General features: G+C 42.3%; 1 protein-coding gene across 5 annotated transcripts; it reads right to left on the bottom strand.

Moving 5' to 3' along the window:
• Window positions 1-24,373: 24,373 nt before the first annotated feature.
• Window positions 24,374-178,078, bottom strand: GALNT13 (polypeptide N-acetylgalactosaminyltransferase 13). 5 transcript variants are annotated; one of them, XR_007507113.1, is made up of 16 exons: window positions 178,004-178,078; window positions 164,115-164,210; window positions 163,221-163,469; window positions 113,232-113,400; window positions 93,271-93,437; window positions 91,745-91,952; window positions 90,407-90,577; window positions 82,187-82,304; window positions 72,484-72,664; window positions 55,025-55,164; window positions 51,031-51,129; window positions 38,468-38,602; window positions 32,522-32,551; window positions 30,243-30,441; window positions 27,558-27,600; window positions 27,249-27,362 (listed from the first exon to the last, which is right to left on the bottom strand). XR_007507113.1 is itself a non-coding variant. In XM_049809347.1 (15 exons), the coding sequence occupies exons 3-14, from the start codon at window positions 163,360-163,362 to the stop codon at window positions 30,256-30,258; spliced, it is 1,746 nt and encodes a 581-aa protein (XP_049665304.1). In that variant the 5' UTR covers window positions 163,363-163,469; window positions 164,115-164,210; window positions 176,969-177,495; the 3' UTR covers window positions 27,318-27,362; window positions 30,243-30,255. The 5 variants fall into 5 exon arrangements, 2 of the variants coding, with proteins under 2 accessions (XP_049665312.1, XP_049665304.1); XR_007507111.1 differs by lacking the exon at window positions 178,004-178,078 and adding an exon at window positions 176,969-177,494; XR_007507112.1 differs by lacking the exon at window positions 178,004-178,078 and adding an exon at window positions 176,969-177,494 and having other exon boundaries at window positions 27,558-27,597.
• Window positions 178,079-220,482: the final 42,404 nt, after the last annotated feature.

Below are 220,482 nucleotides of genomic sequence, written 5' to 3'. Positions count from 1 at the left end.
GTAAGTTTACAGTAAAACAGACACAAGTGGAAGCAGTAATGGCAGTGCAGCCGCAGCAAGTCCCTGCCGCCTCCGAGCGCTGGGAGAGCTGCAGCACTGCGCGGCGGCACCCCGGCTGTCATTAAAAGTGTCACTGTCAGAAAACCACAAGTAACTACAAGTGTCCTTGCAATTGCCTCCTGATTTAAGAAAAAACACCCCAGAAAACAGGTCCTGCTCCACCTTCAAGAAAAGACTGCATCCCAGTTCTACCAAACCGCTTGCCTGGTGGGCTGCCAGGGCAGGGGGTGCATCCCACAGGTTATCCGGGGACTTGAGCTCCCGGCTTCCAGCTGCCCAGCACGGCTCGGTGCCGATCACTGCATTTACCGTCTCTGTGTTCAGTCCAGAGCTCTGTTATTTAACCTGCCAGCACGTCCTGTCAACAGTTTTCAGTCACTTCGTCACAGACAATTTTAACCGATACAATTAAAGATTGGTGATGCTAAGTGTCCACTGGAGGTAATCCATTTAGAAAGAAAAAAAAAAAAAAGCCTAAGTGGAACATTTTCTGAAAAAAATAATTAGGAAAATATACAGTTTTGTATAATACATTCCTGGGAAGCTTATTTATTTATTTACCTGCTTAAATCCATCATGCTGCTTACCTGCAAGGTTTGGCACAGGAACATGAGGACCGTGACTGTTTCCGCTGTGACAGTGCATTCAAACTGTGTCAAGCATGGGAAAAGAAAAAAAAAAACACCACAGTGAGCAATTTGTGTCTGTTCTTGAGATATTTACCGAGGGTTAAGCCGGGAGAGTTTGCAGGTGCGTGTGTATTACAGCTTAGTGCCCTGCAGCTGCCGGTGCCGAGCAGCCCCCGCAGCATCCCCTCCGCCAAGGACACCGGCTGCCGAGTATGTCCTGGAAAACTCCTTCCAGCTCCTTGTCCCTGATGGGACAGGGGCTATGCCAATTAAAGCCAGTAAAACACGTGGGAAGTCGCTTGTCCAGAGTCCCGGCGGGATATGAGGGGTGCTGAGTGTCCCCATGCCAGCCCTCGCGGGGGTCAGTGGGAACCGCGTCCCCAGGGAGATGGGATCTGGCGCATATCCCTAACGCCGTCACAAAATTAAGCCCTTCGTTCGAAAATGCCAGAACTGAAATTGCTTATGCAGCATGAGTTTGCTCTCCCTCCTCTACCTGCAGGAGTACGGTGCCGGTTTTAATTGTAAGACCCCATGACATTTTTTTCCCCACTCCTGGCTTTCTGTGCAGCTTTTTGTGCAGCATTTTCTCCAGTGCTTTTGTCCCTTCTTGTTCAATGTCTTGCCCCAGGCTTTATTTGTTGCACATAACTCAAACTTTATTCCAGACAGAAAACTATAAATTTCCCCCCATGTTCCTCTGTCACGCCTGTCACTATGTTATCGGAGTACTTCATAAAAGCTAATTGGCTTTTACCAAATCCCTGGGAGGCAAACAGATTTTATCTTGCCCTAACTTTACAGGCTGGAGCTTAAGACAGAGGAATTGAGGTCAAAAGTATTTTGAGAGCCCTATTTAAAATATCTGGCGATGTGATCTTTTGTAGTTCTTTGCACTGTATTGCATTTGATGTGTTCAAACAAGGGCTTTATTGACCCTAGTCGCAGCACTTCACCAAATGACGCTGTAATGCATCAACCCGAGCCAACAGAAACGAGCAGAAAAAAAGTCAGTTTGACTAGAATATTAAAAAGCCTGCAAGAAAGAAATCAGACCTCTAAAGCATCGAAGTGGCGATACTTCTGAAAAACCCCAGGGTATCCAAAAAGCCACCCGAGGCAGCGGGGCAGAGCATGGGCACCCGCGGCCCCAACACCTCCCTTGGGACACCCGAAAGGCACAGCAGCACCTAACTGGGCTTGCCATTCAGAAATTCCGGTAATACTTCTATAAAGAAGGGAAAACAAAATGAATGGGTTTGTTTCTGGCATCAAAGAAAAGACCCAGTCTGCCAGGAGCTGTCATATTTCATCACATCAAATTCATCGCACGTACAAAGTGGAAAGGCCTTTCTAACGTTAAAACAATTAACAGTCTGTTGGAAGCCCTTATCACAGATTTGAAATCAAAATGATATTTCAATCCCATTGCCATTTGTCTCAGTGGAGATCTGCAATCACAATGCTGTTTCCCCCTCAGAAACCCGTCACCGAGCGCTTTGCCGGTGTCACCCTACCTGACAGGCTGCCTGGCGCAGCTCCGTTTTGCTCGGGGGGAAAAAAAGGTGAGATCTGGGCAATGCCTTTTTGTGGGTTCAGCAGGATCCGCTCCCCCGAGGCTGCACCCCGAGTCCCTCCGCCGCTGGAGCGGAGCGGCTGGAGTCCCGCGGATCAGCAGGGCTCCGAAGCGACTTGGCCGGTTGCGGGTGCCGGCAGCCCGGGGGATGCCCGGCTCTCCGGGATGCCATGGAGTGCTCCCGGGGGTGCAGGAGGAACCACTGGAGGGGAATACAGCCGGGCAAGGGGAAACGCTTGTGGAACCCAAGCACTGCCATGGAAAAACATACAGGGACCTGCAGCCCTCCTTGAAGAGAGCAGTTGGTGCCCACTCAGGACGGTGTGACTAATTACTGTTGCTGCTGTCTCTGGCAGAAGGAAGAGGCTCGGCATTTTCACTTGCTTGAACTTTTTTTTTAGAAGAAACCTGCCTTACCCTGGCAAGGAAGGGCTGGGCAAGCCACTCGGGACGGTGCAGGGGAACGCCGTGTACCGCAGGGCTGCTCCTCCCCGTTCCCGTTTTAGCACCGGGCGCCGTGAATCCTGCTGCGGCGTGCCCATTTTATGACCACCGCCACCAATAATGCAAAAAGCACAGCCCCAAAAGTAAAGCCGAGTGGGACTTGCAGAGCATCCCCACCTCCTCCACGGGTGGGCTGAGGACAGCTGGGCTCAACGGGGAGATAACCCAGGCTGCTGAGCTACCTCCGCTTCACCCGGGGGCCTGACCCTGCCTAGGCTGACTTTAAATCCATGTAATTGAGTCGCAACGTTTCTTTGAGGAAAGGAGGAACTTTTACCTAGCTTGTTGTAATGGCATAACCACGTGAAGAATTGTAAGCTCTCAGAAGCAGCTAAACCGAGCAGGACACGGGGACTCGGGAGTTAGAGATGTTTGGACTGTCTCAAAATCACTTGCAAACACAATGTGAGGGGGCAAAAAGGCTCACTGCACAGCCTCCACAGAAACGAGGGGAATGTAATTTAAAATGTACTGATCTGTTGCAAGAATAGTTTGGGAGTATTATACGCTGAGAGCGCCACTTTTCCTAAGAAGCGTTCAGAAGAACACTACTGCAGTGAATAAGCTCCCCCGTGGGACTGAGGGCGATTTCTTACTGCAACAGTCTTCCGACTGAAGCGCCAGACTTCTCCGAATCACGAGCTGATTCCTTTTTAAAATGGATTTTACTCAAACACAGGAAAAATGGGCTGATGCCCTCCGGCATACACTATATTAGCTTAGCCTGACCTTTACTATAATGATCCCTTCTTGCCTAAAAATCTGCCAGATTCTATGGGAAGGCAGCACTACCGTTTGCTTTTAGCAGCTGGGTAAATGGCCAGAGACACCCAGGGTGCTGCTCAGACTCAACCCAGCAGACCCCGCGCCGGAGGATTTGCGCCCGAAGCCTGGCTTCCACCCAGCACCCGCAGCACTAATGCGAATCGCTCAAACGCCAAGAGCAAGATTTAATGGGAATTTGAGAGCTTGGTGCCAGACCAAATACGCAATTTACTTCTCTTCATTAATACTGCACTACAGGCTGAAACGGCTCGAAGTCGAGCCCTGACAAATGAGCGCGTACGATCAGCACCGCTGCTGGGCTCGGTGCTGCTGGTCTTCACAGCCTGACTACGCCAACTTAGTATGAATCTTCCCATACTAATAGCTCTTCCCGTGGAAGGGAAAGCCCTGCTAGAGCATTAAATCTTTGTCTACTGGATCTGGGTAGCAAAGCCGCGGGGGTGAGCGGCTCGTCCCGCGGAGGGGGGGATGCTCTGCTGGACCCCCTGCCTCTGGGGGCTGCGGCTGCAGGAGCACCAGGACCGAGGGTCCTGCGCTGCCGAGCTGGCTTCCTATGTAGGCAACGCTGTTCTTCTGCTAAACTCTGCTGTTTTTCAAAATTAAATCATTTAAAAGCCATTACTAGAGGTGTTTTCATGCAGTATTCATAAGACCGCTTATCTCTGAATTCGCTGAAAGCAAAGCACGTCACCTGCAACAGTCACATTAGCAGATTCCCTCAGCTTTAGTTTGACCTTCAAAATAAATTCCAGTGAATAATGCCAGTGTGCATACAAAATAAAATATGAATACAAAGCATAATTAATGCTCTGAGTCCCATCAGGAAGAATTGAAGGACCCCAGACCCATAAAGGAGTTTTCTATTGTAACCAGGGGTCAGGGATACCAAAGACAAATTCTGTTCAACTTTCTCTTTTGTTTACATTGTAGTGGGCCAATTTACTTTAATTATCATGCACATCCCCTTTCCTTTTTTCAGGACATAGGAAAGCACAGCATAAGTAACAGAGGAAATGCCACAGACTGGGTATGATGGTGTTCACAGTCGTTTCTGACCACCCGAATCAGAGGCTCTAACTGATGTAGCAACCCCTTTAAACCAGGGAGGGGGTGAATACGCAAACAGCCCCACAGCCCTCAGCAGTATCGGTCCCAAAGTCACTACTTCTCCAGGAGGCCCTGAGAGAGGAAAGCCAATGAAAACCGGGGTTTTTTTGCATGAAAATACACCATAAATCAAGTAAGCCCTTGGTGAATCAACGCCTGGGTTTGTTCCAGATTGCCCAGGGTTTGAGCAGGAGTGGCGGGACTCCATCCTTCCTGGATGAACCTGGAATTTAATTCATTTACTCTCCAGAGAAATATAATTCCTGTATTTAATATTCAGGCTGTCTTTGCAAAGAAATAACACTTTTTAGATAAAATAAATGACCGCTAGCTATTATGGCAAGGCAGGAATTAGGACTGCATCAACAGATTAGATGAAAGGATAACTCTGATGTGAAAACCAGATACTGCACCGGAGGCCAGCTGGCATTTCTGTCCCCAGAGCAACGCACGTGTATTTGGAAGAAGCAGGTTTCCTCATCTGACCGGCTTACCTGCTGGTGTTAGTCTGGAAACTTCAAAATGATGTGTGCAACCAGCTCTTTGGCTCTACCCGTTTTCTCATACAAAATGTCTCCCTTTTCCTTTCAAAGTTACTGAGAATTTGGGTCTGGGTTTTTTGTTTGTTTTGTTTTGTTTTATTTTAACATGACTTGCTTAGATTTATTTATATTCACATTTATTCATAACCCGCGTTACCATGTTGAACTACTGACTCCAGAATGAAATACGCACCAGTTCAACTGCTTTCTGTCTGCCTGATGAGAGATCACTGGTGGCCAGGACAGCTTTACATTTCTTAAAAGCCGGGTGATTTTAGACATGTGCATACCAAGGATACTCCACTGCACCACAGTGCTGTGGCCCTCCCAAACCAAGCAGAGCTCCTGGCAGCTTGTGACACACAATAGCAATGGACGTGTAGGACAGAAAGAGAGATGGAGAGGAGATAAAAAAAAAAAAAAAAAAAAAGTTAAAACTACAAACATGAAAATTCCCCCATCACTTATCTCTGCTAATTAAATCTTCTAAGTCTGACTGGTGCCAGTGCTGTTGCAATACATGGTTATTTAGGGAAACGCTTGTCCTTTGGTATTGATCTTTTCCAAGCCATTGCTGCAGTGTCTGATTTCTCCTGTACCAAGCATGCTGGTAACACTGCTTCCTCACATTAAATTTAGTGTCACAGGGCTGTTCTGAACACAGTGGACCCTGTAACTTCTGCAGAATTATAACAACAGTCAGTGGTTTTAAGTATCCTGTATTTATAAGTCCACTTGATGTTTTACAACGAGCAGTTTCATATTGGTGCACGGGAAGAGTTTACCTTTGCACAGGACAGCATCTCATCACAACGGGCAGTGGATTTGCTGACGCTTGTAGGCAACAAACAAGATTTGGGCAATTTAAAGATGGCCAAGAAGGTGGTAAATAGGCTCTTACCTGCAAGCACAGAGGCAAATTCCGATCCCCACAGTTTTTCAGCCAACTTGGTGGAAATTCTGTTTTCCCATCGAGCGTAAGCCGAGCTGAGCCGAGGATAGGGAGCAGCAGGTGGAGTGGCAGAGCCCAGGCAACTCGGGTGGGAACGATGGGAACCCAAGGAAGCCTCGCTTTCTTAGGAAAACAGGCTGTAAAGAAATTAGTAAATACTCATGTTAGACTTTGAACGATGTATACCTCCCACTCTTGATAGCTTACTTTCCAGACAGCAAACAATCTGCATTTCGTAACAGAAAGAAGCTTCTGGTGTATCACCACAAAAATCACCTTATGCTCATCTGGACCTATAAAAGACCATCCCCTGCAGGCATAGGCATCACAGACATAGAGAATTGTCACGGTGCCCCAGCTCCTGCACCCTTTATTTCCAAATTTCACCCTTTAAGCCTTGCCCTCCCGCCACACTTCAGCATCTCTCGTGCTTGTGCCGCGCAACTGCCGCGACCCGGCAGCGCTGGCTGAAGCCTCCGCCTGCTCCGTCCCGGTCGGATGTGGCTGTCACCCCGGAGTGACAGCAGGGTTGGATTTAGTCCTCGATTTTAAGCATATGCAAATTGTATTTCCAGCTTTAGTAACAGATTAAAAGGGCAATTTTGTCTCAGATGCTTCACAGTGCTGAAATGCAGATCTCATTAAATCCAATGATAAAACGGTAAATCTTCCAGTGACTTCAGTGAGACCGGCACTGGGCCAACAGACCTCATTAAACAGAAAGCGAAAAACAACACCCACGTGTTTTTTAACTACAGCTTTACATCCAGAATTATGTGTAAATAGAAAGTAAACATACTAATTTGATCTTTTTCTTGGGAACTGCTTAGGGAAAAGCGGTGCTTCAGCCCGACGGGCACACGAGCGGCGACGGGAATACTGCTCTGCGTTCTGCAAATGAAGAGTTACGCAACGGAGGAAGTTATTAAGCAATTTTCTCTCACGCTAATGCTCAGCCCCGGGGAGGCGTATTGCCTTTTGCACGCCCGGATTCCTCAGCATCGCTTTCATCGACGTGGAAGTCGTAGCTGGAGCAGCAGTGCCGGCAGTTAGTGCCGGCAGAGGTGCCGGCAGCCTCGCCGCGGGCAGGGGACGGAAAGGCTGCTGCGTCGGTGCAGGCTGAAACCAGCTCGTCTGCGTCTCCTGCAGCAGCACACCGGGAAAAGGTTTCCGAAGAATTTGGGAGCGCGCGTGGCTGCAGCTGTGGAAGCACATTGTGTTTTGCTCCTGAAGATAGCGGGTCGCTATTTTTTGTTACAGCCCCTGAGCGATTGGAAAGAGATCCGTGGTTATTTACTGAGGAAATATTGATGAGGAAGAATGACAGAAATAAGGGAGTGACGCAGATGGGCCGGACCGCAAACCAAGCCAAATGGCATTAAACATGCACCAGTCTCCTCGAAGGGAGCTCAGCTACCCAGAGACGGGAGGGCAACAGGCAGAGAAGGCTCCCTTCATGGGAAGGCAAAGCGGGGAGGGAGAAAGAAAGAGCATTTTACTTCCACAACAAAGCCAAATTTGTGCAAAACATACACGCCTCTTTGCTTGGATGTGCTTATTAGCCTCATCTTTATTCAAAAAGTTCCCTCTGAGGCAGAACCAAAGGAGTAGGATCCAGTTCTATTTTTAGGAGAGACAATAATAATGGCATCATTAATAGATATATAAGCTCTTAATTTACCTAAGGCATGCCTCTTTTGTTTCCTCATCACAATCATGTTAGACTCGTGAAGCATTACCAGGGGCCTAGCCAGTACATCATCTAAAAAAAAAAAAAAAGGAATCGTGCAAAAAAAATTGTTAAAAATAAATTTTAGGGCTAGAAACTTTGGGGGGAGAAAAAAACCCCAACCCCAAAATCAAACCCTGCCAACATCACAAAACCATGACCAGACATTGAGGGCTGCTCCCAAGCTACTAGTCCCCGCAGATGAAGCAGAACTTGTAAACGTCCCATGCAATAGCTCCCAGGAAGGCAAACACAGGGGATGCACAGAGGCACAAGTACACGCACAAAAGGGAAAAGTCCTTTCCCAGCTTCTGCTACAGTTTTTCTCCCATTTGCCAAGTCCAGGGCTCTATCGCTCTCACTTAGACTTTAAGCACTTTTTTCCTGAAGCTAATCCTGCCGGGTACCAAGATAGCCTCCGGTAACACGCCTCCTTATAAGTATTTTAGTTGCTTCTGCATCTTTTACTCATTAATTTATCCGATTTCATTGTATGTTCTTGACGCCTGTGTAAGCCGGGTCAGCCTGAGGTTTGCTGGGTGCTGGGCCAGTGCACAGGGAGCCCATCACCTTGGCCTCGGGCAGCCCACAGCGGTGCAAGCTGTGGAGAAAGAATGGCCATAGGGATAAAAAAGGCGGATTGCACAGGAGTCACTGGTGGAACAGATTAACTGCAAGGAATGCCTGCAAGGTGTTGATCTTGGCGATCAGCGAGAATCACTGGAAGCTGAATCAACGGAGGATTTTTGACAGCTGATGACTTTTAACGCTGATGGGAGCGGAGCAGAGAGGAGGTACCAGCACCACGGAAACCGATCCCGAAGGACGCGTCAGTGTGAGCAGCACTCGGCAAACCGGGCGCTTACCCAGACGGTGGGAGGGCACAGGGAAACGTCCCCCCGAGCCCCAGCAGTCCTCTCACACCTAAAATGCCGTATAAAACCGCTTTCTCCTAAGAGAGGGGGTTTGGCTTCCACAGCCCTTCCTGCCAACCCGTGCTACCACACCGTGATGCTCCCAAGCATTGCAGGACCCATTTTCGGGAGGTAAACCGCCCCGCAACCATCCATGCCTGGCAGCCGCACAAGGTGCTGGCAGGAGTCTGTGGCTGAGCAGAGTGGGGGTCCCGTCGGTGCCGGGGTCCCTGCCCAGCTGACAGCTCCGCGAGGAAGCCGTGCGGTGTCAGAAATAGCGATTGGGGTCACTTTTGTGTCTTCTTTGCAGTTAATGAACATAACCCATTAGTGTCTAGATACACAATACTCAAATACACTATATTCTCCCCTGTTTTTTGCTCTTTGGTGTCTGTGAATATCCCAGTAACTGGCTTTACACTTAGGCAGCTGGCAGAAAATCAGATATTGTAAGAAAACAAGGGAGAACAAGAGCAAGCGATTCATCCTGAAGAGCTGGTTCTTACCTTCCCACACCTCACCTGTTGTCAGCCCGTCTATTCGCATTTTTGAAGTTAGGAATGTGCGAAGTGTATTTCCCAAACAAGATCTCCATGACAATCACTCAGTCAAGGGAAAAAACCCAAATCCATGTGGTGCTAAAAACCTGAGCTAAAAATCACTACAGCTCCAGCCTCCGAATTGCCCGCTGTGACTGCTTGTGGTCAGCGATGAACTTATCTGATGAATAACTGTCCTGGTTTAACCCCAGCCGGCGACTCAGCCCCCCACAGCTGCTCGGTCATACCCCCCCCCCCCAACCAGGTGGGATGGGAAGAGAATTGGAAGGGTAAAAGTGAGAAAAATCATGGGCTGAGATAAAGACAGTTTAATAGGTAAAGCAAAAGCCACACACGCAAGCAAAACAAGGAATTAATTCCCCACTTCCCATGGGCAGGCAGGTGTTCAGTCATCTCCGGGAAAGCGCTAGCTACTATGAAGAAAATTAACTCTATCCCAGCCAAAACCAGCACATCCTCCAGCCCTTATTCCATACCAGTTACACCATGCTCAAGTCCCACACTATCCAATATATCCTCATTAACCCCCACCACCCCGCCCATCCTTGATACAATACACAGATACCATTCCCTTCGTCTATGGACCATCCCTGTGAAATGGCTGTAAAATGTCCACAAAATGTCCACAGAGTTCATTCCGTCCTTGACTTTGGGCTCCATCGGTTCTGGCGGTCCCTCGGGACAGGAGACGTGGTGTGTTGTGTGGAGTTACTGGGCACCGAAGCCAGCTCAGGTCGGGTCCCTGCTGCGCTTGTAAGGCTTCTCCTCCCTTGGTCCACGTGGTTCCTGCTACGGTAATTCCTATAACATGCAACTCACATCATGGGTTACAACAATTTAAAGGTTATTTCCATTACCGTCTCCACCCCTTTGCGCCAGCCCACAGGGTTTAACGCTGCAAAGAACCCCTCCCCTTGCCCCTGCTCCGGGCTGCAGTCCCTTAGGGTCGTACCTGCTCCACGGCCACGCGCGTTGAGGTGCTCCAGCACGTCCTTATGCACAGCCCCTGGTTCTTCGAGGTGTACCCGCTGCAGCACGGACTTACCCACAGCCCCAGATCCTTCGAGATGTACCTGCTCTGGTGTGGACTCATCCACGGCCAGAGATGCTTCGGGGTGTTCCCGTTCCCACGTGGACCCCTCCACAGGTCACGGTCCCTTCGACTCGAGTTCAAACTGGAGCTCCAGCCCGTCCAGTACAGAAGCAGGAGCGATGCCCTGGCCATCTGCCAGCCCAGGCACATCACCGTGGCTGTTATCAAAATGTTCCCAGGCACGGCAGAGTGGGATGATAAGCACTACAGCAGTCCAGCAAGCAGCGAAAGCAAAAAGCAGCCACTAACGAGCGCTGGGCTCTAATATACAGCGAGGCAAGCAAGCCCCGTGGCAAACGCAGGAGCCTGTCAATTAATAGCTAAACAGCAATAACAGCTATAAATTTGATCTGGCACATTCCAATCAAACCTGTCGTTATCCCGAATCCTTCGTGCCCCACGTTGGGCACCAAAAAGGGCTGCCGTGGTTTAACCCCAGCCGGCAGCTCAGCCCCACGCAGCCGCCCGCTCACCCCCCACAGTGGGATGGGGGAGAGAATCGGAAGGGTAAAAGTGAGAAAACTCGTGGGTTGAGATAAAGACAGTTTAACAGGGAAAGCAAACGCTGCGCACGCAAGCAAAACAAAACGAGGAATTCATTCCCCGCTTCCCATGGGCAGGCAGGTGTTCAGCCGTCTCCAGGAAAGCAGGGCTCCATCGTGCGTCATGGTTACGTGAGAAGACAAATGCCATCACTCTGAATGTCCCCCCTACCTTCTCTTTCCCCCAGCTTTATATACTGAGCATGATGTCCTATGGTCTGGAATATCCCTTGGGTCAGTCGGGGTCAGCTGTCCTGGCTGTGTGTCCCCCCAACTCCTTGTGCCCCCCAGCCTGCTCCCTGGTGGGGCAGGGTGAGAAGCAGAACAGCCCTTGGCTCTGTGCGAGCGCTGCTCAGCCATAACAAAAACATCCCTGGGTTATCAACACTGTTTTCAGCACAAATCCAGAACATAGCCCCATACCAGCTACTATGAAGAAAATTATCTCTACCCCAGCCAAAACCAGCACAATAATGTATTATGACTGAATTGGAGACAATTGTTAGCTACTTGAGAATAGATTGCAAATGAGCAAATAATTTGAGTGACTTTAGCAATTTTATTTCCTAAAAGCGCTCAACATGCCTTTAGGAGGGGCTGAGTTTATCAGCACTGGAGGCAAGCAGGACAGGGCTTTAGAGACAAGCAGGACAGAGCTTTAGAGACAAGCAGGACAGAGCTTTAGCACGTGTTACTTCATTAGAGGAACCCCAAGATCCGATCGAGCGCTACAGGGTGCAGGCTCGGAAGGGCCATCATAACTCACGCGCAGCACCAAAGCGGGGGCACCCGCAGCTGGGGAGATCTTACGAGCCAAGGTTATCCTTCCAAAGCAGATGACTGCCTTCAATTAATTAATCAGTGGTCCTAAGAGGACATGGGATCATAGCCACTGCCTGGTTGGGCTTTCTGCTATCTCACTATTTCATACAGCGGCCAACATCCAGCGGAGTTTCTGCTCCCCAAATCTCTGCGGTAGCTCTCCTACCACCCCCTTGCCTTGTGCCTTATCCAGCTCTGGTCTAAATTTCTGCTCCACGGTTGCAAAGTGACCGGAATGGCTCCAAAACGGGCACGTGGCTTGGAGAAGAGCAGGCATGCGTGTGCACAGGCGTGTGTGCACGCTGGGCGTTTGGTTTAGGAGGACCGTCCCGCCTTGCCCCAGGACACGGGCTGCAGCGTACGGACCCGGAGAACCGATTTCCACCCAGCTCTGCCTGCAGCACCGCGGCAGTAAGCTGCGAGAGCGGCGTGCCCTCTCTCCGACTCCTGAAGCGGCACTGGTTTTTCAAAAGCATTTACAGCGCTGGCAGATGTTCAAAGAAGAGAGAGAAAAGCGGCCATCAGACTGGAAAACAGCCTGGTTCTGATTTTATTCTTATGAGAAGCTTATTGGTATAATTATGTGCACTTTAACTGTTCCCATATCATTCTTTGCTCACTTTGGCATTAAAGATTGTTCTCATCGAGAGCACGTTAAGACTGGGATGAAGCACCCGGCTTGTCCAAGTCTTGCGGGGGAGACTACCGTGAAACGCCGGCAACAAGACTACAAAATGCAAGAGGATGGAAAGACCCGAGCCAGATCCACAGCCTCTGAGGAGCTGACACATGCGACAGAAAGGATAATTACTACCGTCTATGATGTTAAATGCAGGGGCATAATGATACCAGTAAAGGCTAGTATCACTTTCCCCAATACATCTATATCATTATCTATTATATGTATCTCTTTATCATGTCCATTTTATTTAATAATAAATTATATTCCATATTCCCTGACTCAGAACAGAATGAAGAGCACAATCAGTGAAACAGAATTCATTAAGGTGAAAAAAAAATTTGATTCCAAAGGTTGATCTTATAGGGATATCAAGGATATATAGCATTAAATATGCTGTAACAATGGTATCTTTCAGAAGAAATACAGTTTGTGCGCTCAGGTGTGTGCTATGTGGAAGGCTGCTCTTCTCACCTATACCCAATGAAGGATTTCCAAGACACTGATGGAGTAATTTCTTATGCCCGTGGTAAGAAGGAAGAGCTCGAGTAGCAGGGTTTCTCTTTTTCCTTTTAGCTTAAAATTAAGAGTAAGCACTGAAGTGCAAAAGCACAAATAAGGAAATACATGCTTTGTTAACTCCCTTCAGTACTCATAACTTCAGAGCTTTCAAAAGCATTCGTCAGGTTGTTTTAAATGTGTGGGATATAAATCCTTCCTTTCTTTCTGCTGCTGCATCTATGAAATGCCAAAAATCTTTACTATACTGCAAATGAAAATGATTTAAAATACATTTTTCTCAGGTCTCCAACGTGTTCTAGAAATGCGCAGTTCAGATTACAGCTCCTGGGATTTCACAATCGCAATGAATTTTCATTCCTGCATATACAGGTTTGATTAAAAGCAAGGAAGTCAAGACCTGCTATTTCCCTTGCTGGGGAGGCGGGGGAGCCAGCTGACAGTAAGAACAGAAAATGTTCCAGGAGAAAGTAGCAAACAACTTTCAAGTCCAGCTCTTTGCATCTTGAAGAACGGAAAGGAAAAAACCCAAGGTCATCAGCAATGTTCTTTCTAGCTGTTCCTCGTAACAGTCTCTGCGAAGGGCTGACACGCTGAACTATAACAGTTCACAAAGCTTTTTTGGTTGTCGTGGTTGTTTTTTCAAGCAGCCTCCGGAGACAGGGCTGAGAGGAGATGCTGGAGTAGCTTTTGCATCTCCGTTTCGAACCCGAGATCACCTGCAGCGGGAACGACTTTGCTGTCCTTGCAGGCAGACCCAGCCTCTGCGTCCCGCTCCCCGGGACCCCGAAGGCGAAACGCTCCCTCGTCTTCCTCCCGTCTCTCCCATTCCTCCCTCCCAGAGGTCTGTTGACACAAATGGAGCAATGAAGCGGCTCCCTCCCGCACCAAGCGGGTACCAGTCGTCCCCCCCAAAAACCCCGAGGTCCTCTCCAGAGCCTTTCCACCCGGGATGGGCTGAGCCAGCAGCGCGGGCACTGCAGCCGGGGTCCCGTCTCTGGGAACGTGGGGTTAAGCGAGGGAAAGGGAAAGGCTTGTTTAGCGGATTGACAAACCCATGCGTGTAAAGGCAGGTGAATAAAAAAAAGGACATCTGCGGATAAGCAGTCTCAGACATTCGGTAATTCGTTTACTTTCTCACTTGGGAGGCTTTCACGCTCGCGGGTCCTGGTTTCTGCACTTCTCTCCCCAAAAGCTGGCTCTAACGCGGCTGAGGACACACTTCTAATGTTAAAGGCACTTTATTATGCAGTCGCATACGCTCCAACCGCTGATGTTCTGGGAACAACACTGAGCTGTTGAGAAATAACTAGCATCACCGTAAAAGCTGGCAAAAAATGTGGTGCTTTATCAATATATAAACTTACCTGCGCAGGGCAAGATGCACTTGATCTGCCAGAGAGAAATGTTTCACATTCACACGTATTTCTCGTCCTGTGAGATTTCTTTTCAATATAGAAAAGAACCTTCAGTGGAGAGGAGCTCCATCCAGCCCTGGTGGGTGAGGTTACAACCCACACGCTGCTTTGCAAGACCATTATTTTGCAGCCAAATCCTGCCAAAGTCCCGCTTCGTGCATCAAAGTTCTCTATCAGTTCTTGCACGGGGAGATGGAGAATTAGAGCAGCAAAGCATCGCACGAAGCACGACGTGCATTTACTCGCAGAAGAGCAGCGAGGGTTCAGCAAGAGGTACCCGCTTCTCACATCCCAGCCCTGAGCAGATGGGTTTAAAATATGCTTATGACAAACACTGCCATTTGCATGTCTGAGTTCTGTCTTCTCTCACGTGGTGAAGAAACGCCAGGGTATTACAAAAAAAACCAACCACCACCCAGATTTTGTAAGATTAAGTGTACGAACCCCCTGAGAACAGGATTTCCCATTGAATATTACTTTCCAATACATTTCACATCCTCAGGAACTGCAGTTTACTGGGATATAAATCTGATAATAGTCTTAATTAAGCAATATTATAAGGATTAAAAGAGGTTAATGAATATGTTACTAATCCTTCTAAGTAGCTAGCCATCATAATCTCTTCTTTCTACATGACAGGTATAAAGAACAAAGATTTCAAAAATCTCAAAACAAACTCGCTAATCTTAATGATGTGGCAATTCCTTGTGCTTTCTCCCTTTTGCTAGCAAAAATAGAAAAGCTTACTAGTTGTAACTCTAAGAAGAGTAGCCTTTTCTTTCCTGGTCTGAGAATCTTAAGTCAAGCTTTAGCCTGGAGCAACCTGCAACAGGTCCATTAGAATATGCTGAAAAATAGTACCACTTCAATACACAGGCATATTATGTATATATACACACACATATATATAGACATTCACACATTTATTAGACACAGACCTCTATGAGGTTATTCAGTTCATCCACTTTAGAAATTTAAAAGCTCCCTATAGTATATTTTTCCAACCCAGCTTACAAAGCCTTTCCGTATTTTTTCGCCAGAAGATGATGCCCATCTACAAAACTCACCAGGCATTTTCCAAACTTAGCAGCTCCTTAGTATTTTTTTTTTCCTCTTCTCCCAACATTTTCTATACTTCTGTCTTTTTACATATGCCCAGCAGGTGCAAAGAACCGAGTGAAGCACTTATCTAATAAAATGGACTTTTCAGTTTCCCTGGAGACCTTCTGACCCCCTTGCTGCAGCCAAAGAGCCTCCTCCATGATGCAGTGGGATGCTTTCATATATCCAAATTAACACGTCACCTCACAATCCAGGACAGCAGCACTGCTGCTTCTTAGGTTTTTTCTGTGTCATAGAAAGATATTTCAGAATTAGAAAAGTGGTAAATAAAACAAAGCACGCTCTTACTCATAGACTATACAAAAAGTTATCTTTGCGGTTTCGGCTAGAAATCATTTATGTAGAGATAAAATGTGCACTTGTAACTAGCTTATTTTTAAACATCCTGCTTTGGCACGTGACGACTCTGATACTCACTTACAACGTAATGAGGAGGGGCAGATACTGATTTTTTTCTGAAAAAACCTGTACCGTGCGTGGGAGCAGAGGCAGCACTTCCAAACAGTGAAACACGGTTGTGCAGCGCCAGTTTTATACATTCTGACTCTTGCAGCTTCGGGTGTTTGACAGCAGGCATATCCCGTGCAGGCACGCTGCTACCTCTTACGAGCTGCAGCTTTGCGAAGCACGTGAAAGGCAAAGAGTGAAATAAACTTCATTTCCCAAAGATACAAATTGTAACTACAGTTCCTTCAGGAAGAACAACAATTTGGTACAAATAAACCAGGTCTCTCTTTCACAGGTAAGAATCTTGCCAAGGTCCTATATATTTAAGATTTTGCCTTACGCGGGAGGAAGGGCGATGCTCTGGCATCTCCCCGGACTGCGTCTCATCACGAGGCACCACAAGAGATTGAAGGTACTGCAAAGACACAGGTTAATCTAAAAAGACAACTTTCTATTGCCTTTAATTATGGGATGGTTTAACAGTCGCTGTGGAGCACGTTGGGTCTGAAGGGACGGTGCTGTAAGACCTTGCTGTTGGTAAGCGCAAAGCTCAGCAAACTGGGGAAGTGCAAACCTCCAAAACCGCTTCTCCCAGCCACAGCCGGCTACGCGGCGGGTGAGGGCAGGGTGGTCCCGGGCTGCTCCAGCTGCCAGCCATCCTCCGGCACGCTGCACCATCGAATGCTGCGGCATCGGCATCGGCATCAGCCACGCCGTGCGGGGAGGGCAGCGGGCGGAGAGTCCTGCTCCTCTCCGGGGACCGCTCGCCCTCACGGCCCTAAGAATATCCCCGCTAGTGCGCAAAATCGTGTCCATACTTCCAGAAATTAGGAAAAGAAACTCCAAATACCAGGATTTTGAAAATTCAGTGCTCAGGGTTTAAACCAAAGGCCGTTTCAAGAGACCTTGGTTCCCATTTAGTGTCTGAAATCCACACGCTGGACCTCGACGCTGCCCAGAAACTCTGGACAAGGGAGATACAAAACAATTCTCAGAAGATGCTGAACACATCTTTATCCTTCACCCATGGAAAAAATATCTCATCGTCTGTTTGAAGAGCAACAAACGGAAATGCTGCGCGAGCGAGGGGTCAGAAACGCTCCCCCGGTGCCGGCAAGCCCCAGCGCCGGCGATTCCCGACTGACGTGCAGAGCAGGGGTGGCTGATCTGTGCACGGCCCCCCAGTTCAGCTATTTCCCTGTAGAAATTAGCATGCAGCCCCTCTGGTTTGGAGAATGAAATACAACGGCATGTATTTCTAAAGATGATACAGCTCTTGGGTAATACTGCATGTGCTACGGCATAACCACTCCTCTCTGGTCTTGCTTCTTGAGCCTCCCACTCAGATAAAAGGGAGAAAAAGGCAGAATATTAGCGAAGGCAGGACCTAACCCCCACAGACGTCCTGTGGGGCTTGCACCTGCACAGCTCCCTGCTAACAATGTTAAAACCTAATTTTCTGTAGGAAAAAAACCCACAAAACCAACACACCCAAAACACCACAAAAAGCACCCAACAGAAGAAGGACTTTCATTGGGATGAGTGCATGACACCTGCATTAGGGTCAAGCAGTCGATGCTTTCATACGTTTGTACAAAAGCCCTTGTACCTGAAGCAGAAGAGAAGTCCCTCGAAGATCTCCTGCCTTTTATCATTGCCAAAAAATACCCACAAGGAATTTCAAGTAGCTGCCGGAGCCGGCGGAGGATGCCAGCTTGCAGCCGTCCCCGTGATGAGCAGAAAGACCACCGACCCGCACGGTGTGCTCCCTGCCAGGAGGGGTGCAGGCTCCAGCCCCCCCAAGGACTTTTTGGGGCTCTTTCCGGGCTCACGTCACTGCTTTAAGTTGATTGCTTAAAGAAATAACGCTGACAACGCTGAGTAGTTGCAGTAAGTTGACAGCAAGAACAGCTTTTTGTAAAGGTAATCTCTTATGTTACAGGAGAATGCCCTTGTCCAGGGCACGGACAGTTGTCGTTAAATAAAATTAGCCCCCCCCCCGCCCCTTGACACCACTTTTTGTAGCTTTTTTTACAGACTCGTACAACAATTCAAGTCAGACGAGACCTCGGGAGGTCACCGAGTCCAACCTCCTGCTCACCCTGGATTTATTTCCCTCTAAATTTTTATACCCTAGCTGAGAAGATTTTTGTCTTTAATACTACAGAATTTGGTAAAATCCTTGCCAAATAGGAAAATCAAAACACTTTTCGATAACATCACGCCACGAAAGGGACTTGACCTGATTTCTAGCTACCCCCGACTGCCTGAAGCCCACAGGGCTGGCAGGCTGCCGTACGGTGCCTGGGGGGGGAAAGCAACAGGATTTTGAACAAATCCAATTAAATATCGATACAAGCTAGAAGAAACTTGCTCACAAACTTAGATGCGCGTGCTTGTCAGTTAAACTAACTAATACTATTGTGCTATGAGATCCTCTCTTGTTTGTGGCAACTGGACCGAGCCGGGGGGCTCTGCCAGGAGCTGGAGAGCGTGGACATGGGCATGGAGAGCGGGAAGGGCGCGAGATGGGGCGCGTGGGCTCGGATGAGCTGAAATCCCCCCCCGGGGCCACAGTGCCCCTGCCTGTCCTCAGACACATCTCCTAAAGACGCTCTGGATTCTCATCTCCAGCCCATCAGCAGAAATAGGTGAGATGCACGGCGGTGCCGTGCCGTAAGCACTTTTGCAGCTCCTCTTGTGCCAGCCCCAAATCCACGGAAAGATCATAAAGGTAGTATTTGCCCCTTAAATGTGAGGGCTCTCACCAAAATTAGGACCTTATTATGCACAGGGCAGAACAAGTTACACCCTTTTGGTTTATAGCTGAAGCTGACAAATATCAACCTTATTGGAAATGCAACGTTTCCTGGGCTGGAAGCTAAATTCCACTTTTCCTCCCAGCACTTCCTGGGACTTAAACACACAAAGCTGAAATAATTGTTGTGGCAAGGAAGAAAAGGCTTGGAAACAGAAATTTCCATTTACCTGGTACCGACTCTCTTGGCACTTCTCACTGCCCCATCGCAGATTTATCGCCGGCGATGACCCGCTTACAGGAGTTTGCAGTGGCTCCCCTTGGATTCCCCTTTCCCAGCAGGAAAACCCAGGCAGGGCAGATGCCACGGGAGGCACGCTGGGAAGAGCAGCAGAACCAGCGGTTTTCGCTGCCCGACCGGCTGCTCCATCACCGTGGCTCTGCCTCTCCCACCGTTATAACTCCCCGTGGGAAGCTTTACACTGCAACTCCCACGTTGACTCTACAGCAGGCAGGACACAAGGTATTATCAAGATTTATTTATACAATGAAAGGATAAGGGTTAAAGGAAAAACTTCTCAGTGTTAATGAAAGTTGAATTATAGAGCAGCAATTTAATCCCTTCCAAGCATGACTCAAGCCTTGTGGCAGACACAACCCGGCAGACCAGAGGGGCAGCATTACCATGATAACAGCAGACGTGAGCTGAACTGTTCCCGTTCAATGTCTAGGACCTTCAAGCAGATAAAATACATTGGATGTGCAGGACCGAACCTATTACTTACGCATTCCTAGCCAACAAAACAGCCGACATTATCAGTGTTTGTGGGCAAAAAAGAGGCAAATCCATATGGGAGAGCCTCCTCCACAGAACCCGAACTCCTCTGCGACGTCTGTACGTGCCCTTTCTTAACAGGCTTCCACCCTTCGCAGAGCCTCGGTCGCTGCACGGGTAGTCAAAGTACATTCTGTAACGAAGCTTGGATTTAATGAACGCCTGCTCGCCGAGGTGACCGCAAGGAGCCCTTCACATTCCCCGGTGCAGGAGCCCCTTGCTCGGATTTCCCAGCAGAAGAAAACCTGGCTGCTGACGAGCACCTTGCAGCGGTGCTGGGGGTACGTCCAAGTGCCACTGGCTCTCCAAGAAAAGGATCTCCTTTTCTCTGCTGGTTTCTTCAAAATTAAAAAAAAAAAAGGTTAAAATTCCAAGAAAAGGATCTCCTTTTCTCTGCTGGTTTCTTCAAAATTAAAAAAAAAATGGTTAAAATTCCAAGAAAAGGATCTCCTTTTCTCTGCTGGTTTCTTCAAAATTAAAAAAAAAAAAGGTTAAAATTCCAAGAAAAGGATCTCCTTTTCTCTGTTGGTTTCTTCAAAATTAAAAAAAAAAAAAAAGGTTAAAATTTACAGTACTTGGAGGTACACTTCGCTTTTATATCATCTCTGCTCCTGTTACCAGCAGTACCCTCCCAGACCTCGGGCACATTTGAGTGTACGTGAAGGTGTGCTCTCCTCCTGCTGCCTCCCCGGCCCTGCTCCGCTCTGGGGTCGAGCAAGGGAATCCCACGAGCGGCCCCAAATCGACAAGCTGCGGTGCTACCAACGGCTGGTATTATTATTATTTATTTTTATAAACAATAATTTATTATTAGCTGTCCTCGGAGGTCCCAGGGTGAAGGGCCAGGAGGGCGCGCATCAGGCAGGCGTCACGATCTGCAACGCAGACGGACGACGGCAGAGGAGACAGATGTGAAGATGCGAGTGCCCAGGGAGAAGCGGGGGGGTGAGGTGTGGCCGCAGGGACACCCCGTCTCCTGCTCCCCACCAGCTCCCGGCTAAACACCAAACTCCTCCACCGGCATCTCCCAGGCTGCCGAGAGATTTGCCTTGATTAAAATGCACCGTGGTGCAAGTCGCACACGGAAGGATGCTAGGATGTGGCCCTTAAGGGTTTCATTTGTAGGTTAACTTGAAAATAATTAACATTATTCTTCTGCACGTACTGCAAATGGAATGACCCGGAAACAAGTAAAGACAATAACTTTTTTGAAAAATGAAATAAAACGCACTCTTCAAATTGAGTTTGTATCACCGAGACCCAAAATGTTCGTATCAAATAACAGAAGCTTTGTAACTGTCGAGGTTAAGCAGCCAACAGAAATTTAATTAGCTCACAAATCTGAACTTCTAGTACCTGCCTGACTTCATGCTCAAGCGCTACACGTGGTGTTTCCCTGCCTGCCCACCCGACGATACGAGGCATCGCCAGTAACGGCCCGGAAAATAGCCTGGGGCTGATTATGTGTAAGTGTGTACGTACTGCGTGTACGGTTGGATGTATTTTAATCCCTCGGTTCCGGGAAGAGCAACCGGAGCCGGCTGCCACCGGCCGCTCTGCGGCTCAGCTGCTCCGGGGGTCTGCGGTGATGGGCAGAGGTTCGTGTTCGGTTCGATTTAAACTCGCCTGGGCGATAAGATACCTCTGGAGCTATTTTGCCTTTACCCATTTATTATCTGCAATTGCCCGATTTCAACCCATGGAAGCATTCTAAAGGTTCAGCTGATGCAGAGCGCAGTACGTGGCTTGTATATACAGGCAGAGAAGGGAACCGTGCCTTTGAGAAGCAGGGTGAGCTGATGACAAATAAAATGATTAAGCTAATTATTTATGGCCCGAATTTTCAGAAAAAGTCCCCAAACCTCTGTCATCCAGTCCCACTGGCTTGCAAGCTGCCTGAAGACGGGTTTTAGGGCAGATCCTACCACCTTTACTCTGCAAAAATCCTTTCCAGTTCAGGTTTGAAATGCCAGTCCGAGCGCGCACGCTGCCCCTAACCCACGGCGATACCCTGCGGGGCTTCATCCATGGGGGTCTGGCTCCATAAAACCCTTACACAGACCTCAAGAGACAGAAACACGCACTGTTTTTAAGGAAAATGAGATGTAAGTTGTTTCCCTCGCTGTAATTTTAGCTCTATAATCAGTCCTAATTATTAACATTTCTGAGAAATGCAAAAAAAAAAAAAAAAGAAAAATACCTCTATGCCTGCATTCATTACTCACAAATAGATTATTTTATGATTCATTTAAACGATTCACATATGATAATTAACATGCGCTCTACAGTTAATTGCATCTTTGCAAAATAGTTTAATAATCAGAGTAGAAACTTGACAGTCATTTTTTTAATCGCACATATGCGATGAATGTTTTATATAAACTGCAGCTCATCAGAAACAAATACACAAACACATATTTCTCTGAAGACCACCTGAAGCAGGTAAACCTCGATAAAAAGGATTTCATTTTTTTCCCCTGTAGTTGCACGAGCAAGGATGCTACTCGGGAAGGACGTAAGCTTGTTAAATAAGACATTAACCGGTAGCACTTTGTAAATTAGTTGATCAAAGGACACTGTATCAATGTAGAAGGATGAGTTAGGAAACTAGAACTGCTATTATTAAAAAAATCTTTATCATCCTCAATGTTATTATTTCTTTGTCACAAACTCTAAAGTAATGCAGGCGAAGGGTACATAATCTTCTGTCGCTCATAACACTCTTACCACTTCGCTTAACTTTTTGTGAGGCTAGGAACAAAAAGGCTTGGTTTTGTCCAGCAATTGAAATTAACAGTAAAATGTGAAATCATACAATATTGCCATAATATTATTTGTGCTATAATTTCCCAGGAATCACTTCCACTACAGTGATGACGTGAACTGGTCTCTCCCCCTCAGTCTCCCAACGATTAATTTTCATTTAAGTTTATAAATCCCTTATTTTTAAAAAAGTCTCCCTCCTCCCTTCTTACCAGAACTTACCCAGCCGCTTCAGGATTCAAGATGCAACTTAAACCCAGAAAATTCTCCGACCACCAAAATAAGACAAGAGCTCTGTTACTGGCATCAGGTATTACCTGTAGTACATAACCGGATTCTTTCTCTTCCTTACAGCTCCGCCATCAGGGAGTGTTGTTACCCGAGGGATGAGTGACATCCCGAACCAGCCACGACGGCCACGACACACGGCTGTCCAACCTGCCCCTTCTGTGCCCACCGCACGGAGACCTGCAATAGGATCCATATGGAAACGACTTCTTTCCCACTGAATTATTTGTTGGGGTTTTTTTCCCAAAACACAGGCGGTGAATGCAGCATTTGGGCAGTATCTAGCACAGCAGGGCAAAACCCAGGGGTTCAAGTGTGAGATGCAGACCCTGGCATGTGCATCGGGCTCTGACACACGGCCAAGCCGGGTGCTCTTCCATGACGAGGTTTTCCAGGGGATGTCTGGAAAATGGAGCCTTAAACGCCAGCTGAGGGAACGCCAAACACACCCGTGCCGACCTGCCCGGCCCACACTCCCATACGGCCACCTCTCCGTCACTCACCTCGCACCAGGAAAAGCTCTTCCACCTATTCCTGAAGTTGTACGTGTAAATAAAGGGTCTAAAAATATAGGGCTTGTAGTGCAAAGTCTGGGGTTTTACCGTATAAAAAATAAGTACATACAGAAAAAGACAAACGCACCAGAAGAAAACTAAACCAGTATATTTTAATTCTACAAAAATGTATAAATATTTAAATGTACAGCAAAGAGTACCAGTATACCATTTAATAACTGTTACAACATTTAAAATGTGTAATTCTTTATCCATAATCTACTTTTATAAATTTAATTTAAATCTGTGTTCCCAGCACTTATTCAGGAGTTTTTGTAAGCGCGTCCTCTAAACCACGGCACCTCAGGTTTTTTTTTCCCTGCTTCGGAAACTCCCGAGCAGAAGCCCAACGTTTTTCAAATAAACTTTGTATTATCTCAGAGTATCGTGGCCTTTTCGCAAGGCACCGCTTACCGAGCTGTCCTGAATACGTGCTCGCAGAGATAACATAAGATAAAAGGGGGGTGGCCACATATCGGAGCGATGGTTCTGGCTGGATGTTATTACACGCTGGAGAGGAAGCACGGACACGGAAAGCCACAGAAGCATTAAAACACGTTGCTGGTGTTCATTCAACACCCTCGGTCATACAGCAGCTCGTCGTTAGTAGCAGGTTACGCCTGGTGTAGTCTCACCAGCTGTGTTAGCCGTGGGGACGCGGGCAGGCTTTCAGCTACCCGAAAAAATGCAAACTGTCACGGGCGGGCTGTGGCATTCACCGGCGCTCCTCAACTCCTTTCTTATCTCGCCAAATTGTTCGGGTCTGTTTAATGGCTCTGACCTTCTGAGAATCGCCTCCCGTGAGGCTCTGCCCAGCATCCCCCACGAGATGCAGCCCAAGGGTGTGGGATCAGATGAGATCTCCAATTTCACATTAAAAAAAAAATCAGAACATGGAGTTTTGCAGCTTTTCTTCAAAGCACTATTCATATTAGAGTGCAACAAATAAATCAATCCTCCTAGTGACCGGGAAATACGCATCTGCAGAGAAACCCATCTACGTCGATTGATCCAAATGCCTGTTTTAGTTCTGGGGTTGTACCTGGGTTCCCTTACCTCCGTGGATCCTCGGAAGGTGCCAGGAGGTAAAAAGGAACACGGCTTTTTACAACGTTTATGGTTCAACTTGCTCTTCGAAACGTTCGGTTTGATGATGCCACCCAGCCTTGTCTTAAAAAATAGGAGAACCAGCAACACTTTTCCAGTGAAAACAATAAATATTCAGCATTGTAGAATTCTTTATATTTTAAACTTATTATGCAAATAGAAGTCAATCCTCCTGACACCTTTTTGAGATATTTTATAAATGGGGAAGCAAAGACCAATTAATGTGGTCCGTTTGTGGGCACTGAACTTCAGACACTCACCAAGAGAGGCAAGCGGACGACCTATTTTAAATGATTTTAGCCCACATCACTTGCCAAGGCCACACTCAAATCCAGTGGCAGGAGGAAGGGCTGGGCCCCAAGCGCAGTAACTTACATTCATTCACTAAACCACATCGTTTACCATCTCTGATGCCATTATCAGCATTTAAGGCAGCCTCACCATCACCACCTCGCTCTCTGTAAATGAGGCTTCGTGTGAAATTCCTCTGGGATGAGCCTCCAGGGGTTTCTGTATCCTTACCGAGGAGGTAAATCCAGGATCCAGCCCCTCGAAGCCCACGGAAATATTCGCCGTGACTGAAGTTAAACAGGTACTGGCTCCTGAATAAGTACAATCCATCACGGAGGCATTTGCCTTCTGTTTTCCCCCCAGCAGGGACCCAGCAGCGCAGGCACTGACCATACCCAAAAACATCAAGCTCCCTAACTGAACCCAGGGATTACACCCTTTACAAGACTATAAACCTTTCTAGTCATTCTAAGGAGAAAAATACTCTTTTCTTCATCTGTTTTTGAGATTGCACCTGAAGCCTAGACAGTTGCACACCGCTTGCACCTTGCCGTCACCCTCCGGCTACAACGTCAGGAAAACCTGGAATTTGGCATGAGAACAGGGCGGTGTAGGAGACTTGGCAGCCTTCGCCCTTCATTGCCAGGGGTATTTCAGAGTAACGCTGCAGGCAGCCAGGAGAGACGGCACCACCAGCCGCCCTCTCCTAATGCTCCTGGCTGCTGTAGGACCTTCCACGACATTTACTTCCGCAGCGACATGCAAAAGCCAAGTGCCTGGATGCCTACCAGCACGAGTGGGTGCGCATGTGGCAACGACCCTTGGAAAGGAGATGAAGAAACAATTATATTGATTTTTTTTTCTGCGTGGAGATTGGTGTTTAAATTTGTTTGTGATGTTTGCATGCTCTTTCTACGAAGAAGAATTACAGCCTTCGCCTGTTCTGCTGGCTTTTAAGCCACGTTGTGTACTTTTGTGGTGATCTGAAGATAAGAAGTGGAAGTCTTTGACCCTACTTTGAGCAGGGAGGCTGGACTAGATGAGCTTCCAGTCTGCGTTAATCCGTGACGCTCTAGCTCCCATGCATGCAGAGCAATCACTTTTCCAATTTAATATTCGTCTATTTTTCATTTAATGATGTGTACCAAGAAAATATGGATGATCTATAAATTTATAATACGTACATATATGACACTATTAATCCATAACAACCAGAGCATTATACAGAAAATACCGTCATTTTTAATGACCTAGTGCATAAACGGACCTTTTGAGGAACTGTGAGTGAAATAATAGGAAACCATTTCACCACTTACCCGTGCTGAAATTACGCTGCGGCTGCCGCCCTGTGATTTAGGTCTCGAACCCTCTAGGCAATGAGAAGTTACAGATTATTGCCAAAAACCCAGCCCAGCCTGTCGCCCAACAGATGCATTTTGGGGAGCGCGTGCTGCTGGGGTCACCAAAGGAAACGTGACCAGCACATATAGGAAATGTCACCCATACGTACAGGACCCTTTCCCACACCCCGCCACGGCATCAGTTCTTGCGACGCCTCTGACACGACTGCGTGCCATCAGCACGTTTTTAATAACCACGCTGACAAAATGATTAAGCCACAAAATTATTAAAAATATAAATAAGCATCTGTCATCGCTATCGAAGCAAGAACATCTGAAGCCAGAACTCAGGGTCGGTCCAGCTTCACCCTCTGAGCGTAGGGGGTCCACGGATGAAGCTCTCGTCTGTGTCTTATACAGGATGCAGGTACATACTAATGCTTAAGGGTAGCAGCTAGGGATGGAGTTCAGACCAACTCTCAGTCTCCGGTGGTCTCAGTTTTTGGTACCTCCACCTGCAACCCCCTTGCAGCTCCCCAGGGGTGAGCCCCAGCCATTTCTCTTCCCGCTGCAGAGGACATTTCAATCTGCACTGCTCTGGGTTACCCACGTGTGTCACTCCTTCTTCTTAACATTGTTCCCACGTCTTTTGCTGTTGCCTCATTTGATCTGATTTCAGTTTCTGAGCGCAGCCTTTGCTCAGTTTGGCTGCTTTTCCAAACACCGGATCCCATTTTTTTCCCCGGCACAAACCACGAAGCTTTCGCTCTGTACAGCGACTTTGCTGCTCAGTGGGGTTCTTCACCGAGTCCCACTCAACACGAGAGAACAGCAAATATCCCCACCGTGTTGCGAGGAAAGACCAGCACCAACACATCCAGCTCAGGAGATGCCTGCCAGGATGGTTCCCAGTGCCAGTTAGTGTCATAAGGCATTTTATATCGGGTCCCTTCTCCATCATGGTGTGTGACACACAGAAAACACCCTCCATCCCAGCTTCTTTGATGTAGGGTTCATAGAGGTGTCTCTGGAACCATTTTTGAGCACGTTTGTGTTGGTAACAGCACGTATTTTGACATTTATAGGCTCAGATGAGCTTCTTTTGAACGGGCACAGGTTTCGAAGGGGCACGTGGAGACCCGCTGCATCCAGGGAACCCCCCCGTGACTTTGCTCTTACAGCTGGGATTTGGAGACGGCTTCGGCACCGCCGGCCTCAGCAAGGAGGAGGGCAGGAGGAGGAGGAGGAGGAGATCCCGGCCGAGGCAGCGGGTCTGCGCCGACTTCAGGCACCCAGGGTCATGTTGCGCAGCAGCCACTGCTGGGAACGGCTGTCACCGCACTCCCTCATGGTGGGAACCATCTTGTCCTCCTCCGATGGCTCATCCAGACACTGGTTGCTGTTGACGTGCTTCAGGGTGAGCTTCTGCAATAGAGAAGTGTAAGAGCTGCAGCAAGAGAATTACTGCTGAAAACCAATAATTGCATTTTTGGTCTTATTTCAGGCTTATTCTAGACACTACACAAGCCACAAGACAGGTACTCATCCCTGGCTATCGCTTGTACGGCTCTACAAGACCTCTACCATGCTACTTGCCACTCCACGGGGTGCCCAGCTCACCTTCTCACGCGTGGCCAGGCAACCCAGGGAGCGACCGCCTCTGCTGAACCCGGCAACAAATAAATGTGACAGAAAAGTACAAAATAAGTGCAAGGAAATATTATTTCAAAGCAACAGTATTTTGGATTAAGCAGCTTAGTCTCCAACAACCTGAACACACATGCATTTCAGACCAGGGGACTGTTAGTTCAGAAATAATTGCTCCGGGAAATACATTTGCTAAGTATTATATGAACAATGGCAACATGCAGATGAAAACTCTTCTGTTTCCAATACAGTTTTTCTTCTTTGGAACACCCGTCCCTTTCTATTTCTACCACATGACGCTGTATTTCCAAGGAACAGGAGAGTCAGAAAGGAAATAGAACTTATTGTGAAGAAATAAATCATCTTCTGTTTGAACACGTTCATGTAGAGATCCAGGGAAGTCAAACATGAAGTTGTGTACTTAGATAAAACAAGACAGGTACATTCGCAGCTGAGCAGCAGCTACGGGGTGACATGGGCTCTGTTCTTCCATTGCTTCTGAAAATAGTCAAGCAACCTACACAGGTGGGTTAACGCTCCAGGTAAAGTGGTCAAACAAGGTCTGAGCTGTTGTATAGCAGCTCCACAGGGATTATAACCCTGCCCCAACAAGAACAACCAAGGGAACAGGCGATTGCAGGACTGAAATCTTGTTTGCAGAGCCTCCACTGGAGCAGAGACCAATTTTATGTCAAACATCATGCAGAGGAACAAACGCGGAAACAAGGACGGACAGCAGAAATTCTGCCATCTCCTGGAGGAGGGAGAAAGGATGGATCAACCCCACGATAGCAGAGCCCGACCCAAGGCCTTGGAGCAGCAGCACTGCAGAGCTCTCCTTCAAGAAACTGGCTACCAGAGCAGTGGAGTCTGCTCGCTTCCTCGCACCCACCTGCGAGTATAAATACTGCCGTAATATTATATAAATGATAGGACTGTAACGGAAGTTATGCAGATAAGGAGTCTTTTTTAGCAACTACTGTCTCTGGTGCAGTCTCACTGCTAATAAACACCATTTGTGTATCTTCATATGAAAAAAAAAAAAAAAGACCATTGTCTCGTGTTTCAATTCAACTGCTGGGAACTGCTAACACTCTGCCAACAACCGATGCGGTTTTATTATCCAAACATATACCTGCTCTATTGCACTATATAATTTTACACTGCAGTTCATACCGGATTGCCATGTCACATAGTAACACTCCTAATTTGTATTATGAATATTCTTTCAACAGCTTGTCCCTAGAGATTCACTCCTCAGTTTAAAACAAACTATTATGCAATTCTCAAAGAAAAGCCTGCATACATTACAACAAATCACTGAGGGGCCATTTGATATGCATTCAATGATGAATATAAGGCATTTTTTCCTCTAATTACAAGAGGAAAGAATTAGCAGTGCTAACAGAAGTAGCTTGTTTACTAAATAGCACTGCTCAAAGCATCACTGATTCTTCACTTATATTGTTTTAAGTGCAATTAAGCTGCTATCATTTTCTACTATAACCAGAAATGCAAACAAGTCTAAAAATGCTGCTGTTGCCTTCATCAGCTGTTCCCTTTTATTCAGTGTATAATTTCATGCTAGATTACCATATCATTGGGATTTTCAACCATCTCATAAATTTTTTCTTTCTGTGTTCTATCATTATTTATGCTATTACAAAAAAGGTCTCGTTTGCTTGGAAAACAATTAATTACTAGGCAGTACGATACTCATACAAGCCAGCCTAAAATTTGTGTTTTACTCCAACGTGAGAGCACACGCATGGCTGCAGAGCTAGCTGTACAGACACGCAGATGCACAGGAGCAAGCTCTGTAGTTTCCCTGCTTACCAAATGTATGCAAATAATAGCCCTGACGAGTGAAGACTGAATACATTATGGCAAAATGACGGAGCACGGATCCTTTACTCCAGCACTGCTTTACTCTAGTGGACATTATAGATATCAGCAATATCAGCAACTGGGGAAGTTCTCCGTTTTAAGAAGTGATTTTTGCGAATGAAAGACACATGAAAAATGTTGTTCATAGCAGAAGAGGTCCTGAGAAAACGAAGAAAGCCATTTCTCAAAATCCTGCTGCCGGGGCTTTCCCCGTCGTTTGACTGGGAAGCAGATAAGGAATGAGAGCAACCCCAGGTGGTCCCCCTGCACGTGCGCTGCCCCATCACCATCCGCTACGTTACCCAGCAAAACTGTCTAGGAAAGAACGGTAGTTGGCACAATATTTTGATTCCTTCAGTGATTAGTGTTTCAAAATTACCTGTTGCTGTTTTGAAATTATCTGTGACTAACATCTCTAGGACTGAATTACTTAAAATTGCAAATTTTCAAAATGAACATTTCTGAAAAATATTAGGCAATGGGCATTATTTATATGTCTTGGAATAGGGACCAAATCTTCAGCTATTGCAAATGGTAACGATCACATTGACATCAACGGATCACGGAGGTAGCTCAAGACAGTTGAATGAATCTAAAATTAGTTATAATTAATAATAACTAACACTAAACATATATAACGTTATATATCTATACAATCACCTGCGAAAACAAGAAAGGAATTCAGCTGAGTTTAATAAGAAGGAAACAGAGAAGCATTTTTGTGGGAACAGCTTAAATCATGACATGTTACATTTGCTTTTTAATACCAACCTCCAACCGTCTGTTAAAGGAAATAGTCAGTGGGGCTGTAAAAAATGTTTCTAAAGACTTCCAGCCTTGTGTAGTTTCTTAGCATCCACGTTTGCAAGGGGCTGCCATTGCAAGCCTCCACCGTGGGACCATGGGTGCCATCCTCTATCCTGCTTAGTGTCAGGCACGACTGGGTGATTATATGAAGAAATGTGTGGGTCTGCACGACAGAAAAATGGTGAAAGTAAACAAAACGAGCAAAGACAAAGACAAACAAAGGAAAAAGCAACAGACTGTTTGATTAGACACCCACAGCAGTGAACCAGATAAAGCTAAGAGCACTCTTATGGGAATTGCTAATGGATAATTGTGCCTGTGAATGCTCTGGTGTCGAATCGTAGGCAAATTGCGCTAGCTTACACACAGAGAACACACGCATGAATAGGCGTATTCGTGAACTAAGCTTTATTTTCCCCAAAAACGTTGTCACTGCTCTGCTTTGAGGGACCGGCCCACTTGAGACCCATTCACTTTACATTTTGCAATTTAGACCCGAGTGTGCCTCTGAATCCTCCCCCCACATGCACGCTGCCTTGTTGCCATCGTGATTTCCATCGCACAGCAAGATTTGGGCAGAGATGGTGTTTCTACTGCAGTAATATCCTGTACTAAACATCCTGAAGCTTACTCGAGCATTACTAAATTAAAAATATACTGACTTAAATATTTACATATAAGGAGATAGGAATTTTATTTGCCAACTATGGTTTCAGCTCTTCCTTTACCCTGCCAGTGTCAGGTAGACCGAGATGGAGGAGAGCTCTTCTTTCCCTCAGTTCTGCCCAAAGCTGCGGCAGCCAGCGGTCGGTACCCGGCCACGGCAGATGCCCGAGGCTGGTGCTGCCCGGGCAGGCTGGGGATGCTCCTCCTGCATCCCGGCCCCGGCTGCTGCCCTCTCGCCCTCTCCTGCTCTCTGTTTTTGGTTTGGTAAGGGAAAAAGTAACGTACGTATAAAGAGGTCACTAAAAATATCAGGAATACGTGTCCTTAAAATGTCACTTTGGGTAACCAGTGCAAACATCAGTGCTTGTTTGGGTTTCATTATGTCTTATTGCTTTGTGTTCACTTCTGTCTACTAGTCTGTTAAGGGAAAACAGAGGTGCATAAATGACTGACTTTGAAATGTAACAACCTCTCTATGTTGCATGTTTATATTATATTAAATGCTTAAATTTAGTAGATTCTTCACAGGGATACAAACAGTACTAAGCATTATTTTGGTAATCTGACCAGACTCTTTTCTCTGGCACATGAGACAGAAAGTTTAATATCAGCAACGCTGCACTGACTTTAGAAAATCCATAGTAATGGAAGCAAGAGCTCATTTGTCCCTTTCACTTATTTCATTAAACACTACTTTCTAAGAGGGTAATTAAAAAACCTGCAGTGTTTTCCCTGCTCCTTTTTGAAGAACTAAGTCCTTTCAAATACATAGTAATAAGACTGAAATTTGTAGGAATAGTCAAATTATTGGCCATAATCTCTTATGGTAGAAGTTAGTAATAAGACTGCAGTCTATAGGAATATTCAAACTATTAGCCATAATCTCTTTCTTATGGCAGAAGTTAGTTTGACTACACCAACTCTAGCTGGTCCCGTAACTTTAAGAAGAGAAATAGTCACAAAGTCTGTAATTGTTTGAAGGACGCAGACCAGTAGATGGGACACGGATGATGCAATGTGTATTTACATCATCTGTGAACAGAAATGAAAAGGATTGCTGAAGTATGCACACGAAACAAGCCAGCTGCTCACATGCTTTGTGTCCGTGTGCTCACGTGCTTCTCTGCCATCAACCCTAACGCCGAATGTTGGGGAATGAGTCTCTTCTCTATTGATATTCCCTGCTTTTCCCTATCGACGTTCGCCATTCCCTAGCGAGCCCAGATGAAGCCGGCGGAGCAGGCGGGGGGATGCGCGGGGGGCTCGGGGCCGCAGACACCTCCCGCTCCGTGGGCACCAGCATCCTCCCGCGCACACCGACGTCAGCATCCGCCTCCATCAGATCACTTTTCTGACGTGATATCCCTGGGTTATCAGTCCAACACGTACATTCCGTATGAAACACTGGCAGCCTGACGCCGTATGTGCCTACCTGAATAAATGAGTTTTGGCATGTTGGCATAGCATCTATGGAAAGGCACTAAGTCACGTCGCTTTTACACAGCACTGCTAGAGAAGCGAGCGAGATGCGCTATTCTAGGGATTGGTACAGGGGTTGGGGTCGTTACCAAACTTACCTCAAAGCTATATTCCCATTTACCAACATACTGATGGAAAGGAGGAAAAAAAAAAAAAGGAAATTGGAGTCAAACCGTGACTCATGGAACATTTTTCGTGAAGACCCTCACCTCTCCCTGAATGCGAACTCAACAGCTTTGCACAGACTCTGTGTTTAGTGACAAATAACAGTAATTACGCAAGATCAAATCCTGATGTCATTATTCATGCATAAGGAAATGAAACTATTTTCTATCAGATGTGATATATTTACAGCCTAATTTTTTTTCCCCGAGTTCATTCGTGTGTGTTACATGTCCTAAGATTTCATCACACTTTACATAGTGAAATTTGCCTGGACGTCACAGGGAGACACAACAGGAGTGACCAGGTACAAACCTGGGCACGCTCCGCACGCCTTCCAGCCTCAACCTGATGGATCTATTTGGCAGCCAAACACCAGCTCTATGTAACTCCTGCACAAATATCTCCACCAAGACCAGTGCCCCAGGACAGGGGGGAAACAAACAAACAGCTACTTAACAAAATTGGAGAAACGAGTTTCCTTAGACCAGCAAGCTCACACGCTGACAGAGCAACTCCGGCTCCAGCCCAGAGTTTTTCTGCTGATCCATCGCCTCATTTCCCACCCCCACTCCAAAGCAAATAGCATTTATGCATTATAAATACGTTATAAAATACATGCTGATAGGAAGCCTTTGAAAGCTCGGAAATTCTAACTTGGCACGTCCCATTGATAGAGCTGATTGATAGAGCTGCCCTTGCAAGGTAATGGGCAGCTTGAGAAAGGGCCAGGAATCTTAATGTGCTGTTCAAGAAGTAGAGAAGAAAAGCATTAAAATTCAATAATGGAAGGCAATGGATTTAAACAAAAAAAAAAAAGGAGGAAAAAAAGAAAAAAGAGTTTCCTGCCAAGATTTAAAAACATTCAGAAAAAAAATGTTTAAAAATGCTGTAAACCACTATTGCCTGAAGTGTTAAAAGCCATTTTGCATTAGAAATGGATAGAGCTGCACAGACTCGGGTACCCTTCCTGGAAACAGCTCGTTCTGGTGATCCGCAGGCTGAAGCTCATTGCTGCTGTTGCTCCTGGTGACAGCAGGTTTCTTTATTTAGTGTTCCCTTAAATCCAGACTAAACCATTAATATTTTGTGCATATAAGGGCTTTTTAGACTATATAAATATTAATATCAATATTGGGCTTCTTTTTTTCTTCTACAGGTAATATCTAAAGTAATTTATCCCACTGGGTTAAGAAAAAGATGCAGCTCAGTGAAAACTGCCTTGGAGGAAACAGCACTGGAATAAAAGGTTTAGGCAACCCTGCGTGACCCGTGGGACCAGACCTGGCAGGCCCAGAGCCGCAGCCAGCACCTGTCATGCTTTAGTCAAACTGAAAAACAGAATTACGGAAAACCTGTTTGAACAACAAAAGAAATCGCTTCTTGATGGCAAATTATTTTGTTTCAACATTGACTTGCATTTTATGTAGATATTAAAAGAGAATGCTTTATTCGATTCTTTTAACTTGGGGCTTTGCAAAAAAAAATAAAAAAGAATAAACTTGCTCTTTAAGCTTAATGTTAAATATTCTCCATATAGCAAATTAAATACCAAGCAAGGAAAAGGTTATTCACACAGTTACTTGAATAGCTTTTCTTCTTACACCAACTCTCTCAATCAGCAAATTATTAATTTATAGCTGCACCCGTCACTCAGATTGGACATTGCCAACCTGCCACCACAGCCATGCCCATCCGTCCTGCCTACAGCTGTGAGCAACTCACCCAAAATCTTACGTTGGGATTTAATCGAAACTGCTCACAGCAGTAAAGCAGCACTTGTGCAAGTAGCCCAGTCCTCCTCGTTTCCTCGTTTCCTCGTTTCGTATGTTTTCTGATCCAGACGAGAAGTGTTTCTGTGTTTCTCTTGTATTCTCCTATTGCTAAGCTGAAAGTTCATAAAACTCTTTTTTAAGGGTTTTTTGAGAAAGATGCGAGAATAATTTAACTCTCAGCCTATTCATCTAGTTGCATGACATGACAATAATCCTTGCAAATACTGATTTAAATGTTTGCTTTCTTCAAGGTGAGAGCAATCATTGGGGAACTCTAGTGTTCCCTTCCACGCTATGTAATTTATCTACCTTTTAAAATTTTTAAAACCATGTCATAATCTTCAATGTTTTTCAGTGACACAACCTGTGGCAATCTGCTAGCATTTAGTATCTCCTCAGCCACAACTGCTTTTGCTTAATAAAAAGTATTTAAACTCAGTTCTATGGTGTTTTAGGATTCTTTTTCAAAAGATGTACAAACCCTGACAAGTAGTCGTTATTTATATGACCTGTAAAGACACCACCATCATTTTAACTCTACAAGACACAATGCAAAATACTCTGTTCCCATTCAATAACTTTGCTGACACACAGTGACCAACTGATTTATCTCAGTTATCAACTGATTTAGTTATCAGCTGATAATCCAGTGGGTTCATTGCAATTTTAAGCGATACAATTCACAGGGGCAGACATTTTTTAAAGATACTAGATGCTTTGGAAAACCTTACTATACACCCACCTGTATGTCTGACTGACTCGCCCCTAAGAGCAGATCCTCTGAACGAGAAGAACAGAAATCTGGGTTTCTGACAGGACAGCAAAAATCACATTCCCAGCCACCCAGGAGCCCGTGAATTCTGGTCACCAGTGCCAAATGCAGGTGACGTCCAACGCAGGCGTATAACGCTCCTTTGCTGTGCCTGTACCTCCCCCATGGGTTTTTTTGAGGGTGGTGGGAGGGATTTGTAATTTTCTTTGAGATGAATCCAAATAATTACTTTAGAACTACTTCCCACCTATGAAAACCAGGTCTCTTCCTACTGTACATGACTTTTCCAAAAGTAACAGTAGGCAGGCTGCACTTGTGACAGCATGCCGATGGGCGACCGTGACCACTGCTGCAAACTCCTTGTACTTCAGAGTATTTTAATCCTACTTTATTCCCCCTAGGATCTCTTTCTCACTGTCTTTCAGTCCACGTCACCTGTTGCACTAAAAAAGCTTGGGGTGAATCCAGCAGAAGCCCAGTGCTGAAGTTGGGGTCAATATCTCATTGCTCCCAGCTCTGCCAAGCGTAGCTCTCTTTTGACCCAAAATATGAATGCCAATTCTTGTCCTCTCCTTCAGCAAGTGATTTTCTGTTCTGACAAACCAACTGAAACCTTTTGATTGCTATTTTCTTCCAGTGTGTCATGTTAACTTGCATCTCAAGTGCAAGTGAAAATGTATTAATAATTCTAAGCCTTAAAAGCATTTCACACAAATTCAGACACTTTTGTTATGAGAAAATGAGAAAAGGGGCTTTTTGAATAGCCTGCTTCAAAGTAGTTAAATCTGATACTTTCACAAATAGGTATGAAAACATCGGAGATTTCTCTTTCTTATCACCACCACAAAACTTTCTCAGCCCCTTGTTTACTTTTGAAAAAAATATAAATGCTAGGAATATCTAAGAGAACTGTAATATTGTTAAGGTATAAACTCTTGGAAAAGACTTTCTATGATTTTTATATATATTATATATTTAAATACCATAATTTAAACTAGAACATTACAGAAAATTTAATAAGAGTACGTAGATCAAAGAAAATGGTCTGAAAATCTCTATTGAGAAATTCCTTTTTATGATTATTTACATCTCTCATTGTACCTCCAGATGTGGATAAGGCACCGTTGGCCATTACCAAGTCTTAACTCCTAAACACTTCTAATAGGAGGAGGGGTGTGGTCTGTAACCACCATACAACACCCAGAAATCATCTCCACTCAATTTCTGAATAAGTAAAGAAATGTAAAATGGAGGGCAATTGCACTGGAAAAAACAAATGAATGGATACAAGTGGTTCAGGCAACATGCTGCAACTATTTCTCTGGGGGGAAAAAAAAACAACAACTCACAAGCCCATTGTTTTCTCGGTAAAAAATGCTGCGTATTAGGTATGTATTTGCATACTGTATATAGGTATGTATTCGGAGGCTTCCTGCAATACTCAAGAGATCACCAAGCAGCAAAACTAAATCAAAGCTGCATGAGCGTATTTGCACCCTGCAATGCTCAGGTACTACCACTGAGGGTCGATTAATACACTAATAAACATTTCATAAATACCAATAGTGTCATCAAAGGGAAGTTTGCAAGCTGAAGTCTGAACGTTCACAGAGTAGAAACGTTAAAAAAATATTCTTGCCAATAAATCGAAAGGTACATAATGCAATGGGCTGTGTTTTATACATAGAACAGACAGCAAACCCGTTGTCTCGGAGATGCTGTATATAAAAAAATGGTGTATTTCTTTTTTATGAGCTCCACCTAATGGTTGATTTTGGTTTTACACAGCTACTTGGAAATTTTCCATTGTGGCTCTCTTTTAGGCTAAACTTAAAAAACCAGCACGTTTCCAATGTTAAAAGTAAAGGAGAGCATATTTGCTTGAAAGAAATTTAGCTTTCCATGCAGAAAGGTGAAAGCAGCTATTTCTGTGAAATGTTGGAAATACTTTTTAAAAGACTATAAGTCTTTTAAATACATCAGTATTTTTCTAGCTTTGCAGTATTTTTCTACCTTTGCAGTCATGGAAATACACCACTACTCATTTGGCATTTCGAAACTGAGACTAGCAGAGCCGTGCAAGCGCAGACCATTGGGCAGCCAGTGTTAAAACTGTGCTCAATGGGGAAATTCATTTGCAGTAGCTTGTACCCAAAATATTCAAAGGAGAACAACTGGCAATATAATTTTTTTTTAATCAGGAAGGACTGTTTTCTACGTTTCTAGTGGAGAAAGAGCATTTTGTGAGGAACCTTGCCTTGGGCCTTGTGCGTGGCCATTATTTAAAACAATTTAAAACTGGTTAAAAATCAATTATTATCTGCTTGCAGGAAGGAAACAAAGGAGGATATAAGATCTTAAATCTCAGATGTTAATCGGAGGCATGAACATCCTCAAAAATACCTAAACATTATCAAAATGTACATACATTTTGGGTAAGAAGAAAAAGAATCTTTTTCATTAAAGAGAAAATTGGTTTAAATTCAAATGTTAAAGAATGTATCAAAAGTTACCAAATAAATTACACCTCAATGGTAAGTATCGTTGTTTTTCTACTTGACAGTTCAATACTATGCAATGGCAGGTTTATGGTTTTTTCTTACCATACCATGCTAGAAAGATCCTATCTTGAATAAAACGCTAATACATTTGTATGACTTTCATCATGCAAAACTGCACATTCCCATTTCAAAGCAAAAGCTTAAAATGAATGTTCTAATTTTCATCTGCTGTTTGCCGTCTCATTTAAAAAGAAGAATTATTCAGCCATAAAATACTGAGATATTTACACATATTTTGTATTAACTTTGCAACCTCTTCATAAGCCACCAAATTTCTTCAGACCGCACTCCCTCTCAAAACCCAGAAAAAGCCACCTCCCATCCCACGGTAGCGCCAAACTAAACAGGTGACCGGTAGATGGAAAAGGATTAAACACAATTTAAATGCAGAGTCAATAATCTTTAAGAGCCAGCAGAAATAAACTGGAAAAACTAAAAAAGAAATAAATCTTGTTTTCTACTGCATTTATATAAAAATGCAGAATACTTCTTTAAGTTTGTAAGACTGCAAGACAATGCCAGCTAGTAGAAATGAACTTCTCTAAACAGTAATTGACTCTTTCACCTCTCTAAAACCAAAAGTTTGTGGAAACACTATTTAAACCCTGGCGACGAGCTGAATTACTTTGCACTCCTGAGCCCGCACCGTGGCAGGAGACGCCACCGGCACTCCCTCTCCCTGTGATACAGCCATAGCCTATTCGGAATAAACTCCCGGCTCCGAGGCGGCAGCTGCCCGGCGAGCGCAGGTGCCGTCCCTGAGCCCTCGGGTACCTCGGCATCGTACTCCCAGAGCTGGTTCCCCCTCATGTGGTGGCACTTCAGCATGATGACGGGGCCGTTCAGCCTCGAGACGTCCAGGCACAAGTCGTCCGTGCGGATCTCTTTGTCAGCGGTGTAAGAAAACACCTGGAAACAGAAAACGATTGCAGTGACAAAGAGTTAGCAGAAGTCCTAACCGACCGCTGATTCGGAATATACATAATATTCACTCCAGTGGAGCAGAACTACTTTCTTCTCCAAACATGAAGGTGGTGCCTTGGATTTCATGAGTGTGTCACGCAAGTTTCTCCGCTGGTGAATGTCTCTTGTAGGTAAGAGAAGGAATACCGTGTTTTGGAGCAGCAATTTTATGGGACCAAGCCCAGGAATCACCCAGGCATACACTTAGTTTTACCTCCTGGGAATTCTACGCAAGCATGTAATTGTGATCAGTGTCTTCAGGAGAAATGTCACAGATCTTGTAATACAACAGATAAACCGAGCCCATCACTGGAAGAATCCAAACTTCCCCAAACTAAGTCTTCCTCCTAGTATTTACCTTAACTTTGGGTACCAAGGATTATCTATGTTCAAGATTCATACTCATGCATATTTCAGAAATATCGCGTCACTTAATTAAGTTAGGAAATAAATTAAGGCATGAGAGAATACTCCCTCAACAAACTTCTATCAAACCAGTTATAAGTTTTGGAGGGATTGTTTAATTGAAAGCCTCCAGTGAGAAGCCCACTGTTCACAACCTCCATAACGTCACTGGCCCCAGCACAAAAGCTCCAGAAATGGCCTTAGGAAACAGCCTCGGGTCTGTATTACTTCATGCTTTCCCTGCAGAAAATCCTTTTCTTAGCAAGAAGTGAATTATTTCTGCCCTCCGGTCCCTTCTCCTCAGCAGGAGGAGATCAGAGAGCAGAGCCTCAGCCTGTCCACCAGGATCCACCATCCCACTACAACCCAACAGCATCTGGTCTGCTGCTGGAGCCAGAGGGCTGCAGTACCACCGTGGTGGAAACAGAAAGAGGAGAAAGTTTGCAGTTAATAAAATAATGTCAAGACCACGACAAATGATAGAATTATGATGTCCCATTCAGGTTTTGACGAGTACAAATCTGTATCTACACCTGCAACAGAGAAACAGTGCTGTCAAAAACATGCAAATATTAATTTATGTGGTAATGCTTAAATTAACAGAGAAATATAATACAAGCGCGGACATATACAGCATGTGGACATACACCTCAACCACTTGGTGATTTCAGAGTTCCTATACAACTCACTCCTCTTGTGAAAGGACTACAGTATAATTTAAGAGCCAGGACTGAGATCTGAACCACAAATAATGCAGTGCCCCAGGGGATGTCTATCCACTGAGACTTCCAGTGAAACATTAAATTGTACTCAAGGAAGAAGAACTGATCAAGCAGCAAATGAAAACTTTTTCAGTGAATTAAGCAGAGGGAGGGACATAGCACGTCACTTGGAAACACGACGCTTGGCAAGGAGATTCTCCCCATGTAACTCATAAAACCTACATATTGCACAGAGCAGCCAAGGATTTTGAAGTTGGAGATTCAGAGGAATCTTTCAGAGCAATCATGGAATACAAAACCAGCATGCCGAGGTGGCAGCGGAGCAGCCAGGTCCAAATCAAAGCCGTGAGGGACAGCAAGAGCTGCTAGGATCAGCAGTCTTTCCCATTTCCAGCTTTCTTATGCACCACTCGCCAGCCACTTGTCTGGGTGAAAATCTAGGATCCAAGGGTACGGCAAAGCACCAGCTGCCTTTTGCACTTATTCATCCAGAGATAAATCACCGAGATAAAATCTGAGGGTCTCAAAGCGTTGCTTTCACTGAAAAAAACACATCAGCCACAGGCCAATACTCGGGCTTCTCTCCTGTGGCAAGAGAGACTTTTAAATATCAACCTGCCAGTGCTCTGCTGAGATAACACTCTGAACCGCGTTGTCCTTTTGGAAGGAGGTGAAATGAGTCCATGTCACATCAAAAATGCCACTTTGTGTTCATATGGACATTTTCTGTTTCCCTTCCCCACTTTTCTGTGTGCAAAAGCAAGTCCCAAAGCCTTTAAAAACCCCGTATAACCTCAGCTAAGGTGCTGGCAACTCCATTTATGTACTAGCTCGCCCAGTTACATTCTGAAATATTTAGAAAAGGGAACTGATAGCTGAGGGCTGACCGAGGAGGAGACACGGGTGTCATTTTGAAAAGCAGCTCTAACCGTGCCCATCTCTGGCAAATCTCAGCAAGAACTCAGCATTCACAGGTACTCGAGTATGTTAAATGCATGGCACTAGAAGCAGTGTTTTCAAATTTTCAAATTCATAGAGGCTGTCACACATGCACTTCCCAAATTTCCGTTTGTATCCTGAATCTGTGTGGTTTTTCCAATTGTTTTATTTATAGAAAGATGTCTGCCTACACCCTGACCCTGGTAGATACTGATGAAAGAGGTCTACACTTGATCAGACTGATTACAGGTTTATTTTGTAGATGTACATCCTCTTGACTGGATAAGCTGATATTAGCATACCAGGCTAAGTTCATGGAAGTGCATAAGGTTACCAAAAAAAAATATCAGGATCAGTTGTGAACTTTCTTCAAAAGAGGTATAAGAGCAGTCTATGTTCTGGTCTAAACTGAAATCTAAAGGTTTTAGAAACAAATTATTCAACTGTTTATGACCTTCTCATTTATACCAACACCTGAAAATTCTTCTCAAAATAAAACAATGTAATAACAAACCCAACCCTTTTCAATCATTCATCCAGACCTCTGAAAAACCCCTTTCAGCACATTGTTTTGAAATTATTTTTGGAATAATAAGCACAGAAGCCAAGAAAGAAGAAAATTTGGGTCAAATGACTGTTGGTACTATAACTTTAAGCTGTGATATCTATAAATATATACCTATTTTCTGGGAGAGATATATAAATATGTATTTGTTGGAGGAGAAAAAGGTATCATGCAGTTGAGGTACTGAAGACCTGGGCTAAAACAACCAATATTCAAACCAAGATATCACAATAACGTTCAGCTACCAAGCTACCACAATTAGTATACAACAAAACCTCTGGGGCGGAGGGCAGGGGGTGTGTTGGTTTTTCTTCTAAACACCTTCAACCAAAAATCTTACTTACTGGTAGAATACTGGACTGACTTGCTTGCTGACATGCTATATCTGGAATAAGAAATGGCCAAATAATCTAGTAATCTGAAAATCACTGATACCATTTGTAGCAGAAAGTATGTCTTGCTCAAAGTAGCAGTTTGGGTTCAAGAATCACTCATATGAATATATTATACATGTATTTCATCTTTTACTATGCTCATTATTAAGAGATTTATCCATTACCATTTATTCTGAAGCAACTTTAAATCTCAGTTTATTTGTGTTGGTTTTTTACATTAAACGTATTTGCATTGAGCATTTTCTTCTAGCCTCAGAGACATGTTTTTAGCCTCAGAGAGATGTTGTCTTCTGTGTCTTACAGAAAGCAAATACTTATATTTTGAAATGTATTGCCATTTGCATATTTCTTTTTCCTCTCATCTTTGATAATTGTAATACACTGCTTCATTATATCTTTTGAAAGAATAAGTGATGTCTGAATGGACAACTACAGAAGATGGGTTTGAAAAACATGCCGTCTTAAGAAAGAAAAATGAATGCTAATTAAGACAATGTAAAATTATCAGGCTAGCATTTTGCTACCATCCATATTAATTATAGATATAATTATATTAATGTCATATAAAAATAGACAGCGAGGAACATGTTGCATTTTATAGCTAATTAAATAGTATATTTCATGCCACCCATTGCAGCACAAGACAGGAAAGGACTTCCCGAGCAGCAAGTCCGCTCTTCTGCTACCGCAAGCACCCACGTTTTGGGGAAGTACGCCGGGCTGGGGAGCACGGGCTGGCTTCCCAGGGCCTGGGGCAACTCGCCTGCTTCAAGCGTCAGGCCGGTGCAAAGGCTGAGGACCAGCAGGGAGCGAGATCCCGGGAGCTGTGCTAAGATCCGGGGAGCTGTGCCGGGGGCTCAGCAGCACATCCACAGACACGAGTCATTCCCTCTCGCTCGCAGACCCCCGAGCACCAATCTATTGCAACTCGTTACTGGGCTGCAGGTTCTTTACCAACACACGGGCTGCTGAGGCGTGAAAATAAAGTTCTTTTCCAGTTGTCCCTTGCTTTTTTTCTGCAGCTGTCCCCGAGAGCTGGTGGCACTCACCATGGCCAGCCTTCCCCTGCGGCCATGCGGGAGCTTGGGGTCTGGCTGGAGAAGAGCGGTCCTGCCGGGCAGGAGAGGGGGATGCTCCATCACCAGTAAGAAAGTTCCCGGGCAAGAGCCGCTCCCCGAGACCTGCAAGTGTTTGCCTGGCTGCTTAATCCCAATCAGTTTCCAAAAGAGGTTAAGCAAGTCCCTGATGTATTTGAAGTCGACACTAATAAAGTCTCCAGAATGACAAAATACAAAATATTCTCACAACTGATGCAGCACTTTTCTATACAGACACATAGAGATACTGTCACTCTCGTCTGCTTTTTGTGGAGATTATCAGAACGAAAAGGAACCAACTGTTTTCCACCAACACCTTGTCCTTCAGAGAACCCTAGAATGGTTTAGGTTGGAAGGGACCTTAAAGGTCATCTAGTTCCAACCCCCTGCCATGGGCAGGGACACCTTCCACCAGACCAGGTTGCTCCAAGCCCCATCCAGCCTGGCCTTGAACACTTCCAGGGATGGGGCATCCACAACCTCTCTGGGAAACCTGTTCCAGTGCCTCACCACCATCACAGCAGAGAATTTCTTCCTTACACCCAATCTAAACCTACCCTCTTTCAGTTCAAAGCCATTACCCCTTGTCCTGTCACTACAGGCCATGGTAAAAAGTCTCTTTCCATCTTTCCTGTAGGCCCCCTTTAGGTACTGGCAGGCTGCTATAAGGTCTGCCCGGAGCCTTCTCTTCTCCAGGCTGAACAAGCCCAACTCTGTCAGCCTGTCCTTATAGGAGAGATGCTCCAGTCCTCTAATCATCTTCGTGGCCCTCCTCTGGACCCGTTCCAATATAATGCCTGCAATCTTGATATAGACAGATTTATTGCCTATGTGCAGTAGCAGGTTTTTATAGGAGTTAACGTATTTTGTATTTATTTTTTGTTACTATCCTTTATTACTACATTTCCATATAGCAAGTTTAGAGGCAGAAGTAAACCCTATAAAGCCAAAGGTCCGTTCAACTGATGCTTGGGACTGAGACATCGGCCAGACTGAACTGAGGGAGATGCCTCACATATCACTGACAATTTCATTACTTCTTTCATGTTAAAAGGAACTAAAGTATTCCTCCTGATAAAAGTCTAAGAAACTAATCAGTTTGTTCAGCACCAATAACGTGCCAAGCAATATCATTAACTGGAAATCAGTCCAGTGGTCAATACAAATCTGTAGCTATTTAAATATATATATTTATATATGATTTCCTTTTCTGTTATTCGTTTGACCTTTTCTTTGGAAAACGGTTAGCCAGGTTATTTTGTCAACTCATAAGAAGTCTAATATGGAGGATATTGTTCATAAACCTCTATTTTATACTACATTATGTGGAACTAAATCTTGAGGATGCATCTGTGCAATCAAGGAAGAAGTCCACCATGCAATAAAGACAGTTATAAACTGGACATAACTAAGTACATAAAAATCTAATTTATTCTGATAACCACTTTAATTATCTATGGAACTCCCAAAGGTAAATTTTGAAGTCACCTTTCATAATTGATTTAAAATATTCTATTACAAGCTGCAAGGAAAGCACTTTTCCTCTCCCCCTGAAATTGTTTACACATTAAATGTTGAAAGTCACCTTAGGCAAAGCAGGCGAGATTCCCCCACCACCCAAAAAAGATCCAGGACTCTCACACTCCACTCTGCAAGTAGGCATCAGCCTTATTTCTAAAAAAGAGGTTATGCCAAGATCTTTAATGCCATGAAGGCACCTCATGCCATCCCACAGACAGTCATCTAAATCTGTGAATGACACAGACACTGCCAAACCAGAAGTGACTTTCACAGTTTGGAAAGTTCATATAAAACTTGTTCTCAACCTCTAACCGCCAGTGCCAAGGATTCATTTCTCCTGGTGCTCAGCCCCAAGGAGAGAAAGACTGTAATTCAGAGTGATTCACCGTAATCCAGAGAAACACTGTAATTACCGCCAGCTATCACAGACTGAAGTCAATAGTTGGAACTATACTAAATGAAAATAAAATAAAAACAAGGAAAAGAAAACTGGTTGGCAGCATCTACTGGGGACCTGTAGAGTAACAACAGTGGGGATCTGCAGGAAACGCTTTGGTTTAGCAAGGTTTCCAAGGGTTGCTAAGGAACTCGGGTTTATCGCATTCAGAAAACGGCACTGGGAAACACACTGGCGTCACCCCTTTGTGCTGTGGCAGGCACACCTTCTGATATTCCAACCTTTGTCCTCTGCCACGGAATCCTTTGTCCTTTTCTAAACCACTGCTATTCTATTGGGGATTCAGGTGCATTCAGCATTTTGCACAGAAACTGAAAAAAAATCAGATTTTTGGCTCCACAGGCGTGGGGGATTGGGGGGGGTTTCGTGTGTTTGTTTTGGGTTGGTGGGGGTTTTTTTGTTTTTGTTTTTTTTGGTTTTTTTGTTTTGTTTTGTTTTTTTCCAGATGGCTGTCACTTTATAAAGGATGGCTACCTACACATCTGCAACAAAAAGCTGTCGTTGCTTCCAGGATCTCTCAGTGTTCATTATGCCATGCCAAATTCACACTTCTTAGCAGGTACAGCAAACACACGGATTCTGCATTTTATCTACCCAGGCTTCATTACTGCAATGTTACACAGTGAATGCTAGTCTCCCCGCATTCCCTGGTGACTATATCTGCCAGTTTAAAGCAGCAGCAATTCAGTTTTTCCATAGACTCTAAAAGGAAGGCATTATTCTCATTCTGATTGTGCTAAATAAAAGATACTGTTATTTAACATGCAGGCATGGCTCCTTTGTTCCCTATTAATCACAGTTATTATAATGGTGCTGAAGATCACCGAGGGCTCCATTGTGCTGCATCCTGAGCAAATCCAGAGTATTAGACAGTTCCTGCCCCAAACATTTATCACCTCAATCCATAAGAATGATGCAAAGTCTGCAAGGGGAATCATATCTCAGCAAAATGGACTAACAGAATATAAGCAATAACTAGTTTTATTCATAATGGGTCTGTTTAGAAGATGAAAAGCTACACCGAAAGCCAAGTTAGGGAAAACAGGAGATTGCAGAAGGTGAAAAAGGCAGAAAGAGCAAAGAAGGGCTAAGTTACCCTCTGCTAACCATGCCCGAAACCTAGTATTTACCTAAGATATTAAAATTAATAAAATCAAAGCACTAAAGTCATAAAGTCTGTAATGGGTGCTGTGTTTCCTTATCCTGTGAGCTCTCTAAGGAAAGACTGGAGATTATTTGCTTTGAGATCAGCTGCATAGGTACTGCTCAATTCCTGCTTTTTTATGTAACTTTTACCAGTCACATGAAGAAATGCCTACTTGTCACTAAGGCAAAGGTTTTGTTCTGTTGAATCTTGTGCATAAAATGCTTTTCGACGACTTACTGAACAGCTGGGGTTGATAGATTAGCTAACTAAAAATGTAAAACGTGATTCCTGCATTAGCCTTCCGTGGCCGAAGCGCGAGCTGTGTCAGATGGCTCCGCTGGCGTCAACAGCGAGTTCACCCAGCTTGCCATCAGGGTCTCTATGGCACGCCTCCCTCTCCTTCTGGCCTGGCAGCGAGGTTCACACAGGAGAAAGCACTCTTTATAACCTACTGAAAACAGAGGCCTTCCATTACGGAAACGCCTCACGAGTCAGACAGCTCACACGTTTCTCTCCATTCCCAATAGTAAGCAAATTATCATACCGTACCAAAAAATTCTTACAGCTTCAGAGTTTATAAATTATTTTGCTACATATCGCTACACAGAAAGTCCGCAGGTTTGAAAGGCATTTGAAAAAATAGGCATTTACTGCGAATGGGGAAAAAATGGAAACTCTGTGAAACAGAACAGTTTCTGAAAGACCCATTATTTAGAGCTAACTGGGGAAAAAACAACCTTCTAACAACCCTCGTTGTGTGGGTTGGTTATTTTTTTTTGAACTGTCAGTGAGTACCGAGTCTGAACTTTCTGTATACAACATCGCCAGAAGGGAGTCACGTTCCCCTTGCACATTTTCTTAAACACATAAAACATTATGTTCATTCTGATCTCGCGCTGCAACAGCTGCCCCAGGTAAGTTCACACCGAGCAAAATCCTGGCTGATGCAATGCCACATTCATTCAAAACGAATCCTGACAAAACACCCCCCCATCCTGCGGGAACCACAACGTCCTTTCCAAAAAAAGCCTTCCCCCACGCAGAGCTGCCGCGCACACAAGATGCCGACCGTGCTCGGGGAATTGGTGCAGGCTGTAAAATAGTGAAAAACGCCCCAGACCATCGCCTCTGTCAGGGCTCGGCGTGCCCGCTGGGACGCCGAGCAGGAGCCGCAGGGCTGCCGGTGCTGCGCGGGGTGCTGAGAAATAGCCGCGTGGTCGCAGCCGCGCAACTGCTTCCACTTTGCTCTGCTATTCTTAGCGGTATGGAAAAAAAACACCTCGGTATTTATCTAGGGAAAACAGAAGGAAAAAGCAGCCCCTTTCAGCTATGGCTTCCGTTAGTCGCAAGCTTACAGTCAGCTTCGCATCAGCCGGCCTCCTTGCAAAAGAAACGCGGGGAGCGCGCTTTGACAACGGAGTTGACATCTGCACCGCTGACAAAACGCTCGGACCGCTCCAGGCTTTCCACGGCTGCTCTCTCCGGCACGACGAGACCAAACCGAGAAGCAGATGGCAGGCTGCGATGGCAGAGATGACCCGCGCCGGAGGGACCACGGGGCTGCCATGGCTAAGCAGGGAGAACCGCAGGACCCTTTGCCGGGTGTTGCGACCGCAGGGCTGCAATGACAGTGGGCTTGCTGCCGTCCTCCTGATTTTATTTTTTCTGACAAAAAGCAGGTTCATCGCTGTACCTAGCACAACTGAACCTCCGGAGAGGAGAAAAGGCATAGGGTGTTAAACAGGAAAAAAAAAAGAAAAAAAAAAAGAAATGGCAATGTGTTTGTTGTTTCGTTTGCTCTTCAGCGGCGGAGGGGAGAGCGGCTGCTGACCCACGCTCTCTCCTCCAGCGAAGAGAGCCCGGCTCTCCCCAGCGCAGCCCTCCCTGCAGTGCAATTGTGAACCTGCAGAATTCCCCAGCCCTGCTTTTTAATAATATCCCCCTCCTGCCTCTGTGAGATCTTATGATTTGATTATTGTTATGAACAGAGGCCCGACACTCCCAATAACCGCAGTAACAGATGACATTCCCATGGTAACGCAATAAAAGCCTAACGGGTATGCCCATCGGGATGACTGTAGGCAGGAAAAACAGACGACTGCTTCACCCTCTGCCTGGCCGCCGAAAGGAACAAATTTCCTCTAAAATACCACAAAGCCAGAAGTCACCTGTGGGGAAAAAAAGGCGTGAGATTGATGGGTCATCCCCCTCTGTCTGAGGCTGGAAAGCAGGATAATACTTTTTTTTCTACAATTCACACGTGGTCAGTGCTTTCTTTAATCAGAAGCCAACCTTGGGTACCTTCCTCCTGAAAAACATCATTCCTGAAAGAAGTTAATAGTTCCCCAGCCTTGTGACCCCGGGAGATACATGCACAAACCCAATATTCTAGTCCTTAAAGTCATATCCCCACCATAGCTGATTTGAGGACAGGCTCTGCGGTTTTTTTCCCTTCATACAGAGCAAAGGAAACTGTTCTACGATTGCATTTAACTGCATTAGGAGATTCACACTATTTCTTTTAAAGATCATTAATAGCCACCAGGTCCCAACCGAGTTAGGATAACCTGAAATACCCATGCCAACAAAACAACAAATCCTCCAGAATTTTATACTCTGAAAGTAATTCTCACATGAAGGGCCACCGTTAACATATTTAGTTTTTCTTGATTTTTTAAAAGAAATTCGTATTTTTAGAATCTCGTTATCCTTAAGTCCTTTAAAACACTTTGAGAGCTGTGAGATATGTGTCCCTGCCTCAAGCTGGGTTGCGCCCATGCATCTTGCTCGGCTCTAATGAGCTAGGTATTATTCTTGCTTCATTTTCATTCTGAAGTAGTTTTGTTCCTCAGCTATATCTGTCACCATACAACCACCTCCCCGCTCCCCCGCTCCCAGCATTTACATGTCTTAGCTCAGTTCTAATTTCTCATTAGAACAAAATTTAATAAAGATAACTTTTAATGGGAGTTGTGTATGAGCACTAAAGGATGGATAATGTTCTGCATGTAGGTCAGGTATTCCTAGCAAAACCTCCGCCAGATGACAGATACCGCTCTTTGTTCGTGCAAACGCAGGGGAACAGAGTCCCTTCGTCATGCAGGTGCACACGACAGATTTATCTGTGGTTTCTGGCTGATGTGAGAGGCATAAAGGAGACTGGAGCCACAGTTTCTTTAGATTTGAGATATATTGGCTTAGGAAGGCTCAGAAAGAATGGTTGTACGTATTAGTTAAGGTTTCTTTAGGCTATATGGTCCATATATACATTCACAACCCACCTGTCTTTATCTCAGAGCGTTACAGGACTCTTCACCTCACACCTGATGCTTCAGAGGAACTGAGGGTTTGGAGATGTGACAGCCATCTAGGATTTTTCTCCTCTTCCAACAAAAAGAGAGGGGTCTTCCCACCACATACAGAAAGAAGGGGAAACACGCCAAACACCCAACGTGTAAGGAGAATCTTCAACCTTGACCATATGCAGTCTTACTAAAACACTAACACTTCCATCTCCTAAGACAAACTTAGAAAGATAGTGAAGTTTGGGATAAATATGATGCACAACCTTACCTCTGAAAGAAACACGGGAATTTGCTGTAAGATCCTGCATCTCCCCATCTTTTTTAGCAGATGTGGCACTAGAAAAAGCCACCCTCATCAACCACTACCCAGTAGGTACATGGATATTAATTGCAGTGGGCGAAGGCAAGAGCAGCCCTCTGCTCGGGGGTGTGTCAGAAGCTGAACGAAGGGACCCATAGTCCTGAATTTGAGAAAGCCGTCAGAATTAAGGGGAAGAAGAAGAGAAAGGTTTTCCAAAGGTAAAGCAAACCAAAAAGCAGAGAAACAAGGCTAAACTACATTCCAAAAGGTGCAAATAAAAGGAGATCGCAGCAAGTTCTGACGAATATCCAGGTCACGTCGGCGATGGGGAAAAGGGAGACCGTGCCGGAGCATCCCGCCCGCTCCCGCCGTGCGTGGCGGAGAGGAGTTGGCAGAAGCAGTGCCGGTGCTGCCGGGACCCCAGGGCTGTGCCAGGCTGGCATCTCACCGCAGGCAGCCAGCCACGCGCCGCTCCGTCCCGCAGCCATACGCTACAGCCTTCCCGGGTAAAAGTCCCCTAATTATAGGTTTTCATCGCAGAACTCAACTAAACCCCAATGAATCAGCTCTGCTAATTTGAATCCGAGGCATTAGAATATGCAAAGTTTACCGTTATTTATACAGAGAGCAGGTACAGTCATCAGTGGTACAATGAGCTAAGTGATTGCCGTTTACCTTTCCACTCCCTTTCAAACATACCCAAGACACAAGTGAAACACCCCACGCCCCCACTATTTGAATTTCTGCTAATGAAAAAAACCTCAACTTGCATGAATATTCTGCGTGTTTATTCTTCATACACACATTTTAGAAATGGGTGAACTCAGCCACAAGTCATGTAGATTCTTACCCATTTAGTTTTAAAAAAGATTTTTCCTCCAACGCCAAAAAACAAATTAAAATTCATGATCAAATTTTCTAATGTTAGTATCTGAAACTTCAAATGCATTTCTCTGCACTCTAAACAGCAGAAATATATTCAATATATTCACTCAGATACTTGACTGGACCTATCGATATGTACTGATAGGTTCTCAAAATTTGCAGCTGTTATTGAGAAAATTGCTCTCTGAGTACTCCTAAAGCTCTTTTAAGCATAAAATCTCAAACATTTTGGAAATTTCATTAATATGTTTGCTAATTGCTGCTACCGTTTTTTATAGCGAACCGGCGTGTCTACATTTAAACCATATTAACTGAGGACTACTGAGGGAATCCCGTTTCTATCATGACAAAATCAGAGGGTACCCTGCACAAACGACGGACCTGCCGAGACCCCAGCCGTACCTGCTGGTTCAAACACCGTATATGCAAACCAACCCCCCCATTTTCTGCAGCAGGAAAGAAGTGCTGACAGGTGAAGATGCAGCTCCCGCACTGCTCTGGGTGAATTCTAATCAGTTTTTCCTGATAGCTGTTGTGCCTGTGGTTACACAGCAGCAGACTGAAGCACTTATTGTACAAACAATACTTTTTTTTCCCTTTTTTTTTTTTTTTTTTTTTTTTAATTTTTACTTTACCTGATTTCCGCCCATGCCATGGCAGTTGAAAATGCCCACTTTTTCATTTTCCTTGCGGCCCATGTTGTCTAAACACTGGTTGGTTTCGACGTTCCTGATCTGAAGAGAGAAAGAGATGAAATGTTCCTTGAAAAAAAAGTCTGTAAATGTCATATTCGTGCAGAAAAAATTATATGACTGTAGGAGAAAGTACATTATCTGTGCATTCAACTACACGAATATATTTTAACTTGCAATTTGTAAATATGCCACGCTCCCAAATGAAAATGAAAATAATTACAAAGAGTATAATGAGATTTTAAATTACAGATTAAGTATGAACAGCATTCAAGGAAAATCTCATTCAGTGCCCTGCATTGTTTTGTTTAACAAATACGATACGCTTTTACTTCTAAACAATGCAAAACTAATGGCTTGCCCAAGACAGGCACTTTTATTTTTTTCCAGCAGGGCTGACTACTCCAAGAGAGAAACACTGAGGATGAGCAGTGTCTGACGGCTGCCTCTTTCAGAGCAGAGGCCGCTCAACAGCTGTGTGACTAATTACATGCTTTTTAAAAGTTTTTAAATAAAGCTTTCCCCTCAGAATCTACCTGTCCTCAGAGAAGAACAAATACACGTAGTGAGCATCTCTGCTTGAACAAACCATTTCTACGTGATCTGTGCAGCTGGGAAGAAGGCAGGTCTGCAAGCGCGTCGCCTGCGCTACAACCCCCGACGTGCCGAGTTCTTTCCAGCGATGCTCCGCTCGCGCAATTGCAGCAAAGGACCATCAGAGCGAGAAGCAGTAAGGAGCAGCAGGGTTAAGTGCCAGAGCACAACATATTTTTAGAATACGCGTTTATCCAGGAAAACGGCCGAGTATAAAGCAACCGGCCAACTTCAGCTTCGTATGAGAGAAGCGGGAGACACCAGGGTCCCCCCGAAGCTCTCCCGCGTCGCAGTCTCCGCCGCGGCGCGTTCATTCAGCCTGCACAAACCCCAGCATGTGCATATAACGCCTTCTTTCTTAACCCTCCTCGCAGATCCGATAGCACAGCTGTACGAACACAGCTCTCCCTGCTCCTCCTTGCTCTCAACAGCGCGGGGCGATTTTCTTACTGATGTGCGCAAAGCAAAAACGCATCTCCAGGTCCTTCGTTCCTTTGGTAAAACGGTTGCGAAACCCCGTATTTTGATATACTTCAGTGGCACTTAGCACAACTCTCGGCCATCTGCAATTCCCTGTGCCACCTTCAGAGGCTTCACAGGCACGGCAGTTGATAGTAAACCACCGCCACCAGACTGGCCTTAACGCAGCGACGCAAATAAAAGGAGACAGGGCAATCTGACGAACCATGCCGGGGAAGAGCTCACGTCATCGCCTCTTCATCTGCTCTAACGCTGTTAATCACGCAGAAAGAAATCGCACCACCTCGCGCCGGTGAGTCACCCCTCCGAGGCTCGTGCTCTTAATTGCTTTAATTCTCCGAGAGCTGCCCACATCAGGGGAAAGGCTGCCAGCCCTCCGCAGCCTGGTCGCTGACCTGGGGCTTCAGACCCAGCTGATAACCAGACCGACGATTTTCCACCTGCTTTTAAAACAAACGGCCCTTCTGTAGAGCCCCACGAAAGCAAACGGCTGTACGTGGCTACGGCAGTACGTGGCTTTCTGGCGTAAGCCGTTGGACGTGCTCGGGAGCAGCCGGAGCATCGCCAGCAGCAGAAACGCTGCAGCTGCAGGGGGGATGAGCCAGCTCACGGACGACCCTTCCTCCTCTCCCTGCTTCTCCTCTTCTCCGGCACGTGCCACTCCGCAGTCCCAAAACTGTACCCTAGTGATTAGCTTGAATGACAATCCCAGCTCAAATGGTAACCCCCAGCCTTTTTGCTTAAATCGCCTTTTTTGTAGAAATAGAGTTTCACATATCTCCGCAAGAAAGGCAACTGGGTTTGGTTTTCTTTTTTTTTTGCAATCTCTTGATTCAGGAAAACGGAGGACTAGAATGAAAAGTGACTTGAAAATTCACTTATGATTATTATGTCTTGGGTTTATAAAATAATTCTCATCTTGCATTTATTTTGTATTCACTTTCAATGTTACATGATTAAAACTTAAAAAAGAATATTCAGTATTCACCACATTTTGCACATCTAATGCCCATTCTGAGGCATATTTTTGTCCATCTAGGAAACTGAAATCTAACGCAGTCCACGTGTACAAGTTGAGTTCTAACTGAATGCAAAATTTAGTTGCAAATCAAGGCTTGGCAGTCTTCAGGATCTGCCTATTAAGTGTGCAATAAATAAACTTTATAAACTACTTATGGACTGCAGTTCCGCACAGCTCCACATTTTCGAAATTTCATTTAAAAATTGCACACTTCGTTTATAAAAGCAACAGGCATATATGAATTAGTTGTGCACTAGCCAAATAAAATCCAGATTAAAATGTAACACAATACCAGTTATTATTTCTAACATGCTGGGCGGTGCAAGCGAACCATGCATGAACGCTGCCCGATTTCAAGTCCTGCCTGCACCATCTTGCAGGAGGTCATAAGTAAATTAAGGACGATTATCCCACATCTGTCAGAATTATTCACTCTTTTTATCACTGTTTATACTACAAAAGAACAAAACGTGCACTCGCACAATATAATTTGAGGCCCAATGTTGAACACTCATTACATTTAGATGGTGCTCTACTAGACAATCATTTTCTCAGATTTATTACCAAACCCTACTCTTAGCAGCCAGCTAACGCAGGGCTCCCGCCGGAGGGCTGCTGAGCATTGTTTTCTCTCGGACATGAGCAGAGGCGAAGCAGGGTCCCCTCCTGAGCGGGTCACCTGAAGGCACAGCGCATCTCCCGAGCAGCTGGGCGCATCCCGGACCCGTCGTGGACCAACGATGCCAGCTGCACCGACAGGTCAGACGGTTTGTCCTACCTGAGACTAAATCTCTGCTGAAAGAGAGGAAAATGACTGAGGAATACACTTCTGACGTTTAAAGATTGTCACTTACTGCTGCTGATGGTACCTGAGCTTTAGGTCTAAAAATCCACTTTACTGCTCAGCTGGCAGTCGGTAGCTGTAATAGTCAAGCATGAGTTTTAATTCATGGATCCTGCCTGAACAGCTGTTTCCATAGAAACTGAGGCCGCATTGGTAAAAATAAGGTGTTTTAATAACTATTTTATTACTTTCTCATACTTTTATTTTCCAGGCTGACAATATCGTACAAAACCTTATTATTTGACACTTGTTAGATGAGTTCTTTCCTTGCTGTAAAACCATGTTTCACTTTATTTTGTCAGAGTTAAACTGGAAACCCTACCGTGGCTTTTATTTGTCACCACAATTGCAAGTTTCAATAGTAAATTACTTTCCTGGATGTAAAAAAGCCATTTGCTCATTTGATTGCTATTCTATCCATAGCTATCTTTAAATCAAACCATTCAAGAGCTTTTAAAAATCAGCGTAGGTACAACTCAATAGAATATTTTTAACAGTGAATTATCTGAATTTTAAAGAGATTTCAGTTCTTGGTGGTACTAGAACCACCAGATTGTTAGGAATGTCTGTGATACTCAGCTCCAGGCAGCCTTGCTGGAAGACACAGCATCAGTGAACAAACCCATTTCTTTAAAAAGGGAAAAAAAGCACTTTTTCTACTCTGCACGTAGGTGATAAGTGATGATGGAAAGTTCCCTTCAACTACTGCATATTACTTAATTATTTCAAAATATTAGTCACAAACCTCCCTTTTCCGATATTCTGCCTAATTTAAAAGATAAATTTTTAATGCTGGACATATACATTCAGAATAGCAATGCCCCCTGACAAAAGATTTAGAGAAAATACAACCTGTTCAAAAGTAATGAGAAATAAGATAGAGGGGCTGCACACAAGCACTTTATTCTTTTCTCCAAACCCACTTCATCTTCGTAGCGATTCCTCCATTTGCACAGCGTACTTATCGTTTGCATTTAGCCAAAGGAAACGGTTCGTACCTCCCCAAGTGAGTAATAACGCCGTGGAATCTGGGAGTCGGGATAGATGTTTTCCAAGTACCACGAGAAGGGTTTACACTTCAGGTTTTCTCTTAGTGCTTTTCTGACAGACACATCGCCATAATCCACCTTAACAACACCTGGAATTGTTAAGAGAATAGATGATCAAAGCACAGTTTTTGTAAAGCTGCAAAGCATAAATCACAGATCCTTCTCCAGTTGTCATGCTTTCCTTTTTATCAATATCCATTTGCTGGAATTACAGCAGTATGTGAATGCATGTGCAGCTGCTACACCATGTATCTTTACAAGCATTAAATAATTAATTTACAAATTGAAATGCTTGGAAAATTATATTTTTTTCTTTTCAGATAATTTCTCAATCTGGAAAGGCAGGACCACTGAACTCCTTGACTTCTTCATATTCCAAAATAAAAAAGAAATCTGTTTACATTTTTACAAACGATTTTTTCCAAAGCATCTTGCTGGTGTTTTCCAGCACTCTCTTCTGAGAGAAATAACTCGGACGAGGCATGGCTCTTTTACTGATGTAATCTAGACCACCCCTTGGGTGTTTTCAGCAGAAAGGACACGTTCTCCATCATCCTGAGGAACCTCATTGCTCCATGCCCCCCAGGGTCCCGCAGACCTCGGGTTCAGCCCATGGCACAACTCACAGCGCAGCTATCATCCTCTTAACGCTACTATACAATTAAATGCCTCCTGCAATATGGCAGGGAAGGGGGAACGAGGTGGCAGGTTTCTGCAGAGACCAGCCGGTAGACAGGACCCATCTCCCGTACCGGATCCATCACCCTACGGGAAGCAGGGCACTGATGGCACGGTTTTCCGAAAGGGAGAAGATGTAACGTCACAGTTAAATTGTCACCGTGTCCGGTGGCACTGTTCCGACCGCAAGCCTATACATCAAAGACTGGAGCCAGCAGCATCCCGCTGGCCGTCTGGAGTGGTGCGTGGGCCACAAATCAGAAATACAGGTCATGAAGAGAGAAAGAAAAAAAAAAGAATAATGATCAAGCAGAGGGGAAATCAGTCAGAAATTCCCCCTGTACAGTGTATTCTTATTTAAATCAAAAGAATATATGGTGCTTTCAAGACTCACAATAGCTAGTCAAGCAATTTATGTATCTGTTGATGCTACAAGTATGCACCCAAGTAGAAGAAATGTAAGTGGGAGGACACAGACACAGCTCTGCATCCCGGACGCAGGAGAGGTCAGCACCGACCGTGCATCGGACACGAACGCGCTTCGTACAGCTCACGACCTCGGCACATCGGCACCATGGACAGATTAAGTCCGAGAGAGAGGTGACTTAAAATCTACTTTGTAAGCATGTGAATAAGGAACTTCCAAGCGTTAAAAAGTATTCTGGAAGCCTTTGAGATGCAGCATTCACTCTCCAACCGGTGCATGCCACACAGGGTAACACGCGATTTCAGTGGCAGAGGTGAGCGCGGTGGGGAATCCCTCCGGGGCTGCAGCCAGCCCACTCAGCGCTTTGCCTTCCCCGTAGTTTCCTGGGAAGAAATCCATCACGTGGAGAAGAAATGCCAGACGTACAGCTCTAGTGCCAAAGAAAGGAAGGCTTCATCTATTCAACTTCTTAACTTTCTGTTTGAAGAAAGAGTAACAGGAAAACACCATTCACATTTTCCACCCTCTTACCAAGCCGACTTTTGCAGGTGTGCATATGACTTTCAGAGTTTAAAATAATACTGAACCCGTAATCTGCAATATTCTTTTCAATACCGACATACTCCAGGAAGGGGACAGCTCGGGAAGGAACTGCGCATCACAGAAAGAAACATAAAAGCCAGTCTAAAGGTGCTCGGCCAACCTGAGTTATTAAGAAAGATAATCAGAAAACCAAAAAGCATGTCAAATAGTCTCTGTAGCCTAAATTAATCTAATTTTAGATGAGAGCTATCATCCAAAGAAACAGTGGTAGGCAAAGCATTAGTAACTGCCAGCACTCAGCTGAAATAGTTTGAAAGACACTCCCAGATATGTATCTGAAATCCATGCTGCATTTCCATCATCTTCTGCTTTCCATTATTTATGGGATCTTATTTTGAAATTATTATAGAGGTGAAGCTCCAAGGATATCAGCGTATTCTGCTAGGAAATCATGGCCTAAAGCACAAGATTATATAAATTTTTAAAGAAATTCAGCAGACAACAGTAAAGCAATTCACTACTATTAACAAAAATTTAACTTATTTTGGATAACCACTCTTACCCATATTTCCAGGTATATACCAGTTACATCTTTGATCAATTAGATATCATTATGTAATTTGAGGATATGAAGTAATTCTAGATAATTAACTAAAACACAGGATACGCTACAAATTATTGCTACAGGCTAAAATCAAGGCAGGTGCTCCTGGGAAGCACTTTAGCCTGATCACAATGGCTGGGGCCGACTGTTGCTTCATCAGCTCCGGATCAGCAAAAACTCCTCGGAAACCAAATGTTCTCGGTTGGTGCCAAGAAATTAAGTGGCACTTACTCAGACATTAGGAAAGCATAAAATTATGAACTTCGGTAAACAGTTCCACTGACTTCCACCGTAAAACCTTCCACTGTAACCTTCCACCATAACCCACATAGAGAAATTAAATCATAATAACTTAGGGGATGGCAGAAAAGTGAAGAGAAATCAAATGCAGGTCAAGTCCAGGCGGTGCTATCCCCTGGCAGAGCTGGCTGAAGGTGATGAAGAGGATCTGTGGGGACAGATTTCTATGGTGGAAATGCAAGAAGTCTGGGGAAAGCCGAGCTCACCGCGCAGGGGAATACAGGGGCCGCACAGGACAGATGTGGTGGACAGGAGGCTTCATCTGCTCTGCAACTCACAGAACGTCTTCTGGGCTATAGGATGTTTGGTACACTATTGGGTACGGTTTTATAAAATTCTCAAAGATTCCCCCCCCCCCCCCCCACAAGGAGCAGGGGTAATTGATCAGCTGTTCTGCAATCAAGGAGACTGATCACAGAGTTTCATTTGACTCTGTTTAGGGGAAGAAAAGTATCAAAAGGTCAGTACTACAGTCGTTATTTAACATTTTACTTTTTCAAATGGCAATTTTTTTTCTAAGTACAACTCACGCAGTCACTAATTTAACTTACATTACCTAAAACGCCAAGGTGCCTAACCCCTGTGCTTCCATTAAGTAGCATCTTGTGGCTGTTCCATTGCTTTGTGTATATCTGTATTCACCACAAAAGGATCAAATGAAACAGACACCGAAGATCATAACCTCTGGACCTGGCCGGGCATGAACAGGATCATGACATGAGTTTTGCTGCAGAGTATTTGTCATTTTTATGTACCAATGGTGGAAGACCAAGAACACCTGCCTGACTTTGAAAGATGTCTGTGCAATGTGTGCTATGCAGAACTGAGCTGAAAACATCTTTGCTTTCAGAAAAGAAACTTTATTAAAAAAAAATAAATTATGTTTTCCAGGCAAGCTTTTACGGGCAAGGGGGAGTGGTGGTCTGTGATTGCTGCCTCTTCCGGAGGAATAGACATGCACTACTGCTATTATTTGTGCTACTCAATCCTTATCTATAATTAAGCTAATCTTCCTCATGGGAAGGCACTGGAAGTATTAGGAGAAAAGCAATATCTGTGTTTCGTAGTGCTTTGTACTGTAGGGATCTGATGAAGCTGAACACGAGGAAAAAGGATATTAACGCTGTTATAGTCTGAGACCGCAAACAACACAGCCTTCCCCTACCACACGCACACACTTTGATATCTGAGTTACAAACCAAATCAGAAACGCTGCCTCTCAATGAAAATACCCTGTGGATTCACCGAACACCTTGTTTCTATTTTGCTTTACAATTCTTCCAGGGATTTCTACCTCCACATTTGGCTCAGCCCTGCAATTGCTGGAATAGAAAAAGCAATAAATCATTTTCCACTCAATCTGGCTCAACTTCGTACTTGAGATTTCTGTAATTAAACAAACTCCAGCAAAATAAATTCTAGTTTTACATTTTAATAAAACTTAGTCACAGAGATGGGGAGTCTTTGGTGGGTTTGGCACGCTCACCTCACTGGGGCAGGTTTATCTTAAGGCTCTTCAGGTTTTGGGAGCCCACAAGAGATGCGGAGACCGTGCCCCCCCAGCCCGGTGGTGACCCAGGTCTCCACGGCACTGGCATCGATCCCCCTTCAATCCAAACTGCCTCTTCCCTTTCCCTCCACAGGCTCCTGCCACACGTTGATAATACTCCCCGCTACGACCCTGACAGGTTTTCCCTTCGCAAAGCTCCTCTATTATATATACTGCTCATCCTACATGAACCGGGCTGGCTCATTTGAGCAGCATTCATTCACACGACACGTAGCGATGCTCACCCATACAGCCTGCTTTGTCTTCAAGCAAGGACCTCATTTGTATGGATCTCCAGTAAACCTTTATATTCCCTTCTGCTCAATTTAAACCCAAGCTATTATGAATCAATACCTATTTGTTGTCACTACTTGCTAAATAATCGATGGGACTCAGAGGAAATATAGAAATAATTAATGACTAATACGTCCGCTTACACTTAAATAAGAAAACATAAGTAAAATGTCCTTGGGTGCAAAAAAGAAACGAAACATCACAAGTAGCTCCAGAAAGTGTAGTGTGCGAAAGAATGGACTAAAAGTATCTCAGGAAAGAAGCCGATTGTTTTAACGGAGCAGCAGATGTGTTTCAAGTAGAAAAAATTAAATGGTTGCAGCATTGCATTACACCTGTGTTTTTTCTAACAGGCACGTCCAGCAAATTGGCATACGAGGGTATAGTTTTAAAATTGGCAAAATGTACCATTTCTGCAGAACAAGACATTAATTCATGATGATAAAGATGAAAAAAAATTCATCTGGAATGAAGTAGAAGTTGCAGAACTAAGAATAATTTTCTTTATGTAAGAACAACACTTTGAAAACTTAATCCAAATTAGGCTTTTGCTACCTTTTGCTGCCTTGAAAAGCCTGAGAGAAACACCATTGTTTCACTGAACTGATGTTCTAGTGTATTAAAAGGGAGAGCAATGTGACCAGAGAGACCCGTCTAGCACACCTGTCTGTAGTTCGGCTTTGAAAACCTGCATCATGTTGCACAGTAGCCAGCTCATTATCCGAGGTGCCCCCTTTAACCGAGAAGGCTAAGAACCAAGTCGGAGGCCACCGGGAACCTCCAGAGATGGAGATGGTTTAGTTTGATTTTTGTTTTTTTTTACTACCAAAGGAAGACTCAAAATTGTATTATGTTTCACAGGATTAAAGATGGCAAAGTGCTAAATTAAAAATGAGTTTGCGACACCAGGATGCCCGGTATGGCACATGTTAACAGAGAAGCAAGGAGAGCACTTGCTAATAATTTTGGAAGAATACTAGTTGCTGTATTAATATGATTCAGCTGATGCCTGGGAGAATGCGTCTCGCCAGCACGCTCTGCTGCCTTTTCCTTCAAGGAGACGGAGGGTGACGGCTTGGGAAACTCGTGTAATGGTAACCAGGGGCTTGCAGTGCGCATCGTCGCTTTGCCGACACGAGAGGAGCGACGCATCCCTCCCAGGCCCGGGGTTGAACGCCAGGCCAGTTCTGCAGGGCTTTATGAGCTCCTTACAATACAATCCAGAAAATAATACACGTAATGCTGTACGCTTCCAAAATCCAGGGACTTTCATCTTGCATCCGTATCAAAAGCAGACATATTAATTGGTAATACATGCACTGTCTAATTAGCCAAAGCATTAGTTCCTTGACACATCTTCTTTATATTGCCAAAACCCATGCATAACTCATTAAAAAGTAAAACAAACAAAAAATGTGCTCACTCCCAAAAAACCCCCCAACACCCACCCTCCGCCCTCTTCCTGAGAAGTTCTTATATCAATTCATGAGTGATTTAAGATAAATATAGGTAGTGGTTTCATAATATAAAATATGGTATGGAATAAAGATTCTGCGCCTTTCATGGGAAAGCATCAGCTATATATGCTTGGAGAAAATATGCTTACAATTTCTAACATAAAAAATCTTATCACTCCAGAAAATGAGTCAATATTGTCAATATTTCTGCAAATAAAGCATTGCATGATAGTGTGTTGCATGTTTAGAGCTTAATTCTATAGCAAAAGATTAAGACTTTAAATATTGCTTTACTCTGTAAACCCACCTGTAATGTATGATACTTAATAGACATATATTTCAGAGAGAAAGACATAGGCTAATTAACTCTTACATTGCCAATTTTGACCAGACACTACAGAAAAATATATCAATTTTACTGAAATAGATATCAATGGGAACATTATTATGGATAAAATTAATCCATCATTAAGATGGTTCTGCAGTCCGTATCTCAGGAAAGCTTTTAAGAGAGGCAGGGTTGAACAGAAACCTCTGACTTTGCTTTGAACATCCAGCACCAAAGAGTAAAAATTAAGTAGTAAAATTATTGAGGCACTAGAAGATTTTTGACAGTGAAAACGTTTTTCCTGTGAAAACCACAAAAACCTTTTACATTATAGCTCTTCTTTGGAATAAAAAATATGGAAAATTAAGTGTTCCTGGGAAATTTCGTCTCTTTTACTGATGTGTAACTAACAGGAGTGAAACCTGCGCTACTAGGACTATAGTAAGGCTAGAGCTGATTTAAGTTACAAGAGTGTTTATGTAAAAAAATGTATTTTTGTAGCTGGAAAAATTACTAAATACCTTCATAAAAGACCCTTACATTCATGCTGTTTTCAGATGAAAACATTTGTCATTAACATTCATTGTATTAAGACTAGACAAGTAGCTCAGCCATCGATCTCTATTTTGTGGGTATCTTAAATGAGTTTCACTTTGAATGTCCATGCAACCCTACAAACCAGGATTGTTTCCCAACTCAGAAATCTTAGAGATAAAATACAAAGCCTGCCTCTGTCCCCAGTGTATTCAAATATATGTTTTGTATTACCTGGTATTTCAATATTGGGTGCAGTATGCATGAGTATATTATTTTTTCTATTCCATTTATATTGCATATAAAGTAATAAAGGTTTTCTTTCTACTCTTTCCTATCAGCTGAAAAGCTACATTAAGTCATGAGAGATTTGTAATATGCCCCACAAGAGATACCTTTAGGAAAAAATAATCTATGGTGGCCCTGTCTGGCAATGATCTGCCAACCCACACTTTAAGCTCCATTTTATTACAAATTTAATAAAATGCTCTTTGCAAATATCAGTGCTATAAATGACACAAAAGATAAAACATGAATTTGATCTGTCTCGATTCGTGTATGTTAATTACACGGGAGCACTTCTGTGTGTGTTGATCTACAAATGTCATCTTTCTCCTTTAAAAAAACCAATGGATATTCAGAAAAGAGGGATCACATCTAGGAAGAAAGGTTTTAAGCTCCCTTTTAACTGCAGCCTTAGGTTAGGGCAGCATTAATAAGTCAAGACTTTTGGAACAACTACAAGACAGGAAAACCCAAATTCTCACACCTCCTGTCCTAAGTACCTTTGAATGAAATCGAGCTAGATGACCCCCAGACCGAAGTCAAACAACATGAATTCTCAAGGCACTTGCTGGTTTGAATAACACAATATTCAGCTAAATACTGAGGTGCTCCAAGTCTGCCTTTTCTTCCGACAAACACTCCGCGTGGGAAAGCGTCCACGGCACTTCACTGGCTTCTGCCACGAAACCACTGCGGGAAAGAGGCTGGTATGCAGGAGACAGACTCCTGCGATGGAAAACAGGGGTAATCTCTTTTAAATTCAAGCACTGTGTAAAGGGAAAGCTACTGCCGTAACTGCCCGCTGTTCCCAATCGGCAGCAGCAGTGCAGTCTAATTCAAAACACCAGCATGGATTTGCTCCAGTCTTTTGTGTGTATCCTTTTGAAACCAAGGTCAAGTTTGTTATTAAAAAAAATAATCAGGGTTTAATAATGCCAGCCAAATATTCATTCAGATGGGGACAGCACGACCTCCCGGGACTCATCTGGAACCAGCCCCACTGTCCTCCCAGCCCCTCACCTGCCACAGCATCCCCCTCTGCACAGCACAGCCAGCCTTGAAATAACCCCCGGTGCTGGTACAGCTCATTTCAGACACCTCCTCACCTGCTTCTGCGAAAAATGTACGTCTGTATATACAGACACATGTCATTTTTACCTGAGAAGTTAGGAAACAGTGAGTAACACCATAAAGATAAGTATCTTGCAGCACAATTGCTTTTATTCAATATTTTGGGGGGTTGGTTGTTTTTTTTTTCAATCAGAGAAGCTCAATAAGCAAGGACTATCAATATGATTCAGGTTTTCAATGTTAGTGTCTTAAATATAAGCAGAGAAGCAACAGAAGAAAAGTATTTTTTTGATTCAAGCAGCAGTAGCTCAGCCGGCCCCTGCACTGCTTCTCTTCCTAGAGGTATCACAGCAAGCCCTGTACAAGCAGTCTCTTAGCATATGGAGCCAAAGAATATTTCTGGCACTTAAGAGTGCCTACAAGAATGCATTCGTATTTGGCTGGGGCAGAATTAATGCCTAGCCTGAGACTGACTGACCACAAGAAATGTCATCCCTCATTCATGATGCATTCAGCCCTACAGCTGAATTTAGTTGAGCAAGGAACCAAGACAGGGCCTTTGGTAACAATGATGCAGAAAAAGTCGTATTAAATTTTGTACCTGCTTTCTTTTTCTTACCCTCACCCCTTTTTTTTTCCTTTTTCCTTTTTTTATCCCTAGCACACCCGTTTTCCACCCATGGCAGACTATGGGAGGAGCAGCCCAATTCAGCAGTGCGGTGCTTTTCTCCCGTGGAAAATCCTCCTCACTCCGGGCGAGTGCTTTCCTAATGGAATCAGTGCAGAGCTGAGCTGTCCTGCAGGTGCACCAGGGCGGCCATGCGTATTTCCCTGCGGGATCGTAACGCCACAGGTTAAATGACTTTATTTTGGAATTAGTGCACTTGCAGCTCTGGCAGTCCTCTAGCACTAAAATGCTAAATAGGTAAGGGAAGAGTGAAAATGTTTGTCAAGAGCTCTTACTTCCTAAATTGATACAGTCATTATCAACCTAATTATATAATTACACTTGAAAGGAGGATTGCGCATCATCTGCTGAGTAAATCTAAGTAAAACACAAGCACTTATCTTGGAATCCCAAATTAAAACTATAAAGTACTATATTTAAAGTCTCAATAATGCTTCAAATAAAGTGCTCGAAAAATAATGTAACTTTGCATTTTAGCCTTACTTTAATAGACTAGGTAGGACACAGGAATTGAATACTAACTGATTATTAAGAAGATAAAGTGGTTTAGCAATGCACTAAGTGTACAGAGAAACTGAACTATTATATGCATTATCTTTTTCAGCTGACTGTGCAAATGCAGGCCTATTCTGAGCATGTAATTATTTCCATTCAATGATTAGATACAGTATTTTAATGCATAAATTGATGGAACTGCCTACATTTAGGAATATACGGGCTGAGTGGAATGAGATATGCTGGAACAACTTGAAAAAGAAGTGAATAAGGCTGCTAGGAATAGTGTGCTGGGTGACTGAAACAGCCTGAGAAGGTACATACGTGCAAATCCACCTGGGTATACACAAACGTGCTTACACGTGTTTGAAACAGTAAAATAAGATGAATGGTCTTGTACGTGAGGAATGAGTTGGTTTGATGGCAAAGAACTACCTGGAGTGTCATCCTGCACCGTTGATTTACATCAATTACACTAGCAATTTAATGGATAATAGTGAAAATGACAGAAAGCTGACTGCTAAATATACTAACAGAGATTAGTAATTATTAAGCTATTAGATTTTTTTTAAGATGGATGTCAATAAAAGATCGACATGGAGGGAAGGAAAGAGAATTGGTGAAAGCAAATGAATATGCAGCACTTCGCAGCTTGGTGTTGCATGGGGCACACCTTGCCTCACTGGGATGAGGTCGGCCATCCCACTTTTGGGTACTTTGCTTTCCCAAGGAATCAGGAAAGAACACTTTTTGCAGTCAGAAAATTGCGAGGATTTGTACTGATTTAGGAGGAAAGCCTCCTTTGTCAGCTCAAGTCCCCGGTACCATTTTAACCTTATGGTAAATAAGATGGGCTTCAGAGTGCTACTGACGTCAACTGTAAAATGGGCAATATGCAGCCGCTCCTCCGTTTTCAGAACAAATTCATGTATTTCTTCTCTTGTCTAAGAAAGGGACTTCCTTTAATCCCCTTTGAAGTGATTCCAGCATTTCTGAGATTTTTTTAAACTCTTCTGAATTATTTGGCTCTTGTGGATTCAGACTGTAGTCATGCTCCAGACTCTTAGGTTCCTGCCAGGAAAAATTCAAAACTCCTTGTCAAATGCAGTATTTATACTAAAACAAAAAGGTGAGTGTTCCTTACTACAACCATATTTTGTGATCTTACTCTCAGTTTTCAAACCCATCCCAGCCGCAGCAAACAGAGCTTTCACAATGCTGGGACACGGCTCCAGCCAGAGAGCAAAGCCACTCTGCACTCCAAAACACACAGGGAAAATAGAACTGCATTGTTTCCCCACACACCAATCCAAATAACCTACAAATGGAGTATTTTTTCTACAAGAATCGTTCCTCCTACTCTCACCATGTGACAAATTAAGCCTATTTTTCAACTCAAATCATTCTGCACAGAATTTAATCTGTATGGTTTTCTTTTTTTTTTTTTTTTTTTTTAATCTAGGTTGGATATATTAAAAATTCTGGTTCCTAACTCATCTGAGCATGTGGCATGAACAAACAGGCAACACACAGGATGGCCAAATTCAGAGGTAGCAGAAATAAAAGATTTTATTCTTAGCCACGCACAGCTTCTACAAAGATAAAGGAAGGCAGCAATTTTAAATCTGTCTAAGACCACAAAAAAATTCAGATGGGCTCTTCTTCAGTGCAGTTATATTTTTACAAGCAGACAGCCTCAAGAAAGCAATTCGTAACTCAATTGATCAAGACTTTTACCCTGAAATATAATTACTGGGTATGCACCCTAATTATACCAAAAGATATATTTAACACAACGCCACAGTGAACAACCATTGGTTCCTCTTTCTCTTAGGACATCATCTAAGAAATCAAATTAATCAGGTCCCAGAGGAGAGCTGAGTAGATGAGTGTGCACTGATAGATAATAGCTTCAGAGACCTAATTACTAAAATGCAACTTTGTTCTCTAACAGAATTATCTAGAGATCTGTATTTTTCAGACTAATAAACTAAGAGAAAGGCGTGCCAGACAAAAGGATAAAAAACAGTTTAATAATATAAGGAAATAATTTCTGACATTTAGAAATGACCTATTAAAAAAATTTACTATTTCCTATGCACTTTTATTACAATTTTTGTAGTTAAAATGTTATTGTTACCTTTATTTTCTAAAACCTCTAAGTACCTTTCTCCTCCATTTGCTTCTTAATCCTGAGGAACATCATCATCACATTTTAATTGTCAATTGATATAGCATATTCATAAAGAACTTCAAAAATATCAGAAAAATATAAGGGAGACCTATAGTGAAATTCTTTCCAGTGACTGAAACAGCAACAGACATCGAGTTTTGAATTAAACAAATCTTGTCCTGCCAACATCACTGTTACTGACCGAATTTCACCTTTCTATCTCAATAAAATTTTCTTCATTGGTTCTCTATTTGAACTTTGTGCAAATTTGCAAACGCGTAACTGTGTAAAGAAGAGAGAGTACATTTAGCAGCACTAAATTTCTGCTGATTTGTGCTCATTTCAGAAGTGAATAGCAGTTTTGTTCATAGAAAGACAAGGAATAACTTAACAACACATACAAAAAATACCTTGGCATCTCACCCTAACTCTTCTAAGAAAAAGAAAACGTTTCATTAAAAACTGTCGTGACAAAAAACGAATCGTTTTACCCTGCATCGGCTCCACAGTTGTACCTATAACTAACAATTGCAAGCAAATGGCCTAGAAATTATGAACTCGCCCCCCTGCCCACAGAGCCGAGGTTAAGAAGCCGAGCCATCAAGCCCAACCGCACCTCTTGTGCGTGCCCTTTGCATGCCAAAAGCTCTCCAAGGCCATTTGCCATCTCTGGGCTAACGAGTTTGAGGGTGGGATGCCTGTCCCCCAGGGATGCCCAGCGGCAAGGAGCGTGCCAAACCACGGCAGAGATGAAGGAATGAAGTCCATCAGGTGGGAGAGGGGAGGGACCGGCGGCCAGGACGGCAGCGGTACTGGGGAGGGAACCCACGCCGGGAGAGCTTGCCGACACCATGAGAAAGGGAGACGTGATTTACAGCTTTACGAGGGTCTCCTCGGCGATTGCACAAGGGATCTTCGAGGGAAGCCCCAGCACGATCCAAAGGCTGTGCTGTATGTACAGAGCCATAAATCGGTTGAAAAGAGAGCTGTCTTCCTCCCCAGGTAGCAGAATTCACAGGTATTTAAGCACTGGCAAGGTAAGCCCCTTGTGCTTCGTCTAACTGTGGTCTTGTTTTTACCACCAGTAGCCAAAGGCACGCTCAAACCCGGCCACCCTGGGGGTGCAGAGGGAATGTCCCCCCCTACCCTGTACAGCCCTGCCCCTAGAACTGAAATACTGCGGGGCGGTTTTGATTTCTGTCTCCTTATCTTCCCATCTTTTTGGATGGAGACTGCATTTTTAGAGCCACCTTGGCCTCATACTGGTATAAAAGAAAGGGCTAAAGGACCCCAGCCCTGTGGCAACCCCAGGGAAATTTTAATAGGGAAATTGAAAGAGGATTTTCCTCTCCAGGTGGAAGAAGGATAACGATGCCTCCACTAGCAGCTTTTCCTTCCCAAAGGAATCATCGTGGAAAGCAGTATTTGCAATGCATGGTATCCCACTGGATGTCAGACTGCTGAAAAATGGTTCGTTAAAGATAGCCTTGCATTTATATCTGTGCTTAGGAGCCTAAATTAAAATGGCCTACGGCAAGAATTGGTCTTTTCCATGGGAGAAGGGATGTCTCCTCACCTCGGAAACCAGCTGATGAAATGCAGGCTAGAAAGCCTAATATTGGACATCCAAGTTAAAAAACGTCGCTGACAAAATCCTCCCCTGCTGCTCGCTGAAACCTAGGAAATTGTAAAGGTAGCTGCAAAACTGACTATCCAAAGTGATTTCAGAAGCTCCTTTCCAATACAATAGGAAATAATCTGTAACTCCTGTCAAAGGTACAAGAGCTAATGAGGAAACTTCAAAACGTGTGCTCATTTGACCTCTTCTAGACAGAGCTTCACAATGGCTTCTGCCATCAAAAGCACTTGCATGTTTCCAAACCTTCAGATCGGGCATTTTCAACCCAGCTGAACCTCCGGATGCCAGCCAGTTCAGAAGATGACACGTCAGTATTCACCACTCCTCCAAACCCGGACAGCATCCATCCATCCATCCATCCATCCACCCAGCACCTTGACAGAAGATGTTACACCGAATAACGAACGCCCTGCGACAGAAGCCCCCCCCCGGATAGCTCCAGGCTGGAACCAGCAGCAGAAAGGATTAAGGTCCTGATTTACGTCATCCAACGTGCTCCTCGTTAACCACTTCCAAAACTAAATCTCAGATTTAAAATACTTATATCTGCCGAGGTATGACTTCATCACTCAATTTACAGGGCATTCTGCAATGTGTACACTCCGATAGATGGAAATAGGTATTTCTTACTGCCGTAAGTTTCATTCCTTTTAATTGGGCAGTTCCAAATTAATCTATTGCATTGGAGGTCTGACTGACATGTCAAATCAGTGAAGGAGCAGAGCAGAGAAAGTTCATAGTGAGGGAACTTGCTCCAGGTTTTACAGATGTGCTGGAAAAATATGCAAGCTAGTCAAAGGTAGGCTTAAATCAGATATATTTCCCATGGCATTTTTATTTTAATTTCTACATCTGAACTTAACCTTTTGCTCAGCACTAAATTCCTCACTCCCACAACTCAGAATATCTCAGTAGAAATTCTGTGGAAAAAAGGGTAAAAAAAAAATAAAATTTGAAAATCAAGGCCTAAGAGGGAGTCCTGCTGTAACCAAAGGGACCCTTGCTTTGAAGATCCCAAAACAAAAAGAAAAGCAATGGAAGAGAGAAAGAGATAGAAAAACAATAAAGTTTTTAGCTAGGATTTGGAGTGTTGCATTTTGGAATTTGAAAATTAAAACATGATGAATTTGGGAGCATTTTTTAACTGAAATATTAACACATTTTAGAAAACTACACAGCAGCAATTTCATCTGGCACTCTTTTTGAAACTGAAATTTTTAAGTGATTCTACCATGCGTATCACTATTCTAGTCACTTTCAAATGCATTTTACTAATACCTCATTTAAAATGTATTGTATTTTAAATAGCCCTTAGTATGATATTTTTAGAGCTTGAGCTCACCTAAATGCCTTAAAGCAACTAACTCCTCATCAGCCTAGAAAAACTTGCTGTCAAGGCAGAATATAAAAGCACAGAGTGCAATGTATTCACCACATAACGTTATGCAGTGAATATACATTGTTAGTACTTGCATGCCTCACGCTCTTAAGAAAATGTACGCTTTCAGGGTAAATTATTAGAAATGCATTTAGTTCAACAAAAATGCATGGGGAACTGGTATTATGAGACTACACAAAAAAAAACTTAATAAGGGAGAACTGAATTAAAGAATGGCTAATCCCATGTGATGTATTTATGGTTTGAACTTGACTGCATCTTACATGGGTTTTAAATTCACTTTTACATCATATTAGACATTCATTTGTCAGCATTGTATTTATTTTTTCCATTTTTTTCCCTTCCTCTTGCAAGACAACAGAAACCAATTACGTTAGAAACAGTCAGCCAAATTTTCTGTCACACACCCTATTCCTTCAGCTTTAATGGGGTAGATATAATTACCAATTATAAAGGGACACAATCCACACAAAATTCAATTTCCATATTTAAGAGGACCCTGTCAATGGGGTTGTTTTGCAATGGCCTTTCCTCCGAGCGGAGGCAGAGCCCTGCGAATGCTTCCCAAAAACACTTGGTGCCAACCCAAACCTCTGACTGATGGGGTTTCATCAGTCTGTTGACTTACTTTTAAGATTTGTTTCATGCTTGCATCTTTTGGTTATATACACATTTATATACATCTATATTTAGGGTACACAAGGTATAGATATATAAAAGTCTTTTCTACACCATTAACGGGGCACTTAAGGTGTGCATAGACTTTTTTTATGATGCTTTAAATTTTTTTGGCTTGATAAGGCTTTTCCAGGACAGACTCAGAATATTTTATGAGCACACACTGTGACAGCCACAGGACATGTGCGATAACCCATGCAGAAACCAAGAGTTTTCCGACTTCACAGCTTGTGATTACATGTTGGCACCTGATGATTGACTGAGATGTCCTGAACCGCTGGAAAAATCCAAGTGCCAAAACAGCTTGTGGAAACAAGCAGGCTTGCAGCTGGAATGAGCTGAGGTATAATAACAGTAAATTGTGCTGGAGATGAAACGCAAAACTCATACAGATAATAATATGGTCCGGGGTTTTCTTCTTGGTGATTGTAAAAATTTAAACTGATTCTGTTGCTACAGAATTTAAATTGGAAGAAAGTTTAAAGATGGAAGAATGGGAAGATTATCCCAGAGCACACAATAAAATAGTAACAATAGCTCACATAGTCCATGGCTATACTCCACCACAGGCATTTAAAGGAATAATTTGTAAATACTATGAAAAATAACGGGCTTTCATACATAAGACACGGTGTATTCTGGCTTTTGAACTGAAGCAACTTAGTTTTTATTAACTATATAATTTTGAGGTATCAGTAAAACAGCTTAGAGTAAAAAAACCCCCACCCAGAACAGTTTTCCATTTTATATACAAATCTTTAAAAGAAAAATAGCATTATAAAGTATATTAACCTTATTTTTCATTTACTTCAGTCAAATCAAATGAAATAAAACTACTGGTCCTGATTTATAGAAAGAAAAGGCTTGGCTCAAAATGCCTGCTTTAAGAAGTTGGCTGTCACCAAAAGACTACTTGAAATACAGGTGCAAAACAGTTTTTACCAGAGAGCCAGCACTGAAGGTATATACTCTTTTTTCCCTGATCACAGCCACTCGTTAAAGCTTTTGATTCTTGTGTTTGTTCAGGTAAAAAAAACAGTTTTGCTTAAAACTCTAAGTTTGATAAAAATTTAATTGTCTCCAAGCCTTATTTTTAAAATGAACAGGTAAATTTTAAATGATGAAAGTAAGAACATGAAAACTGCCATGTAAGAGGCTGGAGAGTAGTTGTTATATTATTCTGAAGACCAAGATCTATTTAAGAGTTAGTTGCGTGAAGTAAACTGATGCTTAAATAAAGAGGGAAAAAAAAAAAAAAAGATTAACTAAAATGCGATGACACTTCATGTGCACATGTTGAATGTCCATCCAAACCAAAGCGATGGCTCTGGCCAGCCCAGGGAGCCCCGCGGGGAGGCAGCTCTGCACCAAGCTGAATAGGACACGTCCTTCTCAGAGGGAGACCTCAGAGAGCCGCCTGGAGAGTAATGAAACCCCCACGTCCCACTCCCTTTTTAACCTATCTACTCCACTAAGCTCACTCATATGGAGGCCATAGTTACCTTCTGATAAAAACATCCCCAGCTTTAACATAACAACGTTGGGTTATTTCATCAGAATATTTACCCACAATATAACCCTTAACAACTGTTGCAAGGTCAAAGAGGAATATGTTTTTTACCTCAAATAATCATGTGTGATATGTGTGATTACACTGTACATAATCTGAATGGGCTATGTGCACTATACTGAAACATAAATGAAAATCAATAAAAAGAAGATAAATCTGTATGTTTAGAAGAGTGTTTCTCCTGAGGACTGATACTTAGCAGTGGTGAGAGACAGAAGGACATGGTGAAGATACTTCATGGCACCGAGTCTTGTGCTCCGAAGGACTCCTGCTGTCCATGCAGTGACCTGGAGCACCTCTGCTGTCCCTCCCGTTGACGCCTTTTGAAGGGACCTTCAGGGATCATAAGGATAATCTGGCCAAATTCTGCATTTCTTAAACTAAATGGGTCAAAGAGCTTTGCTACTTGCTTGCAGACTAACGTTATAAGAATAACATTCTGAAAAAAACCCTTAAAATCTTTGGGAGAGAAGGAGCCTTAACTAATATTTTTATCTTGGGAACAGAATATAGAAGGTTTTGATGCATGGAAACGACATTTCCTTGGATTTTGAAAGCACTTTGCTGTTACGTCTCAACTTTCAGTACATATAGATGCATACATGTCTACACTTACCTGTATGTGCCTTACATTTACACTTTTCTTTTTCCGGACAGCTTTACAGACCGTAATATGATCAGAAAATAATTTCTTACCTGGGGATATTATATAGAAGAAGTCCTTAAACTCATCCATCCAGACCTCTGCCAGTCTCCTGTTGTTCTTGTTGATGACGTGTCCCGTGCCACCTGGGAAGGTGTAAGGTGTTGCCTTTCGGAAAACGTGGCCAACGTGGGAGCAGGTGACAATCTCAAGGGAGCCGCCGCACTGCCAGATCTGAAATTGAAATATGCAGACAACGTTGACTAAAACAAATACAGGACGCGCTGAGTTTATAGCAGGAGGGACTCTGACAGACAGGTTAGCAGCTATCTCCTGATTTATCTCCCCAGCTCACAGTTTAACAGGGAATTTCAAGCAAGAGTTTAAGGGAAACAGCAGGGGCACAACTCTTGATAGCAAGGAAAGTGTGCAGACTTTAACTGCAACGTGAAAGCTCGTGTGAGTGGTTCACCTGGTTCTGTGTTCTCACAGCATAAACATACAGAAACCACCACCTTAGAAATATGTCATCCTGTAATGGATTAAGTGGAGGGTCTGGATGTTATCTGTGTATTTGGATTTTCCAGGGTTTCAAAATATTTAAAGAAACAGAGAAGAATTTTTACTTTTATATATATATAAAAATATAGTTATATATGTTTGTGTTTTTCAAAGCAGAATCATGTTCATGACCATCCCGAGCAAAGGCACAGCAGATCTTGGTTAATATTATGGACAGCAATAGAAAGCAGCAAGCACAGGTACTCTGAACATCACAGAACCACAGCAGTGAGACAGAGATGCAAAAGGTATGTTCTCTGGTTCATATGCTGGTGAGTACCATGACCAACTCAAAAAAAAATAATTATAGACAAAGAAGATAATTTGATGAACTTCTAGATGCAAACTGTCCCTTTCTACTACTTGAGCCAAAATCTATACTCTGAGTAAGCTCAGTGACTTCAATATGACTGCACAAGCATAAGAACAAATTCAAGTAATCCTGGACTTCAATACCCTGTTGTTAAATGAAGTAACGTATTTTTCTGTCAGATCACTGGACTCTTGGTATGATATAGATCAGTTTGTGTATTAACCGCTGCTCTGCAATCTCCCACCTTCCCAGGCTCTGAAAAGAACTAGAGAAGAAACTAAAGAAGGCTGAAGGTCCAAGCTGGCAGAACTGGAGGCATAACACAGGCAGCCGGGTGAACACAGGCGCAAACAAAGATTTCCATCGGATGCTTATGGGGTTACAAAGCTTTGCTGTTCTGCCAGACAGTATCGATTCCCTGGGATTCACTCTTCACTAAGGTTCACTGACATTTTTGGTGTCAACAAAGGTATTACCAACTGCCCAGTTCCTTATTTAGGCTCGTCCCACCCTTTGCTTTAGTCTCCTCCTAAGCAGCCAGCAGGACTAAAATTTACAATATCTCCTGGTAATAAACCACAGAGTTTAAGAACCACTGGGTGTTTTAAACAGGAATGCTGGTACAGTCTTGTAATTAGAGCTCCTTGACACAGACGTAAGTTACCATAGTAACTTAATGCAGATTTTATTTAATTAGGGCTAAATCCTTTTTACATAATTTCATTAGTATGCTAAGTGATGTAGTCTGTTGGGATAAGCAACGACAACATCAAAATAGTCTTGTGTTTAACATCTTGTGTTTTGCAGCTCAGTGACAACTAGTCAGTTCAGGTGAAACTTCAAGCTGATGGATGCCAAGGAACACGCGACTGCGCCGAAAGGGAGCGTGCGTTAGGACTGAAACGCACGCTGCTGATATACTTACAGAGCAACCTGGGAGGAACCCACTGGACTGGACAGGAATGAGCACGGCCAATTTGAGGTGTGCTTTAACCCACGGGCTCTGCCCAAGGACCACCATTCCGCCTCCAGGTTGCTCCTGCTCTCCCCCTCCGACTACTCTCCCTGGCAGGAAATTCCTCCCACGCTACCATTTTTTAAAATGTGTGTTCCTGTACATTTTTTTCAGCACATTTTTGGCTGTCTTTGGTACAATCTGCCATCTATTACAGTTGTCATAGGAAGGCGGATGAACCTGCACCCTGTTCAGAAGAAAAGGATTTTTATTTTTTTCAATATTATTTTAAAAACCCAAACAAATCAACCTTCCTGAATATTCCATGGTAAAATGACTACTTTGCAAAAGTTCATATAATGGTTAAGGATTGTGGGATTCCAGAGATCTGTTCACAATACAGACAAGATATGCTATGGTAATACATTTGATCACTCTTCATTGCAACTACAGTGAATACCAAAATCGTCCCTGCTACTTTGCCATTGAAAAGCTCTTTGTAGACGACACCTCAGGTCAGGTCTTCAATACCTGCCAGCAGCTTTTTACTGACACTGGTGCCTGCTCCATGTAATGCTCCAAGAATTTTTGAGAGAAACTGCCATTAAATTTTATTGCAGCCTTTTTCATTTTAACATTCAATATATTTTTTAAGCCAGCAAAATTTCCAGGGATCCTACAGCTTGGGAATCAGGTATTTCCAATGAACTCTATCTTTCCTCCAACACGCCTAGGTTTTTCTGAACATGGCAACGATTTTATGAATTATTGCTTTCCTACAGTCCTTGTAGTCATTTTCTGGGAAGAGAGAACGAAGAAGAACAACAAAGAGAGCCAGCATCTCACCCCAGATTGCCACATCGAGACTTTCTGCCCACCAAAACCTGCCCTTGGCAAACCTCCGCAATCCCTGTGCTAAGCACTCACCAGCAGCGTTTGCTGCGGGGGAGAGCAGGTGGGAACCGCAGCCCTTGGGTCAGCAATATTCCAATTTACTGACCTCCCACCCATCGGAACAGGCAATAAGGGCCCTGACAGCGACTAAATGCAGCGAGGGACTAAAGACAGCCAGATTGCAAATATTCTGGTACAAGATTGATGTATCTCATTAAAAAAAAAAAAAGTTTTAACTGATTTTCACACTGAATTATTCATAAACCAGTTATTGTCACATCATCATTTTTAAGGTTGAAGGTATCCTCCTTCCCCTTTCCTCTGAAGTTTAACCCTTCTCCTTCCACCTGAATGAATTACCCAAAATCAGATATTCTTCCAGCCATGGTACTTAAATCATACTTCAAGTCCCTCTCTGCATCTTCCAACCCAGCACGTTCCACGACTTCATTCCCCACCTTTTGTGAGAAGTTATTTAGTGAAAAAACCCAACATCCAGCTGCAACTTTACAGTTAAGAAACTCCAATAGTGACCTGTCCCCAGCCTGACATCTTGTCCTTCAGCACTACCCATTTTCCCACCCAGCAGTTCGTATCAATCTCCATCTTCTCCTGACTCAGGAGATAATTTCCAGAGCGCCTCTCATTGAAATGTTTCAGTGAAGAACAGATCCAGCAGATCTGCTGCATTTCCTTGGTCTGGAAAATGAGCTGTCCAATCCAGCGTGTTATAATTTACCTTCTATAAATGCATGAGAGACTAACCCGTTTTCTATTTATCTTTTTGCTTACAAATATTAATTAATTCAAAATTTGTGGCAAGACAATGCACGCCATGGAATTAAAACTTAAGCTTGTATTTGCCCACATAATTTATCCCTTTTTAAACATAGGCATTAATTATTTAGAACTACCTTTGATTTCACAGCCATTTTAAAATCATTCCTATTATTGCATAAAACAAGCGCATTAAACTGTCTGATCCCTGTGCAGCCCACTGTCAGGGTTTTTTTCACTTCCATCATTTCTGAACGCTGAGTCAAAGTCAGTTCCTGCAAATCTCAGCGCACGTCAATCAGGAATATTTAAGGCTAATAACAAGTTGTATGCAAATAAAGCAACTTTGAGGCTTTACTCCAAATTTTAAAACACAGAAAAAATACTGTAGCTCTGCTGATGTTTGTTTATGTTGGGGCGGCAAGAGTACTTATCATCTACCTATATCCAAAAGGAAAACACCACCCACGCCGGCTTGTCCTTTACAGGTGAGTCTCTCCAGCCCACTAACAGCAAATCCCGTCCTTTGCTTCCCTGTTTTCTCGGTGCTTTCTGTTCCTTGGTACAGCAAGGCTGCCATTGCTTTGGGTCGGCGGTGCTGCTGAAGCCAGCATCCCTGGGTGGGAGGCTGTAATCACACCTCTGGTGGTCTCCACGGACACCTACACCCAGTGGGGGTGGGGGTCTGGGTGAGCCGGGCACTGGGGGGCACGACGATGGTCTCAGATTAAACATCTCATGCGTATATGCACAGATCAAAGCTGTGGTTAAAAAAAATCCCCAAAGATTACTGCAGCTGGAATGTAAGTTAACACGCAGGCACACTTATGTTAAATGAGTTAAACTTGTCTGCTGCTACGCAGTGATGCGTAAGTAATAATTGGGAAGAAAAAAAATCCTGAAAACTCCAGTACCAAAGATCTCTATAATGAAATCAACTGAACTGGTGTATCTTGAATATTTTCCCTTAGAAACGTAAGAATCCTGACATACAGAAAAATTAATGCAATCCAAAGAAAAGGAAAAATGCTGTATGCTTTAAATGTAAGCACACAAACATATTTTGAGTACACTTTGTGAGCAAACTGTGCTCCTAAAATTAGTTCGTATATTCAAACAGCTAAATAATATTGAAAAGCACAGAGATAGATTTTCAATCGGTTTTCCAGGTGATTAGGGATTTATATACCCCCAATTCCACTCACCAACACACAAAATTAACTTCAATGTCACAGTGTACTTCTGAAAATAATCTTGCATGCACGCAACCTTTCCAGCCTCACCAGGAGTTGCACGCTGTTATGCCCGTAATTATACAGCACTGGTCTTCCAGTCATCCAAATAAGCGATTCTGCTAAAACTGTTTACTTAAACGTGTTTAAATACTCTCTTACACCTATAATTTGGCAGCTAGAAGTTGAGACCTTGCATACAGTCAGGCTGAAAAATTGCTATTAATAATCCTTTGTGCATATCTGGAAAAGCTTCATCGATAGCATTCAGCCTCACCAGCGTTTACATCAAGCGAGCAGCGACCTTCAGGATGTCGCTCCTGGCTCCAGCAGCAGCGGCCACGACGGGACACGGCAAGGGGGCTGCGGTTTGGCCGTGCCTGTTCCCTGGCACCGAGACAGTCCCTTTTGCTGCACAACGCGGAGTCTGCACAACGCGCCGGCCGTTGACACAGGCTGTAAGATGAGTATTTCTATAGCTCGGATACTATGCTAAGCTACAAGTGAATTAAACATCCTTGCTCCTTATTCATTTAGCGTAAGAATTCCTACAACAGTTGAAACGGAAGTTTCAGAGACCAAGAATGACATATAACTATATCACACTACTTGGGAAATACACGTGGAAACATCTGCATGTTTCCCTCTTCTGCACTTCCAACAGCTGCCAGAAAACCAAAAGTAAACAGCATCTTATTCCTGCTAGAGTACGCATTTGCTTTCTCTAGCCTTGCTTTGGCCTACTGGGATTATTCTAAAGAATAATCTTCTTTTTTTCTTCTGATGGGCAGATTATTTTTAATACCCTTTCCAAAGCTATATGAGCTCCTTTCTGACTATCGAGTTTTCAGGGCATTCTCCAACTGGGAAAAAACCACTTACAGCATTTAACAGAAAATTAAAAATGTTTAAGGAATTCTATAAATAAAAATAGAGTAAGTTTTCAAGAATAAATGAGGTTTTCATTTACTAAAGTGACCCTTACAGCTGTAAGAGACTCCTGCCAGGATTTTGTTGTTCTGGGTTTTTTTCCCCAATTGTCATTATTAAAAAGCATCCTCCAAAAGGCATCATTAAAGACCGTTCAGCAATGAGCAGCAGCACAGCGAAAAGAGGAAATACCGATTTACCCAGCAATAAGGAAATTGTACACAGCTGCACACATCACCATGCTCACGTGCGGTGTTTTCCAGGAACGGAGCAGCTGCCCCGACAGGACAGACTGACTTTGACTATGTGTCGTTAGTCCAGGATCTGGGACTCGGCCCCGGCGCTGCCCAGCCAGGCAGCGGGGAGATGCGGGACTGTAGGGTTTAGGGATTATTCCGTGCGGGGCCCGGACGATAGAACACCAATATGATGATTAAAGTCGCCAGTTTATTGAGCTTGACTGATCATTTTTATACAATTCTCTAAGTCGTTTAGAAACTTTGATTGGCTGCTGCACGCAAGCATTTGGTGTCCACGCGCACAAGCATAAGCGGTGATTGGTTACATTGATACTGTCCACGCACATAAACATAAGATACAGTTAGTTATACTCATTCTATACACGCGCATAAACACTGAACGTAATTGGCTGTGTTAGTTAGAGCATGCAAGACTTGTCTCAGTCCAATCGGTCGAGATACGCCCCTGAATTGAGGTTGTTTGTGCCAAGTTCCCTTTATCGTGGAATGCGCACCTGTGTTTTTCTAACTGCCATCTTTCTTTCTCTATCTTCTTGTTTATTCTGTTCAAGGCCTTCTAAAGGCGTCTGGAATGCTCTTGCGACCATGAGCTACTTTCAGGCCCGATAACTAAATTCCATAACTGAACCCTACACGGGACCCCGCTGTGGATGCTGCTCCTGAGCCCTCCCCGGGGCACCGCGTCCAGCCGAGAAATGCCTGTGTGCCTCTCTGAGAGCAAAAATACTGCAAGTCCTTTTAATCATTACGTTGAGGATAGTGCCACTGCCGCTGCTGGTTGCAGATGAGATGGTCGCAGACTTTAGCCAGGGGAGGCAAAGGCATTTATAACATTTTTTTGAGGATGCAGGGATCATCAAGATGGGGATTTGGGGGTTTGTTTTCTGAATACCGGACCAACACCCAAACGAACCCCCTTTCATTTGATGATAAAAACATCCAATGTAATAAGACCTCTAGAAACATCCTCACGGCTGACTCCTATCATAGTAATTTTCCAAACCAAGATTTAGTCCCGGTGTTTTCCTGACTGCAATGAGATATTCCGGAAACCTGCTGGGTAATTGCAGGTTTGTAAAGCGGCTGCTGGAGGAACATCCCCAGCCCCTTGGCACTCTTTGCTACCCATTTTCTGCAGGTGTTTGACATCAGATAGGTTTTTCAATGCAGAGGCCTTTTATTGATCTAGTCGTACTTGATGTACTTGACTATTTGGTTGGTTTTCTTTACAGGCGAAGGCTCTAAATGCCAAGAAATCGCATCGTATGGCTGCCTGGCATTTCCATGGTAATCTCCCGGTGCTGGAAGCACATAATTTTATTTCTATTCTTGACACCATGCCCTCTTATTAGGCTGATGCACGCTGGTAATGTTTCTTGAAGTTTAAGTGGGAAAATCTTCTGAAGACATAAAATAATGTTCTCTAATATGATGCCCCAAAATTCATGCGCTTCCTCTCCCACTCCCCCCACCTCGGTCTTAACGAGTAAAAGAAGAATAATGGCAGAGCTGCTTCCCTGCTTCTATCACCGGGGCTTTCTGCGGAGAGCACGGCTATCATTGGTCTTTGTCTTTCCACCTATTTTGGACTGAGATTTTTAATTTAAAGCTGAAACGAAGATCTCATGACAGTATTCTCACAAAATTTACAGAAACTAAGCCCATCACTGCCTTACTCATATAAGCACTGAATAGAATTCAAGTCCAATTTGAAACAGGACTCAAGGAATGATTATTTAGGGAAGTGGGGGGGGAGAAAAGAAAAACAAACCCTCCAAGTACTATTATATATATGTGTTATATAAATTATAGAAGTGCCCAGGAAGCAGAACCACAGAAATTGTACCAAAGGCAGAGGTATCAGCTCAACCTGCACTACACATGACCGCAAACCCCAAATCATCCCGACCAGGAGCTGGCTGACTCACGCCACGAATCCCGACAGGTTTCCCACGCAGCTGCCAGGAGCCAGAGCAGAACAGCACAAGATGAAGACAGAACACCACCATTAAATTGCTAAACTCCTCAGGAAAGCTTTTCAAAATATATTAGCATTATTCGAGCAAGAGTATGCATTAAGAATATCCTAGTTAGGGCATTTCTTTAACATATGCTGGAAGCTGAATACACACTCACATGCTGCTCTCAGCAGAAGATCAAATGCTTTCTGCCAAAATGAATCTATTATGCCAGGGAGCAGGAAAAGGCCATGGAATTGTAAATTATTTTATTCTGTTGTGCTTACAAGGCCTGACAGAAAAATGATCACTATTTGTATCTTTGGTAACAAAAATAGCCACTGCCAAAAGGAGCCCACGGAGAATCAACTTCCACATATTCTCCAGTACGGACTCTTAAAAAAAATCGCCTTGTTTGTCCCTTTGTATTAGAGTTGGTTTTTCAGGGATTATCATTTCTATGATGAAAACCCAGTGTTTTTCCAAAAGGAGAGTTAAATATTTTAGACTCTTCACTAATGAGAGTGGGACCTTTCCACAGTTATCACCCAAAATTGGTCCTGCAGAAGGTTTTCTGTAAGCGATAAACGCCAGCAATAACAAACGGCTTGGAGGTTCCCTCTGTCAGGGTTTAATGTGCACCGGCAATTCCGATCTTAAAATTTCAATGAACTGGGCGAACTTCAGTTTACAGAAATCACAACTCTGATACTCGGTGAAAAATGAACAGTAGTAACATGCAGATTAGTCTATGAGAGGCACATATTTAACGCTTTAAAGCGGTGCTAGTCACTCTCTGCTCCACGGATCACTTCTAACAACATGAAAAACAAGCCTACTAACAGGCTTAAGTTAAAAATAAGCTCCTACACAGGGGCCTATATAAATCCAAGGATTATTCTTAGGGGTCTATACACCAAAAAATGTTGAAGTCCACTGATTTAAAACATTACTGCTCAGAAGAAGTAACTCTACACTTCTATTTTACTGGAAAGGGAATTATTATAGTTTATAGAAAATGGCCTGAAAATGCTTTCAAATTCTCAGTTCATCTTCTCTAGAAATACTTGCTTTACGAAAATCTTCAAAGTAGTTTCTGTCAATAGAAAATAGCCTACCAGCCCTGGCTGAAGACAAAAGACACAAAAAAAAAAAAAGAAAGAAGGATATCCCCATCATGTCCTATGGGTACTAGACAAGGACACTGGGGTTTATTTTGCATACTTACTTAAAATGCATAAACTGTGGTACAGCGGAGATGTTCAAAGTAATTTTCAACATCCCTTCTAACAGTTACTTATCAAAGACTCAATTTTCCAATTTTCCTTTATGTCTAAAGGACAACTACTAAATGCATTTCACTCAAAGGGATTTTAGTCTTGTCATGGGCAACATACCTATCCTCAGCAGAAATAGTCACTTTTCTGCAGGACGTGAAATTTCTCCGCGAGCTTGGCTCTCGCACAGAGTAAAAATGGCAGCCAGAACTTGCAAGTTCATGATGACATGCACTTTCAAATATTTCTGTTAAAACATATACTTGAATTTATTTTTTTTTAACACTATACAAGTTTATATCTTGTTTATGTCAGTTACCATTTGCACTAGCTCACAGAAAGCCTCATTTCTTTTATAAAGAAACATATTACTAAAATACATATTATTTTGAAAGTCTCAAAAATTCCAAACAGTAATAAAATGTTTCATGCAGTAAAAGGACCAAAATACTATAATGAGGCATCCCCAAATATCTTAAGAATTTACATTAACCCATGACTTGCATGGCAGCTAAAGCAGAAGCGCCCTGTCTGCAGTGTAGGAACGGTTACAGCACAACTGTGTTTGTTGACAGAAAATGAAGGAAAACGGCAATTACCCTAAAAGACATTTCAAGATTCTCGCCACCCCAGATATCCATTCCTGCATCGTAAGTTCCTATCTCTTCAAAGTAGTTTCTGTCAATAGAAAATAGGCCACCAGCCATAGTAGGGGTCCTAGTTGAAAACAAACAGAAAAAAAAGAAAAAAAAAAAAGAGGAAAAAGAAAAGAAAAGAAAAAATACCTTTTGAAAGACACTGTGGAATTTATTAAGTGACACTACAGTACATTTCACTACCTCAGACATTTTGACTATAAATATATTCTATATACAGCAACTTAAATATAAACTACTAACAATAACAACACGGTTTCGACTGTATACTCTGTGCACTTGCCCTTCGGGCAGAGCTCCCCCCGAAGCCGATGAGAGCGCTGCCCGAGTCAGAGCTGCGGGATCGCTTCCTAGCCGCAAAATCATATTTCCATAGATTATTTCAGGAGCATTGTAATGGTAAAGTGGATGGAATTTTGGCCTTCTGCATCCAGAACAGCAGTTCAAATCCAATCTGAGATGCTTAGCGAAGAGAGTTTAATGCCTCAGCTTTGCCTTAGAGGGAGACTAAATGTGCATAAAATTACCAGGCATAATCTCTCTTAACAGGATTATAAATCCTTACAACAGGCAAATCCAGTCAGAGTGCAACTTCTCTTTGTGTAAAGATGTCCTATTTCCCCGTAAGTACCTGCTCTATGTTTTTCAGCGTTTGAAGTCTGTATAAAATGAAAAAAGCTCACCCCAGTTAGCAGGAACACGGCTCTGGGTTACCGCACCACCGCGTCCCTACCGAACCACAGCTCTCTCACCACACACACACACACACGGACCGGAGCACACAGCTAAAGGGGTTGCCCCAAAAACCCGGGGTTTGAGCCCAACGGCGTCCGTCCCCGCGGACGCTGCCGCAGGAGCTGTGCCCCGGCATCCCCCCACGTGCAGAGCTGCGGCACGACGCGGGGTGACGGCACCCGCAGCCAGCGACGCACGGGGTTTGGTGGCAGGGGTCTGTTGAGGTCTCGGCATCCCCACGCCGACGGGCTTTGCCGGTGAGGACCGCCGGGCACGTTAATGTAGCTGCAGATCAAGCCTTGCCGGTCAGGTAGCAGTTGTTTTCTGTCCCTCGGCTTCAAAAAGAAACCAACTGCAAAGTGGGTGAGACTGGATTTTGAAAATGCGTGACCTAACGCTGGCTCAACGCACGCGCGTTCAACCGCACACAAACACGCCGGTAACTACGGCCTGCCTGCAAACGATTCGGCCACACAAATGAACTCATTCATTCAGGTATTTAGTAAACTGCTTGCAATGACTGCTAGGAATATCTGATATTCAGTGGTCAGATGAGGCGACTGAATCTGTGCAAGTGCAGCATTTCCAGCACCAGCACTTCTGCCCAGCTAAAGCTCAGTTTCTGCGAGAGCTCCTGTGTTTGGAGACCGCCTTACACAAACACCGATGATATAAAGCAAGCTCCTACAATTTTTCCGAAATGCAAGTCAACGGGAACAAAACGGTTCACGTGCAATGCAGGACAAAGCTGGAAGAGGGGCTTCACCAGCGCTCCTGCCCCTGGCAGAACCTGAATCACTCGGGCACTTCTCAGATCTTCCTCCGGAAGCTTTCGTACGTCCTACACGCAACATGAATTCGCTAAAGCGCCCCCTTATTTGCGCAGAGCATCCTGGTGTTCCGATACGGGTTAGTGTGGGTGTCACACATACACACGGAGTGCAGACACCCAGACCCACTGGGATGGTGCTGTGCTTTTCCCAGTGGTGGCACTGGACACAGCCTCACTCACTCGCAAGCTCAGCAAAGCCAGGTAATTTGCCTGCTGTGCAATTATTTCCTCTTCTGCCAGAGCTGACTATCGTTACTCCCAGGAAAAAAAAAGCAGTTCAGCAATGAAATAACACTGGACCCTGAGTTTACCAACACTTCATTTCTGTTCGTCTCCCCGTGCTCTCAGCACGGAAAGCTCAGTTAATTAACTGCCTGTCATTTGGACAGAGCTAAACCTTCCCAGGTTTCAAAGCCGCTTTACTGCCCTCAGCCTGGCTGGGTTTCTGCCACAAACAACACTGCTGGCCCCCCGAGCGACCCTGCGCTACGCTGCAAGCCAGTGGAGCGGATGGGAACGGCCGGGCGGTGTGACCCTCCACCTGACCGCCTTCGGGAAAGTTAAATGCCATCTAGTACGGGGAGCACAAAATAAAGCTGAGTCTGAAATCTTTTTAATTGAACTGGTTTTGTGCCAGATGATTACCAATCCAAGAAAATTTATTTTAAAGAAACTTCTATTATTGATTACCTACGAACTCCATAAGTCTACACAAAACTCTTTACCCTGGTACCAAGAGCCGTGTCAGTACTTGGTTTACTCACCTGACGAGCGGCCAAGTTCCCACAGGACTCCCGGCGATTCACAAATGTTGTGATGAGCCTGTGCCCAGCTCCCTCCCGCACTGATCTCCCATCCCCGCTAACCTTACTGAAGCGAGGAGTGCCACTGCTGTCCGACAAATAAAATCATCCCCACTCCTCTGTCTGCACGAGAAACCCTCATCCTCTGCCTCCCCTCCTTCTTCTTCCTCCTTTTCTTCCTCCATTTCTTCCCCTGGAGGAAGACAGTCTTTGCTTGAATGGTACGAAATTTCCCATTTTTGCAAAGATTCAGTCTTAACCAATTTTTTGAACGATGCAGCTGAACCGTACACACAGATCTGGATTCTTCTGAAATGTCATCAGCAAATGTTTACAAAAAACAAACAGTTTCCCTAATAACTCACTAACTGAAACTGGAAGCGCTGAGTTTCATGCTGTAAAATGTAGGTAACTATGCACCAATATATGCCACGGATTCTCAAATAATTGAAACGCAGCAGGCAGGACTGTTCTGTTACGTAAATTTGTTACACAAACAGACCTGCAGAGCTCTCATTGTAAAAACAGCTGAAACGGTAATATTAGAAAGAGTAACGGTGCCTACAGTTTTTGCTCAGCTTTGCACCTATTAGCTATATTTTGCCTACTTGGAGTCACACTAACAACTTCAGTAATATGTTATGATTAACTCTAATCATCATTCAAACCCACTTTTAATTTCATTTTGGAGGTAACGTCTCCTCCTCATTCCTGCAATTATTAGCAGCAAGCAGGATTCCCATTCCCGTACCTGCACCTTTGACATCCCATAAGAGGAGCTGCAGAGCATAAAGGTACCGCAGTGACCCCGGGTTTGCTGCGTCCCACCGATCCCACTAACCCAGCCCAGCACGCCGTGCCGGGCAGGGAAAACGAGGAGGGACTGGCACGGAGCCGCTCCCGAGGGGACTCCAGCTCCTGCCGTGGCTGGGGATGCTCAGGTCAGGTCCCCCAGGCTGGGAGCATCCCAAAGCCACAGAATGTCACCTCACCCTGCGTCCTTCAGGCTCCCCATCCTGTGCATCCGCTCAAATGGGTCCAACAGTCACAACGGTAACATTGCTAATGAACAAGACTGCTGTTTACATAGCTTGGAATAAGGTTTTTACACCAGTTTCCAATACTGCTGCCCATCACCCAGGCAGCATTAATTGTAGTCAGCTCTAAGTTTAATCAGCCATAAGAAGAAGATGATAAATAAAAAATGTTCCTAATATTTGACCTTGTATTTTTCCTCTCAATATCTAATTTATACTTGAGAAGAAATTTTCTGGAACAAAAATATTTTTTAGTATTTATAATACTAGCCTGGAGTGTCTTCAGCTTAAAAAAATTAAGGGCAAGTATAGAAATATCCATCAAAATGTGCTGTGCAGAGACCGCCCAGCACAGAAACACTTCACGTTTTTAATACCGTAGATGTATGAAGACGAGATATTTGTAAACTGATCTTGGCACAGACAAGTTTTTTATTGCCACAGGCAAAACTGCAGAAGGAGAAATGAGCTCACTTAAAAGACAAAGGATGTCCTGCAAAGTACAAATATTGTGCAAGGATTTTTCAGTGGAAAAAGACAAATGAAAGGTTTAGCAAGACCGTTGGCTTTATTAGCTGGCACTGCCCATGAGCATTCACCACTGAAACAGGTCACACCTGAGAACTACACTGCCTAGAAATCTGTTTTCATAAATCCCAGATCTACCCACATCCACCGGATCATCTGCAGGAAGCTTTGGCTTTAAGCTCCACCTCTGCACGGGGCAACCATCCAGGTTTTGCTCCCAGAGAGCCCTCTGGAAACTGAAACAGGCTTTGTACTTGGAATAACATATTTTGACAAGGTCTGATCACTTACAAAGTCTACAAAGCCGGAGGTTACTCCAGTGACAGCGGAAGTTACAGCACTTACTTCACAGAGAAATAAGGTAAAATCCTGAGGTGCATCAGAACAGCAATGAATAGCCTTTGCTGTTCAGACAAAAGAAAACAGATATATACCCACTGACACGAGTCCTTGGGGGTTGCTGTACCTTCACAGTAAGGAACGTACCCCTAAAGCAACACCTGGAAGCCCCTCCATGGCTCAGGTAACATTTGCACTCAAGCTACAGTTCATGTGTCATTTCTGCAAATACACCTGAAAAAATATGTTTCAACTGATTCTAGCAAACCTCAGAGAATGACATATTTGACTTGACTAGCTCTGTCTCCAGGAGCAATCTTTCCTTCAGGGATTTCTTCTAAATGTCCCCTTCCTGTCCTCACTTTATAGTTTCAGTCCTAACAAAGACGCTTGATGAACTGAAAGCTCCCTGATGTTACTTTTGCTTCTGGTCATTTTACGTGTAAAAAAAATTGTGAGTACATTTTAAAAAAACCAAACACACACACCCCCCCCCAACCCCCCAGAAACCCCAAACCCCAGGAAACCCCAGTACCTGATGACCACTGACTTCTTCCCCCAGGATGGGGAGTACTGAGAGGGGGTCAGGGCAGAGGTGGCACGACGTGTTGCCCAGTGCCCAGGACAACTGCCCATCATTAGCGCTGCCCACCTTCATCTACCACCTTCAAAGTGGGACCATTGGCAAACTGGAAAGGCTTTTGCTACATTTGCAAAACCTGTGATTCTTTGGGGAAGTGTTACGATTTTAGACTATTCTGGGAAAGGTTATGTTATCATAGTGCTAGCTGACCTGAGAGAAAACTAGGTAAGGGATGAAGAAAATGAGAACAAGAGAAGGGACGTCAGACTGGGGTTTAAGAAGCAGAAGAAGACAATAAGGGGCAAAACCGGCAGGGATTAGTGTGTGAAGAGCAGGAATAGCATCCACGTACGGATCTCCGAACCCGATCTGTCCAGGGCAGGGCATCACTAATTAGTGCGAGGGGCACCTCTGAACCCCCATCGTTCTGTTTGCAAAAATATGACAAACAAGCTAACTTTTCTACTGGATGTCGGTAAGCAAACTCTTTTACAGCTGTACTGCATGGCAATTAGCTGTGGGTTTTTAATATCAGTCACTGAATTAATTAACCTTTTCCCACTAAATCTAGAGGTTCCAGCAAAGACAGATATTTCAGTTGACTCAAATGCCCAACTCAGGAATTTAACATTTCCTTTCACTCCCTAGGCAAACAAGCAAGCAACATTTCACATCTACAAACCAGAAAGAATCAGGCACCCTCTTCTGAGAGTACAGCACCTTCTGTCTTTAATTTCGTTGGGGTTAATGGTCACAGCGTATGTGATGGGTGAACTTTGTTTGTACCCACTAGCAAGCTCTTATCAGTAAGCTATCCTGATCTTTTCAAAAAAATACTTATACAATAATACAAATTATACATAAATAATAAGTTGTATATAAACTAATTCATAGTTTGAAAATGTATGCATTATGCTTTTAAATCTAAAAAGCAAAGGTAGGAATTTATTGATATTATGGAAGATAAATATTTTGAGTAAAACTTTTGTCAATCGCATGGATTTTTAATGTAACAAAAAGCAGAATTTGAGTGCAATGGTTATATTACGCATACATGCACACCAACATGTAATCCAATGATGTTTGTATTCTATACCTATTCCACAGATTAAAAGAAAAACTATGAATAAAGACATATTCAATCTACGTGAGACTGAAAAAATGTTACAGAATGGGGAAAGTAACATGGAATAAAAAAATGAACTCACCAATTTGTTTCTAAGTTTTTGGTATGGGTTAGGCTTTTGTTTATTTTTATCCCCCCATTTTCTGAATATTCAGGCGGCAGCAGCTGCCAAAACTATTCTTAACTTGGCTGCAATATTATACTTTTGCTCTTTGGATGCAGAATTTGTGATTGTGTTTCTGACAGCTCAGGCCTGATTTGCTGCCGCGGTCTCTTGGACTGCTTTTGATAAGCATCAGGAAATACCAGCTAGCACTGAAAGCAGCTGATGACTTATTAATCGGTGTTTCTTACAGGAAGGCCATTCTAACCGGGCAGTTCCACGGCTCATTGCTTTGCTGGTTCTCCTCCCACTGGGTAAAAGGGAAAATGAAACAGGCAGCACCTTCTTCGGACACCAAAGAGACTGAAATGCCTCCACTATGTGGTCAGAAAGGGCACCTATATGTCTAAAAGCTGACACTTTAGTCTTAAGCCAGCACAATTACACACCCTCAGAGCCACCTCTTCACTCCAAAGCACTTGTGTAAGTGATAATTATGGGACACTTGGCATTAACCTCTGACTCCTTCACCCACGCTCTGCTCACTAACACCCACCTTACCAGGCGAATCCCAAAAAGCCCAGGCAATTACCAGCTAAAAGCTGTTGGGGGCAGGGGGGGGGGGGGGGAGGGGGGGGGGGGGATGGAGAAAAAAAAAATTTTTTTTTTGTTTTAATAATTTTAAGAGTCAATTACATGTCTGATTCTGGATTAACTTTTAAGTACTACTGCATTTCAAGATAAGGAACTAAGAACTGGGATTTGCGTTTCTTTGAAAACTCCCTGTGTCTGTGAATTGATTCGGCAGGGGAGAGACAGGATAAACCCAGCCCAGTGAATGACACGGTGGGAGCAGCGGCCAGAGCGGCGTGAGGCTCTGCAGCTCGTTAGGATAATTAACTCTACCAATTTTAAGGTACACCTCAGCTTTAATGAAATAGCTGCTGGCAGACTTCACAGCCGAGTGATAATATTTGAGATGATGAGAAAAAACAGTTCTCGACTCAAAAATAGCTTCATCCCCCTTCTGCTAATGCAACGGTCAGCTCCTGCTCCCGAGGACCCTGTTTGCTTTTCCTAAGATCATTTCCTGAGAATAAAATCTAAAAAACCCAGCCCTTCCCTGACTCCAGGCTTTGAAGGACAAAAAAGGACAGATTTTGGCCACTTTCTGGCAAAGGTAATTCTGAAAGGCTTTTCTTTGCCCATCCCCTGCCTTACCTGGAAGTCTTTCGCAAAGCTGTGCTGTGACTGCTGTCCCTGAGTTGGCTCTCCCTTTATCTGCCTGTTGCGCACAATCGGGGGTATGCAGGACTGGAATTCTGTCCACTTCATCATGTCTCTCAGACAGGTTTGAAACCATTACATCCACTTGTGAAAGCTTTTTTTTTTTTTTTTTTTTTTGCTTTTTTGTTAACTTTTCATGAAGACCACAGAAGCTATTAGAGCTGAGCAAATAACCCATTGCAAGTAATTTATTCAATTTGTTCTGTTTCAGCTTCATTTAAAATTTTTCTAGAGGTTTTGTTACAGTCCGTGGTTTGAGCAATTAAATGAAAGAGGTCAGGAATGATCACGGGAATTCAGGACATACTCTTAGATCATTTTTGACTCAGTGTGCACAGTCATCAATTTTATTTTCTAGGCAATAAAAGCACACATTTCAAGTGCAAATCATCATAACCAAAAACTTGGGTTCAATGTCCAAAAATGTGTATTTCAGAAATATGTTCCAATATTTGCCTTAAGTATGAAAAAAAGCAGTAACATCTGTAAACACAGGGTCAACAGGCTATTTGCAGAAAACAAACAGAAGAAACTTAAAAAGCAGGTATATTTTGAATTACTGAATGTTGAAAAGAAAATACAAATGAGTTTTCTCAGCTCTGATAACTACACTGCACCATTAAGGACAGGTCAGATTTTGGTCTTCTCTACCCTGAACAGTGGTGCCGAAAGCATTTGACACATGTTCTCTGATACTGCAGCGAAATCTTAGGTATTAAGCATTATTATCTATATAAACAAGTACACAGTAGAGTCAATTAGCGTAGTACTCTTGATTTGCTCTCCTTACCTTACAGGCAAGGTCCTGTCTCCTTTCCTCCTGTCCATCTCTCTCTGGGGAACTGGATACCAGCGAAAGTTAAGTTTCCAGTTAAACCCTCCGTAAGTCATATCTGATCCAGCCATGTATTCAAATGTGTCATCGCTGATCACATCAATGATTGGGCAGACAACAGTTTTCCTGTAAGAAAAAAATTGGCTTTTTTTAAACAAAATATTTTTTCATGTTAGTATGCTGAATATTGCACTTATTTTGAGGCTTCTCTGCATTTACCACCGCTCCATGCAGGTTTTCTCTTCCAGGAACGAGGCCGTGCAAAATTCCCCTTTTCTGCTGTCCGCAGCTTTTTGGACACACTTGACTCCTCGCTAAGCTCCCAAGAGCTGAAAGCTGCCAACACCCAACCCTGCCCGGGGCTCCCGCTCCGCTGCCAAATCCTCTCCGAACGACAGGAGTGACTGCCGCACGCTTCACCCCAGCAGCACAAACTACAGTGTATCGATAAATTCTCCTCCTTGTTCCTTACATGACACAGAGTTTTCCTGCACACCTTTCCAAGACTGTCAGGACAAACACAACAGAGACTATTTTTGCTTGTGGCTGCAGGGCTCGAGCAGTGCTGGTTTTATCACGTGCGCATGCATGTCTCGTGGAGAACCTGCAAGGCGTTTCATAAATGAGAACAAATCCCATCTCCCATGTGTGCACTTAGGCAGGCTGCTGCTGCCCACGCATGTGCGGCTGCTCCTCCATCGAGCAGAGCAAGGACCTCGGCTGCTGCAACCCTTCCAGGGAGGACAGCGTGGGTTTTGGGTCTCACTCGCAGGGCCTTTATGCTCTTAGGCGCAAAAAAAAAGGGAAAATTGATTGCATCGCCTAACGCAAAAGAAAAAAAAACAGAAAAAAGGAAAAAAAGAAAAGAGAAAAAAAAAGGAGTGCAAATTTCAGAGCATATTGGAGGTCACACAGACAAGAAGCTGTGCCTGGTATAAAAAAAAAAGGGAGAAAGATGGCCATCAGGGTGGGGGACACCCAGACCTTGTGAACGTAAATGGCACAAGTTGCTGTCATTACTGGCATTATTAGTCTTACTGTCAGCAACAGAAATCCTGCTGTAAGGATCAAAAGCTTATTGTATATTTATTTAGAAATTAGATTTTGATACAAATACTAGAGAATATCCTCCTGATAAATTTAAAAAAAAAAAACCAAAAAAACCAAAAACCCACAAATCTTCATTTTCAGACCAATGAATTGTTTTCATTTGTATTTTTTAGCAGCACAGTGAAACCAAGGAATGGCCTGGAGGCAGGTCCGTACCCCCAGAGACAGGAGAGCCACCCTTACCTGTCCTCCTTTATCCTGGCCAGCAGCGGTTCGAGCCAGCCCAGGGTGCACTCGCAGTGTGCGTCCAGGAACGTTATCACCTGCCCTTTAGAGGCTGCTGCCCCTCGGAGCCGCGCACGGATCAGTCCTGACCTCTGCTCCATCCGAATTATTTTTATGGAGACTTCCAGATTTTTCACATAATTCTCTAATGAGGCCTTCAGAAACTCTGCCAAAGATAATTGGGGGAAAAAAAAGAAAAAGAAAAAACCACAACAAAAAAAAAAACAGAAGAAAAACATTATTTTTAGCTAGGTTCAGCAACTACCAAGGGCTCCAAATATAACTGCAGAGCTTATGCGTCATGCTCGGCCCTCCAAGGACTGCCATGCACGATCGCTGCCATAACACGGGAAACGCATTTTGACATATTTAGTGTTTTTCTGAAGACTGAGAGCTGAGCTATGGAGGTTCACATTGGCACTCTGTTCAGTGCAGCCGCACGGAAAACAGCCCGTACATACACACGCATCTGCCAGAGCATCTCATGAAAATATCACAGAAATTTTAAATAAGTCATGATCAGTTTCCTTGAAATAAGCCAGCAAGCCACAGTGAGAGCAAAATGATTACACTTTTGCTAATTTGTCTATGCTTAAATACAAATCCATCTATTTTTGATGAATTTCACCGTTTGAGCCCTTTAGGAATCCAAAACTTTGCTTTTAGGAAAAATTGTAGTTACTTGGGCTAAAGTCTTCCTCTACCTTCTGGCACAGAGAAACAGTAGGACTACTCATTTTCTGAAGCAGAGAAATCCAAGAGAGTAATTAGAGTTAAATTAATGCTACATGGGGCAGAGATAAAGGACAGCTTAGCCTGCATCCTCTGTCCCTTGAACAGTTGCAGCTATGTGTTGTATTTGCCATTATATACATTTGGCTACTGCAGGAAAATTTATCATTCCATTGATTCCATTTATATAATGTAATGTGATTCCTTTTCCAGGTAATATCAGTTCCGCATACAGACAGCTTTCTTCCTAAACCCTAGGTTTTAAAAAAAAAAAAAAAAAAAAAAAAAAAGCCAAGACCAAAAGAAATGAACCACAAATACAAGAAATACAAGGAAATACAAGGAATATTCAGGAAAGTCTGAGACACAGAACAGGACGGGGGTGAGAGACAGCAAGAGAGAAACAGAGAGAGATGTGAAAAAGGACAGTCTTGTACAGTAATATGAAATGATAAGCCACAGTGCAAAAAAAGCACTCGTGAAATTCAGGATGGGAGCACTGTATGTACAGCTTACAACCTGATAACCAACCTTCACCTCTGTTACTACCTGTAAGGGTACTTTGGCTCTGCCCACACTACTAGAGTCCATTTGCTGCTGCCCCCAGCAGCGGTGGGAGATGCTTGGCGAGAGATGTGGGTCCGGTTCAGCACCGACAAAAGGGAGCCGCTCTTCACAACCCCTTCTGCTAGGTCCTCAAACATGACACTAAAACAACACGTGGAATGGGGCTCCTCTCTCCCAAAACCTACCTCTCTCACTGGCATCGTCCACCAGGATGATTTCCGAAAGCAGGCGGTGCGGCGAGCGATTTATAACGCTGTACACGGTCCGAAGCAGAGTACTCCATGCTTCGTTGTGAAACACAATAACTACACTTGTGTTGGGGAGTTCATCGGGGTAGACTTTTGTCTTGCAACTGCCAAAAAACACAGGAAAAAAAACCCCAACAAAACAAAAACAGAAGGAAAGAGGGGTTAATCCTTAAGAAAATTTTAAAGAGCTCTAGCAATGGGACAGCCTGGAAAACAAGCCTGTCAAGCAGGATACATTTCAAACTGGTTACTGATCTCTTCAGGCTCCCAAGCCAGAAGCCCAAAGGCAAAGGGAATTTCAAATCCTCTTTTCCTGCTAAGAAAAGATGGCAGGGTATCCAGAGGAATGCGTACTGCTGTGTTCAGAGCTCCCTCGGACTCCAGCTCTCCTCAGTCCTGCTTGGTATGCCGAGAAATCAGCATCCAGCGGCCTCAGCCTCAACGTGTCCTGACATCGTCAACAGAAAACCCTTAGCTGCACGCAGGATCCAGGGCAATTAATATAAAGTGTATCGAGCAGTTACAGTCAGGTCACAAGTCTTTTATTGTGACAAATCCCAAATTCTATGGTTTAAAGTACACAGGCCTCCGAGACTTTCCCATCTTTGGTCATTTCTTAAAAAGAAGAAAAAAATTACACTCCATATGCCCATCCAATAGAAGAATGAGAGGTCAATAATTTCAGCTATTTTTGGAAAATGTACAAATTGAGAAACAGATAGCAAACGTTGCTGATTTTGTAGAAGCACATTAAAGCTGTTTGCTTATTACAAAAGACAACCCAAAATTCTGCATATTTGTTCCAGATCTTGGACACGTTTCAAAAATACAACACGTCTACATCAACCTGCCAACGCAGGTCAAGTCATGCCACTTAAGCACACCTAATAAGTGTTTTTAACCTTTATGACTTGAAATAATTTCCACTTTTTTTTGCTGTTTTACTATTGTATGATTTTCTGGCTCTACTGTTCCCATTGTGACCCTGCTCAAGAAAGCTCTTCCAGAAGAGCATGTATGTACTTTCTTCAGCAGCGGCACACACACACTACTGAATTAAACCGCATGTAAAGTGAGAAGAAATTATGCCTAGCTTTTTAGCGCTTCTTCTGTGTAATACCAGAAATTTGAAGCTTCCCTAAAAAATTCTATATTATGGAGTTATTCATTAGCACCTACATACCCTATATTCTCTGACTGTGACACAGGCTCAGCATATCACTTTTGTCTGTGTTATTTGAAATATCCATCAGTCCCAACACAGTACCTGTTCAGGAGTAGCCTCCTCCTTACAGAAAACTTCTGTATCAAGGGCCAAGAGAACAAATGAATACGGTCCCTGAAGAAAAGTCAGCTTGTCCATACAGTTTCTTTCTTGAACATCATCTACCATAACAAAACTCTCTTTAACCTTTTCTTCTGCCTCACTGACATTTTAAAAAAATAGATAAAACAACATCGTGACCACAGCTTTCAAAGTACAAAGTGAGGAGAGAATACAGAAGGATACAGAATATCACTGATTTCTACGGTACAGGTAAAAGGTTCACAGTACGTGTGTATGTGAGTGTATATATATGCACACAATGACCTCTCTCTCTCTCTCTCTAGGTCATTGGTCACTAGATCTGACAATAGAAAGTCCAGTGCTTTTTTATATATATATATATATACACACACACACATACATAGACACACACCAGTCTTGACATCATTTTGATGATGACCACTGAAGTTTGCTGGTAGCCATCCCACCTTCACCATTTCAGCAATCTAATTAATGATACAACTATCCATCAATTCCAATTTAGATTCAGAGCTCAGACAAACAAATAAAAGTCCTTCACTAATTATCATCCACAATGACATCCTCTGTTTACCCAGGGGTGTCTAAAGGAGTATAAGCCCAGCAGGACAGCATGTCCAAAAAAGGACATTTTGAATTTATTTGTTTCCAAGGCACAGTAAAAGTTTTCCTCACACATGTAATTGCCCTTGGAAGGCATCTCGTGTCAGCCCTGGTGTATGAAAGTCAGATATCAAAGACTTAAAATCAGAAAGGCTGTAGTACAAAGCTCAGTGCTGTTTATATTCAGGGTTGTTTTCCAGAGCTTAACATCATACTTCAAGCCGCATACAAAGCTGGAATAAATTCTGCTTGTCCCATATTTCACAACAGTTATTTTAATTACATTTAAAACAGATGCAATCTTGAAAATTGGAAAAGAACTAGTACATAACATTATGTTTAAAAATATTCAGAAATGCACGTCAGTAGTGAAATGAGACAAGAAGGAGAGGGTATTCCCTTGTCTGCAGTTTAACACCGATTTTGTAGAGCAAATGGAATATTAAGGAACAGAATGTTTATCATCACGTACTATTTGCCAGGATATTCAGTACTTTAACTGTCGTCGTTATTATTCACCAAGGTATCTTACGGTACCCAGAGAAGCTAAGGGCTAGACGAGCTGAGGACACTCATGAAGAGGTTGCGTGTCCTATGTTTTGCAGCAGACAGACCAATCTAAATTATCATAAATCTGGTCATAAAAATCCATGAACAGCATCCTAGGGTGCATCAAACACAGCAAGACCAGCCGGTCAAAAGAGGGGATGATCCCGCTGTATTTAGCGTTGGTGCAGCCTCACCTCGAGTGCTGTGAGCGGTTCTGGCCCCACCATTTAAGAAGGATGTGAAGGTCCCTGAATGTGTCAAGAGGAGGGCAACCAAGCTGGTGACAGGGCTGGAAGACATGTCCTCTGAGGAGCAGCTGAGGACTTTGGGCTTGTCTAGTTTGGAGAGAAGGAGGCTGAGGGGTGACTGCATCGCTCCTTGCAGCTTCCCGAGGAGGGGACGTGGAGAGGGAGGTGCTGAGCTCTTCTCCCTGGGATCCAGGGAATAGGACACCGGGAAATGGTTCAAAGCTGCACCAGGGGAGGTTTAGGCTGGACAGTAGGAAGCATTTCTGTACCGAGAGGGTGGTCAAACACTGGAACAGGCTTCCTGGAGAGGTGGTCGATGCCCCAGGCCTGTCAGTGTTTAAGGGGCATTTGGACAATGCCCTTAACAACATGCTTTAACTTTTGGTCAGCCCTGAACTGATCAGGCAGTTGGACTAGATGATCGTTGCAGGTCCCTTCCAACTGAAATAGTCTATTCTATTCTATTAAGGACCAAATGTTTAAAAAGCAACTGCTCTGGAGTTGGCAAACTGTGCACAGACAAGAAATCATTAGAGTTTGTTAACTGATGAGTGTGTAACACAGCTGACTGGTCACTGAGATGACTTGAGTCCAGAACCATCACTCCCATGGTGAAAACATTCATCGCCTGAATTAAACAAAAAACATCCTTAGCTTGTTTACACAACTGTTACACACCTATCACCAGAGAGTCGCCACCTTATTTCCCACCGATGAGGCACACTGCTCCATTTACACATGTGCTGTTGTCCTGGGTCCTATTTTAGCATTTCATAGAATCACAGAACCCTAGAAGGGTTTGGGTTGGAAGGGACCTTAAAGGTCATCTCGTTCCAACCCCCCCGCCACGGGCAGGGACACCTTCCACTAGACCAGGTTGCTCCAAGCCCCATCCAACCTGGCCTTGAACACTGCCAGGGATGGGGCAGCCACAGCCTCTCTGGGCAACCTGTTCCCTCAGTGCCTCACCACACTCATCATAAAAAATTTCTTCCTTATATCCAGTCTGAATCTACCCTCTTTTAATTTAAAACCATTACCCTTTGTTGTCTCACTACCTGCCCTTGCAGAAAATCCCTCCCTATCTTTCCTGTAGCCCCCTTTAGGTACTGGCAGGCTGCTATAGGGTCTCCCCGGAGCCTTCTCTTCTCCAGGCTGAACAACCCCAACTCTCAGCCTGTCCTCATAGGAGAGGTGCTCCAGCCCTAGCAAACAGCAACAGCACCGCTCCACAGGGAACCTGCCATGTCCAGCTCAGTAAAGATGACAGAGATATAGTAAGGAGGCAAGCAGGAGATACAGAGACTGAAATACTGACTGGTGTGAGGCTAAGACTGTTCTGGATGGAAGGTTATGTTTTTAGCAACATGCCTTTCTTCCCTGGCGAAAGTGAGACATTGATTAGTTTTCGCTAAACTCACTGAAAGCAATTTTCATGAGCATTTCATTCACTTTAAAAGTTAAACAACAAAGATCAGTAATAATGCAACCGTACAGCGGGTGTATAATCACTATTCTTGCTCTTAAAGTACCTCCCATTGCCATTTACAAGATGCGCAATGGAAAACAATCACAGTCCGTACAAATGTGACTAATTTGTACCCTGCTCCCCACCTCACTCTTGGCTGTGTATCGCCATGCTCTGATCCCGATGCTCATTACATCTCTTCGCGGGCTGATTCACCTCACTAAGATGCCCCCGAGCCCACCTCTTGGCCTGTTTTTCTGCACGGTCAGTGAACGAATGCAGTGCACAGATGGCCAGGGAGGTGCTCGAGATGGTGCAAGACCAGCAGAAAAGAGCAAGGTCGGGAGAGAGCCGGTGTACCGAAACCTCCCCTGTCCAGCCACAGTGAGCTGTTGCGAGCCGACGGCCGCTCACACTCCCCTCCTTTCCCTTAACGACGGCAGCAACAAATTCAGAGCTTCCCGCTGTAGATCAGTTCTTGAATCCCTGCAACCCCCCTATGTCCAGGAGTACCTACCCAGGGACCATCTTCTGGACCGGGTATCTTGGTGGAGCGCATCCCACGAGAGGGGTAGCATCTTAGGGATTTGGGCTCCTGGGATTAGTGCCCCGTGTCCTTCCCAGGGAAGGCTCAGTCATCGCCGATTTCCATTCTGCCCTTGCAGCACACCTCTAATGGTGTTTCAGCCCCAAACAGACAGCCGCCTAACACCCTGCTCACTTGGAAGTGTTTATAAGTGCACCAAAGATAAAAACCTTTCACGTCCCCTTACTGAAATGACGACGGTGACTCACACTGCATTTTTTCTAATTCAAAAATACACCACGCGCTGAAGAAGTGATAAATAAGTCATCTGCAACTCACACGCTATCAAGCACAAGGACTGCCTCTCTGCCACCCCTGCACTATTTACAATGCATACTGATTGTTCAACGTACACTGACACTGGAAATACTTTCCCAGAAACATTGGTTTTTCTCATGCAGGCATCAGATGTTACTTTATGAATACACATGAAGTAAATACAGCTGTTTAAATGTGAGAAAAACACATTTTCCAAGATCAATAACATGGAAACGGAGTGACACTCTACCTATTTACCATCCTTCTCATTGGCTGTGTGCAAATTATATGAGCGTGAAGGGTTGCACTGCGATTTTATCCCTTCCAGAGCTGCACTGAAGCTCTCAGGGCAGGAACGCAACGCAAAAGATCATGCATGAAAACAAAGTATTTAGAGGGAAAAGAAAGAGACGATAACTGTTATATACAATTTATAATGTAGTATTTTTTATATTATGCATTGGGAACATATAGAACTGTGTTAAATATTTGTGGTTTATATGACTTGAGGGATTTTCATGATTGTTTTAGTCATTACCTTTTATTGCTTTGCCTTAGGGAAAATACAAAAGATTAACACCCATAAAGAAAAGGCTGGTAATGCAGATCACTGGTATGGTTCCTCTGCGTGACCAGGTTTACTGTACACCCCAGTGCCAACAGGGCACTGGAAACCAGTCCGTTGCAGGACTGGTACTTTTGCCGCGGAGCAGTCACTGGCGTGTGTGCAAAGGCATGCAGCCTCTGCGTCTGCAAGGCAGAACGATGTGACTTTGGGGCTCTGCTCCCACACGCAGCGAGGCAAGGCAGGTGTGTTGTAGAGGGGGTTCACAGCCAAGTTCGAATAAGGGAAACATGGAACAGCTCCGTCTCTGCTTTTAATTCATATTTATGTTCTGATTAATATTACACGTGCAACAGTGGCAGTATATTTATTCAGGTGTCTAACATATATAGGTTTATATGTATTTATATAAGCATGTATGTACATAGTTTTATTTACCTATACATACATAAAAACCTACATATATGCCCATATGAAACCCTAACTTACCTCTGTAGCATAGTAAGGTCTCTCTCCTCACAGAAAGGTATTTACTATTTATGATGAACAATGTTCTTGAATATACTGATGCAACACTACGTTCCACTGGAATCATGATTTCCAGCATTATAAAGTACCTATGACTGTGCAAAGGCATTAATATGTGCAGTAAGTAGATAACATCTGAAAGAAATGTAAGCAAGCTCCTCACTTCTTCTTTGCCTTACTGACATGTAATTTCTTTTTGCGCTTGTTTCTGTTTTGCTTCTTAGCTCCTTCCTGTCCCTTTCCCCGTTGAATTCCTGCATTTTATAATTAGTCCCGTTTAAAAACCTGCTATGTCTTATCACAACCTGCTGCTGTATTTCTTTCCAACTAATATGACAATCTTGAATATTACCTGCTACCTCATTAACTCTCAGCTGTGAGCTGAACGGTACGCCAGGAGGTGATTCGGGAAAGCTGCTGGGCACTGCAGAAGTCTTCCGTCAGCCCCAAAGGCAGTACTGCTGGGGAGCAGGGCACGCACCCACCTCTTTCTGTTTGCAGTTCACCACAGCAGTGATCCTAGTGCATCCCATTTCCTGAGCACTGATGACTAACATCAGCTAATGCAACCGCAAACCATGCGTTGGGCCAAGGCAGCCCCAATCCCTCACAGCTACACCCTGCCTCCACCGTTATTGGTTAGACACGGTACAGCGTCATTGCTCAAAAATTGAAAGCAGTACGAAGACATGAGAAAAACTCACTTCTAATTTCACAGTAATGCACATAAAAACCCATACCAAGGAGTGGCGCAAGCAGAAGTGATGAATTTATCATTATGCAGCCAGATCTTCTGCAAAAGGGCCTGTTAAAAAAGACAATGCTGCAGTTAAGCAAACCGTCAAAACGTCAGAAATTATAAAGTGAATTAAATCATTAAATTAATCTTTTTACAGGTGTGGTTACCTTCCAGTGAACTTCATACCTGGTATTTGTTTTACTGTCTTAATTTACCATCGCGTCCCCACGTGTTATTTTTGAAGAATGATCAAGAATATTGTACACAAAATGGACGGGTTCACATTTAAACTGCTTACTGCACGTACTAAACCAACTCCATGTACGTAAACATGTTCTTACTTGGAATAATACCTCACATGCCAACTCTTAGGCAAACGTTTACCAGTTCTCAAATGAGCTGAGGGAAACTCAAGTATTTACAGGACAAGTTCAACGCTAGTATTTTTACCCGGGGGCTCTCGGTCGCCGGAGGCTGAGGCTGGGGAGGGCAGCAGCTGAAGGCAGGGTGCCGCAGGAGCGCCTGTGCCAACAGCAGGAATCGAAGGCAACCTCGGCTGGAGTAAGGGAGCAGCAGATGTTGGACAACCTTAACTATGCCTTGATGCCTCCAACATCAGGGATTTCATTGTGAAAGCTGTCCCCGCAACAAAGCGCTCCAGCTCAGCTATACAAAACTGTCAAAGGCCTTCCAGAAGTTCATGATTGCGTATTGATTAGTGCCGCAGAAGTCTTCTCAGAAAAGCAAGTGGAGGGATGACCTGAAAGGATTGACAGTTTCAACAGACATAGACTGGACAAGGGTAGACCCTGCCACACCATCGGTAATTGCCTGTCACCATCCCTCATCCTTCTTCCCCCTCCCATCACCTTCCCAATGAAGACAGATGAAAAACATTCTGAAACTGCTTACCATGATAGACTACTTCCCGCTTATTTTGGTGTTTACATCTCGCAGCTGATGGCTGGTGTGTCTTAGCTGCTTTGTAAAGGTACATTTTCTGTAGCTTATTGCTCCCACTGCAACGAAGCACTTAAAAAACCTAGATTGCCAATTCAAGAAAAGCACCTTTCCCTCTCAAAAGGCCCTGCAGTGCCCTGCGGCAACACCGGTTTTGCCATATGAAGGACCACAGCTCAAGGCTGAAGAAGCAGCCATCCCTAGGACCTTGCAGTGTGCTGCCTCCACGCAGCCACGTACCTTCCTGCCTCGGGAAGCATTTCTTCAGCAGCCTGATAGTTCCTGAGCTGCTGGATGCCCTCAAGAAATGTCCAGTTACAGCCCAAGATGTTCCCATCAGCACCAATCACCAACGCTGGCATCTTGGGCATCTACCCCTGTGTTCATGGACAGCATTTCTCCAGCATCACCCCATAGCTTTGTGGTGCAAGAGCTGAAATTCAGGCATACCTCTTGTTATTATGAAATGCAGACAGCCTGAAATCTGCCATTTCTTGTCATCCCCCATGCCAGTACCCCCTGGGAGCAAGTCAGCACGTGCAGTCTCAATGCTGAGGTATTACTCACCGTTGCGGAGATGAATTCATCGCTGCTTAGCGAAGCTGGAAGCCTGTCATGTTTCTTTATCTCCTTCTAGACCCGAAACATGCCACCATCGCATTCAGATACCTCACAAGATGCCAGATGATATCGGTGCATATTGATTTCATGCCAAGGCACATTATGATGCTTTATTCTATGCTAATAGCACATAACAAATGTTATTTGTGCTCTGCTGTACCTGGCTTTCAAGAACGCACTTGTATATCACATTATTCCAGTGGGATAGATCTGGTATCCACAGAAATACTCCAGTATTTCCATCCTCCTCTAATCTTGAACAGGATTTAAAAACGTAAGTCAAGGTGCACTTAACTTAAAAAAAAATTCCAGCAAAACAGCAGCTTATTCAATGTTCAGCAGTAACATAAGACCATTTCTGGTTTCCCTCTACAAAGAATGGCAACCAAAACCCCCACCCCTCTTCGCTAAAGCGGTTTTGAAACACCAAGTACCTCAGGGGAAGCCAAATGCAACACTGGCGTAACTCCAGCCATCAGAGCTGCTAAAACATCCTACAGACCTCTCCAAAGCCAGGCCTTTGGCCAGAACTTTCACAGAAAACTACATTTAGAGAATGCTTCCATATCACAAACTTGCCCTTCAAAACTGTTAACTGTGCCATGTGCAGATCGCCACCGCTCCTTTTCAGGTTTTGGGTTTGCTTTCGAAAAAATCACACGTTGGAGTGTAAGTTAACTACCCCCAGTAAGCAAAAATGTATTTCTAGAGTAAGTGATAACTCTTGTACTACGAGAATCTCATTGCCTGAAATAGTCTCCTCCTCATCTAGTTTAAATAAAATCTGTAAGTTACTTAGGGAAATTGAAAGTGCAAAAATGAAATATATGGTACAGTATTATGAACAGAAGAAAAGACCGTCCGAGCATTTGAATTCCCTGCCAGAACAGCATTAATTTAAGCTTGATCTGTTGTGTCTCCGCCTTGCCACATGCAACTCTCAGCTCTGTAGGAGCTGCAGAAGAGTCTGTGTCTGATGGCTCTATGGAGAACTATTGCTCTCAACCCAGAGAGATAATGCATTATCCTGTAATAGATACTGCTGCAGCATTTCAGTGCACACAGCTTTAAACTCTACTTTAATAGATTTACTTAAATTGCAGCAGTTCATATTTTGAACTGAAATGTATGCAAATGAAATGTAAATAGAAAATAATTGAACAGGAATTTATTTCACTTAGAGGAAGGTCGAACTGTGCCAGAACTGCATCTACCTTGTCTTACTAAATTTTATTGTATCAAAATACTCCAAAGCCAACCAATTTTTATATCCAGCAGATGATGAATGTGAATATGTCTTATGAAAATTGTTCTTTGGTGTTTCATTACAGAGCATAAACAGGTTTACAGTTTGTAGGAGCAAAGACCCTTCACTCACACCTTCAGCTATTGCTGTTCATAAAGCTTCAGGTATAGCCTTGAATATCAACTCTTCCTTGGGGATTTTCAACTCCAAACTTCATTTTAATATTTTAGAAGTTACTTCAGCAGTCATTTACTAAACGCTCGAAGTTCCTTTTATGTTTGATGAACACCACAATAATACAGCACAGTATTATGAAAAGCAAACAACACAGCATAGAGGAGACTTTTTCAGAAGACTATACTAGAGGCTTCTTTGTACTTTCTCCACTTTTTCCAACAAAAATCAAAGATCTGTAGTGGAAATTACAGTTCAGATCAGATCAGGCTTTCTTGGATGGTTTTCGATCATTAATTTTGTTCCATTTCCACTGCCATTTTTCATTATATCATTGCTGAATCGTCTTTGAAACTCACCAAGCTCACGTCAAACTCCCCCTACTTGTTAAAATATTTTGAAATATTTTAAGTATTAACTTTGAATCCCCAAAATCTCTTATTCATATCTGCAATAAAGGATATAAAAAACAAATACATCATTTTCACATGCTACTGCTTTCACATAGCTCTGGAGCCCCCAGCTAAGGGGTGAAATTCTGCATCACACAGAGTAAAGATAAGAGCAATGGCACACTTTCGTGCCGTGGTTGCTTAGTTCTTCAGCGTTTGCTTATAGGTATAAGACACGCCTCCATGCTGTGCTTGGCAAAGCAGGTAGCCAATGTGCTGGATTCAGAGCTTCCTCCCAAAACTGAATTCCCGGTAAGAAACCGAAGGCTCAGCGACCCACCAGTCCTCCGTGGGCTCCCAGGCAAATCACTGCTCCTGCGCTCTCCTCCCACACACGCACCCACCGTCTGAATGAACAGCCGGTCAGCTCCTTTTGTAAATTCACGAGGATTAGTACTGTACTATAAGGCAAGTCAAGAGCAGTAAGTCAGTGCACTTCTGGAAATCTCCAAATACAGTTTTCAAAACTCAAAGTGCTTTTTTCCAGCCTGCACACACTACCACATAAATTACAAGGAAATTACTCTTTTTAATTGCGTTCTTACTTGCAACAATAATGCGTAAATTTTTAGAGTTTATGGGATAAGGTAGAGAGTAGCCAATTTCTCTGAATGAATGCACGTAACCAAGGTGGGGGACAGCTTCCATCAGGGAGGACATAAAACAGGAGCATGAGTTACCCGTACAGGCTTATTTCCTGGCGTTCTCATGACTATTTCAGATTACTCCTTTGCGACAAAGTGAATTTTCTCTATGTACCACATGCAGTTTCAAAAAACAAGACCATACTGTCAGCAGAAAGCGACAGATACCCCAAAAGAGAAGTTGCCCAGTGTTACATCCACCGTGACCAGATGCAGCAGAACAGATGCCCACCTGGGTGGTGGCCAGGGCTTCTACTGCAGGGCCAGAACTGCCTCGGACAGATGCTTTTAATGGGTCCTTAATTTCTGCTTGGCATTAGTGGGAGACACCCTGCGACGCCAAGGCCATCTATGTACCTGCTGATAAAAGCTGAACCAAGGATCTTCATTGCTTTGACCGTTTAGTACTCAGCTGCCTGCAGAAATGAACTTATATTAATGATCTGGTTGTAGAACCATCATCTAAGAGGCTGCATGGCTGAGACGGCATTTGCTTGTCTCGCTGCCCATCCTCTTAAAAAAAAAAAAAGCACAACATTGTTTAATCATTAAGGACACTTGTTTTAGTAAAAAAAACTATGATTAGTTTTTCTTGCTGCTAAATATAATTTTGCAGGCTCTTCTCACTTCTCAATTGAATCTAGAGGCTCATTCTCACATTTCCCTTACAGGCACGTATAAAAGCTGAACTTTGTTCCCTGCAACAACTGGTTGGGCCAACAGCAGCGATCACAGTAACCATCCATTTGTGAGCCTTGACTTGCCAAGCAAAGGGGACAGCTCTACATGAAGGAAGCAATTTCATGCTTGAACAGCCTTGCACTATTAAATCAGAAAATTGAGTTACAGCCACTTCACAGAGTGGACTCTGCTGCCAGCGAGGGTCAGGATCAGCCTGTGGGTACACAGGGGAACTGTCCTGGGACAAGCTGCTGAAGTAAAGGCAGAACTGATACAAAACTGATTTACCCGAAATATCCATCCTTTCTGTTTCAGTACTACATATTTTCCTAAAGCGCATACCACACGAGGACTAAATACCTACCAGTTTGTCATGCCCAGCCGGCAACTAAAGTGCCATGCAACCTGTCACTGTTACATTATTTAGGGTATTTATGGAAAAAACTAGGAACGTGCTTATCCTTGCAATGTGGATAACCTTGACATACTTTAAAAATGTGAAATAGCCATACATTTTTAAAAGATAAGCCGTGCAGATCAAAATCTTCAATTAAGCACCCTCACCATCCCCATTTTCAAAGGTCTGAGGGAAAAGCTGCAATGCCAGCTGTCCTGCAGGCTCTCTGGGAGAAGATACAATGGGAAGGAGGTGAGGTCCCATCAGGACTGGCTTCCAAGGCAGCCTGAAAATTTGTTACTAGAAAAAAAAAATGCGAACAATACCTGCCAAATAACACTGAGGTTGTCTGTTCTCTTATATGAACTATTTAAGCATTTACTAGTATTCAAAGTCACTTGCAGCCATAAATAAAGGAAATGAAAATATCTTCTTTAGATCATTTTTTCTATAAATAAAATCATTCTTGATACTTAGTAGAGTGGTATTTTGAGGGCCTCTCTGATAAGGCCACTATCCCAAGCTGATAGCAGTGCTGCCAGGAACTGAAATTTGTTTTCAACTATTTTAACACTAAGTAAGGAGCTGACTTTGATTTTACAGTCATATCCCCTCATATTAACTGCCTTACTCCAAAGCAGACTGCAGTCCACATGAAACAATGTGTCAACAAGAAGGTTCATCTTTCTGGAAGTCAAACTCTGGGAGTTCTCTGAACAAAGGACATCTTCAAAGATTCATGTGTATCAATGTCTACACAAAAATGCCAGTACTAAGAACTAACTAGGTCAACAGCCAAAACCACTTATACAACCTCCAGATGCAATCCCTTCTCCCTAGCAGCATTTCTGCTCCTTTGGTACACCTCCAGATGTAGAGAAGTTTAATCCATTTTCAGATTAAGAGTAAGCCAATTCCACTTAAACGAGTTGTATAAATATACCTCTACTGAGCATTCACATTTTCTTCTCTTCTTACACATGGGTGCTTTGCTGATGATGTTTGAATCAAAAATCTTCCCTTCGTATCTGTGGCTGTTCTGTCACATACAGCAGGCTTCACTTGGCATGCACATATATAGAGATAATATTCTTACCCATGCATTGCTCATTCCTAGTTAAAACCACAAAAACTAACGGCCAATCTGATAAAGTAATTGGAAGAACAGCATTTTTTGCTGAACAGTAACAGTGTAAAGCAAAGCAAGCCCGCTGGTCTTTCTTGACCGTGGCTCCTGGGAGCGATCCAAAGTCCACCTGCAAGAACACGCTCCAACAGCTCTCGAGGGCTGGGCAGAGACCAGAGGCTTCCTCGCATTGATTACCCTCTGACAAAGCTATGACACCAGCGCATTTTTAATTTTAGGGGCAATCCCGCATGTAAGAATCTCATCGCAGTTGCTATGGCTTTGGCAATATGAGGAAATTGAGAGTTCAACAATAGAAAGAAGTTAATAAGACAGCAAGCTAGCAAAGAAAGGGCTATAAGCATGCTTGAGTTACATTATTAGGCTTCCAATGGGCATGGCCACAATACAAGTAATGAATAAAACAACTGGTAAAGTTATTGTGGTCCATTATAGTTGCCTTTAGAAACACCAGCTACCAAATGGTTAGAAAAGATATCGTAAGTGGAATTTCCCCACATACACCAAGATGCCCCACAGTGACGGCACATTTTGCAAATGCCAACATAAGATTATCTGGAAATGTGACCCAAAAGATCTGTTCTCCTTTCCTGAGCTTAGCTAAGCTAAGTTGAATTGAGGCGTACTCTCCAGAGAGGTCCTGCCTCTGCTCCAGCTAGGCGTGTGAACGGGGACTGCCATTACGCGGCTACAACAGTGCTGAAAGGGAGGATGGAATCAAAGCCCAACTTCTACGGGAAAAAACAGCAGCAAAGGGGAAATAGCAACAGACTTTAATTGTTCCTTTTGTTATATGAACGTACAAATGAAAGACTCACAAAACCAGTTTAGAAGCCATCTGTTGCCTCATGAATGTATTTTTCTCATTGCTGGAGGATTACTTTTCTTTTTTAAATCTTAACAGTCTAATTTATACATTGGGAATTGGCTTTGGTCTTATACAGACTACCTGTATGTACTTTCTCTCCCTACTGTCAGTCGCCCTGGGTGACTTTTCTCCCCCTAAACAAGGTGGAATAATTTCTAAACTGTTATTTCAAAGTAATTTCTAGCCAAAACTAATTACCGATTTCTCCCTGAGCTTACTTGTTCACGAGTGGTTTATAGATTCTCTATGCGTAACTGTATATACACAGTAAAATCTTAAAAAATAAATTAGATTTTAATTATATGAAGCTGTAAGCAGATAAATCAGGCAACAAAGGAACTCTTATGCACATTATCCACCATGACTTAGAGCTGGGAAAAAACCCTAATACAACACTTTCTGGTGCAAGGCAAATGGATTAGATGTGAACGGCAGAAAATAAAACAATTTACCCTCTCTTATCAGGGCTAAATTGCATGAAGAACAAATAGTGGTCTCGCCAAAAAAATCTAATCAAAGCTTCCTGCCCTGTAACATGGAGTTCGAGGCACTAAAGGATTTTCACAGGCAGTGATTGCTGCTTCTACACTGCTTCTTTCAGAGCCTTTTTCCCCCATCCTGGGACCACCCATCCAGGTTTTTGCTTTGAAGAAGCCAACACAAAACTACGGCACTGAGTTTAAGCCATGATTACTGTTTAGAAATTTGTAATGTGAGTTTGTTTCCGATCAAAAATGTATGCTCATAACCACATAACACACACACACACAAACACAACGCAACAGCTAACTTCAACCTAAATTTCAATTCTAAGAAAATCCAATTATGATGGTTCGGCAATTTGTAGAATAGCACTTGCAACCTTATTCATGCAGAAAAGATTGAAGATGGATTTCTTCCCTTGCTGGAGAAAATACTTAGAAATAAAATTAAACATTTCTATGTTGAATTAAATCGGGTTTAGGGTTTAATCAATAGCTACTTCAAATTAGACCTGACACTGATTAAAATCTTCAAGTTGGCCATTACCAGCAGAACTCAGGCAATTGAGGGACATTCTCTGGTAGACAACAGTAGTCATAATGGGCAGCAAGTTAAACTGTTAGTGTGACAGTCGCATTCATTAAGCTGGAATTAAAATATCAACACAGGAGCAGAGATGCAATGGGATTCAGCCATACTGTTTTATTACAGCACACGGCAGGTGGATTTTGTGGTCTCCTGATTAGAGAATTCATTCCCACAGAAGTCAGAGCAAACTCTCATTGACCTCATGGAGGTCAGGACTTCACATCAGGTCTATTCACAAACATCCCTGTTTGGGAGAAGGACAAGACAAGAGACAGACGCCTTATTTCACAAAACTGTAAAGGGAATTTCTCATTAGCCAGCAATCAACCCAGCTTTCCCTGTCTTCCTGCAACTCATAAAATGAAACTTATTTTTTAGAAAACCAACATCTTTCCTTAGGAAAAAAATCTCCCTCATCTTACAAACGCAAGTACTGTGGTTGCAGTGTAAATCCAGAATTAGCTCACAGTCATCAAACATTTAAGCAGAAACAGAGAGTCACAAAAGGTTTCAGGAGTTCTTTCGTCTGCTAATGTGAAAAAAATTAAGATTCCCTCAGGTTTTTTTTCCCTCTTAAATACGTGTTTCTTATTTAGACTCTTGTGACACTTACACCACCCCCTCCATTTGCCACAGCGCTGCTTTGATTGTTTGGAGGCACAACAGCAGCAGCAATCCCAAACAGCGAGAGCTCTCTTACTCTCTGCCGCTGTGGGATGTGAGTACCGAGCTGCGGAGGGGAGCGAAAAGGACTGACGAGCATCTTTGATCCTTACTCCAAGTTTGTACGCTGTAGATTGACTCCCAGAGGTACACGCAAAGTGCTATGTAGACAGTGGCAGCCTTGGCAAAGCAAGTGAAATCTGTACACCCACATCAGGAGGTTGGGATAAAATCACCTGCGTGAATAAAAAGGACAGCAAGGAACAAAGAGGGAAGAGGAAGAGGAAGGCCAGAACAGGAACAGAATGGAAATGGATTAATTTTACACATATATAATATATATAAAATAAATATATATGTATACACATCCCACAGCAATGAAAAAGCTATTCTGTCAGTGTACTACTTCCCTTTCGCTGCCCTTTTCCCAATGACTTTGCCAATAAACGTACGGTCGCAAAACTGAAGAATTAATTTCTAGAATGAGAAATTACAACAAGGCTCTTCTTTTTCTAGGGCTGTTTGTTTCTTATCAGAACTCTTACATCTATTTGTAGATATTCATTTGTGACATAGACATAATCTTATAACACACAAATCTAATTAATTCTCGTAGGCAGAGAGAAAGGCAGTGGGAAATCTCACCAGGAGATGACACTTTGCATTTAGGATTAAACCACAGCTGGAAATCATAAAACCTTCTAAACACAGGACTAATGGGTAAGCTGAGGTTTTATTTTCATTGAAGACAGGGTGTGGGAAGTCAGACACATCATTCTCTGTTTTAAGCCTATACTTGACACCACCAGGAGCAGGAAGAGGACATCACTGAGAAAAAGGCATTCAGCTGGTTTTCCAACATCTCAATTTTAAACGAGCCCAAGACTGAAAGTTGCCGCATCTGTCAGGGACATCTCATGCAAAACAGAGAAGAGGAGCAATGCTCAGGACTGCTGCCAGTAGCTGTGACTCCCTCCGCCCCCGGAGACCCCCGCACAAGCCTGATGGCACACGAGCCCTTAATTGCTTGCGCAAGAAGCCGGAACGGAGACCGCGACTTAATGGTATGGCATACGCTCAGAGAAACGCGAAAACACCACTTACACGCAGCGAAATGTTGACATGCGATAGATACAATAAAAAGGTCAAGTCATGCCAGGAGTTAATTAGTCCTGTACAAATGCCCTTCACTCCTTTAATCCCCCGGCATCATTACAGAAATGGAGAACAGCTTGGCCATTTCCCAGCGCCCAATCTGCAAATAACTCAGTGGCGATGTGGAGCTCCATGGGGCTGATCCCGTCCTGCTCCCCTTCTGCTACTGCGCTACAATGAGTCAACCTTACCCTGACGACCTTCCAGCAAAGTTTCATCTCTCTGGCCTCAAGTTTTCTGCTGCATTTAGTGCAGCTGCTTCGCAGCCAATACACTGATATAATACATTTACACCTTGATAACATTGATCTTTCCATCAGCTCATGATTACCCGTTACACAGCAGTGTCCGCAACTACACAGGTTATTGTGAATTTCCCACTAGACAGCATGTCCAGCAAAAACATTTTTTATTTTCTTTTCTTCTATTCATCTACTTTTGCCGCAGAAAACTTCCTGGCCTCTGAAAGAAAAGCTTGCATTTATAATGTGAAACATGCAGAGAGTTAGACACCCAGTGCAAATTGGATGCCTCTGTCCCCCATGTCAATAAAAATGTGTCTTTGTCATACACTAAATACATTAACCATAAAATCATATTCTTCCTTAATAGCAAAGCATTATAAACTGGCTTTCAGAACAATTTAATACTGCCTAAAGACAGAATACGTACAGAAAGCATCTGTCTGAAGAGGAAAATGAGAAAAGAAAATTATTTTTTTTCTAAATCCCATAATACTTTCTGTCCTTTCAACAAAGGATATGAAACTTCTGTTCATCAAGAAAACACATTTAGACAGCTTTCCCTCCGTATTAAATAGCTCATCTCCCTTAGACTGAGTAGAACTCTTCATTAGCTTGAACATTTTACCCATTTCTTCAATACGTACTTCCTTTTCAACGCTTGCTCCAAGGGAAAGGAGAAAGCTTTCCAAAACAGATCAAGAGGCTTCGCAGGTGCCCCCCTTGTTCTGGTGTGTGCAACACTCGGGTCTTCTCTCTTAGTGGGCTGCAAAGGCTCCATGAGAGAGGAGAACCTAACACTGAACTGACCACTACCTGGGCAGTTTAATGGAAGCTGGGCCACGGGCCAAGAGCATCACGGTACAAGAAAACAATTAGGTAGCAGCAAGGGAAAACCCAGCCCAGCAGCGCATCGCATCCTCCTCGCTTCCCAGAAAGTCTGCAAGATGCCCCGTGCCCGCTGGAATCGTTTCAACACCGAAGCCAGCCCCACCAGCTCGTCGTGACGTGACTACCCTCGGCACTCTTGCAAAGGACAAGCAATAAAGAACAAACAAGCAATAAGCAATAAAGCCTTTCTGATGCTTCCGTTTTGTGAAATACGTCTTTGCTGGCAACGATGTGAGGTGTCGTTTTATGGGAACTTGGCGTCACTGAATTACAAATGATCGTGCTGTGGAGAAGCATCACCTCTGTGGTTTCTGAATGAGCTCTATTGTTACAGTAATGCTTCTACTTCTATTATTTGCAGGCATTTACAAATAAAATCTAGGGAACGAAGTACTTATTTTAATTTTCATGGGAGGATGAAGAACTTAATTTCAAACAAAGCATGATAAGCAAGACTTCAACTAAGTGACCATTCAGTTTAAAAACCAAAAGCAGTGGGAGGTTTTAGAAGACCTGACCACTTGCATATATTTAGCTATGCTTATATTTCTCTTAATTTTTATTTGTTATAAGCTGCAGTACCTGTAAATCAGACTGTTTATGTAGGTGAAGGAGAACAGGGAAAAAACTGAACTGAAAAAACATAAAACTCAATCAACGCTAGGTTTCTATAAAAATCAGGTGGAAAAAATATTCTTGCCTCTAAAAATTTACTTCCAAAAGTATCTAAGTTTGGATAATCCTCCACGCATGCAACCTCTGTTAGAGATTCTTACGAGAATGCCCCTATAAGAAGAAGTCCCAAGTTAAATAAAATGGGCTTGCTAGCCTACTCCATCAGCTGGCGTTAACACCGCTCCTGGGAGACAGGAGGAAATTCTCTGACTGCTGAAAAAAAATGGATACCACAGACATAGGCTCTTTTTTTTTTTTTTTTTTTAAGTACCATAACTTGTTACGGGATCTTTAGATAGCAATCAGAATCCCTATTTAAATGGAGATACGCATGTACATTTGTACTTTCACATCAGATACATGTAGAAACACAAGCCCACTGTTGTAACTGGAAAAATTAGTCCGTAAATTCCTTCAAAAATAATTCAATGGGCTTGGTGAAACACTCCCCCAAGCTATTCCACAGTCTCAAAGTCACCACACAAATGTCAGGCTTCACTCAAAAATAATGATTATATGTTACTAGACTTAAAAACAAAACAAAACCCCCACAAAACCCCAACCACCAAACCCTCTTCAGTTTTGGTACTGTTGCAAAACATTTTGAAAGATGTTCTATAAAATTCTGATTATTCTGGAAATGTTTCTGGATAAAACTAAAAGAAAACTGCATCCTGCAGGTAGTTTTTGGTATTGATAGCATTTTCTCTTTATCAGCGCTAAAATGTCAATTTTTAAATGCCACCAGCATAGTTATGAAAATTTATAAAGTAGACATTGATGTTTTTATCATTTTAAAACCCTAGAAATAAAGTTTTCCCTGAAGAAAAAAATATTTAAATTATCCCAGGTGATAAGACACACCAGAGGGCATTTTGTTATGTGCCGCAATGCAAATGGATTGCTCTAAGTTGACAATTATTCAGCTGTTCGCAAAATAAATTCCACCAGATAATAACATTTGTGATGCAGTAACTCTTCTCCTAAGAAAGTTGTGCACTAGAAGCCAAATCTAGAACGGGTAAACCCTGGCATTTTCAAACAGCTTCCTCAGGCACCCATGGGTAGTAACACCCACTAATTAATTAGCCCTGGGACAGTGCCGTATCTCATGCCTTGAAAGGCAATGCCGCCGCTCTGCAGAACGCTCCGGGGACTCACCCGTCTAATCTCACGTCAGGCAAACTTCGGTTCAGGGCAATCAAGTCACTGGCCATAAGATTAAACTGGTTGATTTTAAACAGCTCTTTCATCTTCTCCTGGTCATCCTTTGGAATGAGCACAGCCTTTCCCATCTCTCCGGGTCCTTCTTGGTTTCGAGAAATAACAGCTGTAACACAAAATAGCAAAAGTCAGCTCTTAGTATATGGGCAGCAGTTTTGTTCTTCACCAATGGGGCTCTGCAATTTTTGGTGTTCAACAAGGAACGTTAAAAAACATAACAATACACCACACCACAATTTTCTCTGTGCTTCCCTGTGAGGTTTTTTCTCTATCTGAATCCAAATTTATATCTAGTTCCTTTCCAAGATGACTAAAGAACCCAGATTTGTTCACTTGCAGCTTTTGGCTGTAATCACAATGACAGTAAGTCACTGTTCTCAAGAGATTTACACCAGGACTACAGAGCACAACACCAGATTCTCTGTGAGATTCCACAGACAGAAAAGGTTTGGAAAACACTTTTATAGCTACTTAAAATATTTGACGAACATGTGTATTACACTAATTCTAACCAACTTTTTTATTATTTTTTTTTATTTAGTTTTAACTACCAGGCATGTGATAGCATAATCCCATCCCTGTAAGTAAATAAATCAATTAATCTTCAGTGACCAAAAAAACCCAACAATCTATCCTGAAAAATATAGTATCTCAACCCTGACAGAGTATCTTTTACATACTATTAGAGCCTAGTTTTGAGAAGTATTTGTACAGTCAATTTTGAATTTTAAGGAAAATTACAGTATCATCTCATACAAGCACACCAAAATAAACAAGATGTTGACTGCCTTTTTAGGCAAGAGCATATGAAAAGGAAGGAAACAGCCCACCTATGCAAATAATTATAATAATCATTATTCTAAAGCAAAAGCATTAGACAAAGGATGACAGAATCACCACCAGTTTCCTCCTCTGACCTCAATGTGCAGCTAAGCAGAAGAGGCCAGCTTCCCTCCCAACTACTTATTACCTAGATGCTGTATCAACCAACAGAACACAGAACACCTGAATCCTCAACCAATTTTACATTCACACTTTAAATCAGCCTCTGGTGAGAGGTGTTAATTAACAGCGATTAATTTGTCTTCAGTGCTGACTGTCAGCTGCTGCTCTCGCGAATAAGCAGACGCCAACCCTTCGGTGCGCGACTCCAGTCCTCACACACGTGGTCCTGCAGCACCGTACCGGGCAGGGACTGACGCTCACGGTGCCCTTCCAGCTGCGAACTTCTGTGCCGTATTGCAACATTGCCGTTCCATCTTAACGAAGGGCTCTTGGCTTTGTTTTTCTGCCATCCTGTTCATTTTTCATCTTTAGTGTCAAAATTACTTTGAAACATTTTGATGTTTAATATCTTGAAAGACTGTCACTTTTGAAGTCTTCTTTACTACCTGAAGAGTAATTAGATCCTTTATTTTTGCAACAACAACAAAATATGCTAGAAGAATAAGCCCTTTTCTACAAAATGCACAGAAAGCAGACTAAGGGACTTTTTAAGGAGAAACCTATGATTTTTTCCAAGCAAATCAGACATCAAGGCTTGCTAGAACAACCTAGCAGAAATTTACATAAAAGGCTTTTTAAAAATAAATATTACACACCCTGGGCACAGAAATTTTGTTTCTGCAGTTCTAGTTTATGCTTCGGTTGAGCGAAGAACGTTTTACAGTATTATCTGATCTATTTTTTTATCCTTCCCTTTGATCAGAAGTAGCACCTTTATGCGCTGCAGTAGGAAGAAATTATTAGCTTTTGCTGTGATTACATGAAAAGATGAAATTGCTATCAGACAGATGCTTAAATCTTAAATGTGGCAACTCTGAAGCTCTCTGCGTCCGGCACGATTTCCTAAGGACGACAGGCTCACTGGTTAACGTCTATTGGGGTTGGCAGCATCCTCCCGGGAGCTAAACAGGCTGTGGCACGGGCACCAGCACTGCAGGCACGCTTGAGATGCTATTAGATACCTTTTTTCATGTCTGAGCAGAGCCGCCGATTCCTCTCACCTGGCTTTGGGAAAGGAATTCATGACTACACCGCTATATATGTTCCCTAGTAGGCAGAATTTTATCTTGGAGAATACATCTCGCAGTCAAAACCATTTAGAAGTACCACTGGCGAGAAATAAAGTACGAGAAGAACATAGCCGTGCTGTGCTTTTAGCTGCCTCTTAGCGCAATGCTGCACCTCGCCGCAGCTACGCCTCACCCACAGAATTGCTTAGAAACCTGCATTGCCCACATAGACACACAATTATACATTATATATGCTATTAAATTCCTCTCAGAACATTTCATAAGGTATATTTATGTAATGCGTAATATGAACATGAAATATTCCGCATTAATGGCTGGTAATTAAACTCTGCTATATCATCACTTTCTGGAGAAACGATGAGACTCCTCAGAGACTGCAATTTGAAAAGCTAGTCCCTCAAGCTGCAAATGTTGTTTATGGAAATAAATTCTGCCTCCTTTTTGCTGGAAGAGGCAGAGGGCACAGAGTTATCTAAACAGCAGCAGGGAGCAGGCAAAGAGAGTCAGCCTGACTGCTGAAACTGTGGAAAAACAGGTAAGAAGCACAGAAAGGAGCTTGGCCACTGCCTTTCTCCCCCAGAAACACAACCTAAACGGAAAGGAAGGAATTCCTCAAAAAAGGGACGAATGTCTCTGCGGAGGAAAAGGAGTGATGAGAAGGCGAAGGAAGTTTGTCCTTGTGGCATCCTTCAGTCTGATCATCTTTTGGAAGAGGAATTCTTGGTTTTTCTGCCTCTGAAGCTGTATTTAAGGGTCTCTACTACCTGCATGACTTTACAGACCCTATCCAGAAGACCAAGACCACCTCTCCATCATACCCCATCAGCAGCACACACATCATCTCCCTGTCCAGGCAAGGAGCTGCCTGGGTCATGTTCCCATCCACCCGCTGCAGCCCCAGCACGGGCACGGCGAGGTGATCAGGCATCTCGTGCCATAACACAGAGCATAACTAAACACCTCTGAAACAGTAAGGCAACATACCAAAATGTTTCTCTTTTCTGTTGAAATACTTTGGGATTGGCTAAAAATATCTTAGTGACAATCTCCTGTAGAAATCAGAAACTTTTCATTAAAACAAATTATTTAGGGGAGAAAAACCAGAATTTAGCAACTCATTATTAGCACAGTCATTATTATGACAGTAAATTTGCTGCCTCTCCTTGTAGTAAGCCAGATATCAAAACTGTATCTCCCTGAAATGTGTGGAATACCAACAGTGAAGCGTTTCATATTCTGAGCCCAAGTAATAGGAAGGCAGCTGTAGAGGATGTTGTGCTCCAGTGTAAACTCACTGTAAATTCATTAGAAATCCCAGTGCATTCGCAGTGTACCATCACACAGACTCGGATTAAACTCAGCCTGAAAACTTTTGTTTATTCTGCATGAAAGCATGAGTTATATATTCCTTCATCTCCAAAACTAATTTTTGTTACAAGATTCCGTGTTCTTCTGTTGTTTACTAAGGTCCATCAAGATCAAACTTAAAAGAGATTTTCTTGTCCTGAAGTTTAATATAAAACTAATCAGAAATTTCCTCAACAGCCTTTCCACTCACATGGTTTTATTCAAAGCAAAGTATTATCAGATTACATTTCAATCATAGCTTACACGTAGCTGTGATGGAGAAACATATTTAATTCTGCTACAGTTAAAATGCAGCAACCTCAGCTTATTAAAAGTTTAGAGAAGCTGCACACTGTTTATGAATTAACAACCACATACACACCAGCATTTTCAGAGATGTAACTTGAATCCGTACCCAGGACCATCTCTTCTTGCATTTTCTCTCCCATATTTGAATAAATAAGTTTTGAGCCCAGAGAGTCTGTAAGAAACAGTCCTCAACCATCTCAAACCCAGCAGATGCAAAGCACACAACAATGCAACCATATTCAAGTTAGAAAAAAGAACACTTTCCATTTTCCAAACAATATATAAAATATTAAAATAAGACCCAAGTAAACATCACAATACCAGACATGGCAGGAATATTTAGCAAATGAAGATCTTTTGTAAATATTCGATTTGAGCAAACTTTTCATAGAAAATTGAATTTTTGCTAGCATTGAATAGATTTGAGAATCTAAAGGCAGTGTCAAAAGTTTTCTAACACCAGGTATGTCACCAAAGTCAGCTTTCTAAATGCACAAAGCCACTATAAATATTTTTACTGAATGATCTGTTATTTATCCAAAGCAAACAAAACAATTTTGGTTTTCCAAATATTGATATTGCCATCGCACCAAATTTTTATGTTCTGCTTTACCCTCTTTCTAGGAAGTACAGCATACTTCATTAGTACCGCATATTTCAAAGCAAACTGTTCAGATTAGTTTATGAAATACCAAATTTGTATTGAAGTTTCCATACAAAAATCTTTATGTAAAACATAGACACACACACTTCTTCAATCAGAGAACATAAATATAACATAAAATCTCTTCATCTAGAGGATAAAAAAAAAAAATCTGTTTCTTAAGTATTCATAATGTATGAATGGTAAAAGAGGCAACAATCAGTGAATGCATGCTGCTGATTATGAATTACTCCACCTGTACTGGTGTTTATAAGCTAAAATGAGCATAGCAAGCAATTTCCTTACATCTTTGAAAACATCACTTAGAATTTACTGTCCAAAACACCTTTTCTACATAGCTTTTATACTTTTCAACAGCATTGTGAAGATCATTGACTCTAAATGACTCAGCAGTGAGTAACTCCATCCCTCTGCAGTGGTAATAGCAAGATGGGTCTTCACAAAGAGGGGCTGCCCAGATGTTGCAAAAAAAAAAAAAAAAAAAAAAAATATGCAAATTCTCCAACTAGGAGAGGTCTAGAGATTTTCCAACCCCTGTTGCCTGCATGTTTTTTCCCTAATGGAAAGAGCTGATTCACTCCACAGAAAGCTGCCTGTCCCCATCAGGAGCAGCCCTTCTGAGCCCAAACCCACAGGTAAAACACAGCGTTGTCATGTTTCCAAGTACGTGAACTCACCTCCAGGCTTGTATTTTAAATAACTTCCAGTTGTACCGGGGACCCAAGGAGGGACTCGGGGATAGCCACAATCCTTGAAGCCAGGGGGGATAAACCGAGAGATGCATTTCATTTTTCTACATAAACATTACCTGGCTGTCTATCAGTAAGCTTATTAGCACGTCTGATCCATCAATACTTTGGGAGTGCTTCTGCTGCTGGTAAGTCAAAAGTTTTAATGAATACTAAAAACAAACGGCAAACAAAAAACTTCAACTCATCTTTTATTTGCTTTTCCTTTGCGTTGAAAAGCCCACCTCCATCCTTATCAGGCTTTCCTCTTGCTGGTACACTTGTACAAAACTTCAATGTCACACTTCACTGTTCTTCGCTATTCTGCCTCATTCTATGATCAGGCCTTGCTGATAGGTCTCCATGGGCTTGTGTTGGTCTTTCACACCACTCTTCCGTAAACTGATAGAGTTTTTATTTACTGTATTGTACCTTCCTGAGCTTCAGGGACATAGGTGTCGGCAATTTTGTCTCATACTGTACTTCAAGTCGTTTCTAAGCACAGGGACAGGCTGCATTTTTGACCGTATGTACAGCAGTAGCCTCCTGAATTCATTTGTGTTCGACTTGCTTTGCATGAAATCTTACCCGAAAAGCACTATTCAAGGCTTTCACCCACCAGCGTATCTCAGTGTATAAGCAATCCATCCGGCAGCGCTGAAAGCCCAGTTATCCTGCTGGCAAAGGGCATCCAGGAGAGCCTCTCCTGCCTGTGAAGTTCACGGATATATTTTGGCACTAAAAGTCTGTATAATGTAAATAGGATTCACTCAGGTTTAGAAGTCTTGAAATGAGGGAATCTGCCCATTTCCAGAAGGAAGCGGGGACCCTCTGTGTGTCCGTGGCAGGAGGACGATGGCGATGAGAGGGTATCAAACAGACAACATCATGGACGGCACGAGGATTCGGGGAGCTGAAAGCATCCCCACCCACAGCATGGGTACCTTGAAACAAACACCCACCACAAGTTTCAAAACTAGCCCCCAGAGGACGTATGGAAAACCAAAGCAGATTTATAGGCTGAAGTAACCAGGAAAATTCTTTTTGTATACCAGATTAATTCACTTTTATGAGAACTTAATTAGAATAACATATTTGGATTCATACTTAAGATTTCTAACTTACCTTGACCATATTCCCCTTCACAAAGTGAAATGAGTCTAAGTCCATCATTAACAGGTTTTTTGCCAGCTCTATAAACATGAATGTTTCATAAGGTATCTGTGACACAGCCCTAAATACATTTTAGTGAATTTAAAAATGTGTCTTAATCCTCAGCAACTATCAAAGTTCATTAAGTATCCTTCCTGTATACTAGTTACATGAGATGATGCTAAGTCAAAAAAGAAATAAGTTTTTAGATATCTGAAATACTTAAGGGAATACTCCACTTCCAGGAAAGGCTGAAGAAACTAAAATACTTCAAAACTGCAAAGGCTCTGTTTTTCGTGGCTCTGTCCTTACCCAGAGATACCTTGGCTGAGGGGTGAGGAGGAATGAGCAGAACCAATACCTGGAGGAGACGTTGAGATTTGATGTCATCTACACGGCATCTCCTTGGTATATCATGCTACCCTTGACAAAGCACGAGGTGACCCGTGCTTTAGTAATCTGAGATCTTCTGTCACGTGTGTCTTGAAGACAGAACTCTTTCAGTATTTTTTTATTATTTTTTTTTAACATAAGCTACTTATAGCTCAAATAATGTGAGTACTACCATCAGAAAGCCTTTCTGCTTTCAGTATGGATGAGCTCTGGGTAACACGTACTGCAGATCCGAAAGATGACTGTCCATCCTGACACATGAGGACAAGCTTGAGACACACACCATGGTCCAGTAAAATGGCACAAGAAAAATACTTTCCTACACATATATAATTACGTATATAAACATACATACACACATATATGGATATACACATCTTAAATGGTAAACAAAATCCAGAGGATGGCTGCATATAGCTGCTATCACATGAATCCCATTACTGCTGCCAGGTGTTTATGACAAATACACACATCATTTCTCCTTTCCACAAAGATTGTATTAGCTTAATCTTCTAATATTAAGAATTCACACTGTGAAAAACCTTAACAAAATAGAGACCTACATTCCTCATCTCCTCTGTAAATCACATTGATTAATGAACTTGAAATTGCAGTCTACTTATCATTGTTTAAATGTACGATGAAAGAAGGAAAATGAGAGAAGAATAGGGATGGAAGTGGATCTCAAAAGGTCACCTAAGCTTTCCCCACACAGGGCACAATTAACTGGACTTAAAACATCCACAGCATATGTGGGTTGTTGTTTTGGGAGGTTTTTTAAATATTTGCTTTGAAACCTCTGAAAACAGAATTTTTATAGCCTTTCAAGGAAACCTAGATGAAATCCAAGCAATAAAATAAATTACTGAATTATATTCATACCTTGATACACCTGAGGAAATAGAAGAATTTTCATGAGCTAAACACATAAAAACTGGAGAAGTGATGCTCTTTAAGAATATTTAAGGGTTGAGCAGAGGTGGACAAAGTTAGAAGTATGTGTGGGGAACTGAGCAAAGAGAAATCTCAGCTAAAGCCAGAGAACAAACGGCACGGAAGAGGTCAGGCTTCTACTGACCAAAACAAAAGTCTGTGCTGATGATTCAGTGCGCAAATTAAGAAAAACTTGTTTGTCACGTAATCTACAACAGAACCGTGAAAAACATAGGAGTAAACAATATCAACAGCAGAACTGATTAGATGAAGCACCTTCAGACCTCTTCCAGTTTTTATAATTCAGTAAACCACAACCAAAACTCTTTCTTTGTTTTGTGCGCATATGGGAAAGGCATCCATTAAATCGCAAGGTGACAAATCATTTCCTAGATCAGGACAAAGGTGTCTGTGGCTTAGTACGTTGTCTCAGAGCAACTGATAGATCATGGCAGAAAAGATAAGACACAGGTTTTAAAATAATTCTTTCAGAGATTTCCCTTTGCTCAGGTGGGGGCTGTACCCAGACCATTATGTTCAATAGATCGCCACCAGCTTGCATACTCCCTCTTTAAATCTATTTATCTTTTTGACAATGAACTGCATGACTTAACTGAGCATTGCTGGCAAAAAAAGTGTCCCTTTTATTTGCTTTGGATTTGTTATCTCACATTTTCATTGGTTTTTACCTCGGTATACACACTGAATCCCTAATCAACCTCCTCTGCCTATATATGCCTTTACAAATCCTCAGTTTATCCTTCTTAGCTTACCACTTTTTCAAGCAGTAGAATTATTTAATTTAGTCCCTCCCCACAGAGAGGCCAAACAGTACCTGAAATCATCCTTGCCTGCCTTTTCTAAACCATTGATTTCACTCAATGAAATCGAGCTTGGTTTGAATAAAGCACCAAAAAAAGCTTTTGTCCTTCAAGGGCATAAATTCATATGATTCTAGCAAAGCAAACAAGGCTGCTTTAATTTGCAGCAGTATTCTTCTGTGATTATCTTTCAAGATGTTGAAACCAAAGTAACCTACAAATCTCCGCAGAGTTCTACACCTTGCCACACTTGTGTAATTTCAGAAGGGGCTGTATACACTTAACACTTTTCGAAGGAGGCTTCTGTATGCGCCTCACAGTGCTTCGGTTAACTCTATTTAATAGTTGCAACAAAGAAGGAGCAGTGATTCAGCAGTTTTGCTTGTTAACTTACTGAAGCAGATTTCAAATATTTCTGAAGTGTGCTTTTTTTTTTTTTTTTTTTAAAAAAAAGGTCTATCAAACATAGCTTTACCTCCAAGCACAAGAATTAACAGCTCACCTCTTCAATGACCATCTTGGTGCACGCAGGGATAATGGAACTGACTGAAGCATGCCCACAAAGAATAAAAATGCTATTTTCCCAGCATTCTGCCTGCAGACATTTTTCATCATCTGTCAGCCAAGATAGGCCTCCTTTGGAAATGAAAACAACCCCCTCACAAGGGCTTATTAGAAGTGCTGAGGTCTTTGGTGGAGTGGAGAATAGAAAGCACAAAATTCAAGATAGAGAAAGGGGTGAGGGTGAGGGAAGCAGAGCCCAGTAGATTTCAAAGTATTCAATTTATTTAACAATTCAGTAAAAACACTGCACAAGGACTGTTGCACAAATAAGCATGGCAACTCTCAGAAGACATAAGGACTCATCATCCATGCTTTTTTCTGGTTGTTTTTTCAACCAAATGTTCATCTTCTGTCTTTATACTTTGGTTGCAACACCTGCACTGCAGTTCTGAGTAACAAACAACACTGCAAACATAAGGATGCTGTTTTGCTCTTCTATGGGGGGCTGTGGGGTCCATCCCCCCAGAGCTGGGTCACCCCCTGCACACCCGTCTGTGTCCCACCTTCCCGGGCTAAGCTTGGATGGGAACACCCCAAAAACCTGTTGGTCTCTCTGGTCCCCTCAGACGCACAGCCCGGCCACCAGCTCACCCCACCCAGACGCGGTGAGGACTGCTGCCCACAGCAACGTCCCGGCGGTATTTCCAGACCCTCAGTAACACACAAGCAGCAGCGATGCTGATAGGCAGAAACCACAGCTTTTTGGTTTAACCACCAAGCACACTGCCAACGCTTTGAAAGGTGAGGGCGTTCTGTGGGTACTGTGTACAAACGCGATCAATAGGCATTGCAAAAAAAGACAAATACCCTCCGCATCGAAAAGCATTTTCCTGTTTCAGAAACTGTCTAGTCAGTAAGTCATTCCAATCTTATTCATGTATTATTAATTGGTTGAAACTTCTAAAAGCTGAAGTTGGAAATACCACTTTATACTTTTCCATCACAGATAAAAACCTCGGTTTCCCCCAACAGCAACAATCAGGCTGGATTGCTTCAAAACTACCAGTTTGCTCCACGGGCTGCAAGCCCTGCTCTGAAATCTGAAATCTTCCTCTGTAGGGATGGGTTAGACCCCCGACCACGGCGTTACGTACCACTTCTGCCAGGAGGAACCATCCCGTGCATGCACAGCCCTGGAGAGCTGGGCGTCCCTGATGGCACCTTCTTGAACAACAGAGCAGAGAACTCTCTTTTTATTAAGAGTCTGATGTCAGCCCGAATCTCGCTCGTTCTGCAGCTACCAGCATCGCAAGCAATTTGAAAGGAAAAATTCCCAACTTTGATGTTATTGCTGTTTGGAAAGGTAAAAACAACTAGATGAGGATAAAACTGATCTCATTATAGAGTTAGGGAAGAAAGTAGCTAAAGGGGTGTAAGCCCCACACAATTACTATCTGCCCAATACACAAAGTCTTCTCAGACATCCCCATACACAGAACATGTAGAAGATAAAATGTGAATGGCTTACTGGTAAAAATATCTTAGTAAATGATAATTTGTCTCTACTTATGATGAAAATTTGAAAAATGTATTTCATAAATAAACTTCTGATTGAAAGAGGAGTATATACATCAAACAGGGAGTACCATAGCTGGGAGCCAGACACCAGGCAGAGCTGGCTGCTGCCTCTCCTGCTGCCCAGCTGTTCCCCCCATCAGCACAGGCGCCCGGTCTTTCCCAATGCAGGTTATGCATCACGCAGCTTCCAATTATCACCGGTTTATATTTTACTACAATACTAATACGAGGCATAAAATCTGTCATTCTTGTCTCATTCTCAGAGGAATCTTATCAAAACCCATGCTCAGGTCTCTCCGATACCGCATGCTATCTTTAGCTAGGCAAGCTGGCTAAATGGAGAGCTATACACGTAGGAAGATGCTCCTAACTTTAACGTACCCTGAGCACAGCCTCGCTCCGCTGCCTCAGGCGCCCACCAAGGGATGAAATGTGACTGCAAGCATCCCCTCCTTCCAGCAAGGAGGTGCCGTAGCTGTGTTACATGCAGTTTAACACCATTTTGCAAATTCTAGGAGCTTTCTCCTCCCACAGCCTGCTGGCCCCAGCCCTGCACTTCTCGGGAAAGCCAGGATCCTGGCCGCAGACCTCCGTCGTGCTGCATTTTCACGCGGATGGGCTCTGCAGCCTTAACGCGGCTACTTCCCCAAGGGCTCAGGGATGACTGTCAACAAACTGCAGCCTAACTGGAAAAGAAACGACAGCACAGCTGGAGCTGGAGGGGTGGAGATGAGTCTGTAATAAGGAAAGACAGCAAAAACCCCTCCACCGTACTGCCGTGCTGGCCGGAGGAGCATCTGGACACAGGCAGAAGTGACATCTAAAGGACTAAGTCAGAAGATGACTGAAACCCCATTGTTTAAAGAACAACAGCGGTTTGTACCTCCCTATCAAATTCACCTATATGTGGTATACAGTCTTATTTTCTAAATAACAATGATTTGGTATTACTTAAAATACTTTTGGTACAGCTTCACACAGGAGAACTGCAGGTTTTCAGCTGCAATCAGTAACTCATCATGAATGCAAGAGAGCATTAGTTTTTGTTTGGGGTTGTTTGGTTTTTTTTAACAGAAAGTTGTCATACAGTATTGAATAACTTCCTTGTTGCTTTTTTCTTACTGCTAAACAATATTCAGGGGAAAAAAGATCACCTAAGCAGTTGTTCTAGGCCATGGAGCATTGCCCTTTGGTTATAAAGCAGAACATGGTGATCCCGGCTAGCAGGAGCTGCACTGGAGATGGTCCGTGCGGCAGCCATTTCACATGGGGAAAACCTCTAGTCTCCTGTACTGAAATCCCAGAATTGGATTTATTCTAGTTTGTCATTAAATTACTTGTGTAACATTTCAGTTCAAGCATTATCTTTATTGCTTATTTTATCTTTATTCATTTTTTCCATTAAACAAGACAGCTGAAAGTAATAACTTTATTTTTCCAATGGTTTTGCTTGAGCAACCAGTTAATAGCTGTGTAGTCTGACCCCTACAGCCCTGCCTCCCAGTGCTGCCAGCCACGGTGATACACAGTAGCTTTTATCCAAAATTCAGGAAGAGCCCTTGCAACATTCACTGACTTCAGAAAGAAAAGCACACTGAAGCTAAGGAACATTCCTGCTCGCTCCATCACCCAAAACACACGTCCAATTTCACAGTCACCAGGAATAGTCCTGACATGGTGTGATACATCATACCTGCCATCACTGCCATTTTGTATTTGTGTGCATGGCTATCCGAATTGCAGTCACCTTCTACTAGCCTGCTACACAGAAGGCTGGGGGTTTTTGGTTGGTTGCTTTGTTTTTTTAAACCTGAATCCTAAACAAATAATTCTCAGTTGCATCTCCATAGTGCATATAAGATATTTTATCCCAAATAATTTGTTGCCATAAACTCCATGCAGAATCCAATAAACTGAAGGATCAATTCACAGTCCTTTGCCATTTACGTGATGTATCTCTGCTGCTCAGAACTATACACAGACTTATCTTAATCCAGAACATAAAGAATTCTAGTTTTAATTATACAGGAGCAATAAATCCTGTAAGGTTGTCATAACCATCATTAAATAGATCATTTACTTCACAGTATTTCTCAACACAAGAGTACCATGATTCTGGGGAAAAAAAAAAAAAAGAAAAAAAAAGAACGTTACTTTCCAATACTAAAAGCATCAGAACTCATTGTAACTTCTGTCATAAATACACTTTTTTCAGCATTTCTGCTTCACATGGTGTCTGGAGACATACCAACCTGAACTGACTCTGCTATGGATAGCCTCAAGGCAGAAAGCCTAAAGAGGTCCAAGGAGGTCTGGAGTGAGAGAATAAACTGAACATCAGATTTTTTAAAAAATACCATTTAGGATGGATGTGAAGTCTACTTACGGATATTGGCTGCCATTTCTAAGAGAGAAGATCTGAAAGAAGGCATCTTCTCATCAGAAAAATCATCAACTTTCTATGAACATCCTTCATTAATTCATAAGAAATCTACACACAGTTAAATGATGCAATCTAAAGTTAAAAGGTTTCCACATTACTAGCCGTGTTTAGTACCCTGCAGTAATAGCTACTGCTAGATTTCGATAAAAATTCAAAGTCTAAATAAATATCATACTAGTTCAATGCACTTCAGAACCATAGCTGTTCTTTTTAGCAAATCAGCTGTAATACAAAGTTAAGAAACCACAGAAACTGGACTCAGCAGTCATACTGTTTTCAAGAGGATGAAAACAATTATGCGCTCCAGCCCACCCCCTTCCAATCTTACTGCATACCTAAGCAGTTAATAAACAGTATCTTTATGAATGTGACAATGAAAGGCTCATATCTTTTTCAAAAAAATACAGCATCTCCAGGTACTGCTTGCTTTATTTTTCCACTATAATGGATTTCAAGACAAACTAGAGAATGAAGCGATGTGAAAGCCCTGATACTAGGTAATCACTGAATCTCTGAAAAACTCTTTCAGTCGGCTGAGGAAAGGCATTGTGAAACCTCAGCCTCTGTAAAATCTCAATGGTTATGTTACCAACCCTGAAGGAAGAAACCGTAAATATATGACTCCCAATTATGTCATCAAATGGTTTCGCTGTCACTCTGTCTCACAAGCAGTCAGCCTTCTCTCCTCCACGCAGGCCATTGGATGGAGCTGCTTAGGGGCTCATCTCCTCCCGGGCTGCAGCGGCCAAGCACCCTCTGGGGCACCCGCAAGCACCAGTCAGGTCACGTTTACAACAGCAAAGCCAAAAAACCTCCCGAGCTCTACCCTGTGCTAGCTCCTGGTTATAATTGTAAATGGGCAGCGTAGCCAGCAGAGGAACGAGCAGGGATTAATGTTTCTTGGGAACGGCTCAGAGGAGAAAAATGGAAGGCACTCACCATGCAGAGAAACAAAAATTCTAGTAGAAAGGGAAATTAAGAAGACACGAAGGCGAGAGTGCAAAGAGCTGCGTCTGCTTGTGACTCTCTTGCAGCTCACACCACCAGGCAGCAGCTTGCTGCTGAAAGTACTGGCCACGACCGTGGCATGAGTAATGTCCAAAGCAAAGACCGAGGGGAAGCCCTGAGCGGGCGTTACACACCGTGTATGTGCACGAGGATGGGGACAGACTAATGAGAAATCACAGGGGTCTTCTTCAAGGCCTCCTTCCCTGCCCGCAGGCGCTGCCTGACGGCACACGGGCTCCCTGCAGCACCAGGCTTCACAGGCAGCGTCTGCAAGGCAGCCTTCGCCTCGTGTCCTTGGGGAACACGCATCAACAGCACCAATTTACTTGCTTTTCTGGTGTTGGAAAAAGGCAGTGGCTGTGTTTCTATCAATCCAAAGCTTCTAGATAATTTTTTCTGCTTTGTGGTTTCATACACAAAGATAAAACCAAGGATGCATAAAGCAAGACAGAAAAACTGGCCATTTCTAATCGAAAGACGTCTTACAGAAACTTAGGACAAGGCTTCAAGATCAGCAAAGAACAGCAGCGAGGTTCAGCCTACTCATGTGCCTCCTCCGTTGTAGGAAAAATTATCCTGGACAAAAAAAATGGAGAAAAGGAGAGGATTCACATCTGTTCGGATGGGCACTCTGGAGCAGCCCATTGCTCCCTAAGCCGGCAGTGCTCGGACACGACGTCCCTGTGCCGACAGCAGCGATGCTGTCCTCTGCCGCACGCACCCCTTGTCCTGGTGGTCACCACGCTCCTGGGCGCAGAACGGCAGCTCTGTGGAGCAGCGACAATGTCTTCTCCCCAGCCAGCTGGCTGGAGTGGAGAGGAACAAGCCCCGGCCTTTGAAGGAAAGGGTCGGAGGCACAGGAATCACACTCTCATTTATCACCTTTATGGCTGTGTTTTATAAATGAATCCTGGGCTTGCGCATACAATGAGATACAAGTTACCTCTCTGAAAATAATTAGAAGTGAGCAATAAGCCAGGGAAGATGTATTAGTGTATCAATATTAATTTAAATGCAATGGAAATACCTAACCGATGCTGAGCGGTAAGCAAGCAAAAGTCGATGGAAAGCGAACAGACGGAGGATTGGCCTGCCACGCATTTTGGGCCACATTTCCGAAGTTCCTGCTGCTCAGCAAGAGAATCCCTTGCTCGGGGGGTCCTTCACGTGCTCCTCCTGCCCACCATGGGCACCCTATGATGGGCACTCTTTTTTAAATATATTCATACTGCCGTAACGGCATTACCTACATACCATGTTAACTACTGCTTGTAGTCCTACCAGCCTGTAAAGATCTTTGTCAAACCAGTTTGTGTATAGAAGTTCGTGCCATTTTTTCCTGCATTAGTCATTCTTTATTTTGAAAAACTCACCATTACAAATGAAGCCCAAAATATTTAAGTAGAGTTACAAATGTAAGGTTAACGGTGAGAGTCAAACCAGTTTCTGCAAAACAAAATTATGCAGACAGTAATTGGATGGAATGAAGGTAAGAGGCATTTCATTTATTTTTATTTTTTAAACCTTCCTGACCCCCCTTGGCTGTCATTCTAGTATTTTAGAGTGCTTTATAAAGTGAAACCACTACTGACATATAATTTTTCTATCTCAGCATCTTATCTGCTTTCATTAACAGGCTGCTTTTTCAACGTTTATGAAAAAAGAAATGTTTGATAGCTGCCAGAATTTATTTACACATACCTTCAGTAAATCTTTAGTAAAAGATTCCTCTTTGTTGTAGCTCTGTGGTTTTTCCCTGCAGGGCTGAACAGTTCAATGTTTTTAGTCTACCATGCTGTACTTTAAACAAGGCAAAAGTTTGGAGAGAAAAACATTTATTGAATTTTCTTACTTGTTTTGTGAAAAGTTTTGCAAATAAGTCCCCCAGTCCCCTGCCTGGGCTGGAGGGGGGGGGGGGCTGCTGCTGCCTGCTTGGCTCCACACAAGAAGCAGGAGGGATGCTGACAATAGCATCCTTCTCCCTCCCTACCTCCAACCAACACCAAATTTTGCCAGCCCAAATTCAGTCATCAGCAGGAACCTGCTGAGGATTCCCAAATGCAGCGTAACCCAGGCATCGGAGGGCTCACGAAAGGGGAAAGAGGTGGGAGAGACTCTGATGCCCGTCGGACACCCCCCAGCGCCACGGGGACCAGAGCGGGGCTGACGGCGGCAGGTTTCCTCCTCCGCGTCCCTGAGTCACCCTTCTTTTGGGCCCTTACCTGCGCACCCGTCTGCAGCTATCAAAAGCAACCCTGAGGAGTGTCTGAAGAAGAGTGATTCGATGCGTACAAGTCCATTTAGTTACGAATACCAGGATTAATTGCTTTCAGGACACCCGCCACTTGAATCGACACATTGCGAGCCCGCAGCTGGGATGCATGCAGAGCATCGTACATTATCCTAATTGGTATTTGATACGAGGCTTGATGGGTAATTATGTCATATTTCGGCAGCAGGCATCAATCACTTGTGCACAGAGGCTATGTACTTTGGTCTAGCCCAGAAGATGTTATTTCAGTGAAAGAAAAAAGGAAAGAGCTTCCTTCTGAAGAGCCACTGCCTTCTGAACAAGCCTTAAGTTACTTGCTTAAGAAATCTCCTTTCTCCTTGAAAAATTCATACTCCTCGCTAGCAAGGGGCAAATCCATTTACAGACAGAAACAGGTATTTGCAGGATTTTTTCACTGTTGAAGGTCTCCAGGCATGACGGGATGGCACAGAGGGACCCCTCCCCAGACGGGCTCCCGAGGGACCCCCGCAGGGAAGCTGCATGCCCAGACATGCAACCTGCCACGCTAGCGGAAAGTCAGGACAGGGGAATCCTACCCAGGCAAAGACATTCAAAATGGAACAAATGGCAGCTTGTGAAGTTCCCATCCAAAATCACCACCTTTTATAAAGAAAAGGCTGGGCGCAGGCAGGTCCTTTTTAGTAAAAGCAGCACCCAGGCAGTAAAGCCTGTCTGTAAGATATCCATCTCTACAAGCACGCGGCACCTTAAAACGTTGCATTTTCATACTAATTATTGCTACGTTCCACTTACGGAATGGTTTTCTACAGGAAAAACAGTTTTAATGAAGTATTTCATTACTGCAAAGAGGTCAGCTAAATTTGAGATGATTGTAAAAATTGATATGCCTTTTTAACAAATATTGTGCTTTACTAAGTTTAATGAAAATTAAATGCAAAAAAAAAGAAGTTTTTTTTCACTCAGAAGAATCATTTCCCTTGTAAGAAAAGCTACTGACAAGTTTTACATTATCAAGAAAACCGCTTCCCTGTCTAGGCCTGTTGACCTAAATCATGGTGTCTGCTTGGTAATAAATCTTGTTTTTATGACTAGTTTAAACTTACTAACTTGTGGAGGCTGTAATAAGCCCTGTACTATCGTGTCACAAATTACTGCAACTCATGATTTACATAAAAGAAAAAGGGACGATTGCCAGTTCCCACAGACAGTAAATCACACTGGTCTAGTAAGTGGTACCTTTTGAATTTTAGACTTAAGCTGGTCATTTCTAGACTAGCACCCCATAACTGAGAAAATAACTATAAAATACTGAATAATAAAACAAATACATACCTGTGATTCTTCATGTTACAGTCAGGGACTGTGTACAACACAGAGTAACTGACAGCTATTTTGGTCATTTGCAAAGTCATTCAGCAACAGATAGCTCCTCAAGCAAACCTCACTATTAACAAAAGAGTATATGAAGAAGCAAGAGACAGGAAAGTATCCAGTGAAACCCCTACGGGAAACAACTGTGTGTGCCCCTATTTAAGTACTGACTGGCAGTATCAAGCACATTTTGTTACTGCCACTGATGAGGAGCTACACATGCCAAAGGTGGACTTTCCCATTTCTGTCATATCTCTGCTGGAAAGCATTAGCAACAATGGCACTTTCCTGACACCTTCACACCGCAAATCCAGGTACAGCCTGCCTGCCAGGGTGAACACCAGCTCCCACCCCTCAGAGGAAACCCCATTGCCCAGCACCACCAAGAATCACTTAGCGCATCCTTAGCACGCTGAGGCACCTTCCTTGCAGAGATGATTTCTTCCTGAGACCCTAAAAATGAAGCAATTCTTCAAAGCCTCCAAATGACAGAAAACTTACTTCTTTTTTTTTGGGGGGGGGGGGGGGGGGGGGGGGGGGGGGAGGGAACACTCCAGTGTCCCTGGTTAAAGCCAAGTCTCATGTGTCATTCCAGCCTGTTGGCCAGGAGCTGGCTACCTTTCTGGTCAGAGGAGAGCAGCAGTGGGCACCCCCAGCAGCAGGAGCCCTGCAGGGGCATGCTGAGCAGCCAGCCACCAGGTCTGCCGGGGGGAGTCCGCTTTCTCTGACGCTGCCTCTCGTTGGAAATGCTGCTGAGCTGGCTGGGATTCACCCTCCAGAGCTCTGCTGCTTTTCTCTGTTGAAGGGAGATTGAACTCCAACAGAAGCTGTAAGCTAAGAGGAAAGTAAGGATTTCCACTGGGTCTGCTTCCGAGGACACGCAGTTCTCCCCCACTGCCCGGTTATGCTTTGCGCAAAATTATACATTAGTCGAATTAGTTGCTTCCTAGCAAGAGGTAACATGATCACGCACCAGGATTTGGTAAGTAGCAAGGAAAATACAGAAAAGTTGGATACTGAAAAGAACCTCAGAAGAAATTTTTTCATTTCTAATTAAAGGCAAGGAGGAATGAAAATAGATGCATAGCCATATGTTACAATTTTAGCATGGCTTATTATTCAGAAATATGGGGGAAAAAAATTAAAGCCTGTAATATAAACAGCTACAGGATTTGTAATCGACTCCAGAAACAGCAGAGGTGACTGTCAGACCCACGGAGAGGAGCACAGGAGGGAGAGCAGAGCACGGCAGCCCCGCACCCGGGGTGCTGCACGGATCCCCGCACCGCTCCACGCCACCAAGGGGCTGCCGAGCACGAGAGCAGGGATCGATTCCTGTACGGTGGCACCGTCGGGATACCTCCTGCAGAATTGCCGTTGTCAGAAAACATCACCATCGGTTCCCATTCATGAGCGAATAACGAAGTTAAGGGCCAAGCTGATATGAAATCACGTCTGATTTGGTCTTAAATGACAACAGGACGGTCTGTAGTGTAACACGTGCTTTTTTAACTTGCAGGCTTTAACTTCCTCAGGTTTTATTATATGCATCAAATTTTAAACATCAGCTTTCAGGCCACACACATCCACCTTAATCCTATTAGAAAAAGCTCTCTAAGGATGAGGAAAGGACCAGATTATCCTTTTCATAACAGTAACACATCCCATCATGACTGGCTTAATCCATTATTTCTCATCTACATACACCAGCCAAGTGACCAGTCTATACAGAAAGTGACAAGTAAAGCTAAACCAATACAGATTACATCCTACAGATGCACAGGGGAAAAAAAGGAGAAATATAACTAGAAAAAATAAGCAATCTGAGCTTAAACTGGAAAGTCTCCTAACAGTAAAATATCTTAAAATTTCAAACTTGCACCTGAACACCGTTACAGATTGGCTTTCCAAACCCAAAGCAACCTACACTTTAGAAGGGAAGCACACACGTAACATCTGCAGTACAGAGAGTTTTAGTTTATAGACAGGAAAAGAATCGTATTTCAAAAAAAAAAAAAAAAAAGTCTATCAATCTCTCCATTAGTCCAATTTACTGCAGGCAAATCACAGTCCCCATTCATACCTCATTCAATATAAAAACTGTATGAGTTGCATCAACTCAATGAAATACAATATGCTGTTTACATGACTCCTACTTAGTTTGATATTTCCTAAAATACAAATTTCACATATTTACATTAGTGCTGCCTAGAATAAACTAGCTGGACTATACAATGAAAGAAGAGGAAAGTTCCATCCAACTGCTATGAACATAAGCAGTGGAAGCAGCAGGTTGTTTCCTCAGTCCTTCACTGGGAACCATCACTGAGCACCACCCAGTATCAGGAATGAAAGGAACCAATGTACCTGACTGCAAGGCTACAGCAATTAGAACTGGAAAACAATAACTGATTCTGAAGCATTACTTCAACTAGTTTTCAGTCATCCCACGCACAAGATGCTAACCACAAACTTAGAGAAAAAGGTGATACTGAAGTGCCGCATTAAAAATATCAGAACTGCCAATCTATGGTAACATACATACATACATTGCATACACACACTTTGTACGTATATGGGTGTATTGTGTTAAGCATATATAGAGAAAGTTAAAACCTAAAACATGCAACTTAAGGGGCAGGGACCCTAAGAATAAATCACATCATAATTGCAATTTAGGACAAATCACTCTAAAAGAGGTATTTGGAGGGGACAGAATCACCTTTTCTAAAGCAAACAATATTCGCTTAAAAGTCACAAAAAGACCAGAGGTATACTGGGTAACTCCAGAAATAATTCTTTTACTGTTTCAGGAGAGTGCACACACTGCTTTTATCAGGTTAAACTGTAACATATTAAAAGACATTTCATATATATATATATATATATATGTAAATATATGAATGTGTAACTTAGCTTTTATAAAATATATTTAGATTTAGCATCATCGAATTTTTTTTTCTAATTTATAATTTTTTCAAGATGGCATCTGCTTTGGAATTGAAACAACAATTTTTTTGCTCTTCCAGTTAACGAGAGAATGCCCTGGATGTACAGCACCTTCCGCCCAGACTACGATGAGCCAGATGCTCTGCTTCCCTGCACCGACTGCTGATCACCAGTATGGTATCAGTTTGTGGACAGAGCCAATAATTCTTTCATATACACAAAACTAATCATTCTTCCAAGAAACTGCATCCTGCATGCAAACACCGGATGGTTTAATTAAAGCACTTTGTGCATTTTTATTTGCTGAAATAGATTTTTTTTAAAAAGACTGTTTATATAGACAAATTCAGTTAGGCTGATTGCATGTATACAGGATACTAGGGATGATCAATATAGCACTGTATTTTTAAGAAGACCTCACTATACAACACACTGTACTTTATGGGCACATTCTTTTTCTATAAATCAAGACCTGTGAAAAGAAAAAAATTGCATAAACCATTTTAAGAGTAATTTGTCATTAACACCACGCTTCCAATGCAGATATAAGTTAAATTTTTCTATGGTTTATATTGAAAGCTTAGTTTTCTATGGAACATAATCTTTCCCAAAAGACGTTCCTGGAGGAGAAAATAGCACAACTACAACTGCATAGCTGTAAATGTACCAAGGTTTCTTGTTTAACTGCAATCACTGAGCAAGAAGCTTGCTTGAGTAATGCAAGTCAGAAGAACCGTAAGAGAAACAGCTACAATGAAATTAGGAAAATATCATAGCTAACGTCTTCCAGCTTGCAACATATTTCAATGGAAAACCAGAACTGTAAAATAAAACAAAAAATATTCATATAATTAAATTAGGCAGTATTTGTCTTGTCATTATTTCACAGCTGAACCTATATGAAATTTTGTTGAGAACCATTATTTTTTTTAACCTGAGAAGAGTCACTTCCTCCCAATTCCTGCCACGTATTAATTGTTCTTGTGGAATCTGCACTAAATCTGCACAACAAAGTCAGGAAATTCATTACACTAAGTAATGGCTAGGATGAATGCACTCACATTAAAAACACGATAATTCTAAAATTAGCTTGCATTTTAGCCCTTCTTCCTTTGCTGGAAGAGCAAAGTAGCACGAGGGCATCACTGTGAGTCAGGACTGTAGTTTTTCATTTAAATTAATCCATGAGCAGTTTATCTCCTGCCAGTGAGGCCGGCAGCACAGCCCCACAGCCAGCAGGAAAGGCAGCAAAAAAGACGGAAACTTGCAGTGAGAGGACAGGCTTACCTAATTGCTCTCGCCTTTATTTATTCTCCTTTTTATTGCAATACACCAACTGTCCCACTTTAAATGTGTCCATTAATTCTGATCAATGCAGTAATTAAAAAAAGCAAAGGCAGGTGACATGCCAGGCGAAGCGCACTGCAGTAATCAGCCTGGTGCTCGCGTGGGCGAGGACATACCACTGCATGGAGTTTCACCCACCATGGCCAGGCTGGAAATGCCGCCTCCTCTAGAAATGGGGCAGGAGATGCTATTTGCATGAGTTTCAGGCAGAGAAAAAAAATCAGCTCCTCCATTCCACCAGAGTTTGCACCAAACTCATCTCTCCCCTCAGAGGAGCGATCCCACGTGGACAAACTGCTCGAGAGGGACAATGTAGTGGGACATAGGGAGAAACAATTCTCACCCTGCACCCCAACAGAGAGAAACACTTAGACTTGAGAGCTCCAGACACCTGGGAGCGAGGTCTTTGAACTCCCGGTAGCACTAGAACCGTACAAAAATATTAGTACGGTTAAGACCGTAATCACTTATTTAGATGCAGGACATTTCCTGTAAACTTATTAACTGTCCACTTTGTTACTTTAGCAGAACTACCCACTGTACAAAACCATCCCTTAACTCTAATTTATTCCTCAAATAAAGACGAGAAGAATTTAAAGTTTAACACTAGCCACAAAAATGGCTGAAAAGCAGCCATGGAAAATATGTCTGCTCTGGACTCTCGCCCAAATTCAACAGATGATGAATTTTTGGAAGACAAATAGTCCTTTCTCAACTCTACAACCTTCCTCATTTTGATATTAGATGAGCATCATCTTTTTTAAAAAAAGACTATTTTTTCTATATTTATGACAAAACATCTTCCAGTACTCTACTGAAACAATTTAAGCATGAAATTATGCCTTAAAGTTGCACACATTTTCTGTGCCCTACTGTAACCGAGATTAACATTTCAGAATAGAGTAACATGGACCACCCGCTCCTGAGGCTGGAAGAAAGTACCGAAACGCCTCCTAAATTAAAATCTTTGAGATTTACACCTTCTCTCCCTTTCCCATTTCATATCCAAGCAGGGAAAGGGCCTTCCCATACCACCTGCAGAGTCTGGGTTTTCAGAATACAATTTGCTACTAGTTCTTGTTGCACAAAGAAGTTTGTCTACTAGCAAAAAAAAAAAAAAGTTTAAAAAAATCCAAGACTTCTTATTAGGGGATCAGACAGCAATATTTAGATCTTATTGATATCAGACAGGAAAAAAAAAGTTGGGATGGGATTAATCTAATTACAATTTACCCATCAAAGACTGAGAAAGCCTTCCTCCAGTTGTCGGAGAGGGAAAGGCACATCCCGAGGGCACCTACTTCTCTCCAGTATAAGGCAGCTGGGCAGTCAGTTCAAACATGTAGAACAATGCTTCTTTGATGTATTAGAGTCCTTAATAGGACTCAGTGCTGAGCTGCAATTTAATTTGTGTCACCTTCCAGCACACCTTTGCTTGTTAGCTACAACGGGGAAAAAGACAGGGTACTTACCACCCTGTGAAGAGTGTCACTGATGGTCGCAGCTGGCGGCCGCTGCCCAGGGACCTGGACCCACCGTCCCCGGGGAGGACTATGAAACTGAGGAGCAGCAACGATGTGTGCTTGATTACCGACTCAGGTCTGCCAATCGATTTTACAACCTTAAAAGCCATTCCTCGTCACATATATAACCTTATTTAATGAGAATGAAGTGGCTGCCTAGTGATACCCAAAAAGAGATTCTTGTCAATTGGGTTTGCTCCCAATAAGCTTATCGTAACGAGGACTGGGCAGAGAGAGACGGAAGAGTTTTCATTAGATCAGTTGATAGATGGACCCTTCTCAGTTCAGGCCCATGTGCTGGGAAAGCTCGCCTTTCCCCTTCCAGCTACATCAAACGAGTAATAAAAGATACGCTACCCTTCCTTACAGGCTTATCTCTCTCTTAAAGGCCTTTGACCACCAGGGCTACAATCACAGGGCGATTACACAAAGGCACTTACCTGACCTCTCCTGCAAGCAGGCAGCTGTACCACCTGCTAGGAAGGGCTGTGGGAGCCTCAGCCACGGAGCAGGACATCGTGCCGAGTAATGCACGGATGCAGGAGAGTCACCCGGCTGCGCGCCATGAGACAACCCCATCGCCCATACTGGATTGCCAGCAGTGGAAAACAGCCAGCACAGGATTGCTGCTTTTGTCAGATTTTTCACTTGTTAGTCCCTGGGATGGGCACAAGTTCCAACACTTGCTGCATCAAAAATGGCCATGAAGTGGCACGTACGAATTCCACAACATACCCGCAAATCAGAGGTAAAATAAAAAAAAATAATAGACCTTTAACGAGAAGCATTAAGATGGCAGAGTTAAAATACTAACAATTCCACAGAATATTAATCTAGTTTAGGAAAAAAGTGAAAATATATATACACACACACACATATACATGTATATGTATATGTGTGTGTGTATATATATATAAAAAAAAAGAATAACCAAAGAAGATTTGAAAAATTAAAATGAGAAAAATCAATCAAGTAAGGCAGAAGAGGGACAGGAAATGTCCTGGCAACAAAAACAAATTTGTAAAATGCAAAAATAGAAACCCCATAGCCAAAGATGATCAGATCTCAGAAGAAATGAACTCGAAAGCAAAGAGGGTTTCACAGTCAAGGAATTAGCATGAGCGTGCATGTGTGCGGGCAAGCAAAGAAGAAATTTCTACACAAACTCAGTTCAATTATGTTTTAAACATGTGCTTCTAAGACTCAGTAAAATCTATTTTCAGCACAGCATGAAGGCTGCAGGAAAACAGACAGACTGCATTTAGAGGATACATAAATATGTTTATTCTTCTGAAGAGGTTTTGTGGGGGTGTGACATCTTGTGTGTGTTTCAGCAGTTATGTATGGCTGCAACAGATGAGAAAATTGTCAATTTTGTAAAGCATTAGCTAAATTAATGGATGTGTTAGCATCATCATTATGGTAGCATGTAGTATAGGGTCTAAAGATTAAAAGACTTCAAACAAATTTAAACCCATCAGCTCCACTAACTACAGTAACAAGTAACTAACACACAACAATGAGAGTAATTACTTGTGTTCCCTGAAAAGAACCCATTTAAGAACAAACATTTTCAACACAAGGGAAGAAATACTGACTAAAGCTGTGATATCCAGAGGACTATCACATAGGCATAGTGAAATCAAGCACAAAGAGGCTTGAATTCTTCTTGCAGCACGGAGGAGCTATGTAGACTTGTTTCAAAAGGTTTCAGAATAGCGATAAGGAAAAGTAAAACACAAAGGTTGAAAACTGAAAAAAATTAATTTAGATACTATTTGTTTAATCGGAAGGCTAGTATTTTTCTCCTCACAAGAGCCGATAACACTGCCAAGCATTAATAAGCCTCATACTGCTCCTCTATATCTGTAAAATATGATTCTTGGCATTTAAGAGCTGGCACAAGCAAGGCACGCATGAATTTAGGCTCCGTCTGCAGCGTGCGCAGCAGTAACACCCAAGCGCAGCCAAAGCAATGCTGCACGTGTTGCTTCCAGAACCAGAGAATGGGAATTCTCGACACAACTACCCCTTCCCATCGCCCGCAAGAGGCCTTGCCCGCTGGTGCACGATGCTGCACGGAGGCAGCGGATGGATCTTCCGTCCCTGGTGCCCTGCCGCCTTGCCTTGTTTAGGTTTAGGGCACAAGCAGACTAAACCAAATTCTCACGACTCCTGTTGCAGTGCTCAATCCAAGCCACAGAAACATCAAAATGCAGACCTGAATGGTCTTCCCTGGATCACAGTCCTTCACAACTGCAACTGCACACACAATAGAGATGTATTGCCTTTCCTTCAGGGGGAAAAAAAATTAATCCCGTTTGTATATACCTAACAGTCTCTTGTGTTTATTCAATGTTTCCAAGCTGACTAGGCAGAAAGACTTTTACTTCTTTCCCCTTTCTTTACGTTGTTTCCCCTTCCTAAGTTTCAGCCAATACGTGTAAACAGTCATAGCTGCTCTCATAGTCATGAATGTCTCAGCATTATAAGAAGTTAATATCAAAGAAAGACCTACATTTCAATATCTGAAGAAGTAATACTGTGTACTCAAGAAAGTACCTTTCCATGAAACGAAGAATCTGACGCCACTTTGGGGAATAACTTCAGAATGAACCTTTCTGTATCAGTCCTGTAGCAGCCAACATACCCATAAACAACTCTGTGCTAATGATCTAAACAAAGCGTGATGAATGAGAGGAGAAAGACCTTCTGTCCTGCTTGGCAGCCTCATGAAGAGAGGAAAGCTCTGGTCTGAAGCACAGCGCTCCTCTCCCCGTACCGGCAAGCCCAGCGGTCTCCACGCAAGCAGCCCCGCACCAGTAGTCAGTAACTCGCTGCACTGCTCCTACCTAGAGAGCATCCTTTCCCAAGGATAATCAGGTGATAGAATTTTTCCTACCATTTTGCTCTGAGAAAACACTCAGCACGTCCATACACCTAGGAAAGTAGAGCTCTGTCTGGCTGATGAGGCGGTGTTGCGCAAGCTCATATGAAATACGGCGTGTGTCAGCACGGGCTCAGGAGCCCTGAGGAACGCGAGCTGCACAATTTCTGGGTGCGTTTCACCCTCTCCTCCCAGCAAAGGCTTCTCCTGGAGTCCTGAGGTGCAGAACACCCCGATTCAGTACCCGTGCTTTGCCCTGGCCTCTCAACCTCCTTACATGCTTTGCTAGAGGACAGGATGGACAGAGGAATACAAGGACTGATTCCAGAACTGCCAAAGGTAAAAAGAAGACTCATTAATTGACAGTCCTTTCCTCCTCTCTTCTAAAATGCATTATGGCTCTGTGTGTTCACCTGCTTGTTTTTATACTGTGACACGAACATCAAATAATACACACGCATAAATCTGTTTGCCAGAAAGAAAATTTTTCCTAACAGACTGCCTTTTTTTTTTAACCTTCTCCCCACACATACCGTGCTGACTACATTAGGTTATAATAATTAATCAATTATCAATATAACAATTTAGCCAATACAAGGAGCCCCTAATTCATCAGCAGAAGGTCCATGTGCTGAAGAACTAGATTATAAGTAGATCACAAGGGAGCATCTCCCAAAACCAGTGCATCCCCAACCATCTGTCTCCTCCTGCCCATTGAGCCACCTCAGCACGTACCAGACCAGAGCCTGCTCTGCCTGCTCCTGCTCTCCTCCACCTGCGCATGTCGCGGACGGCCCCAGCGACAATTAAAGGAGGTGACCGGCTGACAGCAGACCTCTACGATGTAGAATTAATTACGAGATTATCATTGGGGAATTCCCAGAAGTACTTACGTAAAATCTCATTATCAGCCTCTTAGTTCGCAGGATAAAACACAAAGTTTTATGTTTACAACACAGCATTTTGAAGACAGCAAACGCTGTGTCAGCCACGACACTTTCTGTGGTGCTCCCTCCCTCTTTCCTCTGTTAGGATGTAAAATGGACAGCACTTCTCCCAGCCTGTCTCATTAGCGGGCCTCACAGAAGGTGCAGACAGAGGAAATAAGCTAAGAGAATGCATTTATACCCCTCCTATCTGCTCGGTTTAAAGACAAGCAAATAAATGCCTCCCCTGCCCTACCAAGCTGCACCAAACTTTCACAAAAGACATCCTTAAAAAGCACCCTAAAGACACCCACTGAGAGTGCTCATTCTCCCCCATTTCAGCTTTGTGCTTTTGCCTGGAAGAGAAGCACAACGCACAATAGCTGAATATTATAATCAAATGAGAAGGTTTCCATTACAGCACAGACTTATGCACACTGATAAACTATGTTTGTCTCCGATCTTCAGCCCAACAGATATAAGCTAAGTTTTAACTAGAAAGACAAAACCCAAGAGGTGATTGGGGTGAACTGACTGAAATCCTGCCCCGAGCTCCAGAGACAGCTAGTCCCACTGCCAGATCTTACAATTAGTTCTGCTGCTCTACAGCTTGTTATTTATATTATTTTGTTAGTTTAGTTTGTTATTTATATTATTTTCTCCATATATTTATATCACTCCAACATAAGGAAGACCAAGCACTCTATGGACGAAGTGTATATTCCAGAACATGAGCACAGAACCACCCAATAAATGCATACCCTGGCGAATCTGTGAATGACTTTTGTGACTTGCTTACAAGCAACTTGAGTCACCTCCTGAACAGATTCTGCCACCGCTGGAGATTTTTTTCATCCACAAATCCAATGCTTCTGAAAGCTTATTACATAGAGTCTCCTCCTTCAAGCCTTTATTCTGCTTCTCCTTGATATGGGGCTTTGAACTGCGATGCATCTGTGTGAAGAACGATTTCTGATGCTTGGACTGATATTAAACAAGAGGGGTTACAGCCAGAAAAAGCCTACAATTGTACCTGGGAAGCCAGGCGACAGTGTTGCAACGCAGTGGGCCTGGGAATAGCATCAAAGGACCTAAGTGTGTCAGTGCACACCTACAGCTTTACTGATCCCTGGTAGTTTTAGACAGTTTGAAACATTAAAGCGTCTTACCTTCACAAACGTTGATCAGCATGCTGTAGCTGTACTGGCAATGCCCATTGAAAGATTTCCTTTCCATTTCCACCATTCCACCCACAAGTTTAACTTTGATCACAAGAGTTTAAACTTTTCCTATAAGCCAACGAAGAGAAATCTTAAATTTCATCCCGAAACGCATATCAAAGCATTGAGCTTGCCAGTAGCAGACTGGACAGGATAGTACCAGAACTACATGCTCTGTATTATTCAAACTTAGAATTTCTGCTGTAATGGCAAGGATTTCACATAATCCAGCCTGTGTATCAATGCCATCCTTAATCATGGAAAGCTCAAAGCAAAAGGCATTTTTAATAAAAAGCGTGAGTACAGGTATTTGCGAGCTAAAATTAAGACTTACAAATGAAACTGATGATAGCATTTATCTACTTACACTGTCTCAAGAAGTTGTTTTAACTGTACCCTGTGTGATAATTTAGGAAGGTTTTTTCCTTCTTTTTCCACATTTATGGTATAACAATTCTGACTATAAAAGCAGTAGGAAGCTGAAAATACAGAGTTGGGAGCTCCAAACTGTCACCAAATGCCTGATACTTTCCCTTGTTGTATGTCTCCTTGGTATAGTAATTCACATTAGCAATTACACTTTCATTCTGGCAGCAGGTTTTAATTATACCTTCCAATATTACAAAAGAAATAGGCTATTAACTTCTACTCCTAAAATTGCTGGCTTTTTAAAATTTTATTTTATTTTAGAAATGGCCATCTCTCCATTGTTTACAAAAAGCACCTGAAAGTCTTCAGGGAGAGAAGTCCTAACGTCTTTGAAGCTTATTATTTTCTCATCATACCATTTTCGCATTTAGTTGACCTTTAAACTGTTCTTTTATCGTGATTTTCCTCTTCCTTTTCCATTTTTCCTCTGATGTCAAAAGAACCTGGGAGCTGCAGAGAATTACAAACGGAAGATAAGTCACGATGCTGCTGAGGGAAAAGCGAGAGCGTGGATGGGGCAGAGCCCGCGCAGCATGGGAAGCAATCTTCCCTTCTGATGCAGTGCCGTACTCAGCATTAGGCACCCCATTGCAAACACCTAGCACGCGGGAAGATGCAGAAGGAGAGCAAGGAGAACTGCTAGAGATATAAAACAATCATGCAAAACTAGAGGAACATGGTTTTCTAGCCTGAAGACAAGATGACTTACAGTCTTCAAATCACTGCCAGGGCGTTGCAAGCGGCAAAAGGCGCATGGGCTATCTGGGCTCTGCAAAAGAGTGATTGTGCATCTTCTTTTTGCAGCAGGAAAGACTCAGTCTAAACAATACCAAAAACCCCTTTCTAAAAGGAGGGTAACAAGTTGCTGGAATTGGTTGCCTGAGGAGACAGCTGGCATTGCTCATCCTGAGCTGTGGAAGAAATACAGACAGGAGACCCCGTCCCGACCCGTGGCTGCAGGACAAGCTCAGGCAGTGCCAGCAACAGAAAGGAGCAGCCGACCTCCCTCTCTCCAGCCTCATCAGCTCGCCCAAAAACCTTCCCGGCCAGTCCTCAGTACCTGCGAGCCCAAAAGGCTTGTTTTTGATGGATTACAACAGTGAATCAAACTAATCAATTTCTCTGAAAATTCAAAAAGCAAGCAGGTTAAGTGAATCTACAGCCAAAGGTCATTTTAGAAAATACCCAGTATTTAAGGTTTTATAAGATTAGTTTTCCATGCTACTAACTGAAAGAATATAGATTCATCACACCTCCTGAATGGATAATTTTAGTACATGTTAATGATTTTTTTTTTTTTTCTTTTTACTCCTTGCCCCATGGACTAGCATTAACAAACAATACACCAAGGCCAGTTTAGTTTAGAAGTTTAATTTGAGATGCATGATCTGTTGTGGGGAAGCAGTTCTTTTCTCTGAGACTTACTGTGTCATCATGCCATAAAATTCAACACAAGATAAACAGAATTTCCTATTGTAGCATCTGTCTTGCCTAATTTGTGGTTCACAGGTCTGGCTTTTTTTTTTCTTTTTTTTTTTGTCCTCTTTTTCTTTTAAGTACACCCTCAGAATATCAGAGCAACTTCTGTATCTACAGAAAGTCACAAACATTACCAAAATAAAATTATTTTTCAAGCATAACCATTTAATTGAAGATGACATAACTAGCAGTTAAAAGACAGTTTAAGAAATCCCCATTGTAGAGCTAGCATAATGTTTTCCTTTAACACTGGCATCTTCAAAACTGCGACAAAGCAGCAAGTAACATATAGGAAAACCTATGTGCATTTTGCGTAAGAAAAAATTTATCTACATGTAGACTCAAGCTTCCTAGCAATTGTCAACACACAGTAAAAAAAAAAAACCAAGCAAAAAAACACCTCCAACCACTTAAATGCAAAAAAAAAAAAAAAAAAAAATATTCAAAAACCCAACCAAACGAAACCTATCCCTCTGCTTTCTTTTTTGGATGTATACAAATGCCTCCAGCACTCTTCTCCTCCGCCTCAGTGGGGTGCAGAAGGAAAATGAACTGTCACAGCTCAGCATCTGTAACAGAACAACCTAATTACTCATTCTTAAAACAAAAGAATGAAGGGGTTCTTGAAGTATAGCAAATATAATATATAAATATAAATGCTTTTAACACAGCATATATTTCAATTTCATTGTCTTGTCATGTCATATAATAAGGATTAAAGTACCTAACACTCAGGACTGTACAGATATCTAAATAACGAATACCATCAGTTACAGTATCCTTGAGGAAATTAAATTAAATGCTTGAATAAAACATTTATCAGTGATACAGATCTTTAACCTTCAGAACAGAAACAGACCTTTGAGTAGTCAAAACAACAAAAAGAGAGCCAACAAAAGCCTCTTCCTACCCCATATTTGCCCAATGCAGCTAATTTTACATTTCTCCTTCAAGGAGACAACCCCAACACCTTACCCTGGTGCACCCCAAGGCTAACACCAGTCTGGAGACAGCGACACATCCCACTGACCCATCCTGCCCGGAAAACGCGTGTCCCAGCAGGGAAGAATCCCCCAACTCCACCATGAGGTGTAATGCTGATGACAAAACAAGCCGCAAGCTCCACAAAACCACCCGCTAGCTCTTTGCCTCAAGCAGATTACAAAAAGCAATTCAAGACTACCAGTCCACTCGTACCAACCACTAAATCTGCCTGTACCAGAGTCATGGCACATTCGACTCAGAATTATGCCTTCCACCGAGTAGCAAAATGAGGCAAATTGACATTTTATGAAGTTTAAAATAGGATAATTTAATGCAGTTAAATTTTAAGACTATCAAAAGTGGAACCAACCGCTGAACCCGCTAGCACAAAGTCCCAATATACCGTATTTAAACTTATGATTTCCACTGGAGTAGCAAATAAGGGAGATTGCCGCTATATAAAGTCTAAAACAAGAGAATTTAACACGGTTAAATTATTCCTAAACCATGGAAGACTGACAGGTTTTTATTACAAAGGGCTCTTATCACTTAATGGAGAAAGTCTTTTATGATTAAAGTTTTATTTGGTTTTCAGATATCAACATTACACAAAGAACATTGTTCTTGTAATTCAACACATTCTGGAGAGCAGAATTATCTCAGTGCAAGAGCCTATGATACTTACAGCTGAATTCACTAGAATAATTATGCAGGATGTCATATTATGGAGGTCTACGTATTTTGGGGTTGTAGTTTGGTTGCGTTTTTGGAGGGTGGTTGGTAGGCAGTTTTTGTGGTTTGGGGGTTTTATTAAAATGTTGCTTGTCACAGTCCCTATGCACTTTTATGACCTCAGTGGAGCCAAGACATGCCCAAACGCAGAATCTGATCCCCTGCCTGGCTCCACAATACAAACTTGGACAAAACAGTTTCATCATTTTTGCCGAAAGAGCACAACCTCCGTGGAGGTCCCGCAATGTCAAGTAGAAAAGACTTGAGGGCTGTAAAGGCTATGTAGTTGGAAAGTACTATTTACTAAATAAAATTCTAGTATAAAAATAAACACCATATCGGCAAATCTAAGCAGCAGCATCCCACGGACTTCTAAAGTTAAGTGGACTGAAAAACTGCAATTCTGTAGAGACAAGCAATCACTACTGTAACCCTTAAATCACCACACAAGGAAGATCCATCCACTGTAAATAAACTGGGTTAATTTATTTCATTGCTGTCTTTAAGCACTCCTTGCTCTTCAGAAATATTCTCAATATTTGGTACTCAAAAATTCCTTCATTTCCCTCGTGAGACAACTCATGTACATATACTCAGAGTCAAACCTGACCTGCTTCTAAACAACTCCAAAAGAGGCTTTTCTCCAAGTACCTGGCTCCTCGGGGAATATCTGGGGGCAGTAACCAACAGTTCGTAGGTCCCCTGCAGGCTTAGTTCTCCTGCCTCGAAGCACTTACCGACAATTACCACAGAAACCAGATGCTCTTGCTAGAGTCCTCGCACGATGACTAAAGGCAAACCAAGTGTAATAGTGCTAGCTCTAAATTATCCTTGCAGTTTAACAGGGCCACAGCACTTCTCAACACTGGCTGACACACCAGTAGTCAGGTATTTTACTTATTTTATGCAAGGCATGATTTGGTACACTAATTAAATGAGTGGGATCAACTGAATAAAAGCATGATAAAATAAACCAGTAAATAACATGAGCAAAGCCATCTACGTATATATTCCCCCACTACAAGCTTGTGCAAATTAATGTGGTGCCCTGCACACAAGAGGATCTTTGTATGCCAGCTAATTCTGCTTTGTCCTAAGTGGGTTTCTGGATTTTACAGGACTGATCCATGAAGAACTCACCGCATGGTAATGGCATAACACTCCTAAATGGTGCATCTAATATGTTTCATAATAAGCATTCTGTGGAATAGGCCTACCTCCGCCATTTCCTATAGGAAAATTTAAACAAGCTGGAATCACGGTACAAAACTGATTTATTTTGCCTGAAACTGAGAAAGAGGAGAAAAAAATAATCACGTTTTATCATTACTTTTGGTGTATTAAAAAAGAATGCAATGAAATATTAATCTGATGCAACCTTTGTACTATTATAGTTTTTATACAAACTGTACACATGCTCATGTCTAAATGTTTTAAGTGCCTGGTTAAAATAATTAAAAAACCACGCTATAAGACAATCCACTTATAAAAGGAAGTGAAATGCCAACAAAAACGCATTAGAGATTAGACATCTAATCTATTTTGGTTTGCAGCAGGGGAAAAAAAAAAAAAAAAAAAAAAAAAAAAGCCCCCAACACATTACACTCCTGTTCAAATGTATTCACTAAAATGAAAATACCCCAAACCCTATTAAGCTAAAAACACTGACCCCTAGCAACAGTTCTTTGAAAGAGTCTCAGGAGACAGTTTTATATACACTTTCTGAAAAAAATCCAACCTAGTTGTTAAACTGAGGGTCCAAAGAGAAGTTCTCTGCACAAACCTACAAATATTTGCTCAGCACAATGTGAGATGACTTTTAATTAGTTACCGAAAAAAAGAGAACTCAACACAGCTTTTCAACCATTTAATCACTGCCCAATGTCAAAGCAAGTTAGAAATTCAGTTTGAATAGAAGAAAACAGAAGCTAAGCATAAAGGTATCTTTACATTTCTGAAAGCAGAATGCTCCTCTACAAAATAAAATACACACCCTTTAACTATACACTAGTCTCTCACACTTTAAAATATTCTGTAACATACTATAGCAAGTGTATTCCTTCAGCATAGTATATCAAAATGTGTTGCTGACCATTGCAGTTTCACAACATAATTTGACAAGCTGCTGTTTAAATTAATATAAAATAATATTTTCCAGGGTTTTTTTTTTCTAATGTCTTACAGTGCTGTAGACAAAGCATACAAGTAGGCATTCTGCATATAAATATATTCTCCAGATGATTAGATTTAAAATTATCTAACATTTAAGAGCAAGCTGTGCAAGCCTTAGAAAAGGAAATTACTGAAACACCAAGCCAAATTTTTCCAGGAATAATTCCACCCATTTCAGGCAGCACATGGACAGCTTTCTATAAATTCCTGCCTCTCATGGAAGAGAAGTGTAAAACCTAAGAGAGAGTATGCTGCAGTGTAAGAAAATACACGCAACACACCAATTCCATTAACACAGTGCTAGCTTTATTTGTAAAGAAATTGAAAACACGAAAACGCTAGTATTGATTGACAAAACCTTATTAAAAAGGGGAAAAAGTTGTGAATTAGAGATCAGCATTATACTTATTCCTACAAGCCTATAAGCAAAGCTTTACTTATAATTGAATTATGTTTCTTAATTTGTACATTTAAGACTACTAGGCCTACCTACCAAATTTATATTGTAATTCCTCTTAAAAGGTTTCTTCGCCGGTCAAATTTTTGTAAGCTTTAATGCAAATACTAACATTTCTTGATAAAAGGAAGACTTTACAGCAATATTATGTCTCTGTCTGCATGGTGAGGATTGGTGAAAGCAATAAGGGAGGAACAAGGAACAGAAGACATGTTGCACATATTAGCGTGTGCACAGAAAGAGAGTGTACAGGGCTTCTCTTTGGAAAATCACTTCTGCAAGGGTTTAAAGCATGCATTCCATTTTCACTTTTTCTGCCAAAATGCTTCCATTTCCAAAGCACTACTACAGATTTTTTTGCACATAGATCAGCTATCGAGTGTGTAATTAATGGCGACTCGAGGGAGGACAGGGCTATTTCTGTCACTGCTAATACCGGGCATCCTGACAACAGGATTCGATCCTGCCACCAAGATTCAAAGAGGCCCAACGCCGACGTGAACTTAGAGCGCCTCAAGCACAGAGGGAGACGTGGAACTGCACTGGGTCAGATCAGAACAGAGCCTGCTGCAACAAACAAAATTTCATTTCATGTCAAAAAATTTTTAAAAGTGAAGAGAAAGAAAGAAAATGTTGGGCAGATATTCCCAGCATTACAGGGGCAGAAAACTGAGCAGTTTAGGAGTTAAACGCTTCCCATTTACTTCCAACTTTAATAGACCCTGAATAATAAAGTCACACAATACAATGCAAAAAGATGCATTTCCATATTAAAAAATTATAGGATTATATCATGCTTTAATTAAACCCAGCCAATATTTATAGTGAAAAAAGTTTCAGATAAGTCAAGACAGACAATTAGGAAAGAGTCCAATACACGAGATTTAATTAATGACAGCAGATCCTCTGAGCATGCGTAAAATGTACCCATGTTCAGCCTGCACTCCAGTACTGATCTTCTCAGTGTGGCGGGTTAAAAAAGGGAAGAATACAAATCTTCACTGTTGTAGGATAATACTGAAAGCAGAGTGCAACATACTGCTAACGCACTCTACTTTTTTAAAAGGAAGAAAATCCACAAATTTAATAGAAAATGTGCAAACAGACTTCAAGGTACAAGCTGGGGTTTTTTTGAGTATTTGCAAAAACAGTTCTTTGTGTATGTATATGAATCAATGAAAAACAAAATATTTTTCTGCACATTTGCAGGTAATTTTTAAACAGTTTGAATAAACTAATTAACTGTTCTTTTATACATTTTACTTTGCTGTTTAGCCTCAGAAAAGCTTTTAGCTATTTAGAATAAAACTCAATATGGAGGTGTCAAAAGTCATACCACTTTGATGCAAAAATCCTCTCTAATGCACAATTTTATCAGTGCCACACAACTTACTCTTGAAATGCTTCCTAGCTCTTTTTTCATTAAACAGTATGCCCTTTTTAGCCAAATACTGAAGGTAAGTGATACCCTTCTGCCACTAGTAATTGGCATATCACCAAGGGCACAAAATACCAGATGGTATTATTAATCTCACTCATAGGAACACATTTTTCTGCATGGCAACTCAATGGTAAGAGCCTGTTTTGGTTTTTTGTTTGTTTGTTTTAATACAGAGCAGAATCCCAAGGACAAGAAGGATGACATTGGAATGAATTTCACTCTGATTCTTCAGTCTTTATTATGCAAATGAATGCTCACTTTAGCTTGTCAGATTTGGCAATCAAGGCTCTGGAGAACGTCTGTAGCTAAAAACTTTCATTACAGCATACACGAATACGATGCATGACATCTACTAAAATAAGTCTCAAAGGATGGCATTCAGATACATAAACAGTCATGGCTTTACAATAGATATTATGATTTCTAATTATTATTCAAATTCCATACTGCACTAATACAGACAAACACAATTTTAAAGTACTTCTTAGTGATAAAACCAATTGCTATTTATTTCAAAAGTTTCCCCAAAATTCTCCATCATCCTGCTTCTGAAAAAGAAGTCAAAAATGGTGGCTTAAAGCTAGCATAAAAACCACTTCTCTTCCTTTGCAAAGTAGAAAAGTCGCAGCATACGACAGCCTAACTTGATGTAGCACTTATTATTCTGTACACCTTCTCAGTAACCCTGATTTCTCCAGTGTTTTGTTGTGTTTCTTAAAACCTATAGAACTCATTCAAGATGAAATACTACTCTGCTGCACTGAAGTTTCAAACAGTAAGGAGGAGATTCAAATGCAGGGTCTTTAGGAAGGACGGGCAGGGGAGACGAGGAGGGGGTGTCTCCCTCTACGTCAATGACCAGCTGGAGCACATGGACCTCCACCTGGAGATGGATGCGGAGCTGACCAAAAGCCTATGGGTGAGGATTAAAGGGAGGGCAAGGACAAGTGATGTTGCAGGGCATAAGCAATCCAGGAGGTTCCTGGAATGTATTCGCAATGACTACCTTCCAAAGGATAGAGGAGCCAATGAGGAGAGGTGCTATGTCGGACCTTGTTCTCACCAACAAGGAGGGGCTGGTGGGGAATGTGAAGCTCATGGGCAGCCTGGCCTGCAGTGACCATGAAATGGTGGAGTTCAAGATCCTTAGGGCAGTGAGGGTGCACAAGCTCACTACCCTGGACTTCAGGAGAGCAGGCTTTGGCTTCTTCAGGGACCTGCTTGGTAGCACACACAGGATGAAGACCTGGAGGGAAGAGGGGCCCAAGAAAGCTGGTTAATATTCAAAGGTCACCTCCTCCAAGCTCAGGAGCGATAAATCCCAACAAAGAAGTAGTCAGGCAAAAACACCAGGAGGTCTGCGTGGATGACCAAGGAGCTCATGGACAAACTGAAACACAAAAAGGAAGCCTACAGAGGGTGGAAGCAAGGACAGGTAGCCTGGGAGGAATACAGAGATGTCTGAGCAGCCAGGGATCAGGTTAGGAAAGCTAAAGTCCTGTTAGAATTAAATCTGGCCAGGGACATCAAGGGCAACAAGAAAACCTTCTATATGTACATCGGTGATAAAAGGAAGACTAGGGAAAATGTGGGCCCTCTACAGAAGGAAATGGGAGACCTGGTTACCAAGGACATGGAGAAGGCTGAGGTACTCAACAACTTTTTTGCCTCAGTCTTCACCGGCAAGTTCTCCAGTCCCACCACCCAAGTCACAGAAGGCAAACAGAGGGACTGGGAGAATGAAGAACTGCCCACTGTAGGAGAAGATCAGGTTTGAGACCATCTACAGAACCCAAAGGTGAACAAGCCCGTGGGACCTGATGAAATGCATCCATGGGTCCTGAAGGGAACTGGGGGATGAAGTGGCTAAGCCACTATCCATCATATTTGAGAAGTCGTGGCAGTCCGGTCAGGTTCCCACTGACTGGAAGAGGGGAAACATAACCCCCATTTTTAAAAAAGGAAAAAAGGAAGATCTGGGGAACTACAGGCCAGTCGGTCTCACCTCTGTGCCCGGCAAGATCATGGAGGAGATCCTCCTGGAAACTATGCTAAGGCACATAGAAAATAAGGCGATTAGTGACAGCCAACATGGCTTCACTAAGGGAAAATCATCCCTGACAAATTTGGTGGCCTTCTACGATGCGGTTACAGTGTTGGTGGGTAACGGAAGAGCAATGGACCTCATCTACCTGGACTTGTGCAAAGCATTTGACACCGTCCTGTACGACATCCTTGCCTCCAAGTTGGAGAGGCGTGGATTTGACAGGTGGACCACTCGGTGAATAAGGAATTGGCTGGATGGTCGCACTCAGAGTTGCAGTCAAAGGCTCAATGTCTGAGTAGAGACCAGTGACGAGTGGCGTTCCTCAGGGGTCGGTATTGAGACCGGCACTGTTTAACATCTTTGTCGGCGACATGGACAGTCAGATCGAGTGCAACCTCAGCAAGTTTGCTGACAACACCAAGCTGTGTGGTGCGGTCGACACGCTGGAGGGAAGGGATGCCACCCAGAGGGACCTTGACAGGCTGGAGAGGTGGGCCTGTGCAAACCTCATGAAGTTCAACAAGGCCAAGTGCAAGGTCCTGCACATGGGTCAGGACAATCCCAAGCACAAATACAGGCTGCGTGGAGAATGGAGCAAGAGCCACCCTGAAGAGAAGGACTTGGGGCTGTTGGTTGACAAGAACCTCAGCATGACCTGGTAATGTGCACCTGCAGCCCAGAAAGCCAACCACATCCTTGGCTGCATCCAAAGAAGCACGACCAGCAGGTCAAGGGAGGGGATTCTGTCCCTCTACTCCGCTCTGTAGAGACCCCACCTGCAGTACGGCGTTCAGCTCTGGGGCCCCCAACACAAGAAGGACGGGGACCTGCTCGAGTGGGTCCAGAGGAGGGCCACGAAGATGATTAGAGGACTGGAGCACCTCTCCTATGAGGACAGGCTGAGAGAGTTGGGGTTGTTAAGCCTGGAGAAGAAAAGGCTCTGGGCAGACCTTATAGCAGCCTGCCAGTACCTAAAGGGGGCCTACAGGAAAGATGGAAAGAGACTTTTTGCAAGGGCAGGTAGTGAGTGGACAAGGGGTAAACATTTTAAACTGAAAGAGGGTAGATTTAGATTGGGTGTAAGGAAGGAATTCTTGACTGTGAGGGTGGTGAGGCACTGGAACAGGTTGCCCAGAGAAGCTGTGGCTGCCCCATCCCTGGCAGTGTTGAAGGCCAGGTTGGATGGGGCTTGGAGCAACCTGGTCTGGTGGAAGGTGTCCCTGCCTGTGGCAGGGGGGGTTGGAACTAGATGATCTTTAAGGTCCCTTCCAACTCAAACCATTCTATGATTTTATGAAATACACTGTGTAATTCGTAGAACAATTTAAAGATTATTTAAAATTGGATTAAGAAGGGCTGATGGCAGTCTGACCTTCACATTTTTAAGGCTCAATCCTTGCAAACGAACTTGTGTACATTGACACTATTTGTAGAGCTTCCCTGAAATCAATGAAACTTCATTCACGGTCTGGAAGTGTGGCATCAATAACAAGAAAGGAGTCATAATTTTTAGACAATATCCACTATAAAAGCTTCTGATGACGGAAATACATGAGGTTTTCATGAATCCTTCTTAGTTTTCATAAAACTATTTTCTCCCGAGGTATTGATTGTCAATAAATTTTGCAAGCAAGTAGGTCTAAATGGTAACAGGTACTTTGCAAAAACAAAAGATAGTGCCTGAGAAGAATTTCCAGTAATCTTATGATTCATCTGTTGAACATAAAAAGTAAAACAGAAAACCTAAAAACCTTCAAAGCAGCTGGAGAGCGTACTGTGCCATTGCCAAAGAAAAACAGATCTTCTAAAATTCTGTGTTTCTGTTAATCCTCATAAGAATGACTTGAAATTTCTCAACACAGCTAGAAGACTACCTTCTTTCTTCTGCCTTACAGTACAAACAATTTTACATATCTAGCTATCAGAATAACTGTTATTGAGAAAAGTATTAGTTAAAATGTGAAATCAAACCACTCCTATACTGCACACATGCACATGTATACACCATGTAGTCACAAGCATCCTCAGCCACTCATCATTTTAAACTGGCTATCTCTCAAATAAAAATTGTCAAGTGCAAAGTATCTATTTCTAGAAAAGATGGCACATTTTCCTGCCTGCCTTGCATATTCAACTAGCAGTAAGATCATTTCCCTTTAAGTATTTTCAACCTTTTACAGGTTTCTGGTTTTGTACTTAAGATTTTATATTATACCTACATCATTAAACCCACTAATACTTACCAATCTATCAGGGAAAACAAATTGTCACCATTTACATGAAAACTATTTATCTTTTTTACTGTTCAAAATAAAAATTTAAACTGTTACTGGAATAATACATTCATTTATTAAATATATGCAGCTCCAACTACGCTTCATTCATGAGCTCCACCTTGACAAACATGCCTTCTTGAAACAATGAAACAAAAACATGAAAAGCTTAACTGAAAACACAGAAAAACACAGGAATAACAAAGAGTACAACCCGATAAGCTATAACTGCTAACAAAGCTCAGATGAGCTAGGGCAGTCCTCTTATACCCAGGGCACCTGCCACAAGGAAAATTCTAAATAGGCTTTATGAGCACAGCTGTAAAGTACTTGGATATCAGGGATAATATTGTCAATGTGACACAGTTTTTACATTTCAAAACAGTGTGGAACATTCAAGAGAAAAAGCAAAAGTAAGCAAGCCAAAAAGCCCAACAGTTTATACCCTTCTCACTTAAAGTTTGACATGTTATGTAAAATCAACAATATTTTATTCATACCTTTAGGATACAGGATAGGCCCATGCAAGCTTTTCACACCAACAAATTACTTCCGAAACATCAACCAAAGAGCTAAAAAGAATCATTATAAAACCCCTAATGTATCAAGGAAAAAAAAAAAAAAAAAAAGAAAAAAAAAAATCACATTCCAACAAATAATCCAGGGACTGACAACTGCAAGTTTCTAGATAGCTTTAAAATGCAGTCCTACCACATACTACTCTAGAGTTACGCAACTTCTGGCAGCAAGGGGGAACATAGTCTCAATTTTGTCACTACCACGTCATTTTTCTGTCAGCTACTACAGACGGAAAGTACTTCTGACATCTTCTAGTATTTCTGTGTTTACTGTCAACAAGCTAAGAGTGCAGTTTTCAATATCCACTAAACAATTCTCCTAGATATTTGTACACCGAAACTCAAATCACAATTCAGCTCAGAAGACTGGACACCATTAAGATACTACAGAAGGACTTTGTGATATACAAAAATGCTGAAATAAATTTTCACACTGCAAACCTGAAATTTTTAATTGTATCTGCTTTTTAGAACAAGCACAGTATGCTTCACACTTGTTAAGAAGTCAAAAGTTTTCCACAATAGCATTGAAGATTTTCATGTTGGTTTCTAACACGACACGTGTTTAGTAGATAAATGCTGAAGATAAGGAAGGTATTATGAATGTCAGCGAAGTATAACAAAGGTAATATTGTTCATTCCCACCAATCTTTGATTGGGAGATTTTCCTATTATTTGGAAAGGTATAGATTTTACTTCATTTTAACCACAGAAACACTAACAATATTTCAAAATACTGCATACCTAAGCAATGACATTTTTTACCACTTGCCAAATTTTTAGTAAAGTTGTTACACTAAATTCTTAAGCAGTATAAAAGCAATGGAAAAAAAAATCATGAACTTTTCTGGTCATACAGAACCTCTCATTGGGTGAGAGAGAAGGAAGGATGAGTGAGAGGGCAGAACCTTCAGTAGATTTCTGGCTTGAGCAACTTCTATAGCTTAAGCATGCGTACACTGTAAGTATATACACGTGATACTGTGGGTAGTGCATGATACATATATATACACTGTACAAGTTCACTCTTACATCATTATTCAGATTTTTTCATTGAGTATTCCTTAGGTTAAAAACTCTCAACAATAAACCTTGAGATAAACCATATCGGTACAAAAATACGGTACACAGAATGGAATGCAACACAAAAATGTGAAAATTATACTTTGTGCAATCAAGACTTCCACGGGAGCTCAGAGACTTGGGAGAACATCATTCCCTTCCTACTCTACTTTTATGGCAAAGTACTGTGCATAAAAATCAACAACACTTTATGGATGTCAGGATGATCATGTACAACAATTTAATCAAATAATCCCATGTTTTAGTTGGAGGGGTGATGGTGGTACTTTTTCATTTCTGTGTTTTGTGGATTTTTTAAACTGGATCCCTTGAGGATGAATCCATGTATTTCTCAGTGCCAGAAGCAGGAGCTGTTTCCTGGTTATGGCACTGAGAAATACATGTTCCTCTTTCTTCTAATAGTGCTGGCCTTTCCTAAAAGCAGTACAGATGGGAAACATAACCAGCCTCCAATATTGCAACCATAACCATCCACATGGCATGGAGCAAGCTTGGGAATCACCCATCTCATCCAGGAGCTGGGGGACCTGCAGAGCTAGAGGAGCAGTCAGAAACTTCTGCCAAAACAGCTTGGCAGTCATTCTTCTAATGTCTAGTATTTAAAATACCTAACAATAAAAGTTAACAGGAAGTTAAGGAACAATATTGCTACAGTAAGAAATATCTGTCAATTCATCCTCAGATGGGAGTCCACAGTGTGCTAGAAAACATGACATTTTCTGGCTGGAGCTTGTACATTCAAACCAGTGAGCATCACATCTCTCAGTGAGACAGTCTCCACTTATTATTTTTTTTAAGTTTGCAATCAGAAAAAAATGTCTGCTATGCTAGTTTTCCCTCAAGCTTCAGAAATGCTTTTTTCTTGAACTGTGTGATGAAAATCTATAAATAAATTTAATGTGTTGTCACAATATCCAAATCAGCACTTTAAATTTTACTTGTCAACAAATTTGTGACATGATTTCAGTACAATGTACATACTCATCCATCCATCTATTAAATCTTTATGATATGCTATTAAAAATATTTGCTACCATTGTTATTGCAGACAGTCCAATGCATACAGTAATCTGACAGATAAACATGTTACTATGGAAACCACCAAAATGAATGCCTTATTTTCTAAACTTGGCCATAACCCCAAACTTTTATTACAGCATCCAAATGTTTCATTCACTTGCTTTCTATGATCATAATACAGACCTTTTCTCTTTAAAAACATATATAAACACATTACAGGATTTGAATAAATGAACCTTCCTCTTATACTGAGTTTTCTTCAATGTAGCATTTTAGTGATTACTGATTTCACGACAAATCCCTTTTTGTAGCACTTGAGAACATAGTTGACAACACAGAAGCAAAAAACTGCATAAAAGCATTAGACACCAAAATAACCTTAAAGATTTGTCACCACTTCATGAAAAATCCAAAACATACAATGACATTACAAAGCTGCGTTAAAAGCATTATTCACGTTGCAGACACAAGCACTCAAAATTACAATTTCATCTCGTTACTCATATACACTCATTTTAATTAATCACACTTTCCTCACAATTACTGTTTCACTCATGGCACATGCTTCCCATTTTATTATTTAGAGAGAAATATTTTACTTCCCCCAGGCTCACTACATATTTATTCTTAATCTGGGCAGAAAACTGCTAACAACAACTGTCTTCAAATACAGCTTTCCAAACAGAAAACACTAAATTTAACTAACATATTTTAACTTGAAATTAAAGATTAGAGGTTGTTCTGCAGTAAAGTCCTTTTCCATTTCAAATTCCTCTACCATGAATGATGGAAAAACACTAAAAGAAATGCACTAAACCCCTCTTGGATTCCAGGACGTGTTCTTCCCAACAAGACGCCTAGAGACAAATTAAGATCCTCCCTCTCTCAACTGCTGCACCAGGCACAATAAACCAAACACCCTCCCGGCATGACAGAAACTTGGGGGATTCTCTAAGAGCGTTTGAGATTATGGATGGAAGGCCATGCATATAGCCAAGCAGATCAAAAGAGATGGAAGTCCTTCCATTTTTTGGAGTTATGTTCCTCCTCCTACCAAAAGCAGCTTAACGATCAAAGCTGCACCTTCGACTCCGACAGCTTTGCTGACACACACCGCCTGGTCCCTGCCCCCTGGTTCCAACCAGGCTGGGGAGCTTTTAGTCATCTCACAGCACCTAACCCAAAGGGCTGGTAGTCTTCATTTGGTTCACAGTAAGGAGCTGCAGTAAGGAGGAGGCTACAGTAACCATGAAAGAGGTCTTGTGGGCATTCAGAATTACCCTAATTAGTGGAAAATTAAAACAAAGCTTAATTGATAAGATGCCGGGCTGTCAAATTGCCTTGGCTTAGAAATGGTTTGTAGCTTTTTTAGTAGAGCAGCAAGACCCAGCAGGTGCAGTTTATCAGAAAGTAATGCACATCCACATGACAGCAGAACGCAGGTGAGAAGTAGGGTCTTCTGGGACAGACAGCTCTGCTGAGAGATTCTCACTGGTCACCTGCAGATGCCTGCTTTTTTTCCAAAAAGTGCTGGCCTTGCAATGTTTAGGCCATCTTATTAGACACGTTATGAGGTCCTTGGTGGCAGCTGGCTTTATTATGATGTATATAGGCAAATATCTACAGCTGCAGTAATATACACAATTTGTGGATTTGTTTCAAGATGTAAAACCCTTCTCTCAGCTTTTTAGGAGTACGCACTGAATATTTGTTCAAAAGCACTTCATTTGTGTGTTCGGAGAACAAGACTTCCAGAGTTAATAAGAAAGTATTTACAGTCACGAAGTTGCTGGAAGAAAATGGAAGCAGTAAAGAGAAAGGTCAAGCTACTTTTTAAATAAAAGGACCATGGCTTCAGCTTTTACATACCATACCTTCTTCGTAAGTTCCCTTTTTACCTCACATCTTGGAATTTAATAGAGTTCCAGTATGCTTTAAACATTTCCTTCATTGTCAGCTCACTGTGCTGAGTAAACTGACTTCTAGTTTGCACATAAAAAAAGACTTCTGCTTTTAATAAAAATAAGACTGTTTCTTCAAGCAGACCTGAAAGCATCCCGTCCCGACAGCTGTGAGTATTGTACGTTTCAGAAGAACCATCTGCTAGGAACATTAGATTGAACATGATTAGTTCACAACATGAGAAAGATTGCTTCTGCAATCTCTTCCTTGGGCAGCTACCTTTCCGCTTATCTGTCATTTCGCCCATTCACTCCCATGTACTCTGAACAAGACTCGATACAGTCCCACGCAGGCAGACCTTGAGAACCAGCTTTTCCGAAAGAAACAGACCTGTCCTTGAGCAATGTTTGAAACAGTTGTCATTAATACTAGCACCGAACATGACTGAGTTGTACAATACTTAGCTGGAAGCCAAACAAGAAATACATACTGCACCAACATGGAGCAGAAGAGCCCAAGGCGAGTCAGAACATCTGACAAACCAAGCACTATTCTCTCCCGCGTGATCCTGAATCCAGGATCAGGTTGCGGTAAGGGTCCTTCAAAAGGCAATACAATACACCGTGAATACCCAAAAACTTCAGAAACTAAATGATGGCTGTGCTGTGCCTCCCATCAGTTTACCCAGTGCCATGTTGCCAAAGTCCTCAAGCACGCACCCTACAGGGGTGCGTTATAGGTGTCTGGCTTTTCTTGGACTTGCCAGCTTGTTTCTTCCCTTCAAAGCCCTGTCTAAGCAAACTGCTGACTGCTGCACCTTGGCTCTCCATGTTTTAAATCCATAAGTCAGCTTTGGCTCCTGCTTTTGTGGGAAGGGCCACACAGAGAGGAAGAAGAGAGGACCCTCTCCCCAGACCGCTCTCTCCTATCAGGAGCACTGCTAAGTGCTGCCCTGTCCCCTTTTCCACTACACAATATGCATTTTATTTCCATCTGGGGAGAAGCCATACCCAGCTTCTACTTAATGTGATGGTGTCCATAAAACCTATACCTCTCTTACAGCTCTTCTGAAATGGTTTGGGCATGGTCAGATCTACTCTAAACTTCCTGAAACTCAAGGTAAAAGCTGAGTTTCCAGGGAAATCTCTATGCTTTTGAGCAGCTTGCTCTAAGACACAAGGAGTCTCCAGGAACGAGAAGGGACTGCAATCCCATTTCTATGTCATTGATTGCTCTCAAAAGTGCTTCCCCATAGTCTATTCGATGCACATCCTGGGAACTTACTCCTCCATCACCTCCTCAAGATTTATCAGACAATGTTGCCCAAACAATACTGTGCTAGGCACCCTGAGGTACATTCAAACACCTACACTAAAATGTTAGGAGAACGCAGCAGTGACATAACTCAGCCCTCTGAACGTGGGCCCTACACAAAGGGGAAGCAGAACTGCTGGTAGGATATTTTCAGAGTTTCTGCATATGCCACTGATAAACAGACACTAATGAAAGGCTGTCCAGTATTAATTTTCTTCCAAAGTAGGAAGTAAGTTGAAGAAATAAATGTTGTTTCTTTCAATAGTGGCAGAAAAACAGATGCAAGTAAAGATGACTTGACGGAAAGCCAGCTCAGGGTTGATTAGGATAACACTTGCAAGTTGTTAAGCAATACCACTGACCCAGCTCAGTGACAGCTCATTTTTGTAACACTCAGCTTTTGTACCTGTCACTTGTATACTTAAAGATGTACAGCGAGACATCAGAGGGGGATTTCTGACAGCTGTGTTCCAGTCTATGGACTGTCACTGCTTACAGTTCAACATCTACTGTAAAGATGTCTTCATGAATCATTTAGAATGCAATAATTAGGACTGAAAAAGGCATGGAAAGTTTACCTCTTTCGCCTCTAAACACACCATTCTATGTAATCAGAATCTTTCCTCTCAAATTAATGACGAGGGTGATGGATTAAGTGACTTCAAATACCGGATTACTGTGTCCAATTTAAATTTCTATTAGTATATTAATTCTTGTTGTGTCTTTTTTAATATCCTTGTGGAAATACTGTAATTATGTTGCTTTTTATGTTTACAGGTAATCTGCATTCTCAATTAGAGGTATTCAGAGACTGACAAATTCACTATTAATAAGACAAAGGTGATGGTACCCATGCAGGTACTTTACAGCAAAAAAGCAGCACTACATTTCCATCGTAATAGCTCATGGCACTTACTGTAAGGAGGTTTTAGTAGTCTGCTGGATTGGAAGCTACAGAAGTTTAAAAAAACATTTCTAATTACTCCAGCAGAGCACACATAATTTCAGCAGAAATAAATGAAGACATTTTGCTAAATCTCCATAACAAAGTGAAAAATTACTCTGGATTTTTTTTATTTTCAGAAACATATACTGACATAGTAATACTAATAGATTACATATGACTATCTAATATAACAAGAAATATTTAGGACATTGGAAAAAAACAAAGTCAGACAAATTAATTTTTAATTTAGTGGCCTGGAATATAAGTTTCATTCAAGAATATCCACACTTATTTGGAACAGTCTGTATAGTATTTCAAGTCTGTGGATATACCGACGCAAAACCCCAGAAACTACATACTAAGTTATCAAACCTTCAATTGTAATTGCCAATGAGAAGAAGTGGGTTTGTTGCAATTATTTACACAAGTTGTTGTTAGTGAATTAACAGCCCTCATCTACTAAAGAATGTGTTCATAAAACCAAAATCTTTTAAATTAGAATGTTCAGTGATTCTTGTTTACTGGAATTGTTGTAACTTAAGTCCACAAGTAGAGTAGAGGTATGAATGAAGTATATGTTATTAAATTCTACAGTACTGGCTTTTTTTTTTTTCCTTTCCCCTTATAAACAACTGATCAAAACCTTAAGGATAAAGTAGATTAACTCTGCTTTTTCTCATTTTGTTCCTTTGTGGCAGAAGCATTCTAGAACTTCAGTAATCTCACAAAAAAGACATGTAATCAATTTCCAATAAAACTGTGCTAATGTCCCCAAACATTGTATATACTTTCAAAATTTTGTAAGAAGTATTATAACCAAATATTCTTCCAGGATCAGGTAGAATATGCATATTATAGTAACAGACTGAATATTTCTTTTACCAGGCATTAAAGTAGAAATAAGGTTATATATTCAATATAACTTGTTTCTCAGAACTGAGAGCAAGAAGAAAGTGTTGCTTTTAGAATTCCTGTGCAGAAACCTCACCTTTTTATAACAGGAAGAGCATGTAGAATTCAGTAAGTTGAACGTAAAAATAAAAAAAGTCATTTCAAGTAGTCAAATGCAACAGAGTACTTCAAAATAAAAGTCAAGTATTGCATAGTATTCACTGACCAAAAACAGTGTCAAAAAGGTGAACTCATACTTGCAAGTTCCAGACGTTTTCATCTAAATTTGAGTGCTAGTGGCAGGGATATGTGTTTATGCAATTTTTTTTTAGCCTAGATTGACTTACAAGTTGTTACTGTTCAAATAAAATCTATCATTCTAATATTTAATATTTTTCTTTACAAATTATCCAATTACATAGCAAAAAATGCAACCAATTAAAGACATGTCACAAAATGTAATCAATTTTGAGAAAATTCCAATGCATACTTCAACAACAATCTACGATCATTTTTCTGCAGCTGACAGTACAGGTAAAATGGGTTGTTTTATTCACAATATGCCAGGTTCTTGCCTTGGAAAAGTAGCTATTTATATGATTGGAAGTGAAATCTTCCAAATACATTTTGAGTAAGGACTGCCATGTGACAAACTCATTACTGAATGGTATTTTTATTTTGAATGATTGCAAAGCTATTAACTCAACTGAACCATAACCCCAAAGTACTTTTAAAAGGATGACAATGGTTTACCCTGTGGACAAAGCTGAGGATCAGTAGTGTAACATACATATGTATTTACGAAGAGAGGAAGAGCATCAGACAATTTTTATCTATTGTGAACAGTAAACATGTTTCAAAAGCAGCTGCACTAGTTCTAATTAATCTTGTTCCAATCCTATCAGGAATTCAAAGTATCTTCCTTCTTCCATATGCTGAATCTAAACTTCTTAAGAATACGATGTTAGTTTACAAGGAAAAACAAACACCCGTATTTCATAAATTTCTACTTCCTCTTCTTGTGAATTTCCCACACATTTACAGTCTTAACTCCATTCCGGAGTCAACATCACAGCTTCTCTGGGTTACTTTCAAGTTCACTGCAACACTAAACTGCAAGTACTTGTGTCTTTTGGATGCACAGAAGCACACGATCTGTGCAGTGAATGACTGCTCTGGAAATTAGCAATTACGAACTTGAAAACTTGTAGCTTCTGTCAAGGTTCAGTTTTCATGAACTCCCCTTTAGTAAATTACATTGCTAAAAATATTTGGAGTGAGACAAGAATCTCTGCTCCATCTGCATTTCAGACTTGATCCTAACGTTTTCATATGGTAGAGGGAATCTAAGTATCTTTTAAAGTGATTGTTTCAGCCAGAGTTATGAGTTCAAAAGCAAGCTTACAAGTACGTGTGTTTCACAAATGAAAAAAGAATCATAGAGCATCAATTCTTTTGTAGGTCATATGACTTCTGATAAAAAAGGTTCTTAAAATGGTTACTTCGGTTTTCTCTTCCACATATTGAAGACATTTATATTAGTTTCGCTGAAGAAAACACACAAGACTCAGGCTTTGTTATGGCAAAGGTCAAACACTAAGATAACTGAAACTAATTCAGAAACCACTAAAGCACTGCAGAAACAAAGTACTTCAGTTCCTGGTATTTTGTCTGTTTGAATTGGAAAAATAATTTAGAAAGTACAGAGAAACATATATGAGGCCAAATACTTAACAAAAAGATAATATCCGTGACCTTCAAAGATAGCTTAGACTTGGCACTTACCCCTCAGAGCAGGCAGCAGAGACCTCTCTTTCTTGTCATCACATTTATTACATTCACTGAAGTACAGGAGTAAAAAGACGTCCACAAGCACCCACATGAGAGAAGTGGCTAGGACCACCTTGCAGTAAACAAATCTCCTCATTGCTTTACTTGGTATCTAGCTCAAATGCTGAGGAAAGACAGCAGTTGCTGAGATGTATCAAACTCCCACAGCTCAAATCCAACATGGAAGCAAAGACAAGCATCCCACTGCAAGCAAAGAAAACACGCCTGAATTAGCTAACAAGTACACACAGTTTGAACTGAAAAATGTAAAGGAAAGTGCAGTGTGGAGATGATTAAAGTACCTGTTTCTTTCTATATATGCAGGTACTTACTGTTTTCTACCATTCTATGAATACCAACCATTTTGACCTGCAAATGACATGGACAGTCTACGTAACTTGCCTTCATTTAGAAACACATGCAATATACATACACCTTTCACGCAATGTAACAGATTTTAGTAAAGATTACACAAAAAGACAACAAAGCAGTGCCAACAGACAGTTCTAACCAATAATCATCATTTTATTGAACATTAGTCATATATTAACAGAAAGAAGAAAACTGCAATTTTCATTTTTCTCAAATAACGTGTTCACAATGCTATTTCAAATATGGCCTTTGAACACTAAAAGCAAATTAATTTTTATCTTGCAGAAAGATTTTGAACACCATCTCACTACCACCAAAGACGCCTTGCAAAAGAACGCTGCAGCCACTCACCTACATATTTAGGCTCTCGTCTGCAACAGTAAGTTTCGTCAACAAAAGCCAAGTGTGAGGGCCTCCATGTCCACTCTCAACACAGATTTGTATGTTAGATGACTGTACTTGAAACCTTACACTTACCATTATAAGCTGCATTCCATGTCAAGGTTGGGAGTTCTGCTTTGGCCATGCTCCCAAAGCACTTAGTACTGAACTGCTGGATAACTTTCCAAGTGCCTATAAAAGAAAGCAAACAGAAGAAAGTCCTTTCTAGAACATAAAGAAGCTTCTTATAATTAAAAAAGCTCTCATAAATTTTGTCGACATTTTAACATACCTATGTTAATTAGATGTAATTTTATATATAACCCTTTTCTATCTTAGCTCTGAAAAAACACCCTCAGCTTTTCAATCCAGCAGTATCACAACTGTTAACTTCCCTGGTTTAACTCACTCCTGGCCCAGCTCTCTTTACACACCATCGCACCCTTGCCACACTACCTCACCCTGCCACATTACTTTCTAGTAAAATGTATTTCTGTCCCTCCCAAAGCGATTTTCCCAAGGAGCACACAGTCACATCAACTCTCACAGCACACAGGGAGACAGGAATCCAAGAACTAGTTCAGTTTATCTTCTTTAAACAACAGCATACCAGGTGAAAAACAGTGCTGAGGGAGCTTCTGTAACAGGTCATTTTTATTTTAAATACTTCCAAAATATAAGAAATTCACATTACATTTTAATTACAGTTCATTTGAACCAATGAGATGGAAGAGATGGAATGATTTAAATACAGTTTTTCAAATTATGCTCGAAGGGCTATTTTACTATGTAATCATTAATAAAGTTTTCCATCTGTCTTAAATATAAACACAACCAATAGCTCTTTTTCTTGCTGAAGTGATCCACAGCCAGCTGATTTAAAATTTCAAGGGCTCAGGAATACGTGTTTCAGGTTAGCACAATTCATTTTCATGCTAGTCAACAGGAACAGTTTAATTATAGGAAGAAAATTACAAAGAAAAAACAAATTAACAGAGATCTTCGTTAGAAAACAGAGAGAAGAAAACAGCTGAAGTGTTAACCCTCCCCACGCAGTCTGTCACCATGGTGGCTGCAATTGGCTTTTGTAGTGTTGAGCAGAATAGTGATTTGTTCAGCACCAGCTGAGATACAAAGGCACTTCCTCCCCAAGCTCTTAATAATACAGAAGAATTTTTTTCTTCAGCACCTCTTGTTATAACATAAGCGAGTAATCCTCAGAAGTGCAGCAGTCATCGATGGGCAATTGGAAAAAGCTTCTATTCCCAATGCTGTGCAGTTTTTAAACAAATAGTCTGTACAGAAGCCACTGCAGTCTGCTACAATGCATTAGCTAGCTGTGCAGCTTTCGGGGGTTTGAATAAAGGTGGTGCAACAGGCTATTATAAAGTTAGCAGCAATGATGGCAAACTTCTTTTTTACGATAGTTAACATTTAGATTCAATATTCCTCCCCTTTCTTAAAAAAAAATAAACCCCGCTTTAATCTTTTAAAATCTAGCTAATTCAGGGTACTTCCACTCCCGTGTACACACAGCATCTCACTATGGGGGACAGGCAGTGCAGCCTGCTGCGAAATGCCTTTGGCCTCAAGCTCTAACCATTAATCTAGTCCTGGGTTGCTTTGCTACAAAAGTGAGCATTACCAGTGGCAAAGAACCACTCCTACTTTTCGCGTCCTATAAGTACTGTTTTTTTAAAGGAGGAAATTAAATAAAGTATTTCATTACACAGAGAAAAAACACTGGCAGATACTGCAACTTGGCAGCCTATACAGTCCCAGCAAAGGTTACTCTGCAAAAGTACACATAAATACCTGTGGGTAAGTATGAGGCAGCTGGGGGGGGCTCTCTTTTTTTTCTTGGAACGCAAGTTTCAAATTCATGCTACAAGAGCTATCTTTTTGGGGTGGAGGGAGCTTTCAAAGACACACAGCGGAGGCTCAGTCCCACCGCCGAATCCGGCAGGTGCCCCACTGATGAGGTGGCTCGCTCCTTGGGGTACCTGCTGGAACACCATGTTTCCTTCACATGGGGTAAGGAATTAAGACCAAGTGGTTGAAGAGTGACCACTTGTTTTCTGCCTGGTTTTCTGCTGAAAGCCACCCGCTCTGGTCCGGTCCTGGGCAGGGCTGGCCAGCTCTGCCTCTTCTCTGGGCTTACCTGCAGCCAGGTGGAAACCAGAACCGGGTACCATCTGTAACCATTCAGGCGCTGCTCAGTTTAAACTGCTCCCACACGTGCCCGAGAGCTCCCAGGCTCCACCCAACCTCACTGCAAACAACCCTCAAATTAGCTTCTGTTTCAATAAAGGTTTATTTGAACAAATAAAATAAAGCAAAAATCCATGCATATTGAATTCCCAGTGGATACACAGAAATCACCAAGACAGGCTAGCTGATCTTTTTTCTTCAATCGAGTGCTTCAGTTGAATTTGAAAAAAAATAGTTTCAGACAGAATGATTTTTTTTTTTTAACAAAATGAAAGTTCATCGTTTGGAATTTTTATTTTTTTTTAACGTAGCTCTGTTTCAAGATGGAAATATCTCCCCTCTCCCTTTTTTCCCCTTCCCTGAACTTCATATTTGCACAAAAAATTCACAAGCATTTTAACTAGCCAAGATAGTGTTTTTCAGCAAGTACTGGAAATAAAAGAAAAAATATATTCAAAACTAGGACTAGGCAAATAGAAGCAAGGCTCTCCTCCTCCAATGTGAGATAACACAAAATACCCAAGAAAAAAAAAAATTCAGTGATGGTCCAGACCACCTCACACCGATCTTGCAACGCTTCTGCCAAAAGCCCTATGTTTCCGTCAATACACTTGTGGATTTTGAATGCTTTTCATTGCCCATAAATGCTTTATATCACAATTCTTTAAGAGATAATTTAATTAACATGTCTTAAATAAAAAAATAAATGTAAGGGTTTAAATCAAGAACTAGATACAAGGGCTGCAAACCCAAAAACCAAACAAAACTGAAACAGCAGCATGCCTTTGGCTGCCTTTCCAAGCTTTCTTAGCAGTAAATAAGAAACTTAAGCAAAGACTTGTGGCTAATAATAAGAATCACGCTGAACATTTTCTCCATCTTCCTCCCAAGAACAGACACCACTGACCTGCTTACTCTGCACTTGGAGCGCAAGCCACTTAGGTATGAAAGCACGGTTTGAACTTGTACCACTCAATTCCTATCACACAAGGAAAACATCAGCACTACATAAGAGGACCACTGAAAGTTCAAGCACTCAAAGAAACCCCAAACAAACAAACCAACCCACTACAACCCACAAAGAGCCAGAACTGGGGAGCGTAAGGTAATTCCCAAAGCACGCGTGCATTATGACCTTGTCACCCACATTTTCCCACAAGCCTCCAGCATTCGACCACCCTCACCACCCAGCCTTTCCACCCACACACCCCGGGTTCAGTTTCCCAGCTGGGGCTTCTCTGCCACTCGGCTGCTTCTTTCCCACCTTTCCTTAAGGCCACCTCCCAGCCTTCTCCATCTTCAGCCCTCCCATCCCACCCCTGCCGCAAGGGAAAGGCAGTCTTTTCTTGCTGGGTTTCTCCTTCTCATTTCCCAAGGTTACCATTTACCAGTTTTTAATGTTTCCTTATTCAGCTATTTCAAACAGCCAGTCAGGGTCCTCAGCACTCTTCTCCACTCATTTTCCCCCTTCTAACCCTACCCCTCAGCCCCATTTTCTGGGAAGCTGATTCTCTCTTTGCCCCCAAATACCTGTTTCTCTCCAAGGGCCAGGCTCTTCTGCTCAGCTCAGACTTCTCCCTCTCCACCTGGCTCTCCTCCTGCCTGCACTCAAAATAAACGGGCTCCTTCCACCGTTCTGTCCAGGCCCACCACAACCTGGAGCAGGCATGGCTGGCACGTGGGACGCAGACAGCCAAGATAGTCTGGTCACCGACAGCCATGAGCGGAAGGAACCTCTCAACACAAACACCATCTCTGGCCGTGTCAGCTATTCTTACAACCTAAAGTCCCTCCTCCAGACCTCAGAAGAGATGAAGCTTTGCAAAGAATAGCGGTTTTTTACTAAAATATAGAGTAACAAGGTTTTCAGGAAGAGGACGAAGGTAAATATGCTGGGGTTGTGAGCTACCACTTCTAAGAATAAAGCTAATTTAAAAGCAGTATCTAGCAGCAACAAAGCGAGGGAAATCCCTGCCCCAAAAAGCTGCAGTTTGGCAGTGTTATAGGCAATAAGTATGCAAATTTAGAAATCCTCTGCATTGCCAGCCTTTCCTAAAACTGCCACAATAAAATGCTGTGGTAAGAGAATGTTATGGAGGTTTCAAATCCAAGCTCTGAAAAACTGGCAGAATTAAAGATAGCTGCAAAACCTTGACTTGCCTTTCTCATGAACTAAAAAAAAAAAAAAAAACACCAAACAAAAAACAACCACCCCTCTGCAAAGCCCACTTTCACTGAGTACACATAGCAGATTAGATTTGGTAAAATGAAGCAATTGTTCAGTATTTCTACTTGTAACTCACCACACGGCCCTATGCCCTATTTATTTCATACCAGCCAAGCCATGCACAGAATGAACAATATTTAATTTTCTCAGGGGCTCAAAGCCACGGCATTCGTCACTACTCTATCCAGTTGCCTCAAAAGCTTTTAATTCACTTTCACAATATCTCTGTAAGAGAAAAAAAAATATTATCCCCTCTGTAGAAACAATGGGAGCACAGACTGAGGCCAAGACTTTGAAAAGCATTCACCAGTTTTGCTCCCCTGGTGATGTTCCTGGAGTCACACCCTTCGAAGTTTGAGACGTAGCCCATGTTAGTGCATTGATTCAACAAAAGCCCCAATTCTTGAGCCAGTATTTCCTTACCAGTGCTGAAAAAGGACCAGTCCCTATGTCTCACTTTCCTGGATCCCTCAAAGCCATCCCTCCCCTCCAACACTGCTCTAGCAGGATCAGCATCCACCCCGCGAGAGTCAGCTCCAGTCTGTCCCTGGGCACACTTATCAAAACTTACACTAGAGAGAGAAAGATGAAAGCTGCCTAAGTGAAAGAGTGGTCTGTTAAGCGATAAGCATAATCTTAATGTCTTGTGACTTAATGGACTAAAAGTATTAAAACTGCAAATATGCTGCACATAAAAATTTTTTTCTAAGGTGTTAACTGAAAGCTTCTAGCCAGAGTAACACTGGTTTGAAGCACTGAACATGGCATTTTGTAACCTGCCTGTTGATTATCTTGATCTGGGCTTCTTTAAGGAGCATCCACCTGTTTCACAGACCAATGGTTTCCCCCAACTGCTTTTTGTCCTTATACTTTACTAGTGAAACTCGTGGCAATTTCAGGCACTGTTGTGGACTTAAGAGATGTAAATTGCAGCAACATATGGGCGAGGGTAAGAGGAAGTCCAGCACAGCAGCACTTCAAGCACTACATGTAAAAACTACATACAGAAGAAACCTAATAGAATTTTACCTCTACACATTTTCAGATGGCCAGTTTCTGTAAATCAGTATGAGCACACCCTTCAACGGCCCTTTAATCTGTTGCCACTCTTAAGGCTCAATAAGAATTAAGTGTCCTAATCCTTGAGTGAGACAGAAATAAACTGTTTACAAAAGTTCCTCCAAAGAAAATCAAAAGACTTATCACTCAGCACTTTTACTGACTTAGTATAGAAGCAGTTAGAGTCCTAGAGTCCATCTACATCCTAGAACTGTGATTACATCTTCCAAACTAATATCAAAACTACTCGGACCTTAATCTGATTCCTGAACCTGTGAGACCACAACCTGTGCAAAGCAACTGGTGTTAGCCATCTATACTCCCAAGAACATCAAAACTGACTAATGATATCTTGATGCTTGGATAAGAAAGGATGCAAACTGCAAATTACTATTATGAAAGTATTGTTTCAAAACAAAACAGTCAATTTCTTGTGGAATAAAATCTATAATAGAGCTGAACATCATTTTTCAAGTCAACATTGATCTTAATGTTAGCCATAAAAGCTTAATGAAGTGCCTACAGGAGCTAGGGCGTGATAAAAATGCAGCTTGATCTACCATGTATTATAGGAACAAGCACAGCACGTGAGGAAGAATGCTGCACCTCCTTCCGTTGCCAGATGTGGCCACATCTGCATGCATCCACAGCGTGCTGCAGCACAGCATCAGGCAGCGGTTGCCTAGCAACTGGGGGGGCTGCTCCCCTGGGTACCAGGCCCTGCCAAAAAGCCCCCAGCGCTGCCCAGCCGCTCCCCGGTTTCCCATCAGTCGCCAGATGCAGCACACGTAACTCACGACACCAGCCCAGCTTTCCAGACTGCAGGGAGGTTTGGGGCTTGCTCTTGGAGAGGGGAAGGGATTTGTTTTTTCTGCTGCTGAGTAGTTCCCAGCTCCTTCAACCTCCGCTGGAGCTGAGCCCGCCGGCACCCAATGACTACGTGGGACCGGGTGGCAGCGGAGGGGATGCTCTGGGCAGTACCTACCTGGATAACAAAACACCCAGGAATCCCACCGGCACCCTGAAGCCTGTCTCGCCAGAGAAGGAAAAGGAGGCCTGCTTCTGCCTCCTGGTCAGTACACGCTCAAACAAGTTTTGCTCTATGCTAGAAGAGCTTTAACTGGCAGGTTGATGACAGCAGTAGAGGAACAGAAGACAGAAAAATACGCCCCAGCAATACCTGTGCAGCCACTACAGTGGCTTGCTTTCTCAGACAACAAGGGATAGAGCTGCGTTTCCAAATCACATCATGGTTCTTACTGCGGTTAAGTAGCACATGTCATGGGTGCAATGCTTCACAGTTGAAAAGCAGAATCAAAAACGCCTATTCCTGATAATCCATTATTTGTACTGGTGTTTCATAGTATACGTTTGATTAAATATCACCGTATACAGCTACACATTTGCACAGAGACTATTTCCTCAATATCTCTGCATAGCACCAAACTGCAGACAGAACTCCTCCTCCACCTCTCTTCCTTTACACGTCTCTAAATTAACAGTACTGGGGGGGGGGGGCTTGGGGGGGGGGGGGGTGGAATATGCTATTGGGGGGGTGGGCAGAAAACTGCCTTGGTTGACCTTTTGGGGTACATATCCATTACCGTATACAGCCTTCAGATGGCAGGCACATTAGAAAGATGAGTAAGTGGATGGAGTTACATTACTGTTATGACTCCACTGGTAATTTCCTGCTTTTTCATTATTTAACTGAGGCATGCTGCATTTTCTAGTGAATCTGTTATTTGTCATGTAGACCGTTCTTTTAACGTATGCAACTTAACACCTCAGTCAGCACTGAAATTTATCCTGTTTGACATCTCTGTATGTTAGCAAGCATCTCAATTCACAGCCTTTCAAGTGTTCCTCTCATACATACTTGAAAGAATTTAGGCTAAAGGCAAAGAAATAGAAACCTTAGGATGGCCATCGATACTGTTATGATATTGACCACAAGAGTACTATATGTAAGAATAGCAGATCAGTTTATGAACCGGTTAATTCAGACATTAAATTACTGCTGTTGACAAATCCTTGTTATAATGCAAGATTTGACACTCAAATGATGTATGAATTAATGAACGCTGAGCTCATGATAGTAGCAGAATAGTTAATTTTTAAAAAATGAATGCAACTCAGTAGTAAAAGCATCCATAAAACCCTCCAGTCAAGTAGTGTTTCAGCTTTTCAGAACTGATCTATAGTACACATCTGCTCTGTCAGAGCCATTTGGATCAGACTTCTGCAAAAAATGGGTAGGTCAGCTGAAGAGTGATCAGAAAGAAGTTTGCTGGAAGAAATTCCCGAGCAGAAATAAGAGTGATCACAAATGTCTTTTTCACACCTAAGGAAGGCAGACCAGAGTTCAGCTCATCTGAAATCTAAGATTTCCAGCCTTTACCTCTAATATATCAAAGGATGAATGTGACTGTTCCTTGTAGCTTTCCTGTGATTCACTGCAGCTGCCAGAGTAAAAATGGACAACAACAATATTTAAGCGCCAGTCACAGAAAGATTTGGCATTATTATTTTTGTCAATCTCTGCTGCTGAATCAGGGTCCAACGCAGGCAGTACTGCACTGAATGGCAATTAGCCAGCGTGAACTGACAAAACTCTATTAAAACATAAGTGCATCCACACATCCTAGCACCATGGTATCATGGAATATGATCTAAAGTCCACTGCTTAATCTTTCAGTAAAATGTGTTACATTGCATTATAAATTGTATTTATCAGAGTTGCTACGAGAGCAATTACCATTAAAAAAACTGAAGAGGCAAGCTTGCTTTAAGAGCTATTAAGGTTTGAAACCCTATCTTTCTAAGACATACCTTAATTTTAAAATAAACGCATTTAAAATATATTTTGCCTACAAAAATCTTATGGCTAGATTGATCTAGCCAAACCTTAATATATTCTACACTCTCCCAAAACCACGAATCATCATTTAATACCATAAACAGTTTATTAATTCATGTACAGCTATCTGAAGAACTTATAATGCTAGAATTGTCCATCTCCAAGATCAATACAGGAAGCTCTTTCACATTTAGTAAGAGGGAAGGGGGAAAAAAAAAAAAAAAAAGGAAAAAAAACCCCCACGTATCTCTTGTTAGAGCTATCCAGTGTTTTGTGTTTTAAGAATTAGTTTCTCCCCCTCTCTCTTTTCCTGAAATAGGCTGCTTGACATTTAATAATAGACCTATTCTTCATTTTAAAATGCATTTCCGTGACTCAGAAATTAAAGTGGAAAAGACTTATTAATTCATCTAACCAAACTTCTTTGTAATAAAAGCCTACCCTTTATTTTGCGTTGCTTCTTTCAGGCTAGAGTCATGCAATGACTAGCACCAGTTTCTCCCAGAATCGATACCTCAAAGCACCACATCCCCAATACCCAGAAAAGAAAAGCTTTTTGTGTTCACGGCCATCTCATTGTACGCCACTTAGATTGCAAATGATGTCAAATTTGTTTAGAATTTACTCCCTCCTTTGAAGTCCATGCCTTCAGATACTACCCTTGTACTAAACCAGGCTGTTGCTACCAATGTGTTGGCACAAAGCACCAAAAACATAAAGGCCAACAACAACAACACCAAAAAAAAAAAAAAAAAAAAACAACCAAAAACAAAAACAAAACAAAAAAAAACAAAAAACCACAAACAAAAAAACCCACCACCTAAAAGAATATGGACATAAACTCAATACCCAAATACCAGAAGAGAATCCCAGGTGCTATAATGTCTTGGAAGCTCACAGACAAAATGCAAGATCCTCCTCTCATTCCTTTTTCCACATTCTTCCCCCAAAGCGCAGTCTGTCTAGTAACAGATAAAAACAAACTGGAGGACTTTGGTCACCAGCCTCACAGGTTTCTCCTTGCCTCGACAGTCAGACTTGGCATCTCCCCTCTCTAACCTACACTGACCACCCCACGGGGTGATAGGCAGGTATCCCTTGCAAGGTGCTGCACAACCTCTTCACAGCTAATTAGCAGACTAACCTGACTATATTTATTCTGTTCTCAGATGGTGGGTGTTCTCCCACATACCAGTGAAATTAAAAAGTAACACATACTTGAGTGGTATTGATGACTTGACAGATACCACCCAGGGCAAGTTTTCTAGCTCTTTAAACAAGAACAAAATGCTGGAGCAAGCCAGGCAGTGACACAAGGAACAGGGGAAAAGCTACAGGACAAGTATCCGAGGAAGAACACGGTCCAAGCAGCTAGAGCCATGTACCAGAGGATTTCCCCACGAACCTTTGACAAACGTGTGGCTTGCCAGCACAGACGCCACGCATCCCACGGAGAGATAAGGACCAGCTGCCCAGCCACCCCGGCCGTGCCAATACACTAATTAGCAACATTACATTAACACTGACAAATAACTAAACCCTCACGTTGCACCAATTCCGCTGACCAAATGGACAAAGATATTTGTGCCTGAAGATAATACTACAAACACAAAATTTTAAACAGCTGGAACCAGAGTGTCACCAAAGAAATAAGCACTGCCTTCTGTAAGACAGTCTCCTACACAAGTCCTGTTTGTAATAGCAACTCCTTACTACTCCGCATCACCAAAAAGGGTAGTAACCTACTGGATGTACATGTATGGGTCAAGGCCATGGCATAAACCGACACCTAGCACCGTGCAGTCCTAGCGCAGAAGAGTCGGAGCACAGTACTCATCAGTAGTCGCTGACTTGAACCTGAAGATCAGTCAAGCAAATAGCGACTGTAAAGCATTCCTGCTCACAGGAGCTGGGAGGGCATACCCGCCAAGGAACACCTGCGGCTGCATAAATGAAAGACATGTATTTCACCTATTTTGTGAAAACAACGACCTGTTGATTCTTTTTTCTACATACCAAGGCCAAAGGACCTCATTTGTAATGCTGGGAAATCAGAACTCCCTCACTTCTTCCAATCCAACAGAACAACAGTCTTGAAAAAAGCAAAGTTTGTGAATACTAAAAAGGCCATTTTTGGCAATCAGTCAGTTGTCACATCATGCTTACTCTAACTTAAAACTGATCATCATGAAAGTAGTAGAATACGCTGTCCAATCCTCTTTTTTTTTTTCATTCATCTCAAAGTTTTTGAAGAAAGCAGGTTTGATAAAAGTGCACAGCTCTCATTCTATTGAATTTAGAAGAAACCAAACTGTATTTTCCTATGTTCATAAAAGCAATGTACAGCCAAAGGGAACTCACTTCCATATTTTCAGGAAAACTGTTCTCCTGACCGCGCCTGCTAATGTACAAAACCCACTAGAATCGTATCTTACATAGAAAAATATTACAAGGTTTCCTAGTTTCCTAACTCTAAGTGATTCTGCTTTTCTTCTTTGGCCTTAATTTTTCTGTCATCTGACAGTGGGGTTAGGTAGTTCTCTGCTATATTTTGCCTTAACCCAAAACAACTGTACCTAACGTTAGAAGGAAAGTAACTCAACCCGATTCTGCACATTCCCCAATATAAACTGGTCATAAGCTTTTGCTACGGCTGGTAAGGAATGTTTTTACAACTTATTCTCCCCTAGGTTCTTGGGGGTACGGATGGTGAGAACAGATACGTCACCTCTCTTCTTCATGAACATTCAGGAAGAATCATAGCTTTTTCTGGGGTGGACAGGAAGCAGGTATTAACAGACATAAATCCCAGAACCAGGTAGGCTTAGGTCCTCCCCTTCAGTCTTCATTTCTGCCTGAAAGGCACAGTTGTTTACACTCATATTTTCTCAAAGCTCATCCGCAGTCAAACAGGAGACTGTGAGTCTGGCTTTCCACCCTATTCTACCAGCATCAGCATCTCCTGATAGTGCACACTCATCTTCGGGAACTTGCAAACACTAATCACTTGTGTACAAGCACAAGGATAGGAAGATAAAGCACATGCTTTTCTTCACTGAAGCAGTATTCTAAGAAACAATTAGTTCTAAATCTCAAAAAAATAACCCCAGGGGAAGCCAAATTCATGTCATGTTATACAGTCTCAGTTTAATGCCATCCAAACCCACTTTTTATATACAAAAAAACAAAAACACAACCACTAAAGTGTTTGTACCAACAGGCCTAGCTAAAAAAATATCTAAAGTACCACTCTTCAAGTTACACTAATTTTAACTGTCCTCATTAGCCTTAGCACCTTTGCATGGTTTTACTGATGAACACAGAACATCAAGACCACCAGTAATGAGATGTGCTGTCAACCAAGGGCACAACAGAGGAAAATTAAAAAGACTAATTGAAAAACAATACAAGCTTTAAGGCCTCATCTCCTTCCTCAAAGTCCAGTGGCCATCAACCAGTTAAAATAATCTCTGCCTCTTGCTTTCCTCGGCACAATTCTGAGCATGTCTTAATCTCTCATTAATCTTTTCTCTTACTATTTTCAGTCACCCAAGAGCACCCAAACAAATACTCAGCCCATTCTCATTTTGCAACAAAGAAGAAATAATATCAGCTCTACCAACTGTGGTTTTTTTCTTTACTATCTCAGATGGATAAAATTTCACGCCAAAAAAACTGTAAAATAAACTTTCTTTTCTGTTAGCTCCGAAGAAGTTTTTACCCGGTTCTTGGGAAAACAGCTGGCATCCTAACTTTATCCCGTTCCGAAGGAAAACCCTGGCTCCCAAACAGCCGTGCCACAACTCATTTACACCGGGGTTCGACTGTTTACAACCACGCGAAAGGAACGTAAGCGGCCACCAAAACCCCAGCGGCGTTTCGCGCTGCCAGCCCGGTGCTCCCCGCTCCGCCGTGAGCGGAGGCACGGCGCTGGGAAAACGGGCACGAAGCAGGCTGAGGGACGGCCAGAGAGGTTCGAAACCTTCCAGTGAAATTCGCAGCCCAAAGCGTTATTCCACCTCTACCATAAACATACTCTACCGATGGTTTTCTGGTGACATTTAGATCTGTCCTCGCAAAATCAAAAGGCAGACACAATTAGCAGTTCGTGAGGGAAAAAAAAAAAAAAAAAAAAAAAAAAACAAAACCAAAAAAAACCTGCATCCCAGGACTCGGATTGAACCGCAGTTTGTCACACACAGAGCCGGTGCTTCGGGTCAGGCTTCTCCCCGCTTCCAAACCCCTCCACCACGTAAAAACGCAGCTGGAGTCAGCAGGAAAGGCAGCCGGGAATGGGATAAAGCCAGCCGGGAATGGGATAAGGGCAGCCTTCCCCGCGAAGCGCTCTCGCCCAGCGCACCGCTCCCCCCCTCCCCGGCCCCAAGGAAGGCGGTTCGCCCGCGGAGCCGCCGCCAAACGCCACGCACCGAAAAGTTGACACCAAGAGCCGGCGTGAGGTGAGGTGAAACGAGAGAAGGTGAGGTGAACTGAGGTAAAGTGAGGGGTGACGAGACGATCCCCGCTCCTGGCGGGCACCGCCGGCACCCGTCCCGCCCCCGCTCGGCGACCCGCCGGCCACCCCGCTCCGCTTACCTGCGGCGGGACGCCGAGCGCCCACAGCGGCCACCCCGGCCCCGCGCTCAGCAGCAGCGGCAGCAGCGCCGCCGCCCGCCCGGGGCAGAGCCCGCCGCCGCCGCCGCCGCCGCCCTCCTTCTCCTCATGGCCTCCGAGGCGCGTCACGGCGGGACAGCGGCCCCCAAGGCGCTGCCGGGGGCTGCGCTGGCTCCGCTCTCGGCTTAGGCGCCCCTGCCTCGGCGGCTCGGGGTCGGTGGCCGCCCGTCAGCCGCCGCCGCCTCTCCTCCGGCGCGCCGCCCAATGGCTGCGGCGGCGCGGGCAGCGCCCGGCTCCCGCGATACTTGGGGCTCGGCCCGGCGGAGCGGGGACGCCGTGAGGTGGGTGTCCCCGCAGCGGGAGCGGAGCCAGCCTCGGCCGGCCGGGCGGGAAGGGACGGAGGGAGGAGCGGGCAGGTGCGGGGTAGGCGGCTCTTCGCCTTACGAATAGCGGCTGCCGGGCGGGAGGCGGGAAAGCTGGGGGCGCTGAGGGGAGCGGGCGGTGCCGCCGGCTCCCCGCCGTGAGGTGAGGGGGCCGCCGGGTAGCGGGCGCCGGCCCCGGCCCGGCCCAGCCCGTCCTCCCGGGGAGGCCCGTCGCCTCGCCGGTGCGTTCCCCCTCAGCTTGTGCGCGTTGGTAACCCGTTAGTCAGGTACGGGTGGCAAGAGAAAAAGGGGGGGTGGGGGGGCGGGACACCCTAATAACAGACACATTCCCTCAGGAAAAGTGTTTATAGTCCCGGTCAGGCACCGGGTCGTGCGGGGGAGGCAGAAGGCGATGAAGCCGGGCTGATCTGCGCCGAGAGCCACCGCTGCCCCTCGGCTGCGGGGAGCGCTTTGGTGTGTTACGAGTCGTTGGCGGCTCCTCGCTGCCCGCCGAAGCCTTGAGCTAAGCCACCCTTTCGGCAGGTTGTTAAAAAGTGACTCCTGTTCACGCTTTCTCCAGTTTCCCGGTACCCAGGAGGGAGCAGGCGTAACCCCCCCTCGCTCCAGGAGTGCCCCGGCGTCGAGCCACGCTTACCCTCAGATCCCAGCCCTGGTTACCAGATCCTGCAGGAGAACCTGTAGTAAGTTACGGTTGCACGTCAAAATGTTGTATTTCTCCCTTTAAGAATAAATAACTCGATTAATCGTTGTTGAAGCATGTGCCCTGAAGCAGATGCATTTCTCCATCCTTCAGAGGAAGCTTCTGCCGCCTCTCCCGAAGAGCCTTTACATCCTAGCAGAGGACTGCTCGCATGCACATGCAGTTAAGATGCTTTTTCATATCATCACCCGCAGATCTTGGAGGCCCCACCTCTTGTATCAAAAGTGGCAGCACCTCTTCAGCATTGGCTGAAATTTTATTACTTTTTTGAGGGAAATCTCACTCACTAGAAAAGGAAAGCAAAAGAAAAAAGCTGTCTATCCTGTTCACTTGAGTAGCCAGGTAAAGGTTGCATAGACATTAACTTTTTTCTCAGGGAGTAGTGGGTAAAAGGTCCGGGAAGTTTTGTATTTTGATACAATGCGCTCCTTTCCCCTCTTCCTGTCTGTGTGTGACCAGACTTGGCAGCACTGAAGCAAAGTGACAAAGTCCTGACTTACAACGTTTTATTTTCTTTTTTGACACTGCAAACTTAACTGCATAAACTAGCTGCTTTGATATAAGGATGAGAAACTTCTTGGCACTTTGTATTTCTTGTTGCCCTTACAGAATAATTAATAAAAGCATTTTTCAGTATGTTCCAAAGTAACATTTAAATAAATGATTTGATGGCCTTTGTTTCTCTTCTCAAAACATACCAAAAGATTGCTCAGAATTTTTTACCATCTCTTTGGGGTACAAAGTCTGTTCGGTGTATATCAGTGAAGCACTAAATGATTCCTAAGCTAGACTCAATATAAGCAAAGCAGAGAACTCAGTCTAGTGCTACAATGCAAGACTGGAAATCCACAGTTAACATGCTTCTCTGAGGATGAGCAAGTCAATTTCTCTGCATTGCAGCTTTCTTATCTCTAACCTCGCACGGGCGTTGTAAGCATTAATTGCTTCCTGCATAAGTATGTTAAGATGCAGAAATGGATGTTGCCTGTGTAAGTGCAAAGTATTTTTTTCTCAGTTCATTTTTAATACTAATAGTAGCATGTTTGTTCCAAGGAGGAAAAAGTCATGGTAGAAGAAAATAACAATCCACAAGAGTTTGGCACCCTTAAAACAATACTCTCCTTCAAAATTAATAAATACAAAAAGAAACAGAAAAATTCAGGGAGTGCCTTATTCATTCAGTCCTAATGCCGTGTTAGCTTCTGGGCATGCCACCTGTTTGAAAGAGCAGTCTGAAAATACTTCAGAGTAGTTTTGTCTCATGGAAGGACTTTTTTTGCCACCTGACTAGTAACCATGCACTGTCATAGAAGAGAAGCGTTCACTTCTCAGTATAGTTTTCCTTCTAGTTCATATAATGAGACAACTGCTATCTTTATTCATGACAATAACAAACCTCCAAATGTTACTAAGATACTTGCTCTCAACAAGCTCCTGACAGTGCAGCTGCACAGATCTTTAAACTAACGTATAAAAGATACTTTCTGTGTCAAAAAATTTTAATGCTTCATTTTTCCCTAGTTGTTCAGAACTAGATTCCTCTGTAATAGCAGTTATTTCCTCCTTGCGTACCAAGACTTCTATCTTCGGCATTGTCTTTGTCCCATTGTTAAAGATGTTGATCGATCACAGTTCCAGGTGATTTCAGTACAAGTGGGGTGTATTAAGCAACTCTGCTTCAGTCATGTCAGTGGTTCTGCAGTAACCCATCTAGTCTGCCTGTTGTTATTTTCTGGTTTTCATATCCTTTAATATATCCTAGCCAAATGATACATAAGGCCAAGGAAAGACTTCTGTCTCCAAACTTAAATTATATGTCACTACATAGTATTCATGTCCTTTTTAGATTAATGTATTCCTGAAAATTTAAGAATGCAATACAAAGCCACAAAGGTACAAGAATGAATAAAACATGCAAGGGTAAATATACAAACTTTGAATGTATGGCTTGTGTAACAGCGTGGTGTTTGCACCAAAGCATCTGTTTTATAACTTGCCGTGGGTGGGCCACATGCCAGTAACCACGATGAAAGGAATCCCATTCTTCAAGAAAAAATTCCATAATACCTATTGTATGATGTTAAAGGGCACACCAGAGAAGAATGGACGTACTTGATTGAATCAAAGGCAGTGATCTGGTGTGGATGCTTGGAAACAGTATAAGAAATAGCCAAAATATAAAATAATTCTTCTCTCAGCAATCTGTGTTTCCAGCAATTAGCAGCGTAGAGTTTCCACAGTGAGGGGGCTGCATTCAGACCATCACATTTAACATCTATTTGTAGATCTTCTATGAATTTCTCTTAACATCTATTTTAATCTGTTTTGACTTTTGGTTTCAACAACAGCTTGAGCCACAGAGTTCCAAGATTAATTATACATTTTGTATAAAAGTACCTCTGCTTCACCGCATTAGCTGTATACTTGCTGCTTGATATTCTCACTGGGTGGTTTTCCATTCATGTATTCTGAGGAACAGCGGACGGTCATTTTTAATATACTTTTTAATGACATCTGTGATTTCACATGCATCAGTCTTTCTTCTCCCGTAGCCTTTACAGGCAGAAGAAAAGTCCAGGTCACTTCCGTTTCCCCTATATGAAAGCCACTCCACATCTCCACTCATCCTCATCTTTCCCTGTGCTCTTTTGTGGTGGTTTTTTTTCCTACTAGAACTTTTCTTTTTCCCTCCCAGAGAAAATAGGAATTTAGAACATCCCTTTGCTCTCCAGATACGTAAGTGGTATCACAGTCAGGGTTGATTGTGTGACCTGCATAAGTTCATGTCTACTAAGCTTTTACAGGCTGGAATGTAGTAGTGCTTAAATAAAACCAGTGCTTTTTCTTGGCAAGTACTTTCAAATATTGTGTTGCATTATTTAAAATGTATATAGTGTTGTGCCAAAAAAAATGTATTCCTAGCTCTACTCTAATATCTACCACAACCTTCTAACCAATCTGTCGTGCCAGAAGGTAACCTTTTTTTTTCTGGCAGGTGAGGTTGGAGAAGAAGATTATGTATACTTATTTCCTAGAACGAATCCTTTGACTTGTGTATGATCTTATGCAGAAAGGAAAACAAAGCTGAAGAAGCCAATTCATTTTCATCTGAATTTTATATCAATAATTACACAAAATACAGAACTCTTTTCTACCACCTAATAGAAATAGAATGGGCTGATAGATAACAGACTGACAGTTATTGCATGTATACTGCCTTTCAGTGTAATTCATTTATTATTTTTTAGGTAATAGCAGCCTATACTGTTCTACTTACTCAATTTTATTGCTTTTGCTATATTACCTTTTCAAATGCAGAACCACAGGTAAACCAAATGTAACTATTCATCAACCCCATGAAGTATCATTTGTAACATTAAAGCAATCACAGCTAATGCATCAGTTAATCCCTCTGATGGAGACTTCCTGTATGACTACACAGCCTGGTTTTACCATTTGAAAAGAAATTGGATAACCTTTGAGATAAATTTTCCTGCCCTATATGAGAAGGTTGAAATACCCTTGCATTTAAATACTTTATGCCCTGTACTCCCTTTATGTCTTGAACACAAATCTTAGAGCTTTTTTAAAGCAGAGCATGACACTTAGTCCACTCATCTGATATAGTAGGTGTGTGCAATGATAAATTACGTACATTTGGCAGTAGTTCAGTTACTTCAGACTTTAGTTTCTTGAAGACTCTTAGACAAATGTCATCTGGGCTTTGTGATTTAATTTCCTTTTTTTCTTGCACATCTTAGTAACTGCCAGTGTCTCGCCTTCCTTATTTATAAAGGGTAAACCTTGGGCTGCTTCTTGCTAGAATCCGTCTCTCTGGAATCATTTACCTCTGCTTCTGTTTTCTTAATTAAATAATGGAATATCTTTCTCTGATAATGGAAGTGAAGTAAGGGCATTAGCATTAATACTACTCCATGTTTTGCATGCATCTTACTTGGATGCATCAGTCGGCTTCAAATTTTAAAAGACGAGTAAGATCAGTAAAGCTGGAAAACGCATAGAACTGAGTCTAAACCTTTACACTGAATTTGAGTCTCTTTCTACAGCTATGGACCCAGGAAGAATCTCAAATCTCAGTGAACTCTGTTTCAGGTCCAGTGAGAAGTCAGTGTTGAACACCCCAAGGTCTGTATTTACTCAGTGAATCAACCTGTGTTGGAAGATGGTAAAGAATGTTTCTTCTCCTGGTTTCTCTGAATGCAATAGCTGGCTGTTTGACTATGTGCATACTGGAACTGGCACTCAAATCTCTGCTCAGTACCAGTTAGTGATGGTAAAAATAATATTCCAGAACTAGTTTCAGCCTGAGGGTGAGGATGATCAAAAGGACACAGGCACTTCTGGATGCAAAGCACTCGTGATTCAAGAAAATATTTGGGAAAATCCTTTTTGCTCTGAACTCAAAACACTGATATCCAGATGCATCTATATTTGGCATTACCAGAGAACTAATTTTGTCATCAACCTATTTCTTCATGTTTGATAAAATTTCATTTCAGAAATAAAGGATTTATAGCTTACTTTCCCTCAATGCACATTATCATTTATATAACTGACAGCTTCAGTTGTTAAAAGCAGTACATGAGGTTTTTTCCAATAAAGGGCTCACATCTTTCTGACATTTATTACAAGTTTATTACTTCTATACCCTTCTCAGTGAAGCTGTTTCATTCATTGTGGGAGTGTCTGAAGTACAGATTTTTCATTACCTGTGACTTACCATTAATTTTAGGCCAGAAGTGGTTTCATTTTGACTGGATGTTAAAAACAGGAAGGGCATAAAAACACATGAAGTCAATTAAGCTAAGAAAACTCATTTGCAATGGAATGGGAAAGTTAAGGTATGGGTTTTTTCCCAGGTGATATGTCTACCTTCTCAGAGTAGAGAGAAGGTGGGTTAGTCACTCTTGATTTACTTTAGAATAAAAATCACTGCCTAAAAGATTGAGTGAACTGGTTATGCAATACAGAATGTTTTCACTTCTGTATCATCATCGTGGTGATTATATTAAGACAACAGAGTCCTTAACTGAGTGCTTAATTGAGAAGCACCCTTTGTCCCAGATAGATAGTAAATAAAATTCTAAAGGGCAGTTCTATATCTGCACACAGATGCTAAAATTGGATTGCATATTCGCCTGTGGAGGAAGAGGCCATTCCATGCCAGTTGGTCCCAGTGCCAGAGAATGGTGCTGGGCAAGTTTAAAGTGCTAATAAAGATGAAGCCTTTCCCTTTAGCTGTTCCTTTAGGAACGCTAAAGATGAAGCGTTCCTCCAAGTCCTAAATCCATGGTAAAGATCCCCAAAAATCAGTATACGTAACTGCTTCTGTTGGGGGACCACAGTTGCAATCCTAGCCCCTCAGATCATGGAGCTGAGCTAGTTTAATATTTTTTCTTTTATGCAGGACAGGATCTGGTCCTCTGTCTAGAAATGCATCAAGTTTCCGTATCCGTAACATTTGCTTGATTCTCAATAATGTTTTAGGTGTCAGATAAAGATCTGCCACCTTGCCAAACCTCAGTAACAATTTTAATCACGTTTACTCTAATCATTTCTCTAGCTTGTTCTTAGTAAAACTTACATGATAAATGAAGACATCATTTTAGTAAAACTCAATTTTCTTTGTCAATACAATTTATCTTTCCCCTTCAAATGATCTCCTTTTTTAAAATTAAAACTTCTGTTACTAGCATTATACTATCAATTGTTTGGGGTTTTTTTCTCCGTAATCTGTGCTTCCAATCTCCATCTGCATGAAGGGCAAATTGTACTTCAAAATCTTATATAGAAACAATGCTTTATGAATATTGGAAGTCATATAGCTTTCTTATTAGAAATAAAAAGTGTCTTGAATTCACACCGTAAAACTGCCTTTGGGATTTCAGCACATGTTCTCTTGGAAACCTCAGAGGCGTTGATCAGAGAGATTACTGTCTTTTTGGTCTCAACTCAGAGGAAAAATAATGTTTTACAAGTTCAATTAGAGTTCTAGAAAATAAAGTAGAGCCGTTAGAAATGGCAATCTTGAATAGAAAACACGAAATGATAACAGGAGTTTGATCTAGCTGTGTGCAGGTCCTGCTTGAAACAACTCATAAGCCACAAGAGATATAATTCACACAGGGAAAAGGGAGGTTGGCAAACCCAGGCATATCTGAGTTACTCCCTTGACAGTGAATAGGAAGTTTATCTTCCTTTGAGATGGCAATGGCTAAATGTAGTTACCTGTATTATTCTTCTCATTTTTGTTTCACGTGTGTAATTGCATATCTGTAACTCAGAAGTAAAATGAGCATTCTTTTTAAAATCAAGATCACCCTTCTTTTAACTGTGAACCGAATGATACTCTAAATGCACTTGCTGCTTACAAAAAAAAGGTATCAGTGGGCAAATAAATACACTATGATTGGGTGGTGTTTCAGGCTGATGCTGCCTAGGAGGTATCATTTTGTCTGGTCTAGTAGAGTTTTCCTGAGCATCTCTTTTCAGTTGGACTTCACACAAAACTCGGAGGGCATGGTTGCCTGCTGCCTTCTTTCAACCCAGTGGGGCAGTGCGTAAATCATTCATCAAGGGTGTGGAAGACCTGTAAATAATTCGCAACTCTGCTCGAGGAGGCCTGAATTCATACATTTGGTCTCCCAGGTGTGAGCTGTGTGCAGACAGTCTGCCAGTGAGCAAGGTCTACAGGGCACTTCATTGCTGAGCTTTTTCAAATATCCGTGCTTATACAGCTCTGCATTGTAGGAATTGGTATATTCCCAGCCTCGGGAGGTAGCAAGTTAGCTATCTGCTGCAGGCAGAGGGACACAAAGGTCTAGAAACTCTGCTTTTACATGCTGCTGCATGCAGAGAGTGTTGTGCTGCATTACGAATTTGGTCAGTATAAGGGTGGCAGTCTCTGTGCTGCATCCCCCTGTGTCCCTGCACGTGCCAGCAATGGATGGTAATTTCATACCACTTCGAGTGAGCAGGCCTGGGTCCAAGTCCCTGCTCTAAAGGTTCTTTAACAGGAGAAAATTAATCATTGATTGGAGGCAGGCTTAGGGCCCAACTACCCACAGCATCACCCTACCTTCTTTCTGGCCCAATTAATAGTTAATGATTCTGTACAAAGTGATACGACTTTAATAGGTTGGACTGAGAGAAATTTCCTTCCTGCCTCATTAGCCAGCAGTTTCCCAAGTTCTCATGGGAAATGGGAGCTGCAGGTTGAAGTTCTCCTAGGCAGGGGAGGAAATTAAATCCAAGTCCTGACATCCCGAGTGGGCACTGCAGCCACTGAACTGGGACTATGCCAGAGGCACCAGTGGTACCTTCTCTCCCTGCCAAAGGCACACCACCAAATACTTAATGAAACTCGCAGCAAATTCTCCACTGTACCATGTATAAGCATGTTAGTATGTGCTAAACATTGTATTCTTAATTTTCAGACTAATATTCATGGAGTGTGATTTGAGAAAACTACAGCGATATTTTAATCAGAATTATTCACCTGAAGTAGCTGTTAGATATTTATGGCATTAATTCAGGCTTAATGGCTTTCTGCCTAGGGAAATCTTTCATTTTAATAACACATAGATCACATCCAAGGGTGACCTCATTCATATTTGGAAAACAGATATTGTATGTACAGTGTTTTCTGGGGGTTAGTTTTGCTTCTGTCAGTAACTGCTGCCACATTTTAAATGAGATATCACATTTTCATGTGTATAATAGCGGCCAACAATCTTTTTGGCTCAAAAATAAACCGCAAATGTTCATACTTACAAATAAATGAACAGTCATTACCCATTGTGGTGTAAACTCGGTGTCTCACAACACATTTGCGTTTACTCCATTTAAATGCAGAGGGGTTTGGCCTTGGTACCTACAACAATAACAGAAATATTACTTGTAAAGAAATGCAGTCTACTATAAAAGGAGAAATTAGATTTCCTTTTGTAAGTACTCTTTCCAAATGTTTTCCTGAGGCATTACCCAAATGTCATTCATATTGCTTGCAGAATTTTCCATGTTAAAAAATGCATTAATTTGGTTTAATTTTGCAAGGAATTACATGAATCCATCTGAAACCATGCAGTTCACTGAAATCTTTTTTGTGGTGGGAAGATGCCACCCACACCTTGGGAGAGCATCTGCTGTGTTGTAGTCAGCCTCCAAGTAACGTTCAAACCTGGAAGTGGCTTAATTGCCTCCTTCAATGCTGCTGTCAAAATTTCGCGCAAGACAGAATGTACCAGGTTGCTATCAACCATTAACTTTTTCCTACCTCAGTTAAGGTTTGTAATTCCACCAAAAGAAGTAGTATAGCCTTCTCCTGCTTCTCTGCCTAAGCTGAAAAGAACAATGTGTTTCTGTGTAGGTTCACACATACTGAAGCAGCACATAGCTAAGAATGAGTTAAATTGCAAGTATAATGGTGTACTGTGGGTTGAAGTAAATCTTGAGTCTGCATAATAAAAGGATTAAAAAAAGTTGAGTTCTGTGACAGTGCTAATTTGTGAACAGCTGCCCAATTCTAAGCCTATTTATTTCAGACTTTCTAATAGAATTATGAGTGCTCTACTGCTGAAAGGGAAACTCTTTCTAATTAAGTTCTTACAAAACAGGGTGCATTATTTACAACTAAGAATTGGTTAGTTTCAGACTTTTTTTTTGCTATTCATTAATTAATTAAAGTCAGAGAACAGTTTCAACATATTGACATAATCTGAAACTGTTCTATTTTATGTGAGCATAAAGCAGCATATAAATTGTTTACAAACTTCTGCTTATTAGAAATACTTCAAAGAATTTGAAACCACAGATTTAACACTGGCAGTATCTATAGATGTATACCTTGGGTTCTTCTAAGTACTCCTGTTTCCCAATTTATGTAGTTAAAATGATACAGAAACAGGCTGTAGGGTAGGCGCCAGGCTGTATTCAGCTGGCACCTCTGAACACCAGCAAAAGCTACTGTAATTTTAGGGAGTGCATTCGGATAGAAGATAGATGTACCAGTATGGAGTCAAGCCAAACTTTGTGGGTTTATTGGGTTTTGTGGCAAAAGAGGGCTTTGTGAAACTGTGCCACTCGTCTGCTCACTTGCATTTGCCAGTTAGGTTTCCTGCTGCTGGTATCTTACTCTTAAGAAACTTGAGGCCCTTCTTGGTATTTTTTATTCCAGTTGTTCCTTCCTTTTAAGATGAATCTTTCTATTTTTCACTGACATTGCAGAATCTCAAGGTGTTTTTTTTCTTTCCTCTGGTATCAGCCCCATCAATATTTTCCTTCCTGCAGTCATTAGACTCCCACTATAGCCAATTAATCCTGGCCACATTCATTTTGTTGATCAGTTGTGATTTGAAAGAATGCTGTTTGCATCTGAACTCAAAATATGATTTCCTACCACAAAGCTGTAACATCGTTCATTCATTTTTAATGCTTTTTTTCAATTTGTCTTTTTTGGGGGGAGGCAGCATAGACATTTATGCATGTAGAAGCAAAATAACCCGATCTGATCTCATTACCCTGTGCTTACCAAAATGAAAATGCTAGTCGAGGAAATGCTCTCAAATGTCTCTGAATATGTAAAAGATAATTAAATATTTCATTTCCCGTAATTTTTGCAAGCCTTTTGCATCATATGCTTCCTATTGTCAAATTCCTTCTTTTCTCCCCAGATGTTGTCAATTACAAGAACGCTGCATGTTATGACAGAAATTTATGAAGACTTCTTCCACAAATATTATTCCTTATTTGATTTTTGAGATGAGCATTTCACACCATGTCCTCATAAACTTCCTTTTTTTCCAGTCTTTGAAGGCTATTGACATTTTCTCTCTTTTTTCTCAATACTCCTTTTTTTTTTTTTCATTTTGTAAAGGGAAAATACTAGTATGATTTGTGGTACCTCTGACTTCCCTATTTCATATCTCTGAAAAATAATTATCACTTGGAAAATATATTGATTTGAAAGAAAATTATTCCAGTCCTCTTTGAATTTCATTGTGGTGTTTTGTTTGACTGATTTTTAAAGATTTTGTTTTAGCTTGCACACTAAAGTAGATAATTTGTTAAAATACAGCACCTTAGTTGTACCAAACATCCAAGTTTCTCCCTTCATCTTCTTTTGTCTTCCAGGTGTATTCTCCCTTAGTTCTGCATAGTTTGACAACAGCATCTAAATTTTATTTCTGTTATCCTTTTTTTATTCTATGACTGCATGATTTCAACACAAATAAATCCTAATTCAGCCTCTCGTTAAACTCATCTTGTAATTGACAGAAGGTCTTCAGGTAGCATAGTTACCTGAGAATGCTTTTAACACACTGATTGTGTTAGGATTCTTAAGCTCTATGCTCAGGAAGTTTGTGATGCTGTTCCTTCTTTCTTGTTGCAGGTTTTGGGCATATCACAGCAACCAGGTCAAGAAATGAACAACACTGAATTCGTGAGACTGTGGCATTAACCCTCCACTTCCCTCAAGACTTGAAAGAAGATTTTGGTGACATTTTAGCTGTCAGCAGGTATGGAGTTAACATTATCACTTCTCTCGAGTTAGAAGTACAGAATAAGGTTCTAACATCATACTCCTGCTTTTGCACAGGGGTGTCACATAGTGTGGTACCATTGCTCTAGGTTATTTACATACATTCACACATTCTGTAAAAGCTGCTTGGTGCTTCACGTTGTTCTAGAATAGACACTGTCATCAGGAGTTCATTGTAGTTGGTGGCTCCAAAGCCTCCTTGAGCTAACGTAACAGTGTAAAAGTGTATCTATTACAACATGGTTTCAATTCTTATTTTCAACCACCTACACAAGAGGGTGGCAAACCTGCTCACTTCTGTATAAAGAAAGGAGATCACAAACAAAGCAGACTCACATCATCCTTATTTTTCAAGGAAGAGTAGGCTTCCTATTATTCAATAAAGAAACTCTAGACACTAAGGCTAGCAGAATCTACTTCCCTGGCGAGGTCCTGAGAATCTCTTCAGCGTGCTGTCCCTGAGCAAAACCAGTCAAAGCTGGTGGATGTCCAAAATGATAGGCTGGTGCAAGTTATTAATGAAATAAAAGCCTAACAATAAAGGACAAACCAGTGTCTGGTAGAAATATGTATAATTTACTCTACAGTGAAGACAGAAGTAGGTACTTTCCACTGAGTGAGTATCACCTGAGTATGACTTCGAAGAGGAAAAAAAAAAGGTGCTTCAATATATTGTGTTATCCAAGGAAACAATTTTATTCTGATGTCTCTAATCCTTTACTGGACAGGAATAAGGAGATAAAGGAGAATTGAAAATGTGTCTTAAAATGCTAGAGCAGTAATAGTGACTGGAGCATTCTTTTTTCATATTTTATAGATGTTTTCATAAAAAAATGTAACATTATTAAATAAAATTATGCAAACATTAACTACAATCTATGTCTATCGAATGACTCAATTTCTCCCTCATTCACTGCTTTAACCACAGCAGTACATTTAAACGGTAGTGTTCTGGACAAAGCTGAAGAAACCAGTCGTTAACACAATACCTGCGGATTCATAATGTTATAGCTTATCCTGCTTGAGTAATAACTTTGTAAGGCCTCTATTATACAAGAATAATTCAGTCTGCACTAGCTCTATCCTTATTTCAGTATTCAAAGAAAGAAAAGAAGGAATCAGCACGTCACTTCCAGCCCAAGTAACCATATTAATAGACAGCCCATTAAAGTCTGTTCTTCTTGTAAAATTACTCAAAACACTGGTTGTGTGGTATGGCTGTAGTCCACAACGAGTGCCTTTCCATTGTGCATCTCCATGCTCAAGTCCTGACAGAGATGTGACCATTTTAGCTTGTGGTACAGAGCTATTTGAAGCTATTGCTGCCAACTTGGGAATTTCTGCGTCACACTATTGAAAAGTACACAGTCTTGCAGGAGCCTATGTTGTCCTGAAATCAATGGTTTAGGCTTCTAAGTCACTAATGGTTTTGTTTGTATGTGACCCCAGTCCTACCACGTGGGCTACCAGGGCCTGTTCTTAAGTGTTCTGGGAAAATCACGACGGAGAAAATAAGACATTTTCATGCCAAGGTGAAATACAAAAAGATGGACAAAATATAAACAAGTTGTTGGACATATGACTTCTATTTGCTGTGCTACAGATAAAGCATGCTCACTGTCAGCAAGGGCTGTACAGCTATGTCACCAAAAGTTTCACAATGCAGAATAGATAAGGGATTAAAAAGCCAAGTGTTTCAAAAACCCTGTTGTAGCACATGTGTAGAGAACTCTTACGTAGCTGTACGTACAGGTTCACAAAATCTAATAAGGGTAGCATAATGAAGTTAATATCCTTTGGCTTGCTCCATGGCCAACAGAGAGGGCTACTCCTCAGCAAGTAAATCAGGGCAGCTGAGGTTCCTTGCTCCAGAGTCCTCTCTGGAGGAGCCTCTCTCGGTTGGTTTTACAGGGAGCTCTGGCAGGTGTTTTGTGAGGTTGAGGCTCCCTTGAACCTTTAGAATATGCTCCTGTAGGCATTGAGGGAGCTCTGAAGACTGGTCCAGTTAAATCCTCAGACTGCTTAACTCTGCAGCGCACTGTGGAAGGAGGAATCAGTGAAACTGGCCAAAGTAATACACACACAGACAAACAGTGGCACTTTGAGGATAGAATTAAGTAGATACATAACTACTATTGCCAATGTAATATATATTGACTAAATCTAAAGTGCTCTATATATATATGCATTTTCCAAGCACAGAGGTCAAATGAAGTCAAATGATGTAGATATCTGATGAACTAAATTTTATGGTTTTAAGGAAAAAAATGCTGTATTTGTGTTTACCATATCAACCAAAACAACAACAACAAAAACCCAACCATACATTTTTTAGTGGTTATTATATTTTATGGTTTATGAATTAAGAAGGAGCTGTAATGGGAAATGTATTACTGTGGCATGACTATCCTAATAATGTGAGAAATGTTGATGGTGGTTTTGTATTATGCAGTAAGTGTTAACTTTTCACATGATTTACATGGGTTAACTTGAAAAATAATTAATGCTGGAAAGCAAAGGTTACTGCTATTTGCAGAGGTTTTCTTTTACAGAAATAAATTTTGTACTGGCAGTTGCTATATATCAAAGGATATTATGTGTATATTCTATACAGGTTCATGTGCATGCCCCAAGTTTTTTGTGGGGTAGGTCCATGAAGGATAGAAACATCAGGGGGATAAAACAGGATATGCAGGAAAGATCTAATGCCATGTTTTTGTAAATGCAAAGCAAGAATAAACCAATAAATTTAAGGACCTCTTGCTGAAACAGCTCTGCTATTTCCTTTTGATCTGGCGGTTAAACATTTATTAGTACCCTGAATTATCCACAATAAATTCTTTTCTTTCTATAACTTTCTTTCTCAGAATATCCTTCTGAGTTTTAATTGAGGTTTTGTTTTCATTCCATTTTCTTGTATGCACAGCTCTTGTAAAATAAAATTTCTTTTCATTTTTCTTGACTCAGACTGGCAAAGTCCTTTTTTTCTCCTGAACTACTTATCCATGTACTTTCTTGTGCAAAAAAGAGACTAACTCACATGACTGAGAACAGTGTTTAGATATGAGTGTCCATATGAAGCACCTGGTAGGCAGCATACCATATGTATATGGGAAGATACAAGCTGAAATTTTACTGATTGAATTTCATTACAAATAATTATTTGTTTGCCCAAGTATCTGGAGCAATCTTCACTTCAGATCATCATCTTCACAAAAGATTTTGCTTAGCCACTTGTGAAAAATAAAGATAAATATTACATAAATCATGTTTTCATCCATTTTTAAGAAGGTCTACTTTCAGTTTCAAACTTCCACCCAGGAATAAGATATTTTTCTTAACTGAAGATGGAAAGAGTTACAGAGATACACCAGTCATGAACAATATTTTAGTAAAAGACTAATTAAAGACTTAATATACCAGTTTTAGCTATTTAATATGTAACCATTTTTCCAATGCTATACTAAGTTTGTAACAGATTTTCACATCAAGAATGTCTGTTTAGCAGGAGACAAAAATGCAACTGATTTATTTGTGGAAAGAAGCTATGATGTCTTTATTGAGTCTAGTGTAATGGTTTAGTAGTACAGCAGTTAACTTGTCAGTATTGTTTCTGAAACTTTTCTAAGTGTTTAATGTTTACACAATAGATCTCAGTAAAAACTGTACCATCTAAAAAAGTATACATTAAAAAAAGACAAATCATTAAGAAATACACAAAGTGGCAAGAGTATGAAAAATTTCTTTTTTTATGCATGCCTTAAAATAGAGAATGGAACCACAGAGGTTAGAGGTTATCATGCCAACAGCACAAGAGATGTGGAACACATTTTTTTCTTTCAAAGCTGTGTAAGTAATAAACTCTGGTAGTTAAAGCATGGGATGTAACAGATGAGCTAAGAGAGAATGGAAAAATCAGACAAAGTTATAAAAACTTTAATTATCACTGAAGCAGGCAAGTTGCAAGAGAGCTAGGGGATAGGCTTAGCCACAAGGGTATAAAGAAAGTAATTTTGTAGAATAAAGACTGTTGAAAAGCTAAAGTATTTATCTGTACAGTTTTTTATTATAGAAGAAACTGGAGAATTATCTTTTCTTTAAATATAACAAAGGTAGACTATCACACAGAGAAACGTCAAAAGTAAAAAAGCAGAGGTTGGATCAAACCAGCCAAATTAAAGTGCTATGTAACTCCATGGCCAAATAATACTTTTCTAAGAGATCTGCAAGAACCTAGGGAATTACAGATAAAAAGCTGGTAATATAGCCTGAAATATAAATTAAAAATAATGTTATAAAACAACTAAGCTTTATACTTGAAAGCCACTGGCCAAATCATCTTGTTTGCATCAAATGCTTCTCTTAAATTTAAAACTTTTATAGCACATCAGCAAAACAGACGATGGTAAAGAAAATCCAGATTATCTTGGGTTTTTCAACAGATGACAAAATTCTTCAAAAGTATGCAAGAGACTAATCACAGAGGTAAAGACTGCCTTCGAGAGAAAGAGTAAGAAGCCTTTAGGTATTTAAGTAAGCAAAGGAATTTATGAGAATGGCAGAGCAAATTCAGTTGATAAATACAACATGTTCTGGAAAGTATAGCCTGAACACTAATGAAACCTTAAGTATTATTCTCAGAAAAAAGACCTGGATGTCATTGTGCCCAGATCTCTGAAATATTCCATACTAATACTCGGTATTACCATGACACACAATATTAAATCTTTAAAAGTACAACAGAACTATCAGAATGGTCAGGGATAGACAGCACAAGTAGAAAGAAAAATGGCACGTGCAGACACTTACTTAGCCTAGAGCTGGTGTCACCTCTAAGGAGACGTGTTGGAAATGTGCATATAAGAAAGTAGAGACAGGCAGGTGTCTTCCCTTGGTACCTGTGGTGTTTTCATCTCTTAAAGGCCAATGACATTTTGAAAGCAGGAACAGCATGTGAAAGCTGTTCTACAAAACTGCCCAAAAGGAATGTGAATGAATGAGCATGCGTTTTTCACCAATACTCATTTAAAATACCAATTTTGAAGTGTTCAGTAAATACAAATCAAAAGTAAGTGTTGTCCAAATCTTGGATCATGCTTCAAAAGCTGGTGTTACTAAGGTCTGATTAGTAATTAGCTAAGCTTGTCTGCAGCTATAAACAAACTCTTGAGATTTGTGGCTTTCCTTGATATAAATATCAGTAGAAACTGTAGCATACCCAAAACTCAGTTTAGATCATCATCTACGATTCAAACAAGAGAATTTGTTTGCTTCATCTGCATACCGAGGGTAATATTAGTCTATTCGATTTAACAATTAAAATAAAGTTGACAAGAATATGATTATTAAGCGTGGTAACCATATTTAATCAGAGATTGTCTTAGGTTGTAGAGAATGTGAGCAAAGTCCAGGAAAAAAATATACAGAAAGGATACTGGATGAACATTGAGTTTACCTCTTTGGTTTACCCTCTATCTCGCAGAAGGGTTGATAGCTACCGAATTGGTTGGCATACAAGTGATGGACTTAATGGCCGTCTGTTCAGGGACTCAGTATTTACTTATCTCAGCTATATAGATGCATGCCAGAAACAAAAGGGGTTGAGATTAGCTCATAAGAGAAGCAGAGGGGTTTTTAGCTGTACAGTTTTAAACTTTAGGATCTTTCCAACAACCTTTTCTGAGACAAGCATGGGATGAAGTAGAGCAAATAGACCCATGATTACAGACTGATATTCAGAAGCACGTCAAAATGACTATGTAGAAGAAATATAACAAACATGACACTGAAGACAAAAGAAAAATAATTCAGGGCTGGCTGGGAAGATCAACTAGAGAATAAAATAAAGCAAGTCAATCTCTTCAACAATGATGCGGCATAAATGCTTCAGGTTAAAATGTATCTTTGGACATCTATGATGCATGTTACAATCCCTGATTGTAATATGCCTCCAGATCACCATTAATACTAATCCCCGAGTTGCATAGTACAACTCCACACTGGATGTTTACACAGAGAGTCACCAAGGTATATCTTCAATTAAATGAAATGTAAAAGCCGAGTAGTCAGATTATCAGAACTCCTCAAGTGATACCACCATACATGCAGCTTCTTAGAAGGTTTTTTTCCTTATTCTGTACTTTGCCTCCAGGGCTGGGGGAAGTTACACAGACTGCAATTACCTTTCTTAGGAAACAAAGCCAGAACACAGAACTAATGATTTGAACACAAGTAACAACCGTGCTTTTCCTCCCTGTACACCGGACGCTATACAACTAATCAGGATCTGACTCTTAGCCAAGAATTCATTTGAAAGTACAGTACCAACACGGCATCTAGACCCCGTGTTGCTTTTTGACCACAGCCTCACCTCTTCCCTCAGACCAGCACCTCCCTGGGTCTCTAACTCTCATTTTAGTTCACCTTGGCCACAGCACTTCCAACTGAAAATCTTCATTCAAATGCAGCTCAGACCTAATCAGTAAGCTTGACTCCTCGTACCCTCATCCTGATGGCCCTATAGACCACACAAGTTAAAGACAAGGTGCAAAGTTGAGGACAATAGCATAAGCTTTTGTGTTTTCTGACCACTGATGTTGGTTATCAAACTTCTTTGCCAAGTTTTATATTTTCAACAGCTTTATTTAGAAAGTGAAATATGGAAAAGAAGAGCTAAAAATAATACTACTAGCAATGACAAAGTGACAACTAAAGTAGTGATAGTCAGGGACACACTACTTACTATATTTAAATTCAGTGAAATGGTTAACTGCTGATCATTTTGACTGGTGCCTGCTTTCTGTGCCTTGCTGGAGAACACGAATGCTTACAAATTGCTTCCTTTATGCATATGGTGCGTTTCTTGCTTGTTTGTTCAGCCTGTTATGTTTGTCTAAAGTACTTGTGCTCCAGCATATTCTAGCATCATGACTGCAGTGCCATGGTTATGGCTGAGAGGCATTTAATTCTAATTCTGTGTTTTCAGGAGCTTAACATCGTCTAAACAAATTACATTTTGGATGCAAATTTCTGTGCCTGTTCTGAACCCAGAATGACCTACCTGTTATGTCCAAACTCTGCCAGAGCTGGGGTGGCTAAGAAATTTTTATTCTCCATATTTTGAAAGTATTTATGGAAATATTTTTGCCTGTTGGAATGCATCCTTTTTATTCATTTGAACTTAAAGCGTGGCACTTCTTTTTCCATTGCTACCTGTGTACATGACAACATATCTGATGGCAAAGTGTAGGGGATTTTGCAGAAGTAAAAAAAAGAGTGGCACATGTGCCACTCTGCAGTTCCATGCGCTGCAATGAGCACGCACAGGTCTATGTGCCCATAACTGAGTGTTATCACAGATTGCTGGGGGCATGATTCAGCTCAGCTGCTTCAACATAACTCTTCTTCCTTCCCTTAGCAAAACAAGAAGTGCCCTGAGGAAAAATAGAGCACAAGTTAGGCAGCCGTGCGGGGCCTCACTGCAATTCCTCACATTTCCATAGATTTCATGTGCAACTCTGGCAAGCCATTTGGCCGCAGGTGGAAGGGTGGCCCAGAAAGCTAGGTTTAGGAAATTGAGGGAGAAGAGCTCTAGCAAAACATATTTCAAAGCACTTTCCATTGTCTACAGAAAAAGTCTAGGAACATTAGTCCCTGCAGGCCATAGCTGGCCTTTGTGAATACTCTCCTTAAGTACTTTTCCCTTATCTGTAAAACAGAGACAATAGCACTTTCTTACCCCAGGGATGCAAGAGTAAATGCAAAAAAAAGATTTTAAGTGGTCATTATACAGTCTTACATACATATATGCTTTTCAGACATTGCCAGGACCTACTGCCCACCAACTTGTCTACAAGTTTGCAGTCAGATAATATGTCAAAGGTGTAAAAATGTAATTTAGTCTGAATGCCATGCCCATTCAGACATTGGATTCATTTCTGACGCTACTTACAGCTGAGATTTGATTTCACTTAGGGTAGGATTAAAAAAACACCTGCTGCATTATAAAAGAAAGAGCCATAGACATACAAAGGGTCTATTCTATTAAAATAGTTCTGTATACAGAAACTTCTTAGGTAGCTAATAATGAAGTTAAACTACAAAGCAATGTAAGCAGAGAGTCTGAGCAAACAGGCATATTAGATAATGTATGGACTATGTGTTATAGAGAATATTAGTGGGCTAGTAGTATAAAATGGGAGAATGCAAAGTGTCCTCTATTGCAGTGTATTTTGATAACTTGACAATGGAGTGTAGGACAGCTTAGCAAAACTGTTACCGACTCTGATAGTGCCTTGCTGAATCATTCATCACTTCAAAAGAATACAGAATTTTCTTGCCAAATGAATATATTACATCCCCCTCGTGTTTAACTAGATGGAACTGAAGCTGAATAGAGAACAAAATGTAAACACTTCTTGATCTATTCAGTGGCTACTGGGTCTAGCCAAAAAAAAAAGCTGAAAATCTTTTAATATGCTGCAAGAACATGTTTGGAGACTGATATTGCACTACTGTCCTAGAAACAGATAGCCAGCTGTTAGCCATTTTAAGCTAGATATTTATGAGAAAGCTAAATGCTGATAATTGTATGTTGGTTCTTTGTTTTCTTCTGTGCAAAGGTACTCAAAAAAGACACTTGAAAGATATTTTACTGGATATAAAATAAAAATTAGACTGAGTCCCCAAATTATATGTCTGAAATCCTTAAGGGAAACAGAATGGAATAAGAAAGAGGGAAATTTAATCATTTGAAACCTGTTTGCATGTGGCACAGACTACAGAGTCACAGCTGTAGAAATTGTGTGGAGGGTAGCTAGGAGTCAACAGAAGTTACCATATTTAGTGATTAATTTTTTGTTAAATGTTAACAGAGGTGTTGCAAAATATACCTATTAAATCAAAACTTACCAGAAAATACAAGAAAAGCAATACTGCAGATGCAACACAACATAGATGTTGATTTCCTTTAAGTATACAACATATTGTTAAAAAAATTCATCACTAACTTAATTTATCCCACATACTGTAGCCAGTAAGCTGTTCTACATTGCTTTGTACTTATTCTTGTTTTCTACAATTCTGTAACAGTATATGTGTTTTTATAGCTATGGTGATAAACAGCATGGTGATATTAATAAACACTTTCAAATAAGTATCTATAGCAATTTAATTTCAATAAATTGTCAGACCACAAGAGTTTGGGGATACTGCTCACTAATGATTGTTTTCTAAAACTAGTTGAAGAAGTCTTGCAGTTTGGGGCCATCTTGGCATGTAGTACAAACACACAGACGATACGAGGTCTGCTCCCTATCATGGCAATTCATGCAATCTCTCCAACACCACCACAGCGTTAATTACCCAGCCCACCTACATAACTGTAAACTTATGCCTATGCAGAAGCCAGTGAAGTCTTATTTCTGTCACTTAAATAGGCCCACATCATACAAAAAGAAAAAAAAATCACAACAAAAAAACTGTTTAAGGTTATCCACATCTAATACATACATATATGCGCATATACACAGGTATGTGCGTATAAACTGATAAATTAATTTGGTATAAAATGGTAATGCAAAAATCAAGTTAAGAGCAGAAAAAAAATATATCCCAGAAATTTTCACCGAATTCCTGAAGTCCTTCAACATCTTTGTCAAAATATCAACTTTTGAACATGGCAATTAAGCTTTAAAATGGGAGGCATTTTTACCAGCTTTTCTTGAGACGTCTCAATGGATCTTGTTACCACCGCTAATATTAGAAGTTGTACAAATGGCATCCACTTGGTATAGATCAGAATGCTGCAAATCACTGTCCAAATTTCCCTTGCAGTTTTTCTGCAGGGGTTCATAGGACCTTCTGCCACCCCATGCATGGTGCTCCATGCATAGTCTCAGTTTTTCCTAGAGTAACCATAGGTACCTTGTATCTTCATGATATGAGGTGGTGTTGTGCAAAGTGGTTGTGTTGGCCTAAGGGTGGAGAGTAAGTGGATAGTAGTATCTCCAGCTACGAGCAGTCGCAGAGAAGCCAGGTTCAGTCAATAGCTGGCATGTTCTCAGAGCAGATGGTGATACTTACTAATGGCCGTTCTGAAACAAAGAGGGCTTTTAGGACTGTTGGTCAAGAAAGCATGGAATATAAAGTTAAATTCACACACACAAAAATCCAATTTGGTTTCATGTCAAAAATCACATATAGTCACCAAATTGTGAATGATCTTATGTTTGACACTGTAGGTTATTCTGGGTCCATTTGTGACATAGTCCTGCACCGAAAGGCCTTGCAAACTCAGTCAGATCTACTTCTTTTAAGCAAAAGCAGTAAGTTTTTTTTCTTAACTTGAAATACCAATGAGATATAAACAAAAGGGAAATAAAAGGTTGGATGAATGCTGGCTGAAGGGAATAAGAAGAAAAGTGGGAGTAAACTTTTTCATACAGACATGAGACAAACTGAAGCGTAGATAACAGTAGTAGCAAGGAAAAGAAAATAGAAGGGAAAGAAAAGGCAGACGTGCTCTCCGGAAGGGAAGAGATAACTGGCCAGTGGAGAGAAACAACACTGGGGAGAAAGAAGGTAAAGACAAGTGAAGGGAAAAAAACCCACCTGATCTTCCAAAAAAAAAAAAAAATGGCTTATCAGCCAGAGACAGAAAGGCTGTCCTTAGAAAAGAAACTCGGACATGAAGAAATCACAGTAGGAGATAAAGAAATCCCCAAACACCTAACCTAGATAGGAAAACTGAAACTGAACATGGAGCCAGAACAGAAGACAACAAAAATAAAGATGAGAAAGAATTCTGCTGATCTTTTTTTCTGACATTTTCAGTTAATGAGACTTATACTTGGGCTAGCATATGGTTTCTGGTATGTTTTCTAAATCCTGTGGAACCTATGGCGAGGCGTCTGGGTGGGAGGTAACAGATGACAGCACATCTTGGAAACCCCTTCTTAGTCCGGATTGTTAAATAAAATTAAGTTCTCCAAACAAGTTCAGATGCACAGCATCCTTGTTGCCTGTAAATATTAATTTGCAACACCTTTTAACAACTTGTCCAAAAAGTCTATGCTATCGCTAAAGTTTTATCAGTCTGTATAAGCTTGGCCATGTCAAAGAAAAACAGAGCTAGCCAGATTCATATCTATAGATAGATTCCAAAGATCACAGAATCATTGAGGTTGGAAAAGACCCTTGAGATCATTGAGTCCAACCTTAATAAACAAAGAATTTTATAAGCATCTTCTTGATGAAACAAGTAGTTTCATCAAGTGAAGTGCATCAATTATGTGATCCCAAGGCAGATGCATTGTCTTATGACTAGTGCCAGCCAAATACTAGGCATACCTTAGGTTTTGCGACATGACTAAAGCACATGGTCAGCATGTGACGGAGAGAAGCGTGAAATGGGCAAACAGCGTCGCATAACAGGACATGCTGGCCTTAATATGTTGCATGGGAACAAGCACTTGAATTTTGGGCAGCGGAGTTCAGTGCTGCCCCTTACACTTCTGAGCAATACAAAGTGTTATAAACACAATCTCAAAGAGGATGACCAAAGAAAAGACCAACATAAATACTTCTCACCTTCTTTCCCAAATACAATACAGACAAAGTAGTACTGAGCATGACCAGAAAGGATGAGTTAATAAGCAGGAGTGAAACATCTGAACCAGGAAACATTTCATCAGAAAAGACACAGAGCCAGGCTGCGCAAAGAGTGAAGCAATTACCAAAATGTCAGGGCCACACAACAAGTGAAAGCCATAAGGATTTCTAAATGTGGTGGCTGGTTAAAAGGAGCGCTGCCATTTTCTTGGAAACTGTGCCCTTTGGGACAGCTATCCCAGGGTTCGAGTGCAGCATTCAGGAAGGAGACTTTCCAATGACTGAGAAGTTCAAGATAATTTTCTTTGCCTGGATTTCAAATTACAGTCCAGTTGGCGTATGGTATTTCAAGCAGAGGCTCAGGAACTTGGGCCACCCAAGCTGGCACACAGGGCTTTGGCATTAGCTGCGGAGAAGGAAGACGGTGCAAATTAGCCACCGTCCCCTTTAATAAAAACGTGTGTTAAAATACATTTGCTGTGGGATTACAGCAAGTTGGCAGCGCAGGTTTCAGTTGGGGGAATTTGGAGCATGTAGATCTACGGCAAGTGCTCATGGGGGCTGAGGGTGGTTCCCAGCCCGGGGTGTCAGCGAGCAGCTTGGCCTCAACCTAACTGCACATCAGGACAAGAGAAGCAGGACTAGGCCATACTGCCTGGTTGCCTTTTTCCTCAGCTGGACAAGAGAGGAATGTCTGCAAAGAAATAACAGAGCACATTTGGTCCAACACCAATAGGTAGTGTGTAAGGTATACTCCTGCTATGTATCCAAATAATACGTTTGTAAAATAACCCACCTTTCTTTCACATTCCCTGCCCTTTCCAAGCTCTAGCAGATGGACTTGATTAAAATAATGTTGCTTTGCTTGGGAAATGGATATAACTATAAAAATGGATGGTTTGGAGAAGTTATAATGCAAATAAATTTTTTGTAGTGGCTTAGGAAAATCCATTAGCTAAATATTTCTACCGCTTCTATTTTATAACCCGTAAGCCATATTCTTACTAAAGAAACTATAAATTATTACATGAAATGCAATTACAGAACATAGTGTTTGTGATACTGATTTGTGATCAGTAAAACAGGGCAATTCATCCTTTTACAAGACAACCCAAACAATAATGGTAAAACTCTAACAGCTTTCAACCATCACATATTTCTCAGAGGAGTGAATAATGTTTGAGAGACTCTTCTGCAAGATCAACAGAGCCACTTAAATCAGACTGAATCTCTCATCTAGGAAAGCAGAAGTTCCCTCAAATCCCATCACTTTTTACTGAAGTCAAAGGAGTTCTCTGAATATTGAACACTAAAGCCATAAAACTTTAAAGATATACCTTTCCATGAACTCACATCTAGGTCAAAATTTGAAATTATTCACATCTCAGTTTCCTACAGAAGAGGGATTTGGCAACATGTGTTACAAAGTCAACTACTGATGAGATAATCTAATAAAGCAAAGATTCAGTTAACGCCACTTCCCTGAACTCTTGTGTGGAAGCTCCAGGGAAGGTTTTGCAGATTCTGAGCCATGCCCACACGCATCAGCAAGGACAGCTTTTTAAAATACGTATTTAGAATACAGTTGAAGTACTTTATTTTTGTGAATGCTAGCACAAAGCATGTTTGGGATCGGTAACTTTGACTTGCTTGTTCACAAAGCTTTATTATAAACCAAAGTATTTTCAAGAGTAATGTAAATTCTTGCAGGAATTGATTGACTAAGAAGTAGATTATGCAGGAGGTTTTTTCCATTAAGCCAGAGCAAACCTGGTCAAGATTTAACTTCAAAACTATGACAGTTTTGCTATTAAGTTTTTCTTGGAGAAACATACATAGGAAAAAACCTTTTCAGGCAATGCTGTACCATAGATTGCTTCAATAGATTCTCTACACAGCAAGTAATTTTGAACAAATAAGTCCATGCATGCCCTAGGAGGTGGTCTGCATTTGCCAGATGTGTTTTTTCGCCATGCATTGTTTGACCCAGTTCAGTGGTACATGGGAACTGCTCCTCACCACTTGCAGAACAGTAAAAAGCTTCTAAGTGCAGAGCTCAAATCACTGGATGTTAAAAAAAATAAACAGACTGCCTTCATGAAGTAGGTCACTCCATGAGATGTTCCTCTGCTGGAGGCATCCTTCTCCCCAGGAGCCTGAGCAAGGAGCTACTGCCCATCGCTGTGGCTCGAGGCAGTGTGTTGTCTGTCTTGACCTTGTTGGTACACGAAAGCTTCTCTGACTTTGCGCTATTTTTGGAGTCAAGCATCTCACTTCCTTCCCTGATAAAAGACCGCTTATGCTGAACTTGCCTTGTTGGAGATCCTTGGAAACCATCTAGTTGGAGACTGCTTGAGTACAAGTCCAGGGAGAGTTAATCCATCAGCCCTACCCATTCTTCCCAGGTCACTCAGGACCGCTTCACAGTTCCTGGTCCTAAAGCTCCCTTGATCCCATGTGCTGCCATGGCTCTAATAACAGCCGTGGAAATGCTGCCATCGAGCCCCTGGAACCTCCAGCCTACCCTGAGGTGTTCCCAGTGCTGGATCAGGCATGTCTGGCTGAGCACTGGAAACCTCCCACACAGTCATCTATAACAACTAATTTTGGTGCTTTATTAACAAGAGCAAAAAGTTGGATTTGTGTGAGCCAGTAAAATAACTGTTGCATTAAGTTTTATTAATCTAGAAACAAAACTGGCTATAACAACGTCTAAAGTTCCTTTCTCTGTCTTGGCAGGTTAGTTTTTACAAATTTTTTTTTAATGGCACATTTTAAAAAATGGTGGAGGGAGAGACACTTAAAGTTGTATTTGGTAGCACAATTTATAAATGAAAGCATATATTACATGTCATAGAAATGACTTTTTTCATTTACTGATCTACAGAAAGCTAAATGTTTGTTTTGATAATTGGCCTTTGCACAAAAAAGGCATTAAGTCAGCAGTGGTGAATTATTTATGAGACCTACTTTAATGTGATTGTTCTCTGAGGGCCTTAAAAAATAGTCTTGGGCATGGTGCTGTTTTTCATTAATTGCTGAGACAGTAAAGGAGTCAAAGATCTGTGAGGCCGTTTTTCCTTCTCATTTTTGCCCACTGTGCCCCCAGTCATCAGCCTCTGACCACACCAGTTTGGGGGCAGGGATCACACTGGTGGCACTGGGAAGGGGCTCCTCTCCAGTGGGGAGGAATGCATTTCACGCTGCCCAGGAAAGGCTAATGAAGAGCCTTGCATTAAACCGTTTCTCCAGGAGAAAGATGAAGGCTTTTAAGATGATGGGAAACCCTTCATTCATAGCCACAGTACTGCAACTTCTGCTAGAAGATGCTGGGCTGGCACCAGTGCTCAGCCTCCTCACCTGGCATCATCACTGCTGCTGCTTCATGACATCTAGTATTTAAAATTAACTGTCACTCTGCAATGAGCTTGTTCTGAGCCATAACCAAGTTATAATTACTGTTGCCAAGTGTAAACACATACGTAGAGCTATGCACAAGTCTTCTGCATCCAGGTATCGTATGCAAAACAAACAACAACAACAAAAGGTGAAAGGTAAAGAGATCCGGTGTAATTAGCACCTGAGAATTAAGAGACTGAAGGGTCCTTCAGTTCTGTCTCTTCTAAGGAAAGAAACCGGGGTTTATACCGGAAAAATGGGGAGAAGGAACAACAGAAGGGGTGTGGGGAGGAGGGGGAGGAAGGAAAAGCAAAGTAACTGAAGTTTGTGAAACTCAATATTTTTCATTGTTTTGGTTTATATCAGGCCAAGCAGTATTTTGGCAGGCAATAACGCCATTTTTGGTGAAAGGTTGCTGATAGCAGCACACTGAGGTTGCAGAATTTGGGCCCCAAGTACAATTTGACCTTTCCTCTCTGTCCTTGAACACATACTGCTGTGGGGATACACAGCACCTTTACCACTCTTCATCATGGCTGCAAAGCTTGGGAAAACTCAGAACAATCCCAGTATTTGCACATTAGAAAGGTGGGAGGTAATAAACAGTGGTTTCACAGGCTCCTTTTGCTTGTTGCTGCTCTCTGATATTTTTTTTATTATTATTATTTTTTTAGCATTTGTATTTACTTACTGTATTTTTGTGATTTTACTTGTTTGGCTTTTGGCTTTGTAGTACTGTTTTCTTCTTGCTTTTATCCTTGGTTCTGTGCATGTAGCCAGTGTTGCACAAGCATTTGGATAAAACGCTGGAAAAGCCAGGAAATTCACTGTGCACTCAGGACACTATTTGTTCCAAAAAAATGTATCATTCCTTAAAAGTACAAATGTACAATTAATTGTACTTATTATACTAGTTCTGTGCAGATGGAACTTCAACTACTCTCAGCAGTGGGTACAAATAACCCTAAGATAATTTTGAAGAATTTAAAACAAAGATCAATGTTTTGCTGGAATTGGAAACTGCCAGGAAACGGCAAAAAACTTAAATCTGCCAAATAACCTTCTCTTTTAACTTTTTGCAAGAATTTACTATCTAACTTAGGAGCTGCCATGCAAAGAACAACTTATTCATAATGCTTGATTCAATTGTCATTTTTAACAAGACATAGCAATGTTAAGCAATGAAGTTTTTCATATGCAAGCTGAAAGGGCTTGAGCTGCTGCAATTTTACCATATTGGTTTGAAAAGTGACAGCAAAAGGTAGAACCTATTTTAAAGTCAACCTTTTCAGTGACTCTCAATAAAAATACATTTTTAATCATAGAATCCTAGAATGGTTTGGGTTGGAAGGGACCTTCAAAGATCTAGTTCCAACCCCCCTGCCATGGGCAGGGACACCTTCCACCAGACCAGGTTGCTGAAAGCCCCATCCAACCTGACTTTGAACACTGCCAGGGATGGGGCAGCCACAGCCTCTCTGGACAACCTGTTCCAGTTAATTAATTAATGTTAATTAAGAAGATGAAGTATCTCAGGCTATTCATTCTCTGGCTCCAAAGGTTTGTTCAGAGGTCCACAGTTACTCACATAATTAAAATTTAGGTTATGTTCTCTCATGTGTGTCCTTCTTCATACAGAATCTAAAATTAAAACACACCCATTCATTGTCTGAGTGCCCATATCCAAATAAGTCACTTAACCTGCTTACCTGAAAATAAATGAGGGACAAGTATAGAATAGGCTGAGATTTGGACCAAAAAGGGAGGGAGAAGGTGACAAGCAGCAGCCAGGGCAGAAAGCCTCAGCATGTTTGGGGGGGTCCCAAGCCCATGCCATGTGATGGCTCACGGGGCACCAGGACCATTAACGCTGCCCATGGGCCACAGATCCACACCCAGCTATACAGAATGCCATCGTGTTTGCTCTTGATATGTGATTTAACCCTTTTAGAGAGATTACGGCCAAGCACACCAGAGGATGTATCTATTTTCAGAATATTTTCATTCCATTTTCAGAACTATTGCATCTGTTAGTACGAATGTCAGGCTTCTTTTCTCCACTTCACCAAAGATGCCATATTCCTGTTGCACTGTACTGTAGAGCATGCTGTAGAGAGTACTGGCAGGGGGTGAAATAGTAACTCTTCCACACAGCAGGTTTCAGGGCTTCTGACATTTAACACCTTGTTTTCTGTAGCTCCCAGGCTAAAAATTTGGGAAAAGGCTTGAGGAGTTTCAGCATCTGAAAGGAGCTGATCCCGCCTCACCCGGGCTGGGAAATTTTATAGTAATTACTTGTAAACTTTTCTGCGAAGATGTTAATTTTGCTCATTTTATTGTATACTAACAATACTGGCCTTAAATCTTTACCAAGTTGTGTATGCTCTGCATCAATATTTTTCCCCTAAGACAAGCAATCAGAAAGCCTCACATCTTAGTTCTGCCTCAAGTATATTTGTACTTGAACTAGAGCTGGAAGTGTTCAAAAGCAGTGATCCTCAGGAAACCAAGTACAGGGAGCAAGGGGAAGGGAAAAAGTCAAGAAATTGACTCTGATCTTGACTGCAGCTTACCTGCGCAGTGCTGGATAACCACTGCTGATCAGAAATGGGGACTGACACCAGACTGACCAAATTCTACATTGCTGCCAGGCTTTACGTGGTAATTATTTAGCCTTAGAAATAGGATCCAACATGGTGAAGAGCAGGCTGTCGCAGGAGAGCTGGGCGAGACTCCACAGCCTGTTAAGCAGACGTGCAAAATGAGTGTGAACTTGCCTCTAGATGTAAAAATTTTCCCTCTCTATGGAAATCAGTGTACATATGGTTGAGCATTATTAATACCCAGGTTTTCCAAGCTGTAAGTTTTATTCCTGGGTTTTGCATTTCCAGGTCTGTGATCCGATTCTGGAGCTTCGTTTTAAGCCCTCCTCAGCAAGGTTGGTTGTGAAGGGCTTGCACAGCTCTGTGTTTATCTCCTCAGAGCGTAAGCATCATGTTTCTTCTCTCAAGGAGATTATCTCTTTCTGATTTATCATACATAGATGAAAAGAGCAGTGCAGCACGACAGTAGCGACACATCAAAACAAACCCTGGAGCGGAACGAAGCGATGCTCTGTCTGACCAAATGGCTCTTTACAAGAAAACCTTAGAAGAGCCCTGTGCTGCTGGAAGCAGCATCAAAGGCAATAACGGGAAGGTATATGCCACAAGCCGGGTATTAAAGGATATTTCTTCTACACCGTAAATATTAGAAGCAGCAACGCAGCTGGCAAGAGGGGAAATAAGACCGGGGAAGGGACAGGCTGCACTACAGAAAAGGGGATGGGGACTTTCTCATCCCCCTGCCACCCCAAGGGGATGGATGGGTGCCGCCTGCTCTGCCCCAAGTCGTGTCCCCAAAACCTACCTTGCAGCAGAGACCAGCGCAGCCCTTGGAGGAGCTGAACATTTTCAGGATGAGCGATATTGCGTGCGGGATTCAGCTATTTTGGTGCCTAAAGCAACAGCTCAGTGTCCAAACACCTCCCTAACTCCCTGCTTAAGCTCCCGGGTGAAAACCAGCAAGAGCCTCAGCGTTCAGGATCACAAAGCGCGCCCCAGCTGAACAGCAGAGCAGCTCTGCAAGCACCATGAATGGGCCCAAAAGATGCTCAGCCCAGAAATATGACCACTTACAAATCAAAGTTGATATGCAAATGAATGCATCAATTAATAAATACTTAAATGCAATCTTAAAGGATTTTTCCCCAGTTAGGTCCTCTTGCGCTTGTACCCATTTCTTTGGGAAGTTGTTAAGAAGATGTAAAAAGTGTATTATTTTACTGCATTTTAACAGAAAGTACTGAAAGTGTGACATGGTAATTTTGAGGGCAAGGTTTCTTGCATCATTTTAAAATTCCTCTTAGAATAGAGTGTGTCTATTAAAACTTTAAGGCAAACATATTTTTATCCCAGAGGTCACTGCTACATTGAAGGTTAACAAAACAGATATGGACCACGCCAGTGCAGATTCCTGGTTTTTAAGTCCTCCTAAAAGCTGTCTGCGGGCGATTTCCCCGCAGCGTTTGAGCCCTTGCCACCGCTGCTGCAGGGACACGTGTTGTCCAGGAGCAGCTTTTCTCGAGGAAGACTCCAAGCTTGATCCCAGCCGAGCGTAAGCCCTCCTGGCTTACCCTTAATGCCTCCCGTGACCTGCTTTAATGGCTAAACCTTGCTGGGTGACGTCTCGCCCTGCTTTTCAGCACCTGCTGCCAGTCCAGCCCTTGCAGCAGCATCCCCATGGGTTTGGGCTGCGCATCTTTGCTTTACCAAATAGCCCAGGAAGATGGGACTGCCCACCCTGAGCCCCCCCGCCCTGTGCAATCTGCCACTGGTTAGACTGGTTTGGATTTTGTTTGCATTTGGGGGAAATAACAGCATCTGGTTGCACGCAGAGGAACGCTCTCGTCTGGGCATTAAGCGAGCCAGCTGCTGTGCAGCATGGATGACTGAAAGAAATGCACAGGTTAAATTTTAAACATGCTGTTTAAACATTAAGGCTTCCTTGATTTAATTTTTAAAGTTCCACCAGCACGTAAGTGTTTGCAAATCCTATGCTGAGGTCCTAGAGTTTTTGTGTTCATATTTAATATTTATTTCACCCTGTCTGAAGTTTTGCTTATTTGAGCATCTTCCAAATTTTTGTACCTCTTTCTGGGCTGTGAGTTTATTTCTTTATGGCAGCTGGTTACTCTTAAGCTCGAAACATTTCTACATGTATTCTAACTTTACAAAAGACAATGAAGAAAAATTAATGTTGTGGAAACTGTCTCCTTTAGAGACTATTTCTTAGGAAGATGCTTTAGTCTTTATGCACGTCTTGCACAGTGTGATCCCTGTGTGGTATGAACTCTGCTGATCTTGGTAAGCAGGGAATATTAGATATTTCAGTGTTTGAGGAGGGGAAAAGCCATCTCCACAGCCCTGATGCAAAAGGTGTTTCCATTCATGCCGGCACACTTTGGGATCTGGCTGCAGTGCCAGTTCCCAAAGCAAAGATCCAGGTTGCTACACTGTCACCAGAAGGCAGCAAGATCCCTCGCCCTAAGGCATTGAATTACATTTTTAACTCCAGGCACTAATCTGTATTTTCCCAGGGAACATGGAATGTTGGGGAAAGCACAGGATGCATCCTGCCCTGGAAGGCCACTGCTGCAGGCGAGGGGCAATGCGTCCACAGCAGCAGGACGCATGGCTTCACTTTGACAGCCTGATCCGCAGAGTGCACAGCACCATGCTGCACAGCTCAAACTGCAGGGTTTGAAAGATGTTCTCATCCTGGATTAAAGACTGCTGCTCTCTGTCGCTGTTCCTGTGTCACCTCCTCAGGTGGCCAAGCAATCCTTTGCTTCTTGGTGCTCTCCATCGTGCTGGGAGAGTCCGCTCCAGCATCTCTAACGCTGTCTCACGTCTTCCTCCAAAGGTTCCTTTTCCCTAATGCTCCCAGAAGCCCACCCTGCTGAACTAAAAATGAGGCTATTGCCTAACCATCGTAACATCAGCTTCCGCCCTGGTGAGTGCTACTGCATATTAAAAGTCCTTTTTTTTGCATTTTTTCTGGAGGGAAACACCACAGGTAGTGGGGCTTTTAGGGGTTATTTTTAAGTCTGTCAGCCCTGAGACCTGCTATTCACCTGGCTCCAGGTTCTCACACGCAAGTCCCCAAAGTAACCCATCTCCAGAATGTAAGATGCATTTGTTTTTCAAATTACACCTTCTGCTTCAGGTGAAACCACTGCCAATCTGTAACTAAGCAAACCAGGATGACATTTTGAGGGGAAAGAAGATGGCCTGGGAAAGAAGAACCACCCTTGGGAAAGGTTCCTTCCCTCTCCCTTCTCTTTCCTTTGCTTTTTTCCCTTTCTCCCGCAAAGCTGATGCATGCCATCCGTTACCAAGCCTACAAATATAGCTCGGGGGGGGAGGGGGGTGGGGTGTGAGCCCATCTCAGCAGCCTGTGCACAGCCCCCCCTAGTCCCCGCAGGGGGTTCACTGGTGTCAGCCACCAAGTTCTTGTGAATGTTCCCAAAGCATCACTGCTAGAGCTGCAGGGACCCAGAGTGGAGCAAATGGGGTCAGAAACTGGGAGCAGAACAGCTACATCACAGGACCTACAATAATTAGCACTACTGAATTAAATCTGAGGATTAACCTGGCTAATTAGCACAGGCACAGCATCACACTGGTACAGCCCTACTCCACTGGGGACGTGAATTAATAGCTTTATATGAGGGTAAGTCACTCCTTGCACTCAGTGCTCCCAATCCCCTTGTTCATCTGTGCCCAGCCCAAGATTCTCATGCAGTCATCTCACTCTGCCACTTGAATTCATTTTTTTGTTTCCAAATACCAGTTATTGCAAGACTCAAAAAGACAATCTCTAGAAAGCTTGAAGACCTTCAAATACAAACCGAGAAGTGGCCTTAGGCCAGCACCAAAGACAACAAGAGCACAGAGGACAGAGTCCTCTGCTTCAGCTCCACATTCCCATTATCTACCTCTGCACAATTCCCACAAAAGCCCAAGCAACTCAGTTTTATTGGAATAACAGCCACACACAGTATGTTTCAGATTTGCACCAGGCATATATCTAACTGACAGCAAGTGCCATCCAGAGAGATGCTCTAACATACATGGTAACATCTAATTCACAGAAAGAATTTTGTATAATCAAACCAAAAAGATTTATGCTCCAGGTGCTCCTGCACACATCTAGTGAGGAAAAAGCAGCAGCCACATGAGCTTGATCTGATCAGTCAAACAGCACAGCTTGTCTGTCAAATATTCGTGATCACTGCTACGCATAAATAAAAATTTTACAATAACAGTGAATAAGCTAAATTCCATGAATTACGGTCAGAGGGCGAGCTAGCTGCATCAGTTTACAATGGATAAACAGGTCAAACCATGCACCAGGTCTTGGCATCCCCACGTCAATGGGGCTCCGTGGGAGCAAGGTCTCCAGCAAAACCAGATTTGAGGATTTGATGGGAATTATAAGCGTGCACTGAGGATCTGAGGTCTCCCATGCTGCCTGGCTCTGAAGGCTAGCAGGTAAAAAAAAGAAAGATTAAAAAAGCAGTTTAATCTGGTTGTACTATGTCCTGCATCTCAGGAAGGACACTTGGTTTTGTGGTAACATAAAATCGCTGTCATATCCATGGCAAACAAAGGAGTATTTGCAAGATCCATTTTGGAAATGGTGGATCAGCAATTGATTGACTTTGTGCCTTTTTTCTTTGTTTTTCCAGATACAGACAAGCAATAACCCACCACAGATCCCAACGTATGGATTCTGTAAAATATTATACTCAGAAATGTAATTTTAATGGGATTAGTATTTCCTATCTTTTTGGAAAATGAATATTTTTAGTGTAAAATACTCCACAAATGTCCAATTTCTCAGTATAGAACAATTGGACTTTTTGAACTGGGCAGTATTTCAGAGGGGCTTATTTTCTCTTCTTGGATCTGTTTCAACCAAGTAAAGTCTTTTCCAGAATATGGCATTTTCTGCTACTGGATATCCTTCATGGGATATTGCAAGTGTAAAATCGTAAATTTAAAATAAGGCTTCTATTACTTTCAAGAACACAACCAACAAAACGCTCAAAAAAAATGCTGTGATATCCACAGGGCCATGGTTGCTGGGTCCTGATTTCCCAGAAGAGCCAACAGAAATCACAAGAGATGCTCCAGAGCAGGACTCAGAGCAGAAACTGAACTCAACTCAGCCTTGATGTCTTTTTTTTTTTTTTTTTTAACAGGGGCAAGTACTGGGACTCCTTTGACAGAGATTGGGCTTTCTGGTGTGCAGCACAAATCGTTTAACTAATTATTCATTGACTAATCAATCCCGATTGAATTAACTGATAGCTGCAGCTTGAAGGAATGAAGATAAGTAGTGAGGACACAATACAGATTGTTAGAAGCATTGCAAAGATAGTGACTGCAGCTTAATTCATCTGTGAGCTTTGATTGAAACAGAGTAAGATACCAAAGGGAAAGGCCCAAGAGAAGGTACTTTGGTATTCTCTGCAGACACATACCAAAAAAAGAGACACCCTCATCAAGGAGAATCGGTAGTTATTATTTAAAGTGGGTGCATGCAAACCCGGAGCAGGTCACTGCTGTGCTCGCGATGGAAGGGCTGTCCCAGTAGCAATCATGTACCCCCAGGCACAGAGCAATGGGGCCAGACTCTCCTCCAAGGGACACAGGACAGGCGGTGGACAGAGGCTGCAATGCGGAGAAACCCTGGCTAAAGATTTGGAAGCACACATTCAACCAGCAGGCAGCCAAACTCAGGAACAGGGGATGGAGAGGGCATACGATCTCCATCCTCAGAGACACCCAAAATTGCCTGGACAAGAGCAGAGCAGCCTGACCCAGCTGTCCTGGCATTGGGCAGAGGTGGGACCAGAGACCACAGAGGTGCTCACAAACCTCAACTCAGCTTAGCATTGGCCATACAGCTCCGCACCCAATGCAGGCTGAGGTCCAGCAGTGCCAGTGCCATCAGCCTCCATCAGATCACCTGCAGGAGCACCCATGCCCTTCTGCATCCCCATCTTACATGGCACCAGCTTTCCCAACACACAGGACCAGCCGATCACGGGCCCTTTGCTCCCCGCAGCGCTCGCATCCATCCTCCCAGGAGCAGAGATGCAAACACTGCCAAGGCCAAAGTGTGGCTTTCCAGTGCACCAGGACTCCCAGTGCAGAGGGGTATTTTGATTATTTCTGTTCAGTAAATCAGGGAAACATTTCAGGTTAGAGTTGCAATTAAGGTTACAGGTTGCTTCTGCATGCCCAGGAGGGTGAATGCTAGGGGGGAAGCCCTGCTTGTGTGGAACTTGCCTCTGTCTGCAAGAGGTTTAAGTTGTGGAATGTTTTATAGGTGTTCAAGAGAGCAAGGCTACTGGACACTCATTGTGTATCTCCTTTTCTTGTACATTTCTTCAGTCCCGTCATACACAGCCTGAGCCCTTGGAGGATCATTTGCATCAATGACATTTCCTACTTATGTTCCACATTTGTCTTGGATCATTTCATGTTTGCCATGTTCAGTGAACTGGCTAAAAAGAAAATAACCTTAAGTAATTCATAAGGTGAACTGTGAATTCCTGAGATGTGTGAAAACCTGGGGCCTCTGCACAGAGCCATGGCCTTGACTGCAGCAGCAGGATGAACAACGCAGGGAAGAGGTGACAAGCCTCCTAATGTCATTGACAGGAGTAGGCTTAAAGCAAATGACCATCTTCTCTTGGGATTTAGCCTACTTCACTTGTTCACTAGTTGCATAGATCAGCTAGGAATTGAAAGTCTTCTTTCTAGCCAAGCAAAAGCTTTGTGTTATTTCTACAAATAAGAACAGCTGTGTAGCATAGCCAAAAAAATGAAAATGTCTGTGAAAAAACTCCAGAAAACATGGGAATAATTTCCCCATTTTATGGTTACCCCAAGATCCAGCATTGCTTTGATAGGTCACACTGGAATGTGGTTTGTGTCCTCATCTGCAATCCCAGTACAAGAGCTCACTTTTGCAGGATTCATTTCAGCCTGGAGCAAGCAGCACTTCTGTACCTACCTGCCACACATAATTTAGTGCAATTAAGCATGATTGACAATTTCTTCTCAGGAAAGACTGTGAACAAGGCGGGATAGGAGAATAAATAACTTTTCTCACCTAGCAAAGCTGGCTTCCCCAGGGCAGAGCAGCTCATTAGCAGGGCCAGGCATGGATGATGAAGCAGAAGTCAGACATCCCCACCCCTTCATCATCAGAAATGTAAGTGCTGCCACATATAGGGCAGGACAGGCGCAGAAAATCAGAGTTTTCCATACATTTTAATTAAAGGAGATTCTGCTCTAACTCCAGCCCAATGGTCAGACCCTCAATCAGGAGGTGATGGTGAGATTGATCCCTGTTCGACCTGGTATGTGGTATCGAACCACTGATAGATTTTCACATTGATCTGCCAAATGGAATCTGCATGGCTAGTAAGCTCAATTAAAGCTGATAAATACAACCAAATTCTCTGATTCACTATGGGCTGGGTATATTGGAATAACTTGAAAGGGTCTTTGTCTTCTAATGCTTTAATTATAGTTATCCTTCATTTTCATTTGCCGCATTATCGTGCCACCATTCCAATGCTTTCCAATACAGCTATTTTATAACCAGCAAAACAGTAGCTCCAAAATTAGTAACCTGTTAGGAGGGAAGAGCTGTAGCAAAAGTCTGTTTCCTATAATCATCCTTTCTGACATCTCAGACACCTGATGCATTTTGAACCTCAGTGAAAGTCAAGGACAGTATTAGGATGACATTGGAATAATTCTTGCTTGAATATACTAAATTTGCATTTGATTCAGTCCTCTTCCTCCCATACCCTTCCTCTCAGCTATCATGACATGAGCCACCAGCAGCTAAAAGACATTCGAAAGCCCAGATTGTCACGCCTGAGGAGATGGTGCTCAGCATCTTTGCTCCTCAGGCCAGGCTTTGCTGATGCCACCCCCAGGAAACCTTCTCTCTGCAGAAGGGAAAATAGCTTTACCTCCTGAGACTGTAAGAGGTCTTCAGGGCTGAACAGGTCAGTCCAAGAACATGGTAAAGCACATCAAACTGGGATTTTCTCAACTTTGTTTTTATGTGCAAACAACTTCCTCTGCACAGAGTCAATTTAATACCTTAAGACATAGCATAAGATTTTACCTATAGTCTTTAGAAGGCCTTAGTATCTTTTACCAAAATAGAGCAAGAATCCCCTTCTCCCTTGTTCATGGTTTATTAAAAAAGTAGGTTCTATTTCTTAAGCTATTTGCATACTCAAATGAGACTTCAGAATAGCTGATAATATGAAGATATGCTTCCAGATAGTCACAGAACTGCCCAGAAAGAAAGTGTCCGCTTTGAGGTGTCATAGCCCAGTGTTAGACCTTTTAGGCATGCTAAAACACCTGCTGTGTGCAGCCACAGTAGACAGGAATTCAAGAACTACTCATACAATCAGTCCGTGATGGTCTGCCTTACAACAACGCTCTAGATACTGAGCAACATGTCCACTGAGGACAGGATTTACACCAAAGCCATTCAAAAGAAACTTTCTGCCTATGTACTTGTATGCACCGCTGCTGGAAAATGAGGTTCCCTGGGAAGTCTAATGTATCAGGCACTTGGGACAGCATTTGCTTCCCTTCAGCATTATTTTTAGAAGAGAACAGTGCTTTGCTTGGCAAGTCTTAACTGTTACAGACTCTCTCATGATATTGCTTATAGAACTTATTTTCTTATTCACTTATAAAAAGTTAAATCCAAACAAAACCAACACAATTTGGATTTAATACCTTCCTGCTCAGTATTTATTGTGCTCCAGGATCGTTGTGCAAATGGAGCACACCTGCACTGGATGCTCTCTGGGAGGCAGAGACAGCCAGGATCTGCCCTCAGCCACAAGAGGGGGGGAACCCCACACAGGTCCGGACCACTGCCAAAAATGAGCACACCACTAAGAGAAAGGAGATCTATATATACACACTGAGCGAATTTACCCTTCTGTTCCCACCCATTTTGTAGTAAAACACCAGTTACCTCCATGAGTATTTGCTACCTCACTACAAGCAGCAACGCTCCGAGTCCTTTTAACACATAACAGGAGAACATCAGCTAAAAAACACAAACCACTTCAATTTCCTTCTTTCACGCTTTCAGAATAGCTTGATGGAAAGCAAGGAAGATCAGAAAATCCTTAACCGATTTCATTTTAGGCTAGAGCAATGTCAGCAAGATTAAATCTTCCCGGCCGCAGCTTGGGAAGAAATCCCAAACAGCATGGAAGGTGTGAAAAATGGGTTGTTAACTCCTGGTCTCAAGGTAACTTCTGTTCCTGCTCCAAACATGCTCACGCTTTCAGCGTGTGTGACTGAACGTAAATTGGGATGCACATAGTAAAGTGCGCAGGGAATTGGGCATGAGAACTACTGTTATTTTAATGAGCATTTTGTGCCTGATTTCCTTCCCAACACATAGAAAGGTAACTGTCAGAGGTAGCACACAACTGTTACAAGATTTTTTTCCTCCCCCTTCTGTTTCAAAGGAAAAAAAAAATAAGCACTGCTCCTTTTTCCAGTCTGAGCTGCATCCCCAATACTGAGCTCCAGAGCCTGGGATGTGCTCATTCAAAGGGAGGGTCAAAAAACCCCAAACAACATGCTTTCCCTTATGGGTCAGTTGCATTAACAGACTATACAAAAAAATTCCTAAGTCTGGCAGATTTTATATATCTAATATATATATCAGAAATTTTCCTTCAGCACAGAAGACTGCTTGGGTTCTGTGCAATGCTTGCAGTAAAATAATCAAGTATAGAGTGAAATCATCATTAAAATCTGCTTAGGATTCAGGCAGAGAAATACAAAAATAGCAAGGCATCCTTTAAAGAAGAAATGGAAAATGGTGGAAGATAAGAGGTGGTAAATACAGAGTCCATCATTAGAAGACGCATTGTGGGCAAATATCTGAAGAAGTAGAATCATTTTGAGAAACAGGTAATATTGCCAGTTGTCCTTGAGAGGAAAAACCCATTTTTTTCTGACCTTGCTTGGCAACAGTGGCATCCACAAAAAGCCATCCTGAGAAAAGTGCATAAAGCCTTGTGTCTTAGCCAAGAATATTGGCATTACAGACTTCCAGAACATGGAAAATATGTACCAGCACAATCCCTGTGGTGCCCTACAATAAGCAATGTGGAGAACCGAGGACAACACCTAGGGTAGGCAGATGCTAAAGATCTTGCACAACAGCATGGCAAAGTCGACCATATTCTATATTTCAAACTTTAAAGCATCTCTTTGCAATGCTTAAGTGTGCTTTTATGGGGCTTGTATGAACACCCCCGCTGTTGTACATAGACCATCAAACCTGCTGACTGAAGTCAGCCCTGCTGGAGACATTACACATTTCTCAATTTGTTCTAATACCCATTTAAAGCTGACTTCGCAGGGAGGAGCAAGAGGCAGATGGCTCTGTCTGCACAAGCCCTCCCACCCTAAGTGCCTTGAATATCCGGCAGTGGGTGACAGAAAAGCTCCCCACAGATCCCCAAAACAGCCAAACTGCCTACAGAAATATGGAGGGGGGGGGGGGGGGGAACACTGTAGGCGGTATTATGTAGATTTTAAAGTCTGTAACTTCTTTACAAAGTGATTAGTGACTAGCAGAGACGTGGGGTTCAGAGGACCTGTAGGTGATGGGGAGGCAGGCGCCCAGGGCATCAGCACGGCCAGGCATTCTTTTCCTCCGTCCATCCCTTTTCTGTATTAACTCAGTTGGAAAGAGTTTTGGGAAAAAGCAAGAGTCTGGACTCATGAAAACAGAGCAGAACTGCCATTTTCCCACTTCCATTCGATTTTTCGCAAGGGCTCGCTTAGAAGGCGGTTGCAGGGATGCGCAGCCCAGCACCTGCCACCGTGCCCGGTGGAGACAGAGCCCTTGAGCTCTGCTGCCATCAACACAACCGCAGGTAAGCAGAAGTGGCCGTCATATTATTGGTCTGCATTCATACCTGTGTTGCCTGCCTCGTTGGACAAACCTTCATCAGTCTTATGAAATTATGCTCCACAAGCACTTTTTTCTTTTTTAAACTGACGGAACAAATGCACCAGAGTACTACAGTGGCAGTGAAAGAAACCTCTCTTAGCAAAATCTTTCCCCCACTAGCTTTATACTACTCAGTCCAAACGTTTGTTTGTTTTCCTGAAAATTTCTCCGCTACTGATGATACACAGTTATGAAAGCTTTTTTTTTCCCCTGACAACCAGATCACTTCAGCATCATGATTTTAAATCAATAGCACTCATGTGACTGATAATTAGATACTAAATCTAATATAGTCCAAAAGACTTAAAGGTCAGGCATCAAATGCTATGTGCTTAAGTAAATACTAGAGAAATTGATTGCTCTTTTGTCTTACTCTATTGATTACAGGGTGTTTTTATGGCATTTTTGTAGTCTGACACTGTGTCTTTAGAGGAATGGCACAGGTTTGCTAAGTAGTTCTCCTATTAAAATACTTCGAAAAAACAGTTCATGCTGGTACCACAGACTATTAAAAAAGTACTAATATGTAAATTCAGATAAATTACAAGAGATAACTGCAAATGCTGCAGCACAGGATTACCCTGAGCTCCGTGGCTGGCTAATGGCATCACCCAGAGCCTGCTGCAGCTGGAAGCACATGGCGGGAAGGGAGAGGATGCTGAGCACCCACAAGAGCAACAGGAGCCAGGGACCACACAGGATCGAGCACCAGCACCCTCACCTTTCCCGTCTGCAGGTGGGCACGGGAAGGGCTTGCCCCAGGTGAGAGTCCGGCAAGCGGCTGCACTGAACACAAGCTGCTGGTGTCATCTTTGAACCTCCTCTTGCTGATGCTCAAGGCACAGCGTGCACCCTGATTGCCTTCCTAAGGCTTTGTCAGATTAAGGCTTCAACAATGCAGTTTAAAAGGCTGTAAATGTCAGGACAGAGGGCTGAGCTGCAGGCTGGCACGCGGAGGAGCAGGTGTTCTGAAAAGCGAGGACTTCAGAAGCAACCTATATTCTGCTTATGCCTTTTGGCTGGTTATGACAAGAATAATAAATATTATTTGGGGACAAATCCAATAGCAAAATAATCCCCAAGAGATACACAGACAAAGCAAGAGAGATGCAAAGAACTTCACTGTAAGTGTGTTCAGAAGAAGCTCTGGTCCCCATCTCAGTGCAATTCCTTTTTATAGCTATTTCTTACTTTAAGTTGACAAATGTATTGCGAGAGCATGGAAGAAAACATTGTTATGGTTTTATATTTCTTGCACATACACACAAATCAAAAATCCCTGTAGAAAGACTTTTCTATTGCCTAGATATATATTTTTTGAGGTTCTTCATCAGGAAGAGCGGTTCAAGGACGCTCGAAGGCAGGAATCTTATTTACAGGCAAGCTCAGAGTTATATAGCTCATTCCCAAATCCCAAATCCCACCAGGTTCAAAGCAGTTCAGAAGTGACATTTTGATCTAGTTTGCAGTCAAGGGGGGCCTGACTGTGCTTCATCGGCATTCAGGGGTTCCCATGCACTGGATGGGCAACCGGCACAAAAAGCAGCTGCAAGAAGCCAACTCAAAAACTTTTTATCTGCCTCACGCTGCACCAGCTTTAGGAAGAGGATGGGAAGTGTCGATGGGTGAAGATGACCTGCAGTCCCGAGGGGCTGGATGGAGAGCACAGGCACTGCTCAGTCTCAGAGGTCCCACCTTCAGAGGGAGGTACTGTCCAGCAAGAAAAACTGTTGGGAAGTTTGGGAAGGGATCTTAACTACAGCCACACCAAGGAAGAAGCCACTGTCTCTCATCAACTACAGCAGACCAGCAGCGCCTGCGAGGCAGCCTGACATGCGTTTGCCATGTAAGACCAGTTTGCAAATGCAATCCCGTTGCAGTTCACATTGCCAAGGCAGACACCTTTAGAGCATGCTGATGTTAATACCGCACATCGCTGTAGCTAACTCCTTTATCTCGCCCAAGGCCCACACTCCAGAGCCCAGCCAGGCAGCCCGCACTAGGGCGAGGCTGCTCCTGCTCCAAGCAGGCGATCTCTGCCTCACTGGGATTACAGCAGAGCAAGAGCCGCAGGACCGGGCACTCGCAGAGGATGCGAAACAGCTCGGGAAGGGAGACGGATGCACGAGCCTGCAGCAACGGCCATCCACCCTCTTACACACAATCAAGGCATTAAGGTCTATACAGTGCAATTGAGTTATTGCTCTGCTGGGAACTGTAATCACAAGTGCCAGTAATGCATTACCATGTTTGGCCTGTGAATTCTCTCTATTTCTCACTCTCCCCGGCACGCTGCCATGAAGCTGGGCTGCTTACCCTGTGAAGCACCCAAAGGTGGGGTGTGAGCTCTACCAGGTCGTTCTTCTCTGTGACTTCTTCAGGCTCGTGCTGAGCCCCAGGCAGGGCACCCACCTCAACCAGATGCCATGCAAGTTTATCATATTCTGGGAACAGAAAGGACCAGAAGAAACATGTTGTACCAGACCTGGGCAAGGGAGCAGCCAGCCAACATGTAAATTTGTCTAGTTTTTCCTCAATTTTCCTTCTGCAGCTACTTGTTATTTCTTGTCTTCAAATCTGAGCTTTTGGGGAAAGATTGCTTCCTTTTACTCTCTGTACAGGCTCTAGCCCGGTGACATCTGCTCACTGGGACCTGCTCACCAGGACTCTTAGGCACAGCAGTAGTAAGAGTAAAGCATTACACTAATATTGAGCTGGGATGCAGCAGGGAAGGAGCCGTGCCCCAGAGCCGCCTCACTCCAAACACCGGCAGGAACATTCCAAACATGAGCACGTTGGGTCTGCTCTGTTTGTCCCCACATTTGGAGCAGTGACTGATACCTGCAGGAACATCTGCCATACAGACAATGTGATCTGGCCTGAGCTACGTACCTTATCTTTGCAAAGGACTTTGGAGAGGCACCACGGGATGCAATAGCTCTGGGACACAGCTAAGTATCAGCCTCTGTGTTTCAGATGCTCCATGGCAAAGCCACCCACCCACACTGCTGTCCCCACGAGGGGCAGAACCCACAGACCCTGGCTGTGCTGCTCCCAACCTGACCCAAGGAAATCCAACATTTGTGTGCAAGCTTTAAAGCCTCAGACACTACTAATTCTGTTCACATGGGACTTGGGCAACCATTTTCTTTTGCTCCACTGCAGAAAACCTCATAAAGAGAAAGCCTCTGACAGGAGG

This window comes from Accipiter gentilis, chromosome 1 (assembly GCF_929443795.1).
Source record: "Accipiter gentilis chromosome 1, bAccGen1.1, whole genome shotgun sequence".
In the NCBI taxonomy this organism is placed as follows: domain Eukaryota; kingdom Metazoa; phylum Chordata; class Aves; order Accipitriformes; family Accipitridae; genus Astur; species Astur gentilis.
Note: the sequence above shows the minus strand (reverse complement) of the source record. Positions and strands in the feature narration are given on the sequence as shown.

Bases quoted from the DNA above. Each gene is read 5' to 3' on its own strand.
- GALNT13 (XM_049809347.1), bottom strand. From the start codon at position 163,362: ATGAGGAGATTTGTTTACTGCAAGGTGGTCCTAGCCACTTCTCTCATG. The intron at 32,552-38,467 runs GTACCCGAGGGC...CCTTTCCATCAG, and splicing joins TCTGGGAGTACGATGCCGAG to TATGTTGGTAAATGGGAATA. The intron at 30,442-32,521 runs GTAAGTTTGGTA...TCTGTCGTGCAG, and splicing joins AATGGGAATATAGCTTTGAG to ACCCACACATTTCTTCATAT.